At 40.1% G+C, this 239,919-nt stretch overlaps 10 protein-coding genes and 1 long non-coding RNA gene across 23 annotated transcripts; 6 read left to right on the forward strand and 5 right to left on the reverse strand.

Annotated features, from left to right (window-relative positions):
- The first annotated feature begins 5,706 nt into the window (after positions 1-5,706).
- arid5b (AT-rich interaction domain 5B) lies at positions 5,707-78,076 on the forward strand. Its single transcript, XM_038736899.1, has 10 exons — positions 5,707-5,810; positions 6,139-6,393; positions 15,942-16,176; positions 38,394-38,624; positions 57,555-57,718; positions 59,264-59,537; positions 64,270-64,322; positions 65,421-65,518; positions 73,422-73,632; positions 73,827-78,076. Exons 1-10 carry the CDS (start codon positions 5,790-5,792, stop codon positions 75,846-75,848), a joined length of 3,564 nt encoding a protein of 1,187 aa, XP_038592827.1. The 5' UTR covers positions 5,707-5,789; the 3' UTR covers positions 75,849-78,076.
- Positions 24,064-24,775, forward strand: LOC119916922. The gene is made up of 2 exons (XR_005447188.1): positions 24,064-24,317; positions 24,647-24,775. It is a non-coding gene; the product is annotated as an uncharacterized LOC119916922 (long non-coding RNA).
- A 403-nt stretch (positions 78,077-78,479) lies between the features above and the next one.
- LOC119916920 (rhotekin-2-like) lies at positions 78,480-88,493 on the reverse strand. 3 transcript variants are annotated; one of them, XM_038736901.1, is made up of 13 exons: positions 88,127-88,493; positions 87,609-87,710; positions 85,874-86,073; positions 85,526-85,584; positions 85,296-85,349; positions 85,066-85,183; positions 84,580-84,780; positions 83,768-83,862; positions 83,091-83,197; positions 82,868-82,999; positions 82,158-82,326; positions 81,759-81,866; positions 78,480-81,374 (listed from the first exon to the last, which is right to left on the reverse strand). In XM_038736901.1, the coding sequence occupies exons 1-13, from the start codon at positions 88,268-88,270 to the stop codon at positions 80,680-80,682; spliced, it is 2,184 nt and encodes a 727-aa protein (XP_038592829.1). In that variant the 5' UTR covers positions 88,271-88,493; the 3' UTR covers positions 78,480-80,679. The 3 variants fall into 3 exon arrangements, with proteins under 3 accessions (XP_038592829.1, XP_038592828.1, XP_038592830.1); XM_038736900.1 differs by having other exon boundaries at positions 85,874-86,076; XM_038736902.1 differs by lacking the exon at positions 87,609-87,710 and having other exon boundaries at positions 85,874-86,076; positions 88,127-88,491.
- Positions 88,494-91,454: 2,961 nt separating this feature from the next.
- cep170aa (centrosomal protein 170Aa) lies at positions 91,455-134,501 on the forward strand. Of its 7 annotated transcripts, none has more exons than XM_038737027.1 (23): positions 91,455-91,595; positions 102,366-102,422; positions 103,021-103,157; positions 107,842-107,931; positions 109,883-109,961; positions 110,144-110,202; positions 110,325-110,556; positions 112,182-112,322; positions 115,815-115,994; positions 116,438-116,752; positions 121,701-122,054; positions 122,410-122,699; positions 124,677-124,769; positions 125,470-125,587; positions 125,804-127,360; positions 127,652-127,702; positions 128,935-129,208; positions 129,352-129,583; positions 130,002-130,169; positions 130,284-130,372; positions 130,506-130,599; positions 130,704-130,755; positions 131,622-134,501. In XM_038737027.1, the coding sequence occupies exons 3-23, from the start codon at positions 103,053-103,055 to the stop codon at positions 131,945-131,947; spliced, it is 4,899 nt and encodes a 1,632-aa protein (XP_038592955.1). In that variant the 5' UTR covers positions 91,455-91,595; positions 102,366-102,422; positions 103,021-103,052; the 3' UTR covers positions 131,948-134,501. The 7 variants fall into 7 exon arrangements, with proteins under 7 accessions (XP_038592955.1, XP_038592958.1, XP_038592956.1 ...); XM_038737030.1 differs by having other exon boundaries at positions 129,352-129,532; XM_038737028.1 differs by having other exon boundaries at positions 129,373-129,583.
- Positions 134,502-135,251: 750 nt separating this feature from the next.
- Positions 135,252-136,879, reverse strand: hint1 (histidine triad nucleotide binding protein 1). The gene is made up of 3 exons (XM_038737043.1): positions 136,722-136,879; positions 135,819-135,923; positions 135,252-135,566 (listed from the first exon to the last, which is right to left on the reverse strand). The coding sequence occupies exons 1-3, from the start codon at positions 136,830-136,832 to the stop codon at positions 135,402-135,404; spliced, it is 381 nt and encodes a 126-aa protein (XP_038592971.1). The 5' UTR covers positions 136,833-136,879; the 3' UTR covers positions 135,252-135,401.
- Positions 136,880-136,909: 30 nt separating this feature from the next.
- lyrm7 (LYR motif containing 7) lies at positions 136,910-138,606 on the forward strand. Its single transcript, XM_038737044.1, has 5 exons — positions 136,910-137,001; positions 137,194-137,266; positions 137,401-137,471; positions 137,963-138,044; positions 138,218-138,606. Exons 1-5 carry the CDS (start codon positions 136,984-136,986, stop codon positions 138,286-138,288), a joined length of 315 nt encoding a protein of 104 aa, XP_038592972.1. The 5' UTR covers positions 136,910-136,983; the 3' UTR covers positions 138,289-138,606.
- A 1,081-nt stretch (positions 138,607-139,687) lies between these two features.
- dync2li1 (dynein, cytoplasmic 2, light intermediate chain 1) lies at positions 139,688-147,150 on the forward strand. The gene is made up of 13 exons (XM_038737042.1): positions 139,688-139,776; positions 139,855-139,972; positions 140,092-140,126; positions 140,547-140,616; positions 141,031-141,119; positions 141,376-141,574; positions 141,895-141,963; positions 142,061-142,138; positions 142,322-142,401; positions 142,716-142,786; positions 142,961-143,058; positions 143,962-144,054; positions 146,865-147,150. The coding sequence occupies exons 1-13, from the start codon at positions 139,763-139,765 to the stop codon at positions 146,925-146,927; spliced, it is 1,077 nt and encodes a 358-aa protein (XP_038592970.1). The 5' UTR covers positions 139,688-139,762; the 3' UTR covers positions 146,928-147,150.
- On the reverse strand, positions 146,978-159,009 carry abcg5 (ATP-binding cassette, sub-family G (WHITE), member 5). Its single transcript, XM_038737039.1, has 14 exons — positions 158,840-159,009; positions 158,380-158,501; positions 158,141-158,277; positions 156,755-156,853; positions 156,003-156,135; positions 154,830-154,969; positions 153,974-154,103; positions 153,630-153,843; positions 153,138-153,343; positions 149,928-150,066; positions 149,669-149,742; positions 149,384-149,495; positions 149,107-149,219; positions 146,978-148,541 (listed from the first exon to the last, which is right to left on the reverse strand). The coding sequence occupies exons 1-14, from the start codon at positions 159,007-159,009 to the stop codon at positions 148,357-148,359; spliced, it is 1,974 nt and encodes a 657-aa protein (XP_038592967.1). The 3' UTR covers positions 146,978-148,356.
- abcg8 (ATP-binding cassette, sub-family G (WHITE), member 8) lies at positions 158,888-170,050 on the forward strand. Of its 4 annotated transcripts, none has more exons than XM_038737035.1 (13): positions 158,888-159,631; positions 161,358-161,462; positions 161,603-161,750; positions 162,917-163,155; positions 163,417-163,549; positions 164,158-164,553; positions 164,992-165,151; positions 165,749-165,850; positions 166,321-166,520; positions 167,547-167,623; positions 167,841-168,108; positions 168,235-168,362; positions 168,576-170,050. In XM_038737035.1, exons 1-13 carry the CDS (start codon positions 159,587-159,589, stop codon positions 168,711-168,713), a joined length of 2,139 nt encoding a protein of 712 aa, XP_038592963.1. In that variant the 5' UTR covers positions 158,888-159,586; the 3' UTR covers positions 168,714-170,050. The 4 variants fall into 4 exon arrangements, with proteins under 4 accessions (XP_038592963.1, XP_038592965.1, XP_038592964.1 ...); XM_038737037.1 differs by having other exon boundaries at positions 164,284-164,553; positions 168,576-168,713; XM_038737036.1 differs by having other exon boundaries at positions 161,361-161,462; positions 168,576-168,713.
- A 1,036-nt stretch (positions 170,051-171,086) lies between these two features.
- lrpprc (leucine-rich pentatricopeptide repeat containing) lies at positions 171,087-230,591 on the reverse strand. The gene is made up of 38 exons (XM_038737034.1): positions 230,383-230,591; positions 229,328-229,530; positions 228,990-229,112; positions 228,680-228,801; positions 228,423-228,481; positions 228,066-228,152; positions 227,830-227,956; positions 227,396-227,540; positions 226,198-226,355; positions 225,866-225,971; positions 225,543-225,650; positions 216,020-216,138; positions 215,841-215,931; positions 214,877-214,946; positions 212,730-212,757; positions 212,009-212,066; positions 210,987-211,093; positions 209,905-209,982; positions 209,647-209,718; positions 209,256-209,369; positions 209,027-209,157; positions 208,617-208,702; positions 204,335-204,542; positions 198,899-199,023; positions 196,683-196,789; positions 190,148-190,216; positions 189,962-190,052; positions 188,667-188,809; positions 186,858-186,981; positions 185,869-185,995; positions 183,538-183,626; positions 183,245-183,449; positions 181,337-181,464; positions 181,057-181,172; positions 176,120-176,194; positions 175,566-175,650; positions 174,357-174,499; positions 171,087-171,378 (listed from the first exon to the last, which is right to left on the reverse strand). Exons 1-38 carry the CDS (start codon positions 230,589-230,591, stop codon positions 171,307-171,309), a joined length of 4,308 nt encoding a protein of 1,435 aa, XP_038592962.1. The 3' UTR covers positions 171,087-171,306.
- An 878-nt stretch (positions 230,592-231,469) lies between these two features.
- Positions 231,470-233,681, reverse strand: znhit2 (zinc finger, HIT-type containing 2). Of its 2 annotated transcripts, none has more exons than XM_038737040.1 (2): positions 233,576-233,681; positions 231,470-233,344 (listed from the first exon to the last, which is right to left on the reverse strand). In XM_038737040.1, exons 1-2 carry the CDS (start codon positions 233,618-233,620, stop codon positions 231,530-231,532), a joined length of 1,860 nt encoding a protein of 619 aa, XP_038592968.1. In that variant the 5' UTR covers positions 233,621-233,681; the 3' UTR covers positions 231,470-231,529. The 2 variants fall into 2 exon arrangements, with proteins under 2 accessions (XP_038592968.1, XP_038592969.1); XM_038737041.1 differs by having other exon boundaries at positions 231,470-233,280; positions 233,576-233,661.
- Between the last annotated feature and the right edge of the window lie 6,238 nt (positions 233,682-239,919).

Raw genomic sequence — 239,919 nt, forward strand, 5'->3', positions numbered from 1 at the left:
CCACGTTATAATGAGTCTAAGAGGCTAAAATTAGCCCACAGCAATATCCCTCAGATCTCCTGTTACCTTTCCTAAAGTCATGCTGCAGACGGGAGCCATTGTCATGTGATTACAGTGGCACAAAGACACAGGTGTAAAGTTACTATTAAAACGTGGTCCTGTGGACAAATTTACTTGATGGATTTTTAATGTCCCAGGGCTTTCCATTGATGATAAATGGATATCAACTGCGTAATGCAATTGTGCATGTGGAATGAGTAGGAAATAGAGTGTGTGCCCTAATTTCTGAGAAGCTTTCTTGCTTAAGTCATGTGTAGATTTTCATAATGCCTGGCTGGCAGTGTGATTATAAATGTGGATCCAAATATCACATTGAGAGCTTTTACGGTAGTAAGTAAAAGTGATGTTTGGCCATGTACATAATATCCCCTTACTGCTGAATAAGACTATTTCCTCTTTGAGGCTATTTCCAACACAGTGTTGCTGTACTCAGGTACAATTTTTAGATACTTGTGCTTTACTTAAATATTTATTTTGTCTGCTTTCCACTTCAACTCCACTACATTTATGAGGGTAATACTGTACATTTTACTCCACTACATTTGTATAACCACTATAGTCACTAGTTACTTTGCAAGTCTTTAGATATAAAAAATAATAGGGGTTTTTAAAGTCTGAGACTGTGGGCCTCCCTAAAGACAAAGCTTAGGAAAAGCCCCCACACCCATGTTAACTTGCTTAGTTTAGCTCAATTCCTTATGCTATTTGATCCAATAGACACTCAAGAATTGAGTGAATACACAGCCTATGTACTCTTACTTTACTAACATACATTTACTTTACTGTTTTTTTACTGTGTGGTATTTTAACTTTCACTTGTGTAATGAATCTGAGTACTTCTTCCCCCACAGTAGAAAAAATGGTTTAAGTCATCTTGATTGAGACATCTCTAGGACTTGGTTGAAGAGTGTTAAGTCCCCAAAACAACCTCAGTTTCACTGAAAACATGGATGTAAATGAATATCCACAAACCTTTAAAAATTATATTATTATTAGATTTCAGATAGATGTAGACACAGTTTTAAAAGTGTTTTTGTATATTAGAGTCTCAGTTTTCTTTAAGATGCACAGACTAGTGTAATGGTATTGTAACCGAGCATCCGGTTCGCCTAACTATAAACGGGACAATAAGTCCAAACTTCTGAATTTGAACACAGTTATCTATTTAGAACATTAAAACCCTCCATACTGCCATCCCCCCTCCCAAACAAAAAAGCATTGAATCTTACTCCTCCTGGTTCCCTTACAGATGGCAGCATAGATAACAAAAATAGGGATTTATTCATCTCGTATTACGCCTAACATTGATGGCTCAAAACATATCAGGTATGGAATTAATCTGCAAATGCTCCAGTTCAAGATCAGAACAAATACTTCTATGGAAAAGGCATCTGGCTAGGCTAAAAACAAAGCCTAGCTGAATGCCTTTTGCTATGTTGTAACGCTATTGTAAAATGGTGAATACTGCATACCTTACCCCTTTTTTTGTCAGGCTCAAACACTGACTCCATAGAAGTATTTGGTCTAATCTTGAACTGGGGCATCTGATTTATTTCATACCATCATAAAGTCATAAATGTGCACAGAAAATATTAGGCTGACCGGTCAAGTAGTATGCAAGATTAGCTGTGGACAGACATACAGACACCAAACGCATGATCCCCTCTAGGCTTGCCTGGCAGAGATAATTAGGTAAACCCAGGGGGATAATTATTCAACAAAGCCTAATTTAAACCTGTAATAGCTGCTTCTGTGGCCATGGTGGCCAAAAACAAGCAACGATGACATCCACTTTTTCCATTAATATGGTAAAGGAAGTTTTTCCTTGTCTCTGTCGCCTAGTGCTTGCTCTTGGTGGGAACTGTTGGGTTTCTGTAAATGTCATCACAGAGTACGGTCTAGACCTGCTCTTTTATGAAAAGTGCTCAGAGATAACTGTTGTTGTGATTTGGCGCTATATAAATAAAATTGAATTGAATTGAATTAAACTTTTCATGTCAGATTAGGAGAAACATAATGTCAGAATTCATTTGGAGTCATGTTTCTGACCACCAGAGCAATGTAAGTCCATTATTCACTCTCCCTTCAGCTCCGTTCAGCTCTAACCTCTGAGGGAAATTCCTGGCTTTTAGCTGCTAAATGGTCCACTATATGTTCACCGCCTACCTGCTAACTTTGTCTGTCTGCCATTTGGTGCTGGGCAGGTAGTGTACACTGTCAAGAGTTTTTTTTTTTTACTGAAAACAGCTGCCTGCTGAGGACGAAAAAGAAATAAGAGGGGTCAGAGTGAACCAAAATGGTGAAGTTGAGGGCAGAAAACCAAAACAATTAGCTTCAAGAAGCTAAAAAGTGATTATTCTCAGTTCAGTTGTAGTTCATCACTACAAGCAGCCCCTTTCAAATACATGTGGTCATATGATGTAAGTACAATAACAGTTGATACTGACCAATCTGATTACTGGGTGCAGTGCAGCTTCTGCCCAAAGGGAGTCTCCAGATTGAACTACATAGAGAACACTTAGTTTTCTTGTTTCGGAATACAAACCAGTAATCTACAAATATTGCACTATATATTAAATTACTTTTTGGATGACCAAAAGTTAATCCCCCCCCCATCCCAGTTTGATGGGGGAAATATACGAAGATTGTTAAAAGTGTACTTGTACTGTAAATAGAGGAGCCTAGGCTTAATTAAAAAACCTTGTGCTCAGTTGAAAGAAAAAAGAAATGCAAATAAATGTTTCCATTGCTTTCTTCTGTACTGAAGTAGCTGTGCTCAAGGCTTTGGTTTAAATTAGCCTCTGCAGCTGTCTGTTGGTTGATTTCTTACCTGTGGCTCTGTGGTGGTTAAATAGTCACTATTATTCTTATTAATTCATATTCATCATTAAGTCGTCAACATATGGTCAGAATTATACAGGGATATGCTATTTTAATGGCTTGTATTGCTTTGCTGTGGTTGGAAGTGTAACTGTAGTTCTGCATATTGAGGTGACTTTCCAACCACATTCGTGACTCCCTGCTGAGGCTGCCTCATTATGTAGAATGTGAAACACCTGTGCTGAGAAAAATAAAGGTTTTATCACTTATCCACTCATTGTGCATTTCTACTTTAGGCAACAAATAAGCAAGTATCTGCCTGAAACATATTTATCCTGCATTTTTAGTGTCTTCCTTTGTGGAGATTTTTTCAGCCTTCATTTGCACTCATGCAGTCAACACATGGTAGTAGTGGTAAGAACAGTTTTTTGTCAGAGCTTTGAAAACGAAACAAAAAATATTTATATAGGAAGTGATCTTACTTCTGTCAGCCACTCAGCAAAATGCCCCAGTAAACAAACTTGTGAACAGTGATTGTGAAAGTGATAAAAAGACTCACAACCCACATGTAAGGGTGGACTTTCAGATTTACTAAAGGGCAATTAAGCTGCCTCATTTTAGCATGGATACGGTTTAATTAAATTCTGACCAGTGTGCCTGAAATTAATGTTCAACTCTTCAATATGGCTTACAGTATAGTCCTCAAGCTACTTATCATGTTAAACCATATGAATATGTTATTGATTTGCTTTATTTAACCTTCTCTAAACACAAAAACATGCAGATAAAGAAGAGATGAAATTGTGCATTTTGATTTTTACACTCAACATGTGTGTTATGCGGCATGTGCAGCATCACATTTGTCCAATACTGTACCTCTCTCTCTTTCAGCACATACTTTTTTATTTTTCAATAAAGATTTTTCAACATGAAGTTCCATTCCCACCAATAACTGCATCTCAGTGTTGTGGCATCTGCTGGGTTCTCTAGCTGTTGACAAGCAAACACTTGCAATTGCCAGATAAGAGCTCGAGTGGTGCCATTGATTAACCAGAGACTTCATTATAGCGGCTGCCATTAACAATGCAACCCCATTGATTCAGCCAGTGAAACGACTGGGAGAGAAATCAGGAAAGATAACACTAAGAGCTGCGGTTTATATTAGATGCACTGCAGGATCCCAACACTGCTGCAGACACATAGACAATGAGCCTCTGTGTAATCCACCATTTACTCCAAACCAATGTACTAAACTGGTACTTAAAATATCTGAGTGTCACAGAACATTGGCTTAGCTATTTTAATATGAATACATTATGTTCTGCTGCTTCTTTGAATAGAGGGCAGTGAAGAGAAACTCTGATGATACAATTTACAGGATTAAATTAGGATCTTGCTCCCAAATATTCAACATATTCTATATTATATTCTATAATATTATATGCTATAATATTATATAGCTCCATTGAACCCAATTGATATGGAAATCTTATAAAACCGCCTTGATGCCACTGATTCTTCACCATCAGCCACTGTATGTCTTTTAGATAACTACCAGACAGACATTCACAGCAGCAGCAGAACCAGAATAAGAAAGCATGTCTGTTTGGTAGACAGGAAAACACTTTACTGGATGTGAATCAATGGCCTGTATGCTCTGCCAGTCATTTCGGGAAAAAAAGCGCATTGCGTAATAGTGTACTTGAAATAGCTGGTGTCAGAAGTAGGCCTATGTCGCTGTTGCGTGCTCTGTGATCTGAGTGGTGGATAAATGCAAGGCAAAGGGTGGATGATAGTGGAGAAACAGCACAGCGCTGTGGACTAAGCGGGTAGTTACTTTACAATACATGAATAATTCCAGACAGCCGCTAAAATACAGCTGACACATTAAGCACCCGAGACGGAAAGGACAATGAGTCCACAGATGTAAATAGAAATAGCGAAGTTTGTGTAACTTACAATAAATATCATAGGCTATTTTAATAATTCATAAATTATTAATGTTTTCCAAACACCTTCCCCGGTGTTTATAGTAATAAATATCCATCAACAAAATTATATAAGAGTCTTTGATCCTGCAAATGTGTTAACCTGTGTCAAATATATCCCGCTGTCTTCACAAGGTCAGTGCAGCGTTTTAAGATGATTTATGTCCGGATAATGGACCGCCTCGTGAATTCTGTCTCGTGACGCCCCGCTTTCTAAGTCGGCCAATTTTGTCTTTTCATGCTCGCCTCAAAATATATAAAGGCCATTATTTTCAGCATTAGAGCCAACCTGCGCGCCTGAGTCATAACGCATTGTAAGTTCCGTTCAAAGCATAGCCGGCACCTCACGGGTCCCACATTGCCTTTTGAGGAATCATTTGATAGCCCTATTAACTTTCATGTAACATTGTTTCTTGAAGGCATCCACAGCAAGCGCCTCAGTGTCATTACTGTGAGAAATGTGCTTTCATACTGAACGTCTTTTACAGAAGTCCTGGAAGAGACACAGCCAAAGAAAAGCCCATAAACACACAATATTAGCACAATTTAAGCTTCTGTGGGCAGATAGTTTTGCCAAACTGTATTTTTTATTTTTATATACAACTACTACTCAGTCATGGTTGAACATTCTTGATATGTTTATAGTTATATGTTAATACTTTATCTAAACACGTGATTACGTTTGATAGAAATTCGCCAAAATATCACTATAACAGATTTTCTCAAATAAATCAATTCGCATACTTACACATTATTTCCTGGAGTGCATTTACCACAAAACAAATTTTTCCTGACTCTTTATCCACTAATACACGATGTTTTAAACTCTACAGAAATATGTCTCTTGCAGGACCTTCGGCAATCCATTCAAGCCAGCAAGTTTGGAGAGCGTGTTGAGTTTAATCAATTCATAGCGTCGAGATGGAGCCGAACTCACTGAAGGTAACGTTTGTTATCAACCGTTGATTTATTTTATTTTCGCATTGCGCTAATCGCCACCTACTGTAAACTGTGCTCACGTGCCTAATCCACAAAACTTTGTCACATTACATTTAGTATGACCACATCTGTGTCATATGTTGAACATCTAAAAATAGTTACATGATACTAATTGTGTGCAGAAAACGGAGATATCCTAATGTGATTTTTGCCAGCCGTGCATTAATTACGCAGGGATGTGTGCAATGTTTGTGTTCACTTAGCTACGATTTGTTTACCAAATTACTTGATAAGCCATTCATTAATATCTCCATTTGTTTTTCCTCTACAGTGGGTGGGCTCGTCTTGCGGTTTACATGGACCATATATATTCTATAAAGCCTTTAAATTTCACCGGGACGGCAAACCGAGGATTCTGTCTCTCGGAGACTTTTTCTTCGTCAGATGTAAACCAGAGGACCCTATTTGCATAGCGGAGCTTCAGCTGCTCTGGGAAGAAAGAACAAACAAGCAACTTTTATCAAGCTCCAAACTTTATTTTCTACCCGAGGATACTCCCCAGGGACGGACAGTCACCCATGGAGAGGTAGGCATATTAATCGCCTGATGAATAATTATGAATCGCTGGCGTTTACCCCGTGTTTATTATCTTTGTTTAACCTTGTTCGCAAGCCGTTTATTAAACAGCATCTTTACTGCATTTAGAGTTGGCAGTGGATGTGTAGTCTCCGGTGGCAGGCAGGCATTCATAGACGCATGTATTGATACTGAAATTGATGTATCCGAGCAGTAAAAGGATTAGCCTACTACAGCGGTAGTTCTCTAGTTTTACTTTAGCCTATTTGCCTATTGTGGTGTCAACTGCTGAATGTGCACTTGTCCAGCTGCGCTCAATAAGGTTGCCGCTGCGCTCTATGGGGTTAATTGTGTTATAAAGGGGAAAATCCGCAAGAATCCTGCGCCCAGGCTATGTCATATCATTTCTTGGTAAAGCGTGTCAAATACTGACATATGGGCGGAAATTGCGAAACTGTAATGAATGCATGGGGTCAACCGACTCAGATCGTTCGGTAAGATAGTTATTAGATATTTTGTAATGCCGCCTGATGTTGAAAGAGGCAGAGCGAGTCATAAAGCGTGGCAGAGCACAGCCAGCGAGGACACGTTCTAACTACTCTCCAAGCTTTGCATAATTTTCCATGTGGACATTTCCATCTTCAACAATGTGATATTGTCAGCTCACATTTGAGGCTGCGCTTAAAAAAAACACCTCTGTGTTACATTACGCCGTTGTTGGCACAGAAAAGCAATAGTTATGATTGACGGTGGCCATATGTGGCGCTTGTGATCCGGTTACATCGTTGCACTGAATGGCATTACTCTGATGTTGGGAGTTTTTTCTCACCGGCTGCAAAACAAATATTGTGTTGTTTTCTCTCTGATATTCCTCAGCCAGCGACAAGAGCACTTTAATTACTACTCTCTGCTTTTGATCACTTGCGGCTGGATGGAAATTATTCTCTGCTGCTGTTATATTGTTTATAGGGAAGGACAAAGCCGTGTTTGTACTCGGCTCTTCCGCTGATGGTTTACTTACATTCTTTCCTCTTGAGTAATAGAGTGGCTATCACATTTCCCTTTCATGAGAAAGGTGGCTATTTATGGCCTGCCGCTTAGACAAGCTATCATTTCTTGGGCAGAATTCCTCTATGAACGGGTATCATCTCCTGAAGCCCCCTCGCTTTAGCCTTTAACACGCTGCAATTATTTAGTAATTACTTTGAGAGCATGCATCGCCGATTCTGAGGCCACACTTGCGCAACGACACATCAGCTCCGCCCCTTTCCCAAGTATTTGCATTGCAAAGTGCTTACATTCCTCTTCATTGGGGAGATCTGGAAAATATTATATTAATAACTACCAGGAGGGCAGCACTGCCAATGCAAATCACATTTCCAATAATTTGAGACATAAAGTGAAACACAGAATTACAGTTTGTGTTTGATAATAGAGTAAAATCATAAGATGAATGAAAGTAATTTTCCTGCATGAATTATGCAGCAACTTGCATCAAAGCACACAATCCTGCAAGCACCAGAGACTTATACACTTGCTATAAAGTTGCAGTCTGATTATAGGAGAAACAGGGCTATGGAATAATGTAATTTGGGGATGATGTGTTTAAGTGCAATGTAGATGCCTGCAGGCTGACCTCACTTAAAGGGCTTGTCAAACCTCCTGCTCTCAGCAAATCAGAATACTTACTGTATATTACATAGTGGAAATTGCCCTGACAACTTAAAGTCAGTTTATGACCTTCACTGAGCCCATTCAGATCCTCACTGACTTTGCCCCATAACACTAATCTGCACTGCATGAGTCAGCTAGGAGCGCTTACAGATGCAGCCCATAATCTAAAAAACAAACCGGAAGGGTAAACCAGCTTCACAAAAAGCTATGATGTCAAACACATTGGCCTGAGTGATGTAAGAGGGAAAAGATTATTTGTTTTTAAGATGTAAACATTAGAGAAAAGTTCATTTTTAGCTCCAGGGAAGTAGAGTTTATAAACCTCACATTAGTCATTTTTCTTCAGGACTCTAGTAGCATATAAAGACAGATTAATAACTGTGGAGTTGCACTGAACTGGAAATCTATAATTGACTGGCTGAAAATCAAGAGTTCAAATTAGCTTAGTGACTCATACAGATATGTACTTGATAACTTACAGCTCTCAGGAAGTGTGCTATTTTCACACAGGTTTTAGTGCTAAATGAGTACTGGGAGCATGGTGAGGTAAAGCCACAATTTGATGTCATTGAGGCGCTTCATGACATTTATTTTTAAATTATGTTAGATTTACTCTTGAATAGTTTCACAGAGCGTAAAAACAAGACACAGTGTTTGGGGTTGTAAACAGCCAGTGTGTTGCTCCCTTTCTCTGTGAGATCACCCCTCATATCTTGTAGATAACTATTATCTTAAGCCTGAAGCCAATATCCTCCAAATACCAAAAGGCACGACTTTTTGAAGACATCAGAAAAGCCTCATATTGAACTAGCTCACTGGAATTGAATTACTGATTCACTTGTGTTCTCAGTGCAAGGTATGATGTCATTTCCTGGTTATTTCTCAGGTATTTGTTTGCTCTCAGCTTCTCCTGCGCTGTTTTGCTGTGCTGTGCAGTGACAAGAGGAACCAACCCATGACCTACTGTGCTTGTTTTTCTTCTGTCACAGGGTTGGAGGTCAATTCCTTTTTAAACGCAGCCAGCCTTGGCTGGAAATAGAAATGATTCATTGAATAAACTCAACTCTAGGCGCCTGTCTTTGCCGAATAGTTGATAAACATATCCAGATAAAATTTATTAATCTATTTATTGTGAGTTAATTATTAAGTCCATATGTGGAGGGAACTCTATTTTTCATTGTATCTCAGCCTGACAAGCAGTGTTTACCCCCACCAGTTGAGCTCTGCTTGCTCTTTAAACAGGCTTTGTGTCGAGCTGCTCACCCATTATGACAAACCCTCTATTGGGGCCTCTGCTCTATTTGTCTGCCTGCAAACTGCCACCGACTAAACAGTCACATGTGTTTTAAAACTCATTGAGTGACACATTATTTCTTCTCACTCCAAATGGCCTGCCTCTCCTGCTGGTACTGCTCACCGGCTGTAATACTTTCTGTTTTTGGACTCCCCATTTCAGGAGAGAGCTGTTGTACAGCATGTGTAGATAACAGCTCACCCCACACAACACCCACTTATTGTATACTCTGCTTCAGGCCGTTAATTGCTTATGTTTATCTTATACTATATATCCCACTTTAGTGCAAATACAGCACGATGCTCTTAATGGGAATTCACAACTGTGGAGAATATTTCTGGATCATGTTATATTAATGTGCTATTATCATCACCTCTGATTTCATCTGACCTCTCCTCTCCTCTATTCTGTCCCTCTAGCTGACAAGGCTTTGGCACACACACACACACACTGACAGGCTGGGGACTGCAGCAGTAGGCCAGTATTGATTGCTGTGGAAAACACTTTGGCATGCATCCAGAGCCATTTCTTCAGTACATGGCAGTAGTCCATGCATGTGTTTCAGTGCTTGGAAAGCCAGCTTGTAGTGAAATTAGATTGTATTCATTTGCTGCTTCTTTGATTTTTCCTAAGGGAAAAACCCTGAATGGGTAATACAGGCATCTGGGATGCTTGCTGAATTAAGTGTAAGTGGCTTAGATATGCGACCAGCATTTTGATGGATAAGGTCATTCTGCTGAATGACTGGAGTGTAAATGTGATATGTCACATTTTTGCAGTGATCTTTTTAGAACCTCCATACTACTGCCATGTCTTGGCCAGTCTGTGCATTATACCAAATCTCCCCATTCACACAACAATGGCAGGAATTTAGAGGTGGCGGTGGGGTGCTAGTGTGCATGTGTGGTGTGCGTGCATGTGTGCCTACTCTAGCCGCAGAACAAGTCATTAACTCTGAACACTGCCCTCCAGTGAATTCCTCACCATTGCTGAAATAGCATGTAAATTATTACCAGCTTTTTAGGATAGTGTAATTTAAAACCTTTAAAATGGAATACCCTTTACTTCAAAGGCTATAAAAAAAACCCCGCTAACATTTCCCATTGGTTTAGAAGTTGTCATTCTCATCCTTCACAATCTTCTGATTCTTTTTACCAAACTGTTTTGTGTCTTTGCTGCCAAAGTAATGATATGTTACAGCAGTGCCTGGTTTGTCAACACACAAGAGGCTTTTGGTGCTCTTTAGTCAGTTTTTTCCACTTTGTCATTGACTAACCACTTGAACAGGCAAACATTTGCCTTGATGCATGACTCCAGAGCCCCCCAGCTACAGTGGATCGTTATTATAACCTTTGAAGAGAATGCAGCCGCAGATGAGAAGCTCTTGCTTAATACTCAAGCCAATATTTTTCATTCTTAACAGCGGTAGATAGAGCTTGTGGAATCTTCATGCATTTAGTCTTTTTCTTCCCGTCTGTGTGTGCATTTGCAAAAATACCAGAGTATGAAAATGCAGTGATTCAAGGGAGCTGACGCAGCTTTTTTGTGGTGTCACCTTACATGATGGATGCCTCACCCACTTTCAGGAAGGCTTTGAAAACTCCTGTTATCTCGCTATTTTTCTCTGTCATTATAACGGCAAAAGAATGCTAAGTTTGGTTCATATATCACCCACTCACTTCATGCTCACCCCCCTTACTCAAGTAAGAGCAATCTCTTAATGGAATCAGTGAATAAAAGATGAGTTCAGCACCCCGCAGATATTACAGCAACTTTTATGCATATGAATAAACTGCATGCATTAAGTGGCAGAATATTATGTACAATAATTCTCACCTTTTAAATGTTGTACCTTGAACTCTTTCTAGTCTTAAGGCAGTCTCAAAAACATATTCTAATTCAATTGTCCCTGGCTTACTCCCCAGAGCTCCTTTTTAATTCCCAGATAAGTTTGTTTTGGGACACTGAAGCCAAGGTCAGTCATGGGGAGGGGAGATGAACTCATATTGTGTTTCATACCCTCATTCTCTCTCTCTCTCCTTCGTCCTCTCTTTCTTCTATTGCTCTCTCTCCCTCTCTGTCTCCTCATTGTCCATGTCACCATGTCCATTACTCAATTACTAATCTCCTTTGGCCTTAGGAATTCCATTGCTGACCTCTCTGAGGCAGCAGACTGAAACCTTCCCAGCATGACAGGAGCACTGTGTGTGTGTGTGTGTGTCAATGTGTGTACCCACAGTATAGAAAGACACCCACCCACAGGGAGCATGCACCCCTTGACTCCCGAGCTGAAAGTCCTGTCCGAGCGATGAGACGCTCCGCCGCAGAACGCTGACAGTCAGGAATGTCTCCCTCACTGTTTGTGCACAGTGGCGTGCATTTCTGGTAGGGAATTGTTCAGAGTGATATGGAATATTTCAGGGCGCATTGTTTCTAATTGGATCACCGAATATAGAATTGAGAATGTCCCTTATGTGCTGTTTTGCCACCAGTACACTGCAGCATCCATATAAATTGAATGATATGGATTTTAGCGAGTTTAATTTCAATGAGATTGCTGAAGTCATGGGCTGCTGGGACAGAGTTATCTACAGTTTCACAGCAGAAGTCTGTTTCTTTTTCCCACTTTCAGTCCATTATGTGCAGTCATAGCAATAAATTCACTCAGTAATGTTTTTGGAGATATCATGCTGCTGCAGTAATAACATGAATTATTGATAGAGGACTGGAGACAGAATGTAACATTCAGCTGTTAATGTGTTACCTTGCATTTTAACTCAATCATAAAATGAACAGTTAGATAGTATGTGCGTCTACTGACGTACCTGAGGTAACATTATAGTAGTACATTAGTACATTAAGACATTTAGTGATTCAGAGTGTATAAATGCTCTTATTGCATCTGTGTAGGAAGTGTCACTGAAATGACACCTGGCTGTTTGGTATGTTACTGATGTGGAGTGTCACCTCTTGGCTGTGGGCTTGCAGTCCTCTGACCTATATTATCAAGTGGCCTGCTGGCTGTGTCTGCCGCTCTGCTAAACTATCAGCTGCCTAACTCGAAATGACAGGACAGTGTGGATGGGCGACATTTCCAGAAGAGCAAGTTTCTAAAGCACATCTTTGAAACCAAAAACCCATGTTATGAGTATACGACCCCTGAATGCCACTGGAAGCAGATTAATTGATTTGACAGAAAATGAATCAATAACAATTTTATTAATGGATGAATCGTTTAAAACATTAATTAAGCACAAATGTAAGGCTGCAATAAACAATAATTTTGATTGTCAATCAATCTTTAATATAAAATACAAGAAAAGTGGACAGAAAGAAGTATTTTGACTTTTTCTGACTTTCTATAGACAAAAAGATTAGTTGACTCAACAGATTATGCAAGAATGAAAGCAATCTTTGGTTGCAGCACTAATTTTTTTCTCATTACTGGTAGAAATTCTTCTGTTTTTCATTTCATTCTGGCGCAATGCTGTTTTTGTGATCATTTCTCAATAACTGACTGGCTTGGCTGGTTTTCAGAAACCCCTTATATGGAAACACAGCTCATTTCTTAATTCTACCGTATTTGCATAAACATTTCTCAATCAAATATCATGACTTATGCAAACCACAAGCCAGTATTCAGCTTCCCGACTGTATGTGCTGCATCACACAGCAGCCCACAGACATCAGGAGGTGTAAAGTTGGCTGGTAAAATTAAAAATAAATAAATGGATGTAGCCTGTTTGCAGCTACATTCATAGACTGATTATGTTCTTGACTGTGTTGACAGCTGGTGAATTGCTCTCACCTGTTGTGTTTCGCTCTCAAGCCGAACAAGTCCCCAAACAGGATCTGTTGACACTCACACAAGGCACCGTGTCATTCAGCTGATTGATATAAAGGGAATGGATGTGTGTTTTTAGGGTTAGCTGTTGCTGTGTGTATGCTCTGGTGTGCTATTGAATTACTTGAAGTATTGCTGTTCGCTGTTTGATACATCAGCAGCAGAACATTCAGTGCATTATTTTAGTTTGAAATGGACTCAGCTGAAATATTTCACGGTTTTATTTCTCAATGTGCTGTCAGTAGATCGCATCAAAGTACAGTAGCTAATTCTGCGGAGATACAGTACAATGTGGTTTTTGGCTGCAGGCTGAATGCTATTTACTGTTGCTCTACATTATTCAAATGGCCTGCTTTTCTGAAGGCAGAAACAGCAGTCAGTTTTTCATAGCATGGAAAGCCGGTTACAACCACCCGCCACCACTTGACAGCTGAAGACAGCTCATTATAAGAAGACCGAAAACCCATGTTTGATGTTTCTACTTAGTGAGGGAGGCACAGCTATATCAAGCTATCCCTCGCAGGCTTTTCCTTTATAAGGAAATACTGTCTCCAACTGGTTGGGATTTGATATGCCTGTAGTTGCAGTTGATGTGAGAACTGAATATGGGTAATTGTATAGACAGAGCACTCAGAGAGAATCTGAAATGTTGAAAAGTCATGTATTTAGAATATGTGACAGAATAACAGGAACACTTTCAAATAATCTTTTAAAACACGGCCAATGCAGCTTAAAAAACTTTTTTAAAGCTTCACAAAGGAAGGATTTACTGCAAAGTTGTTCTTTTGGATTTTATTAGATCGTATAGGTGTAGCTTTTATAGTGTCCACCCTCTCAACATTCATGCATATTGTGCGTAGACATGTCAATATAGAGTAAATGAATGTTATTTTAATGTCAGTAATATAAAAGCTGTTTGAGGGGAAATGTGTACAGGCAGACAGATGCCTGGGAAATTGGCGATAACCAGGGTAAACATCAGAGACCTACTCAGAGTGTCTGCGTTTCTGCCTGTACACATCTGTCCTCCAGATTTCCCTGTTTCTGTAATAGCCATCTTCCAGCGCACCACTCCACTCTGTTGGTAACAAACATTTCAGCCATTAGGCCTTCAAATCGAAACACATTTAAGCATCTCTGCTTCCATCCCTGTACGTTGGACTTGTAGTTCTTCTGGTATGAGAGTTATTTAATGAGGTTGAATCAACCTTAAGAGGAAAAAAGTGGTTGAAGCACAGACTGGAGAGAGAGAGCAAATCTTATTTAATAAGCCAACTGAACAGTCTAAAGTATGTACACAAAACCACCACAGCTTTATTTAGCTTACCTCAGTGTCAACCATGCACATCATTACATTTATAGTTTCCTGATAGTGCCATGTTAGTTTTATTGTGCGTCTGGCTCACAGCTTTCTCCTGTTCATTCATTACACTCTCACTGTAACAAATTACATTTCTTCTACTCCTCTACACACTCTGAAGGTGTAATCATAACCACTGAGTGTGACTTGTGATTTAAAAAGCAGAAAATCTCAACATTCGTGGTGAATATCAGAAGCCTGAATTCCTAAATGCTAATCAAAAAGTCCAAAACATCTACGTCCTCGTTGACATTGATTTAACTGCTGGCATAAATTCAATTCAGCAATCATCCACATCATCCATATTCATGGTGTCGTAATTTACTTACATGAATGTGCATCCACAGCCGTAATGCTACTTGACGCACATATCAATTTAGTTGATAAATAAGGACATCCTGTTGTTTGTTCTGTTTCCTCAACTAGATCTGATTCTTTGTCCTTATTTATATTCTGTTTTTAACCCATTCTTTGATCTTGATTATGATCACTTTATACTGCCATACATTATATGCCATACAAGTACATTCACCCAAGTACTGTAGTTAACTACAAATTTGAGGTACTTGGACTTTACTCGAGGGTTTCCATTCCAGAGAGAAACAGTGTACTTTTTTTAAATGTTTATTTATTACATTTATTTACATTAGGCTGATTAAGATTTTTCATAAAAAAACACATGATACACATATATGGTATGATGCTGTACTATACTATTAATCCACCCAGTAGTATATACAGTAAAGTATCTATAATTGGCTCCACATTGATGTATACATATACATGTAAAACAATTACAAATCCAAGTTTCTAAAGAAAGCTATAACTATAAGCAAAACTACAAGCAAAACTACAAATTTTTTATCAAATAACCCACAGTTTATTGAATAAAATTAGGAACTGTTGAAAATGTGTTGCACACTTTTAAGTTTATGGACAACAATAAGATTATATGATAAGAATGGCACATTGGCATTGATACAGTGACAAATAATAAATAAAAATAAAAATTATATCTCCACTGTAAAAATTGTCTGATGTTACTTTGACATCAAATTAGTGGGATTTGGTAAAACAGGTAGGTTGTAGCTCATTGGCATCATAGCGAGTAATTGCTATTTTTAGTTGTTTGTTTTTTTCTGTTCTTTTAATCTCAGTTTGTGTAATTATTTACAGAGCAAAGTAGTTTCAATTTGAGTCGCTTCAATACCTGCAGATGTGCTGCTCTTGAAATGTTTATGTGTGTCTGTTCAACAAATGAGTTTCAAACCGAGCAGAGAAATTGTGGCACAAGTAAATGATTCATAACCATGGCAACGTTGCATTTGTGTAACTCCTTTTATGTGCTTCTGATTGTAATTGGGATTCTACCCTGCTTCCTTTCAGCACGAGGTAATTGCAGTGTCTGAGAAGGTGATTGTGCGGCTGGAGGACCTGGTGAAGTGGACTGTACCAGACTTCTCAGGATGGGTCCACTGTCTGAAGGCCGAGCCTCTGAAATCGTCAGTGCTCCAGGAGCTGGGGACCAACGGGAGGCGGGAGGCCCTCCACCGCTACCGAGAGAGCACCCTGACCAGCGGACTCAATTTCAAGGATGTCCAGAGGGAAAGATCACAGTTAGGTGAGCACCAGCAGAAACTTGTTCTCATCTTTTTTGAGCATTTCTTTATTCCGAAAGGTTACTGCAGTGTTTCCAATTTCTCTGGGCTGATATGCTAAATGTTTATGTATTTGTGTCTCCACCATAAATCAGCTTATGTTTATTGTCCTTTGGTTGGTTTAACAAGTGTTGTTTTGACTAGAGTAATTCATCAGTATGTAGTTGGAATTCCTCCCGCTATAATGAGCTGAGAATCACACTAATAGAGGTAATGGCAGTGCGTTTGCCAACACATTATCTTCTTACAATACAACTGCTCTGTTTTCTGAGTGTGACAACAACAAAGGCAGCATTGGGGGGAAAAACACATAATTCAGGTGGTAATATCTTTAAATAACTGAGTCACATCAAACTGCAGTCCACAGCACCTCTGACACCTTCTTAGGGATCATTGCTGTGTGTGCCTGAATGGTTGTCTGGCGTATTCATCATGTGCACGATGCCATTAAGTGTCAGTGATTGTTTGACTCTTGCATGGGGCTCTTGGGGTCTTACTACAGCACTACCCATGAATCAGGCCCAACATAATTTTGGATGTCTCTGCAGATGAGTCATCCGATGCAAATAGGAAACTCTGGCATTTGAGCCTAATAATCAGAAAGAACATAATGTTCCCTTTGAAGCTATTTCCCACTTATTTGCCTCTCACATGGCTGTGTTGTAATGCCTAATGCTGATTATAAGAGTATAATGTAGCTTAGTAAACATGCTAAAAATACCATTACAATTACAGTATATCTTGTCAGGTTATAAGTATGTATCCTGGTGATCTAAGCTAGAATTTTAGCTTTCTGATCCTCTGTTAATTCATTTTTAATAATTATTAAATGCCTAAAGCGTATGTGGAAGTGAAACTGCTATAGGCTTAAAAACATTAGCATTTTTGTCTGTAGAAACAGGGTGTTTATTGATGACTCTTGTTCTGTTTTCTGCTCGGGATCTTCCAGGAATGCTGTAATGCCCTTGATTACTCGACTTTAGTTGAATCTCATACGCAAAAAGGACAAGAGGATCAATAATGGATGCTTTGTTGTTATTCGAGTAATCAATATAGTTTGAGTGTGTGCGTGTGTGTGATCGCCTGCATCCATAATCAAATGTGTTAGCCTGCTTCTTAAATGATATTATGTTCCATATCATGGCTTTCTCTAAATGTGCTGTATCGTCCAGATTTTATAGACGTATCTGTTGTTGACGATGATGCTATTGTTATTGAGGGGTTGTGTATTTGTGTGTGTGTGTGTGTTTGTGAATGTGTTTGTGCGTGTGTGTGTTGCTAATGAGCAGCGCTGCCGTTAATGACTCCATCAGGCTGTTTCTAAATGCACTTGTCACTCCAATGGGACACTCCGCCAGAGAATCTGCCCACTCAGCAGAACGGGCTCAGACTCTGGCAGGGCACCAGAGACACACTCACACACAGACACACACTCACACACACACACACACACACACACATAGATGGACAAATTCTACACACTGACAATCAGTGGTGTGCACTCACTTATCCATTTGTTTGTTTGTTCGCTACATCTTTGGCGCGTGTCAGTTGTTGACAGTCTAACAATATGAGAGGGGCAGAGAGTGGGGGAGAGAGATTACTTATTCATCAAGGCAAACGCATGTTACTCTGAGCAAGGGTTTGCATAGAAAAATGAAATATGCCACTGCAATGCTGCTGACTACCAGAATTAAATATTCATGCCATAGCAGCAGCAGATCAAATATAAAAGTACCCTTAAAGTGTCCTGTAGCTGAATGTCTGTAATTCTGTGTAATTTGTTGGCTCATTGACTAAACTGACTTTTATGATATAGTTATACTTTTTAGGATTGCATGTATATACAAAATAGCCTGAGGTGGCTGTTCGCTGTATTACTTAAATGATGTACTAGCTGATTGTTATTCTCGGGCTGATCTGTAACTATGTTAGAGGAATTGGATTGTTCCCCATAACAGGATACTGCAGCAAAACCACAAGCTGCACAGAAAACCATTGTGAGCTAAAGAGCAATAAAGTGTGCCATTGTTATCGAGGGAAACTGTTCTTTTTTTCTCCAAGTGCATATCCTAACGTTTCCTGGCACGCTGCCAATGTGAATTAAGTGTACTGTTATGGATTTGTGTCTCACAGGCAACATATGAAATATACTATGAGACAAACGAGTCTCAAATAGCAGAATGACAATTGTATTGCTCTTGAGGTATTACATGAAGCTTTTATGGTTTGGTAAGTGAACGAAGCTCTAGTCTGACCTCAAAAATGCATGAAGAGTGAAACCAAAGATGCCTGCACAAAGTAAAGTAATTAATTAGAGAAACAATTGACCTTGAGCATTGACGACTATGAAACCCGTGAGGTGGAGAGATGATTAGTAACTATTTAAATTCAAGCTTTAGCCAGGCTTTGAAAGTTTATGATCTGGCATAAGAGGGTGATGCAACTTTCCTTTAAAACCTAAAAGAAAAAAAATTTTAGTTTACAGTTTAAGACTAACTGGCATCAGTCTGCTCCTGGCCTGAGTTAGACTCGAACATTGATCCGATCTCATGTCTGTGTAGCAAATATGATGCTACCTCCAGCAGCCACTTAAGTTAGCTTAGCATGAAGACTGGAAACAAGGGGAAACAGAAGCTTGACCCTGTCAAATAGTTACAAAATCTGCTTAATATAAAAACTAAAGCAACATGTTGTTTAATCTAACAAAAAGTGTAAAAACAACACCTTGTGATTTTACAGGGGTGTGGTGGACTACTTTTAGGCTAGGCACAGTAACTGCTTCCTTTTGTTGTCAGTGTAACATTGCCACAGAGCCAGGCTAGCTGTTTCCCCTTGTTTCCAGTCTTTGTACTAAGCTAAGCTAACCGGCTGCAGGCAGAAGCTTCATATTTACTGAACAGACATGAGAGGAGCATTTCTTCCCAACTAACTGAGAAAGAAGTAAGTATTAAACATTCTAAAGCAATCAGTCTTACATTTAATTACGTTAAACATACTGTATAAAACATACTGTATAAAGTTTGTTGAATTACACGTTTCCCACATTCAGTATTCCAAGCCAAGAGGACAGTAATAACATACAGTGGGTACGGAAAGTATTCAGACCCCTTTAAATTTTTCACTCTTTGTTTCATTGCAGCCATTTTCCAAAAATCAAAAAAGTTCATTTTATTTCTCAGTAATGTACACTCAGCACCCCATCTTGACAGAAAAAAACAGAAATGTAGAAATTTTTGCAAATTTATTAAAAAAGAAAAACTGAAATATCACATGGTCATAAGTATTCAGACCCTTTGCTCAGTATTTAGTAGAAGCACCCTTTGATCTAATACAGCCATGAGTCGTTTTGGGAAAGATGCAACAAGTTTTTCACATCTGGATTTGGGTATCCTCTGCCATTCCTCCTTGCAGATCCTCTCCAGTTCTGTCAGGTTGGATGGTAAACGTTGGTGGACAGCCATTTTCTGGTCTCTCCAGAGATGCTCAATTGGGTTTAAGTCAGGGCTCTGGCTGGGCCATTCAAGAACAGCCACGGAGTTGTTGTGAAGCCACTCCTTCGTTATTTTAGCGGTGTGCTTAGTTTCATTGTCTTGTTGGAAGGTAAACCTTCGGCCCAGTCTGAGGTCCAGAGCACTCTGGAAAAGGTTTTCGTCCAGGATATCCCTGTACTTGGCCGCATTCATCTTTCCCTCGATTGCAACCAGTCGTCCTGTCCCTGCAGCTGAAAAACACCCCCACAGCATGATGCTGCCACCACCATGCTTCACTGTTGAGACTGTATTGGACAGGTGATGAGCAGTGCCTGGTTTTCTCCACACATACCGCTTAGAATTAAGGCCAAAAAGTTCTATCTTGGTCTCATCAGACCAGAGGATCTTATTTATCACCATCTTGGAGTCCTTCAGGTGTTTTTTAGCAAACTCCATGCGGGCTTTCATGTGTCTTGCACTGAGGAGAGGCTTCCGTCGGGCCGCTCTGCCATAAAGCCCCGACTGGTGGATTGCTGCAGTGATGGTTGACTTACTACAACTTTCTCCCATCTCCCGACTGCATCTCTGGAGCTCAGCCACAGTGACCTTTGGGTTCTTCTTTACCTCTTTCACCAAGGCTCTTCTCCCCCGATAGCTCAGTTTGGCCGGACGGCCAGCTCTAGGAAGGGTTCTGGTCGTCCCAAACGTCTTCCATTTGAGGATTATGGAGGCCGCTGTGCTCTTAGGAACCTTAAGTGCAGCAGAAATTTTTTTGTAACCTTGGCCAGATCTGTGCCTTGCCACAATTCTGTCTCTGAGCTCTTCAGGCAGTTCCTTTGACCTCATGATTCTCATTTGCTCTGACATGCACTGTGAGCTGTATGGTCTTATATAGACAGGTGTGTGGCTTTCCTAATCAAGTCCAATCAGTATAATCAAACACAGCTGGACTCAAATGAAGGTGTAGAACCATCTCAAGGATGATCAGAAGAAATAGACAGCACCTGAGTTAAATATGAGTTTCACGGCAAAGGGTCTGAATACTTATGACCATGTGATATTTCAGTTTTTCTTTTTTAATAAATTTGCAAAGATTTCTACATTTCTGTTTTTTTCTGTCAAGATGGGGTGCTGAGTGTACATTACTGAGAAATAAAATGAACTTTTTTGATTTTTGGAAAATGGCTGCAATGAAACAAAGAGTGAAAAATTTAAAGGGGTCTGAATACTTTCCGTACCCACTGTATTTCTACGAGTGCAGGAAGAGTCCTTACATAATCTGTAATGCAGCTCACTTAATCAGGTAATGCAAACTGTCCGCTCAGTTTATCTTGTATTGAAGTGAGCATTAGAGCTTCTTTTTACAGTTCAATCCACTAGGGATGGCTTGCCAGGGAAGTTTACATTCTGCCCCTCTATCTCTCCCCGGAGAACTGGCCTGATTCTTTTTTCATTTTTTTTTTCATTGCTGCCTGCCGAAATTGGTTTCTGGTCATATACTAGGAGGCCGAGTGTTGGAGAGCTGTATCTGCTGATACAGTTTGTTGGCTTGTGCTGGGATAAACAGAGAGCCGTAGAAGGAAAAAAAACAAAAACAAAAACAAAACAAAACAAAAAGAGAACACAAAGGATGGCTCTTTTTCGCAAAATAGCTTAATAGGTTTACTGTCTTGTCCTTCAGATCGAGCCTTCAGTGCGGAAACCAGAGCACAGATTGTGAGTTGAGGTTTTGTGGAAGATTATAGTTTCAAAAGGTCAGAGTTTGACTCCTGCATTCAAAGAACATATATGGTGTTCCTGACTCCTGCCCTCACCTATAATATTATCTGTAGCTGGTTCACCCCTTAGCACTGAAGGATCATGAGAAAACATCCTGACAGGAAAATGTAACCATGGAAGCGGAAAAAAATATACAGTGTATTAACCAGTCACCTCTCCCCTGGACTTTTTGTATTATTTTTGTGCTGCAGCACCTTAAAGCGCCACAAAATTACAAGAATGATGTTATTGGGTTTAGGACCTCTGACAAATATTTGTTTAAGAGTGCTGCATATTAAAAATTCATCAAATAAAAATTTCTCCATCAATGTCCAGAGTAAAATGTGACATGATAGAGTTTCATCAAAGTGCAAAAAAAGAATGACATTATGGATTTTTAATTCTAATTTTTTTTTCTATAATCCATAATAAATGACCTTTATCCCTGTGCATGTTACATATTTTAGGTTTAGTACATTGCATTCATTTAGCAGGTGCTTTTGTCCAGAGCTACTTATATTTATTTCCACATCACGAGCAGGTTGTATGTACTGTGTCTTGCAACCAACCCTGCGATAAATGGCCGACCTTCTCTACCAACTGAGCTGCAAAATTGCCTAATAATTAAAAATGTTTTCAGCTGTGAGCAGCTCCTCAATTTCCTTTGTGCGTTGTGTGTACATTAACAACACACACAGAAATCCAGCTTTTAAATACTAAATTCTGGCCTTTGAGTATATTTAATTTGGTCACTTTTCCAGTGTGAACACACTTTATACTCAAATCCTGCTTTGAATTAGTGTGTAGTCTGTTGTAACACACTAATACATCATGCTATGTGATCAGAGCTAAACATACATTGATTAAGCTGGAAGGTGCAGTAGGCCAGTGAGACGCGGAGCAATATCACTGCATTTCAAGATTCTTTACTGCCTTGCCCGCTCGGGGATGGAATCACTGTATTTCCCTCTGATGCAACGTCTGATCTTTATGCCAAGCTTGGCACATATACCCGAGTTGATATCCCGACGATATTTCAGTCGGAACATTTCAATTTGATGTAGAGAGTAGATTCTGTCCCCCTTTCAGAGACTGTTCAGAGCGTCACTGAATGTTTATGCGGGTAGGAACTGGTGATAAGGAAACAGACAGATGCTGTCTTCTCATGGTTGATTTGTCTTGGTGACAATACAGAACAATGTTTGGGACTTTGAGTCACTATCACACATGAAAATGTTTTATGTTTCGACTACAACGTGGGAAGGAGTAAGCGGTTTCTTGGAAAAGATAAGGAGAATGTGTTGTGGTGTTACAAGAGTAATGGTATGTTGTGACTCTGACAGAAAAAAGAATGCAATGCTTCTGTAAGACACACCACACTGTACTCCTCCATTCAGAATATGTGGCAGATTGTATCGTTTGCACTTGTTTGCTTTCCGCCTCTCAAACATATTTGCTTCCCCTTCTGCTTTTTTCGGCAGAACTAATTCTACAAACTGTCCAAAATCCCTTTTGAAGTAATTTAATGGAGTGTTTGTATTGATTATGTGCCTTTCTCGCCCCCCTCGTCTCTTTCTCTGCTTCTCTGGTATGGTTTCTTTTTTTTTGGTGGTGGTGGGAAGTGGGGAGGTGGGGGTGGGGGTGGGGGGGTTATGGCAGTATCTTCTTCATTATGCTCAGACCTGTAGGAGAGAGAAGCACAAGCTGTTTTTCCTCACTGATGTGCTCATATCATTAATTCACTTCTGACTGGCCGGAAGCCAGAGAATTCTAAATCTGTAAGCAGTAAATTGTGTGCCGGGGTGGAAAAATCTATTAGATGTTTGAGCATGCCTCGAATTTGAATGGGAGAAAGAGAGAGAAAGACACACTGTGAGACAGAGAGAGAGAGAGAGAGAGAGAGAGAGAGAGAGAGAGAGAGAGAGACCACCCAACACCCAAGACATATCCTGTTATGGCTTGCACCGTAATCAAATTCAGCCTCTTTGGATAGCTATATTCATTAATAATTTGTGTTATTTTATTTCTGGAATGTCACATAATGTGTTTTCCTTCTTGTGCGAGGGAGGGGGCTGAAGGCTGGTGGATGGTTAAACAATGAGAATGGCCTCAGAGGAAATGAAGAACTCCGTCTCTCCCATTACAACAGTTGTGTCTCTCTTTTCTCCATTAGTCAGGTCTGGAACAACAGAGATGCTATTGATGTGACCTCTGCCAGGCATCTTAAATAGACACAAAGGGAGTGAGGGTTCTTTCATAGCACACTAGCTCTTCCTGATAGATTTATTTGTATTTAATTATTGTTATGACTCTTTTGTTATGAATAGCCTTAAAATCACACGGATCAGGAGGTTTTATCTGAGATTGCGTGTTGATTGAGGAACATTTGCTTTCTTTTCTTAAACAAAACTCACTGCCAGTTCCAGTTATACTCTGAGTCACACTTCAGTGTTACCAAACCAGCAGTCTTTCTGGATACATTTCTATATTCGTCTTTGTCACAATGATGCTCATTTTGAGTATTACAGCAACATTAATATTTCAGTGCATAACTGCCTTTTGTACATGTCTCCTTGTTATGTTTATTTCTTCCCTGGCAGTTTCATGTTCTGCCCTTCAGATAGATAGATGTGCATGATTCTGTGCTGCTCGGTAGGCATTCTAGACATCACAGATTGTACAATTAATAACTCTGCATATTTTATGAGCATGCCAGTCCATCTGCTTTATGAATGCATGTAAAACTGTCCTCTTCAGGACGCCCTGTTGTGCATATCAAAAGGACTTCAAGTTCAAATCAACAGCAAGAAGAACGCACAGGGACATAGCATCGTGAAGAGAATATGAACAGTGGCGGAATGTGCAGATTAGAGGTACTTGTACTTTAGTATTTTATGCTACTTCATATTTCTACTTCCCTGCAATTCTGTAGGAAAAAATGCACTTTCACCATTATCTGACAGTTTTACTTGCTTCACAGATTATGATTTTACATACAAAACACACTTTATCAAATATGATACATTTTTACATATTACTCTACCCAACAGAATTTGTATAAATTATCTCCAATTCAATGCTACTTATACATTAATACATCAGTATTATTAATCCAGTAATATATGATTATACTAGGAGCATGTTTTTCTGCTGAGTAGGCCCGAGTATTTAATCAGTCAATCAATTCTCTTCATCCCATCAGCACCACCACCACCACAACGGCTTCATCACCACCTTAAAATATGATGATGTCAGTGGGGTCTAATTGCCAAAGACTCTGACAATTCTCCACTTTAATGTGCACATGGCAATAAAAATATTTGTTCACTCAGAATGAAGTCTCTCCTGATTGAACTGAAATTAAGGAACTGAATGCTTCTTCCACCACTGAATATGAACGGCATGGGCTGAAGTATTTCTGAAAAAGGCACATGAACATGATTCCGATTATTGCATTATCTTGGACAAGTTAATCTAGAAAGTGCAGAACCAGTTCATTTGACACTGACGTCAAAAAATAAACAAAAGATGCACTGATACTGGTGACTAGTCACAGGGAGATTTTCTGTTGTTGTTACTGTCTGTACAGTTCATTCAGACGATCCAGTTTAATGTGAGTGTGAAAGATCCAGTTCTGTCTCATCAAACTTAAGTCATGGCTCACTTTTTTCAGGCTTTGGGGTTTCAGGATTTAATAACACATTAATAATAACTTGAATTCTGCAGTACATGAGGATGTGTGAACAAATGAACCCTCACATTAAATACCCATTTAATACTACCTTAGTATTATAGCGTTGGAAAAACACTGTCAGTCAGACCTGTGCCAGGGTAAAAAAAAACTCTCACTGCTGATTTCGGATCAACTCTCAACATCCACTTAATATCTGTCATAATCTGTAAAGCAGAACCGATGCAAGAGGGTCACAGAGCCAGGCTGCAGGTTATATACTGTAGTACACTGTATGGAAGATAGACTTCTAGTCTTGTAGGAATAACATAGTGTTCATTTCGCAGCACAGAGGTAATGCATTTTACCCGCATTGAAAGGTAATTGCAATGGGGGCTTTGATAGATTCCAGACCTTTGGTGTGTGTGTGTGTGTGTGTGTGTGTGTGTGTGTGTGTGTGTGTATGCAGACTGCATGATCACACATACTTGCTTTGGTACATAACCGCTCTTAATGCTTTTATTAAGCCAAAGAAATACAAATGACGTCATTTGTATTTGTAAAATATCTCTGTGCAGATGGTGTAATATATTTTGGTTTCTTTGATATATTGACTGCCAGAGGAGTTGGAAGGAGTGCCTTGGCTTCAAACAATAGATCATTGATGCCTCTCTGTCCTCTTTCTCAACCTGTCAGTCCATTTCCTTGTTATGTACTGGCCTGAGGAGCACTTGGCAAAATGAGAGGCATTCAGCCAGTCTTGTTTTTTCCCATGATTTTCCCCTCAGCCATAACTTATGGAAAGCTGTTGTTTCATTTGGATTGTCAGAGGATAATATCCAAAGTTTACAATAGCTGAGTCACAGAATCACTATGTTCCAGTGTAGTAAGTGTAACTTTAATTTATCTGGCTAAAGATTTAAGATTATTGAATGTGAGAAAGAACAGCTGTGTAGATACAATGCGATACATATTCAGGAAACTAATCTAATATTTCAGTTTTTGGCTTTCATGAGGAGCAAATTGATTCCAGTAGCGTTTTTGATCATTTATAGCCTTGGTCTTCTGACACACATATTGCCAGCCATCACAATGCCTTCGTAGACAACAGAAACCTTAGCCAGATAATTTCCATGATTCATGTTTTCATTTCATGTCTCTTCTCACTGTGTTATTCTTCTGTATACAAAATACACAACAGTCCATGGATGGGTTTCATAAAATAAACAAAAAGAAGCGCATAAACAAAAATATCTCCCACTGTCACGTTCAACTCATGTTGGACTTGTTTCATTGCGAGTGGTTCTGAAATAACAATACACCAATAATAGAGCAAGAAATAAAAAGCATTTTTTGGCATGACTGACCAGTGAACATAAACTTATTATCGGAGCTAGTAGATTTCCTCCATTGAAGTTCTTATCTCTCCTGTGCAATGTGAGACAAGCAGCTACACACACTGTATGTGCTGCATTACAGTGATTACAGCTCTGTTGGTAAAGCGGAGGTTTGCCACATCAGAGGTCGTGTTCTGTAATCTGGAATGAATGAGTTTGAAGCCAAGCTGGTAGCAGTTTATCAGAAATTACCTGCTTGTTTAGCCAGATACTGTGTATGTCACATGAATAACACAGCAGTCTTGTGAAAACAGTTTTTGCAGGACCGGGCTAGGGAACTTCAAACGGAGATCATTACGGCTTGTGGAGGGAAAACAATTGTTAGTGGTGTTAGTGTTTTATTTTTTGTGGTGCTGTTAGAATGTGCAATCACAACTAATTGCGCCAAAATATGCAAGAGAAAATCTTATAGTTTGCATCTTTGGGATTTGCTTTTGTATCTTCAATACGCTTTATACCAAAGACATAAACAAGAAATCTGAACAGATGGCACTGGTTTTTAATGACATATTGCTATCTGTAAAGTCTCCCTCTATGCCACAGACTAAAACGTCTCCCCTTGGGGAGAGCACCGCTCTAGTTGTTATCATCCGCTTCTAATGTCACTCTTTTCTTTGCCTCATTGTCAAGTCCTCCAGCTAAATAAATGCAATGTAAATTGAGTATTGTGCTGGATGTAATTATTGAAAAGGGTTCCAGTTGGCTTAGCTCAACGGGCTGTTTATTTAAAACCTTCCTCCTCCGTACAGATCTGATGATAGAGGGAGAGAGAGGGAGAAAGAGAGGTTCTTATATAATGACAGGAATTCACAATGGAGCCAGGCTGAATGACAACCCCCCGAAACATCTTCAATAAACACCCCCACCTTTCTCTTTCTCATTACAGTTTTACCATTGGGAAACATGCTTGTCCCAAATAGCCTCTAGTCTTATTCCTTTTTCCCCCTCCTGCTCTGTCTTTTTTTTGCTTCATTCTTGTACTGAAAACATATTAAATCATGTTTCCTTTTACACAGTATACGCCCTGAGAAAGAAGTCTGAGTTGATAATGAGGGGCCCTTCTTTGAGGAAATACACACGGCAACTTTGATCTAGAATGGCATGTAATTCCTTGCCTGACCCAATTCCCAATCTCCTGATAAGATGTTTTACCCCCCTCTCCCTCTCCCTCCTTTGCTCTAACCTTCTCACAGAAATCACTAAAATGGGAACTTGCTGTCCCATTAAAGATACATTTAAAGCCAAACATGTCATCCATTTCATTCTGCAGGAGAGAAGATATGTGAAATACTGTCTACTACAGGCTGAGCCGAGGAAACTCTCTATGTATCCCTCTTTCTCTCTGTCAGTGACAATCTCTGAGATCTCTGATCACAGCTGTTCAATTGAGTTTGTGTCGGACAGAGCTATGTGACAAATGAAAGTGGTCGTCATAGCAGATAGAGTATCATCACCTGGGTGTAAAAGCTTTTAGGCTTGTTTGAGGAGAGAGAGAGAGAGACATGGAGAGAGGGTTTCACTTGTTTATGTAGTCAAAAGGCAGCTGTATTTCTGCAACCAAAGATAGTTGATTAAATTTGCTCCCCGTGGTATTTGCACATTTTGGGTTCTTGCAGAGCAGCTTGTTTTTACTCTCAGAATTGACTGCGCCGTAAGTGGATTGACCCCCAAAACCCAGCAGTAGTCTTTCATTAGTCAGGATGCAGCCGGGGACCAGACAGCGAACAGTGTTTAGGGCCAATCTATCATTACACAAAAGGGGATCAACATGGCACAAAGTTGTCTTCCTCATCTTAAGTGGCAATGTGGCCTCTAACCTCATAGTAATCGTGGTTTCACCTTCACTTCATCATAACTCTGATCATTCAGAGGGGCCAAAACTACCATAATTTCATCTCCGGCACAAAAAAAAGGGGCCCTTTGGAGCTTTCTGATAGCTCATTTGTAACGAGGCCCCTGTTGTTTTTTGATAGTCAAAAGAACCAATTTGGGGTTTTGACAAGGAGCCCCTCTGAATAATTCCTTCATGTATTACAGGACCTATTAAATGCAAACTTTTCAATCTGGCAATCAATAAGGCAGGCAGCTTTCCCTGGCCCTGTGCCAGACACATTAGGGCTGCGAGCGATGGTTGCTAGGGAGCTGAGCCTGCTCAGGGGAAAGAATGTTTAATGTAATAGAATCACATAAATCAACTGGAGGAAAGTGCTTGTGTTGTTTCTTCTCTTCTCTTCTCTTCTCTCTCTTTCTGTTTAACTGAAAACATTTAATATGGGTGTGTGTTTTTGAAAATGTGGTATAGCCATTTTTCCCTCCCCCCTCTGTCAACCACAAGAACATCTGGGATGGAATTAAGCTGAGGGAAGTTAAATTTTCTCTGTGTTTATGTGTGTGTGTGTGTGTACAGTTCTTATTAGTGTGACTACCAGTGTGTGTGTGTGTGTGTGTATGTGTGCACACTTGTTTTTGTATGCATAGCTGTGTGTCCTCATCCCTTGTGCCGCACACTTGAATAAATTGAGGTGAAAATTATATAAATGTTTCTTCTTTTTTTTGTCACAGGCCACTGCCCCACCCTGCTGAAATGAATGAGCACTTTAGTACTTTACTATAATTAAGAACAGGAGCCAGCATGCATGGAGGGCTCTCTTTCTCTGTCTCTCTATGTATTACCCTCTCTGTGTGTTACTCTCCCTCTCTGTACGGTTTCAATAGAACACTTCCTCTGGGTGTTAGTGCCCTTTTGTGGGAATATGATTATCTTAGAAGAATTAACGCACAGACATGGCCTACAAATGTAAAAGCCAGATATCTCTTAAAGTCATACTCCACCCATTGTATCTGATAATCCAGAATCTTTTTAATATCGGTTACAAAAGTTTGTCCATGACGAAGCATGGCAGATCAGCTTGAACTCATGATGGGTACAACTGATTTACCTTAATAAAAACGTCTCAAACCAGTCCTGCAGCTTAAAGCACTTCTGTCCATTTGTAAGCTCAGTATGTTCCAAAGATTCATATTTTCACCCAAATACAACTAAAAACAGTGTCCGATTCCCCTGACAAGCCTGCCTCCGGCTTGTTTGTAGGTTGGAAATTCTTATACTCCTCTTGGGCTTGTCACTTAAACAGTCTCTATAAACAAAACACCACTCTCAAGACAGCCTTGACAAGAGTTGTGTGTTCAAATTTAAATATGTTGTTGAAAGTATGAATGTCTGGAAGATACTGAGTTTACAAATGGACAGCAGGAAAGTGAATTATGCGGCTGAGAGGTTTCTATAGACATTTAGCAACATTAGCATTCATTTAGAATCATGAATGGACCAAAACAATAAGTTGAAAGATGCAGTCAGTTGATAATTTGCTCATCAGTAAGAGCGACCCATCTCACATTACACATAGTCGTTTAATCAATATAATATACATTTACATAATATACTATTAGTCATTAGTCATTGTCAGGTTGATTATTTTATATAGGACATTTGCAGATATTTGGCGAAGGAAAAAACAGCTTCCTAAGAAGACATGGCTGTATTGTTCTCGAGGGGAAATTCACAAAAATACTACTAATAATGTCATGATATTGATATTACCCATATCGCTTAGCCCTATTTGATCCTCAAAAGGGCTATTTTAGGTGGAGTATCTGTTTAAATGGCTGACTGTGTGTTCGTGTGCGAGAGCACAGCTTGGAGCTGATATGATGAGCAAAGGCAAGTCAATGTCTGTGACTTGTGATGTTGATGATGCACGGCCACTGAGTCACTTACTAACGCAGTATGTTAATGCAGATCCATTAAATACATTTGAAATATTCCAATTCTACTTCCCTTTTCACAAAGCCATCACCCAGTGTGTTCGTGACACACTGGGTGATGGCTTTGCTTTGTTTTACTCCAATAGAGTGATTTATTGATGCCTCATCCTCAGAGTAATTAATGTGATTTTGTTTACAGTACAGGCTAGCTTGTAATTACAGAAATGTTCTAGCACATTTTGTTTTACCCACGACGATAGTGTAGTCATTCACAGATTGGACGAACGATGAATCATGCAAAAGAATTTATTCCATTGTTTCATGTAATGCTCTCTTCATAGGGAAACACAAGGTTGCAGCTAGTGACCCCCCCCGGCCTCCCAATCATTTCAATTAGGTGTCATCTTTATTTGGTCAGGTTTCAATAACATGAAACCAATAGCCAGATCGGGTGCCAGCTCCTGCTTAAATGGCCTCCTCTCAGTGTCATGTCCCCTCATTGAGAAGAGAGAGAAAGAGAGAGAGAGAGAGAGAGAGAGAGAGAGAAGGCAGATGAATCAGAGAGATGTGTTATATATTATAAGAAGAAGCTAAATGGAAACAGGGCAACCTCGGAGATCAATACACAGCACGGAGAGAGCCTGCAGGATGGAGTGAGAATACCAAACAAGAACCTTCTCCTCTCTGCTTTTCCCTCTTTCTCTTCTCTCTCTCTCTCTGATCTTCACCAATATATTACTTTCTGCCTATTTTTAAATCTTTTAGACTTGTTTTGGTGCTTTAAAAGCCACACACACACACACACACACACACACACACACACATCAAATATGAACGTGACATTATTGGCTCTGGGTTACATACCTTGCCATTTCTCACCAACCCCACAAAAGCAGCAGGGGGATCCAGTAAATTCCTTGGCCGAGCAGATAATGTGGAAATGTTGACAACAGCAAATTTGAGCCGAGTGAGTGATTTAAGGACTACAGCGGGTGACGGGGAGCATGCGAGTAATGGTTTTGAGCTTTTCCGTGCTCGTCTGTGACAAGAGAAATGGGCACACTTGCCTGAAAGATCTTGTCAGAGCTTGTGGGCACTTTGAATATTTTTAAGCTTGGTTGAATGTAAATGACATAGTTTACATGAGTCACATTTGGGTTTTAATTAGTCAGCGCAGATCTGCTTTTAACTGTCAGCAGCCCTCATATTAAAGACTAGTTTTATTCCCAACTTGCAAAGCCGCTACAGAAATTCTTCAATAAAAGCAGAGGATCTCAGAGATGCAGCAGTAAATTCAAATTCAATGATATCAATGATGTTTCATCTAACATTGCAATAGCTATTCATCCAGCAGAGCAGCTGCTTCATTCCAAAATAATGAGTTTCATGTCGTATGCAGCATTTCTGAGATTTTGATTACGATGACTAATTTATCATGCTTGTTATGGAAGAGAAGCAGGATTTTTTCCTTTCATGTAATTACACAAAATATTCTTTAATTCTTTCTGGTACAATGCACTGTCAGAGCTTGTTCCCATCATATTTATTTCTACTCCTGTTTCTCTCATATACAGCGTGGCTGCATTACAGTACCATCTCCTCTCTTCCCCTTTTTACTAAGCGGTTTTCCTCAAAGGAGGAGCCGGCTCACTGGAATATTTCCCCCACAAATATCAAATCTATCCTGTGTTGTTAAATATCATTTTGTCATATTTATGAACCAAATATTGTGCGCATATATTACAGCATGTTGCTTTTACTACATTGGAGTAGATTGAGTTCCGTATTTCACCATGCAGAGTGTCTCATGACAGCTACTGTAGCTAATGACTTTACCAGTCTGCTGTGGACTGCAGTAGTGTCGCTTACAGTGTAATGTGATACAGTCTTCCAATAATTGTATCTTTTAAAGGACTATATTGTTACTTTTGCATGTTTTAACACATAAACTTTGAATCCCCTGTACTTGGAATCACAAATGTTTTCCTATAGATGCTACATCAACAAGATTTTAGATGTAGTCTCCTCTTTTTGTGCTTTCAGGGTCGCTAATTACAATAATTTATATTAGGAATTGTTCTGTTGATTATTTTTATGATTAATCGAACAATTGTTTCATTAACAGTCAATTTGCCTGCTTTGTCTGAACAAAAGGCAAATATATTCAACTGATATTTGAGATATTCACTCATATTCAAAAGGAGCTAATTCTCACATTTAATCATTTAATTTCTGTCAGTCAACCAATACATTAATCAAGTAATGTTTTACCCCTAGTGTCATTTCATGTCAGCGCAGCAAGAAGATCATCTTGCAAATACTTAAAACCTGCTTTTATTGATATGCATTAGCAAGTGATTTGTCTGATTTGAAATGCGATGATTTGTTCAAGGAAATTCAGTTTCCAAGATGAAAAAAAGAGTCAGCTGCTAAAAGCATCTCATTCATGAGTAATTTTGAGAGGAAGACAGACAGGAAGCAGACACAGATGTTACAGTAAGCACGTGTGAATTTTCTGCATTAAAAAGTTGCAGTTTGGCAGATGACTCTCAGATGTCCTTGTTTACTAAAACCGAACATCAGAGAAGGATTTTTTTTAACTTATTCTCTGTGATAGATTACCAAATGCATTATTAGCTACATGAAAGTCTGCAAGTTGATTTTTGTACTGTTGTGAATAGTAAACAGTGGCTGCCTGGAAGCCAGGAAATCAATACAATCAAATGTAGTGGTAAGAAGAAAATACTGCAGCTCAGAAATGAAGCCTTTGACTTTTATTCTACCGGACAGTTTTTTTTATTTATTTCATATCTTCAAATGCTTTGCAATGTAACTACTCTTTTTACTGTTAACACTACAGGCATTGGAAGAATAATACTAATGCACACCTGAGTGACAGATGTTTGGATGCGTTTGTCTTCAGAAAATCAACACATACAGCTTGCTTTGACTTCAGTTGTTATTCATTTGTGCAGCATCTGTCCTATCCTTTGGCTCATGATTCGTAACAAAGTACAATCCTACAAAGCCACACCAGTAACATACTGTATTGATTCACTGTACAGTTTATTTGGTCTAAACAATACCTGAAAATCCATTATGTTTCTATGTGTAAAGAAAGAAACCATTGCAGTGTGAAACTTCTATGTGACTGATGTCATTTGTCAGGTATTCCAGGCCACAAATGAGTTTAGCAGACCGTCCATTTTACATAATTGTCTTCCCGACATCAGTGGGTGGAAGGCTCGGATCTTAAATTGAAACACACATTTTAATCATTGGTCCTGACCCCGTTTGCACAAGCAGTTCAATAATTTCTGGACTCCTGCTGTAGTCATGTAATGCCTGTGTCTGAAAGTGTAAAAATTTGATTCCTGCTTGCATTTCAATTTACATATTACAAAACTGGTTCAGTCATGCTTCTTTTAATCTCAGGAATGTTAGTAAGATCAGTCCCATTTTGTCATCTCAAATACAGTGAAACCTATCCATGCCTTTGTCACATCCTCGTTACATTATTGTAATGCACTTTTTACTTCAGTAAGTCAGTCATCCTTGAAGTGTCTACAGCTTGAACAAAGTTCTTCTGCCAGACTCCTAAATAAGACTAGACGCATGCTAATATCACTCCACACACCACTCACTGCTTTTAAGATCACTTTTTAGGGCTGGCAGAGCTCCAGTCTACAGTATTTCACTGTAGGCGTCTTTAACTAGCTCATACTACTACTACTACTACTACTGCTGCTGCTGCTATTAACATACCATAACAAACATATAAAAGGGTCCTTTAGCTGTCTGTCTGAGTATTTCTATTTATGGCTCCTATACTATGCACCAGTTTACTACACAGTATAATGCCAGAAATGCTTTCAAGTCACAGTTAAAAACTCTCCTGTTTTGTATTGTAGCTCTTTGTTTATTTTACACTATTTGTATTTTAAGTGAAACACAAATTAATGCAGCACTCAAGCAAGTTAAAATTGCATTAGACCTATACAAAGTTGGGGGACTGAAGTCCAAGCTCCAAAAACGCTGGATCCTACAATTCCCACGTTGCAACTTGATCGCTCTCTCAGCTTGTAAACCCCCACATCTTTTGCCCCCAGTTTGTAACACAGGCTTTCTGTTATACATTTGTTCAGTGCCCAACCCCGATGACATCACTATGACATAATCAGGGTTATTTTTCAGACTTTGGAAAGCCTGCAGAGCTGCAGAATCCATTATAAAACTGTTTTCACAGGCTGAGTAGCACTCCGCAAGGTGATGTGTAAAATTAGTGGAATGTCTATTTAAGTGTATTACATTTGCTCAGAGCATCAAATGTATAATACTAAATATTGTACTGAACTATTGGTATACTTTATTAGTTAACTGTATATTGTATTAAGTGCTGCACTGACTGAGTGTTTATAACGTCAGCTGTACTGTAAAGCAGTAATGACCCAGACACTATTGTAGTTTATGAGGCCAGGAGCTTTACAGCGTGTTCTGAAAATAATCTGCCACACCACAGCTGTATGATCATCATGCTATACTACCACCAGGAGAGGACTGACAGGCAGACAGAGAAAATAGAAAAGAGATCCAGAGAGAGAGAAACAAATTGCATAATGTTCTCATATAATGTCTTCCAGCTCTCCAGTGATACAGCCATGGCCCCGACCAATTAGAAAGCTTACGTAAAGATAGAGACGTCCTTTTTTTTTTGAAAGGTCGGGCTGTAAGAACAAAAGGAATTTTTAAAGTGTACACACACTCAATGTGCATTACATGCACCAACACACACATCGACATGCATACTTTACAATGCCTTTGTACAGTTATTAATGCCCTGCAGCTCTCTCTTCAAATTGAATCTAATCAAGTGAAATGCTGTGAGAGTCCTCAGGAGAAAGAGCAGGTTTGACGGTGACCGCTTACAATAAAATCCCTGACATTTGGAAACAAAGCCTGCTCTACCTCTGAGCTGTAACTGCGTATGACAACTGCTGCAATCTTTGATGAATGTGTGTGTCTGCAGCGTGATACGCATGTGCATGTATGCAGGAATATGTGTGTTTGTAAATCTGTAGGCTTTTTGGCAACTGCCTCCACATAGGCTGTCTTGTGTCTATGTGTATGTGTGCTGGTTGAATGGTTTTAATAATTTCTTTTGAAGTGGTCATCATATTGGAGTACATTGGAACTAATTACGCTGATTGTTGGGAATGCAGCTGTTGTAAATATGTCATGAATGGTGCCCTTCCTGTCCTGTTTCTGCTGCACATTTCAGTGATGCTATCAGCCTCCAATTTGTTAGAATAACACCAAAAAGGGAAAGATGCATTTTTAAAACCTGCCTGTTTTGTCTTTAGGAACACAAAGTGAAAAGCTTGCTAGTTAGCCACCCTTGAAATATTAACTTACCAGCAGAAATTCCCATGAATGTCATGTCCAAGGGCTTTGTAAAAGCAGACAGGACGGTGAATAATTCATGTATAAATCGTGTTTCAAACTGCCTGACTCTGCTTCATCAACTGTTGAACCATTGACTTTGTAAGCTACAAAAATATTAGCACTCTACTTTCAAAAAAACACTCTATAAGAGCAAGTGAGTCTACAAAATGTGACATTGACTGAAGCTTCACTGAGCAATGCACATATATAATTTTATCTATATGTTATGATCTGGCCAATTTCAATTCATTGTGCAGTACTGTACTGTACTGCATTACTTTATTTTATACATATATAATAGAAGATTAGAAACATGTTATGATCGCATTCTCAGATAAACCCATTGGAGCTCTGGACCAGACACATCATAATTTATTATACTGTATGTTGTCATATAAAGTCACCTCATATTCATTTATCATATTATATTAGTGCTGAAACAATTAGTCAATTAATCAATTAGTTGATCAACAGAAAATTCATCAGCAACTATACTTAGTAATTACTTAACCTTGTGAGTAATGTTTTAAGCAAATATTTTAGTGGTTTCAGTATTATCAAATGTCTTTGCAGTAGTCTTTGATGATTGATTAAGCTGAATGTTTTTGGGTTTTGGACTGTTGGTCAGACAAAACAATACGTTTAAATATGTCTGCTTGAGCTCTGAGAAATGGACTTTTTTTTTAATACTATTTTCTAATATTTTAAACAATCGATCAAGATCAAAAATAACTGACAGACAAACTGATGATAAAAATAACCATGAGTTTCTGGCCTACATTAAATTCTGTCATGTCAACTCATATTGCACACTGTCATTACTTCTGATTATTTCATTTCAGTGTTTATGGTAGGTAAGACTTAAACCTATTTTATGGCGAACATATTCAACATTGAGGGCAGACAAAACTAATCAGATTTAGCAGAACATAGAGCTCCTGCAAAATAATCCAAGGGGAAACACTGGGCCCAATACCATCTTTAAAAATTGTGCAGTGTCTCTTCTACATCTTCAAATTAGCTCATTAAATGATTTCTCTTCTAAAGTGCCTTATTTATCCAGTTCCATCTCCCGCTGCATAAAAATAATAATTGAGCATGTAATTTGTTATAGATTAATGTATTTCGGTAATGCGGGTGGCAGGAGATGTTCTGTTGTAATTAAGCAGGACTGCATAAAAACATCATTTTAATCAGTAACCTGTAGCTTTAATGTTCTGGTATTTGCATAACATCCACATATAGAAGATGATATATACTGTAAGAAGAGGTTTTTATAGAAGCAAAAAGAGGCTATGCTACATTTAATCAAATGTATATTTGATGGGTGGTAGTGACTTTACAGCCACCTTAACATATTTGAATTCTGTTCTCTAATTTCTGACATCACTAGTTTAAAAATGTTCCTGTATTGACTCGTGGTATTTTTCATCATTGTGTCTTCCGAGTAGATTCTTTTCAACAGTTTGATTTGTCTGTGAGCATATTTCCTGGCTACTATGGCAGTTTATTGTGTCACCTCAGTCTACTTCCTGTACAGAGGTTCTCCAAAAAAACGGAAGAAATTTCTTTGACAGTTAGTTGTCACAGGTGATAATGAATTAGTCACGTACACACTGTCAGTGGAATATTAATTAGAAACATCACAACTAAGGTGATGGAAAAGGCTGGCTCTAATGGGAGGTTTCACTACTACCTGAGTAAAACAGTGAGCTTTGTTATCAGCCAACTGTACTACTGTCAAACAAGATGTTCACTCACAGTGTTTTTATTTTTCTCATAAATTATTATATATTTGATTTTTCCAGCAGGTATAACTAAATTCATGTATTTAGATGGTTGTAGGGTAACAAGGTCAGGAGTCAGGAAGACATTACCCACTTACCCAGGCTGCGAATGGACACACACACACACCTCAAACCACCTCAAACTTGCTTGTTAAAAAACTTTGTCAGTTAAAGTAGCAAGGATCTAGAGTGCTTCCTCTTGTCATCCCAATGGCGATGCATGTCTTGCATTTCAAACATGCAGCCCAACAACATAACGTGTTGTAGCCATGAAAGGGTGTAGTGTCTAGGAATGCTTTCATGAAAACTATTTCAAGTCACAATGAAACAGCAATATTAGAGCAGGTTTCTTCCTTAATGTGATGCATTTCTTGAAACACACAGAGACATCAGGTAACAAGAGAGATGAATATATTTGTATGTGATACACAGAACTTTGCTGGGGATTGTTTGGCACTTGATAAATTAGCGTATAGCAAAGATGTAGCTAGCTTCTTGAGATTTATCTGACACTCACTAAACATTACAGCAGGACAACCCTAAAGTCTTAGATCTCAAACATTACGAGCAACCTTGCTATTTAAGGCCAATAGTAAAAGGATCATATTCACAGCAGATTTGCAGTAGATGTGCCAGAATAAAAGAGTAGCTAAAGAATGATGTATGAGAGAGAATAAAATAGTAAAACCTGAAGAGAAATGGAAGAGTGAATGTGTCCTGTAAAATGAAGTGCTGCCATTCTCTACAAATCTAACAGCAGCACTTGGAAAAACAAAACATTCTCTATTTCCTTGCAAATGTCCTTATTGAATGTCAAGGTTATTAACTACGTATGTATTAAATCTCTGGACCTTCTAACTGTGTGTCTGTATTTTGTGTGTTTTTCAGGCCAGGAGGAGGATGGGCGGAAGGTTTTGGTCCTCAGTTACCCCCAGTATTGCCGCTACCGCTCAGTTTTGGCGCGGGTCAGAGAGCAACCGTCCTCTCTGCTTATAGACCACACGGTGCTGGCGCTGGGCGGCATTGCTGCTTTGGGCGGGAGCACGAGGATCCTGTACTGCCGGGACACCTTCGAACACCCCGCCCTGCTGCAGAACGAGAGCATCTGTGATGAATTTGGTGAGTGTGGCAGCTGGAGATTTGACTGTCGCCTTCAGATAAGTTAACATATTAGCTCATCTGAAATGCACACAGCCATTACAGAGGCAGTTTATGGCAGTTTGGAGTGATGCACATTGCCCCATGAAACAGCAGACTCCTCATGTCCTGAGCCCTGAAAGTAACCATGCACTTAAAACTCATTCTCATAGTACGGTTCATCTCATACTTTCAATTATGTCATTATGGTTACCCTGACCATTTGTTCAAGTCGGCTTTTAGTGGGAAATGGAGAGTGTTTGCACTTTTCAGGCCAAGCAATTTAGCTCTATTGTGTGAAATCCCAGAAAATGTACTTGAGTCCATTTAAACATTTAATTTGTGCAAGAGCCGCCTATCAAAGTGAAGACCATCAAAGGGCAAAGAAAAGGGAGCTACTGTATCATTTAGGTTCCAAAGCCAAATACAGAAGCCAATGCTGGATTTTTAAAGGGGAAGTGCACTGATTTTACACAAACTATGTGTACAGGTGTTGGCGAGTACTACTACATATGTGAAAAAAGTTGTATAAAGCCTTTTGCGGCGCGAGACGAAGCTATTTGAGCTCTGATAAGTGAAGTCACTTGAGTCAGCATCGGATGGTGTGAAATGAAAATATCTGGAGGTATGGCATTAGACACAAGTGAGCTTACCAGACCTCCATAGAAATATGCTTTCAATATGTCTTTCATTTAGTCTCAGTTTCTTTCCTATATGATGCTTTCTGTTTACGAACACAAGTGACCGCCATTCAAACACCCTCCCCAGTCACACCTATGAAAAGCATTCTGTGGTTCCAGTGAGGAATTTTGAAGTGCTGGAACATGTCTATTTGCCATTCACTGTGCTTTCCCTGCCGCTCATGAATCCACACATTTTATTAACCCCGAGCCAGGCTAAAACAAAGGAATAATGTGATTCATCTCTCTTTATATTTCCTCTGCTCTGTAACACGGCAGAGCTCAGCGGGCTCTTGTGCAGCATCAATTTGACATTCACAGTAACGGCTCCTCTGGTCAAAAGTCATTGTTTTTCTTTTCCTGTAAATTTGCCAGTAGGTAATTGCATTTTAAGAGAGCAGCAGAGGTGAGACCAGAAGGGAAACGGTTTTAGGCATAGGAAAATAAGTTATGAATAGTAACGCTAACATCCTGTGGCTGCTGTTGCTCATTCACTTGGCTCAATAATGCCATTCCTCTGTGAGCCACATTTAAGCTAAAGGTTTATTTTCAGAGCCTTGGGGAGTTCTACTTTTTTTGACTAAGGCAACCAGATTGTGTTATTCACATGAACGTTTACTAGGTTTGAAGCAGGCTTTTATTTCAGCTTGAATTGCTGCTAGGAGACTTGTTTGTGATTTGTTTCAAAACAGCAGAGCCAAGTAATTTCCATCACCCTGCCAAGTGAACTAAGGCGTCAAGGGCGCCTTACTTATAGGCACAAACACACACACACACACACACACACACACACACGAATGTTTGTACATAAGCACTTCAACACATACACAACTGCTGAGTAAAGTTCTCCTGCCATTTACAGGCTCCGTATCAAAAAGCAGCTATAAATGCCATATTAAATCCACCTTTATTAGGACAAATACCAGCACTGTGGACACGTAAGAAACATTACTGTGCAGCTGTGAAATATTAAAAAGTTAAACATTGATCTGGGGAACAATTTTAGGACTTTATTCTGTGTTTCTCTCAATGCTAATTCTGACCTTTTAGATTCAGCCAAATCTGCTGTGGCAGCTCTAATAGCCGTCCGTCTTGTTTAGGCTAATTCATGAAAGTGTGTCAGGCTACCTCAGGGGGTAAAGGAGACGAGAGGCCTCAGGAAAAAAAAGTGCTATTGCAGATTTTCAGCATGCCTGTTGGTACTGTATTGTGTGAAATGTAGCCATCAGATGAAAGCCTGGTGATTAAATCCAATCTATTCTTGGTAGCCTGGTTATGGTTTCAACACAGCACTACAGCAGGTGTATGTACAGCATAATCATGTACATATTTATTATATTATCAACAGCAGATGTTTTTTTTATTTGATCATGTCCAGTGTACTAGATATGAAACATCAGCATGCTCTGGCTGCTCTTGTGTACATAATGACTGTGATAAATTTAATATTTGCTCTGACTTTACTCAATGATGTAAGATGGTTCCTGGTATGACAATGACCGTTTTCGGAGACTGAGCTTCTTTAAAAACTCAATCTACATTCAGCCTGAGCAAAACTGTGGTTGCGTTAGTTACCAAATCTTCAGTCTTGTGATCCATATTTATGTTATATTCAGCATCGCCTGTCACCACTGCAGCTGCTTTCCTCATGGGGAATGACACAGTTTTTGTTTATAATTATCATGCATTTTCTTCCAGCGTGGATTGATTATACCCATGCTACTCCATGTCCCTGGTTTCATATCTTGCCAGAAGGACTGTACTAGTTGCACAATCGAAGAAAAGGAAATATATGTTGTGTGGAAGACCTCTCTGGCACATATATTCTTCACAGCACTTACTGTGTGCATGCTGACATACTTAATGAAACACAAGCACTTGTACAGTATAAACCTAATAGAGCATATATAATGTGCTGTACTATAGTAATATTATCATTACTGAGGCCACTCGGTAAGAAAAAGCCAAAAATAGTTTGATTGGGACAATCCAGCGCTGAATGACAGATGACAAGGTTCAAGGTTTTGTTATTAGCTTTCATGGTTCTGTTGAGTATTACTCACATTCATTTGGCATGGATACAGTATGTGATACAAAGCAATAACATAAATATTTATAAGCTCGACCTAGAGGTGCTGTACAAGATATATTTAAACAAGATGTACATCCCAGAGCTTCAGAGCATCTTGACAGCTACTCATTTGGGCGTCTGTTCAAGAAAATATTATGACCAACATTTTCCTCATTTTCTTTGATTCTGAAGTTATGCTCCCAAACTGCTGACCTCCCCCCCCCCAAACCCCTTCAGAAACCTAACACTCCGTGTGTGCACATTGCTTAAATCAACAGTATTTTGAAAGTTAGTGAGGCAATCATGTTTGAGGCAAAGCAGTTGAGAGGAGCTGCCCCTCCTCCTCCTCTTTCTCTTTCTCATTTGTCCTATATTCCCCAGGTCTCTTTCCTTGGCACAGAAACTATATATTTCATGCTCAGCTCAGTGTGTGTTTGTTTGAAATATCTCTCACTCAGTGCTGGTTTGATTTTTATTAAAAAGAAACATTTTGAGTACAATCCTTTGGAATCCTTTTTTGTAATCCTCCAGGGTGGGAGGAGTATAAAAACACTATTTATTGCTTCAATATATTAACATTGTCCAGATGCACTCTTCATAAACAGAATTTTACAGTCTATTTTTGTAATGCGGTGCATGTGTGCTAGTTTTGTACATCTGTGGCTGAATTTGGTTGTGCTTCGTGTGTATTTATGAGGCTGTTTCTGCTTGTCTGAGTAAGTTGCATCTGTGTTTGACAGAAAAAAAAGATTTCCTGTGATTTCCTATCACACATCTTTTCACTGAAACTGATATGAATATACTAAACTAAAGAAGAGAAAAGGAAGCAAAGGAAGAAACATGTTAAAATCTTAAACCAGTATTCTGAGATAATATCTTTAAAAACATTCAGTCCTGCTAGCTTGATTGGGTTGGGCCACCAGATGAACATACAGTATGATGTCATTGTTTCCACAACTTGAACCACTTTCTCGCTCCCTCTTTAAACATGAAATCAGATTAGATGAAATATGCATACACCAATATCGTCCCATGACAGCCCCGTCTGTTAATGTAATAGGCAAACTGCTTGCTAAGCTCATGTTTTCCCATCTCCTCTGCAGATTTGTGTTAACCACCAGCCCATGAATTTTTCATTGTCCATATGTCATGGTATACAAAGGCCATAGAGGAGAAATTTAGAGGAGAAAAGAGTGCATGTTGTTGCTGTATTTTCAGATTTCATAATCAGGACTTTATATAACAAGGAACGGGACATCTGGTGGAAGGCCACTTATAGTACACTGTCATGTCCTTACATATCTGTAAAATTGTTTTTTTGAACAAATGAAAGACATATATTTTTACCGTATAGGCACTTATACACAGCATATAACATGCCATGCTGTATGACAAGCCCTAACACACTTAGAGCAGGATGTGTCCTATTGATTGCTTTAATATACCATGGTATGCACAGGCAGAATTGATTCCACAGTGTTATTTTAACGAAAAGCACTTTCTCAACAATCTGTCTGATTATCTCTATTATGTCACCAGCAACACACCAGCTCCTCACTTATTGCTTTGCATTGCTGCTTATCTATTTTTAGCAAACAGCAGAGAGATAAATAAGCAAGTGGTTATAGGCGAGGAGCTTTTCAGGTCTAGACCTGTTTACAGTGCAAAGATTTGTCAGAGAAGCAGTGCTGATCAAAGATAATTGACTAGTAGAGGAAGAAAGAGCACCCAGGTATACTCTTACTTCAGTTAAAGGGTCATTGCATGACACCTTGCTCAAAATACCATTTTTATCTCCCCCACTTTCACACTTTTTTCCCCTCATTAAAATGTCCCCTAAACATTGTCCCCTGACTGTCCAGCTGTAAAAATCCAGATGAGAGAAGAGAGGAGTTAATAAAAATGTTGATCCTCAGAGTCGCCTTCAATTATTACCCTGTGCTCACAGCAATAAGCTTAAGAGCAGCAGTTGAGTAATTTGCTAACTTTTTTTGCCCTGGGTTTTGCCTCTCAGGCTACACACTTGACTCTCAAAAAACTGTTTAATCTGATGCCATAATTGAACATCAATCAAATATTAGATAAAGAAATAAAGGACAGTGCTCTTTTTAGTGAAGATCCCCAATAGTAATATTTCAGCATTTGTTTCCTTTTATTAGACTACTGTTAATTTGGTGGAAAGCAGGACATTGCTAATGTCATAGATATGTGTTCTTTTCTAGATTGATATAATCCTGTGCAGGAAATAGCATTCATGTGATTTTAGTTTCTTCTGAAAACCAAACCTACGTCCTTGAATCTTCACATACTTAGGTTACAAAGATAACCACATGTTGACTTAGACATTTCCTTCCTTTCAGGCAGCCATTTTCATTTTTCATTTCACTACAGTATTAAAAATCAGTTTTCAGTAACATAAAACCTACTTTATATAGTTGATCCCACATAGTGAAACATTTAGTCACCTTTTTATTGTCACACTATTATCACTTTATTGCAGCTGTGAGTAATGACTGTTTTGAAATCTCTCCCCGGTGCTGCATTTATGGACACTCAAACGTCTAAGATTTAATAGATATCAGCCAAACAGCAACCATTTTAAACAAAAGTAACGACCAAATTCACATGATCCTTTTTGATGTGTGGGTTAATCAGGTTACAATTTCCTATCAGCACATTGTAGATCATGAATGCAGATGCAGTGGGGTTTTTTTGGTGGCAGACTTTCAAACGTTGGATGTTGGAGTGTCCTTGAACGCATCCCCAAAGGTAATTTTCAGACTTGCACCTGCTTGCAACAGCGATACCACAAGATGTTAACATTGACAAAGAATAATAATGGCGTTAACATGTTGACTGTGAAGGATCACTCATCAAGTACATTTCATGTCTCTGCATGTTGATTTTCATAGCAAATTGAAATGCCTCAAATGTAGGAAAAATTCATCCAAAAAAAAGTAAGTTATTGGGTAACTCCCTGAAAAGGCACACACATGTCCTCCTAAGGTAAGTGATTAACCACTTTGGCAAGATGGTTACAAATACTTTGACAAGTCATTATCAGGCCTGGAGATTAAAAAAAAGATTTTAAAGCAGTTGTGTAATTTAAAACTCTGATAAACTGCTGAGCATGTTATTAATTACTTTACACTTCAGCTGGCCAGGCCGGCTTGACCTCATTCATAATGGCTTGCATGATTATTCCATTAATACCCTTGTCAAATGTGGAAGAACCACTGCTGGTGAGCATATTACATTATATTTATATTATTTATATGATTAAAAAGAGATGTGGTAGGTTTGTAGCTGTAAAGGACTACACACTGAGAGTCATATTTTCATAAAGTCCCTGATGTGAGTTATGATACAACTTGTGAATGTCCCTAATAAAAATTACAGAACAGCATGTTGCAACCTGGAGTGAACACGTCTGACTCATCAGTGTAACTGCAGATGCTGTTTACAAAATCTGTCTCTGCCAGTGAGGCTGGTGTAGAAACAGCTCATGAATGCAGCCTTCTAGTCAGGTTGCTGGGTTAAGTGTCAAGCATCTTTCACAGTGTCTGCAGGTAGAGGCTTGTTACCGGTTGTTGTTTCTGAAAAGTGCTTGTGTAACTTAAGTGACGTCAAAAATAATTGTTACACTGCCGATACATGACAGTAACAAAGGGGGGATCATACTGTACATGATTGTGATTGATGTTTCCTTTTTTTTTTCAAAGTCATCTGCGGGTTATTTTATTAAAACCCTAAAATACAATACATTAGCATAAAAAAAAATAACAGAAAGATAAAAGTATCCATTGACCTATTTTGTATTGGGAATGATGATCATTTATAATCACTGTAGCTTAATGCTGTGTAGCTTTTCAAAATGATAAAGTCCCTATGATTGGGCTCATTGGCCAACTCAATCCCATCAAGTGTAACTAGAGCGTGATCTATTAGAATACATATGTTTTATTGATGTATGGGGTCCGTGTTTATCCTGGCATTCATTTATTTATAGGTCGATGCTGTGATTTTTGTTTCCTCCAGTAATGAATAGGATAAGCCTTGAAGCTTATCCACTGCTCCCTTTCATCTCTTCCTCTCTCTCTCCTCCCCTGTTCCCTACCTCTCTCTCTCTCTCTCTCTCTCTCTCTCTCTCTCTCCCTCTCTCTCTCTTTCTCTCCAAAAGCCAAATTGAAATACTGTATTTTTAAAGCCTCGGTCCTACTGAGTTGTTGCTGCAGTCTGTCAGTATCAATGATGTGGAAGCGTTTGAAGGTTATCCCGTTTTTAGCAAATCCTCCACATTACGTAACTTTGACTCTGTTTTACATTCGGCACTCTTGGAACAACAGGCGTGTGTATTTGGGACAGTCCCTCTGCGTGCTCTTAACATTTCTTTGCTTTGGATTTATTTTTCAATTTCCTCCCCTGGAACAATAGCCATTAAGAGCTACTTGCCAACACTTGGGTACAAGCAAAAGCTGAAGTGACTTGTTCACTTGTCAGATATTTACTGCCTGTACTGTGTTGTAGTGTATTTGTTTATTTTGGTCTTGACAACTAAGCAGTGCTGTTAGTTATTAGAGATTAAATACACACAGAAAGATAATGTGCCTGGTTGGACATGAGCCAAAAAGTTTTTTTTTCTTGTGCAATTACATTGAGCGTGTGTGTGTGTGTGTGTGTGTGTGTGTGTGTGTCTAAATACTTTGGTGATATTAAGTTCTCTAGGTCAGAGGTTGTTGCATACCTCAGTGTGTTTGTCAGTCATTGGATCTGGGTTAAGATTAAACCCAGCCATGTCTCAAATGTGTTAATAAGTACTTAACTCTTGACACTACTATCATGAGGAAATCACATGAGGTGGACAGCATGAAAGAAAGAACGAGAAAGAAGGAAGAAATTAATGTTCTCTCCATAATTACAGCTTTAAATGACTATAAATTACGTTTGTGAAATTTCTCTTGTAAAACATGTAACACTGTGACAGCGTACCATTCTATTTACTTTGCAAATGGAAAGCCTGAGTCGACAGCCTTTATGAGTTTGCGCAGTGGTAAAGTACACACATTCACACCGTTGTCGAAACACACACACCCCAATGAATCCGATGAGAATGATTTCATAATCCGTCGCAATAATAAACTTCTTTGAACAGTTTAATTGGCTCTTCCTGGAACGGCACGGCTTCGCTTCATTTGATCTGATGAAAGAGTAATGTTGCTTCTCCCCGGGGGGAGCATGCACAACGGCGCACAAATAATGAATTAAGAGCACTAGCATTTTTTTTTCCAAATGCCTTCCATAATAAAGCAGGAAAATTCATACTGCACTTACACCAATTTCCCCCTAAATTGCTTTCATGTTTACTTGCTTATGTATTTAATTTTCAGAGCATGTTTTAAGTGAAAATAATCCTGATTCCTGGAAGGGTAATGGAATGAGGTCACATGGAAATTGATTGTAATCTGAAAGCGTCATTGTTGTTATTTGGAAAGGTTCCAGATACTGTACTTTCCTCGTGTGATTCTGTTAAAAGTCACATTTACTGTACACTGTTCTAGAAATGCTAGTACTTTGAATAGCCTGTATGACAAGGAGTGAAATTTGATTTGAAAGCTTTTGGTGTATGTAAAATGGAAAGTGGAGTAGGCTATGCAAAGAAGGAAAATGGAATATGTAAAATTGAAACTGACAAAGTCATGATGGTTTGGGAGAATGTCCTCTTTCCTATGCTGAGCAATATAACAACAACAGTCTGAATGGAGAGTCTGTGTGCAGCAACTGTATGGTCACAGAAATGAGCTCATTACTGGCAAACACATTATGTATGTGCACGTACACACACATTTAACTTAATATTACTATGGTGAGAATATTCCACTTACATATCCATCTGCTAATTGTCACCCCAAACATGCCTGGTCCTGAACGCAAGAAAATCTGTGTGTAAAACCATAACCTCAACCGAAATAATCCTCAATTGTATCCCTGAATCTCTTTCCCTAGTTTGGCTTGGCAGGAAATCCTTAACACACGTACACACACATACACACACACACACACACACACACACACACACACACACACTAAAGAACGATTTACACGATATTATAAGTGTGAGATAAAAATATGGGAGTGTAATTTTAATGTCCTGGTAAACACACACTTGCTGGCATGTGGGCTTGTCTCCATGGCAACACTAGTCAGAGCGTGCCGGCCTAGCGTTTTGACAGGTTCCCCTGATGATGATTGATAATTACTACCTGACTTGTTGTCCCCATCTCCACAAACATATGGCGTGAGCTGCCCTCCGCCATATATCTGCCAAAATGTTCCCTTTTCTGATAATAGCTTTTTAATGTTGCATTTTGTTGTGCATGCATAGAAATCACACACCCCACCCACCCACACACACACACACACACACACACACACGCGCACAATCCCCCCCCAGCTCCACCCCATTGTAATTACATTTGCTACAGCTCATATAATTATTACAAAAAGGAAAGAGAAATAGATAGGAGAAGCAGGAGAGTGGGAGAAAGTCAAAAAGAGGCGGAGGAGGGAGGGGGGATAGAAGTGATTTCACTTTGAATTGATGTGTTCCTCCCAGTGCTGCTGAATTTAAATTTGACAAATTGTCAGGATCAACACAAAGAAGCAGCATTTTTTTACAGTATAGTCACATATTAGAATATAAACACCAGATAATAGCCGGGATGGTGTGCTGTAGTTTAAAATGGCAAGCAAGACTCTTTATTCCATATCCATGTGCGCAGTATTTTATTATGCAGTGTGTTTGCATGCATAAAGCTCATATTTAGATTCAATTGGAAGCAATCTTGTTATATTCACAGAGACCATAGACGAGGACATCAGTCTATAAACATGATTTATCTACTGCACACTATCTAGCAAGGCATTAGCATAGACCCTCTATTGTGTGTCTTATTACCTGACTCTGTACTAAAACCTCAGACCTGACCAGTATTTAAAACCACAACCAAACTGAAATTAAAAATTGAACTTACTTGTGATAACAACATCATTGGGACAGTTTAGATGATTTTATTTTTTTCTAATTTTGAACTTAAGATTGAGCTGCTTCTTAGTATGACAACATTTACATTAATTACTTTTGTTTATTTGTCTTTCATTTATCCAATCAGTTTATTCACCTCAATAACCTCTGCTTCCAGGAACACAAACATTTTCAGTAACTCTCTCACTTATTATGTCTTGGCTTTCGCAAGCTAAATCAAATTAACTTATTAGTACCTGATTTCTGTACATGTCTGTAGCAGATGGGCAGGACAACTACTGTAGTTCACCTATATCCCATTGGTTCACGTAATGTGTGGCGCACCTGCAGTAGGCTCCATGGAGTCATTTCTAATACTGTGTGATTGAGGTCTGCCACAGGCTAAGGCAACAGACAGGCTCTGTGAAGGAGATAATGATGCATGCACACACAGCTGTCAGTCAGCCAGCTAAGGGGAATCGTCTTTGAGGAAAATAAAAACAGACTGTAGCCGATATAATGCAGTATTTGTATACGAAATGATGGGTTTGGGAAATAGAGTGGAACGAGATGTCAGAGCTGTTGCAACAAGGAGAGGAGATCTGGTGAGGAATCTCCACAGACCAGAACATCTCACATGAATTCCTGTCTTTGCAGAGTCAGTATATTTATGAATTATACTAATGTCCATTAGAGAGAGTAAGTTTGATTAGTATAGTATGTAAGTATATGTTGAACCAAATTACTAAAAATATGTGTTTTTTATCACTTACCTCCAGTGGTATCTAACTATGCAGATAGTTTTGGTTTAATTTGTTCAGGGGGTTCTGTCTCCATACCATAATAATGGAAGTAAATTTAATTTGAAATCAATCAGCCAATGTTACACTGAATAATCAAATTGGGGATATAATTTCTGTTGTAGAAAAAAATTCCAGTGAATTTTGGAAACATTTTTGTTTGTTCAAAATTGCGCTGATAAATATTTTCAGAATAACAAGGGATCAAATGACTATGTGTAATATGAAAGGGAATTTTGTCCTTTGACTCCACAGTTCCCCTCAGCATTACAGCGTCTTTCAGTGCATTGTTTTGGTTTGCATTTAGCAGCTACAGAGCCAGATATTTCCCTCGGAAGTTGGTGGAGACCAAAACAGGGTGAGGAGAGCGAATACTTGACTTACACTACAACAAATACGACTCCAAATGATTGCTAGTGTTGCTCCGGGTGTGAAAATAGACCACTGTTGTTTATAGACAACTTCCCTGCAACAATTCTATAAGGTGATGGTCAGTGTTGTGTTTTCCGTTTGTTCTGCTGCCTCTCAAAAAAATCAAACTAAAGTAAAGCAAATTTTTCTATGCTGTGAGCATCATGAGCAAAATTAATTTCACTTTCACTGTATTGAAGTAGAGAAATCTCAGAGACAGATATCTCAAAACCTATACAAATTAGGTTTTAAGAATGAAACACTGAATTGCCCTTTAAAAAGAGAGGTTGAAGCAGAGTAAATCAAGGTGCTGTGTGGTTAGAAAGAAAGACCTGTTTACAAGATGCTATTGGGGACCTGCCGATGAGCTAGCTGGTCCTCAGGGGGACTCTTGTTGGAGCTCTTTTAGTAAGAAGCCAGACTAATCCCTACGTTTTACTCAGGCGCATGCGTTAATAGCCTTGTATTACAGTGAATTTCTGTGTGCCAGTTGTCAGGACAAGATACAGGTGCTCTCTCCAAACACCACTGTTCACTGACTCTGAACACCGGTGAAAAATTTAAATTGCCGCTCTTGCTGCTCAGTGATGTTTAGTGCTTTTTCGCTCCATCTGTCTCTTTTTCTCTCTCTCTCCCTCTTCCTCTCCCTCTGTTATATTGGAAGGTGAGGTTGTTTTTGTTGAAGGCTGGGTAAAACTTGGATGCCTTTGTGTAATAACAGTAACGAGTATCCATTGTCATGCCTAAGAAGGAGCCAAATGCATTCCTCATTAAATTCAGATAGCTCTCAGCCACAGCAGTGTAAAAATATCTTCTTATGTTGCACACTATACAAGTACGGAGCATTCACTTGAATTCACGGGTGAAACCAGGCAAGAAAATAACACCAGTGATGAAAATATTTCAACATTATTGATGTTACATCAACTGAGGTTGACCTAATATGAAACACTGTACTCTTACGTTCGGCTGTGAAATGTTTTACACTTTATCAATGATGATCTCCCTCTGTATTATTATGAGGAATTAATTAACACTTGTATCATCTATCAACCTACGGAGGTTTTGATGATTAATAACAGTGTACTCTGTCCACCCACACTCTCTGTCTCACTCTGTGGGTGAATTGTGTAATTTTTGATGATTGCAGTGATAAAGATGCTTGAAGTATTACTGTTCATTACATTTTTTTGTGCTGGCAGTGTGTCTCAAATGACTACGTGCAGAAACGTGCCTCGAGGGTAGAACAGAGGAATAACTGCTGTCAGATGTGACAAAGTGAGAATTATGAGCACATCAGAAATGTCTGATATTCGTACGTGAAATGCAACGGTGGCTACAGTCAGCAACAAAATGATAGAGAGGAGGGAGAGCTGAATGCTCTCCACTTTACATATGGAAAAGCAAGAGTCTAGTTTTGGTTTCAGACACAATGGGTCTGTGGTTGTTTAAGCAGACAAAAAATGAATGGAACAGAATAGGAAGTTATTCATTTCCACACATTTATTTTAAAGGTGTCCTGTGGAGTTTTCTAGTAAACAGACAAAAGCCCTGTATTGTTTGAATCCATGTTTATTAGCTAGAAGTGTTCTTCTTCCCTGCCTTTGCTGGCACATTGCTGTATTTCTTGGCCCATTACCGCCACCTGTAGATCACAGGAATAGTCTAAAACCATTGGCAGGACTACATATCTCATCACCAGCATGCATGTACGTGTATACTTGTGTATATGCATGAGAGAAACAAAATGGAGACTACAACGGTGTGCAAAGTGACCCATAGTCAGAATGGCCACAACTATGAGGAAAAATACAAGACTTACCAGATAGTAGGACTGTGCGATAATAATTAAAGCCAATATAGATGAATGTTATCAACATTTTTATGAACTCCTCTCTTCTCTCAACTGGATTTTAGTAGCTGGACAATAGGATGACACTGTTTACAAAGATGTAAGTGAGTGATTCCAACTGAAAACTTAAAAAGCATGATTTTGATTGGTTGATTTGGACTTTCTTGTGTATATTAATATATAATATACCCTGATTTAGTTCTAGTATGACCAGGAATTCTCCCTCATTAGAAATTAAGTAAAAGTAATGATGAGACGTGAGATATGTATTTGGTGGCTGAGTAGCTTGTAATGTGTTTTATAAACCTAGAAAACACCAGACAAGATATTTTCTTAGAATAAGCTTGAGAAAGAAGCATTAGCTCAAACATGTTTGTTAGTAGAACAAACACAGAACCTTCATTTCCAGTCACATCCTGAAACTGTGGTCAGGAACATGCAGTCCTTGAGTAGAAAATATTTGAAATCTCTCCAACTGTTGATCTGTGATGTATATTGAAGACACGCCGTCGCCTGTCACTACTAGCTGAGGAATCAGTCATTGCTGCCTTTTTTATATTCTCTCTGGTACTATTGCCTTGCTGCTTTGGAGCCTCACTTGTCACATCTCTGTGCCTCCAGTGCAGTTAAAATGTTCCACCAAAGTGTAATATCACTTCATTGATCACACATTTAATGCTTCGCTGCTCTACAGATTAAAGTCTGTGTCTCAAGAGTTGTATCAGAGGCTGTTTTTGTATCATGATTTGTCAGGTTTTGTTCACTATTTGTTAGGTTTATTTACTTTGGTTCATCTTTTTGCTTTCTGACAGGTGCTATTATTGTCCCTCATGAATCATATTCTGTTTTATTCAGTTTATTTCTAATTTGAGTTACTAGACTTTGCTTCTGCTTTCCATCTAAAAGGTTCCCTTTTTTGCTACGTTATTGGTTCATTATCGGGTTTTTATTTTAAAGATGAAAATACATCTATTCAGTGCCTACAGAGTTGATTTTTCCAACGCACCACTGTAACCCTGTATGCCAGACCTGAGTGACATTCTTTGTCTGTATGTGGGTGTTTTCATAGGTATAGTTTCATTTACAAATCCATCCCAGGGGAGGATTCCTGTTCAATGGTGTGGATACATATGTGTCCTAAAGCTGTGGTAATTGTGGTCTGCACTCGTAGGATGTTTTACAGATGACCTTACTCTGTGTTTGGTTGAAAAAAAGTCCTCTGCCCCTTCACCATGTAACTCATTAAGGAGTGACTTCAAATTGGCCGAGTGGATCTCTCGTGGAGAATTCGCATTGATTAGGCTTTAGTGGAGCTGGAATGTAACTCTGCTTGTAAATGTCTCTGTTCTGTTTAACTGACTTGAATGGTTATCATATACTCTGGTTTGGTTTCAACTGGATGTTTTGTCCTTTGTATTTGTCTGTGTTACATCTTTGTATGCAGCCCTTTTGGCCATGTGACTCTTGCGTTAAAGAGTTTTAATCTCAGTGAGATATTACTTGTTTATATAGAAGTTGAATCAACACTATTGTTCTGTAAAGTATTGTAGTCTGTTCTGCCCTGAGGGACATCATGTACTGTACAGACAAAGCCATGCATTGCAACATGACTGTTACCTTTGGCTGCAAGCTATGCTGATAATTGCTGAGTGGGCGTCAGGCCTATAGTGCATTTTCAACCAAGTGAGACGAAAAACTATGTCAAAACATGTATTTCCCCTACCACTGCTTGTTTAAATCATGCCTCCTCCTTCACCTCTTTGTCTGAACTTGGACCTCATCACGGTGAGAGGAAGTTGAAGTTAAACTGTAGAATTAAGAGTTTAAGTGAAATTACTGGCTGTTTTGTTTAATGGAAATGCAAATATGGTAATTCTTCCTCAGTCAGTTGCGTGAAGGATAAAAACTCTTAGATGTAACTATTTCACATCTGACAAGTCAGAGCAGTCGGATCTGTAAAGGCTTCCATATTTAGTTTGCACATAATTAACTAAATGTTAATTATTGATCTCAGCAGGTTTTGTAACCTGGACCAGAGTCATTTTGTCTGTCATTAGTAAATTTTACACCGTTGTATTTCTCAACAACTATAAGTGATTTATTTCAGCTTGACCTTTTATGAATGTCCATAAAGTGAATGATCAACATTCATAACTGCCTCATTGCTCATTTCCATAATATGATTACTTTGAAGACTGCAAAGAAGATTGTAAAATAACAGTCTCTGCATATCTGGCTTCTGCAGTTTAACAGGACAACAAGAGTTTATAGCTCTGTGCAGCTGCACTAACATCAGCATGCTAACATGCTCACAATGACAATGCTGACATGGGGATGTTAAGCAGGTATAATGTTTATGACTATGACCATGACCATGTTCATCATGTTAGTTAAGCATGTAAGCATGCTAACATTTGCTATTTAGCATTGAACCAAATTATAACAAAGGCTGACAGGATAGTATACCTGCAAAAAAAATTTGAAGGCATGAACCAAATGTTTGGCAAAATTTAATTTGACTATACCATTTATAGTTGTATTTCAGTCACAAGTGTTATTTCAAACCATCAAATGAATAGATGAGTGTGCTTTTAATTTACTAAAGTACATCAAAGTATTTTTTTAGATCCCTGAGCTTTTAGTTTCATTTTGCCAGTCAATCCTCCCAAAAAATATTCACCATCAGGGCAATCATTTGTCCATCTATTTTAATGAGGGTTTTCAAAACCACTGTCCTTTAAAGAAACAATCATTAAGTGGACACATGTAGATATTGAGTTTTTTTCCAGTAAATTCAGTCTGAGCGTTATCAACTGAGGCATCCATCAGTTAAATTCCCCAGTCGCCTTGATATGTCTCTCCATTCCCAGCAGCCGCTCAATCAATCAGTCCATTTTGTTGTGGTTCCCTGTGGCGATACTCTGTTGATACATAGAACCGTCAGAACTCTTCCTGAGCTGTCTGTAATGAGTTTTTCATTATCACTGACATCAACTGAATGGCAATGAAACAGAGGTATTAGGGCTATATTTAATTGAATCAGAGGGGGGAGAAATTATTAGACAAAGCTGTGGTGGAAAACTGTTGAGAGCTGAAAGCGTTGGGCTGCAACCCGGAGATCAAGTTGTCAGGCTGTGCATCTCGCTGCTGAAGTTGTCATGACTTCCATGGCTCAGGGGTTGTGCTCTGTGACAAGACATGATGGATTCACACCTCGGGGAATACCCCTTACCTATTTATATATATATATATGTGTGTGTGTGTGCATGGCCTCACCTCCCTCCAACAAGCTGAGATCCTGAATGTTTACTACTGTTCAGCTTCATAAGCAGTGTGTGCGTCTATGATTGGTGTGCATTTGTTGCTGGTGTTTGTGTGTGTGTGTGTGTGTGTGTGCGTGCGTGTTTGTGTGTGTGTGTGTGTGTGGTGTGCACAGTATTCCTTGTGGGGTTTGTGAAGGACCAGCCAAGAGTACTCTAGTCACTTCAAGGCATGTCTCCAAGTCATGTCAACCACCCAGATAAGCAGAAAGCCACAGACTGAGAAATAAGTAACTCGATGGGAAGCTAAAAGGAACTTGGTAGTCTGGTCAGCAGCCATTTTTTTCTATGACTATTGTGCCCATTTTTGGCTTGTTGAGGGAAGTATTATGTATACTTGAATGATTTATAGTATGTTAACAAAAGCACTTAATGCCCACAGAATGGTGAAAATATCCCATCTCCCAGGGTGTTGTAAAATCATTATCTTGTGATGTTGACTTTGTTTTTTATATACTATTAATGTCTATGTTTCTATTCTAGAAAATCGATCTGCACAGTCAGTCCGTGTTTGATTTCCTTTGTTATTCTAAAGCCGATGACTCCTCCCTTATGCAACTCGAGTGCCACGAGGAGAGCAGATCAGCAGTTCTGCTCAACTTCTACAGCACAGAAAGATTGCCTGCGCTTGACCTTGTGTGCCTGTTTGTGTACGTGTACCAAAATACATGAATGCACCATTTGACCCCAGTTTACAGTAACATCTACTTGGTTCCTGTGCTCAGGTTGTCCTTTATCAATAAGTCAACGAACTTAAACTCACTCACTGTCGTGTCACTGTGTGTTATGCAGCAGCGTTTTGCTGTAAATGCAGTATTTTCTTACGCAGCAGTATTTGACCTGATGAAAAATGTAAACAGACAGGCAGGTTATGTAACTCAGTGTAGGGTGTCAGGGGGGTTTGTGATTGGACTAAAAACAGAACCGCACTGGGAGTGTGACCTCACTCAAACCTATGCAATGTTTGTTTAAACTGATGTCACATGTTAAATCTCTAGCCAGTCAAACCTGCAGGCCTTGGTCATCTGTCACATTATGTTTGTTTGCTATGCACAGTATATGTCTATAATGTCTTTATCAGTCACTTAAGAATAAAAAGCTAATTTTTCTGTTTATTTTTTGTGTTTTGTTTAATTACGTATGTATTTTTATTACAGAAGCCCAAACATTGCAAATTAGCTAAGTCTATAAAAGCAATGAAATGTGGCATTAGTCTATTCAATGAATAATTTGTGTTTGTCTTTCCCTTCAAAAGGGTTTCTGTAATTTCTCAGCATTAATCAGTAACTGGCAGAATAAAAGAGGCAGAGTGAGCAGCAGAATGAGAAAACATTGGAGGAAGAAACACACCCAGTGCTTTCTAAGTAAAGATTACAGTGTTGAAAACTTGTTTTTTTTTTGTGCCAAAGGGATGACAAATGCACAACAAATGTCCTTGGAATTTTCCCTGCACTGTTTCTCCGCAGCGTAGCGTTTGTGAAAATAACAACATGAAGTGAGAGGTTGCTGAGTTGCGATCATTTTACCCTTTTTAATGACTGCCTCTTAGTTTTATTCAGCTCCAGTGTTATTGTAGCATTTTCTTGATGGGAATTTGATCCTACAAAAATAATCACAAAGTCTTCTGGCAGAGAACAACCTTGGATGTGATTTAATTGTCATTGCAGATGGAAAGAAAGAATGTTGACGCTGTGAAATACGTGACGGAACTTGGATTATTTGAAGTTTCTCTCCTTTTCTTTCTTTTTCTGCGTCTCTGCTTTGAGCTTATCTCTGTTTGTGTTGCTGCGTGGAGGCAAGGCTCTCTGCCAAGAAGTTACATTACAGTCACAGGTTGACATAAACGTGGGTGTATAAAGGACTTGGAGTGCCTAAATACTTTATTGTGTGTGTAATGTGAACTGAGCAATTATATCTGCCAGCCTTTCAAACAAAGGGCTCCTGTCAGAAAGGTTCATGTGTTTTTAATTAACAGCGTTCAGCTTTAAGACATGAGCAGGCTAAATAGAAAAATAGAGCAATGATGATCATTACATCTGAAGTGCTTTATTAAAATGTAATTCTTTACAATGCTGATGATGAGATGACATCTGTGGTAGTCCTGCTGAGGAAAACAAGACAAAACATTATTATATTTATATTATATATTATATATGTTGTTGTGGTGAAAAACACATATCAGTTTTTGTAGCATCTGTTTCAAATATTTGTTTGTTTAAAATGCCGTAGCTTATGTGGGTTTGTGGGTTACCAGCATCTGTCATTTACAGTAATATACTAATTGCTTGACTGTTATGACGCCCTCGTCTGAAATCTTAAAAATACATCTGTCTGAATTTAAATGTAGTTTCTCTTCTAGGCCGAGAGGGAACTTGAGGATCGTGTTTACTAGCACATTGGAGCAATTTGGCAGCCTACTTTCCCATTCTGCACAATGTAGCACTAATCCAGTTTAAAAATAATTAGCTACAGGCTAGCAGGCATGTGAAATTCCTTTCCCTGATTGTAAATGTTCCTGTCATAGCCTCCGTCCTCGTCAATGTTCCCAGAGAGAGAGAGGCATTTCTGGCTATAAATGTTTCCATCCCTCTTTTATTCTTTCTCTCAAATATAGTACATTAAGATCGTTTGAAGATAAAAACATTAGACCTTACCAGCCAATCAACAAAAAGGTGATTTAATCGTGCATCTGCTGCATCAGCTCACGTGTTTCCACCTAAATGGATATTCTCATTGTCACTGTTTCCTTTCCCCCAGCTCCCAATCTGAAGGGGCGACCTCGGAAGAAGAAGCTATCGATCTCTCAGAGGAGGGACTCCCAGAGTCAGGCTCAGGGTCAAGGGTCACTGGGGTCGACCCAGGGGTCAACAGCTGTGGCAGCACAGGATCCTTGCAGTCCAGAGAGTAAAACTACGACCAAGGTGAGATGAGAAAAGACAAGATAAGACTTGAGATAACAAAAGCAAGAGGTAAGGAAACGGATAAAGAAATTAGAGTAGTGACATTAAAAAAAGCATTGTTTTACAATAAATACATTAAAATACCTTGTAGTATACAAATTAATTACTATATTTGTGCAAAAGAAGTCCAGTATGAAATGTAGCACTCATGTACACGTTTATTAGAGAATTCAAGTTTTTTACAGCAAACAGTAGCGTAAAGTCCCCTTTCATGCACCAGCTCTGCCTGAATGTGACACCTGAACCTGTGTTGTCAACCAACTGCTCTCCAGGTTTTACTTGTATCTTCAGTTACAGAACAAGGCGTTACATACAGCATTTTAGTTCCCCAAACAATTCACACTGTGAGAGACACAGCAGCAGTGTAGCGCAGTGTTAGATTCTGTACACTACATGCAGTAAAAGATGTGACTGTGAAGGTGACATTACATTAAAGGGTTGGCTTGGTATAGTGGTTGTCTACGGGGGAGGAATTTGTTAAAAGGAACTAACATAAAACATTTGCAATGAATGCTTATTTTTGTGAAGCCATTTTTATTTTATTAGATCACTTATAGGTTTTTTAGATAATGGAAACTTTTTTAAATAAATGCATATCAGTGGTACACCAGGTCAGACAATATAGGGCTGCAGCTAATGATTATTTAATTATTAATTATTTTCTCAAATAATTGACATTGACATTGACTGTCATTTGGTCAATGAAATACCAGAATACAGTGAAAAGTTTCCTAAAGTCGACAGCGGTGTCATCAAATTGCCTTTTTTGTTTGACCAGTACAAAATATTAAAATATTTATATTTTAACTATAACTTAATAACTTAACTTATTAAGAAAAGCAGCAAATTCTCACAAATGACTTTCATCTGACTAATTTATTCATTGCTGGATCAGTTATGACAGCACAGTTTCTTTTCCTCCAACCACATATAATTTAACTTTTCACTTTTTCCCCACTACATTTCTCCAAAGCAAGAGGCAGCATTGTGAATCACCGAAATCATATTACTTGATGGCTTGAAGGTTAATCTCTATTAGAAAAAGAATCACACCTACCATTTTATTAAAGGAATCAATCATTTTCAGTGACATTTTCACTGATGATGACTTTGTGTCATTGATTCTGCATTTTTGCATTTAACAGTGCTTCTTTTTTTATCAAACCCCTATCAGACATTGGTTGTAATATTCAAGTGAAGGAAATGTCTACCCTAAAAGCCCTTCTACAGCTGTTATTCCTATGACCTTGGACAGTTGAATCAATATCAGCAATTCTCTCTAGAAGCTAGAGTCAAACTAATCTGTGCCTAATCTGTGATGACAAGAAGTGCTGCTCCATTGATAATCAATGAGAGGCTGCTTCTGTGGCCTGCAAGAATATTTGTTTGTGCTTGAACCCAAACACATTTCATCCAAACTGTCTGACATGATTTGAAACACTCTTTTAAGGGTTCAATTTTCATCTAAAGTTACATCCACTGTCTCTCTCCGCTCTGTCCTTGCAGGTCAAACCCAACTGTAAAACGGTACCGAATGGAAAAATAAACCCGGCAGCCAAACCAAAGGCCAACGGCCTCAGCAAGAAATCCTCAGCTGAGGAGAAGGAGAGAGGGAAGGAAAAGGAAAAGGAGGAGAGGAACGAGAAGGAGGAGATGAAAGAAGAGGACACATCAGAAGAGAGCCGAGCGGAGGAGCAGGCTTTCTTAGTAGCACTCTACAAGTACATGAAAGAAAGAGACACGCCCATAGAGAGGATCCCCTTCCTTGGCTTCAAACAGAGTGAGTAGGACAACTTATTCTCTTATTCCCCCAATGGCAATGTTTAAACAATAGAGTATAACAGTCTAATAGTAAAGTTTGTGTGGATACATTTTTTCTAGGTTATTTTGGAGATTTAGGTCATAACATTACCAGTGGGGAAGGTCAGCAGGCTGATGTGGGATTAAAAATTATCATAGTAAAAGATGAAGGAACAGGCGTAAAAGTACCAAAACCTATTCAAATGTTCTCTTTTGTGAAGACACTAAAATGTCTTGTGGTTGGAGAAATGAAAGACGAGTATATGTTTCAAATTACAGTTTAAATATCAGAGTGAAACTGCAGTCTGTAAGTCATTAAAATCCACACAGGGTTTTTCCCTTTGTGGATTTCAATCAGCATCTCTAACCACATGTTATCTATAGTGCCCCCCTGTTGTGATCAGGCGAGAAACCAGTAGCTGCTTTTCAGTCAAGTCAAGGGCAGAGTTTGTCCTAACTATCCTGAATGAGAGCATTACGGGAAGAGATAGCGGCCAACTACTGCAGGCATTATGCCCAAAATCTCTAAATTACACTGCTGTTAAACTGTAAAAAACACATTCAATCTGTGGTAGTAATAAACTAAAGGAATAATTGTCTGTGTTGAGAAAAATCACATCTAGCGGTTAGTAAAAGACTCTAGAGGCTCCCTGTCAGAGCACATTTTAGCTGTCTTTTATATAAGGAGAGAACATCTTCTCACACTTGTCAAAGGGGTTTCCTGTGAAGGCCAAGAACGTCCTTTACCAGTGTGAAAAGAAAATCACATGTATGGGTAACACGTCTGCCCGAGATGAAAGATTTCTAATATAGGTCGGGTGCTTAGCTTGCACTTGGTGTGCATGGTACAGAGAGGAGAAACCTGCACATAAACATCATAAAGGGCACACTCTGGTCTCTTGAAACTGAAGAAGTGCATTTTTTTGTGTGTTTGATCTCTAGGCAAGACACATGAGAACGTGGGCTCTCATCTCAAACTGTGGTTGTCAAATGTACTTCTTTCTCAGTCTTTATTCAAGGAAGGAAATCACAATTGCATTTATGTCAAATGAGCCAAGAAACGTAGCGCGACAACATCAGCAAATTAACGAGAGGCAGGAGAGGGAGAGAGATGTCTATTGAATTTAACAGTGACAGTTTACAGCATAGTAAAACTCATTACTCTAAACTATTACATGAAGGTAAGCTGTGGCTGCCTCGACTATGGTAACCTCACGCGGTATTTTGACAACCCTGTCATCTTGACTGCTGACATGTTGTTGCTTAAATAGGTCATTGTGGTTGAGGGAGATAGAGAGAGGGAGCAAGGAAGACGTAGAGGGAGAATTACACACCCAAAAATGCTTTACTTTTAGTTGGCATTTCTCGGCTTGAGCTCAGAATAAAGTCGAGGTCCACGCGCCAACTGTTTTACATACAGTACATGCTTTGAATCTCAAAACCAGACACATCATAAGGAAGGCCCTCATTAAATGGTGAAATCATGCTGTTTAAACTTCGTCCTTGGCAGCGAGCACACATCAGCACATGTAAAGAGGAGGGAAAAAAGGAGAACACATCATAATTAATACAACAAACCCTTAGATGTAATCAGGCGCCGTTTTCATATTCTCCCCTTTAAACTTGCTACAAATGCATTAAAAGATCAAAGAACTCACTTTCCTGTAATGGAAATTAAAATTGTGTTATTTTAGTTGCATTTGAGTAAAAATCTTTTTATGAAGTTCTCTGGAGTTTAACAAAGCAACAGATGGTTGAATGATTTACCAGACGTACCCATGTTTTGTTGGCTGGGCCACTAAAATATCCATTTGATTCATCTCCAAAAAAATCTGAATCCAAACATGGACTAATTATGTATATTCCACCTCATCTCCAAGCTGAGGACTCTTACCTGATTTTTTAAGACTGCAATTCAGTCAATCTGCCTTTACCTCGAATGGCTCATAACATATTTTAAACCCACTTGTATGCCTGCCTTACTATGCTGAATTTATATTTTACTCCAAGGTCTGTATGCATTTACCATCTTAGAGCAAAGCTGATCATCTGAGACTTCTTAACTTCACGTCTGTATCACACAATATATTCAGTTCACAATCATGCAAAACAAAAGTAGTAGCAAATATTTATATTATTATTATTTATATCTGAGAGGCTGGAACTAGAGATTTTTAAAAAAATTAAAGGTGATTGTCTTTAGTAATTAATCAGCTATTTTTTCTTTCTTTCAATTTATCCGTTATTTGTTTAGTCTATGTAAATGTCAAAAATACTGAAAAAATGCCCATCACAGTTTCCCAGAGTACAAGGTGACAGCTTTAAATGTCTTTGACTGACCAACTGCTCCAAACCCAAAGATATTGCTTAAGATTATATAAAACGACAGGAGCTGCAACTGGAGAATGTTTGTCATTTTTCAATTTCTGCTTAAACAATTACTGAAACAATGACGGGATTATAACAACAGCTGCAGATTATTTTCGATATAACCAATCGATTGACTAATCCTTCCAGCTATAACACATTTTTCTTCTTTTTTTTGTATCTGCTATTTGAAATGCTTCAAGATGGCTCCGTTCAACAGTCCTTGACTAACTATTTTTTTTAAAAGGAAAATGTGGCTCTAAATGACTTCAGTAAACCCATTCATAGAGGCTGAATGCACACTAGCACCTGAATCACATGAAATGACAAAAAATAGTTGGCTCTTACATTTGAGCAGTACAGTTGGAGAGGGAAACTGTTTTGTGCTGAATTTTATTCATGCGAGTTGCTGTCCTTCTATTTTTTATGACTTAATATTGACTTTGCTCTACAGCTGCTGCCATTGAAGTTGTATGGGTGCAGTAGAGACACTGTAAGAAATGAGAGATAGAGTGGATTCAGGAGAAATAAAACAGGAGTAGTTGTGGTTACATTGTATGCCCTTGATCTGCACAATTAACTGGTTACTGTGTGTGCGTGTATGTGACTATTCCAGACGCAAGTGTGCTTCAGTGCTTGGGCATCAGCATGTGATTGTGAACATCAGTTCCAATTTGTCTCCCTCTTTCAGCCTTGTTGTCTAATTGCCATGCCATCGGTGTGTCATTGAGGCTGCATTGTGTTCCTGTTTTGTCATCCTTATCTCAGTGATAATTGCCCCTGCCAAATAGAGGGGAATTAAGAAAAGAAATTGCTAATGACAAGACATCTAAGAAAAGGCATGTTCCCTCATTTCCTTTATCTGTTCAGTTCCCTCCCAGTCCCGTGTGCTATTGTGGTAATTACAGTTGATGCATAACAAGCTAGTTAAATAGACCATCTTTCTGTTTCTACAGTCAGAAAGCACAATACGACGGAGTGCTCAGTTCAAACAGAAAAACCTACCCAGTTCCCTTTGTTATTCCACCCGTGCATTGACAACGGTTGCAGAGAGGAGGGAAGGAAAAAATCAATGCTGTCAAATGCGGAGATAGGAAAATGTCATTTTGACAAATGCAAGGCTTTGTGTACGCACAGATTGAATTTTGATGGATTTCTCCCCAGGCGAGGCCTCCTTTTCTTATTTATAGGCCTTCATATAAAAATGTTAAACAATGATGTTACAGAAAGCAAATACAAATGTCATTGGCACAAAAAGTCCCCCCAATGAACTTGCATTTCTTTGTTTGTGGGAAATATTTTCTTTCAAAGATAGACAGCCATTTGAAGCCTTTCTGAAAGCTTATACTATTTTTAGGAAAATGTTACACAAGACTTGTATTTTGATATGGCCTGTCATGGGGTATTTGCATGGGAAAATCAATGTAAATGAATTTGCATTAGTTCAAACAGAAGTTCGAGCATATTGCCAAGCTTTTGATGCTTGTAATGGTTTTCATTCATACCTGCAGGCTGCAGCTGAGGGTTAACAAATCTCCTTGTCAGGATGAAGCATATGCTGTATTATATCACATAGCGGCAATTGTACAAGTATTCAAAATTCATTTGGATGCTTTCTGCTGAAGTGCAGCATTGTTTTGTGTGAAAATTATAAAAAGCTGTTTTCATTTTTCTGGTCCTATCTATCTATCTATCTATCTATCTATCTATCTATCTATCTATCTATCTATCTATAGATATAGTATTTGGGTATGATATAAAGTATGTATGATACTTCTACTTCCAAAAGGGAATATTTTACTTTTTGCATTATTTTGTTGTCGTTAAACTGCATTTGATTGTACTGGTACTTAATGTGTGCACTGATAATAAAGTGATATCTAATCAAATTTCAAAGCTATAGTTACTTCCTATTTTTCAGACTTATACGGTTAAAAATATCATCGACATATAAAACACAGCTATACATATACAAACCATTTTTTTTTCAAAGAAACCCCACTGTGATCAGCTACAACATTTAAATACTGATTACATGTCGATGCATCAGTACTTACATTGATGCAATACATAATAATATAACACTCTGAAAGGGGCCATTCTGCATAATGAGTATTTTTACTTTGATATTAGTATAATAAGTATAATTTGTGAGTAATACTTAAATGAAGGACTTTAACTAGTCCACCTTACATTTTGGTTTGCTGCTTTTACTTAACTAAATGATCTACATACTTCCTCCAGCACTGTATTTATCACACTCTGGTGTATATGACTTCATGTGTTTCAGCTCAGGTCCTTTCCCAGTGTTCCTGACTGCCTTGTTTGTCTTCTGTCTCCCACAGTCAACCTTTGGACTATGTTTCAAGCTGCTCAGAAACTCGGAGGATATGAGTTGGTAAGTATTCACACATGTGGCAATATATTCCTTCCCTTTTGTCAAGATCCCTCCCTTCTTTTTTCTATCTCCCCCTCTTTCTGTTCCCCTCCTCCTGATGTCTCCCTTCTCCTGCTCTCTTTTTCTCTATTATCTCTTCCTCTCTCGCTGTCTTCCAACCTACCTCCCTTCTTTCTTCCCTGACGATTCTTTTTTACTGCCCTCCTTTTGCCCCTTGAGGTCAGTCACTATTTTCCCAAGAAGAAAGTCTTACCCAGAGCCACATTTAGCAAAAATAATGCCGTTGTTTCAAACACTGCCACCTCCCCCGGAGTGGAAAACACATGTTCCTCTGCTCTGCACTGGTCAGAAGGAAATTGGTCAAATCGCTCATTTTTTCCCATGCTGGAGAGTGAAGTGAAATGCACATATATACCCACAAAGGCACACATATGCTGTGTGCACGCGCATACACAACCAAAGTGAGTCAGAAATAAGTATGTATGAGGTAGAGGCATTTAAGCATTTTACTTGGCAGCGTTACCTGCCGTTTATTCATTCACTATTCACGTACGACGTGTTTCCAAAGTGAAGTCAATGTGAAGTCGTCAAGTGTATTGCTCATGTTTCTTCATTAGCTAGCTGGCATAATGTCAATCAATAGACAGCCAGACCAGACTATAAACAGGATACAGCTCATATAATTGGGGCTCATATCCTTTTAAAACCCTCATATCTGCAGCTGATTATCTCACGTTTCATATCGAGGCTTTGTTAGCTCTATGGCTGCCTGGAGTTTTGTGTTTGTGTTGTCATCTGTTATGGCATACGGGGTTATAGCAGGAACAACTGACTGCATGATGTTAACAGAGCTTATTATGTTAGAGAATTGAGTGTTGAGGATTCAATAACTGGAACATCATGACTCAGTAACTCCCCTAGACCTCAAAATGATGTCAACCACTTATGTTTTTCTCTTTGTTTTTTGTTTTTTAATGTTCTTTCTTCCCCTCACATTTTTTCAATTTTCCTCACTTTATATTCATCTCATTGTCATCCTTTGTTTCTCTTTCTTTTTTCTCTTTTGCCTTATCCTTGTGCTCTCATCTGTCCCTTCAGATCACAGTCCGCAGACAGTGGAAGCATGTTTATGATGAATTGGGCGGGAACCCCAGCAGCACAAGTGCCGCCACATGTACACGGAGACACTATGAGAGGTGAGTTATTGTGTTCAGCAGTTATATTTGACAGGTTACTGCTATGCATGCTCACATGGAATAGTTTGTATCATCTGAAGTGAGTAAACTCCCCCACAGCTGCATCAAATATGATTCCACAATGCTTTATTTATAACACCAGGATACTACAAGACAAATATTGATAATATCCAAGAGAAGTCAATGCACATTACAGCCATGCGAGAAGAATAGTGCTTTTGCAGTAGTTTGCAAATCACTCCTCACTGTCTCTCGCTGTTATGGCATGCAGTTCTAATAGTATTAACAAATGCGTTCCTCATGGATCTAAATCAATTCATGACGAGATGAGAGTCAGGTATTTTCTTAGGATTAATTGATTAGTTGCGTGGCGCTATGGAACCAATTACAGAGTAAACTCCACCCATGCTGCTCTACAAGCAGGCTAAAGAGGATTTTAAAGCTCAAAATGACAGCAAAGTTTTGAATTATTAACTGACCTACATGGATACACACACACACACACACACACACACACACACACACACACACACACATACACCATATATGCATTGCAAGCACACACAGCTGCATACAAAATAAAATGAAACACTAGTTTAATGTGTTCAACTAATCATTCAGGCAGATACTGCAGCATTTTGAACCTCCACATCATAATCACTCAGTTGGTATTACCAAACCAAAGCAAGCATATGGATATGATCATGAGGGAGCTGTGAGGGTATTATGCAGGACTACTTTCACACAAACATGCACACTTGCCCACTTTCTCAAGGTTAAACAAATGTCAAATACGATCGTCCCAACAAGAGATAACCAGTTGCTCACGAGGCAGGTCATTCCTCTGGGCCAGCGACCCTCTCCACATCCCTCCGGCTGCTGCTGGTCCATGCATCAGCGCGTCGCAGGCATACACACACACACTCACACCTGTCAGTAATACAGCAATATGCCAGCAGTACCATATGAGGGAGCCGGGCAGCTTCATATTGTGTCAAGATTGTATGCTGTAAGTGAATTTGCAAGCACAGAAAGTGGCGGCCGGAGAATCTTTTCCTGGAAATTTGTGAAGACATAGGTGTGAGGAGTGTATTGTTCAGTGTGTTGAATTTGTACATAAGTTGACAATAAGCCTCTCAGTGCTCAGCTGAGGGTGCTTTCAGTGTTCACGCTGTGTTCCCAGTTGTAGGGATATGTTTTAAAAAAGGAGCTGCTGCACAGTGGAGTTCCTTATTTATAGTAATAATAGACATGACTTTCAACACCTAGCTTCAGAGATGATGCTGGCCAAATATCATTTTATTGGAAAAGACAGAATATGTCTTTGATCCTTGTTTTGGTACTTTTTATCTAGCTTGGAAATCAGTATGACCTGTCTCTGCCTAGAAATTACTTTAAAGCTAGATGTGAAAAACCATATTGTTCATCGGTTTATAAGGTGTAAATAGGGTCGTAGGAAGGCAGGCAGGGTAGGACGAAACCGTGTGGGAAGCGCTGAGGTGTGACTGCTGCTGTGCTGGCCTTTCCTTCTCCAGCCACCGAGAAGCAGCTGAGAGAAAATAATGCTGAATCAATACAAAGCAATAATATCCACACACTGCAGTGAATATCAGCCTGACAGAGAAAGAAGGTGAGGAAGGGGTGGAGGTGATGGGGCATGTGTGTAAAAGAGAGAGAGAGGGGGAAAGATAAAGAGAGAGAGAGATCAGCTGAAGCTGAGCAAGTTTCCATTCAGGGGAATAATTTTAGCTGAGCCTTGGTGTTTGGGCTGCTTGGAGGGCAATTAGCTTCATTGTATTAACTCAGCAAACATGGCCATTCTCTCCGCATGATGAATGAGGCTGTTTGTGGGCTCGCTGAAGTGTGTGTTTGTTCCCCAGAGGCGTCTTTGTTTCCACCTTTAATCATTAGTCAATGTGCTACAGAAATATAATTCACAGGGAAGAATGTACAGGGTACAAACTGGAACAACACTTGTGTTTTTCTCTTCTCTCAGAAGGATCACTTCTGATTTGTCTCAGCGGGCTCAAGTACAGTAGAGCAAGAAATAAAAAGCTAGTAGGAAGAGAGGAAACAATATTTCAGTACATAATTGCTTTAAATTAAGTCTCGGTGTTGTTTGGGTTACAGATTGTCAATATCTATAAGCATTCAACTCTCATTTAAAATTATACACATTATTCCTTTACAGCCCTAATGGTAAAATCATATGAAATGGTTTCCTAGGAGATGTTATTGTGAAAGATGGAGCCAGCGGCATAATCACTATACTTATGCTGTCCAGGAGCAGGCGGTAATCACTGGTAGTAATGCAGTTACATAGCTGAAATTGAACAGGAGATAACCTCAGCTAATTGTCATTTTCAAAGTTACTGTTTTTAAGTCGCAGAGCGGCGTTCATTAGTGTGCGCAGGGAAAAATCAATGTAGAAATGTCCAAGCCAAGGTCTGCCGCTGCAGCTACGGGGAAGCTTTAATGATATTTATTTAAACCGTTTCCCAAGATTAGCTGTCAGGGCCCAGCGCTCTGAATTAAAAATGAGGTCATGAAAAAGATGGCATCAATAACCTTGAAATAGACTGCCTTTTGCTTCTGTGCTGTGCCATTTTCTCTGTGTGCCCCCCCCCACCCACCGCCCCTCCCTCTCTCCCACTCCCTGCCTTGCACTTCATGCTGTTTCTTTCATTATACAGGTCAGCGCCTTTTAACAGCTCCTACATATTTAATCTTCCTGGTTTCCTACGTGATCTCTTGTTACAGAAACATCACATTTCACTATCTCTGTTCATTTCTGCCTGTTACAGATTTTTAATACCTCACCATGCCTTGGCACTCTAATGTAATTGCACAACAGGGTTGGTATTGGGGCGGGAGGGGGTTTTGGAGGTGGTGGTGGTGGTGGGGTGTGGGGGTGGGGGGTATCCATGGCAACAGAGAAGCTATTTAGAATAATTTGCTGTTTAAAAACTCTGAGGTTTTTGGGCAACAGCGGAGAGCGCTGGTGAGGGGTTTTGGATTAGATCATTTCATCTTAAAAGTATTAGATGTTTGCCAGATGTACTGTACATAGAGTCTGAGGCCTGTGAAATATTCTCCGACTCAGATCATGCAGATATGTTTCTCTTAAGACAGATGCACGCCTGTTCCAATTTTAGTCGACTAGATGTTTTATTGATTCAGCCTTTATTCATTCCTACTGGTACTGATGTTCCTCTGCATTCACTAAAGCTGCTCTCCAGATATAAAAATACATTTGTTCCTCATAATTATTAGGAAACCTTGAGTCAGTCCTCACATGGAGAATTATAATAGACTAGAGTTCAGATTTGGGGAAGAGGCAGGGGACAGGACATTGTTTTTTAATTTTATCCTGCTAGATGCTCAGTATCTTGCACTCGTCAGCATTTCTCTTCATTGTCCTTGATGTATTACAGATACATCAAATGTGGCGTATTACACTTTAGCTTGCTTTATCTAATACTGTAGCTCAAAAAGATTTAAATTACTCTGTTCTCTTGTTCTAAAGCAAAGGGTATCGCTGGATTACAATAAGAGGTGGTGGGGAGGTGGTATCACCTTCATATCCTCCTGGCTTTTTATTCCCAAACCTGCAGCAGGGAGAGAGAGAGAAAGACAAAAACAATGATAGATTTTAATAAACAACAAATTGTGATTCAATATTAAGAAATAAAGTAGGAGGAAAAACAGCTGCAATATGAGAACATGGTTGCATATTGTCTGTCAGCATTCCTTAACACTATAAACAATGTCTCAACATGTTGTCCTCATCAAAAGCATGGCCAAATTCTTTGTATATCCATGACTCTTCCACTGAATCTGGACTTCAGCTTCAGTGGGAATGCAGCCAAAGAGCTGCATGTTCTTTACACTAAAATAGCATGCAGCTATTTTAACCTCTGAGAGCTTCAAGACAAAATGCTTCATTGAGCATTCAGCGATAAAACCTCTTTTTTTGCAGCGATCTAACAAATCACAATATTGAGAGATTTCTTTATGCGTGGAATTTAATGAAAAGGTCCAAGGTTTCTTTCCCCAGTGGCGATGAGAAATCACAAATTATGGCACTGACGTGTGACAGGCAATCGACTGTATGAGAATCTATTCAAGTCTACTGAGATTAATAACTAGTTCAGTGTAGCAAATTAAATTAATGACATTCTTGCAGAGATTTCAGTGACTGTAGGGCAGCAAGAGGGAATATATGCTGTATATTTTGGGGTATTAATACTGAGTGTTTCTTATTTGAGTCGTTCTTTATGTGTAATAGTACACGTTTATTTTAAACAGTTAGCACTCTTGCTCACACCTGCTATGGCGAACATTTACTGTGAGCTGCAGCAGCAGCTAATGAGAGCAAACCCTGGGGGAACAGTAGAGGTCATTTTAAATCTGGTATTTTCAGACTTGACAAAGGACTTAAGTTTTTCATACATTCCTTCGCTGCCCTCCTGTTTTAACTGCATGAATGAGGGTCACCTCAAGTGGTTTGGCTTCAAGACAAAAGAGGGGGTTTGAGGCATGAATCCAAAGCAGGGGGACCAGCTACAATGTCTGTTTATCCCTCTGCTGGCATCTTGTCTCTCTCTTTCTCTACAGTACTTATTGTTTTCTCTCATTGCTGTGATGATGCTTAATCATTGCATTTAAATGTGATAAAGATTTGATTTTATCTTTTTTTTTTTATTCCTCGCAGGCTTGTAAAAGTAAGTCATTTTCTTTCCTCCAGATCTTTCTACAGCCCCAGGGGCTTGTCCACCAGCTCTTTAAATAGTTTCTTTTCCTTTTTTTTTACGCATGAAGCAGCTCTTGTGATCTTAACACAACACCAGTTAAAATTAATTTCAGCACGGATGGGAGGGGAATTGTTGAAATGGAACAACCCGCAGGCTTTTTCCACTTATTTGGTGACTTAGGCATTTCTTGGATTTTAGCACACTGCTTGTTCCTGTAACACAAAACTCAGATGAGAGCAGCTCATTGCTGGTAAAGTCACCTTGTTTTTGCCAAGTTGTGTTTTTTGGGGGGAGGTGCTTTGTGTGCAATCCATTATTTCAAAGGCACAGACATGCTTAGTTGACGTTTGTGGTTTGATGTTGTGGTTTGCACTGTTATTGATCTTACTGATTTAAAAAAAAAATCAGTCAGATATAATGCATAACATATATATGAAGCAATATGTTTTTAGCTTAATTACAAGAGACATCTTCTGTCTCTGCCTTTTTAATTTTTAATCTCATCACTGCATATTTTAGTTGCTTGTTATCAACATGGAAAAACGGCTGCTTAAACAAAAGCTGGGTGATAAATTGGCATGAGAGGAAGTTAAGTATTTATTGACCTCATAAAAATGTTGCCTCTCCTGCCTTAATGAAATTCTTTCCTGGAATCTCACAGTGCAGCACACGCCCCCTAGTGGTGTAAATGATTAACCACACCTGGCTTTCTCTCAACTACTGGCAGTGGCTGCCAAACTCAACCCTTCCCCTTCCTTGGAGGAAATTGCTACTTATATAAGTGGTATTGTATTATGAGTGTTATATTACATGAACATGACTAAGTAATATATACACGGCTTGAAATTACCCCAGTCTTTCACACTGAGGGCTGTATTATGATTTTACACTTACACTTCTTTTTTTTCATTTATAAAAATGGAAAAAGGAGTGAGTGCCCTGTAGCCTGAACCCTTTTTGCTTATTCAGCTATTTCTGAAAAGATTTACATAAAACTGTAAATGGTGTATGTTTTGGAATTGAAAGTCCTACTTATTGAAAGATTTGTAGGCTTTTGGTAAATCATCTTATCTTTATTAAGTGTAACAAAGCAAATAATTCTGACAATGTAGGGAACTTCCTGAGACTGATTTCTTGCCCAACATAGCATCTTTCCATTTGGAACTATTTAAGGCTCCAGTAATTTCCCGGGCTCAGCTATTACATTATCCGGGCCTGCGACACCCCAACCCCCCACCCCATATTGACATTCCATAAAGCTGACCCAGGCCAAGGCAGCCGTCTCTTTCCCACAGATCATTGTGATAGTCAACAGTGCACCCTGGTACACTGTATATACCAGCCTATTATAGTCCTTCGCTAATAGCGCAGCTAGACATTTGCACGTACATATTTATCAGCTTGAAGAAATCAAATTGTTTTTTGAAGGTGAAACATTTGATCTACCTGCATTTTCTGTGCAATAATGTGTAATTATAGAAAGCCTGAGAACCACTTTCCTCTTTGTAATAATTACTACTGCTGCTATATTTAGGTTTACTAGACTGCATTGTTTATCTGTTTTTGAGTATTCTTCATTCCTTCATTGAGAATCATTTTTGCTCTTCATTAACATGTCATTATCATTTCTTTCAGTCCCTCTCCCTCTCTATTTCCTTTTCCTTTTGTTCTCTTTCCCTCCTCTCTTCTCTTTCACAACCCCTTTGCTCTCTTTCTTTCCAATAAGTCACATTTAATAGTACATTTCCTTTCTTGGCCTGGGGCCTGGTGCCAGACCAGCTGTATGAAATGTAGTTTCACCGCTTTCCCTGCCAGCACTTTTGTTCAGAGGAAAAATAACAAAAAATCCCACAGTGCCTCTTGAACTCTCTGAGGCTTTTTTCTTCCTTTTGAAGAGGAGGCGAAACAGCTCTTGATTCATTGTTTGTTTTACCGCCATGTCCCTTAAAAGGAATCCTGCAACCGTCTCTTGTCGTTACACGAGAAGACCTTATTTTTTCTCATGACTGAGAAAGTCATGTTTCTGTCTGGCTTTTATGGATTGTTATTGTGAAAAAACTGACAGAGTAGCTGAGATTTTCAGAGCAGCTTATTGAAGTTTGGAGTGTTGTAGTTTTTCAGTTGTCTTGGTTTCCTCTTCCACTATGTTTCTTATTTCTGGTCTATTGCCAATTTCCATTTTCTTTTCTGAGCAATAAAAGTCTAAAAGTTTCCCTCACTGGGTTCTTCATGTCATTATTTTACACATGGGTATTGTTATGTTACCCAGATCTTAATGTTCCCATTAGTTATGACATCAGATACGGAAAATTAACTTGGGAAGTATTCAGAAGAGAAATAACAGAAGTCAAGAACAGTTTCGTGTTTTTTTCTACAGAATGTTCCTTGTCACTTATATGGACTTAATTATCTTGGAGCATATGCAGCTATCCTACATTTTAACAGGTCAAATATGTGCTAAAAACTAAAGCGTACTGTTACCAGCTAAAATATTTTATTGCTGTTACCACTTTAAGGGCTTCTGTCATTAATTATATTCGTATATTAAATGTGATTTAATGCTATGAGGTCCCTTTAAGAAATTTGATTTCAATTCTTCCAGACATTTTCCTCCTTTTCATTACCAGCCACATTAGCTTTATACTCCCACAAACACATATTCTTCTCTCTCAAGGTTAAACTAATACCAAATGTGATCTGTCACAGCAGGAGATAACTGCTTGTTCACATTCTCTCTCACACACACATGCATGCATACACGCATACACACGCATACTCTGGCACCAGTCTGAATCTGGATTTCCCCTAACCTAGATTAATTACAATAGGATTGTTAATGCTTGCCAGGTATTAAAACAAGGAGGTTTTAAAGTGAGGTATTTGATACTGATGCCTGTGGCAAAGCTGCAGCTTATTCTGTTTTTGGTAATAACAAATAAAACACTTCTGTGGTTTATTGCACTTTGCTTTTTACTCTTTGGGATGGACACCAAATGTCCAATTTTTTTTCAATCAAAAATGGTTAAAAAGTATTTTTTGTTTGTATGTGATGAACAAAAACATAGATTAGTAATTGAATATAATCAAGACAGGACATAACATGATCAAACCACATGATCACACCATTCTTTGCCTGTATTCTTCCTTAGGCTCCTCCTTCCATACGAGAGGCACATTAAAGGTGAGCAGGATAAACCCCTCCCCTTGGCCAAATCCAAGAAGCAGGAGGGCAGCCAGGAGAAGCCTTCGGGAGCCAAAGCCAAAGGGATGGGGGCCAAGAAATTGAAAGGCCCCAACAATCCCAAGCTGGGGAGTAAAAAGGACGAAGGGGAGACAGTGAAAGGCCAAGAACAATCACAGGTCAGTCACAGATCTCTCCCAACTGCTGCCTCATCAGGATTCCTTCTCACTCTAAATTTAATTCTCCCTGTGCTTTCTCATCAGTGCGTCACCCTTCGTCTTGAATTCTAGAAAAATAATAAGAAAATATAGGAGTGTCTAATTGCATTTACTTTGAGAAAGAACTGTAACAAGTATCATTTTTCTGCATGCAGGACTCCAAGGTGAAAGAGGAGAATGATGAGCTGTCCACAGCCGTAAAACAGGAAGTATCTCTGAGAGATGAACCAATTGTAATAGAGGAGGAAGAGTTGCATCTTACCCTGAAGAAAGAGGAGTCCTTGGAAGTGGAGCAGCTATCTTCACTGTGCCAAAAAGAGCCAGACTGCAGAGCCCCACATGCTGGTCTACCGCTCCACACAGGGCCTGGTCCCCAGCCTGAATGGAGGCAAATCAGCGAGGCCCTCCAACCAAAACTCTCCTGTGAAAAGCAAATTGAAGGGCATTTCATTCCTAAAAACCTCTACCTGCCTCACCGTTGGGATCAGAACAAACCTGCTGGACATGTTGCTCTGCCTGAGACCTCCTCCAGGGTCAAAAACTCCATAGAAAGTCATGGCGGGAGAGTGGGGAAGGTGTTACCAATGTGTAAGCAGGCAGACAGAGAGTGTATAGACTTGAGCACAGATTCCTTCGCGGAGAAAGAAGACTATGGGTTAATTAAGAGGGAGTCTACCCAGAGCCCCGCACAGACGGCTGCCTACTGCAAAGCCAGCCAGGGGGTCATGTCTCCTTTAGCCAAAAAGAAACTCCTCTCCCAAGTGTGTGAGTCCAACCCTTTCTCCTTTACTTCTCCTTCTCTTCAGCCTCCACCTCCCACAGCTGCTTCCTCTCTCCCTGTCATATTAATGTCTGAGAGGGAGAAGGAGAAAACAAAGGGTGAGGAGGAGGTGGTAGGAAAGAGGCACGGGTGTATGTCAGACAGCATCCCGGAGGTAGCGCCCATATTCAGACCATCAGTCATCCAGCATGCCCAGAGCAGCAAGCCTCACCAACAAGCCACCAGTGGCCCATCAGAGAAGAGCGCCGCTGGGGAGCTTTCAGAGACTTACAGCTGTCGGACAAGCCATCACCTCCAGCCTCCAGTCAATCCGCCCTGGCAGCCCTATCTCCCCCGAACCCATACCCAGGATGGTGGAGACAGTGCTGGGGAGACGCTACTCCAAGGTCCAACTCCTCAACCCCGGAGCTACGCAAGTGACTGCTACTCCTCTCCTCACCTCCACAGTCTGTACAGGCAAACTGAGAACTGCCTGAGCCAGGAGAGGATTGCCGGCTTCCCCAACGGAGAGCGGAGAGAGCACTACACCAGGGACCGTGACGGCAGCCAGGCTTTTGTCTGTGGTGGCCTGGAGCAAGAGGGCTTGGCCTACAGATCTCACTACAGTGACAGGACTCAATCACATGGAGAAAGGAGAGAGGTAGAAGATGAGCCCAGAGATTTTACAATCTCTAAACCTCTCTCTCAGAGGGTGTCCTCCTTCTCCAAGCCCTCCTTCTGCAGTCTCCCATATCCCATCATGCACCAGGGTTTGGACTCCCACCCTAAGGCATGCCGAGTTCCTCCTATGAATATCTCTCCCCCCAAACAGAGCCCAGTAGAATCTTCGCAGCCATTTCCCAGCCCAAAAGCTTCAAGTGATTCGTCCCTCACCAGCCCCATTCGACCCAGTAAGCGGAGCCTAGTAGAACCTGAGAGTGAGGAAGTCCCAGAAAGGAAAGTCCGTGTGGTGACTCCAATCCACCCTGCCGGTGCAATTCGACGCAGCGACCCAGAAGAGCTAAAACCAGCTGAGCCGGCCCACGCTGTTCACCTCAACAACCATCTCCCTGAGGGCCACCCAACAACAACCTACCCCCCACATCACGCCGCACCCTTCTACCCTGGCATGTACGCGCCCGGCAGTCTGGTCTCACCAGGAGCCCAGGACGGGCTCCAGCAGCACCCGGGTCTGCAGTACCTGAAGAGCCAGTCAGCAGTATCTCCCCTTATGCCCCCATTAGCCTTCCACTCCATGATGCTCCACAGGCAGCTGCTGGCCTCCAGCCCTAGCCCGCACCACTTCTACAGGCACCCGGGTGGGGCAGCACTGTATGGGGACCTGCTGCACCATCTGTACCCTCTCTCAACCCTCCCACCACAGCTGTCCTCAGTACACCCCAGCACCAGACTGTGAGGGAGTATGGATGATTTATTTCTCCCTCTCCTTCTTCATCCTTAGAAACTTTTCAACTGATCTTTGTCTTTCTGTCTCTCTTGCTCGGGGATTGTGGCTCAGTCGAATAATAAACACTGATTATAAAACTTTGGCTGAATACAGACTGATAAACTCATCAGTCAGACAGAGTGAAAATTCCATTTTCTTTTTTTTAAATTTGTGTATGCATTTGTTTATATACTTTGCACTGTTCTTTATTTTTATCACCACTTACTGTATCTTTTATTGTCGTTGTTGTATCCTTATTTGCACAATGCTCATGTGTATGTGCTCACAAATCAGTTTGCCGCTCTCAGTCACCATGAGTCAGGTTGTTGCTCTGGATGTGTGAAATGTGAAGGGCAACAGAGAAAAGCCATTTGTTTACTGCGTCTGAGGGCTAAACTTTTTTGCTTAAAAACACTACAAGTAACATGACAACGAAAACGAAATTCTTTATAAACCTAGAGGTGTGTTCTCCATCGCAAACAATATTCAACAGCTGTTTAGTGCATTATTAGACTTCAGGCAGCCAGTGGTGTTGCATCTGTTTACATGTCTCCACGCTGAAAGCTGTTGCCTGTTTGTGCCACAGCAAATCCACCTGGACTTGGAATAGACATTAACTCTCACCGTGGTGCTGCATAACATGAAATAGTTTCCTCATAACATTCAGAGGTGCTGTGTATACCAGATGTACTGTAGGCTCACTTTTTACTCAGTTCAGGTTTTTATTCATTAAGTTGTATATCAGTTGAGATCATACAACACAAGCCGTTGTCATGTTCAATCTGTTGACAAATCATGAATGTTTTTTTGTTAGAGGAAATGAAAATCCGTTTTAATTTTTACTTTCAAAATTGAAAGTAATTTGACCCCCAAATCCCTTTGTGACGAGTAGACTGTAGCAGCTTGTTTTTGTCTGTAGGACTGGCATAATGAAGCAGCCGTCTGCTGTGGAATGCTCACCACAAGAAATCAGCATTTCATCTTTTCGTTCCTGACTTGAAAAGCTCTTTTTCTGGCGATCAGACTCTTTCATTCACCACGCTGAAAAGACTCACTGTATGATTTGATAGGAATGTTGTCACTTAGGATATTATTGCTTTGCAAATATCTGTGCCTTTCGCAGTCTTGGATTAGAGTTAGCACTACAGTTGTTAAGGTTTATCTTCTGTAGCAGGGTAGGAATATCCATATTACTGTTACTCTTGTCTGAAACGCAGCACACAGACACCCACACAAAAACGATATAGCACACTTGGCTATCAGACACCAGACTTGATAGGTAAGGCACAACATTTAAAGTTTTTTAAATTGAAACAGTTATGCTTTAACGCGATGGTTAGTATTTATGCTTAAATAAGTCTATTTACTTAGCTTAACCTGTGTCAGGCAGTCAATTATAGAAAAACCTGAAAAGATTTACTGATAGTTGATATTGACACAGGTCTGGTGTCTGTCATCCGCAGGGCATGTGTGCTCTATGTGTTTTCTAGCAGTGATGAAAAGGTACCAGACTCCATAAAGTATGCCTGCCAAGCTCCACAGCCTGAGGTGGAAGGACAACACCTGCTCTGGCTTTTACAACCACTATAATTGCAATCCAGGATAGTCGAAATACACAGTTAACATGTCTGGTGTTTCAAAAGAAGAAAAAAAACATGCTGTAAACGTATATGTGTAAAGTTTAACTGAATACTTAGATAAAGACATTCATATCTGATTAAGTACTGTACATTGCTGTGTGTAGGTTAAACTGGCATTAGTGCTGGCTCCTGTACAGAACATTCATATGGGATCAATTCATGACAACCCCTCTCTTGTCTTATTTTCTGTGTAAATAGCACTGTAGATAGTACCGCGTGGTTGTTATCATATAAACGGTTGTAATCTGTAAATAGTATAAAAACAGTATAAAAGCCGGTTACACAATCTAGCTGTGTCCTTGTGTGCTCTGTTTCAAGGTCACAGTGATCATGTTAGATTTAAACAAACACTACAATTTAAGAATTAGGATCATTTTTATTTGTTTGTTGGTTCACTTTTTTTTCTCTCCACATTGTAGCCATTAATGTGCATCCTGAAAGTGTTTTTGATACAGTAGCCATCTGTTTACCAATCACCCAGCTGGCGAGCAAGACAAAAAATAGACATTTTGTATGATATGACCTCCTGTATATTTAATTAAAATATTTTACTATCTATACACGTTTCCTCAGTTGTGTTATTTAACTGAACTGCAGATAAATATCAACGACTGAATAAACTGATATTTAATGCAAGTGTACTAATGTCAATGTAATGTTATTTTTTTCCTGAGTAAATGTAGTGTGAATGGGGTTTTATTATTGTAATACCATTATCTGGCTATGAGATTCCATCCGCCTTAATCTTCACAACAGGCTACTTCTGGGCTCAACGCCAGAAAAGCCCAGTATTTGCTGCAGTAGAGAAATGTTCCCGTGTATGTATCTCTATGGGATGTGTGTTGGGCTGCAATAAAAGCTATGCTTTGACTTTTATTGCCACCCCCTGGTAAAACTTTTACCATGAAAAATATTCAGTAATACTTCCAAGCTCAGCAAAAATAAAGCAGCCTCACAAGGGTAGAATGTAGGCCATTTTATTGCAGATCAGCAATAATAAAAAAAAAAAAAATACAGTTGGCTTCTAAGACAACTGTGAACAAAGAGTGAGGAGAAAATTGCACTTTGAGAAACAAAAATATCTAGTATTTTTTTACATTGCACTATACACAAATTATTCTGCACTAGGACTAAGATTAATGTATTCCTACTTAGTAGTACATAAACACAGCGCCACTTAAAGTCTAAATAATTCATATGCTAAAACTAACATTTAGAAGACATGGCAGTATTACACTATAAAAAGAAACAAAGAACTTTTAATCAGAAGCACAAAAAATTCAAATTATTGGTTTAGTTATTGCGGTGATATGTAATTAAATGAAAAAACAAATATAAAAAACATTAAATGAAAATACATTTGGCTCATTAGTTTGGCTCTGATCACAGTGAATGTTCAGTCCTTGTTTACTCATAAAGCAGTTATACATTAATCGGAAGATCAGACGCTCTCCCTCAAGCTTAATATCCACAGGAGCAAAATTTTCTGTACTGATTGCATTAAACTGCTTTCACCAGGGCTAAACAGTTAATCAGTCAGACACACTGCCATATATTTTAATGTGCTTTGTCTCCAGCATGCTTAGTCTAACTTAAACTGGCAAAGATGTTGATGGATACAGCATGTGTGATGATTTTAGCCACAATCACATAGCCTAAAGGTGTAACCATAGCAGCATTAGTAAAACTAACACAATTCCCTTGTTTGTCCAGGTATATACAGTTACAACATCAAAGTGACTAATGTATTGGCAATACACACAGAGCATAGAAAACATTGTGCACACTGCTAATATTGAGCAGCATCCCTTTTTATACAATCTATTCTCAGTTCTTTCAAGGCTTAAATTAAATCCTCCTGTAATCCGCCTTCCCTCAAATCTACATCTCCCCCTCTTGATTAAACAGAATTTAGTGGGTGAAATAAAAAAAAATGGAGGATTGTAGCTTTCACGATGTGGTTTCATCTGGCCAGGCAATTTCAGACAAAGTAGCTAAACCTAATGTTTTGTACACTATGTGTAATTATAAAGACCATTCTTTAACACGTGATCGGTAAGTGGTTGAAATATTTAGTGGCTGGCATTGGAAATGTTCAAAACACAAACACAAGGGCATTCATTATTTTAGTCACTCACAAGGCTCATTCTTTCAATTATGTTCATAGCATTTATGGGCTGCAGTGTTGAATTACATTGGACATACTGTGTAGCCACTGAAAACCAAGGTCACTCCATTATTAAGACCTCTGAGAAATGGATAAGTCACATTAGTGCCTGCAATTGCTCCTAAAACCCTGTTCCCCTAAAATCAGCTATAGTGGTCATAAAGTTGTCACAGTAAGTGGAATAAGTCAATAGTTCCAAAAGGAATGACTCGTCCACAGTCGGCCAATGGATCAATTCCAATTTGAGTGCTTTTGCAAAAGGCTCTTTCTTCGGCCCATGTTCCAGTGGCAGAGCTGAGAAATAAGCCTTTCCATTTTAGTGGGATTGATTATGGCAGTGCTCAAGCCAACATACAGCTTTCAATTCCATCTATGGGTTAGGTGTACAAAAAAAGTTTATAAATGGAGAGTGGAGCTGCAAATGTATCAATACAGTATTGATAGTGATATGGAGGTGTCAACTAGGATTTGGGTTGCCATGATGGACATTGTGAGGATCTTTTCTTAAGAGACCATGTCACCCATCCTTTGGGTTAAAAAACAGTTAGACATTTTGGGAAATGCGATGAAAAGATCAATAGATACCACTCTCTTATCTATCAGCTCAATATGAAGATGGAGCTGGGAGATGGTTAGTTTGGCTTAGCATCAAGACTAAAAGCAGGGGGAAACAGTTAGCCACTGGAAGAATCTAACCCTCAAACCCACTCTAGTAAGTCGCTGCTCCCAATCAAGAAATATTCTTGCACAAAACCCCTCTTTTACCGCAATCATTTTTACACTTTTTGGATGGGAAAAAAAGAGCTTTAGAGATGCTCGTAGGCAGATTTTGCTACCTTTGGACTAAATCTCACATTATCGCTTTTTAGATACAGTCAAATATTGTGATATCTGATTTTATCAACGTTAGCTTAGTTGGGATATTTATTTGTATTAGTAAGGTAGAGTTAGTTGGTTAAATATAGATATGGTCGAAAGTCAAGTTCACAAGGCTTTAAAGGTTCATCCTCTCTCTGAAAGACTTCCTTAGTTTGCTCCTCGGTGCAGGAACAGGACCAGAATCGTGACCTGATCTGAGGAAGCCATGATCACCTGCGGCATTATTGTTCTGGGTGTGGTGGCCCTGGTGCTCATGCTGCTGGAGAGGGGGCTGAGGCTGACTTTGTGGTTGTACATCGAGGACGCCCAGTGGAGCGTTTTTTCGGCTGTGGGCTCCTCCAGCATTGTTCCGCTGGAGCTGCTGGATGATGGCAGAGAATTTGGCATCCAGAGATGGTCTGCCAGTTTTGGGCCTTGTGGCCGGGCGTGAAGTGCCGGAATTCTCCTTCTCCTGGTATCGGGGAGGAGGAGGGTGATGAAGAGAAGCAGGGAGGGGAGGTCTGGCAGGACGGGAGGAAGGAGCATAAGGCTCTCTGTCAGAGGGAGGGGGTGGGGCTCGGCGCTTCTTGTTGCCAGTGGATGTAGAACTGGTGTTGAGGTTGGGGACTGGGCTTGAACAAGGGGTGGAGGTTTTGCTTTGGGAGAGAATACTTTTCTGCACAATGATTGAATGGGACCCATCAAATAGAGTGGACCAATTAGCCGCTTCCTTCCCCTCTTCATGACCAATAAGAAAGCGGCCATCTGTTTCCTCTATTTTGTCGTGGATAATGTCTGTGATGCTCTCAAACTTGCCAGGTGAATTTATACCTGCACATCAAATAAAATGAACACACATTAAAATAAAGTGAAAGCAATTAGGTAAATGTTAAGTTTTTCCTATGTTTGATGTATTATTGAAATGCAGATAACTATAATAACATTTCACAAAGAACAAATAAGCACAGATTCCAATATTATTTACATGAGTCACCACTGAAAATAAAACTATTATACATGGTGAATAGAATACATTTATTTCACTGTGGTGTCCCATTTGTTTTGAGCACTTGCACCGTATCTTCTATAAATAGATACATACCTTCTATAAATAGATCCATACACATCCTGTAAAATAGTGCACATCAAATAGCCAGAAAATTATCTAGCTCCATCTAACTCACTTCAGCCACTCGTTCCAATTACTCTACTCACTGAGGTCATTGTAAACAGAGTCAGCCTGCTTGGTGAGGAAGAGTGATGGTTTTCGTGGTGACGCAACCTCGATCTTCATTAGCTGGTTGCAGCAGTGCAGCCACTGGCCTGGTTGTAAACAAGGAGGCATGAGAGACACAGATAAAAGGTTATGCTATCTGTTCTTTCAAAGTTGAGTGTGTGTAGCCATTTTTCTTGCCCAAACAAACAGATGTACACTCCCCACCTTCTGTATATACTGTCAAATACATACAAATAGATTCAGAAACATACAAACATGTTGCTGCTCTGTACGCACATGTACTGTATGTAACCATAGTTTATATATATACACACACACACACACACACACATATATACACACACTTCTTCTGTATATTTACACAGAAACACACTCACTCTGATCATAGAGGTGCTGGTGGAGGGCGTCGAGCCAGTCCTCCAGCTCCTCCCTGGTTTCTGTGGTGAAGACAATGGTCTGAGATCCCTCTGGCGAAGGACTGATGATGGACAGACTCCTGGACTTCTGGCCTAGTGACTCCTTCTCCATCACACGGATCCGTGTGTCCTGCAGAAACAGCATAAATAGCTTAAATAGGCTGAAATTCAGTTCCAGGGTAAACAAATGTGAGATATTGCACTAAAAAGTACATAGCTGATATTGTAGAAAAAATTAATTCAGCAGCAAAATGCCAACGATGCCAACAGGATCTCAGTGAATAATGCGGCATTTTGTATTTTGGTTATTCTACAAATGTTAGAGAAAACTGAACTGAGATTTAAATCAATAATAATGAATGTAATGTTTATATTTAATTCAAATTTTCTCTAACCAGACAGCACAACTAAAACAGAGATAATAACAGTGATAGTAAAACAGTAACAACAATTGGTAATTCTGGTGTAATTCTGGTTTATTTTTCTGCTTTTACATTTAATATATATATATATGGCAACAGAAACATAAATAGTAAATATTTCCAGTACTGCACATTTTATTATGCTGCCGCTGTAGTTCCCGGAAATTTATAATCGCCAAGCTCAACAGAACAACTGAACATGAAATACTAATGAGAGTGAGGAATATGAAGGTTTGGATACTGTTTTACCTTGTTGATGGGTATGTTGAGAGTGGGCTGCACTTTAGCATCGATTTCTTCCGGGGTGAAGTAACAGGACAAAAAGCCAGCACTAAGCACACAGTAAAGACTGCAGCAACGGTACATTCCCTCCACACTTTGCTGAAAATTAGCACAATGACAATAACAGATAACGAAAGGAATGAACAAATGGAACTGAAGCATTTAACCCTGCAAATAGCAGTCAACGCACCTTCTGGCTCAGGTGGCCGGTCATCATGCTCTGTATCATGCAGACAGGCTGGGCCACCAACCGGCAGCAGAGGTTGCCATAAAGTGGAAGCCAAGATGACAACTCAGCTGTTGGGATGAAAAGCAGCAGTAGCAATTAAACACAAACTACAGAAAACTACTTATGTTCATCTTAATGAAACTACTAGATGCCTTGTGTAAAGATAAAAAGGTATTCATTAATCTTGAGTTAATCCTATCTTGAGTGAAAAGGTAAAACCACATAATTAAACAACTTTGTCAATTAGGTGTACTGTTACACGTCATCATACACACATGCAAGAGCAGATGTATGTTCCTGTCACATAGCTTCTTGTCATAGGAGCGTTTCACAATAACTTAAAATAATTGTAACTTAATATGCACTGAGGGCCAGAACACTAACGTACCATGGTGCAATTTCATACCAAAGCTGCATAAGAAAAACCTGCCTGAGCACCCACTTCCTTATCCATTTAATCAATCACGCAAAGGAAGAAAAGTAATCCAAGCAGAACTTCAATCATAGGTTATTTTGTTTAATTCTGTCGTTTTTGTCAAAATATTTTACCATTACCACAGTATTGAATCATATCAGGAGCTATAAGAATAATCCCACTATATCCCCAGATATGACATTTCTGTGCCTTTACTTCTTACCGCCTTGGAGGACAATGAGGGAGTGAGACTGAAAGCTGCCTTCAGCCTCAGGTAGACACAGTGTAGTGTAGGCCAACAGGCTGTACTTGGCTCCACTGGAACAGGTAGATGCACACACAAACACATGCACAGAGTTTAGCATTCTTTCAAGTATAATGCGTAGGCTTATTTTAACATAGTGGCTTCTCCATGAAAGATTCATGCTCAACATGAAGTGTAGTGTACACAGTAAAGGACACAGTGTAGTGTAGGCCAGCAGGCTGTACTTGGTTCCACTGGTACAGGTAGATGCATACACAGAGTTTAGCATTCTCTAACACAAATAATAAATAATGGAGATATATTAATATGCAAGTACTCTAACCCCAAAATGTGCACATAACCTACAGTATTTTGTTTTTTGTAAATTATGTCCTTGTTCAAAGGTCTAATGATCCCAATGTTTCTCCTTCCCACTGAACAGGTGGCATCTATCACTTGAGATGTTCAGTTGATAGTTTCATTTGATGCTCTGTGCCAATAAACACGCTTTTGATCTCAGACACAACTAAAATACAGGCAGGAACATTAAAAGTGTGCTTATTGGCACAAAACAAATCTATGAATGCCCAAAGGCTAAACATTTCAGTAATCATAACCCCAAATATTGGTTACATTTTTATTTCAATACTCACTCAGCGGGATTTGTTTACAAACCCATTGTGTGAGCCTGCAGCTACACCCTTCGTTGCAGTAACAAACCATAATCAAGTTAGTTTCTAATAGAGAGCCAAGAGTCTGCAAAGTGTTTTATAGGATAACAAAATACATACAGCGGTATGGGATTATACTGCAGGAAGGTGTCAGGGTCTGGATTGTCCAGCAGAGGGCAGAGCTTCTTCCCAGCTGTCTTTCCAAAAGAGTTGCGGAGCTTCTTGGCGAGCTTCTTTGGTGTGTTTACCAATGTGAGCTCTTCTTCCAGGGCACAGCTCCACAACTCCACCTTCAGCTCAAACTGAGGATCTGCTTCTTTACTATAAGGGGGAAAAATTCAATTAAATGCATATAAATCATGTTAGATCAAAATTAAAAACTAAACAAAACAATAACGATACATAAATGAAACGTTTTATTGAAATACAATTGTGACAATAACGGTACAATAATAATAGATATGTCAGTGTAGAAGAAAATTCAAATACATAATCTGCTTATCATATTACGAAAAAGAAGAGTACATTTTCAGCAATATATCTTTTAACATAGCTCCATAATCATTCATTTTATTTCACCACTATACAGCCGCAATAAATACTTACAAGATAGTGACTGCCTCAAAGCAGATGTCAGTGACTGATCTGTCCACCACCACCATCTGTGTGTCAAACACCTCTGAGCCCATCTGCATCAGACAGAACACCGCCACTCGACGAGAGCCTTATAAACACAAGGGATGAACAGTGTGTGTTAGTGCAGTGAGTATCCACAAAATAACAGGAGGAAAGCTAAACAGAAGGCATATATGTTGGCAAAACAAGGACTAACTTACTCCCTCTGTTGTTGAAGTGGTCTGAATCCCTCCATATCAAAGGAATACGCAGATCTACATCAGCAGAGGAAAAGTGTTAATTAGCAACAATTCTTAAGAGTTCATTTCTAAAATGCTCCATATGCATTTTGTGAAAAATAACCTTAAAAACTACTTAATTGTACATGGTACGAATTGCACTGACACTTTCCAACACTGATCGATTCTGGATAAAGGGGGAGCAATCTTACCAGACATTGCAATTGTCCCATTACAGGGAACACGGTCATCTGACACCGGATCTGAAAGTCTGAAATACAATTTATAACTGAACATTACAATTTATCACAATCTGTGTATCAGCTTCACTGCAATAAAACAGCAATTCAACACCCTCAAAACCCATACAGTCCTGTCTCAAGTCATCACTTTTTTTCACTTTTCCCCTACACTTAATTTCTTCATTGAAGTAGAGCTTTATAATATATATTTCAATTTGATATATTTATTGATAATGTGCGCTGAAACTGAAGGCCAAGGAATGTAACTTAAAAACCATTCCAAGATATCTGCCACACAGAAAGCTCCCAATTCCTTACCTCCTGACTGCTCCCATCATGTCCTGTTCCCATTTCATCTTCTGCAGCTGTGTGAGATAAGCCTTGATCCTGGCGTTGCAGGTCAGCAGGTTCTTGGAGGCGTTAAGGACCTGTTCTCTCTTACTGCAGGCGAGTAGCAGCTTGTAGGCACCCTCCCGCATTCGCATCTCAAAATCAAGCTTTTCTTGTATGTTAGTGTTCTTCTTGGACAGAATACACAGAAAGGAGAAAGTTCAAATGACCAAACTTATCCATAAAAACACAGAGTTGCAATAAGATGCGTTACACTGTTTTGTGTTAGTCCGTCAAACAATATGCTATAATGAGACCAGAGACATGATGAGTGCAAACATGTTGCCCTTGAATGTTGTTGAGTGTTGTTTAGCTAGATTAAAGGGGCTAATATCTGGCGTTTTGACATAATGGGCATCAGCTGATACCTGTGCTGACAAGGCCGATAAACAAAAAATGTCTGTGGACACATCTGCAGGCAGCCTTGTCAGAATGATGTCAGCGCTCACCCTTGAGAGTTTTGGGAAGGTGGTTCTCCAATCTTAAATTAAAGCAATTCTAATCTAACACCATTACTGGCTAGCTTTGAATACATATTGTTATACTGAAGAGAATAATGCAGTTGAATGACGTCACTTCTGATAAACTGTACCCCACTCTCCCTTAAACACCAGTCATGTTCTGAAATCTACAGCACAACCCAATGCATTTTTATATTTCATTAATTAATAAAAGTTCCATCTTAAACAACACATTACTGGCTATGATAACCATGGATATTAGATTGTACTCTGCATGGAATAATAGAATTATACATGATTTCTTTGTTTTGATATCATTACATTTCAGCATCAGCCATTGGAAAACTCGGTCTACCACAAGTTGTTTTTGGGAAGAACAAAAATCCCTTCCAGTGTCAAGGGTGTCTCAGCACTTTGGGGATGTCAAGTAAACAAGTAATGCACATAAATGTCATATTCACAAACAAGAACACTTTTAAGACAACTTACAACCTCTTCCAGCTGTTACACTTAACCTTGAGTGCCTCCGAATTGGAGTTGGTTTTTGGGACAGACTAAATATTTGATTTGCAGCACTAAACAAAAAAGGCACAATTTTTCTGTCACAAACACAGCTCAAGCTTTCAGAGTTCCTTGAGAATGACAGACAAAACACAAATGAATATTACAAGGCTGTAAGGAAATGTGATCTTCTAGTGTAGCTACCACCACGATTAAATTTACAATAATACACTGATGTCTAAACCTGTCAGACTTGTGGCAGTGAAACCAACTTCTTTTCATCACTCAAGAGCAAGTTATGTTGGTGTTCAAGGTGAAATGATGTGAAATAATGACCAACACACTGTATTATGCTAGATGGACAAAATCAGTGAGTGCATAACTTTATGTAGATTATATGCAATGTAGATGTTGAAGACACAGTATGGATGGCATACTGCAAAGACAGTGAACAGAGGCAGGAAAAATATGGCAGTTCTAACTCCTCTAATAGAGGATGATGATGTCTGATATAATCTGGTCTGAAACATATTGTACTAAATTCAAAACACTAACGTTACCTTTTCGATTTGGTATGGGAATTTGGTTTTGGTGGGTTCGAACTAGAACTTGGCATGTTAAGTTTAGGAAGTGCATGCACAATATTTTTAGGGATACAAACATCATCATACTCCATGTTAGTAAAAAACTAAAATATGCACCTGTAGCTTCTTAGAAATCTGTCGTATGTACAACAAATTCATGTCTTCTACTATCTGCAGAGTGTCATTCAGAAGATTTGGGCATCGTTTCATGCTTTTGGTCTGAAATGAAATTAGTTTGAGCGTTGTTAAAGCAAGAGTAAACATTTTTGCACAGGCTGCTTAGCACGATTCAGCATGCAGACTGCATGGCTCTGGTTTCAGGGAACTATAATAAAGGGGGAAACTCCCGTATCAAATAACATTAACTGGCCCAACTCGCTAGCTTCGTCCCAGGGAACTAAAAGCCAGTGTGTGAATGAAACAGACGTTAGAAAATTCAAGTTATTTAAGCAGAGCCTAACCGAATAAGTAAGTTATTGAAGCTGTGAACGTTAAACTAAGAAGAACTGAATATTAGCAGTTAACGTTAGTTTCGTTGCACTTTGGACCCATTCCAGCGTCAACTGAACTGTCATTATGGTTCGGGGTTAACGACAAAACACTGTCAAATACCTCTCTGTAAATCTTAACGTTACCTCCGTTTGCAGAAATAAGGCACTCTGTCGTATTTTCTTCCGTTTAATCTCCATTGCCACCGAGGAGCCGGCCGATAATAACGACCTGGAGCTCCCGTTTCGCTTAGAAGTTTGAACATCCCGCGGGTCGTCCATGTTGTTCATCCATTCGCTAGCCACAGCAGGAAAGTCCTGTAAAATCGTTCAACGGACAGGGCGGTTCGATTTGTGTCACGTCGTCTGCCGCAATGGCGACATTGTCGAGAAAATACAAAAGAAATCCAATTCAAAAGATCGGTACAGCTTTCATACAAATTACTAAACACTTTAGGAAAATTAAAACATCTAATACAAATCAGCTTACATGGTTGCCGTGATATTTAAAATACTTAATCTTAAAAAGGACTCAACCAACAGGCTTTCAAAAAGTGAATGCCGAATTATAAGCCAACCGTGGTGAAGTAGTATACAATAGCTAAAATCACAAAATGTTAAATGTAAAATTTCACGAGGTCAAGTATACAGTTTGAAAATAAGCATCAAACAAAAGCTCCGCCTTGACAGCGGTACATCCAACGATTTAAACCGAGCACTTCACGCCGACAGGGCAGGAGCGTCATTGCGTCATTGTGCCAGACAAATGACAGGAGTGCATTGTTTTGGATTTGAATTTTAGGCTTTTATTTTGGTGGACATTTAAAATACTTACACACTTAACAATAAATCGTTGGCAGCATATAAGACGTTTCACTTTTGTGGCATGGTACGGATTTCTCTGAGTAGGCTCATTTAGCTCAATCATCCCTAGATGCAAACAAAACTTTTTATTCACCTTGTTTTATAGCAATGGTTCTCAAAGTGAGGCCCTTAAGGGTATTGCAGGGGGTCCCCAGCAAAAAGGGAATCATTTATTTTCATCCATAAATACTATGGCAGAATGTATGAGTATTTTGGTCATGGGTTTCATACACTTTCTGTAATAAAATATCTAAAATCAAAATCTAATTAGATGTGGGACCCTGGGACAAAATCTTGGGGGTCCGTGGTCTAATTTGTGTCAGTTTAGCGGTTCTTGGCGTGAAAACCACTGTTTTAGACTGTTTATGTTCCAAATGCTCTAATGTTAATTATCTTTTCAGATGTGAGTAGCTTTAATACACTTTTATTTACTACGACAGTATGTTTTTATTAAGCAACAGCTCCAAAATGGAATTTAATTTTAATAAGTAATGCTCGTATGATCCAGCAAAACGAGCATAATGATAGTGCTTTATGCTCTTGTATTTGAACATCCTCATTTAATTTGGTCGTTTCTTTAATTGTTTGGTTCCCGGGAGCCCTAGTCCATTTGAGATGCGCATCATGCAGCATTGCCCTCAATTTCAGCATCAAATATATTATTGCCCGCTGCGCAGCCCAGCTGATGTTACGGTAACAAGAGAACCTGCAACGTGACCAGTGAGTCCAGGAAACCCGCCCACCCTGTTCTGGCTGACATGGGCTTTTGGTCGAGTTGGAAGCATCCATGGCTGGAAATGTAGACGCAGGCGCTGCTGAGGATGAACTGTGTCAAGCTAGACAGAGAAATAAAACACCGGAAATTACGACATCTGCCTTCAAAATTAAAACAGAGTTTTGAAAATGAGACGAGACTATGGACCGTTAAAAAGGAGACGCATGTCTAATCCTCCGATCCAGTCTGTGCAAAGTGATGTCAGCTTTGCCATCTGTAATCTACGTTTTCTTTGCACCTCCCCTGCCTTAAGATGTATATTTCTGTAGGTTATTAATCCTGTGCAATTCATCATGAATTAAGAAGTTCCATTGCAACTCCAGCTTCTTTATTGTAGTCCAATCAGCATGATCATGTTAGCTGACAACCACATTAATACATACATTTTCTGTATACTCATTCATATTTTATTGTGACAAAACATTTTGGGTAAAAAGCCAGACAGTCTTACAGGGTAACAATAGTTTTTTGCATTATGTGTTTTTAGGTTAAAAAATAAATGTATTTATTTCAAATCATGTTCCTTAGTTTGACAGATTTTCATGGAAACATAAATGTTTGTTTGACAATTACTCATGGCACACAAACATTCATGGTCCACATAACAAAGCTTCTAATGTGTCTATAAGAATTAAGATCTACATCTTTATTATGATGAAATTTTGAAGTAAAGTGTGTTAATAATGTAATATCTTGTGATTTTCATCTTCATTATCACTGACTATTGCTCTCAGCTAAGCCCTGCATATTTATGTGTTATATACTTAAGTTGATTATTATCAACTGTCTCCTATGAGCCTATACAAGAAAGAAACTAAAATACATCATAAATAAGTAATAATTAAGTTTAATAAATAAAAACATAAAAGCCCCACCTGATACATGAAAGTTCATGTTGTTTTATTCTGACTTTTGTATCACTATTTTTTCCAGGTGCTTTTCTCTCCCCACATATTTAAGAAAGTTGAACTACATTCTCTTTAAATCTGTCATCACATGATTAATTGATGACAGATCTATGTGTTGTGTTCATTCCAGTTCATGAACACAACACATAGAAATAAAATAATACAATAAAAAAGAAAAGGAAAAAGAAAAATTAATTAATAAATAATTGGCAAACTTCCTTATAATAGGGGGTGATAGATGGTATTACTTAGGTAAATAGAGTATATTACTTATTGAAATGCTTTTCTTATTTGTTACAAGTTTAAGAGACTTAAAGTACATATCAGTTTCGATTAAGATTCCCTTAAAACATGGGGTTGACTTAGATAATTTAGCTTTGTGAATATGAAACTTCCATAATAAAATAAAGAGATTAACAATAAAACATAAGTTCTTATCTTTATATTCGAAGTAGGTAATGACATTTTCCCCTTCAACAGTGATTGCACGTGTTTTAGATCGTATGTAACTCTCAGAATGTGATACAGAATGAACAAACAGAAAATATGAGTTAAAATTTCTTGTTCTGTTTTACAAAAGGTGCAATTGTTATCAACAAGCATGAATTTCGAGATAAACATGATTGTTGGATATATTTTTTTGCAAAGATTTCAAGTGTAATTCTCCAACTTTGTTTGTAATACAAAATCTAATAGGAACAAGCCAATCTCATTAATCAGAATGTAGAGAATTCTAATGCTACAGGGTGTTATTTTCTTTAAATTTAGAAAGCATTTTCTAATGTGTTTGTTGGTGCATTTGCTGCTAATATCAATATTGACATCTCTCGCCATCATGTTCGCGCTGCTTTTATTCTGAAAGTTGTGACAGGAAGTCGTGAACTATATCCGTTCACCGCGTTGACGCTTCTCTGAGTGCGTCTGTCCGCCCGCCGCTAGTTTGCTGGGAGCGACGTTATTGCTGAGCAACGGAGGGAGAGAAGGCCGACGCGCACAGCCAGACTGAACTGCAGCAACGGCAGGGCTGGGCTCTACACACACACACACACACACACCAGAAAGGAAAAGGGTAAGTGAGCAGTAGATTTCACTTTTATTTAGCTAACAGATTAAACGGCGCACCCTAACACTTTTAGCTAGGCGGTTGACCGGACTCACGTGAAGTTTGCGGCAGAAAAAAATGTAAAGAGTCGCCTTTCTGCTTCTCTGCTGTCATCTACTGATGTGAAATGTGTTTTTTTCAATGTTGGTACAACGGCGGATTTAGGAGCTTCTCGCTTTTCAAGCAATAAAACCTGGATTGAAATTCATGTATAAAATTTAGCAAACAGGCTCAGTAAATACGCTGTTATGCGTGTAACGGCTAAGCAAACTGGTCTGACTCCCTGTTGGCTAACTGGATGGCTACTGTTGTCGGCAGCAGCAGCATGACCAGCCTGCTCTGAGCTGAGCCGCCTTTGTAAAGCGACACACACTCGTCACTTTGCTGCCTCTGTGAAAACACCGGCCACATTTGCCCTGTGTGCTACTATTATATGTTTTTGGTCCGTTTTTTCTATTAGTTGCATCCTTCTGTGACCGCACGGAGGCTATCGAGACAGGATGCACATCAATGAAGGTCGGTCACAATGGGCGCTTTGTGTTCATCTCATTGGAAACGTGTTACCCTCGGGGTCCTATTTGAGTCTATCTTTATTGTCTGAAGGGTAGATGATATAGAGTAGGTATTTCACTATGTAATGTCGCTGCAGAGTGTTTCCCGATGTCGGACCCCCTCCTCTTCTTCTGTGTGGAGGCTTTGTTTTCGTGGGGCAGATGTAGCTGGCCTACATGCATCCGCTCTCTTTGTGTTGAGTTTGATATTTGCTGTCATCATCACATAAGATGTAAAACTCTGGGGAATGGCTAAGGATGTGCTATGTCTTTAATGCTGATATTTCTCACCATGCACTAACACAGATCTATAAGATGCCTTATTTGCATGCCTCTGACAAACAAATCATATTGTGTAGTTATTGTCTAATTATCAGGTAACAGACTGATTTGAATGCATTATGAATTTAGTCCAGTTGCTAGATGCAGATGTGTGGCAAATAGTTACACAACTGTTCAAAATATTTGAAAGAGAGACTTCTATTCAGCAGCAGCAGCCTAATTGTTTTTATTAATGTTAATCATTTCCCTTAATTGCATCTAATGGCTTAATGGTACCAGTGAAGATTGCTTGCATTCCAGGTTGGAATTTATAACAAAGTTGGTTGTTCACATGCTGGACTGGTGTGTTCTTAGAAAGCTGGAGAGCTATAGGCTGCACATCAGCGAGTGTTGTTAGTCTCCTCCTCCTCCTTCATCTGTAATAATTCAAATGTTTTGGGCTTGAGCCATAGAATGTGTGTGCAGATAATACCATCCAGTCCTTTCCTTTCTCTCATACACTCTGCCTTTTTTTCCACCTCCTTCCTGTCCTCTCCGCAAACGTGGCTGCCGGCACTGCAGGCCGGTTGGCTCTACAGGCGGTTGCATTTTTAAAAACTGTGTCAGTGTCACAGGACGGTTGCTGCACTTTTCGGAGAGGGAGCAGCAGCAGCAATGTCCTCGCTAGACTGCCGTCCCTTTACACATTTACAGTGTAGATGATAACACAGGCAACCTTGTGAATAAATAGAAACAGTGCCGTCTTTTTTATTTGTAGAAGTTTTCTTGTGTAGTCCTGTTTTCTTCTAAAGAAAAAGTGGAAACCTCAGCAACATTTTTCAGTGCTAAGTGGTCAATTTGACTATTAACATTGAACAGACAAAATAAAGTGAAGTCATGCCTTTTCATCCTCTGCAATCTCATCCATCCTGATTTACTTTGAATTTGTCTCTGGTTCAGTATCACAACTCTTGTGATGACCTGGTGGCCAATGAGCAACGTTTACACCATGTATACCAATGGTTTCCTTCAATAATATGAGTCTATTTTCTGTTCTAGTAGGACTTTGTTGTCCGGCCTGCCCACGGCCATTGTGTATAGTAGGAAGTTTAGGAAGTGAGTTCATTTTACTTCAGTGGTCAGGGAGCATTATTTGTGATTGAAAACAACCTAGCCTGAAACCCTTATATTCTTATCTTTTCCATTCTGTCTAAGATGTTTTTAAAAGTGTTTTTGTACCAGGGTGTCTGTGGCTAAAAATACCTGTGAATCGCACTTGTGTAATCTGCCGGCATAGAACCATTGAAGGGGTTCTGAGAGTCAGATAGCTTTGCCTGGTGAATCTCCAGCTTGTGTGCGGAGTCAGACAGAAACAGTGAATAGAAAAGTTTTTGGTAAGAAATTGGGAGAGACAGCAGAACAGAGCAGAAAACAAGAAAGAAAGCTTGAAGCAATTTATATACATAATCACCAGCCTCTCCCTTGTTATGGAACATCAAGGGCGTGTCTGGTTTTATTTGGCTTTCACCTTCTCAAAATGAAAAATTAAACAGTGACCTTCACATCTGTTTTGGGGTGTAACGTACTCCCCTCTGAGTTTCCGGTATTCAGTGTTTCTCTCCACTGTAGATATTGATCTTGTATTTGGGTCGTTTCCATTCCCATCTCGCCCTCTGCCAGGCTCTCTCTGATTGTCCTGTTATGCTAACACTGATCGTTTTTTCCCCCTCCTAAGTGCCAGTGTGGATTTCAGTGTGAGAGAGTTCACTATTTTTGTCCACTACTGAGGCAATTGCTGTGGGCAGCATAAATGTTGGTGCCCATAATCAACGTGGCAGAGTTGGCCAAATACTAATGTTCCTGTTAAAGAGCCACAGGTCAGTCATTATCTGCTCAGCAGGGGTAACGCAGGGCCATACGAGCACTCCCCAGAGCAAACCTATACTTGACACAGTGTGTGCTTTGGCTTCTGTAGGTACATAGTAGAGTGATTTATTCATGACATATCTTATTCAAGAATATTGCAGATGGTAAATGTATTAAACTAGTTCAAATACCTTTTTATTTGCAGGAATAGAGTTTCCCCTCCATTAGACTGACAAAAATGTATGATATGCTGAGTCTTGTGATAACATATTACGATTTATTCCCCCTTTTTTGACTGCAAATTATGTCCCCAAAGGACAACTTTGTTAACATCTGTTTTATCTAATAAGATACAATATTCTCTCTGTTCATGCCCAACTTCCCACCAATCCCTCTGACTGTGACCTGTGCTGACCTCACCAGAGAAATACCCATCTAGTAGACTGAAAAAGCAACAGATTTTATTATTCTAGTACCAAAAAGTAATTTTGTCCCTGATTGCAATATTAATGATTTATATAATAAAAGATAGATGCTTGGCGTTTGTGTGTCAATATAATATTGCCACACAAGATATTACAATACTGTGCTGTATCGACGCCCCACCCACATAAATTCAGATAATATCATATCAAGTATAAGTGAAGAGAAGAGTTTTATAAGAGAACTTATAACTTAATGTTTCTAAAAGTGAACTGTGTTTGTATAAAGTGTTTTCTTAATTATAACTCACTGGATAGATATAACCTTATTGTTCAACACAAGCTAGAAACAGAGCATGTTTTGTGTTTTTGCTTAAAAATGACTTAAACGATGAATTGATTATGAAAATAGTTGTCGACTAATGCATTAATACACTAATTGTTTCAGCTCTGGTCTAATACAATATTTATTGCTCTAATAGTTAACTAAAGTTTGCACATACGTTTATTATAGATATTCTTCTGCTTCCATTCCCCATTGAGAAAGTGGCCTCCAGAAATAAGTGCATTTTCTGAGGAACGTACTGCACACATGCTTCAGAGAATGATTCACATGCACTGAAAAAGACTATGCTGCAGGGCATGTGCTTCATTAATTCTCTTTTTAATCTATTTAATCTATTTTTTATCATATCTTTATCAGCATGAGCGCTTGTTCAGAGTGCTGGTTTCCTTCTTTCTCTCTTTCTCAGATAGTGCTTAAAGGCAATCTATGTTTTTTACTAAAACGCTGTTCAGTTCTCAATACCCGTGAAGAGTAAATTTCCATATGTAGGGCTGTAGGTCATGTGGAGCTCAGGGGTCGCGGAGCATGTGGTGGGTTTATGTCTTAAGGCCTGGGGTGTGCTGGGGTGTGCTGGGTTGTGTAGAGTTAATAACAATGAAGCCGGCTGGACGGATGCTGGCTAAATAGAGGTGTTTGCTTGTTTGTTCCTATCACCAACTGCTCATGTGATGTGCGTGGCCGCTTTTCTGCACCATATGGTCTTTTCTGCTGCATGGGACAATTTTTTTCATCCACATGCTGCATGTACATGCCACATTAACACACATTTAAACCCATACATACACATGCCCACTCTGCATCTTTCTGCAGATCTGAAGGGCTATGCTGACACCATAATGATTTATTATCTCCCTACATGCGTTGATCCGATGATGTCGTAAGAAATTAATGTTGGTGTATATTCAAAATGCATCGTTCGATAGCATAGATTACTTTTTCTTTGATACATTTTTTATTCAGAATTTGGTACATTTGATATTTATTCAATTGCACGATCCAGATTTACAAAAAGCACAGTGGGGAAAGCATGACCCGCTTTTGCCAAATGTTGAGCTGTCTCTCTTTCTCATCGTCATTGAACAGGAGAAAAAATGGCAAATGATGCAGTTGATCACTTTGTATGCATGTATGTTAGTTTGTGTTTTATGTGTATCAAAATGTTCTTCCATCCTCATTTGGCTCCACCTAATTCAAGCAGTGTTTGGAAGCTGGAGGAGCATCTTTGGCTGTGATATACACTGTAAAAACTACATTCAGCCTCAGGTCGCCTAATGAGCCCTTACGATAACTTATCAGGGATTTCAGCCTCCATTTGGAGTTTTTATGTTGAAAAAAAGGCAACTTGACAAGGAAAATGTTGAGACAAGTTTCTTTCTAAGACTAAGTCAGAAGAGGTCCCCCATACAGAAAATGGCTAGTGAATGTTTTGCCTTTTGCCGGCTATAAGGAGAGGTAGAATAGGGCAACTTGATTTAATTGTCAAATGGAATCAAACATGTAGAAACTGATTTCCCTGGAGCAGCCATAGCATGCTTCTCTGTGCACTATTAATTTTAGAGAACATTTCAATTGCTGTATTATTTAACTGCTATCAAACACAACTTTTGTACTTGCTACTGTATATTTACTTGTCATGCAAAGTGCTGGAGTTCAGTGTTTTAGCTTTGACACAGAAATACTCATTCCTCACACATATTACTCATACAGTAAGTTACATGCAAGTGTGACAAATGGCATTATAGTAGTGTGTCGGACTCTGAGTATGTTAGTGAAACACGATATAATCTGTGAAATGCTCACAGGTGATGAATTATGATTTTTAAATGCAATAAAAATACAATTTCACCACCCAAGGAGCAACAAATTGTAGCTTGTGTAATTTACAAAATTTTGATTCAGCTTGTTGTAAGTGTATATCATTATCTGCATTGTAACAAAAACAGTCTCTCTTTTTGTCTGAAGTTTAATGAGGAACAATAGAGTGTATACCTCCTTGGCCTCCTCAGCCATTGGGGACTACAAAAGCCTTTTGTCTGTCCGTTTGTCTGTCTGTCTGTCCAGAGGTTGCTTTGCTCTCTCGTCTCAAATCTGCTGCCCCGTTTGTTCTTTACACCCCTCAGGGTCTGGAGGCTTCCCTGCTCCCGAAACATCTCTAGGGTTGCAAGACCAATTCAGTCTATTGCCTATTACGTATTGACTTACTGACCTTACATCAGCATTTTCAAGGGAACAGGCTGCTGCTTTTCTGTTTGTCTTGTCCTTCAATGTACTTTTCTTTTATCCGTTACATACACCTCCAAAGTGCTGTCTAGCACCACATTCCCTCCTTGCTGTTATTTTGCCTATGTTGCAAAGCTACAATATTGATATTTTATTGTACCAGAACTAGGGGTGCACAATAGAATGACTCAATATCCTTATTGCAGTATAATATCAATGGCTGTATATTGACTAGCAGCTATGTACAGCATGCTAACCTCGACAACCCAGCTGTACTCTAATGTTAACATAGCCATCCTTATTAGCTAGGCTCCTTACATGCTTACTAATAACTTATTTGAAGGTCGTTCTCCGAGATTGACAGTATTGTACTAAGAACATATTATAATAAGAACATCATTAATAATAAGAACAACATTATCAGAGTTAAATTGAATGCAATAGTTTTAGACAAATTTGTGCAGCGTTGTTCATGATCCTAACCATTCAAATACTGGTTGATTCAGGAATCTTCTCTGTGGGGAAAAGCCGGCAACAATCCTTCCTCCAGCGCATGATCATGTTTTGATTCACAGGCAGGTCCGTTGTCAATGTGTTTGTGAGAGAGACAGAGCGAGTGAGGGGAGGGGCTGAGCGAATCTATGCGCTGCAGTGAAATACGATTTTACACATTTTTTAAAATAGTAAATGAAATTGAAATTGGAAATCAGTATGTGGTGGTCAGCGTTGACATTGGGGCGGGCCGCCACAAATAAATCAATGTATAGGAAACACTGCCTTTAAGTGAATATAATTACTGCTCCTTTCTTTGTCAGATCAGCCAAAGGGTATCTCACTGCTCAAGCTTCTGTAACTACAGAGTTCTATTTATAAATCAGCTTTTGCTGCTGTCATAAAATTAAATGCATCTCCTCCTGTCTGCCACAGGATTTCTCCTGGGAAAGACCAACCAGACAAGGAAGTTCAGAGCAACAAAAGCCTAAAAGCTTTTCAATTGAATCACTATTTATCAGTGAGCAGCAAAATATGACATAGGAAAATATCTTGCCATTAGTACTTCCCTTAGAAGCAATGCAGATAGCGTGTCACCGAGCCAAACATGGTTTTTACTTGATGAGTTTTGTAGAGCTAGCATCCTCTGTAGCTGCTGGGATGTTTTAATGTAGCTGCACTGACATTAAGCTACATTTTTACATTGTAGGCAGACAACCACACCCTTACTTTACTTGGGCTAAGTTTGGCTCTCATCATAAGACCATGTGGAAATCTGTGTGACGAGTGTATGAGTCTCTCTGAGCCCGTCTGTCTCTTTTTTTCCCTGGTTGTTTCTCTCCTATTATCTTCTCAACTTTGGTTTGCTTTAGCACATGTGTGTTTGTGTAAATCTCCGTGTGGAGGCTGCGCACAGCTGCTGTCAGGGTGTGTGATGTGATCTGAGTCAGCTATCAGGGTCGTGGTGGTGATGTGACGCTCTGAGGGACATTAGAAAGAAAAAGCAGATGAGTAGTGCTGATGGTTACCCAGCTATTGCATCATCCTGGGATACACGATGGAGCCAGATGCTACGTGGAGAGCAGCAGCCGTGTGTTGGCTGCATCAAAGAACATATTAGGTGATGACATAAAATAAACTGGCGCTCATTGACATTACTTCCTGTCCCTTTTCAGCCAGTGTCTGTGATTGGCTAATTTGGAGTGGAGGGAAGAGATTTGAATTGTTAAAAAAACCCAGAAGATTGTTATTAAAACTTTTTACTGGTGAACGGAAACATAGCTGTAAGAGCGATTAGTCACAGCCAATAAATCTGATTATCCAGCACTGCTTTACAATCACCCCGCTTATTTTAAAGGTCTGAACATCTTATTATATAATGAATAATAATAGCAATTTGCATCAATAGATGACACATGGTTTTTCATTCACAGTCATCAAAATCAACATCAGATGCACATTTACTGTGGACTCAAAGATGAGTGAGCTCTGTCCACCACAGGAAGAGCTGTGCATGCTTCCTGTCCCTTCTCCTCCATACAAAGAATTCACAGTCATCTTGGAATAATCCTGCCCTTTCACTCCTTAATTCTGTGTGTGCATATGTGTATGTGAGAGAGAGAGTAAGAGTGAGAGAGTATGTGGGAAATAGTATACGCCTGCCAAAACCATGAGGTCACTATTCCTCTTTATTAGCCCCAACAAGAATTTGAGTTGTTGAAATAGTGGAATAGAGATAGATGACAGAACCCCGCGTAAGGCTGCAACTAAAAATGAATTAATTTCATTATCGATTAATCTGTTGATTATTTTCATTAATCGATTAGTTGTTTGGTCCATAAATTGTAAGGAAATGGTGAAAAATGACAATCAGTGTTTCCGAAAGCCCAAGATGATGTCACTCAACTTTCTTGCTTTGTCCAAAACCCAAATATATTCAGTTTACTGTCGTACAGGAGCAAAGAAACCAGACAATTTAAAAATAAAAATATTCACAATTTAGAAGCTGAAATCAGAGAATTTCTACTTATTTTCTTAAAAATGATTGAGTGATTATGAAAATAATTGATGATTTAATAGTTGATTTAATAGTTTTTTTCAGTCTATAAAAATTTTAATTGTGTATTACCAATATTTAGAATCAAATTTTTGCATCTCTTCCTGCTTTGTGTTCCAGATTAAACATTTTGCGTTTGTTTGTCTGTGATTGTAAGTTGTAAGAGGTAGCATTTAGTTTATTTCTGACCAACTGTACAAAACCCAAATAAATTCATTGTTCTATTATATGCAGCAAAGAAAAGCAGCAAACACTTACATTTTAGAGGCTAGTACCAGAGAATATTTAGCATTTCTGTATTGAAAAATGACAAAATAACACAAAATTACCCAAGTTTTCTATTGATTAATCAATTAATTGTTTTAGTTCTTGTTATTTGAGCTCAGTGTTTCTTATGGATTATTCAGAGTAACAAGGCCTCTTTATTTTTGATACTTTTTGAAATTTACCTGCATTGTATTGAGGTGGAGGCAGAAATCCAAGAGATACTGTATCTGAAAATCTGTCTGCATGGCCGGACACCACTAGAGTTAAGTGAGAAAATATGTTTTTTGTAATTGAGGTGAACTAACCATTTAACATTAGAACTGTAAGGAGCGCACGTTACTCAGACAGCTGTGCCTCCTTCGTCAGACCCACCACTGCATTCCTCCAGCTGTGCCATGTATTTCATGTGTGATAGCAAGAAGGTTTTATAATGGCACCACACAGGCTAGTATGCATCGTATTCAGGCTCCTCAACCACATTCTCGTTAATCTTGCATTCTGCAGTGGTTAGACGGCAAGCCTTCAGATGCTTTGGTTAAAGTGGGGAGGGGAAACCACGCATAATTATAGTGTAATTGCAATGCCGTTGTTGTTCTTTGTAGGCTTTCTCTAATAATGTATGCATAGTGTGTTGTTCCAGCGTGGCATCCAAACACAATATCTGTTCCATATCTAACACATAAAGTGGTCAAATGACTGCAGTGTAGCACATTAACTAAGCAGAGGATGCATGTCATAAAAGCATGAGATACTGGGTTGTTTGATTGGATTTAAGGAAATCAAATCTTGCATTGTTCTCCTATCTGTAGTCCTTGTTTCCCCAAACTAATTCTTATTATAATATAATATATAAGGGTTAGGGTTTTATTATTACAAGAATTAGTTTGATGAATGATGCAGAAGATTTTATTAAGTAAAGGTTAGGGTGAATTTAATGTTATGGTTATTGTTAACGGGGTTTCAACATAATAAAGTCTTATGTTTGTACTCGCTCTATGGATGATTTTGTTCTGAGGATGCACAGTATTTGCAAGTTTACAAGTTTACTCAATTTTGGACATAACCATTCTTGTCAATGACGCAGATCCCCACTTCTCTCTTAGTCTATGTTTTTCCTGTCGCTCTTCACTAACAACACCATAAAAGCAAAACTGACATAGAAATATGTTACAAAACACTTGTTGCATGTTGCAGTACATTACTTATATCACAGTACTTTACAACTCTCTAAAATTCCCATACTAAATGTTTTGCATATATAAAATTGTTGGATATCCTGAGCTGTTACTGTGATGAAAAAGCTGATCCCTTTGCATCAGACACAGCTGTTGCGTTGGTACAGTTACGTTCCCAACAGCATCGAGCAAAGGAACTGTCAGAGGTGTGCAGTTGATTAAAATTTTACCCAGGGGATTATTGAGTTGGTATACCAAGTACTTATGAGGTCAAGTGAGCAAGAGCTTAGCTCAATAATCTTTAATTCCTTCTCTGATGGGCTTTTCTTGGCACTTTCTACACACGACAGAGCTCCTGTTATTTCATCAAATTACCATGAATAGCTTCCCTTTGAAACCTGTTTAATTTTGAAAAAATAAATTGTGAAAGTATTAAAATTGACTAAACCTCAGTATAAACTTGCTGCTAAAAAATAAACTGAGCAGCTGGCAGTACAATTTAGCAGTCAGCCAGCATCAGTCACCAAACTTCTAACATGCTATGTAGCCAGTCAGTTAGAAAACGGCCATACAGATATCATGCTAGCCAGTAAGTCCTGCTTAAAGTTGTTCTTCAGGCCTTGGCAGAGTGGCTGGCTTTGACCTCCTTTCCAGCTCATCTGAAGGAGAGCGAGGGGAGGAGGTAGGCAGGGAAAATAAATGTCCTGCTGGGGAGGCCAGCCAACATTCCTACATCACTTCCTCCTCTAACATCTGGCAATGATCAGGGCAGGATCAGGGCAGGGCAGAGAGAAAAAGAGGATGTATGTTACTGGCTGGATTAGTGTTCATTTGCAGGCGTAGACAGTGAGGCATCGCATTGCAAGACCGCCCACTCAGTCTTGTTCCCCCTACCAGCAAAACAATATGAATACAAGATTCAGTAGATCTCTATCAATGTTTACACTTTGTCTAGTTTAATTAATTCATATGTTCTTTCATACATCTCAGCTTTTGACATCATGTTGAAAAGGAACAAATTATATGTGTTTGCCTGCTTCTGTGAGTATAAATAAAAAAAAGAAGCTTTCTCCTTTCTCAGGATGGCCTAGCTGTGTTGTGTCGGCAGTCTATCAGCAGTGAGCTACCTGGACCAGAGGTGTGTAATATAACTCACCACTTTATTTTCCAATATTTAAAACAGCTTACTTAATATGACTATCTGTTCGAATAAAAATAAAATCTCTCTTTCAAAAATACCATTGTTTAATCGACTTATACATATTGCAAGTTGCACTCTGATAAGGTAACAAGGATGTAATGTCTTAGTCTCCTTTAACATCCAAATATATAATTATTTGGCTAGTTATTTTTATTGTTTCATAAGAATTGCCTTTATATTATTTTAATCCCTCCTGGTCATAGTCTGTTTTTAAAGAGCACTGTGTGTGAAAATCGGACGTTATTGGTTCAACAAAAGTATTCCTGCTGTGTTTTATATACTATTTTAATAATATCCTGTAGATGTGAGTTTGTTTAGATGATATACTAAGAAGATCATTCTCAGAACAGTTCCAGCAGGTGTTATATTTGAAGAAAGGCTCTTATACTGATGTTTATATCAACAAATGTGTCATTGTAGCAGTACCTTTGAAATATTTTATCCTTTGTGAGCAGTTTTACCGCTGTGGCACTGTAGCAGTAGTTCAGAGATACAGATTATCTGAACTGCTGCTTATTTGTTTTTATCCCAATAGGTGTGTACCAGAGGCAGCAGCAGGTTGCAGCAATGAGTGTGACCTCCTGGTTCCTGGTGAGCAGCGGGGGGACTCGCCACCGACTACCCCGGGAAATGATCTTTGTTGGCCGGGATGACTGCGAGCTCATGCTACAGGTGAGAGCACTTTACACACCAAGTTCTTCACTGACAGCAGCTTCAATAAACCAGAACAGATCTTTGTAGATTACTATGTTGTAAGATAATATTATAACCAATAAACACAAACAGCCTGAGGCATATAAATAACCTGCTGACCTCACAGTAGTCTGTTTCATAAGCTAATTGATTACTGAGTCTGACTACAAATGAGTTCTCAATGCTCATGCTGCTGCAGTAGCAGAACATGTTTATATGTAGGGCTGCAGCTAACGATGATTTTAGTATTCGATGCTTCGATAGATTATTTCAACGATTCATCAATGCGTCGTTTAAGAAGTACTTTTGCTAACAGTTATAAAGACAAAGAATATGGGTGAAAGCATAGATTAGCACACGCAGGTAGCAGGGATTGTCTGAGCTACAGAGAGAGGGAGGGGAGTTAAAAGGTGCAGCTCCCGACACGCAGTTAACTCCTGACTGTGAGGTTACGACTCACGGCCCAAAAAGGAGAACAACAAACACACTTGTTCACATTTTCAGCTGAGGACTGCGGCTTACTTTGGCTAGCCTTCAACTCAAGATTTCAGCTAAATGCTAAAGTTGCTGTTAATGTTACCTTGTCTGTTGTCCGCTGGCAGAACACCTTTTTGTTCAGCTGCTGTTGTGCTGTTGCCAAGGCGACATAAGTTTCGTTTTACGGTGGACGGACGGTAACATTACAGAGTTGTTGTTTTCTTTAGCATGAAATAATAACATACTTTGGACACTTTCTTCTTTGTCCCTCGCCATTTTCTCTCTCTTCCTCCACTTTGCAAACAGCTACATTATAATCCTGACGTGTTCACAGCGTAAGCGCGATGTGCGACAGTAATAAATGTCCGTGCGAAACACTGTGCTGTATAGTTACATGGATTAAACGAAGCATCGATGCAAAGAATTTGTGTCGAAGCATTTTATTAATCGATTTTATCGATTTAATCGATTAATCGTTTCAGCCCTATTATATGTCTTCATGTTGGTGCGTGTGTGTGTGTGTGTGTGTGTGTACTGTGGTGGTGTTTGTGCAGCTGTGCATACACCAAGGGAGACCATGTGCATGCTCATGTGTACCTTTGGTCACTGCACTATTTATAGAAAGTGGGGCAGATACCTCTAGAGTTAGATCTTATCTGACTGGGTTGTAGTGGGAAGAGGGTGCAATGCATCCATGGCAGCAGTCTCTGTTAAGACATTACATGTTGATACAAGTTAATGGTACCAATGTCTGTCAGAGAGGCTGACTGTACACACATCCAGGACTCTAACCGATATTTATTCATTTTTACTGTGGAAAATAGCTTCACTTTTAAGATTGTCCTCTTTGCTGCTGTTTACATATTATCTAGATTTCTGCTTTCTGTGCAGCACTTTGTAAAAGTGTTAGTTATTAATGGCTAAAATAAATCATGCTCCATGCCTTTTAGATACCATTTAATCCTATTGGGTGTATGGATCCTTATAGTATCAAATCCAAACTTCAGAGATGTGCAGAAATGTAATCTATTCATGAGTTTTCTGAGTGGAGGAGGCTGAAGCGTATGACTGACTGAAGTATTTTTTTTATCCAAGTGCACAGTACGGTTACTTTCTTTACTGAAAACTGAATTTTTTACTTGAGAAGCTTGCTTTATTTGTCATCACAAGCCATGGCTTTTCTCACCAATGTTAAACACCCTCAAGGTAAACTGTGAGTTTTTCAGCTGTGAGTTTATTGGCCTACAAATAGTCAGTGTGGTACAACCTATTATATTTTATTTTATTCAAAACATCATTCCTATCCTTTCCTATAGTATTATTTGGTATTTTAAAGTTGATAGGATTTTATATCTTGATGTTCCTATGTTAAATCTAAGCATGCTGTTGCTCACATAGTCTGAATGAGGATGATACAAATTTGACACCCTACTAGTATCACAAAGACGTGTGCTTGCATACATAAAACTTAAAAAATACTTCTGGAGCTTTTGTGTCACACGGTCTTCCACAACAGATGGCATTTGCCCAGTTGTCATATACTTTTTTTGAACACTTTTGTTCTTTTTGTGGTCTCTTCTTCTTGAGCTTGTGAGTTTGTTTTATTAGCTAATGACTCAAGAATGAATCTCATTTGGAAAAATACTACTTTATTTCTGAATATAGACAGCAACACTGTGTCTAAAGTTGACCATGTTGCCCTTTCAGTCTGCTGATTGCTGAGTCTCCCAGTTGGCCTAACTCCTCTCACAGTCCTGTTCTTTGATAAAGAAACTTGGAGACAGGAGAGAAGTAATAAGGGTAATTTACTGAAGCTTGTAAAACTGAGTTGTAAAAGATCTGTTTGTTTTTTTCAAACACATTCTTTAATATGTCTCCAATGACCTGAGGGTCTAGTGCTCCTTCATATGTGTGTGTGTTGTTGTATTCATACACTTGTGATGTCTTTGGAATGACAGAAAGATAAGGGAATTGACCCAAATTGAGGACATTTTTTGGCTTTGTGTGTGTGTCTTTACATAGCTGCTTACAGTTGTCCTCCATGTGACTGCTTTAACAAAGCCAAGGCTTGATCACATGGCTAAACTTTAAGTGCTGCCTGTGTCATGCAGCAAATACAACACAAACACATGCTCACAGATAGAATATCAAACTTCTAATAATTGTATGACAGAGAATTATCACACTGTCACTCGATTGGTCTGAGTGAGTGTTTTGTAAATGTTTTGGTGTCATCTTGCAGAATGAATCCATCACACATGTCAGGGGTTTTGACAGTGCTATTTACAAGCTCTGGCCTCATGATTAGAAGAGATTCTTACTGTATTTATTTACTGAAAAGGGGAAGAAGTGTATTAAATACAGGAACACGGTCACCAAGATGTCAGTCTGAATCATCACAATATATTTTTCCTCTGGGTAATAAATTGGATTAAAAAAAGTCAGTGAGGCTGTTGGAGATCTTTCTGTCTCTTGTAATTATATTTTCTGTCTCATGGCTGAACTCATCTACCAGTGTGTTTGTTTGTAGTTTTCTTGTTTCCTTGATGAATCAAATTTGCCTTGTGTCTTTATCTCTTCCTCTTTTGGTTATATGCAGTATTTTGTCCCTTTCTCTTTCACTCTTAGACTCTCTTAGACTTATATGCACAAGATTAATGTACGTTAACTCATGTAAGCATATTTTGGTAAAACGGGTCTGTATCTGTTCATTTTGAACCCTTTGCTTTCACTTAAGATGTATTTACTTCGCTGACACTCACTTTTTAGTTATGTTGTGCTACTACACATCGGTATTCTAAGTTGCCTCTGCACATATTCAGTTGGTCAGCAGTATATCTGTGTGTAACAGCATGACTCTGCTCTGTCCTGTGGTGTGAGTTGGTTTCTATCCTGTTTGAGCTAGCCTAATCTCACTAAGGTAATCTGTTCAACGGCTGGCTCTCTGGAGTCGATTTCCATGCCTTTAATTCAGCAACACTTCAGCCATTTTATTGAAATATTTGTTTCAGCATGAGTGTGCCGTCCAGTTGTCTTTTTGTTTAAACATGAATTTGAGATTCAGCTCCTAGAATCAGCATTCATCGACTTCAGCACAATAAACTCATGGAACTCATTGTGCAAATTACTTTCATTTTTGTTGTTATGGTATTAGTTAATTTTCACTCCCATGTTGTTATAAATGCATGATTCGTGAGTCTAACAAAGTGATTCACTTGCACAACACCTCAGCACAATTATTGGATTTGTTAGATCAAACTGTGCTAATACATATTCATATTTATCTGACTTTATCACAGCGTTAAGTCAGCACAGGAGAAGGCTGAAACCGGAATCACTGAGAAATGTCTTACCTTACACCTGCCATTTTAATATCAGACAAGCAGCTGCAAACTCAGACTCAGGAGACTTTTGAATAACTAAAACTAAAATAGGAATTGTTAAAGCTGATGTAAAAGCAAACTATTTGATGTTACTATTGATGTCCCTTATCTGAAGGGCGTTATTACAGACATTTGGAGATTCAGTCAGTGTCAATGCATACTTAAAATTCTGTAACATTGATACATGAGAGGGATATTTGCCAAATTCCATAGTATTTTGATATGTGAGGCTCACATCATCTTTTTTTTCACCACACAGAGGAAGGTTGCAGTGTTTGCGCTAGAAACGATATACCCTCAAAACAGCTAGGCTTGAATCTAGACACCACAGAAAATCCATACTTTCACCTCCAGTCCTTCATTGTTCCAGTGCTCTCCTTGTGTGTATGTGTGAGTTTGATTGTGTGTGTGTGTGTGTGTGTGTGTGTACAGCTGTACGTGAATGTGAAGGTGTCGGTATGTTGTGTGCAGTGTCAAAGACATTGGAATACCTGCTGAAAAGCTTCAAGTTGATATTATAATAGATATCATGCATAGTAACATTGAGGCTTACTATCAGAAATACATTCTTGACATTGGATGCTCATACCTCCACAGAGATTTGTAACATAGCAGTCTGCTCTGGTCACACACAGCCCTCTAATGGTTTGTGTAAGTAACAGTTGTTAATCTGCAGAAGAGCAGCACAGATGAGTAAAACTAATATTTCCATCTGCCTGATCTTAATAACTAGATCTAAGTAATCATATTAATTTCTCAAGTGTAACAACTGGGTTCGTATTTGTGTATGTTTTTGTTTGAAGTCGCGCAGCGTGGATAAGCAGCATGCAGTGATCAACTACGAGGCTGGGACTGACGAACACAAGGTCAAGGACCTGGGAAGCCTGAATGGGGTGAGTACAAAGAGAAATATGCTAAACAGAGAAATGTTAGGACAAAGATAAAAGGACAAGAGAGATCAAATACAGGACAGAAATGAAAAGAGGAGAGAAGGAGGTCACAGGATGGATGAGGGATAAGAAAATTAGTTTAACCAGCTGAAGGAGGAGTAACAGGGTTTAGAAAGAGATGGATAGAGACTATACAGGAAAAACAATTATATTCAAGGTAAAGGTAGAGGGAGATAAGGTTCTTAGGGTTAGAGGTTAACCTATTTTTTGGCAGTCAATATGACCTTCAATTTTTCTGCTGCTAATCAACCTCTCAATGAAGATCTGTATCAGTGCTGAGGTCAATTGAAATCCAAGCCTAATTATGCAAATCACAACTTAAGGGCACAATCTGTGATCCAAATATAAACAGGGCCACTAAAAATCGTAACACAACCTTGGGACTTCCATCACCAGATTATGCAGGTTGAGGGATAGATAATATATCAAAACTTACACTATACACTTCATCACTGTACACATAATTGATGATAAGTCCAAACATTTATCTGTAACTTTAGTTGTAATTCTGTGTTAGTTGTTATTATCTATAACTTTAAGGAACACAAACTGTGTTTTTCCCATTTCTCTGTTTGACATTGTAGCTCAGTAAAATCCTGTTACAGCTGCCACATGCCATTAGTCATGTGTAGTGATTAGCACTCCCTACACGCCCACCAGATTGGACACATATGCAGCATGTCCCTCACATCCTCTCCAGCCCTTAGACAGGAAGTCAGAGTCAGAGCCACTTCCTGCTGTGTCATTAACCATCTAGCTTCTTTGGCTGGATTCAGAGGAAGTTTTCTCCTGCTGAGTCAGTGGATATACAGAGATTTGCCACAGTGGTGTGAGTAAAAAAGTTGTGTTTGGGCAGTGTCACAATGTACTGTCTTTCTGGGGTTGCTACACGTTGCTGTTTTGTTAAGCTGTAATGAATTCATCTCACTAGAGAGTAGACAGGAATGTTTTATTACAACAGCAGTGCAAGTATGATAGAATTTCATTTGCACTGCAGCGAAACCTTATCTGTCTCAGAGCCGCATAATAGAAGGAGGGGTGAAAGGGGGGAATGGGAGTGGGAGAAGGAAAAAGATGGAAAAGAAAACAGTCAAAGGGAAAGACATGTATTCTCATACTTAGGCCTTTAGTCCTGGCTGTGCAAACTAATTTCTTATAAAGGAAGCACCGGGATCAGCTGATTCCGCTGTTCAGCATGGCTTCATCATGCATACTAGGACCTTACTGACTACATCCCAAAACTAATTTATTCATCAATTCATCATCAAGAAAGTATCCTCAATGTTACGGCTTCCAAAATCCTGAAACCAGAAAAAAATATCTGACAAACATCTAAGCGAGAGTTGGAAAAATGGTCAGAATATTAATCAGCAAGTGTTTTAAATAACTAATTGTTAGAGATATTTTACAAGAAAAACATCATTCTCTTGTTACAGCTTCTCAAATTGGAATTGCTACTTTTCTTTGTTTTATGTGTGAGTAAACTGAATATATTTGGGATTTGGACTGTTTTTTTGAAGTTGAAAATGTTGATGTGGACTTGTTGAAATTATTATTGGCATTTTCACTGTTTTCTGATAGATCTTATAGACAAAACAATTATCAATTAATTGAGAAAATAATTGAAAGAGTAGTCAATAATAAATATAATTGTTAGTTTCAATGCTAATTAAAACTTGGCAGCACGGACCCTGCTATGTGTGACACAACTGTGCCTAATCAGATGCATATTGTGGTGTCATCTTTCTTTACTTTACTTTTTCTTAGATGGAAGATTTTAATATTAACATTCACACACAACCTATAGTTGAGTTTGTGTTAATGTTATTTTTTATTGTTACACTTGATTTTAATTACCATCTCTTTTTGTATTGCTTTTTCCTCCCATTTGCAGACCTTTGTAAATGATGTCCGCATCCAGGAGCAGATGTACATCACTCTGAAGTTGGAGGACAAGCTGAGGTTTGGATATGATATCCTTTCCCTTTTCTGATCTTTTAACCTCCTCAGACCTCACATCCACTAGTGGGTTGATCATTACCAAGATGCCTTTTTTTTTTACTGTGTGCTATATGATGATATTACAATTTACAGCTTGCAGTAGTAAATTGTTTCATGCATCTGTACCAGTATTTCCCTAACCTGTTTGCCTCACATACCAACCTTTTCACGGTGGTGAGAGGAGAGCTCACTGTGCCTGAGGAGGCTCTAAAGGTAAGAGCACACACAACCAACCTGTGCCCTAACACACCACTCTCAAGTATCAATGTTTGTCATGATACACAGTTGTTTATACTACTTAAATCAATTGTTTAATTTTCTCATTCTCCTTCTAGCATGAAAAGTTCACCAGCGGCCTCCAGCTGAGCAAGAAGCCATCCAGCGGTGAAAGCACTACAACCACAACCACAAGCAAGTCTCCCACTAAGACCCCAACAAAGACACTGAAGTTAGCCAGCGGCAGCACACAGAGGCCGGTGGAGAGTAGAGCAACAGACGGGGTCACTTCTTCCAAAGAGCCAACAGCTAAACCACTGGACGCTCACAAAGCAGAGGAGAGGTTAGGAGGTGAGAGACAGGTCATAGAGGAATTTGTGACAGTATAATAAATGTGAGGAACTTTTTTTTGGTGACTGTTTAACATTGTTATTACCTAATATTTAATGTTAATGCAATGTGCTATGTTGATTTGGTCTATTGTTTACACTCTTTCCTTAAAAGTTTGATTTGTTGACTGGCAACATTTTACTTTAAAACATACAAACAATATCTTCAATTCAAATCTTGCAACTATGTTCAAACAATATACTAAAACCCTGTAAATGCTAAAATGTCATTGTTTCAACGCCAATTCACAGAATTTGTATTGTGACTGTCTACAACCCCAAGAGAACAGGCTTCTGTGTTCTGCATTCATATACTGTAGGTGGAGACATTTACATGGTCCACATTTGTCACATATCACCTCTGTATTTTTAAACCCATTTTCAGACAGAATATGATGAAATTAAGTGTGGTATGGTTTTATCTCAGACCAGTAGGGGGTGGACATGGTCACAAGGAAAGGGCTTTAACCACCACACCAACATGCAGTCACTATGTTTAAACGTAAAGGAGGGTGTCCCTAATAAATGACCGGGCTGGAGTGCCAGCAGGGGTCCTGGGTAAGCTCCAGATGTTGAAACAAGGCCCCATGGGTGGCGATTAAACAGTAACATCGTCATAGTGCCTGCATAATGCAAACCCATATGCCTGCACTACTTCTCTGAAAATGCAGTAACCTTCACAGGCACGCAAATACATTCGCACATTCGGACCAAAAACAAGCATACGATGTTGCATGTCTCCCCATCTGCTGCTCACATTTTTAATGACACTCTCTCTGTGGTTTTGTGGATGTTATCCTGCAGTGGTACAACTATAATACCAGGCATCACCCAGATATTATACCTCTAAGTGAGCATACATTCAGTAGCTTTTATATAGAAGGCTCCTTCTTACTGCACATAATTTGGCACAGAGCATCTATAATTATCCTGATATACGGTGATTAAACTTACATAGCTCAGGGTTAGTGGTACTTAAAGGAAGAGAAGGTAAAGGAAGAGGATAGAGCAGGAAGAGGTCAACGCAGGAGGTGGCGTCCTTTGGCACAGTGGTCTCAGATGCAACATCGGTGGTTGAAATCCTGGTCTGGAGACCTTTGTTTCATGTCATTCCCCTTTTCTCTCAACTATTCCTGTCATTTTTCTACTGTGCTGTCCAATTTAAAAAAAGAAGTTACCACAGGATGCTTGCCCCATGTGAGCTTTCATTCTAATGGTGACAGAGAGGCAAACGGAAAGTCCCTCTTTCATTTGAAACTGTGTGTCTGAGAGAGAGAGTAAGAGAGAGCGTGATAGAGAGTGTGCACATGTGTATGTCCGTCCTGCTCAAGTTCTGAAAATAGGTCAGTGGTGCAAGACCCGACCAGAGGGGTATTAATGCACAAACACACAAACAAGAGCAGCTGGTTTCACTTTGTGTCATCATGATACAATGAACAGTTTAGGACAACAGTATGACAAGTATGTAAACTACATAACGGAATAAACATGTTATACTTGACAGGCTGCAGTTAGAGGTACTTTAAAATGTGCTCTTTCTGCGGGGCTTTAGTTAAATGTGTCTGATGATTTGTCCATCTGTCTCAGGGGACGTTACAGCGCTGCCTCGTGGGACCCCCCTGTATGGCCAGCCGTCTTGGTGGGGGGATGGGGATGCAGACGATGAGAACTCATTTAAACAGGAAACAGGAAAGTCATCCAACAAGAAACATGACAGCTCCATTTCAGGTACGAGGTACTCCGATTTCAAACTTGTCATCATCACACAGATTTCAGATCATGCAGTGCAGAAAAGGATGCATACAGTTTAACACTGTAATAATATTGACAAAACATCAGTGCTGTAAATGGAATAAAGTTGGTTTATTGTCAAATGATGCCTCTGGATTTGTATTAGACTGAAATGCTGTAAAAATGACAATTATACAGTTTTATGTGAATGTACAATTTTGTGTATTTTGTATTACATGACAATGGCCACAGGACGCATATTTCATGCAGAATTCGATTATCAAAGTCTTTAATATTATGGTAGCCATGTACTATGTGACGAATCAGTAAATTTAACATACCGACCATCCTTCCTATAGTTTGTGTGTGAATGTGAAAAATGTGGGCAAAAAGGATATAAATAGTAAATATTTTTGTACAGCAGGAATATATTACTGTATGCTACAAAACAGTTTAACTACTGATGAAATGCAATGCTATGTTAAATCATACAGTGCAGATGATTTATTTATTAGTAGTGAAACAGTAGCTCTCTCAGTTTATTTGCTCTCTGTGTTGAAAGGGTAATTGCCAGTCAGACTGTGTGTTTGTTTGTGTAACAATGTATATCCAAGTACACACAAAGGCTTTTTTCAGAGCCTTTTATGTGCGTATGTCTGCTTACCTACAATATGTGTGTGTAGAGTGACCGTTGGACTGGGGGATCCCGTTAACTGGTGGTGGATAGTCAGTGTAACAGGATTAGACGCTACACCAATAGTCAAACAGCTCAGTGATGCAAAATCAGTCTGTGCCAGGCTGGTTTAGTGTGGACCAGTGTTGTCAGAAGGAGTGGGGGGAGGTTAATCATACACAAACATTGTAGCAGACTGAAGCGTCCTTAAATCTCTCGCCACATCTGGATGGATAGTCTGGCAGCGTCTTCACCAGCCTAAAAAGGAATGCTTTCTTCATCAACTCTTTTAAACAATCAGTTAAAAATTATTTCTGTGTTATACTATGCAGATTTAGCAATATTTTTTTTCTGTTAGCGTGAGATTAGAAAATATTTTTATTTTGGAATAAATCTGTGCAAGCGTGGCAGGGTGATTTGAAACCCTAAAAGCTTTCCAAAAAATCAGACAAATGGGATTGGCTACTTCAGTCATGGAAGTGGGTGAGTGGAAGGTGTTTTGCCCTCTTGAATTGACTTTTTGAGTACTGAATGGATGTTGTTATGTTGAATTTGTTTTGTGAAGCAGCATGCTCTTGGGGGTGTTGCACTGTGTATTGTTGTAGTTTACATGGACCTCAGCATCAAAAGAAGATCTTATTGGTGTACATATTCTTTAAAACAGTGTAAGTACGCCCTCTAATACCCAGTTAACATCAGATATATCAGTGAAGGAGAAGCGAAAGTGAGAAAGAGAGTTTAAGGACAGGAAGCAGTTCTGTTTGCTGGTGTGTTTTTTGTTGCATGCATGTGTATGTCAGTTAAGTGTGTGAGTTAGTGTGTGTCCTTTTCTTCTTCCCAGTGAATAGGCTGTGTTGTCAGAGCCCCCTACCCCCTTCCTTGTGTATTGTCACTCAAGCCGATTGGGTTACGCCATTGAACCAACCCCCCCATTCCTCCTAACACACACACACACAAACACACACACACACTTTACACACAGCATTCAAACAGACCACTCTCTTACTGCAGCGATCATTAGCTAACCACTTTCTAATTCGCCGGTAAGTTTTGCCCTCAATTCCATATACTTTGGCTAATGGGGCTGGTAAAGTGCTTTCAATGTGAATCAACTTTTATTCACGTGACATCCACTTACCTTGCACTTTCTTTATTACCCGTGGCTCTTTTAAGAAGTATTTGGTCAGTTAACTGTTTTTAGCTCTTAGAATTTGAAATGAGAAGGCAGAAGCACTGCAGGTTATTACTGGGTTGTTGGTTTAACTTTTGCCACTGTTATTTAAGCAGAGGCCTTTTGTAAGTGTCTTGAATGCCCATATATTCCAGTGCTGTGTCTGTTGTCGGTTTAAATCTTTGTATGTAGTAGACTCTAATGGAAAATATTAAAGCTGATTTTATGAAGCCTAGGTTTTACATGTTTATTAAAACCACAAAAACATTCTGCAGCACAGTCAGTATTAGTTTGAACTGTATGGTCTTTACATGAATAGCATTAAACTCATTCATGAAACTTTTAACTTCACAGAAATTACTAGGTGCTTCCCAGACAAGCCTTGTGACTTGTGGTGACATCAGTGGAAGCTCTGACAGTATTCACACGTATTACATCTGTGAGATAAAGGAAGTTTAGTCAGTTCATCATAATTTCAAGAAAGGAACAAATAGAGATACGGTACCGTGGTTTTGTCTGTTTTACCTGTTTAATTTTAGTGTTGATAGAGAGCATGGATATAAATGTGAGCACTGTAGTGACTCTAAAATCTTCCCAAACCTCCGGAGCAGCTTATGCTGGCAACTACAGAACCAAAGAGATTTTTTAGCACTTCAGTTTAGTTGATAACACTGAAGTGGAAAATAAGCCTTTAATTCAGATCTGTTTCTGGGAAGATCCTGCTTTGTCTTATGAGCCCTCAAGTGGCACAATCTTATTTATAGACTATTTTATTCATAAGAAATTCACTCACTATTTGTTGCCTGTAATTATATTCTGCAAAGTCAGTTTCTGTATCTTGATTCGTATTGCTGATTGCCATATGTTCCTACAATTCCTCCCCAAAATGAAGCAGATGGCCCCACTAATTTGTGAAAGTATCATTTATCATATTCAGATCCCACAGAGGCTCTGTTTGTTAATATGAACAGATGAGAAAATAAGTGTTCCATATTGTGAGTATCCCAACGCAGGCTTTAAAGAGCTATACCAGCACTTCTTGTGCTGAGCAACTTAACATGACTTTTGTGTGTTTGCACATATATTTAAATGAGAGACAAAGAGTAAAATAAAGAGACAGTGACAGAATGTATATGTGCAAGTCTTTATAGTATTTTTGTGGTGCTTGTAGTTTATAGGGCTGCATTCTCCCCCAGAAGGAGACAGTAATTTTGATAAATGGTGAGACACTTGCTGGAGAGAGGACCATGATTGAATTGATCCATTTTGGGCCTAGCTTGACCTTTCACTTTTGACTTTTGATAATGAATCCTTGTATTCATCTCCCACTGTGACGTAATAAACTAATAAATGCTAAGATAAAAAGATTAAGATAGTCCAGATTAACAGTGCACTCCTGTACTATATCAGTTGTACAGGAGTGGATGTTCTTATGACAACTCATAAGTCTAGTAACACTGCTATACCACTTTTTGTTATGGAAATGATACTGTTTTGTCATACTAGTCATACAGATCTGTTATGTATAACCGTTTTCAACTCCAAAAGCTTGAACCAGGTTTCTCTGAGCATAGATTTTTATTTTTTAGCAAAATTTAAATCATGTAACCTTAGTAACATCTTGGTACATACTTTTCACTCTCAGACAGCAAAGAGGCACGTCGAGGGGAGAAAGCTAAAGAGGACGGCCTTCATGCGTCCGCCGCCCATGATTCCAGTTACTTTGAGATCCCTACCAAGGAGGGTCACATGGCGAATAACGGCATCCATGAGATTCCCACCAAGGACACAGAGGGCACCACCACTCACACTAGCACCACTACAGGTGCGTACAAGTACACAATTAATTTGTTTGATTTCTTTTAAATGGGAATGTAAGATTATGGATTATGCTGTCTGTGTTAACAAAGTTTACCTCTGTAGTTCATAATGATATCAGAGATAATAAATCACTTGCACATTAATTTGTGACAGGAGCACGATTGGTATATTTACATTATACTTCCTGTACACATTTGAGTCCCATTAAGTCGGTCTTTCTGAGAAATGTGTTAGAATCATTTATGCCACAAAGACACATTCATTTACAACAAAAAAAGGAAGTGGCCACTGTTTGTCTAGAACAAACAGAGTAGCAATCATTCTGCAATGTAGGTATGGACTGTATTTGGAGAACTATCCATGTACTGTATATATTTCCATAATTTAACCAAGAAGTCCTTCATTTTTTGTACTTACTGACTGATACAGTAATTGTCTGCTCCACAGCTCAAGGTCACGCCTCCTTCACCATAGAGTTTGACAACACTTCTCCTGGGAAAGTCACCATTAAAGACCACGTGTCAAAGTTCACACCCGACCACCACAGATCTCGCTCTAAGAAGAGTGGAGCAGGAAGTGGAGGAGCAGGAGGAAGGGACTTGAGCACTCTGCAAGCCGCTATGATGGCATCGGAGAGCAAGGTGGCAGATTGGCTGGCCCAGAACGACCCCACGCTGGTGCGTAGCGAGTCAACGGAGGACGACAGCAAGAGCAACAAGAGCATCAAGAGTGACGTGCCAGTCCATCTCAAAAGGCTAAAAGGTGGAGGTGGTTTTCTGTTAACATTTCTGTGTCTGGGTTATGTAAATGTTTTTGTTATACCTTTGCTATACTTTGCTATGCTATTCCTTGATGATTTCTCCTTAAGTCCTTTCTCTCACAAAAAACTCTAAGTTGCTCTCTGCGATAATAATCCCTCATAAGTTATCAGTAATTTCCCCTGAATCATACCACTAGGAAGTAAGTAGACTTTTCCACATAATCAGCGGACCGTACGGGTGCGGGCAGAGCATTCTATAGTTTACTTGCAACGGCCTAAAAAGCTCAATCACCACGGGTCTTAAGGCAAGTGTGTGGGACAAACACCGAATTTTCCTTATTAGATCTACGAGAGCAAGCTGATGAATTAAAGGCGTGGTAGTTTAGCCAGAAATGCAGTATCATACATTAATGTTAGAAGATTTTACATACTGTGTGTAGACTGTGTGTATTCCTTGTTAGGAGCAGGGGTTGTTGGCAGTGGTAACCAAGCCAGGGGATTAGCAGCTAGCAGACAGAAATTTACTCCTCTGACGTCCAGTTGCAAGGCTTAGCATGAGTAGAATAGTACAGCCCCCTAGTGAATTTCACTTTGTTCCCATTTACAGACATAAAATCAAGTGAGGAGCATACGCATTCTACTTCAAGGCAGTTAATGCCTGACTACAAGAGCTTGATTTTGATTTTTTTTTCTGCATTGTCAGCGTGGACATGAACATTTTTTCTTACCTCTGAGGGCTTACCGCTGAAGGTTTGAGATTGCTACGTCTGTAAATTGCATGCCACTCTGCTTTTCATTGTTCCCCGCAAGCAGCCAACTGCTGAGTAGGCTCCTGCTGCCAGGGGCTTTTGTGAGAATTGGCCAGACGAGGCAAGGCCATGTGCCTCCAGTAAAGGGAATTTAAGTTTGATGCTAAGCTAGGCTATTGTAGAATACATGCTGTTCATGAGTTAATTAAATGGAGGCCAATTTATGATGTTGATGTGTGGGGGAGGCACCAGCAGACAGGAGCTGATGAAAATGGAAATCTGTGAGGCATGAGTGGAAACGGGGAAGCTAATTCATTAGATGTGGTTAGTACTCCCTGCATGTCAACTGGCTGACAGAATGGCTCACCTGATGGATGATTATGTTGCTAACTGACTGTCTGACTGACTAGTCAGGGGCTGCTAGACACTGCAGTTTTTCCATTTGAAGTTGTGGCTGATTGATACTTGATGTGCTGGCCCTTAGGATTTCAGCACCTGATAAGCAAAAGAGGGAAATCAGACAAGAACAGCCAGGCTTGAACTGTGGTTGTGACTTGAGTTAAGGGAGAAAAATCAACAATAAAGAAGGGAAGAGAAAAGGGTGGAGTGAGGGGCAGAAGAGGGAGGGAGAGGACAAAGAGGGACAGATAAGGGCATGTGGACAGCTGGATGGAAAGCTCTCTGTTGATGCTGGCTGTGCATATGTAAGGCATGAAAAAACAGGTACAGTGGGGAGATGGGTGCGCGTGTGCGAAAGGCGGGAGAACCTCACTGTAATGCCAAGAGCAGCATTCGCAGCAATAACAGCAAAGGTGATTGGACAGTGACAGGCAGGAAGGAGAGAACGAGAGAGGCTTGTTGCCTGGACTGCAGTGAAAGCGCAAAGGGAGTCGGCGAATGAAGAGAGAGCAGGGTTTTTTTGTAGTTAGTTGTTATAGTAACAGTAATGGAAATGTTGGCTGGGAAAGAGAGAGAATACAGACATACATTTCCAAACAGCAAAAACTAGCAGTGAGCATCTCTTTGTGTGAGAAGGCTGCGGCAGCATGTGTGAGAAGCGCGTCTCAGTGCTGTTTGAGGGCGTATGTGAAGCATGTACTGCTCAGGTGTGGATTTGTGCGGCTGAAATCCATCGTATCGGTGTTTGCTGCATGTTTGTATTTGAGACATGCTCTACACTGATGTGCAGACAAGCATTGCAGCATGTGTGAGAAGAGGCGTGTGCGATGTGCTCAGGGTGTGTCGTAGAGGTACTAGGCAGAGAGACGGGCAGCGGTTTAGTGAGGAAATTGAGAAGAGGCAACAGAGCAAAAGCTTTTGATTTGTAAGCATCAAGGTGAGTCTTTCTCTTCTTGCTGTAGGGAGCAATGTAGATTATGCATCTTTATACTGTAAATTTTGTCGTGTCGTGTGTATTTTAATAAGATAATAATTTCCAATAAGATGTGATTTTGATCAGTGTGAAGGTGTAAATGTCTGAAATCTTTGTGTGATTGAGAGGAATATGTTTTGTGATTTTGATTCATGATTAGTACTTCATGCACAATTCATACTTACTTGCAGAAGTAGAACAAAATAATTGTACTGTATTGTGTGCTCACAAACAGCACAACGTTATGTATGTCTGGGGTTGCATGTCTGCTTGTCAGTTTTGTGCGGCTCTGCATGCATGTAAAGTAAGTGCCTCCTTGTGTCGGGCGCTCAGTGTGTGTGTGTGTGTGTGTGTGTGTGTGTGTGTGTGTGTGTGTGTGTGTGTGTGTGTGTGTATGTATGTTTGTGTGTGTGTGCGCGCGTGGAGGCAGAGGCCAGCTCCACTGTGAGTCATGGCGGGGCGAGCGGGGCAGGGCGCTGGACTCTCACAGTTACCTCTGTTCTTCTCTGGAACTGCCAACGGCTTCTTTGTCTGGGGCACACAGCATGAAAGATCTGCTTCTCTCTGTCTGCTGATCTGCTGAAGCTACTGTACACTCTGCTGCTTTCCTTTCTCTCTCCATGTGTGCTGTCTTTTTCTTCTTTTTAATGAAATTTATGCTTTATAAAATTACAATAATAACTTTATTAAAATACATCCATAAAGATGAAGGAGGAGGTGGATAGTAGAATGTGACAAATGAGCTGCAGACTCAGAAATATGCCCAAGGCTACAGAGCATGTGTGATACCCCAATGTAGAAACATTACTTAAAGGAGTACTCCAGCAATTTAAAACTGTTCTTCAATAAAGTTGGGGGCTTGTATGAGATGGATTTAAAAAAGACCCTGAGATGCCTTGACATTTACTCCTTATGGGTCAATGGGTCCCATAACATTGTCTTTAGACTCTCTCTGTCTTTCAAACTTCACACCCACCCATTTGTAACTCAGGCTTTCTGTTATAAATGTGAACTCTCTGGTTCATGGTTAGCTCACCTGGTAAAGTACGCGCCACATGTACAAGGCTGAGATCTTATTTTAGCAGCCCGAGTCCACCCTGCGGTTGTGTGTCGTCCCCTCCCTCGCCCCATTTCCAAAAGCTATCCACTGTCCTGTTTCTCTCAATAAATTCATAAACATCTTTAAAAAACAAATAAATTGAAGTTTCCAAGACCGAACCGAGACACCGTGATATCACTATGAAATCATCAGGGTTATTTTCTCAGAAATGACAAAAAAGCTCCTCCAGTGCTACAGAAGACATTATACAGCTGCTTCGCAGGCTGAGTAGAACTAAACATGACGAGTAAACTGATGTATAAAATCAGTGGAGAGCCCTCTTTAAGTGCACAGACTGAATGGCTATATTGATACTGATAATGTCATATACTAATACACACACCTTTGTCTAAATTTGAGTTATACTGTGCTAATTTCTGCTGTCGTTCTCTAATGTGCAATATCTAAATAATTATCCATCATTTCCATACAATACTGTCCACAATTTGACTTTCAGTGCAGATAAATCAAGAAAGAAAGAAAGAATAAGGGAAAAAAGGGATATCAGAGCATCAGACTGATTCAAAGTCACATTGTGGGGACAGTTCCCCAGGCAAACCATTCAGCCATGGAAGCACTTTGTCCTCTTTTCTCATGGAGGGCAGTCCACCTCTAGTACTTTTTTATCTCTTGCACACTGTAGCTGTAGTGAAAAGTAATTTAAGCTTCACCATTTGGTTATAAATTCACTCCAATGAAAGTGTTACAATGTGTAAGCATTGTAAATATTAAAAGTCACACTACATAAGATGTGAAGAGATTAGTTTGATTTAAGTGATCTGCTGGTGAACTTGGACAGATGTAGAATTTAAATACCGTTGTGTCTTTTTGAGCATTTATTTGTTTTGATTTGAGAAATCATGAGAAGAAATGATTGTATGTGCAAATTCCAGGATCCGAACCTGTGCGATGTGTGTTAAGTGGAAGTGTTTTCCATTTCCATTTTTTCCTTCCCTCCTCTTTCTGACAGCCTGACTGCTCGTTAACTGAGTGGCTGATTGTGTGAGTGGCTATCAACTCTAGTGGCAGCACATTATATCCTGAGCCTCCTTCAGTTAAGAATTCCCACTCTCTCTCTCTGTTTGGCTTTTTCTTTTCTCCCACTTAAACCAGTTTCTCTCCTTTGCCATCCACCCTTATCTTTTCGTCTTCACCCTATCCTTCTTCCCAGTTCAGCCTCCCTTTTTCCTTCCCAGCCTTCTTTCACTTCCCCTCCTCCTACATCCCTGAAGCCCCCCCCGCCCACATACACTCTCTCTCTCATCCAGCCTCATACTCCACTTCCCCCTTCATGTTCTCCTCCTCCCCTCCCCCCCGCCGCTCTCTCTCACTGTGCCCAGTGGGCTGGGCTAGTGACCGTGTGGGTGGCATGGCTGGATTAGCGTGGCACACTGTCTGCTATCGTACGACACTGAGAGGACATGGATGGTTTGAGCCAGACTGATAAAAATGTACAAATAGCAGTGATGTGGTAGGTAAACCAGGAATTGTGAATTTAGGGTCTGCTTTGATAGTTCATAGGTCATAAAGGTCAGTGATTCTACATAATATATGTACATAATAGTTTGCCTTTCACAGGTAAGCAAAAAGGTCTATTTGATTGTGAATTGTAAATAATAGACATATTTATACTGTGTCATGTGGAATACTGTCAGAAAACTAGTATGTATATAGGAATAATAAGCATGGTAGTAAATCAACTGTGTTCTCTCTTTTTTGTGTCCTGATAGGCAGCAAGCATGAAGATGGCACCCAGAGTGACTCAGAGAATGGAGTGGGCCTGCGTTTCGCCAACCGCCGCCACGCCCTCGAGGAACGCCTAAAGGCAGCACACGGCCACGTGGGAGGAGGAACAGGAGGGGGGAGCATAACAGTGAGCGGGACCAGGGCAACCAGCTCCCGTACTGCCTTTATGATCGAGTTCTACGACGAGGAAAACCCCCGCAAGCGTCGGTCGTATTCGTTTTCCCAGACTGCACCCCTGCAGGTTGGAGGAGCTGGCGGGGAGGGACTGTTTCCCCAGCCTCCCTCTCATCCCAAGGTGTTCAGCATTTCCACCTCTGCCACTACAGCCTCAGACGCAGGTGACAAAAACGTTGTTTCATTATCTCTATATAGTCTATTATGGGTTTCATAAAGAAAATGTTCGTTAAAATCATTTGAAAAAGAGATAAAATCATGAGATTAAGTGAAAGACACCTTAAAGGCCCAGTCATGTTTGGTTTGACAGTATTTCCCTTGCGGACACTGCGGTAAATCTGTTGATCAGGGGCTTTGCATTCATTCTGTTGTTGGCACATACAGTTGTGAACCTGGACTTTAAATACACAAAAATCAGTTACTATAGCATCTCAGTAATGAAATCCTCTGTGAAAACATGTTATTTGTGTATGTGCTTGTTTTTTTTATTAGTTCTGCTCTATACTTTGCTGCCTCTAGGTAAGGTCCCAGCTCCAATATCGGCTACAGTGGCTGCAGGTGCCCCTACGGCTGCCCGCGTCCTTCTCAAGCAGAGGTCAGAGGACCCGAGTATTGGTCGCAGCTCAGCCAGTACCGGGCTGGCGACCGGTAGCCCCACCAGCCCCAGCGAGGACGCCTCGGTCGTGGGCAGAGGAGCGGGAACTGCTGGTGGGCAAGCAGAGGACGACCACAGCGATAAGGGGACCTACACTATCGAACTGGAGAACAGGAACGCAGAGGAAGAGGAGGCCAGGCGTATGATAGACAAGGTAGGAGTGTTCAGAGATGTTAGCAACTACCTTCGACATGTAGGATCATTTCTTTCTACATCAGCCATCACAATAATTTGTCTTGGCTGCATCTGGAGTCCCAGATTAGACAGAGATTTTCTCTTTTTTAATGTTTTGCTACTAAGAGCAAGATTTTTATTATAAATTTATGCCATTACCACCTCGAATTTGTGATAAAAAAGCTAGTCTTCCCTGCATAACACTGCAACAAAATCCAATTCCCTTTGAAGCTCATTCCCAGAGATGTGAACAGCTACATAAGGATAATGTAATCGCACATTGTCAGTTTTGATAATTGACTACAGTTGAGTAGATTTATATAGACTGTAATCTGCATGAAGCTGGGTATTTTTTGTCTTATTTGTAATTTAAGACATTGCCATCACTTGTGGTTGATCATAGTTAAAAGAAAAGCCAGTAAAGTTTTCCACAAACCAAGGGAGATTTTCTTTTTCTATTTGTATTGTTCTACAACATAATGCAACTCTGTTTGAATCTCATGTCCAGAATAGGGCTTTACTGATAAAAAATAAACTGGGTCTATTACAATAGTTTGCAAGTTCAAATGGAAGTCACCTGGAGTGCTGTTTTACGGTTGGGTCTTCAAGTTCAGATCACTCTAAACACCTCCAGAAAACATGCAAATACAAAAACTAGTACCTTCTTTGCTTATTTGTAACCGTAAAAGTAGCAAGCAGAACGACAAGAGCAAAATTTAAACATACTCTGCGGTAAATCTAAAGAGAAGAATTTGACCAAGCACAAACAGACCAGTACAAGGTTAATTGTCTCTTTATTACCTGCTTTGTTGGCCCTTTTAGGGTTAGTAAGGTAAGGTAACTCCCTTGAGACTGTTTTGTGTTGTTGCCACTAAAACAAAGCTATAATCTCTCAGTTTCCTTGCTTGACCACCCCTCCAGCCTCTCTGTCCCATTGGTAAACCTAATGCTTCTGTAATAGCCCGTGGAGACTTGCTCCATCAAGCACTGCCCTGTTTTATGAAAGGATGCTCCAGGGAGGCTGAAAAAAACACCATCCATTTCTTACTGCTGCCCCTGTCCTGTGGCACAGCAGTCTTTCATGGTCACAGAAAAGATGTCTAAAAGAGGCAAAGCAATACACTTAGAGAGAGAAGGTTTTATGTTAGTTTCAGGGTGAGATATACTGGCTGAGGCTAAAAATAGTGGAAAAGCTAACATTTCTTTTGACCATCATTATAAGTAGAAATTAAAAAGACTTCCTTTAAAAAGGTACAACAAAAGCAAAGAGTGCTAAACTAGTCAAGACAGAAGTTTACCAGACTTTTTAATTGCCACCTAACAGATTCAGAAGTTGGGACAGGCAGCATATACTTATTCTTAGGAAGTTAAGTGAAGTTAAGTCGCCAAAAAAGATTAATACATAGACATAATTTTTACTTTACTAAATGACATCTCAAAGAGGCACATGTTACTTTAAGTGTTCTATACAGGTGTTATCCTATGAGGAACAGTGATATCATTAGTAGGGTGTATATCAGTGTTAGTCTGAGTGCATTACATCCAAAACTGGAAGTGTTGTTATGCTAATTCCTGTAATTAGCTGACACACTAATTGGCATACTGCTCACAGTCTGTCCGCTCTCGTTCCCTCTGTCTTTTGTAAATAGAGTGTGCGTGTGTGTGTGTGTGTGTGTGTGATTTATATTTGTTGCCATGGCACTCAACTATCAAGTGCAGATCGGTGCTTTAACTCAACAGCATCTTCTTCTGTGTGTTCAGTTCATCAAGAGAACTGCAGAATGATATTGCAGTAGTGTTTGCATATTGTGAGGATATTTAATTTTCATTTCAGAATAAAGACAAAGAAAATTGGGGAGTATGACAAAATATGCACACATAATGCAATAACATTTGCATGATTATAAAGAAAAATGTCCATGTTATTGTCAGCTTCTGCTTTTTAAAATATCTGTAGGTGTTTGGTGTGCAGCAGAACCAGGACTCCTCTAGTCTCTCAGACCTGAAAGGAGAAGGAAAAGGAAAGGATACAGGAGAGACAGGGAAAGAGGTAGATCATTTTAACAGTTTGTCTTTGAATAGTTGTTGTTTCATGTTTTGTTCTCCCTTGTTTTGTCTCTCTTTCTTTGACTGACCTTGCTCTACCTGTACTGCATTACTAGAAAATAGATGTTGCCCATGGTGAAACATAGGCTAATTGTAAAAACATGACCTCTGCCTCCCAATGTTTCATTTTGCCTCTTAGTGCAGTGTAGTATAACAGAGGTGTGTAAGAGGTAGACGAAGAATCATGGCTGAGTATAATGTGAGTCACCGTCACTCCTGTGGCTTGACCGCTCTACACCCTTGTTTATGGGAGTAGGCTGGTCCTCCCAGAGGCTGACCTAGATCATACTAAGATGAGGAGAGACACGTTCAGCCCTCCAGGCAATTTTATAAGAGGGAGTGGACAGTGTGTATAAGCACTGACAGACTTTCATCAATGCTCATACACACTGTGTCCAAGCCGCCAAGTCTTTTGTGCGAGATTGATGTCTTTTTCAGGAATATACCATCCTTCATTCCCACAAACTATATAATTTCCATGATTATGTATTACATTTCGGATGAACGCATACATGTGAATGTCACTCATGATCAGCTCTGTGTATCTTGTGCCACCACTGATTGATTAGTGATCTTTGTTCCAGTTTTCTCACTACTGTGTTCTTCTTGCTTGTCACCCCACCCCCCCTCTCGTGTCATGTCAGGCTATTCCTGGTGACCCGAGCTGGGTCTCTCAGTGGGCCAGTCTAGCTGCCAATCACACCAGGACCGACCCAGAGGGCTCAGGAGCAGAAACAGCCGCCTTCCTGCACAAAGAGAGAAGTACATAATAACTTGACACTCACTTGAATGAACAGACCTATAATTAAATGTTTTTAAATACAATATGAACAAAATTTTCCCTTTTAAAAAATCCCCAAAATTAAAAGCATGAACAGTATGAAGCAGCATGTGAAATCACACTTGAATGTGCTTTTAACTCATGTTAAAAAAATCTGGAATTTCAGTTAACTGAATGTGTCTTTTGTTCTCTTGCAGCTGATGCCTTTGAGTCTGGTGCATCCCTCAGCCGAGGTGAATCCTCCTCCAGTCTGACTGACCGTAAGCGCAGGACCCTTCCCCAGCTCCCTGTGGATGACCCCCGGGCTAAATCCTGCACCAAAGGTCTGGGACTGAGGTCTGAGATTGGGGAAAAACAGGACACTGAACCCCAGGAAAAAGAGAACAAGGGAGACGGGGAGTCCCCAACTCCCATGGGCGACAGTGAGATGACCAGTAAACGGAAACAAAGCTCCACCTCTTCTCCTTCTAAGGCTCTTCTCCGGACCTCTGGCAGCAGTGAGCGGAGGAAGAAGTCAGAGGAGAGGAAAGAAGGAGGAGGAGGAGGAGGAGGAGAAGAAGGAGGAGAGAAGTCTGGGAAGCCTCTTGTGCGCCAGGGCAGCTTCACGATTGAGAAGCCCAGCGCAAATGTCCCTGCAGAGCTCATCCCACGCATCAACAGAGGCGGCAGTGGGCGTGAACGCAGTGATTCCGTGGGCAGCATGGATACCGCTACCCTCCTGAAGGACACTGAAGCTGTGATGGCATTCCTGGAGGCCAAGCTAAGAGATGAAAACAAACTAGAGCAGAAAAGTAGTAAAACTGGCATCATCACTCACGGTTCAGGTTCTGGCTTCCCCACTCGGACTGACTCCATCTCTCCTGAGTCAGATGTGGACACGGCCAGCACAGCTAGTCATGTGGCTGGAGAGGCAGAGAGGAAGGCATCAGCGGGTGGCGAACAAAAACGACGTTCCTTCAGCAGCATGCACCGGGAAAAGAGCAACATGAGCACAGCTTCCAAGACCAGTGTCACTAATGCAAGTGCCCGTGAACGCTTGGAGAGGAAGTCTAAAACAAGAACAGTGGAGACGACGAGCCGGACTGATGCACGCCGCTCTGTTCAGCCATCCTCTGCCACCTCCAGAGCACGCCAGCCTTCTCTGGATCTCACGGATGATGACCAGACTTCTTCCTTCCCCATCTCTGACATCCTCTCCTCAGACCAAGAGACCTACTCTGGACCACTGGGGCATTCCAAACTCGACAGCAGGTCTGCTAAATCCTCCACCTGTGGATCCTCCAAAACCAGCCGCACTCTCCAGGCAGCCACGACCTCCTCCCTGAACAAGCAGGCCTCACTGCCTCAGCCGCGCCCCACAAGAGCCTCCCTTCTCCGCCGAGCTCGGCTGGGGGATACATCTGACACGGATCTAGCTGATGCAGACAGGGTGTCTGTAGCTTCTGAGGTGTCCACCACCAGCTCCACCTCTAAGCCGCCATCCGGTCGGAAGGGACTGTCACGGCTGGACATGCTGGCTCAGCCGCGCAGGAACCGTCTGGGCTCCATCTCAGCCCGCAGTGACTCAGAGTGTACAGTGACCCGGAGCTCTACCTCTTCACCCCGCCTGTCAGCTGAGACTGCTCTGCGTCTCGGCTTGCGCTCATCAACACCAACAGAGAACAGGCTGACGCCCAGGATGAGGGCCAACAGCGTGTCCAAACTGAATGAGACCAAGACTAAAACCACTACATCTGGATACTGCTCGCCCACAGGTGAGCACACCAACTGCATTCTTAATTTGTGTTTTATTAAAATTTTCTCACATATTGTAAGAACAAGGAGAAGAGGGAAATTGTCCAGCAAGGTGTTTTTTCTTTATTTTGCTGATCTTAGTTATCTTCCTATCAGATCTTATTTCTGATTGCATGGTTCTTTGTAAAAATGTAAAATTAATGTGATGGCCAAAAAAGACTACACCATTGCATACCTCATTATGTGTCAGTGTGCAAACATTTGTCTGTAAACATTTTCACCAAACTTGTGCGTTGGTTGTCATTGTCCAGAGAGCTCTCAGCCCGAACCTGAGGGCGGTGATGCGGAGGAAGAGCTGATGGGTACTGTACCAGAGCTGTAGAGCCTTGATTAGACAGTGTGTGTGTGTGTGTGTGTGTGTGTGTGTGTGTGTGTGCATGTCAGACCTGGGTCACAGCAATAGAAGTCACTACCACCAAGCTCACCAGGAGAGAAGCAGATCGGTTATTCACATTTAGTGCGTTTTCATTTCAAATTGAGATATCCACCACTTGAAACGGTGACGCATAGGAATCAACAGAAAACAAACTGAAGTATGTTTGTGAGTTTGTGTGTTAAAAAAAACATATACATATCGGATCTTTTACATTTTACAAATTTAAATTTTGCAATGAGATTTTTGAATACTTTGCCAAACATACATTTAAAAGTGTAGTTTGTAGTGTTAGTACATAACATAAAGAAAATTCAGATAGTAAAGTTGACCCAGCTCTAGCATATGTTGCCATGTTAACCATGTGTCTCCTCTCTGACATCCATCAAGAAATGATGTGATGAAGACCCAAATGCTCTAGTTGTACACTCCTACTGCGTGAAAAGATTTTACATTGGAGCTCAAACTTCAAAACTCATGAGCAAATGGTTATGGAACCGTGCCCCACCTTGTGGAGATTCATGGCACTTTCACTTTGTCCTATTTTAGTCTTGAGAGACTGATAGAGCATGGTGTTGTCTCATCACGTGCAGCTACATTAATGCAGCTTTTGTGTGACCATTTTGATGCAGCTTAACATATCCCTGGCTCTGTTAAGGTTATATGTACATTGTTGGATGCTTTTGTATGCTGCTTGGGGCGTGGAGCTTTTCGATAAACTAAAGTCTCATTTTGCTGCCGTTTCTGTTGTTTTCAGTGTGGTTTTATTATCGCTAAAACATTTATGTAGCTGTCCAATAACTTAAGTAAGATACAAAAAAATCAAATGCTTTGCTTCACCAGTCATACTTTTTTAATTTTAGCTCAAGAAGGATGTATAGGACATTGCAGAAAATAACATGTTATTGGAAATTAATTTTTATTATCTTTGTAAAATGAAGATAATAATGATCTGCTGCCTAGGAATACAGATTTACTACATTTACATGCACAATTTTTTTTATTTTTTGTCAGAAAGCAAGATTGGCTGGAGACTGCCTCAGTAACAAAGCTTTTCATGTTCACAAGCTCATTTATTAACTTAACGAATAACAAATGTAACAGAATAAAGTACAGTAATATTGACTCAATGATCATATCGCTTTTCCATTACCTTCACAGTGTCCAGTAGCAGCAGGTGGAGACGTCTGCCGCCGGAGTACGGTTCCACCTCAGAGGAAGAGTTTGGCTCCAACCGGAATTCTCCAAAGCAAGGAGGACGCTCCCACATACGGCCTCATCACCTCGTCCCACATCGCGGCTCGAGACTCAGCACCACCGCCAGCCCAGTTTCTGCCGTGGTGACGGGTCCGGGTGGAGTAGGGGTCAAACACCGCATGAAAGAGCAAGAGGAGTACATCAGGGACTGGACAGCACACAGCGAGGAGATAGCCAGGTATTGATCTGTGCTGATCTGTATGAGATTTATCTATCTATTTACATTGATATGTATGTGATTAAAAGTTATTGTGTATGCAGGTTGCATGTGTTCTTGTCTAAAGTCCTAAAGAACTCCTCCATCTGTCTGATGGTTAACAGGTTGTTCCCATGTGTGCGCAGGATCAGCCAGGACCTGGCTAAGGACTTGGCCATCCTGGCCCGTGAGATCCACGATGTGGCCGGTGAGATCGACTCGGTCAGCTCATCTGGCACCGCACCCAGCACCACCGTCAGCACCGCCGCCACCACCCCGGGATCGGCCATTGACACCCGGGAAGAGGTAGGCCCTGCACGTCCCACGCAGCCGGATATACAGGAGAGCATGAGAAAGGTGCCCGTTTTTCTTCTTCTATCATTGCCTTACTGCGTGTGCTTCCATTGCGCCTTTGCCATCCCTCCTGTGTTGCTTGGATAAAAGTGGCGGCCTCTTTGTTGCTTTGTAGCTTTCATCGGCTGTGAGAGGTTTTCATCCTCATCTGCCCCACTTTCATTCCTTACTTTTACCATGAGAGCATTTACTTATTTTAGTACTTAAGATTAAAATCTGACTGTTTTTGGCTGGACAATTAAAGCTTTAGAGCTGCTTAGCTCTCTGACAGAACTAATTCCTAATTCATTTCTCACAAATCTTTACTTAACTCTGTTGAACAAAGCTGAAATCACACTTGTAACAGTTAACAGTTTTAAATAACAGTTTTTTCATATTTCTCTCTTCTATCTCTTTTACATCATTCCCTATTTTTGCCCAGTTGGTGGATCGGGTGTTTGATGAAAGCCTCAACTTCAGGAAGATCCCTCCTGTCATTTCAACCAATAAGGCACCAGAGATCAACGGTAAGCCGGTGGAGCTCCGTCCCCGTGCTCCAGACAGCCTGGAGCCCCGAGCTCTGAGGAGACGCACCTGGAACCGAGAGGAGGTGAGAAGCAGCAAAGAGAGCATGACATCAAAAATATACCAACATGGAGGATCAAATCACCTTCAGGTCGTCACATGTCAAACTTCACACTTTTTTCCCCCTCTGTGTATTCAGGCGGTATTGGACAGCCTGCTGCTCAATTCAGTTTCTCAGCTGTCCTCCAAGATCAGACACTCTGTCGACAAAACAGCAGGAAAAATAAGGTAATTATACTTTGTGATATTATAAACTTCAGTGAGTATTTATCGTGTATCTATCCCTCTGTGTGCCATTGTGCTGCTTCGTAAAGAGCCACTGTGATGAACATGTGTCCTGCTGTATGTTATTTTTCTCCAGGATATTGTTTAAGGATAAGGAAAGGAACTGGGATGAAATTGAGAATAAACTGCGATCAGAGAGTGATATACCACTCCTGAAAACCTCCAACAAGGTACAGAAACCCGTCTGTCTGAATCGTATTTGAGGATGAGGAAAGGGAAGTATGATTGGGAGCTAATAGTTTGGTTGGTTGGTTGTTTTTCCTCTTCTCTGCAGGAGATCTCCTCAATTCTGCTCGAACTAAAGAGAGTTGAGAAGCAGCTTCAAGGTAAAGACACACACCCCTCGAATAATCACATGGTACCTAAACTAGAAACACTTGAACAAGCTGCTGTACACAGTCATGGGTGTTTGATGCGCCATCATTTTATTTGTTTATTTGTGTTCCATGATAGAGGAGAGCATGAATTTTAAAGAGGGAAAGCAGCAAAAGTATGAACTCAGATTTGGGCTGAGTTTTTGTTTTTTTTTAAATCAGCACTACTAAATCTTTAATCCAGAGGTGTGAGAAAGTGTTTTATAGTAGCTGGTGAGTTGTGACTGCCCTCCACTGTTAGGACTGGATTGTGTAAAACCTTTGGTTAAAGCTCTGAATACTTGTCTTCAAATCTGAAGTATTTCACTCTCAAACATTCATGACTAAATAAGCAACTTTTTAAAGTAAAAAAAACAAACATCTTATGGTATTCCTTATTAACAGTTTAACACTAAAAAACAGGACTTCCTCAGGACTGTGTGGGTGTACTTTGATCAGATTTGCGTAACAGAAACCAAACAATCCACCAACTGTCATCAGATTCTGATATAAATCTTGCTAAATCCTGATTGGTGCACGGAAGCCTGTTACATTACTTTTTCCTGACTGAGCCATGCCCACTTTGAGCCAGTGAGAACTAGAGAAAAAAAGAAACACAGCACTCTGTCATTTGAAACAACCAAATCTATTCAAACTTCAGTAGCAAATAGTTCATGTAGGATGCCACCACTCAACCAACTAAACCAACAGATAAAATAAGTTTTAAGGGCCTTTAATACAAAGCCAGATTTTAATCCAAAGTTTATTTTATCTGTAAAGATACATTTACTTTTATTCAACGCCTTCCACAATTTCTTCTCTCCTCATTTCTGTCTCAGTGATCAATGTGATGGTAGATCCAGATGGGACTCTGGACGCCCTGGCCAGCCTCGGCCTGACCAGTCCCACCACCCCTACCAAGCCCCAAACCGCCAAAACAACCTCCCCCTCTGCCACGAGCCCTGGGTCTGTGCTCCCAGCCAAAGAATCACTGCCGGGGATCCTTCCTGGGCCCGGAGGATCAACAGCTAGGGTTCAGGCTGCCTGTGCCAGCACAGAGGAGACTGCACGACAACCCAGCGTGGGTCTGGAGTTAACAGGAGTCGGAGGACTGCCCTTCAGCCGCGTGCGGCCAAGCGGGGAGGAGGCCATCGCACAGAAGTGAGCAGAAAGTTTCCCTGAAATCAACATGATGTGAATAAACATGAGTCTGGATTGGAGTGCAGGTAGCTGGTGATCCATGTTCCCAACAATGAAGCAGGTGTATAAGTGTTACCAGACCTGTCAGGAAATGAAGTGCTTCAACTGACCTTTAGACTCCACAGGCTAAACCCCAACTGATGCATCATGGAATACCTTCGAACGGAAACTGACCCATGAATGATTTGGATAGTCATATTATGCGCTTTTCAACAGTACACTGTTCATGCTTACTGGCCAACCTGACTTCCTAATTGACTAAAAGCTGCCCGGCTGCCCTCTCAGAGGACAGATCTCTGTGGTTGTACAGTCTCCACTCTCCGCCAGTCTTCTCCTCTTGCCTTCTCCATGTGTCTGGACCCTACCTACACTAAGGACATGCCTTAAAACACATCCTTGATAGTAGCAGCCCCTGTCCCCTCAAATAATATACAACTTTTAAGACTTTAATACAGTTCTTTCAGACAAACAGAATGCATTGTAAAATAACACTTGCAAAATGTTCTATTTACACTATGATGAACTATAACACTCTGCAATGATTTATTAGCTCTTGTTAGTATAAAGAATATTACAGTAGCCTTAAGTAACCACCCTGACACACCACACCGTCATTCAGACATGCTTTATGTCTGAAACTGTTCACACATCAAGCAGAATTGCAGATGTTTAAGATATTTCATAAATCTAACCGTCCATTGGTGCATCTCTCTACTGACTGAAAGGATTTGTGGTGCCTCCTCATCTTTGTGCTCCCTCACCCATTATGTTTTACTCTTCCCTTCCCTTCCTTTCTCTCCCAGTAGAAAAAGTATTACAAAAGGTTTGTCCTCCAGTAGCATGTACAGGACAGAGCTGAGAGCTTTCTTCCTGCAAGTTGGTGTCTGTGTTGATCTTACTAATAGTAAATGGTAGTTTTACACAATTGTAACAGCCTTTGGTAAAACCAATGACCATTTTCACTTAATAGAATCACTTACCAAAATGAACAAGTGTTGTCATATTGCCATCTAAAACAGTTGAGCCATCTTGAAATTCACCTGTTGTGTAAAAGCCTGAGAATCTGTATATCAAATATGGTAGTTCATCTCATATGTTTCACCTTCCTCTGAGGTTCACCTTTTTCTCTGAATGTCAAAACAAGTTTTTGCAACAAATCAAAGATTCTTATTTAAAATAATGAAACACAGTTTAATCATTGCTGCCATATCTTTTTTGGCCCATGTGACATGGCCTGTGAGAATCAGTGCCCTTAGCTTTTTACAGTACATCCACTCAAGTGTCCTATAATTTCCAATTGGCTTTTTTCTACTTTTTCCAGTCACAGGGATGTGACTTATTTTTGAACTAGCAATGATGAGCAAAGAAAATAACTGTTTAAACTAAATATTTTATAATATTTAGATACTGGTATAGTAGATATTGTAAGCCTTTTACTTTTTTATGTTTTGAGTCACCTCACAAATTTTTTTATTTTTTCTTTGTCTGGAACTAGCCAGCTTGAGCTCATGTACACAAAACCTGAACATGAATAAGCTGCTGGAATTGATTTTAATTAATGTCTTGTCAAAGCAAACATGGGCAACTTAGGAGGCCTTTTGTGGTTCAAAATGTCTCTTTCAGGAACGTCAGTGAGTAGAAATGAACAGATCTTTGAAAATAGGCTCATCTATTTTATGAATTTCGCTTGTAATACAGCTTCATATCAGTGTATATAGGTGCATTGTTCTATTTACACCAAGGGGAGAAGTTCCAGCTTATTAATACTGTAGAATTGCAAAGACAGTATAGTAAACCTCTTGAATTTGCTGCTTTTCTAGTTACTTTATAGGGACTTACCATTTTCTGAGTCTCTCTTCAGCTTATAGTCTGTGTTCTAGCGTAAAATGACTTTAAAGCAGTATATTAGTACTTAGATACTCTTGCAATAGTGAATTTAGGTACCAGAATACATGTTCATTTCCTTCTCTCTATACTGTACTGTACAATGTTTTTCAATGCCTCAAAGTGCCCATTTTGACTATAGAAGGGCATTGATTAAAAGAAAAAAAGACATAGATGTCTAAAAGAAATTCTCTTATTTTGCACATCAGATTGTGGTGTTTCTTCATACAGAAATAGTGAAGAAGCAGTGAAAGGCTGCATCAAATGTGGTCACATGGTTTGACAAAGAATATCACTTTGCCTGATATCAGAAGCGACTGCCTTGTCTCTCTGGAACTATTCTGTCTGTACAAACGAAGCCTCTAATCGTGTTACTTGTTTTGTTCTTTTTCTCCCCCCCATCCCTTTTAAAAAAAAAAAAAATGAAATTAGGGGACTGTGAATGCTAGGTACATGTTTATTTTTTAAATTCTACATGTGTCATCTGATCTGTGTTTTTTGTCATTTTTGTAAAGAAAAACAAAACACCATTTTATTTATTTTTTTTGTTTAATATTCTGTGGGATGTTTCATGAATTTTATATTTGTTCAACTACCTGCATTGTTTCTTACTGTTAATAAAAGAGAGCCATTCACTTGTTTCTCTCTTTTCATTTACCTGGGCACTAACATAAATCGAACTGCTTTCAGATTATCATGTCTATCTTTTGAAAATTGTCCCCTGTACACTGGCAGGTGATGTTACTACTGACAGACAAGGAACCTATTTATTTATTCCAAAACTGGACTACGTAACAACTCTCAGCATGGGCTTGAAAGGCAAAGGGTTACTTACTAAAAGTAGACCTATCTACTCTCTGGGCCATTAATCACATTTGAACTGAAAATGTAGATAACCCAGCTACGTCTTTCTGTTGCCTGAACTGTAAAATATTTGCATGATTAAGTGTTTGAATATTTTTACACAGAGAAATGCCAACCATAGTGTTTGTTATAATGGAAGTAATAATGAGCATTTTCAAACTACAGCGTCAGCTAAAAGCTTAGCACAAAGGATCGAATGGCAAGTTCCTACATGATGTGTTAGTGAATCTCACTAATTAAAAACTTAATGTGAGACCTACAGCAGTAGTTCTGACATCTCTGACTGCGGAAGCATTGCTCTTCAACTGCAGTGATTAGATTTCTCTTCACAGCAGTAACAACAGGCCGATTCTGTCTTTCACCTAAATGCTTGCAAAGGCACCAAGGAAAGAGTGGTTAGAGTGGTTCGTGAAATCCCAACAGTACTAAAAAATAAACAACACATTGTTTTTATTTTTTTATAAAAATGCATTAAGTAGCAGCCTGGTTTCAGGAATTTTTGATAAAGATGAACAAGATTCTTTGTTGTTGTGAAGTGCATTTTATTATCATTGATGAATTTCCAGGTTTTGTTTGACTCTTGTTTCACAAACTGTTAACATTTAACAGTACTGGTTGTCAGACAACATGTGAACAGCGATGGCAGGATGGTCTGTGTTGGGAGTGGGAAGTTAGCCGGGGGGCCACTCCATCCTGCGTCCACCCAGGACGTGGATGTGGATGTGGTAGACCGACTGGCCTCCTTCTGGCCCATCATTGATGACAATCCTGTAGCCTTTAGACAGGCCTGCCTCTTGAGCACACTTCTTTGCAACTATCATCAAGTGGCCCAACAACTAAGAGACAGAGAGAGAATAAATAAATGACAAGGAGCTGAAAATACATATATGAAAACATAATCAGACAATCCCTGGATTACAACACAGTGTAAAGAGACAATAACTAGCCAGACATGCATTAAGACGGCTGTAAAGGGTTCCATCTAGTGGCCACTGACTGAGACAGTTGTTGGACAAATCAGGAAAAGTGGGAATAGGTCACAGTTTACAGTCAATATAAAAGCTAGCCGGTCATACAATCATACTTACTGCAGCATCACTATCCTCCGCTTGTGACAGTTGAACAATTGGCTTTTTTGGGACAACGAGGATGTGAGTGGGTGCTTGAGGAGAAATATCAGGGAAGGCTACACACTGAAATACAAAAGAATGAATCAATAAGAATTTGGAGAGACAGCTGTGGCTTTAGTTTACACTGAGTGACCAGAAAATTAGAAACATCTACATGATATAATGTAAAAAATGGTATCTAAATTATATAATATGATTATACATTATTAATAATATAATTAGCAGCCGGTATAATCAAGCAAATCTCCTACTGTGTTTGTTGTCAGCCTATATTAGAGGATTTCGCATTTGACTTCCATTTCTGGAACTTATATCAAATATAAAAACAATCATTTGGTTTGTTTGACCTTATCTAAATGTTCTAAACTGTCACTGCTCAAACACAGTGGAGCCTGTGAATCCCTCGGTTGTTATCGTCTGAATATGACTTGCTGGTAACACATGCAGTTTCACATTTTGACGCTTTTATTTGTCTTTACTTCACAAATGTTGATTTCATCATCCGAAACCACAGCAAATACTAATAACTTGCATTAAAAACATTTGCTGGGAGCACTGAGGAGCACACCGACTTCACCAAGAGGACTTGGTCATACCTTGGTGGGAAGCCAACTGTCTGCAGATGCCAAGCGGTAGCAAATGTAGACATAGACATAGAGATGACTAAACATGCAGAACAAAAAAGAAACCGCGGACAGGAACTTGTGCTTTTCACTGATTGTAATGTTTTAAAGCACATTTTCTGTACTCTGTCATGTTAGCCGTTTCTGCAAAGCTAGCGCGGAGCTAACATTAGAAAACGTCACCTGCAAGGCGCAGTATTCCCAAATATGTTTATGAGTGAAACTGTTTAATGCATACCTGGTCATCTTCATAGATTATGTTGGCAGGAATCTCTTTGCGTACGATTTTTCCAAATATCGTATCCCCGCCCGGCTGGGCAGCCTGCGCTTTAGCCATTTCATCAGCCATGTTGGCGCAGATGAAGCTCCTGCCAGCGCCGCTTTTGGCTCTGTGAAGCCACAGCGAACGCTCATTGGCTAAAAGAACGCGTCATTTTAAAGTCTGCACTGATTGGTCGTGAGCACTTCCTGCATTGCCGGAAGTAAGCAGAGAAGTCAACATGGGGACGCGTTTGAAGGTGAGGATGCGACATGGCTGTGTTTATTAAAACAATAACATTATTAACGCAATGTTTCGTTACAAAAATACATGTTTGCATGTTCTAATAAGAAGATAGCTAAAATGGCTGGAAATTGTTTGTGTCCACTGCCGCGTTAACAGCTGTACAGGTGCTGAAGTTGCTGAAAGTTTAATGTTTGTATAAATGCAGGTCCTAAGCGCGTTTAAAGCGCTGCACAGAACAAGGATGGCTGTATTTAAAGATGATGGTGCAGCACTGACAGGTAAGTTATGTAGTTGGTTGTGTTGATTCCCAGTAGAAGAAAATATTTGGCTATATCTTTGATGGATGCTGTTTACCAACCCTTACCAAACGGTACATAGCTTAATGCATGTAACTATTTTTCCCCTCGCAAAGCTGCAAGGTTAAAGATCAACGAGGAGTTCCGGAAAAACAGAAATGAAACATCAGAAGAAAACATTAAAAAGGTACATTAAAAGTGCAACAGAAAGTGACGAGATTTGTTATGTTATATATAACTGTAAATTTTATTTTGTAATAGGCCTACTTTGTCAGTTATGCATTTAAACAAGTATGTGGATAACCTATTCTATCATCATTGCTATAGACTCATGGATTGATTACAGAATAGGTCTCCCATGCACAGGCTCAGGGGCTCAATGAGTCAGGAGGCACCTATACCAGGGCCTAGCAGTGTTTCTTCTAGGATTTTTTTTCAGCAGCAGGGGCAGGACAAACAGCCCCCCCGCCTCCCCTTTCACAAAACAAATAAACTAGTATGAAGTGACATTTCTTGTAGGAAAGTCTATTCCAAAGAATTTAGATTTATGTTTAACCTGCAAAAGATGCACACCAGAGTGGGTGCTGCAATGTACGAAGAGGGGCATTTTACATGATTGTGCCAAGGGGCCCATTGTCTCATAATCTGTCTATGCTCTTTACCCTTCTGATTTTACAGATGATCAAAATGGGCTCAGATGTGGAAGCTGTTCTTCGAGAGTCAGTGTTACAAATGGAACATGTAGGAGACAATAAACTATGTATGTTATTATTTTTCCCTTCTGCTCCTCTCTTTTTCTAAAAAAAATGGAACAATGCTAGGATGTAACATGTTTATGTAACGAAAATACAACAGGAATCTTAACTTCTCTCTGACTTATAACATCTTAATGAGATGTACTTGCTAAGTTTTTTTTCTCTCTCTCACTCACAGTGCTTCGACCCAGAGAGAGCCTTCTGCTAGAAAATGTTCCCTATTGTGACCAACCCAAGAAAAAGTCATGACACACCATCTGATTACATCTTTTTCATAAAAAAGAGACTATTATCCATTACCACCTAGTACCCAAACAACATTTCAAGTTGATTTCCTGAACAAAGATCATCGCTACACGGACAAATCCCTGTTTCACTGAAGATCTCATCTGTTCCGCTTTATGAAATCTGTGCTTTAAACTGGATGCTGTATAGTATTTTGTTAAATGTTGTGTTTTCATTTCATTTGGAAATTTTCTGCCTACTTATGACAACTGAAGGAGGAAAATTTGTTGCTACTGAAGAATCTTTTTCATTGTGTTATGATTAAAGAAGTGTATTCCCAAACTGTCTCCGGTTGTATTTATTGTTCAAACCACTGTGGTGGTTGAAGCTCAGGGCAAAGACATTACATTTACATTTATTCATTTAGCTGATGCTTTTATCCAAAGCGACTTACAATTGCTATACATGTCAGAGGTCGCACGCTTCTGGAGCAACAAGGGGTTAAGTGTCTTGCTCAGGGACACAATGGTAGATGGGTCACAGTGGGGGATTAAGCCCGGGTCTCTCACACCAAAGGTATGCATCTTATCCATTGCGCCATTGCCACAACAAAGACCACAACAAATCCCCATTAAAGGTCTCAAAAAAAATGTATGGTTGCAGGTATCAGGGTCTTCTAGAATCAATGATCACATTTTATTGGATTCATTCTTTGTATTTTACAATATATTATATCAGTGATACCGTTATGACAGTTTACAGCAGAATAAAGAGTGATATTTTATTTAAATAAAACAAAGACATGTATTTTAACATGTTTGGCATATAACAGATAGTTGAACAAACCCAGGGATACAAGGTAGTTTCATATATGGAATTTTTTTTTTTCTTCATTACATTACATTTACTCTGATGTTTTTTTTTTATCCAAAGCAACTTACAATTGCTATATGGAGCAACTAGGGGTGTCTTGTTCAGGAGCACATTGGTGGATTTGTCGCAGTGAGAATCAGACCAAGGTTTCCCAAACCTAAGGTGCGTTTTTTATCCACTGCTCCATCGCAACTCTATTCATGGGACACACGGACTAACAACTACATTCTGTCCATAAATGTAAGTGACTGTGTCCTCAGAATTTTGTAGATATACCGTAGTCAGTACCATGGGGAATAACTAGGGCTTAGAGCTGGTGTTCAAAAGTTACTGAATTGCTTTATAACAAACACCCAATTTGCGAACATAAAAGACAAGAGACAAATTTAATATACTTAATATTTTAAGAGACAAATTTAATATACCCATTAGGAACTGTAAATTAAATCTCTAAAAGTGAAGTGTAAGAGTTCCATGGAGCTAAAAAAAAAACAAACACTACATTTCCCACAATGCCCATTATAAGGAAATTATAACGTCATTAAAATGCGCCGTTACTCTGGCAACGTTTGCAATTCCTTCGGCTTTAGCTAGCTTGTCAACTTTGTTTCAAAAATATCAAATCATGCCAAAAATAAGGTGAGCATAATTTTGTGTCACATACACAATAACTTACGCTGTTTATAGTTACTAGCGCTTTTGTCTCGTATTTGTCAGCTCAGACACGCTGTGGGAGCTGGCTGCGGCGGAGGTCCGGGAGACTGAAGGCGGGGAGGAGGACGGAGGAGAGACGGTCAGTGAGAGGACCGTGTTCCTGCTGGGGAGCAAGGCTGGGGTATGTTTACCGCCGTGCCAGACCGCAGACATTTATTACTTTATAATGGAAGCTCTCTTGTCTTCTACAGGTTATAACTAGTACGTTATAACTAGTAAACTCACTTTTGCTTTTTTCAGGGTAAAACGTCCATTCTCCTCAGATGCATCGACAGGTAGTAATCAACTCTCATCTCAAAATGAGCAAATCTGGCTTTACGATTAAACCAAACCTGCTCTTAACTCTCTTGATATTCTGTATGCAGACTAATGTTAAAGAGACAGTTCACCCAAACTCAATTAAACATGACAGTTATTAACAATAACGCCTTGAGCGTGGAAATTCAATCTTGACCTTTAGCAACATGATGCTTAATCTATAATAAAGCTCAAAGCTGCACTTGATAGTTCTCAAAGCTTTCAGCTGCAAGGTCTTCTTCATAGCATAGAGCTGATTACATGACAGAAAATGACACCTGAGGCAAATTTATTCACTAAAAAAGACAACAAGATTAGGTTGGCAGCACTAACAAATTGTTCTTTTTGCCTAGATTATGTTGTTAACACAACAATGATTCTGTTTTTTTATCCACCAGGGATGAGCCATCCAAGCCAACTTTAGCACTGGAGTACACTTTTGGCAGACGGGCCCGAGGACACAACACAGTAAGGAAGTCCTGGACTCCTGGACATGTCTCTTAAATAAAAATGGGACACATAACTGATAATCCTGATGAATTGTGCCTGCCTCAAACATCATATTTTTTATTCAAATTGATAAGAAGGAGCTATGTGAACAATTAACCCTTATAAAGAGCTGCAAAAGACAGTAAATTAAATTACCTCCAACTTCAGGTACTCCAACTCCAACCATTGAACACAGTGCACCAGACTTACTGTGAGAGTTGGTGTATTTAGTGTTTATGTGACATGATGTCTATTTACTCAGGCCTACTGGTTTTCTATTGTTTCAATAAATGCCTTGCTTCTTTGTAGTAAATGCTGCAGAAAATGTAGAATGTGTGTACCATTGCACATAATGTTTAATTATAATGAGATGGTGATGGTTTTCTCTTTCAGCCCAAAGATATAGCCCACCTATGGGAGCTGGGAGGAGGCACCTTTTTGTCAGACCTGGTCCAGATCCCTATCACTCCTGTGAGCATCACGTATGTCACTTACACACAGTTCTCAGGTCTTGTTGTCTCTTTCACAGTTCTTTGTTTTTCCGCTGTTGTGATTTATCTTAGAGTAAGGAACAGTGTCTGACATGTTCTGAATGTGGATATTATTATCATTTATGTTTTCTCTTCAGACTTTTATCTTTCTTCATGCCACTAAAGGAAGGGTATTTTCTTATCCTCGGTGCTGTACGTTCTTCTATGTATCCGCCCAGAGCACATAGTCCTTACTGTCTTTTCCCAGGTCTCTCTCTGTCATCCTCGTTCTGGACCTGTCTAAACCTAATGCCCTGTGGAGAACTATGGAGAAGCTGCTGCAAGCAGCAACAGCTCAGTTAGAGAAAGTTTCATCCCAGGCACAACAAGCACAGAAGGCCAAACCTGGAGCCAAACACCAGATGCCTGTCCACTCAGCAACACGCGTGTTACCCAAAGACTATCCAGTAATACCTCTGCTCATTACACTAGTCATTATATTAACATAGAAAAGGCTGCCAGTCCAGGGCAACATGTAGTCGCATATGAGAGTTGTGAAATGCATCAACTTAAAACAACTTAAAACAACTACAAATTAAAATTTGAAAATACCAATGCTAACCAACTAAACCAACATGGCAAGAACCAGCTATTTTAGTGTCAAAAGAAAAGTTCAACAAATCTCACCTCACTGTGTGAGTAACAGTAACAAGGTGATTGCTTGTTTTGCCCAGTGCAGACGTGAGATTATACATGTATTTCGAGTTAACTGTGACTCTGTCAACAGGATAGAGAGCTGATCAGTCCATTTCCTGTTCCTCTGCTCATCATTGGGAGCAAATATGACATATTTCAGGTAAAAGTTACATTGATGTAACTTATCAATTTGCTCACTTCATCTCCTTCTTGGACCCTGGTATAATATGTGTAATACTTTTTCATCTGTGTTGCAGGAATTTGACTCTGACAAGAAGAAAGTGATTTGTAAAACACTGCGTTTTCTTGCCCACTACTACGCAGCCTCTCTTATTGTAAGCGTCCAACATATTTACATTTAACATAACATTTTATTAAAACAAAATGCAAGTAGCACTTTTTAAAATTCATTTTTGCTTTTTATTTTTATTGAATCGATCGGTTCTATCAACTGTTGCTGTTACACTTTCCTGTTATTTCATATTTCTTTCTGTTCCTGTGCCTAATCTTTCCATCAGTTCACTAGCATCAAGTCAGAGAGCCTAATGTCAAAAACCAAAAGCTTCTTCTCTCATCTGGCTTTCGGTCTGGACAGAGGGTGAGGAGAAAAACACAGCATTGTACACTAGTTCACACTGATACAAATAGTTGTAGTGAACAAGGACTTGGACTGGCGTTCTGTAGTTTCTTAAAAACACAATTACCTTAGTGTTATCACTAATACTTTCCCAATTGCATTTCACTCATGCTTTACTAGGACTATAAGAAATAATACACACTTAAATTTTTCTCAAACATTTTGTGCATGTGATCTATAGTCTATTTATAAGAGCTTTTCAATGTTACTGTAGTGTTGATTTAATGCTTTGGTTTAAATTGTGTTTTGTCTTGTTTTTATCAATGTTTTATCAGGAAAACTTTGTCCTGTGACTCCACCAAGCCTCTTGTCATTCCAGCAGGCTTGGACTCTTTCAGTCAAATAGGTGAGCACAGCACCACTTGGTGACCAAAAGCAGTAAAGCATTTAAATGGTATTTAAATGCTATTGCTGTGTTGCAAGACATGCAGCTGATTTAGAGACAATTTCTCCCTTGATATTTGTTGATGTGAACAAGATTGTGTGATATTGTGTTTAAAATCATACCCCATTGCTTTAGGTTCCCCTCCTACAACTGATGTGGACATTACTTCTCTGCATGCCAAAAACCCAAAGGACCTCTGGAAGAAAGTCTACGAGCATGTCTTTCCCCAAGAGGTAGTTGAATCACTAGTGGCATCTTTGTCTTTATTCGTATTGCAAAATTTAATTGGACATCATATATCACATTGATTCACATTCACATCACACATTGATTGTGTGCGTACGTAAAATGCAGCATTTTACTGTCCTGTTTTCTTTTTCTTTGTTTTTAGATATTAACACTAATAACTTAGAGTGCTCTTTTGATTGTACCATCTCACACGGCTGATCCTCATTTAACAGAGCCGAGTAGAATTACAAGGATTAGCGTCCCTGTTTTGTCCGCTGTTAACTTGTTGACAGGGCCCGCTGTCAACCACTTTTACCAGAGTTTGTAGCGTGGACAATCTGGATTTACAGTGACGACTGTATCTAAGGAAGGGTTAGAGTCCTTAAGTGTTTATAAAGTGCAATTTATACTTCTGCGTCAAGAGTCCCTAAATGTTAAAGGGTTAGAGTCCCCTTAGGGTTAGAGTCCCTAAGTGCTAAAGGATTAGAGTCCCCTTAGGGTTAGAGTCCCTAAGTAACTTGTTGACAGGGTCCCGCTGTCAACCGCTTTTACCAGAGTTTGTAGCTTGGACAATCTGGATTTACAGTGATGACTGGATCTAAAGAAGGGTTAGAGTCCCCTTAGGGTTAGAATCCCTAAGTAACTAAAGGGAGGATAGACTGGGAGATGGGGAATCAAAGGAGGAAAATAAGCAAAGGTGGGAGATCTGCCTGTTTTTTTTCTATTTAACTTTTAAACTTTTTTATATTTCCCTGTTGCTTTTATGTTTTATGTAAAGCACTTTGAATTACCTTGTTGAAATGTGCTATACAAATAAACTTGCCTTGCCTTGCCATTTCCTTTTAGTAAGGACATCTGTAGTCAGTCCAGTTTAATGTATTTCTGTCCATCTAACTTTGTCTTTGCAGAATACCAGTGAGCAGAGGGAACTAAAGGATCCAGCCAAAGATCCACAGTACAGTGAGCCTCAAATTGATGCCATGAGGGCCCAGAAAGACCAGGTAACACATCTTGACCAATCACATGCATGCATTATATTACTTGCACATGTGTGAATACAATTGCAGATAACATGATTCTGGACAGACTGTGCCACTGCAATCAGTGTCGTGATGTATGTACTGTTGTAGTACTCGAGACCGATCTTGGTCTTGAGACCAGTCTTAAGACCACAGTTTGATGGTCTTGGTCTTGTCTTGGACTCGACTGCATTTGTACTCGGTCTTGTCTTGGTCTCGGACCTAAATGTTCTTGCACCATGCACTTAGACCATCCGCTATAGATCATTTAAATAGGGCCTTTAGAGTTAAAGGGAAAGAAAGTGACGGCATTCAAATTCACTTTTTGTTTAAATCAGCGAGTATTTTCTCACGTTACACTAGCTCTCCGTTTTGGGTGTGTTCTTGGAAAAATAATTTTTTTTCTACACAGTTCTGGGTCTGTAAATGGTAAACAGAAAAAGTGGCCTGGACCTTCACCACAACATTGTTCCGATCAATCGGCAACAGGTGGCGTGGAGTGATAGGAGAGAGAGTTCTATACACCGGCATATTTGAAAGTGCTGGACTCCATGCACTGTGAAGTAGGAGAGTATAAACAAGTTATATGACCAGGAAAGGGCGAAGGTGTTCCAAAGCTGGAGAAACCTCTGAGATTTGAAATTTAGCATATGCTCCAGAGTGCACAAGATTTTAAATAATGGTTATTTAGAAAACTTTATTTTCTATACAATATGAGTACCTTACTTCGGTTTAGTGAGGTCACAAAGTAAACACATATGGAAGCGGTTGTTGCGCTTCCGCTGCTTAAGCTATGCTAAATTAAATAAGAATAAGTAAAAATAAATACACTTCATTACAGAGACTTCTTCACTCTGCACTCTGCTCCACACCTGTCTTAAACAAGGGTAATGTTCCAGAGTAACCATTTGCTCTTCAATAACTTGTATGTAGTAGTATTTATGTCATGATCTAAGAGGCTGTAATATATAATGTGGTTATAACTTCAGAGATAAGTACTCTCTCTGCCGGCCTTGAACTTTAGTAACCTGGTGGAGTCATACTGTTATCACTGACTGAGTCTCACCTGATGCTGGTCATCTTGCTCTGCCATTGGGCATCAAATCATGTAATTGTTCTGGGTAACCAATAAAAGGAAAGGGGTAAAGGTTTATTCCAACAAGTATAGAGAAAGGTTTTGAATGCCTTTTTGCATGTAAGGGCAGATTGTAAATTGATATCCGTCATGCAAACTAGATTCCTGTCTTGCTAAGAGATAATATTATTCTAATCCACATGTCAGAGCTTGTGTACCTTCGGTCCCAGTTAGTGCCTCTTATCATTATCATCTGTTTCTCTGGAAGATAAATCCCTGTCATGTTGCAAAAATCCAGAAGGTCATTTAACAGCAGTTAAGCAACTAGTATCGCAGTTTTCAATCTATATTTTTTTTTTCTGGCTGCTGTAAGGTTTACTATTTTCCAATCCAATAAAGATCATTTCCAGAGTCGACCAATCTCCTTACTTGAAAGGCCCAAACTGAGACTAGTGTGCACCAAAAGGTGCCTTGTGGAGTTTTATTGTAAACAAACAAAAGTTATGTTTATATTCGGTGTTACTCACCAAAACACATTGTATGTGTATACTGCACTGTTTACATACATGTTTACAAGCAGCCTTCTTCTTTCCTGCCTTTGCTGTTGCATTACTGCTACCTGTAGATTTGTGAAATAGTGTGACACCATTGGCAGAAATGTCTATTGCCTCACCTAGGGCTTAACAATTCATCGAAATTCTATCATAATCGAAACTGCAATATGGATACTGGAATTTTCAAATCACAGGAGGTGAAATATTTGTTAAAGGTGATATGTGTGTCAAAATACCATTTTAAATTAAATATTGTTGTGCCGCAGAGATGTCCTGGCTTGCACAGCATATGCTAGACTTAAAAAAACATCTTTGTTTGGTACAGATCCCCGCAAATATCACACCATATATATATTATAAAATGTTTTTCAATGAAAATGAGAATAAATATTTAAAAATGATCCACTAGTATTGCAAATCATATCGCAATTGCTAAATCAGTCAAAATAATCACAATTATATATATATTTTTAAATCGTGCAGCCCTAGGGTCACCTGTGTGCACGTGTGCGTTCTTGTTACAAAACGGGATCCACTCATAAAAATTGCTCCATAGTGCTACTAGTGGTCAGTAACTCCCCAGCTTACATTTAAGTGAACATTTTTATATTAATAATATAGTATTATACACCCTTTAAAAGATGTTAACCATAAGGTCACAGCTTACCTTACTAAATGACTACTATAGTGGTACTATACATATTATAAACAGTAGAATGACTATATCAAAAATAACTCAGAAGAGTAGAGAAAATTGCAGATTTCTGGGTTACAATTATCTGACAAAATCATTACTGCATAAAATGCAGAAACTGAAAGAGGTTTTCAACATTTCTGTGGAATCAGAGTTCTTCATTACATAGTGTTAGTCTGCAAACCTACTTTTCCAAATCTAAAATGAAGCCTGAATTAATGTTTGATGTTTGGAGTCCTTGAACTGTTTGGATATACTGCAGTGTTCATCGAAATGTGTCACATGCTGCTGATAACATAATTTTATCTGTGCCCCCTATCTACATGTGTTTGACTGTGTTGGAGAACGGCACCTTGTTTACTATTACGAGTTAGCATTTTAGTGTTTATTCATTGCAACTTTTTCATTGTACTTCATTAACATGGAAAAAGTGTAATCTTCTCTCTTTCTGTGCGCATGTGTCTTTCAGGAGTTGGAGCAGTATAAGAGGAATGCAGCGAAGTCATGGAAAGGACTGGAGCTGGAGACATGAGAGATAATCAGCTTTATGGTCACACGCATCACATTAATATTAATACAGTATATATTTTGCATTATTTATTTCCTTTTGTGTCATTTCCTTTTTTACTACTTTGTAATTCGTACAACTTGTATAACTACAGATGTTTTCTCAAAAAATTTCAAACATAACAAAACTATTTGTATAACGATGATAAAGTGTATTATAAAAAATAAACAATTTTACATTATTACAATAGGCATCACTTTCTATTCATGACACATTACACTCACAATGTTCAAACAAAGGACATGGACAGTCTTCTGCTGTTCAATGATATACAGCAGTCCATTACTCAGTTTTGAATCAAACTGGCTTTTTCTAATTAAAGCTTCAAGTTACATGTAGTTTACATGTATCACTTTCTGTATATTTTTATGTAAAAATCATTAATTTGACATTAGTTCAAATATATGTTCTACTCTAAAACTGACTTTTTAAAGTATACAGGACCTTAGGTTGAATCTTTGCGGTCTGTCTCTCTCGTCGAGCCCAATCAATGTTAAAGCAGCAGGTTGATTTATGGTGCTTTTTAGTTGTAGGACCACTCAGTGGTTTAGCTTAATTACAATGGGTGTATCCCAGCCAGCATAGATTAGTCCTGTTGTATTGTACACCTTGCACCCTGAACTAAAAACAGAAGCTCTCATCATTGCTGTGAAAACGTTATTCTGTAAAGCTTTATCGTAAGTGCATACACAGAAATATTCCTTGAATGTCAGAGAAAAGGGTTTAGTGCAAACAGAGATGATACGTGTTAGCAGGAGCCACAGTGCTTTAGTACCTCACCTTCTCTGAATAACAAGTGGTGGAGTATATATACTCCAGCACTGTACTTAAGTACATTTTTGAGGTACTTTACTTGAGTATTTCAATTTTCTGCTACTTTATACTTCCACTCTACTACAATTCAGGGGGAAATGTACTATTGTTACCCCCTGCATGTATTTCATATCTTTAGTCACTAGTTACCTTGCATACAAATATAAAACAAAATATAATCAACAAATACATTATGATATATTATTATAGGTAAAGATAAGGCCTACTTACAAGCTACTCAGCAGTATATATATGGAAAAAAGGAATAAGTCCCACCTTTACCAGCTACAACATTAAAGTAATGCACACATTAATACGTATGGGCCATTCAGCATTTTTGTATTTAGTTCTTCTGTTCTTTTCCTTGCATGCAGGAATTGTCCTTGTAAAAAAGTATTTCTACACTGTGGTATTGCCTCAATTTATCTACTAAATATTTAAGTACTTGTTCCACCACTGATAACATCAGAATCTGAAGTCTAAATTTGTTTTAGATCTTCAGAACCAAATTCAGTTTAGCTTTCTGCTTAGGGAGAACTGGGAGAACTGAAGATTCTCCCACAAATATGTGTCTGTGGTTTCAGTGACATACAAGCCTGTCTCTGATCTTAAAGCTAATCATGCCCAGTAGCAGGAGGGCAGGCAGGAAGGAGTAGAGGAGAACAAAGTCTAGTGTGTATCGGGACAGAGCGCCAGGATAGCCCTCATCAATGATCTGATTGCCTTGAGTGACCAGACAGGCTCCCGGCAAAGGTTTGGAATTATCTGCAACAACACACCAGAGAGAGAGAGGGTTAACAACTGTCTGGTTTTAAAGACAGAACAGTCCTTTAATCAAACTAATACTTATAAGTGAATCTTAATAAGAGCAACAGAAGAATGATAAAATGTAAAACTGATAGGTAGAAAACAGAATCAGTGATTGCTGATAATCTTTAATCATTAATCACATACAGTATAAGTTAAAGCAAGCAGTGAATCAGCTGTGAATTAAATTTTTTGAATTGTAAATTTGATCATGGACTAGATTTTCCTACAGATGCAAAACATATTCCCAGTGTCCGCCAAAGGTAGTGATGCCAAGGCAAAGTACTTTAACAACATCAAACACTTTTCAGTCATAAAATAGTTTCCACAAATACCAGGTAGGTGAATTCAGCTAGAGTGGCAAAAATAGCATTTACACATGTTTTTGAAGAACTATTCATACTGGGACACATATAGTATGTGAGCTGCAAGTACAACTTGTAAATAGTCAAATTATTATGTGTCCCTTTCATTCTCAGGGTAGGTGGACACTGAGGATGACCCCATGATAGAAACAACTTACTGCATGTGAAGTCAAGTCCTTGGAACTCAGTGACTATGAGCAGCTCACAGCTGTACTTCTGGAAGGTCAGGTAGCTGAGCCACTGGAAGACCACCGGCATCTGCTGGGTACTTCTGTTGAGAGGAAGAGGAGAGGAAGGTGTGTTACCAGTAGTAGAACCACTATAATACTTTCATTTACAATGAAGACCTGAAAAAGTTGCCTTATTAAAAGGTCCATAAGGGAAAAAAGTTACTTAAACTTACTAATTACATTAAAAACATATTTGGTGTGTCACCTTAGGAAGCCAGATCCCACCACAATCCCTGCAATATTGAGCAGAGCAACTCCAGTGTTGACCATGTTAGGGTCTTGAACAACTCCTAATAACACCACAGTCAGGAGCTCACCTGAGGGAAAGCACAAAAAATTGTCAAAGAGTTGGCAGCACACTAGTTATAAAGGTAAAAGTTTTAAGAGTTATAGGATTTGACTCATGGAGATAAGTAGACTAGCCATGTCCGTTATGTACTTTGTATAATTTGGATAATTCTTTGCTTGCCCCTTAATCTTATCAGCTCACCTATAATATGTGGCACCAGGACTACAGCAGTGAAACACAGGAAGCGCAGGCTGTCAGGATGCATCCCCACCGTCCTAAGAGGAAAGCAGGCCGGGACATAAAATGGACAAAAGAAGAGTTATTGCTAAGAGAGGATGAGTTTATGTTGACAGTGCACAAATGGAATTTGTAATAATATGAGATCAATGAAATCCTTGAGGGAGGTAGAATACGTGGCTTGCATCCCCCAAACAGAAACGCATACGCACTTACTACCCACCAGTAAAGGAAGGAAGTGAAAATGAAAACACTCAGGATGCTGAAGGGCAGGATGTGGAAGATGTAGGCCAAGAACATTTGCCATTTACTGTACAGACCATCTTTACTCTCCTGGTCACTGATGGCTCGCAATGCCGGGACTAAGAGAGAGAAAGTGAGACAGAAGGAGAGAGCAGGTAATGTGATTTATATGAAATGGGAAAGAGGGGAAAATGTAAACACTGGCCACTTTATTAGGTACACCTTGCTAGCAACTGTCTTAATTCTTCGTGGCATACTTTCAACAAGGTGTTGGAAACCTTCCTTAGAGACTTTGATCCATTTTGACATGATAGCATCACGCAATTGCTGCAAATTTGTCGGCTGCACATCCACAATGCAAATCTCCTGTTCCACCCCATCCCATAGGTGCTCTGTTGGATTGAGATCTGGTGATTGTGGAGGCCATTGGAGTACACTGTCATAAAGGATGGACATGGTCAGCAACAATACTCAGGTAGGCTGTCGCGTTTAAACAATGCTCAATTGGTACTAAGGGGCCAAGAAAATATCCTCCACACCATTACACCACCACCAGCAACCTGAACCGTTGATACAAGGCAGGATGGAGTCATGCTTTTATGTTTACACCAATGTTTTTCCAATCTTCTATTGTCCAATTTATTGAGCCTGTGTGAATTAGCTGAAAGGAGTGGCACCCGGTGTGGTCTTCTGCTGCTGTTGCCCATCTGCTTCAAGATATGACATGTTGTGCGTTCAGAGATGGTATTCTGCATAGCTTGGTCCTAACGAGTTGAGAGATTTGAGTTTCTGTTGCCTCATCTCAACCAGTCTGCCCATTCTTCTCTGACCTCTGACATCAACAAAGCATTTTCGTCTACACAACTGCCGCTCATTGGATATTTTCTGTTTTTTTGGACCATTCTCTGTAAACCCTAGAGATGGTTGTGTGTGAAAATCCTAGTAGATCAGCAGTTTCTGAAATACTCAGACCAGCCCATCTGGTACAAACAATCATGTCATGTTCAAAGTCACTTAAATACCCTTTCTTCCCCATTCTGATGCTTGGTTTGAACTTCAGCAAGTTGTCTAACACTGTGTTGACTACGTCTACATGCCTAAATGCATTGAGTTGCTACCATGTGATTGGCTGATTAGCAATTTGTGTTAACAAGCAATTGAACAGGTGTACCTAAGTGGCAGGTAAGTGTGTATATAAATTATTAGGGTAAATTAGGGTTATAAAGACCAGAGCCAAGTACCTGTTATTTCCTATTCAGGGTTAGTACTTAAAGCACTTACACTTTGACGGAGCAATCATCTTGATTATGACAAGAGATGCAGCATTAAAACGAATAATGCGTATTGTTCTACACTATCATTAAAGCCACGCCCATGAAGACCAAAGGCCTCCAGGAGCCTGTTCCAAGAAGCCAGTGTACAGTTTTTTGTGGATATCTTGGCTGAGTATACCTCAAATCTGGCCTTTAGTCCATGTTCCAGATTTGCAGGTGTTCTTGATTAAATTCAGCAAAGTCAGTATAACTCTGGAAAAACTGCTGGTCGGCATTGTATATACACTGGTGCTGATAATTACCCTTTCCCTTTCTTTTCTTCCCTAACTTTAATTATAATTACCTTTTAACTCTAGTGTGACTTCTGCTCATCACATCTCTTATCCTCAGTATTTGTAACAACCAGAGCCCTAAAGCCAAGATTTTAGACTGAGCTGATAACCGAAGAAGACAGTGAAGAGATAATCACCCCATACAGCCTATTACCTTAAATATCCCATTGTCTCTGTCATCTTTTAACATACACCTCATGTATGAAATTAGGCCTAAACTTTTGAACATGTGTTTGACCCTGCTTAAATGTTTTTTTCCTGCTGTCTGCCACAAAAATTGTTGTCAAGTTGCAACCAACACAAAATACATATCACAAGATCATAAAACAAAACAAAAAAATCACCAATAGTAATCACATAAAGCTCATACTCTAAAACAACCTAAGAGGAGTTTAGAATCATCATACAGTAAAACTCATACAGCAGTGATTTATATTATCTTAAACGGACCAAAACTAAGCTGTTTTTAGCTGTTTCTCTTTCTCTGTATCCAAACTGTATATGCGTGAAAGTTTGTCTGTATTTGAGGTTACCTGATATGAGGTCACAGCAGCTGCTATAAATACTACCCATAAACTTGTTTAACACACAGAGACACAAATACATCCACACACAGATTATATAGATAGAGAAGGTACTGTAGGTCTGTAGGTCAAAAGGCACTTGGAGTGAAGGTCATCCCCCCGTTGTAGGTAGACTAAAACTGCAAATGCAAACAACAGAACCTCTCTAATAACCATGTAAAGCCACAGCAAGTAACACAAGTAAAATAACAAAAGGTTACACAAATCTTTATGCAAATACTCCTAAAATGAAAACAATTCTGACAGAATTGTTTTGTTTATTCTGACATTTAGCCACTTTTGTAATGATGACCAACCACAGTTATTAATCTGACCCTATGAGCCACTTTCACCAAGCAAAATCCAAGCTAGACTTTACACATTTTTGCTGAAGGGAACAAAAATACTGCAGACAGCAGACCCCTTTCACCTACTGAACAAGAGATAAGCAAGCTTACACAGCTGCGATAAAGGCATTTGAAACATGCTGTTTAACAAAGATAATAGATCACTTTTACTCAGGTGATAGACATGCACTTCATGCTCTTTAGAATGTCCCTCAAGTCATCGTATCCACCTCGTGTAGACGTTTATTGGGAGATGTTATCAAATGCAGTTAGAATGAATATAATGTAACCCAGACATTGTATAACTGCTGAAATTTGAGTTACTACACAGTTGCAATGGATATTCCAGTTATTATTTCCATGCATGTTAGCCATTTAATTTCAAAACTGAGACTGAAGACTCAGTGGTGTCATACCAGTACAGCACAAAGATGCTTCATAATAATGTTTTAGTTTTGTGTTTGAATAAGGACCCCTCTTTCAAAAACAACAACATTGGGTTTTCAGGTTATTGTCTGTTATTGTAATTTTTGTCCAGTTTAACTTTCCACTTGCCTAACATGTAGCAGCACTACAATAAATGTGTCACTTTTAAGTCAAGTTTTTGGAAAAAACAAAAACCTGGAGTAGATGTACATCTCTATGTACAGATGTATAGTGTTGGTGGAACTCACAGAGAGCTACAGCATTCAGCATGCCAGTGTAGGGCGAAGCACCAACGCTCTGATAGATGATGCCAATACGGTCTTGCACAGCACCCTTGTTGACGTCGTTGTCTAGATGCATCACAAAGAACGCCACAAAAAGACCGTAGATCAGGTTCTGGGACAGACGCATCAGAACACCCATCCTGTCTCTGGACAGGTTTCTTGCTGTCCTCCTATACACAAAACACACATGGAAATACATGGAAACACATACAAAGGCATTTGTCAGCAGCTGTTTTGCTGATCCTGGTAGAACAAGAACCTCTTGAACTGCCTAATTGGAGGTTTATATTACTAGGAATTCCACATTCTGTTTATAGTTTTAAATGCAAATAGATGCAGCAAGGTACTCAAGAAGAAAGAAAGAAGAAATCATCCAATAATTTCTGTGGTAGGCAGTAATTAGTTACAAATGATGTGTACACACACAAGGGGACTGAAGACTCGCTCAGCACTGACCTTAGCAGAACTTCAAGTTTGGCTGCACCGCTGGGTGACTCTTTGCTCTTAAAGGGGATGTCTGGCTTGTCTGATCGCTGCAGGCTTTGCTCCATTTTGCCCAACATGCCCTGGTAGATGGTAGACCTCTGATAGGATGAAGTGATCTCATGCATGCGACTGAAGGTGGCCGTCTCCCTCTCACTGCTGCGTGTGTCCACTGAGGTGAAGTCAACTGTTTAACATCACAGCAATTGGAGTGTTTTAATGTCAATGCCACACAGATGTCAGTCAACGTTTCAACATAGCTGTGTGGCTATAATATAAATATACAGTACATTATCCGGGATCATAGCATACAGTACCGTAGATGTCAAAGGGGTTGCAGTACTCTGGACACTCATATCCACATTGGCTGAAAAAGTCCACCATCTCTTCTGGCTTCCCACAGAACACCAGCTCTCCACGACTCATTATAGCTATCCTGCTGAACACCTGGGACACACACACACACACACACACACACACAGAAACAGAAAGCAGAAACTACTCAGCTTTTTGCTGTTAAAGGAAATGGTTAAACATTTCAAGTCTGAAAACAACACTCACGTGCCATTGAAATAGGTTTTGTTTAAAGTAATTGTTTCTTCTGATTATAATGGCAGAGAAGGACTGTCTTCCTTATGTAATTCCAAAGTAAGAGATGGAGAACAAAAACCAAAGTCCTCGTTGTAAGTAAAAATTACTTCTAAAGTTCAGCTATAAAGTTAATGAATTTAATAAATCAAAAGTTAATAAATCACTCTGATTTAGACAAATAAAGTGGAACAGTCTTCCAAAGTTACAGTGTAAAAAAGGCTCTCTGTGTTTTATTTCTCCAATGCAGCTCATTAAGGAAATGTTGTCTGTGGAAACAAAGAGAAGAAATTAAATACTTAAGAGGTTGTAACTTTGGGAAATACCCTCTTGATTTAACTAACTTGAACTTCTGAAGCCTCATATTAGCTTCAGCTTCATCGAAGGACTGTGAACTTTGTCCACATCACTTAAAATAAAATTGCATTAGAAAGGGATCTCTCCATGGCCAGTATGGACAGGAAGAACAATCACACCAACCAAAACCTGTTTAAAAGTACATATGAGGATTGTTTTAAGATAAGACTTTAAGTTTCAATCTATTAGTCACTCTTTCTCCTTTCTTCAGTTTATATCAAAACCCACCCTGAAGAGCTCGGAGCGAGGTTGGTGGATGGTTACTATCACGATACGGTTCCTCCTGGCCAGCTCTGCCAGCAGCACCACAATCTGATTGGCGGTCATGCTGTCCAGGCCAGTGGTCGGCTCATCCAATAGGATCACCCCTGCAATGACATAATCACCCGCATGCAGGCTTGTCACACATTGAAACACTGAGAACAGGGCAATAACTTTTTTCCTCTTTTAAGTTGGAAACTTTTAAATGTACTTTTTATTAAGTGGCACATGCAGGACTCTCAGTGGGGCCAACTTAACTTGTGAAGATAAGTCAGTTCTTTTTTCTTTTTTTAGTTAATTACTCTAATTAGGACAATTAAAAGATTGCCTCTTTGCATTATGAAAGCAGAGTGGAATTAGCAGATGCTTTAATTGTGAGATTAATTCATTTCCTGGTTGACTGGAGAGGCAGCAAATGGGAACTCCTCATTACTCTGTGTGTGTGTGTGTGTCCATGGCCATTCTAATCCTGAATGAGGACTGAGACCCATCATCCTCCCTGGAGGACTCCAGACCTGATAAACTACACCTGGGATGAGCACAGGCGAGCGCGCGCGCGCGCACACACACACACACACACACAGGTGGGTCTGCTCATTCCCTTCGTGGTGTGATAACCCAGTCTTTCATTACTCTCATAACTTTCATAATCTCTCCCTCTGTCTCTTTCTCTGTCCTGTCCTTATTCCTCTCTTACTTAGATCCCTTTGTTTTTCTGTGTGGACTTCTAAAACTATTATACGAGAGACAGATCCTGTGGTGAACTTTCTTCTATTCTCAGTCCTGCCTCCAGTCATGTTGCTTCCAAAATTATATGAAATATAATGTGTTATATGTGTGCAAAACATTGTGGACATCTTTCTGATATTGTGTTACAGCTCCTTTTGTATAATCTGTGTCCCATGTGTCTAAAAGCTTAAAAAAAATCACCTCTAATGCCTCCGTTTATTATCTACTCAGTCTCTCCTAATTTGAGTTCTATAAAGCCTTAAGAAGTTAAGGGATAATGGCTTTTACCTTGATTCACCTCATCATCATGATTTAAATTTGTAGCAATAGCACCCTTTAGAAGTCTGATGTTCGTGATACACAGATAAAACTGTATGTCTCCTCACACAAATCCCAGCTGCAGTTACTCACTTGGGTCCTGAAGCAGCTGGCCGGCAATGGAGACCCTTCTTCTCTCGCCCCCAGAGATCCCCGGGAAAACACGACCTCCAATAACGCTGTGGGCCACGTGACTCAGACTCAGCTCGGCCATCACCGACGACACCTGCACAGGTGCCAGAGGTCAAGGGTCAGGTGACAGGAGAATTACTAATACTAACAATTCAGCTGACAAGGGCCTACTGAAGTTCTAGTTAGTGCAATTAATGAGTAGTTGGAATATTTTCTGAGCAAAGGACAGGGCCAAGAGGATTACATTTGCTTTACATCAAGACATAATAAGGAAATATTGAAATAAAGGAAATCGGAAAAAGTATACATTTTTATTTTTAAAATGAAAAAATCGTGAACATAGGCTACAAGTGGCTGTTGACTTTCTTGAAATCTGCCTAGATAGCCTTCTTCGAAAAGAGAGGAGATTTTGCCAAAATGGTTAACACACCATCTGGTTGAGTTTAGGTGCTGTAAGCTTTCTTTGAACTTACTGTGACTTATAGCCAAATACACAACATATTAATATCTTAGATAAGCGCCAATGCTGCTGAAAACCTTGTAATGTGTTGACATCCTAAATGATACAAATTCTGCTTTAAGAATCATCCTCTCTGGGTCTACATTTGTCTCATTTTTGTAGTTTCTCCAGCAGGGTGAATGCCAGGTTTAGACTAAAGAAAATTGAGAGAGAAAATAGAGTGGACAGAGCAGAAGAGGCTCTCAAAAGTGACCTTCTTCTTGATAGCTGCGGCTGAGTGTTTCCTCAGAGCCAGCTGGGCTGTATAGGTCAGAGTCTCCTCCACTGTCAGATAACTCAACAAGTTATCACTCTGGAAAAGAAAGACACAAAGAAAGAGTAAAAAAAAAAGACAGTCTCTCTTACAAGAGAGAAGAGTAACAAGATTGTGGAGAAAAGGTTAAGACAATGCAAAATACACTGCTACTAGTGAAATTACTTATTATTTCCGCCAAGAAGCATTTATGATCACGTCCATCTTCCTTGTGTGCTTTTGGTAGTAATCAAGCTACAGAATATCTTCATCTTAACTTGGTGTTTCGATGGTGTGACTGGCGTGAAATTAGCAGAAAGCATCTTAGCACCAGAAAAGTGAAGGTTTCAGAGCATTTATCTACAGCAACTTTGCTGTACATTGCTGCATCCACATAAGACACATACAGCAGTATACTGTGTATCTGTATGTTCATATATGCGTGTGCAAACCATCTGTAACATACCTATACCCCAAATACATACAAGCACGCACGCACGCGCGCGCACACACACACACACACACACACACACACACACTTACACGCAAACACACAAACGCACGTACACACACAAACGCACGTACACACTTTCATTGCTTGAACCTGCTAAACCTCCTGCCTGCCTCAATTAACACGTGGCGCCTCCCAATCCCACTTCTCCTTAGTCTCTCATCTGAATGACTTTAATATCAGGAGCTCATATCACCTCCTCATCTACAGCTTAGCAGGGGAAGTTAATGACGAGGCTTAGAGAGCAGAGAGGGGGTGCTATCAGCAAGAGGAGAGAGATGATTTGAAAGGAAGCAAGGCCAGTTTTAAGCCAGTGTTTTTAATTCAGGCCTTGGATACACTTGAGCACCTCTCATTGAGAGATTAAGTGTATGAGGAGGCTAGCAAGGGTCTTTAGTTAATTTCAACCAGAGGCCAGGGCAACCTTTTCAGGAGTTTTTGCAAAATGGTGTGTGTTCATTGAGTTTGTGGTTTGGTATTCATGCCAGTTAACCACATGCAACTTGAATACATGCAAACTCTCAGCATGCAGCCACTCACATGTGATACTGTGGAGCAAAGTTGAACTTGATGTCGGTGTGTGATAAGAACTGGGGCAATGCATGTGCATGCATGTGATTAGGTGCATACTAAATTTAAACTTCTGTTCAGTCTCTTTATTCATGTGATGGCAATCTTTCATTTAACACTGCAGCTTTAAACATTGTTATTGATCATGAGCTATTTGACTCATTAGGGTGTGCTTAAGGTGCAGCTTGAAACACCTAGAAAATTTTATTTATTCCTACAAATTGTCTTTGTTTTCTACTGTGTGTTTGGGTTTTTGTGTGTGTTACCTGCAGTACATAGGAGAAGCAGTCCTGGTACTCATCTCTCTTCATTTTCCTGCCATTAACGAAGATCTCACCCAACAGCATACCATGGTTTCCAATCCTCCCTGAGATGGCATCCAACAACGTGGTCTTTCCTGAGCCTGTCCAATGCAAAGTGCACACACACACACACACACACAGTAAATACAGAAAAAAATTTGATAGATAGATAGATAGATAGATAGATTAGACTAGGTGTGAACCTGAATTGCCCAGTATGCCCATTATCTGCCCACTGTCTACGTGGAAGGAGACATCATTGAGGATTTTACGAGTCCATCGCTTCTTGTAGGAGGGTAAGTCCCACCAGGGACCCACACGCTCACTAGAACACAGATACAGGGGCATTTTAAACATTCGCAGAATCAATCTCCTCTGTAAAAATTATCATCATTTGATTTGAAAGTATGCATCAGCGATATGCAGTGTGTTTCATTTTACACTACATAGACAAAAAGTTGCAAGTTTCATGTGCTATCTGTGTTACACTCATATTTCTGCTATTTCATTAGAAATTAGATTTAGACTCCATAAAGTGACAGATAATTCAACACAAACTTGCCTGCATGTATGCAGAATAATATAACATCTGTATATTGTCATCTAGTTTGCATGTCTGTCTCTCAGTCATCCTCTTTTACACTCTGTGTTTTCAGTATTTACCTGACTGTGTAGGAGATATTGCTGACACTGAGACAGCAGGAGGGCTCTGATGGCTCCTCTCCACCGTCCCTCCCTACATCCGTCTTCACCTCCGACGCAAACTTGAAGGACTCTCTAACTTTAGTCCCGTTCTCTGGCTCCACCGCCTCCATGGAATAAAATCTGTTCATGTCTCCCGCCTGTCTGCTACTCCAAACAACAACCGCAATAAGTCCGTCTCAGATTAGTTTGTCCATATCCATACATATGTGAAGCTCTGAAGTTGAGCTGTCTTACAGTCCCAGACTTTGTTTCTCTGCACCCATACCCTGTAAAGAGCAGCAATGCGAGAGCAGTGGTGTCTCTCAGGTACCATAAACACACAGTTGTGTTATCTCAGAGAACTTTGATCTGGAGTTAGAATACAAAAAACACACATGCTAAGTAGATTGACTGTCTGTCAGTCTTTCCTCAGTCCTCAAATTGTGCACTATGGAAAAGCTATGACTGACAGGACAGAGCAGATGAAGAACGTGACATGAACATCAACGTTTTGAGAGAGAAGGCTTGTGAGCTGAGACAAGAGATCTTCAGCCAGACTGGAGTCAAACTATCTAACAGAGCGAAGAAACGGAGAACAGGGGAGCAACAGGAGAGCAAATAAGGCAGATACCCTTAGAGATAAAAAGAGAGGAACCGAACAAGAGAAGAAAAAGAGGGGCGTTGACCTCTTGACCCTACAAACGTCAACCACCAACTTGCATCATCATGGACACAGATACTGGCCTCAATCATACAAACGGCTCTTCACAGGTTAGTCTCTTACACTGAATCACACAAATTTAATTTTTGTTTCCAATTTTTAGCTCACTTGAAGGGATTAGTTTAAAGTCCCTCTGATAATATACTTTAAAACCGTGTCAACTTTCTGATGATTCCTTTCATCCCCCACCTACTCACCCACTGAGCTACTTTCTGCCTGCTGCATAACCACTAATTTTATTAATTGAACTTTTTGTGCCTAATTCATATTACAATGTGGATATGTTGCTGTAAAGAGTCTGGTTTGATTGAGGGCATTTTCAGATTTTATTTTATTTTTTTTACTGTTGCTGGAAGTTTTTTTTTAGTGTGGTAAAACAAGCAATCACTTACAGTTTCCCTTAACTTATGACCTCAATTTGAAGGAGAAAAAGTCTAGTTTATTTTTTTTAACATCAACTTCAAGAAAAAGGGCACACAGAGAGCACAGACCTCTGGCGACCTATCTCACAATCCGCCCAGTGATCTGGATCTGCTCCAAAATGAAATTGGGTCCACCAAGTTTCATGAAAATCGGGCCAATAGTTTTAATAAAATAATTGCTTTAATATTTAGATTAATATTTCTAGTCAAATATCACATTTATTTATATTTTATCTAAATGTTATTTCAATATACACTATTTTAATAGTTATTTTATGAATACTTATGTAAATGTATTTCCATTTCTTTGGCTTTACAGAAGAAATAAATACTTCATTCGTCTTTGACAATTGATGTATATTAGGATTAACTTCTTTTTTGTAATTTTTTTTTTAATCTATACTCAAAAATACACACTACAAAACTTTGCCGATTGAATGTGACTCATTATGTTCTAGTTTTTATATATGTTTTCCAGTTTCCAGTGAATTTAGAAAAAGCATGCTCTACTAGACCTGGACAGTTTCTCTAAAAAAATCATTACTCTAATTATTTAAGTTTCATTTGAAGTCTGGTTTAATGGCATTGAAGACACATGGTTTCCACCTCTTCTACTTTCCTATTTCATTTACCACATCTGACTAGAACTAGTTCGAACAGCAAGAAGGGCTTGAAACTGGATGTTCATGTCACTAGAATACATATCAGCCATTTTACGTGACATCTACGGTATATACAATATAACATACAGTGTAGTGCACAGTGTGGACAGACGTTTTGGCATGTGCTGTATTTTTAATCGTACATTAGTGCTTTTATTGGAGAGATTTAACGATTACATAATGGCAATATTAGGGTTGTTTTCAAATGGACCCTGGACCCACAAAAGGCTTCCAGCAACTATTTGCACGTACAAACCCACAAAGAGATGCATGCCAATACACACTCACGCACACACATTCGCACACAAGCTTAAACATGCTCACATGCTCATGCATGCACATATTTATCATTAAATAAATAAGTCATTAAAACTGTCCAATAAACTAGTTGATAAAGTTCATCTTCTGTCATTTCTATTGGCTTGATGGCTTATTGCCATCTAATCTACAATCTGTGGTTTTCTATGTAGTGTCTGGTACAGGAGCACTAACGTGTTCCTCCATAGGTTCCCTCATACATCTTGTAAATCTGTAATTTTGAACAGAAATTTTACAAAACTGATTAATAAAAAAGTTACTATTTTATACTCTATTATTTTATTGAAGCTTGTTCTTTCAAACTGATATGGATACAAATAAAGACTTCAAATAAGTCCTTGCCTCTGTGAAACTCATTGACCTGTCCTCTTTAGCAGCATCAAGACACAGAGTTGTTCTCGTCTGAAGAAGACAGCAGTCTCTACTTCACCTACAGTGGAGGGTGCAATGAGCTGGAGGTCAACGACCTGCACTATGAGGTAACTGATGGACAGCAGCTCTGCTCTGAAACGGAATCATCTTTAGCTTTTAACGGTCCTCTCCATGTGTGTGCATGTCTGTACTGTGTATGTGCAGGTTGTATGTGCTCACTGTGTAAATGGTTTGTGTGTGTTCCCAGGTGGACACAGCTGCTCAGATCCCCTGGTATGAGAGGTTGTCAGAGTTCAAGTTGCCGTGGGAGATAAAAGGAAACAAGCAGACAGCCATCAACAAGCTCAGCCTCCGAGTCCGCAGCGGGCAGATGCTGGCCGTCATTGGCAGCTCAGGTGACACACACACACAAACACACAAATACGCTTTTAAGTATTACTGTTTCTAGGTAATAAATGTATTGGCCTCCTTGGGTAATGTCATTCATTCCACCTGCCTGTCAAAGGACCTCTTGTCAATCAAATCTTTATCTCTCTCTCACTCAGCACTCAGTGTGCATGAACTAGAAAGAAAAGGAAGCAGACACTATATGTGACTGAACATATAATTAAAAAATAAACTCCAGGCCTTAATGCAGAAAAAGCTAATCGGTGTCTTTCCTCATACTATAGTTTTTTAAACCAGGACACACTGGGCAACGTTCAGACATTGAAAAGACTGTAGAGGTTAAATAATAATTCAGGTAGGCCATCACAAAAGGCATTTGAAAACAACCTAAAAGTTTGTGCCTAAGTTTGGGATTAAGTGCTTAAAGTAATTTCAACACTATATCGGGGACTTAAGAAGGTTAAAATAGTCAGTGCCAAATACATAATGTAAAAGTGGGAAAGAGAAACAATTGCTTTCCAGAGGAAGTGTGGACAAATAATGGTGAATTTCAATGGAGGATATTAAGCTCAACCTCATGGAGACTATTTAGATGGAAGAGTCTCCAGCTACTGGAGGGAATTTTGGCTCCCTGGAAGCAAATAGCTTTTTATGGGCCTGTCCAAAAGTAAATACTTTTTGGCTTAAGACTTACACAGGATTTATTAGTGACTATTTTCAGGACAAAAATGACTTTAAGTGGGATGAACTCATTTTTTGGGATTCCACACTCAACATCTATAAATATTAAAATAAGATACTTATTTGGAATACTGAGTGTAGCTGCTAGAAAAGCAATTACAAAGAAATTTCTTAAGCCAGACACCACATCTATAGAGTTTTTGTATGATATAATTTATAACATATTTGTGATGGAAAGATGCTTTAGAAAACTTAATTTAAGGAGATTTTGAAGGAGTGGAAAGCAATTCTTCTGTTTACTTTCTGCTTTCTTTCTTATCTAACTAAAGATGACTGGGTAATTATGTGATTCCAAATAAAGGTTAACAAAAAAGCAAGAAAAGATCCGCTATGTTTGGAGTCAAATCAGTAAAAACCATGGACATATTTCCACTTGTATAGTGAGTTTTGTTGGTGGTTTTTCTGCCTTTAATACGTAATCATCTTCTCCCAGGTTGTGGTAAAACATCTTTGCTGGACATAATAACATGTCGCGATGAGGGCGGTACAATGACGTCCGGCCAGGTTCTGATCAACGGGAAGCCCAACACGCCCCAGCTAGTGAAAAAGTGCATCGCTCATGTCCGCCAAGACGACCGCCTTCTTCCTCACCTCACCGTCCGTGAAACTCTTGTCTTTGTTGCCAAATTGAGGCTCCCCACCCACTTCACACAGGCCCAAAAGGACCAGAGGGTAACATTAAGCTTAAGAGACAACCGTGACCATATACAAACAGGCACAGACTGTACGCACAATGAAAACATTATAGTCTATTCTGAGACTAATAAAACCAAAAGGTCTGTGTTAAACAAACACTCACCACAAACTTTAGATATCTTTATTGGGACCAGATATGATGTCAGTGAAGTAAGATGAAATACTAAAGATAAATGATGAACTGTTCTGACAGATGCTACCTTTGACAAACTCTGTCTCTTCTGTTTTCTGTCACAGGTGGATGATGTCATCGCTGAGCTGCGGCTGCGACAGTGCGCTCACACCAGGGTGGGAAATGATTATGTGAGGGGTGTTTCTGGAGGAGAGAGGAGGAGAGTCAGTATAGCTGTTCAGCTCCTCTGGAACCCCGGTGAGAGAAAAACCTCATAAACTCTTGAAATTTTCCTCTAAATTTTGACCTTTCACTTTCTTTACATCCTGACAGCAATTTATAAATCAAATGCTCTGACACGCCTAAGTCTACCTGCCTGTCTACCTACCTGCCCACACTGGCTGTGCACTCATTGTGCTTGTTGTGTGTGTGTGTGTGTGTTTGAGGTTTTGCTTTTTCACATTCAACACGTGTATCCCCTGTTAGATAAAATAAAATTACTAAATTACCATTCAGCCTGTGCCTGGAAAACACCAAATTTTAGCTTTGGAGGATTTTTTTTACAGGCAGGTAGTACTTAATTGCTAACTGTGAAAATAATCACGTGAGAAAACAATTCTATCAATAAACAACAGATATGTAATTGGTTTCAATAACACCCAGGTTTATAGTTAGCCTATACATTCCAGCCGTATGTTTCAGTACTACATCATTTTCTGTGACACAATATTTAGATGTAATATAGAATACAATTAAAAATAAGAGGTTTCCCTCCCCATTTTCAAGTATTAACCACCCGTCTGTCTGGCATTTTGTAAACAGTTGTTTATTTAAATAAACTGTCCTGATTAAATGAATCCCAACAGATTTTCTGGAGCCACAACCCCCTAACCACCAGTGGATCACCAAAAATAAGACGGAAGAAGACATTGCAGGCAAGCAGTTGCTTGTGTCTTTTTATGGATTATTGAATTGTTGTTTTTATATTTCAGGTATTTTGATCCTGGACGAGCCCACTTCAGGTTTGGACAGCTTCACTGCTCATAACCTGGTGATCACACTGTCCCGCCTGGCCCGGGGAAACCGTCTGGTGCTGCTGTCGGTCCACCAGCCTCGGTCAGATATCTTTCAGCTCTTTGACCTTGTTGTCCTGCTGTCGTCGGGTTCAGCCGTTTACTGTGGCGCTGCTCGTGACATGGTGCCTTACTTCACAGCCCTGGGATACCCCTGCCCACGATACTGCAATCCCTCTGACTTCTATGGTTAGTGTGTGTGTGTGTGTAAAGCAGTCAAAACAGCATTTAGTGGTGCTTCTTTTCAGCACCCAACAATGTCTGAGAGTTGTTATCACCCTCACACTCACTGGTAACTTAGAAGAAATTTAGGACCAAGAAATGTAATACCATAGTGGTTTGGGCATTGCAACCTTTATCTGCCTTTAACTCTTGAAACATAATGATAATAATAATAATAATAATAATAATAATAGCTTTATTTGTGTAGGACTTTAATACAGGTAACAATGTGCTTTACAGCAATTAATGTAAAACATAGACCAGAATAAAGCATAAAACAAGTCAATGTTAATTTAAAGGAAAATAAACAAAACATAATATACACAAATAATGGAGAAATAAAATAGTCATCACAATATTGAATGTTTTTTTGTATAAATGATGTTGTCGTCTGTGTGTGTCCAGTTGATCTGATCAGTATAGACCGGCGCAGTCCGGAGCGAGAGGCCGAGTGTTTGGAGCGGGCCACAATTTTGTCTGAGCAGTTCATGGACAAGGTCCGAGACACAGAAGATCACATGTGGAAACCAACTGGGATTGATGCGGCACTGACCCAATCTGAAAAGTAGCCATGTGTTTGTGTGTGTAATTGGCCTCACTTTTCCTCGTCTATACTGATATTTTTCATCAACTTTTCTCTTGTTTTCACATATCTTGTTCACAGTCTCTTTCTTTTATCTACTGTATTTCTCCTCTCATTACCTCCCTTCTCCCTAATTTAACAATAACATAACTTTTTATAAAGGCGGGGTTGGAGTCTCATCTAACAGCGTCTTAAACTTAAATCTATGAAGTACGCATGTTTTTAAAAGAAGAAATATTTCCATAATATCACTTTCCAGTGACCTGTCTGAGCAGCTGCAGGGGCATTTGTTGGGTTGCTTTTCCAGTGAGAAAGAGCCAGTGCTCTGCCTGGATGACAGGATTGTTTTAGAGGGCTACCTTCTCGACTTTACACATGATAATTCAACTTTCTGACCTCAACTGTGTTTTGTGTAATTAGAGGCAAAATTCTTGGTGGTAACACAAATAATTGGCAACAAAATTCAGGACATTTAAAGTTTATTTCTAGAGATTTGTCCTTTAATGTCTATAATTTATGGGAAAACTGGTTCCAGTGTGCTAACCCAGGCAATCTGATCCACTGTTTTCCTGCCTGCAGCCCTCAGCGGCTGAGCGGGGTAAAAGGAGAGGAAGTCATCACTATTTCCAAGCAAAGAAACAGTCTGCCTGGCAGGCTACACCAATTTACCATCCTCATCAGGTAAGACCAACACACAGATGTATTACAGCAGTGATTCCTGACCTTTTTTGTTTCTTCTCTGTACCTTTGTAACTGGATGTTATTTAATACTGTCTATATAACACACAATGGTCCTGGAACTTTTTGTACTTTTACTACTTTTCAATCATTTGTCCATTACTTTTCTATTTATTTTGACTTCTCTGCTCAGTGCAAACTAGTTTTCACGAACTCTCAATTGCAGCAGGTGGCATTCAGGTGTTAGAATTGATTCAGGTTGGCTCATTGTATCTGGTGATTTACTGGTTATTGTGATAATAAATATACTAAAGATCAACCTCACACCAACTTGTAAGTTAGATTTTCTTCAATGTAACTGAGCTACTTCACAGTCTTTGCAACTACCCCCTGGTAACTGCAGAAGTACTATTTTACAGCAGTTAAGAGGGAAAAATATGAACACTGTCCTCTGTTCCTTTCTTCTCCCTCAGGCGTCACATGTATAATGACTTTAGAGACCTGGTCACCCTATTGGTCCATGGCTTCGAGGCCCTCCTCATGTCATTGCTGGTCGGTTGTCTCTACTATGGGGCAGGAGAAGAGCGTCTGTCCATTCAGGACACAGTGGCCCTCCTCTACATGATCGGAGCTCTTACCCCATTTGCTGTGGTGCTGGACGTCATAGCTAAATGTGAGTAATTGCAGCTGTGTGGGACGATAAGAGTCAAAGTCAGTTTGCAAATTAGTTAGGTAGTTAATAAAGTGCACATTAAAATTATTTCAACTGCAGTTAAAACCAATTTTCAGTCTCAGCATTTAAGCATATAAAACTGAGACAGGGTAACATTTTGAAATGTTTTTGTTTCTTTGTTTAAAATGATTTATTGATTTTAGTGATGTTAGAAACATGGTGTACAGCACAATCATTATAAATTAATTAGAATGGGTGACACAAACAGCAAAACTGTTTCCATTTGCAAAATAGAAAAGGCATGCTCCAAAAGGTGTTGTGTTCTCAAAACTCTTCATACAACTGCGTTTTTTAAAGTACTGCAACAAAGAACTCTCACTCAAGACAGCAAAACAACAACAGACCTTATTCTCAAAATTATAAGTCATTTAGTGTTGATAACCAAACAACATCTAATTTGCAAAGCTTTATTAAAAGCATTGCAACTTACTGTACAAACTGAAACAAAAGAATAACAGTGAAAATACACACATTTTATAATATTTGTGTTTAAATGAAAGAAAACTGCAGGAAAAGAACCAGAAATCATTAAAAGTTAAGTGAATGCATTTGAAGTTTTGATCACTGCAAGGTAATATGGTTCTGAACAGCTTGACAAAGTTATTAAAGCAAAAGTAATCAACAAGTTATCAGCCAGATCTGTGGGAGATAGGCCAACAGCCATTAAGAGTCAAGTTCAACTCAGGTCAAGTTACAACAAAAGTAATAATAATATAAAATTGATTCCAAGTACACTTATGAGTCAGAGATAAATACTCTGATATAGAAGATCTCTGAAAAACTTCAAGTTACACAATACTGCAATTCAAGCTGGAGCTGGAGCATCTCTGTGACTTGTGATATTTGTCGCTGTGTTGTTTATCAGCTGACACCCAACAGAATAACAGTTACAATCTCTAAGGCAGTCTGGTACCAGAGGTTATAATGCTGTATCTTGTGAGTCTACTAACTTAATGTTCTCCGCAGGTCACACAGAGAGAGCCATGCTGTACCATGAGCTGGAGGACGGCATGTACTCTGTCACCTCCTACTTCTTCGCCAAGGTAAGCCACAGTGATAAAACTGCATCTCCAGCAGGGGTCAGTCTCACTCCATGGTGGAGTCACACTTCAGTGACGTACAGTACTGTAATGTGGTGTTGCACAGGAAGATATGATGTACTGTATGTGTCTGCTTGCAAATATATCAGCCAGGATTAACACTAAATATGTGTGTGTTGTCTGTTCTGTTAATTTGAATGTATGCTTTCTCCACATTCAGGTCCTGGGGGAGTTACCAGAGCACTGTGTGTTCACCTTGGTGTACGGCCTGCCCATATATTGGCTGGCCGGGCTTAACGAGGCTCCGGAGCGTTTCCTGCTCAACTTCCTGCTTGTGTGGCTGATGGTTTACTGCAGCCGAGCCATGGCTCTGTTTGTAGCTGCTTCGCTGCCCACCCTGCAGACCTCAGCCTTCATGGGCAACGCCTTGTTCACTGTCTTCTATTTGACTGGAGGTTTTGTCATCAGCCTGGAGAATATGTGGCTTGGTGAGGAGAAGGATTTATTGTTTTTAGTTAAAAGATGTGTTGAAAGACTAAAGAACAGCTTGGGGGGAAAAAAAGATGCTGGTCAGTATGTGATGTTTGTACCTGTGCATTTGTTTGACTCCCCAGTGGCCTCATGGCTTTCTCATGCCTCCTTTATGCGTTGGGGTTTTGAAGGCATGCTGCAGGTGCAGTTCAGAGGCAACAAGTACCGCGTCACTATCAGTAACATCACCATCAATGTTGACGGCATACACGTGAGTTAGAAACAAACACACAAATGCAAAATCATCCATGGGTGTAAATCAGCACCCTGGCATTTCCTTTTTATTAGAATTAGTTACAGGGCAATCATTTATAAATAATAGGATGGAATGGTTTGTAAATGAACACAACTATTGGGACGAAAGTAGTGCACATGGACAATTAACATCTTTCTTATCTTGTAACCGTCTCCATTTGTGTCTCAGGTGGTGGAGGCGATGAACATGAACCAGTACCCTCTGTACTCATGCTATTTGGTGCTGCTGGCAGTCTGTCTGGTCTTCATGGTCCTCTATTACTTGTCCCTAAAATTCATCAAACAGAAGTCCAGTCAGGACTGGTGAACAGATCTGGACCAACTGTCAGACCAAACACTGTCTAAAATCACACACGTCAGGAGGAAAGGTTTTACTTGATGTTTTTTGCAGCAGCAGTGGAAGGAAATTGGATTCTAGCTCGACTAGTTCGACACCATTGTTATTTTACTGTTTTACAGTGCAAAGGTGCTTAATCAAGGGGGAGGAAATGTAAAATATGTGTTTTGAATTTACATTTCCCCGATAATTTCAACATCTGAAGCTCCCTGTACCTTTTTTAATGGTACAAACCCATGAAATAACCACCCTGGCACCTCAGTAGAGTGTAAAACATCACCCTTCTTGATATAGGAAATAATGTCTAAAAGTGCAGCAGTTCCCCTCAATCTTTGACTAGTTGAATATGGGAATAAGAATTTGGATAAGCAGAAAAGCACTTGTTGCAGTACCGCTGTCTGCTGCTGGATGGCAGCAGAGCACTGCAGTATCAGCAAAGTTAAAATTATGGCATTTCTTTTTCTCCCTCTCTTCTTCATCTTGGCAAATGATTAGAGCGCCACTTTGGCAGATATCCATCTGCAGCTTTTGCTTGTTCCATTTTCAATCTTCTTTTTTTTCTACAGCTTTATCTTTTTTGTATATGTAAGGTTATTAAGCTTAACAATGTGTATGCCAGTATAGGGAGCACTGGGGGGAAAAGCCTAGTAGTGATTTAGTAAGTCACACTCAGAAAAAAAGAGCTTGTACTCATAGATTGAAGATTATGTAAGCTGTGTGTTTTTGCACTGGTGCAAAAGCCTGATAAATATTTTACAGACATGGTTTGAGTCCAAATTAGTAAAGTATTAAATGAAATTGCTCCACTTGAGCATGTTTATTTCTGTCATACTCTGCTGTCCTTCGGCCTAGTCATTCTGTCACACTGTGTTGTCACTAGTAGCTGTGCTGTTCTTTACCATCACTGTTATTGATAATGTGATTTTCAGTGATTATCCTTCACATTCTGGTTGTCATTTCAAAACCCTTAAAATAGTTCTTAATGTGAAATCATGCATGTTAACACCATAATGATAAGCTAAAAAGTTGTCAAAAAACTCCACATCTCTGATTATGCAAAACAATTACATTTTTTTCAAAGAGCATGAACACTGACTGTGCTCTTTTGAGGGCAGTCCATAATTATCAACGCAATTTTCAAAGTAACTTTTATTATCATAGAAACCAAAGAAAAAAAGTGGGTTTTATACAAACCTGGGTTAGGGTTAGACTACATGAGACAGTCTTTGATGAAAATCAAATTAATGCCAATAATCTTTTGCATCTGTTCTGTGTGAAAGCATTTTATTATAAAGTATATGAGTGAATGAGTACATCATTTCTTTAAAAAGGGGGAGGCATTTCTACCTGATATGGACCTTTTTTAACAGAAGACATTCGCTGGATCCCGAATCACAAACTAATCCTTAGCAGGTTTTGAGTATATAGTGTGTTCACACTGGAGAAGTGATAGTATACAGTACACAAGAAAAACACTGTATCTGAAAAAGTATTCAGATCCATTAAGTAAAATCACCAAAACCACAATGTAAACATACCCCATTATAAGTAAAAATCTTGTAATTAAGTAGTACTTCAATAAAAGAACAGAAGTGTTGTTAATACAATTTACTTAATTTAAAATAACTATTTCTAGTGCTGTAAACAGAAATTTAACATTGGAGCTCATCAAGAAGGTGCGAATTTCAACTTTCTATATTTTGGTTTTGATCTGTAACAATGCATCATATTCTATAGTGTTCATAGGTTTTGTGTGTACACTTTAGATCTGTAAACTATGGCAGTCACACATATGTAGTGGAGTAAAAAGTCCAAGATTACCCTCTGATATGTAGAGAAGTAGTAAAGTACAATAAAATGGAAATATTCAAGTAATTTATATGTACCTTAAAGTACAGTACTTGCCACCACTGAGCTGCACACAACTGGAAAAAGATTTAACTAATTGTGGATGTAATGTATAATCAAACAACAAATAACTTAATTCCTTGGGGGAAAAACATTTTGCTGTCTGAAGTTTTATTTGAAGTGACATTTTAAAGTCATAGTTTAATGTATGTTTTTTATTTGGATACCTGCATGAACAGTACACTCTAAAAATTAGTATATCGTACAGTACTATACTATAGTGTAGTGTAGGCACAGGTGTCATTGATAACCTTTGTAGTTAGGTGTTTCATGGCCCTGGTATTGTGCATACAGACTCACTGGGACACCTCATTGGAACAGAGCCATTGTTAATGTAATTAGCCCCATTTGTGCTTTACCTGCTGCACTGAAAAAAAGGTTAATTGTAGCACTAAATACACACTTTTTTAACCACACAAAGACCCAGGCACAGAATGTGGATTCCTAACATCATTTATTAGCATAAATACTTCTGTACATTCTCAACATCATCCTCATCAACATTATCAATAGCGCAGTGGACAGGGTGTGACATCCAACAGCTATAACACAATACCCATCATTTCAGCTCAAACAACTTATATAAAAAAGAAAGAGACAAAAGGAAGAACACAATGGGATTTGGATGGAGGTAAGACGAGAGGAGGATGAATCTTTATTCCTCAGCTGCTGTCTGAGATTTAGCAGCTCTCTCTTTCAGCTTGTCTGCATAAAACTTAAAGGACTCCTGTAAAGAGAAAAAAAGACGATTCAGCATCAAACATTTAAAACAAACTACCATACAGTGAGGCTTTGTGTGTGTTTCTATCTCGCCCCTCTTTCCAAAAGTAAACAGCAGTGGAGCCCCTCCTGGGTCTGTCTAAACAGTCTCCACTCACCAACTAGGTTGTCTCGTTTCATCTTTAAATCCCCATTAATACACAAATAAGGGATTTGTAGCACACTCCCCAAACACACACACTTGGGCTCTCTGCCTCTGTTCCTGCCTAATTAATCAGTGCTTTGATCCAGACAAAGTGTTGTGTTGGGTGCTTTTTGGAGGGGAGAAGGTGAGAGCTTTCCTGCAGATTACGCTGGTTTGTTGCATTGTACGGTTGCTTATTAATGTATTAATTAATGCTGATAAATAGCTGTGTTCACTATAGTAGGAGAGAGAGAGAGCGATCCCAGCAGGGGTTTGAAACAAGTTCAAAGGGTCAGTTCACTCTAATCACAAAAACATATTTTCTCACTAGATTTGGTTATATTTGTCCAGGTTTTAAGATGTCGGCCTGAGATTTTTGCCTCACCAAACATAATGTGGAGCTGAACGGAATTTCATGTGTGGTGCTCAAAGCAATTAAAAAAAAAAATAATAATACAATCTATAAATACTATACAATCTGCCCACATCACTGAACAATGGAACTACTTTCTTCTTACTACTTCTGTGGATGATCCTGAGTAATGGGGACATTGGGTCTCATGCAAGAGCATTTTAATTTTCTTAATAATAAATCTCTGTTACTTGTTTCTATGATGTTTGCTAGCACAAGTTTTCCAAGTAAAATGCAGCAAACTCTCGTAACTACTGCACAAACCTAAAATACTTAAATTGCCCGTTTCAACTTGATGAACGCTTTCGTAATATATGATCATTAGCATAATCAACAACCTCAAATTGCTGTATAAAGCTACCTGTCCGGCTCCATTTGTGGGCAAGTTTCAATCACAAAAATGTTACTTAAGTGTAAAAAGGAGAAATTCATGCTGTGGAGCTGCAGGCCCTGCTGTTGGAAGTCAGCGGATGATTAAAGATTACATTTAGCAGCGTGAGTAGTCACATAAGGGGATTTAAGAGAAAGACAATTATTATGGTTGTCAAAGCTATCGCAGAGCTGAGCTGTGACAGAAACAAAGAAAGAATGGCTTGTGACGTCGCTGTGATAAATGAGAGAAGAACATTTACCATTAAGTTACAGGTGATGTTCACTGTCAGGTGTAACAAATAAGTCACGTGGTGATTGTTGAACCTTGGCAGCCACGATGTACCATACATCACACATCACAGTTAAGAGCAAATCTGTTTGTACATTTCTGGGGAGACACACTGCATTGAGAAAACGTTTTTGTCAATGGAGCAGCAACGTCTATACACATGGAGAGGAGGGAGACCAGCGAGGACAGGACGAAGATGTGTTTGGAGAAACTTCTGAACACCATGACTACTCACCTTACCCTCTCCTTGCAACTCCACTGGCTCTCCTTTGCTAATAAAACCCAGTCATCACCTAACTATCCTGACATTCAGTGAATAATGCAGCATCCTTCTTTCTCCTTCTATCTTTGCACTGCAGGTGAGTGATGGGAAGGTAAGAGGTGGGCTTCGTTCTACACCTGCCTCAAGGGGACAGCACATTAAAGTGCTGGGGCTGAGAGGGCTGTGTGTGTGTCTCTCTCTTTATGGCCCTGTGTGAGTCCTCTGCCAAAAATAGAGCTACATCAACTTACAAAATGTGCAGTGTGCTGAAATGCTCAAAAACACTAGGACCTAGAAAAAGAGAGCAGCTATTGCAGTGACACCATCTCGCTTACACAATCCATGTACTCGACGGGCTTAGTGTCTGACATGCGCGCACACACACATACACGCAGGAGCTGCAAGCCTGTGTATATTGAACTATCCTGAGCAGGCAGACTGCTCTGTCACATTACCAATGGAGCACACAGACCACAGCACACACACAATGGCACGCATTAGGACGCCAGCCGGACAACTGTCAGCACTAGTTAGGAGCTGCAATGTGCGTGTGTATGTGTATCTGTTCATAATATGTTGTTCATGTCTGCATGGTTGTATCAATATGGGCAGGTGTGTGTGTGTGTATGTGTATGTGAGGTATCCACTGTGTGCTAATATAACGTAGGTTTGAGAAATAATTGAATAGTATCATATATGGACTTCCAGTAAAAATCAAATAATAACAACGTGATCATGACATGTTACCATTCTCTGAATTATTCATTCCAAGCACACTGTAATACCGTGTTATAGTAAATTCAACCTGTTGGTTGGAAAAAACAAGACATTTCATGCCATTGCCATGGACTTCAGGAAATATCTTTTGCTGTTTTCAAGCATTTTATAGACCAAACAACAGATTAATTGAGTAAATAATAGTAATTAATCATTTTTCGATCTCTATGCAATCTATCTTTTTAAACCCATCTCCCTGCACCACTATACCATTGTGCTGTAAGCAATGGTCCAAAATAATGGTTTGTAGGAAAAACTGTAGGCTGGCTAAGCACTTTTCCCTGAGCAGCTCTTAAAGTTACACAATAGAACACCCAAATTGCTCAGTATTTCATGCAACATCTGAGTTTTTAAATACGTTGTTGTACTTTTTGTGCTGGTGACTGTAGAGTCACAATTTCCTTGTGTAACTTTTTTTTACTGTTGTTACTGACTACATGGGTGGAGTCTGTGTGGGTTTGATTTAAAGGTTGTTGGAAGACGTTCAAACATTACCCCCGAAACAGGACATTCAAGTATATTCTGTCCAACATCCTTAAATGCTGAGTGATTATGTAGAGCATCTCCTGTGTGTGTGTGTGTGTGTGTGTGTGTGTGTGTGTGTGTGTGTGTGTGTGTGTGTGTGTGTGTGTGTGTGTGTGTGTGTGTGTGAGTGAGTGTGTGTGTGTGTGTGTGTGTGTGAGACTTACAGGGGGTTCAGGGAAGGGCACCGTCTCTCCTGCATCACGGTAAAGCACAGCCATCCGTTTGAGAGACAGCTCGTCTACAACGATCCCCTCCTTCTGCATCTGCTCATACAGAGCCTTGGCTGATGATAAGTCCTTATCCAGAACTGTCAGACAAGACGGGGAGAGACACAAAAAGTCAGTGAATGAGAGTAAAATCTCAACATGGTAAATTCTTACTTGAATTTAGACAAAAAATTAAAGTGTGTGTAAGGGGCAAAAAAATATGTGTCATATTTCTTGGTGGTATGTTCCACCTTGATTTATCGTCAACTGATTGGCACCAAGAACTTATATCTTAAATGCACATGCATACTGTCCAAATGTTGTATATACTTGTGTCTGCCATAAAGACACACACACAACCCATGCTTTTGCGAGGATAATGAATTGCTTCTAAAATGCTGCTGACTGCATATGTTAAACAAGCAGCAGATGGAAAAGCAGAACTGCAGTGAAGACCTCCACTGTGGGGAGAGGAAAAATCACCTCTGCAGGTAGACGTACCTGAAATGATGACTGAAATTATGTTTTGTTCGTGCAAGAGTAATCATCTGCAAATCTGAAACAGCATGAATGCGTGTGGGTGTGTGTATCAAAGAGACAAAAGTAAGGGAAGTAAGGTCGCCGCTGTCAAAGAAAAAGGCAAGTTAAAGAGATGAGAGAAAAGAAAAGCCCTCAAAGAGGAAAAGTACATAGACGGGGCAGAGAACAGAGGCGAGCAGAGCATAGCTAATTGTGTCCCCTATGGCTGCCTTGACCGACCAGCTAGCTAATGCTAATTAAATAGTCATGTCTGCTCATCTCTGGTGTGACAAGATACGAAAGAGGGGAGACAGTAGGGTGAGAAGGTGAAGTGAAGGGGAGGACGTGCAGAGAGGATGTAGGTAAAAAAAATAGGGGAGGGAAAAAAAATCACATGGACAAGAAGCGATGGAGAGGGGAGAACAAAAACAGGAAGAAAAAAAGTTGAGTGGTGGACCATGTTGCGATTAGCACGCTAGGCTAGCCAAGACAGCTAACTCATTAGAGGACATGTGTTCTTCTAACCCCTGAAAGTCTGCCTACACACATGCATTGTTAATGCGTCCGCTAATGTTGACTTAGCCACAGGCCAGCGAGCCACCCGCTGCACCCATCCAATCTGTGTGAAACTGTGTGTGTGTGTCTTACCATGACATTTCATCAGGTATGGGTAAAGCACCTCCTTCTCAGTGAAGTCTGGAATCAGGCTCAGTAGGGCCTTGATCTTGCCCACCTGTGTACACAAGCAGGGCATTTATATACGAGAACAATATCTGTGTGGCCTTGTGATAATTTTTTAATGTGGAAATAATTGCAAATATGACATGAATAGAAAGTTTTGTTTTCTGACGTGGCCTTTACAGTCATGGCAGGTGTGCTCGACAGCGTATGACAGCTTTAATTTATCTTGGAAAGTAGTGATATGGGGTACTGAACTGAATACATTTACTGTTTATCAGACCACTAATGAGACAAGGATAAGGTTGCAAAAACCTATTACAGCACAAAAACACAATTTTTATAACTTTATTCACTGATTTTGGTGAAACTGGATTAGATTTTATGGAGAAAATATATTTATTTCTAGTTTTTTGTTCTTATTCCTTCACAACCAAAAAAAGCAGTTTCTGCGAGACATACTGAACAACCTGAGCAGAGTGGGAATAACTTAAGACAGAATGAGCGGGTGGATGGCTTTTTACCTGTCCGGGAATCTGAGCATTTCGAGACAAGTACGACAACAGCACCTCCTTCTGTTCAGCAACGGCGTTACAGCGCTACAGCAAGACAAGAGGGACAAGGAAGAAACGTGTAAGAGATAACATGAAGGGGGCAGTGCATTGATTTCATCTTTTTTTAAAACTCTCCAACCTGAGCTCTTCACATACTTACAATATATAAACACACCCTAGCATTAATATAAACAGCCGCACACCCACATTCAGGTTAAAGGTTAATTATGGATTTAATAACTAATCTCTGTTTATGAATTTAAATGTACAGAAATGTTCACATCAGAAAACATAATTATGATCACATAATTATGGTCACACTGAAGGCCAAATCACTCAGCACTCAGTGGAAATTTAAGTACAGCATAAGCGGCATGACTATCGCCTGCACAGCTTTAAGACAATTACTGGGAGACAGGAAGTAAAACAAGAGAAAGAAGAAATGAGCTGCAAAATTTAGTTTAATTCTACATTTTCCTATGATCATTATTCCCCCTGAAAAGTGATGGAAAATCTTTGTGGCCTTTCTATTTCACTTCCCAGAACTCATCTGCAGATTACCACAAACAAATAAGCAAAGCTGGTGGAAATATCCTTCACAAATAACTATATCCTGACCAATACTGTATTTTAACACATACATATTGAACAGGATCCCTTAAAGCTGTGCTTTAAAGAACTGCCACAAGAATGTGAACAGTGCGGAACATTTACAGTTACTAAACTTGTAATAAACTTGTCACTGCACTCTGGTGAACAAATTATGTTAAAATGTCACTGTTTCTATATCTCAAAGAAATTGTTGGCGTTTTTCTGCATCAATTTCTTGATATGAATAGATCTGTGATAAGCTAACATCGGCCCGTATACATCAGCATGAGGAAACACTAGATGGTCTAAAGTAATGTGGAGTTTGATATTCCCTTTGAGATAATCCCAGCAGCAGTGAGCCTTGTCTGATAGGATTGCAACTATAGGATTGCTTTTTTGGTAAAATTGCAGCAGTTTTTTGGTAAAACTGACTCCGTATTGGCAGTGATGCAAATACAGAAAACAACCAAATGAATCATTTCAGTGCACTAGATTTCAATAATACGATATCAATTTAAGGATGACACATTTAGAAATATATGTACTTCATGAAGAAAATCTGACAACAGACAGACTTCTGTTGCTTTAAGGTTTTACCTGTGCATGACTGCTTATGCTGAATACACGCAAGCCTGCATACAATATACTGTGTGTGGGTTTAACTGTGTCTTTAAAGTGTGAGTGTGTGCGGGAGATGCATTAACGTTGCTGTGCTCTGAGGGAGTGTGTTCTCCTGGCTGAGCAGCAATAAGGTCCAATTACTAGCCAGTCGTAAACTAACGTGTTTCACTCCTTCTCCACCTTGTACAGAATTAAAAGCGAATAGTCTGTAAGGCTTTTAACAGGACGACACACACACACACACACACACACGGAGCAAGCGGCCTTCTTTCAGAGTCACCAAGCGGCAGAATGGCTTTAGTAAAATCACGCAATTAGACCAACACTGAGCCACTTCACTCAACTTTGCTCTATGCTCTCACTCACTCTCTTCTCAGTGTTTTTCTTCCCCTTGCTACACCAACCACTCCCAAAGGTGACGCCACAACCGACCGGTCCTCCCGTCTCCGCTGCTCCTCATACATGCTGCCTAAAAGCTCTGGATACCCAGGGAATGCTTACTCAGTCACCCCTCCCAACACACACATGCACGTAAGCAGTTGTGGACAAGTCCGTAAAGCACCTGCCTCACTGCCCCCTTCTGTCACTAGAAGACTCCTTAATGACGGACTTCATGCCTCTCCTCTCTTCTCGCTCCCCACCGGCCTCACCTCCTTCTCTCCTGATAGCCTTGTCATCATTATGGTCTGCTCGCCTACTTAAAAGCTTTTCAGAGTTTTGGTCCTGCTTCACTTATGATGGGATGGAGGAGTCGGGCTGTTACCCTCCAGTGACCCTGGAAGAGAGTCTAAACTCATTAACTTAACACTTTAACTACAAATGGGAGAACATGTTTTTAGAATAGTCTTTGCAGTGAAATGTCCTTGTAGTTTTATTTTCTAACACCATGAGCATTTGTTCCTGGGTTTTCTTTTTACCCATGTTCTGCATGAGTATTTAAATTGTTTACAATTTAAGAGGCATGGCGACTATGTATAAGTGGGATTCTCATATTTCAAGTGTTGCTTGGAACAACATGTTCTTTTCCAGAGCAACACCGCTCAATATTCATGATAACATCATCTTCAGTGTAAGCAAGATTTGACTGAAATCAAATAATCCCAGTGATCAGCTGATTAATTCTGACTGTCTTTAAAAGCAGGCTTATAATCCTGCTCCTATTGTGTTTAGCCCTTTTATTTAGATTGTTCTTATATTATTGATTCCAAGTGTTTTTAAATTAAATCTTTTTAAAGTTTAATTTTCAAGTTTTTTCTGAACGGTGCCACATGAATACATTTGCCTTGCCCACAACTTTTATATAAACCGATCAGCCATTACATTATGACCACATGTCATTATGACCACATGTCTAATATTTTGTAGTTCCTCTTTTGCTGCCAAAACAGCCCTAACCCACCGAGTCATGGGCTCCACTAGACCTCTGAAGGTGTGCTGTGGTATCTGGCACCAAGACGTTAGCAGCAGATCATTTAAGTCATGTAAGTTGCGAAGCGGAGCCTCAGACTTGTTTGTCCTGCACATTTGCACAGATGCTCGATTGAATTGAGATCACTCAAATCCTTACGCTTGCCCATTTTTCCTGTTTCTAACACGTCAACTTCATTCACGTGATGCCTAATATATCTTACCCACTGACAAGTGCCACGTTAACGAGATAATCAGTGTTATTCACTTTACCTGTCAGTGGTCATAATGTTATGGCTGATCATATAATGTATAATTACATTGACGTATAATATAACTCTGTATAACCTTTATGTTATGTTGAACTGTCAACTTTATAGAGAGAAATGGGGAAAAAACGAGCGAAGATGCATATCAAGCAAGAAGCATATTATAGCTTTAGAATCATGTAATCCATAGTTTGTGTTTAAATAGTTATGAAGATGAGAGCAGATCAAAATCTATCTGTTCATTAACATGCAGGCTAGTTAGACATCCCTGCTTAAAAATTGAGAGGGATATTCACTCGAGATGTCATGGAGGAATGAAGAGCAGCACATGTGGCCTCTATCTCCAAGTGTCACTACATTATCTTGTATTTTTCTGGGTCTCCCAGTTTCCCTCATTGTTACTCTAGTCCATGGACTGGTCCAGAAGGGATGCTGTATGTGACCTACTACTAAATAAAAGAAAAACAGACCAGACCGGGCCCTAGCACAAAGCCCCTTTCAGATCTTTCTCACGAAGTACTGTATGTAGCCATTTTCTACTTTTCTCTACCATGGTCTCATACTGTATTCATTAATTATCAGAATTAGGAAATGCAATAATGTTTCAAAATTCAATGCTGTACATTTAACTGTGCTTTTGGTTGCATATTCAGTGTATTAATTACTCATTTTGATTGTTTAAGTAGCCCTTGTTCAAAAGGTGTTCAGATTAGATCTACTATTTCTGCGGCAAATGTATGATTTATTAGATTATAATAACACACACAAACAAAACAAAGAATAAATGTATGTCATGGTGAAAATAAGCGGCTAACATTGTGTGACATAACATGACCGGAAAAACACCCTTTCCTTTAGTTCATCTTTAAAAAGTGCCATAAGTGAGAGTAGTAAGTAATACATCTGTGTTCATTAGTGTGCGCTCTAGTCACACACGCAACTGAGTGACCCAAGAGGTGTACTCACTCAGCAAGAGAGTATGAAATGAAATGATCACTGTTACAGAGGAAGAGAGCGGTGTCTTCATTTTAATTTGTGTCTCATTCTGAGAATCTCTTTCGCTACCTCGCCCTCTTCGTCCTTCCTCTCGTCTCTCACCCATCTAGCTTCTGCAGATTCATGTCCCCAGGCTCAATGCAAAGTCATCGAGCTGTAATGTATGAACTGTGATGTGATGAATAAGTGAAGTAGTAAGGAGCCAGTCTCAGACCACCAGACTCAGTGGTGGAATGAGGCCAAGCATTTCCTGACATAAATGTGAGGCGGGATAAATAAGTCAACAATTGTGACGGAATAACGTCTCCACCATCACCAGGGTCTGACAACTGGACGAATGCATCAGGAAGCTGTGATGCACTAAATTCATCACCAGTTCCCTTGTTGATTTTTTTTTTGCAGATTTTAATTACTTTGATATAATAATTTAATATGTAGCCAAGTGCAAGACACTCAACTGGAGAAGTACGCACCGGGACAAAATGCTCCAGATGATTTAAAATGTATTTAAAGTGGTTACAAAAAGTTCAGTGCTGATTTTGATTCCCTTCCAGCCTAAATAATCGCAAACCAGCAGTACACGAGTCATACTTGCACTTGGCCATCTGAAACTGAGAATTACACTCAACGACATTTGTCACTATAGCAGATTGTTGCATTTGGGTAACAATCGCAAAATTCTGATTCATTCAAAGGCCAACCATAGTTTTCCACAAGTAAGATATTCATAGCACCTTTATCTCTACTCTTCTTTACATAAGGACAAAACGGAGAGTAACAGATGCATGTGTGATGACCTGAGAACCATGGATTTCTTCACTTCATGTTTAAATAGTGATGAAGAGAAGCGAGCAAGAGCAGCAAGTAATGCATCTTTATGCATTTGCATGACTGCTTGTCAATTAACCTCCAATATTAATAAGTGTATCTCTGCTCAGCCTCTGTGGACCACGACCAAATATATCTGAAAACCTCACACACACACACACACACACACACACACACACACACACAAAGACTCACAGCCAGCATGAATTTGGCATCTTCGACTTTATCCATTTCCAGCAGCTGGAGGAAGAGGTCTGAAGCTGGTCTGTAGCAGGCAAAGTGGTTGGCTAGCCGCTCTGCCATAGCACTCACTGAAAAACAACATGCACATTCTTTAAGTACTGGACTGCATCATTCTTATTCTCATCTATTTTAAATCAGTAATTTTGCTTTTGGTGTCATAGTTTGTATTTCTATTTCTTTCTATATACAAGTATTCATTGTGTGTGTGTGTGTGTGTGTGTGCGCGTCTTACACTTGTCTAAGGCCTTGTCATTTCCATCTTCCAAGATCTTTCTGAAGACGAAGGACATACTGGGACTTGTGCTGTCTGGACTAGTGAAGACTGCCTCCATCACCTCCACAGCTGACTCCAGATCACCACTGAAGAGGGTGGTTGGGAGGGAAAGAGAAGGTTAGTTCAGAAAACTACACCCTATCCTGAGGCAAGAAGGTCAATAGTGGACGATTCTTCAAAACCCTGAACTGCATCCAATGACAACACTTTACATCCAATGCATGGCAGCTATGGCGTGGTTTAGGTTAGTGAATGATTGAAAGTGTTACACACCCATCCACCACCCAGCTTCAGCACCTCTGCTGTCATCCTTGTTAAAAAGGGCACACTGCTTCCTGCACTGGCGCTGAACACTCAGTGAATGTAAATTGTGAGACACAAAAAACGTCCAATATGGCCGTAATTTCAAGGGATATTGGGTTGGGAGAAAAACAATACTTAAGCCTTTACCATGATTTATGTATCAACTATCAAAGTGTGATTTGACCCCTGGGGGAGGAACATGCGCATAAGATGTATCATGTGAAACTGACCAGATTAAAGAACAATAAAAAATGCACCCACATGCTTCTTTTAGACTTTGAATATTTTGTAATCGAACATGAAAATATAGTGGTTTTCTCTTTTTGTGCTTTACAACCTCCCTCTGAGTGCAGGGCAACTCATTCTTCCACTGAGCTCACTCATCCACGCTCGTACTGTGAAATGTTTTTCTGCTGAGGTTGCTGCAACCAAACAAAGCCTGCAAACTAAAGCGCTACAAATCTAAAACAACTCAATCTGGCAACCCGACCTCGCTACTAACATTTTACGCTCCCTGCACCCTCCCCACCGTCACTAGTTGTAATGAATATTTAACATACAGGGTGTGTGTGCATCTTTGTGTATGTATATGCGAAAGCGTCCAGAGGTGGGGAAACATATCTACGCTGATTGTTGCGACTGGGACCGTCTGAATAATTCAGCAGGGGGCCCCTCTAAATGTGGCGCTCTGCTTTCTGGGCCTGCTTGCTTTTCCGCCCGGGCTCTTAACCAGTCAGCTTGACTCAGATACAGCGGGGACGCTCGTGTCAGAGCCGCTCAGAGCGCAGCCCGCAGGGGTCAGGGTTCAAGCTGACAGGCCCGCGCTGCGAGGGCCAATCGCGCGTGAGACTGTCTTCCTATTCTTCGCTTCCTGCTGTCCCTCCAAGTTGGCATGGTGACGCACCCGCTTGAGCTGGGGCACGATCGCTAATGCGGCAAGTGCCGCAATGAAAGTTTGATGCACAATGTGCTTTATATTTTGTTCTCTGTTGTCTGAGAAGCGACAAAGCAACAGTGGAGGATGGGTGTTTTCTTGACATTAAAAGGAATCCATGAATAATCCTATTACGCCTGTGTCTCCTATTTGTACTTGACGCCCCGCTCGCCCTGTAAGCTTTTACTTTGAGTGTGTGTCAACCCGTGTCTTGTCACACTCTGCTGCTGGTACTGCACTTAACTGTTTACAAAATAGTATAAAAGATGGTACATTTAGTCATAAATTTAAATTATATTTTGCTCATGTAACATGCAGCTTTGCTCATCTATCTGTACTCCATTTGACAATATGTAGTTGGTATTCGTCTGCAAGGAATGTGACATGACGACAACTTCCTCAAAACATCAGATTTACGGAAACATCTGAAAGGCCGCGTATGTTTAAATGTGACTTATACTTTGTGTAGACTTTTATGTGATTTTAGGATATTTCAAATTACTCTGATGTTACGTTAAGTTTTGAGACAATGCAAAAGCCAGAAAGTTTCATTTAAGTGCCTCCTAAACTCATACGTAGCTTTCACAAGTCCATTAATAAATCACCACATTTAGCCTTAGCAGTCTTACTTCTTGATGTGTGCCAGGGCCGTGTTGTTGACAAACACCATGCTGGACAGGTTGGGGGTTGTGCCGAGGCTCTTCATCAGGGACTCAACTTCCTGGATCCCCACCACATCGCCATGGCTTCCCAGGGCCTGAACCAGTCTGGTGACTGCAAGCTGCGAGGGCACTTGGTCCGCCTGCAGCATGGACTTCAGTTTCTCAAGAGCATCTAATGAAGAGCACAAGAAGTCAGTTGTATGTATGTGTGAATGAAATGAGTACATTGGCGTGTTACCCCATACATGTCTGTTTCTTACCTTTGACCTGGCCTTTCTTGCTGTTTGTGATGATGAGCAAACTGGTGGCGATGTCACTCAGCTGGAAGCCCGGCACGCGAGACACAGCACTGAGAGAGACAAAGAATTTTCCTGGTTTGGAATACTTTATTTTGTAATCTTTTGTTTTGGAAGATGTACTGTTTAACACACTATGCAACATGTCAGCTGCTGAAAGTCTGTGGTATCATCGTGCGTAATGTAATCCCATGTTGGATGGGCAGTTGCATTGCTATGATGCAAAAATAAAAGATCATCATTTACATTTCAATAGATGTGAGATTATGTCTACCATGGTTTCATGTGTTGGCTGCAACATGTAACTTCTTACCAGGGTGGATTGTACACAGCTATTAGAAAGTCCATTATTTCTAACTTCAGAGCTGATACTGTACCATTAAAAGCAAATCTTTAATCTGTGATGACTCAGTTAATATTTCTGTGGCATTTTAGTCACAGCTGAAAGACAGAAGACAGACAAGACAATGGGAACAAAAAGAGCCTGTTGTGACCGTGAAAATAACACCAACATCAAACAGTTGATTACTTCCTGCTGAGCTGCTGCATGTGTGTGTATGTATATCTGTGTGTGGTATTATGTGGGAGGGCGGGGATGGGTCACGCTGAATGCTGAGGTATTGAGGCGGCCGGTGGCTGCCCCGCTCCTCACCACTTCTTCCTCTCAACTTTCCCTCCCTCGCTCCATCTGCTAGTCTATTTGCCGTTCTTTTCAGCCCTCCTCCTTTTCATTTCTTTGCCACTAAAACCTCAATCAAGCTTGCCTCCCGTCTTTTTATTTTTTATTTCTTATTATAGCCCTGCAACTAGATTAATCCGTCCGCTCAATTGAGCATCAGGCCGGCAATCCTTATCATCACGGCGACACCAGGCCAAGCAGCATCCGGCAGCTGTGACCCTGTCACAGCGGAGATTGGAGCGGGAAACAGGGTCGCCGACGGATTGCCGTGGAGACCGAGCAGTGGGAGTGTGCGGTCAGAATTATTCTTATCGGGTGGAAGAAAATCTCTAGAGGCTGTTTCCCACACACCTTTCCCCAACACACACACTCTCCCTCGCCTTCTCCTTCTAGGGGTATTGTGCTTTAGCCAATGAATCCATCATCTACCTCTTCCTCTCTCTCATCATCATCACGCTCTCCCAATCCCTTAATCTCACCATAAGCACCCCGCTGCTCAATTCTGTACAGATTACCCAAAAACAAACACACACACCAAGACAGAATTAATTCTTATAGCGTCTTCATTAACCTCGTACATGATTAAATCTAGCCCTCCTCCCCCTCGTGCACTCCTCCTTTCCTATTTAGCTCCTTTTATCTCCTTCCTTTCCTCCCCATTTCCATCTTTCCCCGACTCTCTTTTCAGCTCATTTCACTTCTCATTTAGAGTGCAGATAAACGAAGCTTTTATCCAGGCAGGGATGCCATAAACCAATTCAAACAGACTGGAGATGGGTTATCACTTGTATTGCCTCGCGCTTGTTGAAACACGGGTCTAAAATTGATACGATTATTTCTCCTAACATAAGAGAGTGAACCATGTTGAGCGAAGAAAACAGGAATGAGACTGATAGTGTAATAGATGTTTTCTTTGCCTACAAATTAGTAGCTGCATCTCTTCTTTCTTGTATCATGCCATTATATTATTATGCCGTTTTTTTTTTAACACTTTGCTTCTGTGTTTTTCCTCTGCAGGGAGAAAGTGATATAAAAAAAGGACAAAATGAGATAAAGAAGAGGGAAAGGGAGGAGATAACCTAAAAAGACAAACAGAGCAGAGAAGATCAGTGCTGCGCAATGCACAGATCTCTAATACCTCTGTCTGCCAATCCATCTGTCTCCAGGCTCAAGCCCTGATATGTTCCCCATAACACAACAACACATGATACATTACTAATTGGGAGAAGATTGATGTTTTTGTGCAAAGTCAACCACTTCCCAGAAAAAAATAAAATCTGTACATCTAAGCGTGTGTGTTTGGGGCTGTTCATATCCAGCAGCGCTGAGTGTGTTAGCACACAATCAGTTTATAATCCTCATGTCTATTGAGAAGATGTAGTTTTAGCCTGAGGTGACCCAGTGCCACAGACGGAGGAGCAAGGGAAAGTAGCAGAGCATTAGCCACACTGCATGTTGAATTTGTTCTGTTTCTAACCAAGATCTGTCTACCCTGGTGGTTCGATACTGTTCAAATAAACTGTTTATGCCTAGTATCATAACGTGGAATAGACAGTAATACTTTTCCTCTTTTGTAAGTTTCTTTTCATTGCAGAATAAGGGGTTAAGGCACTTACATGTCCTTGACTACCATGGCATCCTCAATGGATCCCTTGGCCAACAGGGCACGGATCAGGTGGTCATAAAGGGCAGGGCCTAACGCCATACCCTTTTTATCTGCATCCTTCAGCATCCCATAGGCTTCTGTGGAAAGTACACAATACAATGCCAATTTAATTTCACTAAAATTCAGATTTTTCTTTTTGGTGACTCCAAACTGTCAGTGAGTACTTGTGAAGTCTGTTTTATGCTCCACCAGGCTCTGTGTGTCTGTGAGATGTGAAAGTATTGTTAGAACCGTTGCAGTTCTACACAGCTTTATAAGGAGTCAGTATTTTTCAGCTGAGGAGCTTGTCTGATAGTGAGACAGCTTCTGAAACCCTCACACCTTTACAACATGGGGTGGGTTATAAAGGTGTCTGTGGAGAAAGTATGCAGGGTTACACTATTAATGCCTTTGAGGTAAGATTGTCCAAGTGTGTGTCATTATCTCCTTATTTAAACAATTATCACATCTCAGCCCTCTCTGTGACTGCAGTGTGTGGCTGTTGAATTGCTATAAACACTTGATGGACAGCCGTGGTCGGTTAACACATTGTACTGGTCTGTTTCGAGAATAACTTGATCTTGAGTCCAATTTCATATCCATAGTTAAAAACTATACGGTTGACTCCCAGCAGCTCTAACCTGGCACGAATCAGCAGAGTAAATGAGAAAATAAAAATGTTGCAGCTGTTTTCTTCAGGATTTGAAACCAGAACTGAAAGACTAGTGTATAAAACTTGACGTGACTTGGCAAGACTGAGGACACCAACTGGAAGCCCTTGTTGCTGATTGTGCTGTATGTTCTAAAAGGCAGTTGTTTGCTTAAATAAAAGTGATAAGCTAAAAGTATATCAGGGCTGTAGGAAACTTTACACACCTCAGATTTCTTCTGCTTCTTATTGTGTTTAAGTTTGCCTCTATATCATGTGGGACAACAACACTGCGACCTCCTGCTGCTTACCTTTGGCTTTGCCCCGTTTACAAAGGGCCATCAGACGGACCTGGTATTCACTACTGCTTTCAGCTGTGGCAGGGGTTGTTGCTGACTTGACCTGCATCTTGGTGGCAGCTTGTTCATACCAGGTCTGTAAATGACACACACACACACACACACACACACACAGAGAAAGCGAGAGAACAGTGATAAAAGTGTGATGTTTCCATTAAAACACAGCTACAACTCAGCATTCAAGCCTGTATTCATGTTCAACTGTGTGCTGGATGTGAGCTGGTGTGTGCAATAATACAGGGCAGGGCCCCCTAATGCTCGCTCACCCGTGTAGCAGTGAGGGGAGGGGGTTAAGCTGTATTGGCTGGGGGCAAATTAGGTTTGGCACCCCAGGGGCAAAAGAAAAAAGTGTGTGTGTTGGAGAGTGTGTGTGTTGGAGCCGGGGTGTCAACTCAAGAGCCCCAGGGGTCACCAAGTTCATCGCTCCAGGCAACAGCAATCACTTCCTGTCTCATCATGCTTCGGGCTACTGGAGCACACTCACGTGCAAAGCTGAGGAAAAATGCAGCAAGGAGGAATGGAGCACTAGAATATTATATTATTTAAAGCAAAACTCCTCCGTGTTTTTAGTGTATTCAATTTGTAGTACATATTCAGATTCCGTCAACTTCATTTAGTCTTTTGGTCAGAATACAGTCGAGGCCACATGAACATATATCACTAAGAATCCAGCAACAGCCATATGGTGGCATTTAGCTGCTGGCTAAATTAGTCTGGCATTACAGATTTACAGACAGATCAAGCTGTAATTCCTCTCACCAGCCAGCCGGTCTGATTGACCACACTTCAGATCAGAGCTACAATCCTGTTTCCTCTGCATGTAATGAACAGAGGCTTAAAGTGGGATGGGGAGGTGGGGGCTGTATGGAGAGAGCAGTTGATAAGAGTCTTCAGAGGTTTTTTGGGGTTAGTTCTTATGATTATAGGTTGGGGTCAGCTTGCTCTTTGGTTAATCTATGCAGTACGAAAATAATTGGGAATGGGACCATTGTATTTTAAATGATGAGTGCAGCTCCAGTTTAGATTTGCCTCAAACACACTCAATACTCATGTATGCAGTTCCAATGAAGCTCCTTGCTCAATACTTTATTTATTTATTAAAGTACTCTTATCTATTTAGCTTTTTGGAATATGAGCTGTGCTATATTTTATGCTTTTATCAAGGAGACCTCTAATATCAAGGTAGAGCTGCAATTTACGATTATATTCTTTTGTGATTAATCAATTAATCTATATAATGTAAGAAGTCTGTGAAGGTTCTCTGTCATCCAGGTCACAGTCAAGGTTGAGGTCAAAGGCAACCTCAACCTTCGTTGGATAACGTAAGAACATACTGCGAAATGACTGACTATGACAAGGTCCCAGAGACATCTACAAAGTGCTTTTTGTACAAACAAAAAAATATTCGATTTACAATAAGAAAAACTGCAAATTACATTTGATAAGCTGGAAAATATTTGCCAGTTATGCTTGATAAATTGCTTAATAATATTATCAAAATTGTTTTTGATATATATCTATCCATCAACTAATCATTTCAGTACTATAACCACGGGTACCTCCATCCCATTTCATCCAAGATTTAAGGACAGAAATGTATGTACCATTGTGATTTGTGTTTAACCATCAGTGCTGCCTGGTTGTGTGTTATGTATGACCTCGGGCACTTTCAGAGGAACCTCCCAGCAATTATTCTTCTGAATAGCAGATCAGTCTAATGAGCGTTACTGGGATGTACATATTATAAAGCTGGGGTTTTACCTCAGGCACCTCAAAGGGCACCTCCTGGCCATTATTCTTCAGGATGTCTGCCAGCATACGCAGGGTCCTCTCCCGGGGAATGACGTTCTCCTCCTGCATCTTCGTCCACACTGCTTCTGCTTTCTGCCAGCTGTTTGTCTCTTCTGAAAACAACAAGAAACAAGGCAGTGGGAATGAGAAAAGGTGTAAATTTATGACATCCAAACACATGTGGTGTACAGACAGTCCTTATTGGTTACATATTTGTTGCAGCTCACCACTCAGCCTGCACCACAGAGTCATTTCTGACAAAGCGCTCCATGCTGAGAGAGGACAATCAAAGCACTAATCTGATCAACTGACTGACTCCTAACTATGGTGTAATTTAGGAAACACACCAACTAGTGGTGTGTGTGTGTGTGTGTGTGTGTGTGTGTGTGTGTGTGTGTAGAGAAATGGTGGTAATGGATTGACAATCAGGTTTAACACTCCAATCACAACTGTGATCTGTACTGCTCTCCATTGCAGCAATCACACCATGTCTTCTGCTCTTACTTCTGACTGATCCCATTCTCTGTCACGCACATACATGCCCACACACAGAGCCAGACTGGTGCGTGAAATCTGGAATCCTGAATTCATTCTTAAGTTATGTCTAAAACATATTTTGAAGTCACAATGACCTTTGAGTCAAAAGCGTCACCTATCGAGTGTGACCAACTGTGAAATATGGTTACAATCTCCCTTTCTATTCCAGAGTTATGATGTTGAATAATGGCAAGAAAAGTGTTTTTCCAGGACATGATGCCACAGTGAAGGTTGTAGTTGACCAAAGTGCTTTCCAGATTCAGAATACACAACAGATATACACAACAAAAACAGTAGGAAAGGTCAATAATGTCAACACTCTACTCTGTTTGAAAGCCAATGAATAGAGGTGGGTCTTTAGCAAGGATTTGAAAGCGTCAGCAGTCCGAGCAATTCTTATTTCAAAAGGTAAAGTATTCACATGATTAGGAGCAGCTACTGAAAAGACTCGGCCACCTTTAGTTTTTAACCTGGATCTGGGGCCATCAAGGAGCATCTGAGCAATAAAATCTAAAAATCAATCCTGAAGCGCACAGGAAGACAATGAGTGAGGCTAAAATGGGTTGCTCACACTTTTTAGTTCCAGTTAGAACTCAAGTTACTGCTTTCTGGACTAATCGTAACCAATGGAGAGATGACTGAACCACTCCAACATACAAAGAATTACAGCAGTCTAGTCGAGATGTTATAAATGCATGGATTTACTCTATAGAGAGACAGAAACTTACTGCAGAGACGGAGGATGTAACTGTACATCTCATCTCTGTCGCACTCAAACAGCTTGGCTGTCATGTCCACCATCTGCTCCAAGGACTCCATCTATATGAAGAAACATAACAAAATATCACTCAGGTTGGGATTTTTGCTTGTGTGGCCGTGGTTTCTGTAGTAACCAGCCTATTTGTCTTATTTACCTGGTTGGCAGAAATGCATTTCTCTGCATACCACTGCAGGCGTCCAGGCCTTGCTCTCAGCCCGGGGGTCTACAAAAAGAAAAAAAAACAGAGGAGAATATATAAGGAATAAAACTAGAGTAGATAAATAACAGTAAATATTGCACATACCCACAATCCTTTATATTTATACTCTTATATTTATATACTCTTTATCTATCTACCTTTGACAAGTGTGCAATTGCGACAAAAGAATTTCCCCTCTGGGATAAATAAAGTATTTCTGATTCTGATTAACAGACTGTAGCTGCATTAAACATCTACTGGGTGTCATTGTATGCATCTCATGTGTGCATCATGTGGATGCTTTTCTCAACCTGTCTGTTTTCTTTTTAGCGATTTTACTGTGTTCCCAGATGTCAGCAATAAACTTACTACATTAAATGACAAGACAATGTTATTAGGGATAAAAATGCCAAATCCAAGTAGTCATCAACAAGAATTATCATTCAAATCTTGCCTAGGGTATTTCAAAGCATCAGACCTAAATCACAATGCAAGGAGGATAGAAAGATACACGTATTTTACAATTATAAATTTATAACATCAAACCATTAATGCATTATCCATTGGGTAAATGTCTATTGATCTACACAAACCCATCCAGACTAAAAAGGATGGCATGATGAATGTGAAGTTAATGTTTGTGTGACCTTGAGTGGGCTTAAGCATATAGGTACATAACATAGGTACAAGGCAGTGCATCACTACACAAATAACACACCTGTCCATTAAAAAGTGTTTAGGGGAGTCTGATGCAAGCATTTGGCATCAGAGCTGCACAGCAGGGCTGCAACTGAAGATTATTTTCATTATCTATTAGTCTGTGCGTTATTTTTTCTGTTAACCAATTAATCATTCATTTATAAAATGTCAGAAAGCAGTGAAAATGTCCATCCCATGTATCCAGAGCCCAAAGCTGACACCTCAAAAATGCTTGTGTTCGACCAACAATCCAAAATCAAAATATATTAAATTTACAATCATATAAAACTGACGACATTAGAGCTCCATGGTGGAAAATTAAATACTTTTCATTATAAATGTCAAAAAAAGATCTGTGTAAACTTTTCATTAGCTTTGCTAAAGTCTCTTTTTAATACAGATGCACTGATGCAATACCTGTGTCTGTAGTGTACTGTGAAATTAAACTGTTGTGTGAGTCTGTGCGTTGTAACAAAAAGTTGCATTCTGCATTTTAGCATGTCATTGATTGAAAAAACACATGCATTTTTAGATCCAAAATACAGATTAAAAATACAAAAAAAGGACAATAAGAATTTAGGTTTAAATGTACTGGCTATAAAGTCCCAACAGCCCTAAATAGTCTTGTATTTTTGGGAGATTTGTAGTACTTTAGGACAGGATGATATGCAGATAGAGTTCGTGGGCTGTCAAATAAGGGCTGACATAGATTGATCTGCAGGCTCGTGTAGCTAAGATTTAGCCTGATATGTAGAGTGACTAGATGATTATTATCATGGAATAACAGTGATCAGGATTTCATCTGTCTCTTGGGGCTTTGATACAATCTGAATACGACTAGGATTAAGAAATCTCCCTCTCCCTCTCGTCCTGGTAATCTGGCTGAGAAAAAAAAGAGAAAAAAGAGAAAGAGAGACAGAGTGATCTGCCAGGAAGTTAATCTGAACAGGGATCAACAGCGCTCAATCCCCGCTGGCCTCTTTGATGGGAGCCCATCATACTGTGAGAGGCACTGCAAAGTCAAGAAAAGACTGGCTTCATCCCTTTCTGTGACCATCCCTCACTGGCGTCATCCTTTCCTCTTTCAATCCCCACTTCTCTCAATCCCTCCCCACTTTCTCCAAATCTCCCCTGCTCCTGCTCGGCCTTTTTCCCTGCCTCTCCATCCATCCATCCGGCCCAGGCAAAGGCATTATGTTCTTACCCAAGCAGCCAAAGGGACAAATTAAAATGTGTTGCTCTCTCTCTCTCTCTCTCTCTCTCTCTCTCTCTCTCTCTCTCAGTCTGTCTAATCTTCTTAGAGACTAAGGCCCAGTGCAAGTGCTCCATCTTTTTGCCTCCGATTCCGTTTACTTGGTAAAGTCTTGCGGGCTCAAAGCAGCCTTTGCGCATCTACTTGCAAACACACGCACACACTCACACAAATGTGCTTGGGATTTGGAATCTGTCAGGACAAATCTCCCTAATCTGGGCAGAAAACAAAATCCTCAGAAATAAGAAGGCACATGATTTGCACACGCACAGGTGGATCAAAAGAATACAAAGTAGAAACACCACAGACACTCTCACTTTCACAAAGAGATAATGGAAAAATGTCATCAGGTCAGATTATGTCAGGACAATCCTCTCAGGACACACACACACACACCAGAGTGTATTAAAGTCCATCACTCTGCCTCTTTCAGTCTTGTGTGGCCTTACAGGTTTCTCTCTCATCCTTATATACAAAGAAAAATACCTTGTCTCACATCCACTTAACAAACCCTCTCCATCTCAATTCCTAATGTTCTAATTCCACTAATCACCTGGCCACTTAGTCCACACACACACACACAAACCCCTCTCCCTAACACAAAAACACATAATGGCTCACCACTCTTTAGCAATACTACCTAACCTTGACCACCACACACATGCGCGTGCCACAATAATAGGCCCGGCCACCTGACAATCCTCTACCTAACCTTGACCATTTAGCACAAAATTGGCCACCTTTCTCTATCATTACATTTAATTAGCTGTGATTAATCAGCAGCCAATTATACCAAACACAGCCCAAAGAGAGACACCACTCTGGACTGCCACTTGACGCTCTCGGTGGGGGGGGGGGGTATTTGTAAGTGTGTGTATGCATATTTGAGTGATAGATATGATCCTATTGTATTATATATCCACAGAGCTATATCTATCATCAAGTACAATAAGTTCAGAAGTAAACTTTCTGTTCAGAGAATTTGTTCTACAAATCTACACAGGTTAAGTGGGCAGCAGCTTGTGAAATATTTCATGTTAGTCAGAACTTACAGAAGGTCACCACCACACAGTTGATTATACTTTAAAGCTACATTAATCAATATTATTATATTAACAATGGATGAAATACCTAGTAACCCAGGGTGAATTTGTCATCCACCTCTGCAGTTCCCCTCAGCTCTATGAAGTCTTTTAGCTGATTGTTTTGGTTTTCCAGCCCACAACATTACTGTTTTGGAAAGAAAGCTCTGATTAAACCAACTGTACGCTACCTGCTCAGCACTCAGTCAGCAATGAGCTGGGTAACATAGCGGAGTATTTAGGTTTAAGAACCAGATATTTCCTAGAGGGAATCTTCGAAACCAATATGGAGTGAACATCAGTTTGCCAGAAGCACAACTTTGAATAAATGCTAATGTTGCTCCACATCCGCTGGATGTGGTAACTGATTGCTGACACATTCTCTCCAACAACTTTATGGAAGCGATAATATGTCAATGTTGCCCAAGTGGTGAAACATTTTTGGCAACAGACCTGAATGTTTTCTGTTGTATTATATAATTGTAAATTGAATACCTTTGGGTTAGACAAAGCAAGCGAAATGAGGATGTCAGCTTGGGATCTGAAAAATTGTGACGGGATTTATTTATTTTTTTTAACTATCATGTACTACTAATAGAAGCGATGGTGAGAGAGGGGAATGAAGTTAACTGACTGAACTCTTGGTCATTCCAGCCAAGCAATCTATCCACCATAACATCACACTACAAATTGACGCCTCAACCATCACTCCAACCAGGGTGGTGAGAAACTTGGGTGTCATGATTGATGACCAGCTGTCCTTTTCAGACCATGTTGCTGCTGTCTCTCAGTCGTGCCGCTTTGCTCTATACAACGTAAGGAAAATCAGGCCCTACCTAACTCAGTACCCCACCCAGCTTCTGGTACAGGCCATGGTTATCTCTCGCCTCGACTACTGCAATGCCCTCCTAGTAGGTCTTCCAGCTTGTGCGGTGAAACCCTTAAAAATGGTTCAGAAGGCAGCAGCGCGTCTGGTTTTTGATCAGCCCAAAAGGACGCATGTCATTCCATTACTCAGTGACCTCCACTGGCCCCCCGTGGCCTCCAGAATCAAATTCAAGTCACTAAAGCTTGCATACAGAGTGACTACTGGGTCTACACCCATCTCCCTAAACTCCATAATACAAACTTACGTTCCTTCTCGGCCGCTACGCTCCTCCAACAAACGCCGCCTGGCTCTGCCATCCCTTCACACAAAGCAATCCCAGTCCCGGCTGTTCTCATCTGTGACACCACGATGGTGGAACGAGCTACCACACACCATCAGAGCAGGGACGTCCCTCTCTAACTTCAAGAAGCTCTTGAAAACTCATCTCTTCCGAGAACACTTCCTCTTATAACACCTCTAACTCCTAACCTCTAACATGCACGTCCTGTGCTCTTCTTCTTCTATCCCCTACAATTATCTTGTATTGATTTCACTTTTTGTTAACTCTTACTTCCTTCCCTAGGTATTTACCCCATTGATGTGATATGTACTATGAGCTCTTACTAGTATTTATTGCTGCTCTTACTAGTATGTATTGTCAGTTGTAGATCTGTATTTGATGCTCTGTTGATGCTTGTATGTTGTTCCTCAAATGTAAGTCGCTTTGGATAAAAGGGTCTGCCAAATGAGTAAATGTAAATGTAACTGGGGAATGCAGGCTTGAAAAGGTGGGTTTGATATTCTATAATAAGTATATTCATAGACATAGATTCAAGACTAAACACTTAACTTAAAAGAATTGACAGATTGTCATTTATCAAGCAAAATGTAATTGTGACAATTAATTGAGAAAATGAAGAAAACAATGAATCTACACTGAAAATATTTATTAACTTCCTAATTCTAAGATGTGTATAGGAAGCCATCACATTTAGCAAGAGGAATTTGCTTTATTTTCTGTTCTCAAGGGAGAAAAGGGAGGTTTTTTTTTGTTTTGTTACACCTGAAGATGCTACATCCATACTGTGCCATTTGAAGATGTGCCGGTTTATGTGTCCATGACAAACCAGACAAACGCTTATATATTAAACACAACAGATGGGAGTCGGGTTGCTGAGCTTTTATCACTCTAACCTACATCTTCCATTCACATCAAGGACACCATGTACATCTGTAGTCCATTTACAAGACATCACCAATCTCACACATCACTGGTATGTAGCTGGCTTTCTGTTATAAGTAGGATAACAGTCATACAATTTAGCAGAAGGGGAATGAGAGCCATAATAACAACATGTCAATAATATTTAAGAGGGTTTGGAAATCCTCAAGAGGGACAAATCCCTCTTTTAGTGCACACAAGGACACGAGAGAGGGAGTTAAGGTATTTTTCCCCCCCTCAGTTTTGTTCTCATCCTGATCAGACCACATAATGGCCTTGTTTCCCCTCCTCTGATGTCAGGCTCATCCCTCTATTTGTTTATTCATCAATCTCTCTCCCTGTTATCCAGTCCCGGCCTGGCTGTTCGTTTTATCCATGTGAAAATCGCTTCTTATCTGCCCGCTTTGCCTCTCTCTTATTCTCACTCTAATAAACAGGGCTTACAGTTAGATTTAAGATGACAAAGATATACATATTCATAAAATATCCAGGTCAGATGAGCTGCAAGAACAAAAAGAGTTTGGCAATTACATTATTGTATGTTCTCTGTAGCACATGACAGTCGTGCAGATGTTATCCGGATTTTTATTCAACCATTTTTCATCCTCTAAGACTGAGAATCAGGTTTTCTATTGAGATCTGATGCAGCAGGCTGCAGTTAAACAACAAACCACAGACGCTTCAAATAAAGAGTAAAAAGAAAAAGAGTAAGAGAGTAAAACATAAAGAGTATCAAGTCACTTCAGCTGTTTGTGGAAACAGAATACATCAGGACTCCTATGTCATATTCTGCTTTAACCTCTGGGGCAGAATAAAAAAATAGGGAATTGGTGGGAATGAAGCAGATCTGAGTACAGTACAGTACGTGGTGCAGGAATAGTTGTGGCCAAACATTTTATTGTTTATCATTTACGATGGAAATTATTTTTAAGTTAATTAAAATAACAGCATCGCTTTTTTGTGAAATTTTCTCTCTGTTCAAATCATTAACTTGTTTTGATATCATAATGAAACAATATAAATTACTGTTTGTTATTATTGGAAACATCTCAATATGGTTACAATACTAAAGGAAAGACAAAATCTGACCAAGCTTTTGGCACTTGACGGTCTCTTCCATACTTTGCGCTGCAGACAGCATTAAAATTTGATTTCTCGACCGATCCATGAAATAACTGCGATCAAATACATGGTCTTAAATGAGAGGTCCTCCTTTTACTTTTTTAAAACGAAGACACAGACATTTCTGGAAGAAGCAGCATCAGAAAACCCAACCTGGCTTTCACAGTTCCTGTGTGTGTGTGTGTGTGTGTGTGTGTGTGTGTGTGTGTGTGTGTGTGTGTGTGTGTGTGTGTGTGTTTGTTTACCTCAATGATCTTACGAGCCTCACGGTAGCGGCCTGTCTGGAGGAATGCAAAGAACAGATCATACAGCATTGTCATCTCTCCCCTCTCCTGACTCACAAAGTCCATGGCTGGAGAGAAAGACAGACACAGACAGACATACGGAAACAAAGCAGAGAAAGGTCATGAATAAAGATGCTTGCAGGGTGAACAAACACACCCCACACTTCATCTTTTCACTCCGATTCCATTATTTGGCACAATGTCCCAGGCACAAAGCAGCCATATCAAGTCTGCTCTCAAACAAACACACCGGTCCCGAATGAAAGTCTAAGCTCTCCCGGTAAACTTAATAAAGCGCTCTGCTCAGCATTACGTACTATCTCTGTCCAGCAGCTTCAGGACAGGTACCACACACACACACACACACACACACACACACTTTCAGTTATCCAAATGGACCTGCATATTCAGCAAAGCAGAGGAAGAAAGAATAATTCCTCTCCCTTTACTTGCTGTTAACTGAAGTCAACAGAAAGAACAATGAGGTGCGTTTGGTTTTTGAACTTTAATCAGTAAGTAGTGAATTCGTGGTCTACATCTAATGTATACAAGTTTATAGACAAGTTTCACACCAGTTCGACTTAATATAACAAATACTTTCTGGGTACAAATCCTAATTTGAGGCTTTAGTGGAAGATGGAACCAAACTGGCTCATTAATAGCACTACTAATGTATATGCTTTTACACATCCCAGGTTCATGTAGACTTTTCCATGACAGAAACCTCCAGTTAAAACCATGATGTATGATGACCTTTTGTTTCAAAATAGGTCAGTGGTTGCTATGGTTGCCAGAACACCCACATTTCAATTTTTCTGTTGATGCTTGAACTCAAACCAAAGTCTGGCATCTTTTGCTTTTAGTGTGTTTTGGGCCAATGAAAGCCAGTCTGCCCATTTGATAGTTCCAGTTCACTTCTGCTTTTATTTCAGATGGTGCATTTTAAGGTGAATTTTTTGACTATCTATGCACTGCAACAGCATGGGTCCATGGGATCAAGCCATGGTGCTGCAGGCTGCAGCACTCAACATGTTCTAACAAAGCAGTCAGGTCAAGTGTGGCTCAAGGTTTATGTCATAAGTAATCCCTCTCTACTGCTTTATCTGAGTGAGTGGGAGACAGAATAATTTGTTATTTAAAGATCCGGTGCTTGGTTGGCACTGGTTTATATATTGACCTCTGTCAGACAATCGTTGTTAAAGTCATTTATTTTTTTTAGCGACTGGCTCTGAGGGTCTGCCACCTTTTGGGGGGGTCAGAGACAAGGGTGGGAGGGAATGGTGGGAGAGAGAGTGGGTGAAAGGGGAGGGAAGGAGGTGGAGAGGTGCTCCACCGCACGGATTCAACCTTTACGCACTCCAGAGCCACTTGCCCTTGCAGCAGACTGAACTTGACCTTTTCACCACACTGCTGTCGACATACAGGGAAACTGTTCAAAATGTGATCGGCCGACGTGCTTCACCACGACCGCGGTCTAAACCTCTCTCACTCTCTGATCCTCCCACACACTCCTGGAATTGTTGGCGCTTGTTACGTGCACGTTAATGCAAACACTGCACGGACACGTTGAATTAGCCCCATACACACAAATGAATAATAGAACAGAGTCAACCAGGAGAAACAGAAAGTTTGATCAAGCTGAGCTGGAGTGAAAAATGTTTTTAATATGGCTGCAAGATGCAGTGACAGTGTGTACTGCTGTTCTGAACTTTAATGAAGCCACAGAAATGAGGCCCTTTGGACATAAGAAGCCTTTAACTGAGTGTGATGTTTGTGCACTTAAAAACTATGGCTTCATGCAGACCATGAACTGCAACATTCCCAGTTCAAACACAACTGGGGACCTTTGTTGCATGTCTTTACCTCTCGGTCCTGTAGGTTTAGTCTATAAAATGTTGTAAAATAGAAACAAATACTGAAAACATGTTTTGTTTTCATTGTTGCTTATTTTGCACAAAGTGTTTAAAATCATAGATAGCAAATTTAGAATGGCGCAAATCTTCACATTTGAGAAGCCGGAACCTGCAAACGCTTGACTTTTTAAATTGTTTTCGTGTGGTAAACTACTAAGGTTATTAATAAAAATACTCAATAAATGTTGTGTTGATATACTAATTTAGCTTTAGCACTAGACTGATGAATGGGGTGAGACAAAGCATGCAGGATAAATGCGTAACCTTTTTGCAGCAGTTCGGTGTCTCCTTTCTCCACCAGACCAACGATGATGTCGTGGATGCGAGGCAGGTGGTTGTAGCGCTTCTGACACTCCAGTGCTGCTTCAAGAGCTCCAGACAGATCCTTACTGCAGGCATGCCACCACACACACACACAGAGAGAGAGAGAGAGGAGAGAACAAGTTAGAAGTCAGGTCTGTCCAATCACTCATGTACAGGATTTTGTCAGTAGAGAATAGAGAGTATATCATGGGGTGTTAACCTTGTAACCTCCTATTCGAGCACTATGACCCGCCGCAACAATACAGGCCTTTGAATTTATGACAGCACAACTGTGGGTGATGAAGCCTTTTGGCCCCAATACATCATTCTCACACAATCAGGCACACTCACACACACCTGTCTGCGAGGGCCTAATGTCTCTCTGGACAGGCTTTTAGAGGGGAAGCAATGCAACAGACAAAAGGACACAACTGATCTTTACCCTCTCTGCTCAGCTCCTCTCGCGCCTTCTAACTTCTCTCCCTCTTTCTCCTCTTTTGTCCTTACCAACCCCCTTTAACCTCCCAACACTACTTCTTCCTCTCATTTCCCTTTTCTCCTGATCGTCTCCTCCTTTCCCTCTTCTTTCCTTCCATCCTTCTATTTTCCTCCTCACCATCTTCCTTTTGATTTCATGCTGTCAGCTCTCACTCCCCTCCAATGACCTCAGCCCCCTGCTGAGCAATTTAGCAGAAATACGGCAACAACATTAGACCCCCCCCCCCCCCCCACTACAACAACCACCAGCTCGCTCCCTTCATCTCATGCCATTCTTGCTCGAACTATCCTCCTATCCCTCCCGAGCCGACGAACAAACAAAAGGCAGCGCAGAAGGAGGATGTGTGTGCCTGATGGAGTGATAACGAGAGAAGTAGAGAGACAGATAGGGAAAGGAAGCAAGTAAAATGCGAAGAGAAGGGGGAGGGAGAGAGACCACTTCAATCCCTGCTATTGTGACAGTGCTGCCATCAATCTGTTGATTGGGTAATTACCATGTCAATCACACAGAGGTCAAAACAGATAGGGCACCCATGGGGGAGGTAGGGGGCAGAGGAAGTGAGTGAGAAAGAGATAGATGGACAGAGTGCAAGAGAGACAGAGATTGAGAGAGAACAGCTATAATTTCTGAAGTGTTTTCTCATCTAATCAATTAGACAAGTGGATAAGCGACATATGCCCAAATAGATCAACAACTCTGTGGTAAAAAACAAAAAAAACAAAACAGGAAATAGTATGACCTTGAGTTCGGCTTCTGTGAGGCAGGAGCAGAAGAGAGCGATGGAGGGAGGAGGAATGGAGTGATTAGGGTTAGAAGGTAAAGAGGTCTACTAATTGAAATGAAGAGGGACAACATTATTCAGCAGTGCCAGTCAAGAGGCTGTTCAACTACACAACAGTCTGACTGAACAACACAGGAGAGAGACTAAGGGACTTTTGAAAATGAGAGAAAGAGTTTGGAGATAGAATGAGACCGGGGGGGGTGGGGGTATGCAATTTACTACAGAAATACAACATGGACAAGAAAAAAGTGCAGAAATCTATATGTAATTAACGTAATGTGGTTTATATGCACAATCACAACTGTTGTGGCACGGTGCATGTGGCTTTTTTTTTTATACTGGAGCCATTTCTAAACACTGTAGCCAAGTCATTTTGGTGGATGTTTCAAAACTCCTTCTCCAGATTTGTTTCATCCCTTCTATCTGTCCACCTCATTCATTCCTCCATCAGGCTCCTCCACAGCTACTACTTATAATCCCTCTTTCCTAATGAGACATCTTAAAAAAATCCCATCACTTTTGGCAAAAAAAAAAAAGGGCTTGGCATTGCAATTACACCCCCTCTGCCTTCCTCCCCTCTCCCCCCCTCTCTGCCCACCGATCCACCCCAAAAAAAGAGCTAAGGATGTCGAAAGACGGATAATTTCCCCTAGGTACAATTTAACTGTCACTTTGCGTTGCCATTTACTGCGGCGCACAGCCCTGTTAATGTCCTCAACTTTGCATGTCAGCCACTTTCCAGCCAATTAAGCCCTGGAAAAAAAGAGCGCTTTGCTCAGTGGAAACCTGAAGGATTAGACAAGAAAGCTCATTTGCCCCCCCCCCCCCCCCCCGCACCGCACCACCCAACCTCTGTCCCCCTCTTTTATTCGGAGGACATCGGCAAGCCTGTTATCAAGCCACTGTCCTTGCGTGGGGGAAGACGAGGTGTCTGTGTCTCGAAAAGCAAATGAGAATGCGATCATGAAACCACTGGCCCACTGTTACATGAAGAAGAAAGGCACCTACTAATGTTTGTCAGTCGGTCAATGCTCACATGACGTAACCATATAGGGGAAACCCATGACTGCGTGTGTCTAAAAGTCTTAAAGCTATATTTATTGATTCATTTGGCGTCTCAGAGGCAGTTGAACAAGCTGAAAACAGAATCTGACAGATTATCACATTATAATGTGGGCATACATGTTAGCTAACACTTGCCTACAGTATTTACACATCTAGTTGTCACACAGCAACGATAGCATTCATTTGGAGTTGTGTTTCTGGCCACCTGACAAAAAACGTCCAATGTTCACTCTCCTTTTAGCTCTGCTTCTGGGCTCCATCAACTCCTGAGATAAATTTTGTCTCTTTAGCTGCTAAATGCTTCACTATGTTCACCAGCTACTTTTCAACTTTGTCGGCCGTTTTGATGCTAGGCATATTACATATAGTGGGTTTATCAGAGCTTTTTAGCTGAAACCGTATGCCTCCTGCAGCAGGAATCAAGGCTGATGAGAGCAAAGTCTGTGGGCTGGAAAAAAAACAAAACAATGAGCTTTAAGAGGCTAAAAAAGCCCTGCAGAGCAGTAGAGACAGCTTTTCAGAATACACACAGTCATGGTCAAGTTGAACAGCTAATGGAGCTGTGTTGAGCTGGAGCAATCTTGTGACTTTCAACATCTTTCTTGTCCTTGCTCAGCTGTCTTTTCTTCTGTATTCTCTATTTACTTCTATATTTCACCTCTGGCTGCTTGCCTTTTATTTATTTATTTATTTTTTTAAACCTTTTGCCTGACTGTTTTTGAAACTGTTCTTATGAGCAATGGGATGCTCTTCTCTCACTTCAGGCCTCACCTAAACTCCACAGCCTACACACAATACAAGACAGTAGAAAAGAGTGGAAGCGAATTAAGTATTTTTCCTCCAAGCCGCCATCAGCTCCCAACACCACCCCCTCTTGTCTATCACCACAGTTTATCTGTCTTCTCATACATGTCCTGCTAGCTCTTCATTTTGTTGGACTCATTAGCATATCATGTCACTAATCACTTCCCTACGGATGTGGCACTCTGAGCAACCTGCCAGCTAGCGTTGTAGCAGGTTAGCACACACAACACTGAGCGGACGGGCACGAACGGGGCTAACGGGGCGGCACATATGATGGGCTGTCAAGGGCTAATCTGCCGGAGAAGTGTTCATTAAGTCATTAGCGCTGACGCAGCGATGAGACGGGTGCAGGCGGGAGTGATGCCTGCTTTGTCCTCTTTTATCGCTTCCCTCCGTCCCTCCTCCTCCCGGCTGTCTGTCTGTCCGCTGACTGACGGAATGAAGAGGTGGATGCAAACAGATGAAGATAAAGGATAAAGAGAGGAAAAGAGGAGAAGAGAGCAAGGAAATAGATTCAACTGGAGGGCAAAAGTCAAGTATTGTGGTACTCAAACCTGCCCTGAGGCTTGGCTGAACCACTGCTGGAAGTACATGTTAAAACCGCTTTACATTTTCACAGTTTTTATGTATCTTCACAAGAGATAAATTCATGAAATTATTTATTTAAGCAAATGAAATCATTATTAGTTACATTTAGTGGGATGGGGGGCAAAGCTAAACTTTGACAGAAAGATTCATTTTTTAACCTGTTGTTACACATCAAACTATTTAAGGCTATTCAGGGCCTGAGAGTAGAGATGAGCCATTCAGTCATTTTCTCACTCCTGCATGAAGGGATCTGCTCAAATTTAAATTAATTAATTTAAAAGTTGGTAAAGAAAGGGTGAATGAAAGGAACTTAAGTTAACATGTTGCAGCTAGACACTAAAGTGGACCACTCTGTCAAACAAATTTTATCTGCACATCAGGTTCTACCTTTAATTCGTTGACTGTTTCCAAGCCTTGACAACCTTGCCAGCTAAAAACACACAAATGTACCAATAACACGAGAACAATGATGATAGAATACCAGCAGCTAGGTTGTTCACTTGTGTTCATTAGTGTGTGTTCACTGCAGTATCATTTGGAGGAAGTACAACTGGCACTTGATTTGTGAACAGGGCTGCGGTAAGCTGGTGTGTGTATGTGTGTGTGTTTTGGCTGCTGTTGATGACCCAGGAGTAAATTAGCCTGCTAATCTCACAGAGGCAGTGATTAACGAGTGAACCTGGAAACTCTGTTTGTGCCAGAGACCAGACTTACAGCAAAACAAACAGCGGCAGGGGAGCACTAGTGTGTGTGAGAATCTGAGCGTGTGTGTGTGTGTGTGTGTGTGTGTGTGTGTGTGTGTGTGTGTGTGTGTGAACGAGTTTCATATGCAAAGGTCTGCCTCTACCACAGCATGTTCACTAGAGGTAAACAGTGTGTATGAAAGCATGTGCAGGGCGTGTGTCTGTGCGTAGTGCGTAGTAGTGGGCCCCTAACGGCGCACTGCGTAGCTGTGGTAAATCCAGCAATTAGTGCTCTGTACATAATTAACATGCTAATGAGTTGATCTACTTAAAAGCTGCTCTGACAAATAGAACACACAAATATACACTGAATGACACACACATACTGAATAGAGTTGAGGGGTGGGGCAATACCAGTGACCCCACAGCCAGTGTTTAGTAACAATCATTTCCAGAAGAAGCATCGATGGCTATCTCTCTCTCACACACACACACACACACACACACACACACACACACACACACACACTTGCACCTTGGAGTATAGCAGTGGGTGTTTTAGGAGATCAGGGGTGGGGGCTCATGGGAGAGGTTGCAGCTGGCGAATTCTCAAACAAACAAAACCTGGCTCCAACACTGCGCACACACACACACACACACACACACACACACATTTAAATGAGCAATTTCCACATCCTCTCTCTATCTGAATCGCTGACCCAGAATGTAACCTCAGCTATGATCATAGGGAGGGATGAGTGACTCATAGAGACACACATACATACACACACCTGGCAACTGGATTTGGCACATAAAGACACAAAACTGACAACAAAAGTGAGCTGGTTGGCTCGTTAGTGGAGAGCTTCAGCCATCGAAATAAAAACCTACCGTAACACAACCGGCTGTTTCCAAAGTGTGTTTGTATGATTGTATGAATCAGTGTGACTTGTTAAACAGTCAAGAGTTTGTTTTACCTGTCCAGGTAGGCAGTAATTAGGGGCGAGCAGAGATTGGCAGTGGGCTTAGCCAGCCCGAGGGTGAAGATGGTGTCTTGCAGCCTTCGGATGGCGGGGGCGCCACCCTTGGCCACTACGGTGTTGAGCGTGTGAAAGAGCATGGTGACGTGTGTGTCATTCATTACCACCTCCTTCTCTTTCATCTCCTTCAGGATGTCCACCGCCTCTGTGATGGAGGGAGAGAGAGTTCAAGAAAGCAAACGCCAATGTGAAGAAACATTTCAGTAGCACTACTTCCAACAACTCTCAACATGTGTGATGCTTTGGTGTCCTGAGGGTGTAAGCCTCTCAATCAAAAGATGAAGTGATGGCGAGAGTGATTTAGAGGTAAAGACGAAAAGGACGAATGAAAACAACAAAAGACAAGGAGAAAAAGAGATAATGCAGAGACATGAAGGAGAGAGAAAGTGAGAGGTGGGCAGAGCTTGGCTAGGAGAAGAGTAGGGTGTGTGAATATGATAAAAGGCCCCTTTAGCTAATTCCATGTGGGGAAAACAAACCCATATTAAAACAGCATTTTGCACCCAGCGGGGATGCAAATCCAACCCCGTATAATGCCAACTCTGCGCTAATTGCTACTTGCGGTTTTCTAAACGAGACTACAATTACCGGACCCCTACAATGGAGGCCGGCTTTTTGCCGTGGCCATGTAGAAAGCACTTGGGGGGCTAAATTATAGGTATGTGGCGACAAGGGGCCGCCATGGCCCCAGTGAGACCCCAGTAAGCGGGCTGAGGGGTGGATCAGTTTGGTCAAGTCCAGCCGGTAATGGAGGGCTTTTACTGGGCCACGCGCCCATCTGGCCAACACTAGGGGCTAAATGGCGAAAAGGGAGTGTGGGTGTATATGTGGTGTATCAGGGTAAGGTAATTAAGATGCGTTTACTGTCTATTTAGTCAGCTGCTAATGGGCTGACAGCGATACAGCCGCTCTCCACCACAGACACTAATCTATACAGCATGACCAAGAGGAAAGGAGGAGATGGAGAGATGCAGAGAGACAGAATATATTTGAATAATGTGTATTAAGCCTGTCTTCCAACTGCAGGGCAATACTGGCATCTTGTTTAAAATTCACTCAACTAAAATGCTTGCTCCTTACGTTGGTGAAAAATTGTAGTAAACACAAGAGACGAACGCAGAAAAGCAAATAAAGCTAAAGTGAACAAATATGGGTCTAATGATAATAACAACTTCATACCTGGTAATATAACAGCCCCCCAAACAGGAGTGTCACTCTCTATCGGGAACACACACACACACACACACTTGTGGGCTGAGGTACAGGGCCACTGGTGAGTGCTTTGGCATCCTAATTTCAGTCTGTCTCTCCATCTCTCCACCTCTCTGTGCCAGTTGTTATGGCGAAGGGAACCAAACGCTGTCATAGATTTAATGGGACAGGGGAAAATAGAGGAAGGAAGGGTGGAGTGGGGGTGGCTGGCATCGGAGGAGACACAGCTAAACGGTGGGGATGGGGGGATGAAATTAAAAGGAGGACAATGAGAGGGGGATGAAGCTTGTCAGAGGGATAAGTTTGGTTAGCTGGATGAGGGCTTAACAAGAGTGATGAAGAATGGAAAAGGGCAAACCTTGAACCTGGGTTCTCTATCACTTGTGTAATGACGTATTGCACTTTTTTTTTTACCAATGCAATATAAATTACTGGATCCTAAAAGGGCTGCAATGTTAGAATAGTAGACATTCAGAAAGCCAGTAACCCCTGCTTCCCTTTTCCTGTACTATGACGTAATTTAGTTATTAATTAAACAGAAACAGACTGAAAATTATACAATTAAGAGAACAACTTTAATTGAGCACTGTATTGGTATTCCAGGCTAAGAGGTGGCATTATAAATGTATCTCTGGTAACTTTTAAATAAAAACAGGAACATCTACTAACATAAAAAAACACTAAAAAGGCCTGAATAATCCGATCACAGATGGCGGTATCAGCATTAAACTAAAGCCCTATAATGACTTGACCTGTTGTCAAGTCTGTACTGTTCATCAGTTCAGGTGTAACTTATTCTCACTCTCTGACTCTGTGTCTTTCTCCATGTCTCCCTCCCTCCTCCTATCCATACCTCTCTCCATCACTCTCTGACAGACCCGCTAATCACTGAGACCAATGGCTTGGAGTTGATCTGCCCAAATGGAGCTAGCTAACATCGCTTCGTCCACCATCCAAAACCCCAGCCCCCCCCCTCCATCTCTCCCTTTATCCGTCCGTTTAGCCAGTATGCATATCCATCAGCTCAGCCGAGCATCGTGGCCAGCAAAGCGAGCCAGAACACACACATCAAAAGATGGGGAGGCAGACAGGCCAGGTAAACAAACATCACACAGCCCAATGGTTCATCTAATGTTGCATGACTTGACTGCTAGTGATGTCTCTTTCCAAAAACACACACACACACACACACACACACACACACACACACACACAGCATGAAAGATGAGTCCAGGCCCACCTAAAGCCAGAACAAGTTGTGTTTACCAGAGTGGGAGGATGGACAGATTGAGGCAGAGGGGCAAGGGTAGGTCAAAGAGACACTTGGTGAAAAAAGAGAGGTGTATTTAAAAAATGAAGGGAGAGAAGCAAAGGAAGGAAGAGGGGGTGTTAAGGGTATGTATGGCAGGTTCACAGGACTAATAATTAAAGTACGGTACGAACACATTCTCATATGAGATTTACAAAAAGGGGATCTAATAATATGGTATGTGTATCAGCAAGTTTTTAAAGCCTACATTTTTTGTTTACATTTTTTTAGGAGCAGCTTTTATTTTGTTTTCTTTCACATTGTTTCACAGAAGAAAACTGGATTTTACATTTGTATTTGTTTTTCACTGCCCCTAAACTGTGTGAGATCAAACTGACCATGATGCAGATGAGGAAGTCATTCTAAAGAATTGCAAAAGAGCAATGATGGAATGAAAGGTGACATAAGGGTAAAGTCATAACGGCAAAGTACTGTAAAAACAAAGTTGCCTGGCGAGGTGGGATGTGGGGCTTTGAACCAAGGGCAAAAACAACGAAGCCATTAGAGAGGCTGAGAAATAAAGCAAGATGCCAGGAGACATGATCTTCAGCTGGGCCTGGTGTGTGCTGGGAGCCAGGCAGACCAGCGTCTGGGTGGGGACAGGCTAACATCAAGGTTAGCCATGTGTGCTAATGTGGCTGACAAGCGTCCCCTCCATATGCACACTCTGGCTAATGGCAAATGCGTTAGCGCTGCCTATACACACCCCAAAAAACACACACACACACACACACACACACACACACACACACACACACACACACACACACACACACAGACGGACACACCAACTGTCCTGCCCACCAAATGCCTTTTGCTTGAATTCACATGCAAATTTGCGTGTCTCTGCTTGTGTGTGTGTGTGTGTGTGTGTGTGTGTGTGTGAAATGCTCAAGCACGTCGGCGGACATGATCTGCAATTAACATCAAGGCGGATTTCAATAATTCTGGAAAAATACACACAGTCCTGTAATTTTCCCCCTCTCTCATTTCTCACTGATGCGGATGTGTGTGAGGAGGGTAGAATGAGAGAACGACACGCTTCCAGACAGAGCGGGGAAGAGGGGGTCAGATAGAGAGACAGAGACGAAGACAGAAAGACAGAGCGAAGGGGAGGTGAGGGGAGGCGAGGACAGACAAGGGAGACATTTTGCCTGTCATTGTGTGCAAAAAGCAGAGCGGTAAAACTGATGGTAATTGGGTCTTCGATGGGCTAAAGGAAACCCACCGTGGCATTCTGAAAATGGCCAGCTAATGTGGTTTGAGGGAGGTGGTAGAAAGACACATTGTGACAGAGTTGGTGACACACACACACACACACACACACACACACACACCTGTAGGCCCTTTTAAGTTCAAGCCTGATCTACTCTGATCCGGCTTACTGTCAAGAGAAAAAGTAGCAAGGGACTAAGAGCTGGTGGGATTAGCCAATTAACTAATAAGTCAATTGACACAAAATAAATAACAATTTTGAAAACTGATCAACGAGTTTTAATTCCTTCAAGCAAAAATGCTATTGGATCTCTTTTAGTTTTGGACAGTTGTCCGGACAAAACAAGTAGATGCTACCTTGTCTCTGAGAAGGTTTGTGTGCATTTTTTACTCTTTACATGTCACTTTAGTGGCTGAATGATTAATCAGGCACACTAAACAATAATGAAAATAATCATCAGTTGCAGTCTTAGAAGAACTTACCCTCCACTCTCCCATTTGTGGAGAGGGTCTTGACCAGTGCGATGTATTTACTGGCATCCAGCGCTACTGATGAGTCCTTGCGACTCCTAAAGACAGACAGGGTGAGAGACAGACAAGATTAATGTATTCTGCTTACAGTAATGCAACTCATATATTTTAAATTCTCCTGTTGGAGTTCAGTCTGATGCTGGAACCAGGTGGTGAGTGAAGAGAAGGAAACAAGAGAGGATGAGGGGAAAATTTTCTCTGTTTTAGCCAGCCAACAGAGAGGCTGGACCCTGCATTAATGTCTCCCATAATACCACTCAAGTTAAACTTTAATGGCCTACTACTTCGTTGTTCACAGCGCTGCCTTATGCGTGTGTTTGTGTATATAGAGTATTTGTGTGTGTGTATCCTGCTACACTCACATTTCCCTCTTCAGGTTGATCGCCTCCTCCACATTGTCGTGGCGACAGCACTGGTTGATGAGGGTGGCGTAGCCGCCAACTGTCATATCCTCCTCGTGCTGCTGCTTCAGCTCAAGGGCACGCTGCAGGTTCTGATCAGAAAAGAAAACTCTTTGAAAAAAATGACAGCCAAAGCAACTCATTTCGAGAAATAGATGAGGTTTTATGAGTAATCCAAACAAAGTCCTACCTCTTCAGCACAGAGCGTCTGGATAGCTTGTTTGAGAACAGAGCCTAATGGTTTGTTCTCTGCTTTCAGTTCAGCCAATTTCTTCTCAAGGGCCAACACCTTACCCTCAATTCCCTGATAGAGACAAAGAGGTTTTAAAAACATGTACATGATCAGATACATACATACATACAAACAAACACAACCCTCATGTGTACATGAGCTCGAACTTATAGACACAAAATACATCTCATGCATGCACACACATCTAACCGGAAGAGTTCTGTTTTAAGTAAATTACCCACAGTAATACATTCTTACAAAATGACACAAATAATTAAATATTAAAGTAAGTTGCATCTCATAGTATTTTAAAATATTTTGTATGCATTTTTCACACTATCCTACTTACAGTGACACGGGAAACAGCTGACCCAAAGCCATTGGACACTCTGTCGTTGGGGTCCACCAAAGCAATCACATCCTGACACACACACAGTTAAAATTTGACTTCTATATCATTAGGTAAACTATAACAACAGAACAGAAAATCTAAGTAGTTCAAATACATCCTCAGTCTAGTCATATTGTGCCTTTGGCTGTTGAGTCTGTCTACTCGAGCATCACGAGTGATATACATGAGTAACAGACGGGAGGTCAGGCTCTATACCTTGATGAGCTCTGGGACGTGGTATGACTCCAGAAGGTTCTTGATGCCTCTGTAGATGTTTCCTGAAATGGTTACGTTCTGCAGAGAAACAAGAGGAGGAACATCAACATAAATTGTCAAACCATTGTGTGTTAAAAAGGTCAAAAAGGTTGAGAGTTTGAGCAGAAGCTTAAATTAACTCAGTCATGGTTTCATTTAAAAGCTGTCATGGAGATTGAGTTTGAATTTGTAGAGAAACAAAAACAAAAGCTGCATTTAGGTGTTGTTGGAAATACTGACATATCAACTGGAGAACACACAAATGACCAACCTTCACCAGGAAGTAAATATCATTCAAAAAGTCAAATGTTTAGGGTATCTATTCTGCTAAGTTGTGACTCGTAGTGACCAGCATGTAAAATGATACGAGTATGTTGTTTGTCCTGCTTTCTGGAGAATACACACTGATCTTCAATAGCCAATATAAATTACTGTTAATGAAGGAATCACTAAAATATTTTCATTCCTGCATTAAAGTTTATTGAGTGCTCATCTATAACGAGGGCTTCTGAGTGTCTGTAAACACTCATATTTACTACACAGCATCCTGAGTGAGATGATGAAATAAATTGTTTTATGCGAGGAGGATTTGGTTATTAACATCTCATTTTGGAAGTTGTCAGTGACCCAAAAAAGGTTCCACGTCGGACCAGGAAACCCTTTTTACTGAACTCCAAACAACCAGCTAAGAAGTAACCTTTAACTGAAAGTGTAAGGCCTGAAGAGATCTTCCACAACATGTCTGGATGCCCCAACTCAAACCTTCACTCTTCAGAAATGGAGCACAGAGAGGAGGTCATGTGAGTGTATTCTCCGTGTGTGTGTGTGTGTGTGTGTGTGTGTGTGTGTGTGTGTGTGTGGTGTGTGTGTGTGTGTGTGTGTGTGTGTGTGTGTGTGTGTGTGTGTGTGTGTGTGTGTGTAAGCTCTTTTAAAGCAGGATTGGTTATGAATGAACTGGATCTGTACAATATATATTAGGGTATGAATGTGTAGCACGTGTGGATGTTTGTTTTCAGTAACCTCATCAGTGTGCGTGTGTGTACCTGAGTCTGTAGTTGATTGAAGTATCTCCTCAGTTTGTCTTCCTGTGCTTTCACCTCTCTCTCTGACATGCTGTCGATCAGATTGTACAAGAAGAAGGAGGTCGCTTCTGGAAACACACACACACACACACACACACACACAGTGAGCAGTTGTCTTGGGAATACATTTCATTTGCCACCGTGTCAGTCACTGCATCCATTTGTGCATTTATACAATTTTTCTGTAACCTCTGCAGAGTGTGTGTTTGTGTTTTCTTTTCTGCTGACAGAGGCTGCTTTTGGGCTGGAGTATGAGTGAATGTGCGATAGCTGGCAGTGACAGCTTCCCCTTACTTCAACTTTCTCTCTCTCTCTCTCTCTCTCACACTCACACACACACACACACACACACACACACGCAGATGTCCCTCTAATGGGATGCGACGACGATAACAGTCTCCATCGCTCCCACCAGCACATACACCAGTTCCTGCGCTCGAGACTCTCCATGACACACACACTGACACGGAGCGACATTAACGCTCCACACACACACACACACACACACACACACACAGACAGACTGGAGACGCTGTTTAGCGGTGACACACACACACACTTTTAACTACTCAGCGCTTTGTCAGCAGCCAGGCTGTATTTCCTACGACGGAGAGAGCAGGTCTTTCACTCACTCACACACCGACACACACACACACCTGGACATAAACACACACAGGCTTCATGACGAGAAGTGGGCTGGTCAGCAGTATTCTGCTACTGAGACTGAATGAGAACACACACACACACTTAGACACTGGGCACTTTTCTGTCATCCGAATTATAGTTGGAAAGTGACTGAGACAAAAACTGCAGTCTGCAAGTTTGAATACTGATACGTGATGGATGATACACCCACACCCACACACACACACACAGGCGTCCTCGCTTCTCTCTCTTTCTCACCTACACAAACATCTTGCATACAAGGACACCGTCAGACATGAATGTGCCAGTAACAGCGTTGTGTATAAATGTTTCCTTACCAGCAGGGTTGGAGCTTCCTTTGGAGAAGCGCTCATCTTTGTACAAGAGCTCAGTAATCTGGAAAAAACAAAAGCTAATTAAATACAAACATACTCCCAGCCGCATAAGGATTTTACTTACTCCACAGTATGTATGAGAAAGGATTAGGGGTTAAATTGCCCTTTAGGTTATCCAATCCTAAACATTTATTTTTTGTCTTTATTTCTTTTCATCTTTTAACATAAGCATTTTGTAGTAGTTTAAATGTTACAGATTTTAATGTGTGTGAATGAATTGTGTGTTTTTATGCAAACCATCTGGCCTAAAATTGCCTGAAGCTGATCATCCATCCTAAACATTTCTTTATTTATACGCTCAGTGTGCCATAAGAAGATTTAGATAAAAGGCACCAGATGGCATTTGTCATATTGTATATTTTTTGTAAATGTAACTCCATCTGCAGCAGATGGAGAATAAACTGGTTATCATAGCTATTTTGTTAAAAAAAAGAACAAGCTATCATAGAGACACCTAAATTCACATAATGACTTAAATACTAAACAAAAGAAGTTTAAGAGTTTAATGTGAACTTTAAGGATTTGAATTTTTTACAAAGTGTTTTTTTTTATAGATTTAAGCTCTTTTTCTATATCCTTTTTCATATTTAAAAATCCTTTTAGTCTGTACTGGTATGTCATTCTCCAAAAACACTCAAAAGATGTGGCCACATTCACGTCTTACCTTCACCATGCTCTCCACATCAGCAGACCTGCAGGGGGCAGTAGAGGACAAGACATGAGCAACCAGTGGACATGCACCACCAGTGGGTCAACAAGACTCCCAAAATGCATCTCTAAAATAAACACTTCCACCACACACATTCTTTTAACATGGATTTATTCTCCACAGCTTATTCTAAATAACAATTGTTAAGAAAACACAAGGTCTCATTTTAACTCTCCCCCCCCCCCCCCCCCCCCACACACACGATCATTCTAAAGTTGAAAGTTGTCAGATCACAATTTTCGCTATATATCTCTATGAACTAAGGATTTAAATTGAATTTGTTGTTGCGCTTATTTCTATTTCCACAACATAAAAGCATCAGGGAGACAAAGGATGCAAATATTGTTTTAAAACTTTGACTGTATCAGGAGAAAAATCTATTTCTATAAGATTTTGGAATATTCAATTCCCTGCAGTACTACTTACTGTATCAGGAACAAATGTGGAAAAATATTTGCGATTGATCAGTTTAGAAGATTAAATACATTTTCTGACAGCAAATGGGATTTGATTCAAGCAACCATAATACTGACAGTGTAATGTTGCCATAGCAACTGAGCTGACAGTGTAGTTCAATACAATGCGGCAAGACAGAGCAACAGACATTTCAGTTCGACACTCTTAGTCACACAGTACAAGAGAGGAGAGACGGCAGTACAAAAGCCTGGGAAACCACAAAAGAAACACACACACACACACACAGGCTAAATGATGACAACGTGTGACATTTCTGGCGTTGTCAGCTAGTTCGTGGAGAGGAGGGGAGATGAGAGATGAGGAGAAGAGAGAAGAAGAGGTCTTTAATGATTAAATTATCCCCTGACCTTGTCTTTGACAGGGGCAGGTCCCGCATTGCAATGACACGGTGCTCACACACACACACACACACACACTCCCTAAGTGACAAGCCCAATTATGACCCTGTCAGGCAACCTAATTGTCAGAACAGTGTGTATGTATGTGGGTCTGTGTGTGTGTGTGTTAATGCAATGAAGGCAAAGCTAATGGAGGAGAGGAAGTAGTGGATTCCAACACAAAAAAAGACAGAAAAACAATTAGTGACTATACCAATTTAAAATATCTAAAAAGGCACAAACACAAAAAAGACAAATCTGGTATGTTATTTATATTTTTTGTGGTTTGAAATAAGCTAAAACTACATTGCTGCAAATGTGCATTTGCTGTTACTACCCCTGTTTTCCTTGAACATATGTATAAGCTACAGTACAATTTCTCTATGGACATTTTATCTCTTCTTAGATTATTTTTCCCGTCCCTTAACTGAAAACCATGCTGCCAAGTGTCGACTGCTACTATTGATTTTCTGACCTTCAAAAAAAATTAAATAAAAAAGGTGAGACAAAATTTGTTTAAGGATGCATTCCTGTGAATAAGGCACATTATCTTTATTTTATCCACTATGTCAATTAAATTATCAACATCCACTGAGTTAATTAACACATCAGCTACAACAAAGAATGAACTGGCTGTTCAAAGTTCAAAAGCTAAAGCCCAACTAAGCATATTCTGGATTTTTAGTAGAAGAAATAACTTTGGTCCCTGTAGACAACTCAGCGCTTTCCTCTTTGACTCACCCCCAGCCTCACTCAGAGGCCAGAGTGTTTTTGTGAGGGTGTGTAGTGTTAAACTGTAAATATTCATAAACACCCCTTCAACAAAAGCCCGCGGGTCAGACCCTGGTCCTAAGGCTAATTCTGCATGTGTGTGTGTGAGAGAGAAAGAGTGAGATCAGTCCGGGGGTCTGGATATGAGAGGCAGTGGTGGGCATCTGGTAATTTACATATCTCCCACGGTGCTTTGGGGCGAGAGCTGAGGGATGACCGCCTCCATATGCATGAGGCACCCGTGTATGTGTGTGTGATGGGAGTGTTTTTCCCTGCAGCTGCCCACACACACACCAAAGATGGTGTGATAGGCTGCACATGTCATAGTCATAGCATATGCTGCAGTGACCTCCATACTGCTACAGGCCTCCCCAAAACGCAAGTCAGGAGTTTTGAGACAAAATATGGAGAAATATGGAATAGGAAATGATGGAGAACACATATAGACATAAATAGACGACAAGCTGATTGACTCACTTTCTGAAGCCCAGGATGAGGCTGCTGCGGAAAATACTGAGGTCCAACGAGGGCAAAGAAAGATCCGACACTAGAAAGTAGAGAGAGAGACAAGTGATGAGAGAGAAAGAAAGAGAAAGACAACTTGTCTTTACATGGATTGATCGATGTGGTTTACAATAAAAATAAAAGTGAATAAAGATTTCCAGGGATGCAATAACTGCCCATTTTCATCATGGATTACTCTACTAATCATTTTCTAGATTTTGTATGATTGGCAATGGTTGGAATCTAATTAATGAATCAATCTATAGAATGTTGAAAAATCATGAGAAATGGCAATCATCTTTAAATAGTTTGATTTGCTCCAGAAGTCCAGAGGCTACACATGTTCAACTTACAATGATACAAAGCACCAAAATCTTTAAATGTGAAGCTGAAAACAGCAACAGTTTAGAATTTTTGCTTGGTACACTTTTGAAGGAACCACTGTGTTCATGGCAATATTGCATAGCGAGGAGAAATATATGAAATGTTGAAAAACAGTGAAAACTGAAGGGGGGAAAAAATCCATTTGAGACTCTGAAATACTTAGAGGAAACAGAACGATGTATGTGAAAACGATGAATGTTTGAGACTAAAACAAGATGAAAGACAGAAAAAGGGAAGAGTCATCCATTATGTAATAGCCTTCTCTATCTCGTCCCTCTGCCAGTTGAGGCGCCTCTCGTTCTCGCTCTTTACATATTCACACAGACTAATCTCTTAAAAGGCCTGATGAGCACAGAAGAGTAAGTGGGCAAATGTATGAGTGTCTGTGTGTGTGTGTGTGTGTGTGTGTGTGTGTGTGTGTGTGTGTTCACGCTGGTACAATTAGCCCGCAGGCGAAGCAGCGATTTTTAAGATGATGGGTGCTCAAGGTGCAGTAGAGCTTCTTTGGAATGTGTTGGTGTGTTTGAGTGTGTCTGTATGTGTGTGCGCTTACACAGAGTGAAGAGTTCGGCCAAGTTGTTAGCAGCTGCCGAGCGAACCTCTGAAGACAAGAAGCCCTCCGACTCCAGAGAGACACCTGTATCCTGAACACACAAAATCTCCTTCATGTCAGCAAATACTTTTTAATGCTCACTGGACACATGTAAGCACACACGCTGATTTACGGATTACCTTGAGGGCCTGTCGAGATGCTTCCATGCTGGGGAAGACAGGGAGGACGTAGTTGGATAAAGTCTCCACATCAGGTGACACACCGAGCTCCTGCATGCCCTTCAACACCTCAACCACACCTTCAACACACACACACAATAAGTAACATCAACTTTTTGCCCTAAAAAAGCACAAACTGGAAAGCCTTGTTCTTGTGTAGTGACAGAGGTACTTATATTCAAGAAATGTGTCAGCCAAAATAAAAACAAAACAAGAAATCAGTGCGGCAATTAAGTTACTTTTGTCATAGATTATTATGTCAGGTGTTTTTCTGACTAATCAATTAAAAACTTTTTTCCAGAAATTGTGAAAAATGTCCATCATGAGTTCCCAGAATCCAAGTCGGCATCTTCAAACTTCTAGTCCCCAACCAATGAACATTCGATTTACTATGATATAAAACAGAACACATTTTAGAGGCTATAACAAGTGCTTGTTTGGCATTTGTATTTGTATAAATGACAATTAATCAATTATCTAAATTGGTGTTTTCTTTCAACTGACATCTCAATCATCACACTCATAGTTTCCACATTTTATTTCATGTCATCTTTATGTCCTCGAGAATGCAAGTTGAAAAGTTGGTGTTTGTGTAGCGACAGATGTAATTAAGAACATTTGTGACATCTGGATCAAAAAACAAAACAAAAACATGTAAGTGTGAGATTACTTTTTGGTATGTCCATCCCACAAATTCAGGAAAAACAACAGTTTCAACAACAGTTTTTTGTTAGACTTTTTTAATTCAATCACATGCTGCACTTTTTACAGACCCCCCCTCCCCCAAAACACACACACACACACACACACTCTCTCGTGTACAGGCCTGGAGCTGTGTAAGCACAGTTTAAATATGGGTCTAAGATTTGAGCTGGCAAATACTTTCTCTCACCCCTCAAGTTAAAATGCTAATGGCCACTTCCATCTCCAACTTGGACTTGAGGATATGTGTACATAAACACGCATTCGGCCTGAAGTGGACTCTTGCACCATCACCCTGCTCTCCAGCAGAGCCCTGAGGTCCTGCCCCAGGGAAGGAGGCCAAAACAGCCGCATGCATATGGAACAGCCACTCACGCACTCTCAATGTGCCCGCAAGAGTCTGTGTGTTTGTGAGTGTGCGCTCATATGGAGGCGGCACTGCAGCACTTTGCATATGTCTGGGAGCGTACCCACAAAGGACATGGGTCTAAATGAGGGCATACACGGGTGTCCATGTGTGTTCATTCACAGCGTGTGTTGCTATGCGGTTTTAGGTGCATCTATATGCTATATATGACTGCATCCAGTGTACTAATACACCTCGTTCCCATGCGGACTTCAGCAAACTATCCTAAAGTGCTTCCTTGAGTTGACACACCTCACGATGCTGTGTGTATTTACTCGCCACTCAGGCTCTGAAACACATACAAACAAATATACGGCTCTGTGTTTCTGCATTCTCTTGGGATGTATATGTTCACCTGGCAGTCTCTCTCTTTAGCTGAATAAAAGATGAGCCCTGGGCTTTTATACGCCATTAAAACCAGAGGCTAGGGGTGCATTATCCCAGGTAAGGCTACCTGAACCACTCCATCCATCCATCCATCGTTCCATCCATATCACTCATTCATCTGCCCCTCTCACTATCCATCTACCCTATCCATCTAACAGGCGATCTTCTTCTCAATGGAGGATCCATCCATTCAGACATCCCCACATCCATTCTTACCCCCTAATCGCCTTTATCCGGACTTTTTTTTTTATGAAAGAAGAGAGGGAGCACCTGCTTTCCTACTGAATAATCCATTATCAATTTCACGGTGAGCCAAACAGACAGAAAACAAGTGAATGGAGAGTTGGAGGTATAAATGCATAAGCCAGCCTTCTCTCTCTCGCTTTCCGGCTTCTGCACGTGAGCTTTCATCATCAGCAGCACTTTTCGGCTGTCCAACAAGTGCAGGTTTCTTTTTTTTGCAAGTCAAGTCAATGACCAAGAGCTTTTAACCTTTTAAACCCTTAGTTGTTTTTGTTTAGTTTACACTCCCTTTCCAGGCTTATAGCAATGTCACTGCATGTCTTAGCTAAGCAGTAATAAGTCAGGCTGCAAAGAAATTGCATCAGTTTGCCTGTGAGTGGTACTATTCTACTATAGCTTTTATGAACAAAAAAAACACTACCTGGCTACTGCCTGCAGCTGGTTTATGTTAGCTTAGTACAAAGACTGGAAACGGGGAAATGGCTAACCTGGTTCTGTCCAAAAGTGACAAAATCCATCTACCAGCACCTCTGAAGCTCATTAATTAAGATTGTTTAATCTGTGCAAAAACTAAAGGCAAAAATGACATATTGTAGTGTTGCAGAGGGTTATGTCCTGGACTTCCCTCCTTCTACTGGTTCTCTGGCAAACTCAGGGTGATGACAAGAGTCCAGAAAGAGACATATGAAGTACTGTAGTTACAATTGCGATTGCAATGACATCTCTGTGAATTGACTTAGTAATGACAGTGAGGAGAAATGCCAATTACTTATGTCTTCACCTGACCTTCTGACAGGTCAGGTGAAGACATTAGAATGAACGTGAAAAACAGTTATAACATACACCACAAATAATAAGTGGCATTATGTGGTGTCATGTGGTGTTTTACTTTTCACTCCATAATAATCCTAACCCTTTTTGTGTTCTCCCCTGTCTGAACAGTTTAAAAAAAGATTGGGCACAGAGGGGAACTGAGAAGAGTACAGGCCTCTCCAGGTTGGTCAGCATAAAGCCTGACACACCATCCAGGCAAGAAGTATCAAAGTAGTGAGTTAAGCATGGCAGTGGTCACAAGATATCATCATCAGATTCATGTCTTCAGGTTAACTGTCACAGACGAGAAGTGAGGACGGAGAAAAGAGAGGAAAAGAGGAGTGGAGTGAACCGGTCGCTGTCATCTCCTCCCGTCCTTGGACATGAGTACCTGTCACTTCTCCTTTCCTTTCTCCTCAAACACCATCTGTCTCTTTATCTCTCCGTGTCTATGACTCTCTAAAGGTAGACTTTGTTTGCTGCGAGGCAATGACAGGTTGTCGTTTGAAAACAGGAGGGTCTACAAGAAAATTTCCATTTCATGAGGCAAGAAAAGCTGCAGTTTCACCCTCGCTCTCTTGATTCTTTCTCTTCTTTGTATCAAGGTGATGCTTGGCTCACGTCCCACCAATTAACTCGGCGGAGGCTAGAATAGAGTTCATGCCGGACTGCATTACAGATCGCTGCGGCAGTGCTTTTTTAATGCAGCCTACTCTATTTGACAGATAGAGCTGCATTAAAGAAAAAGTGAAAGGGTTGAAGATGAGGTCAGGTCAGGTGTGGGAGGAGGGCACAGCCAGGAAAGCAGACTACAAAAGGGAGCCTTAACATCTCTTATCACCCAAAACACACAAGGCCAGAAACACTCCCTTTCTCTACAGTTTTCCCTCCCTCTTCTTCTTGCTCCGCTGTGTCAGAAGTGATAAAAGTGCACTGTGTCGCAAGGACTGACAAGCGGTGACTAGCTGGCGGCAGGTGGGAAGTATGGGCCAGCATATGCTTCCGCTAAACCCGCCAAATCCACACCTCATCAAGAGGCAAAAGGACCCCCCTCCGCCTCCTCCACATTCCTCCCCATCTCTCCCCCGTTGCCCTCCTCCAATTCTACGGCTCCGACCTCTCTGCCCGCTAGTGACACCTGTGGACAAAAAGTGACACAGCGCTTAATTTTTCATGGGCCGTGCACAGTGGGGCGCGTAATCCAAAGTGAATTCCCTCAGAGCGCTTGCATTTACATGAAATCAAGTCACTCCGCATCAGTCACATCACCTGCACTGCCCCCCAAAACCCCACCACCAATGTGGACACACACACACACACACACACACACACCTCCTGGAGCCAATGAGTGTGAGTGAGAGAGATAGAGACCAGGAGGGAAAGGGGGGGAGGCTGCATCATTCATGAGGGTTAAGGCTAACACCATCGGAAACGAGCGAGTGTGTGAGCAGGAGAGAAGTCTCTCCACTTTACTTCCTTCCATCTTTCCTTCTTTCCACACAGCGATAACTAAATGGATGCCGTCTGACACATTTGTGTGGCTTTGAGACTGTGCGGTCAGAGGATTCAAGTAAGAGTATGTGTCTATGTGCGTGTGGCTGTGCACGTTTAAACTCATGTCTACTCCTCTTCTTCATGTTGCCAAGCCAGGCGCTGAAGCATCTCACTATTCTAACTGAGAATCTGTCTGGACCACACAGGGAAGTCAATCTGCACCACCACCACAAAAGGTTCTAACCAGTTTCTCCTCCCTGCCAGCTCAAATGATGTCAATTAGCTGACAGGGGAAAAACATCATTTATTAATTGCTCTAAAAAACCCCAAAGAGAGAGCCAGAGCTCAGCATAAATAAAGCACTTAAAAGCCAAGCCGCTGTTGAATGCATTTGACAGGGTAGATTCACAATGAGTTGTGAATTCTGACAAGCCTCTGTCACCGAGACGATTTCCCCCACAAGCTCATCGCTGCCAAAAACAAGGGAAAGAAAATAACCATGTCCTTCAGCAGAGACAGAAATTTGGAACAGAAATATTCCACTAAACCGCACTGTCTTAAGTGGCAGATGGAGAAGATACACTCTAAGACATGAATACCAGTTTTTCAGTGTGTGGACAAGTGTCCGACAGGGGTGAAGGCTCGGTAGAGGAGGTGGAGTTGCCATTTTGTTTAATGACTCCCTCCAATGCAAAAAGAAGTCTTATGGGAATTTTGCTTCTTTTGAATATGTGGCTCTTCAGCTGAATTCCTCTTCGAGCTATTTTTCTAAATATCTACAGGCCCCCTAAATACTGTGCAAACTTTTTTGATGACTTTGGTGAACTGCTATCTATAATCTGTATTGACTTTGACTGTGTAGTTATTGTTGGTGATTTTAACATCCATGTTGACAACCCCCAGGACAAAGGGATTAAAGAACTGCGTTGTGTTCTTGATAATTATGGACTGACTCAACATGTGACGGAGCTCACACACAATAAGGGGCACGCTTTGGACTTAGTCATCTCCAAGGGTCTGGACATTTCCAAGGTTGTGGTGACTGATGTTGCTCTCTCTGATCATTCCTGTGTTTTCTTTGAGAGTGCTATCTGCGTGCACACAAATGTACAAACAGAGGTAATCACAAAACGGCATATCACTGAAAACACTAGTGAAAAATTTATTGAGGCTATCTCCTCGACACCCGCCCTCTCACGGGTCTCAGTGAATGAGCTTGTAGATAATTTCAGTTCTAAAATTACAAATGTTATTGATGCCATTGCACCAGCCAAGGTGAAGGTGGTCTCCATGTGCCACGCTGGTTAGAACTCAAAAAAAGAGTGTCGCAAAACTGAACGCAGGTGGCGGAAAACAAATCTCTAGGTTCATTATGACATCTATGAAGAGAGACTTCGCATTTATAATTTAGAACTGAGAAATGCAAGGCGGTCCTTCTCTGACATCATCACCAAAAACACTAATAATGCACGAGCCCTGTTTGCTACTGTCGACAGGCTAATCAACCCTCCTGTGTCTGTAGCCTCTGAACTTCTATCCACCAGGGCCTGCAATGAATTTGCTTCTTTCTTCACAGACAAAATTCAAACAATTAGACTAGCAATCAGTGCCTCCATGCCAGTAACCAGGATATGTCTTGTCCCTATGTCCACTCAAAAACAATTTATATAGCATGAAACAATTTGATTCTATTAACCATAAAAACCTGGAGGACATAATACAACATCTGAAATCCTCCTCAAAAATGTTTCTAAATGCATGGCCTCAGATCTACTACAAATTGTCAACATGTCTCTCCTCTCAGGTTTTTTTCCCCACAGGCCCTGAAACCTGCAATCATTAAGCCACCAAAAAACAGCAATCTAGACAGTTCACTAATGAGCAATTATAGGCCCATATCAAACCTCCCATTTTTAAGTAAAATCATTGAAAAGGCTGTTTTTCAACAGCTTAGTGCTTTCTTGACACTAAATAACTGTTTTAATGTCTTCCAGTCAGGTTTTCAACCACACCACAGCACTGAGACGGCTCTTGTTAAGGTCTTCAATGACATCCATTTAAACACTGACAGTGGTAGAATTTCAGTCCTAGTATTATTGGATCTCAGTGCTGCATTCGACACGGTCGACCACAACATATTACTAGACAGACTTGAAAACTGGGTTGGACTTTCTGGCACAGTACTAAAATGGTTTGAATCCTACTTAAAGAACAGGGACTACTTTGTGTCTATAGGTAATTACACATCTGAGCTGACAGAAAATGACATGTGGAGTTCCCCAAGGCTCCATTCTGGGGCCTCTTTTGTTTAACATTTACATGCTTCCACTGGCTCAGATTCTGAAAAACAACAAAATATGTTACCATAATTATGCAGATGACACACAGATTTACATAACCATTTCACCAGGGGACTATGATCCCATACGGGTGCTGAGTAACTGTATTGAGCAGGTCAACGGCTGGATGTGCCGGAATTTTCTTCAATTGAACAAAGATAAAACTGAAGTTATTGTTTTTGGAGCCAGGGAGGAACGATTGAAAGTCAGTGCTGGACTTCAATCTGTAATGTTAAGAACCACAAATCAAGCCAGAAATCTTGGTGTAGTCATGGACTCACCAATCAGCTGCAGCTGATTCAGATCGCTGCTGCTCGAGTCCTCACTAAGACCAAAAAGGTGGATCACATCACTCCAGTTCTGAGGTCTTTACATTGGCTTCTTGTATGTCAAAGAATTGATTTCAAAATCCTGCTGTTAGTTTATAAAGCACTAAATGGTTTAGGACCAAAATACATTTCTGATCTTCTGCTTCGTTACGAACCATCCAGACCTCTCAGGTCGTCTGGGGCAGGTTTGCTTTCTGTCCCCAGAGTCAACTCTAAACAAGGAGAAGCAGCGTTCAGTTATTATGCTCCGTATATCTGGAACAAACTCCCAGATAACTGCAGGTCTGCTGAAACTGTCAGTTCTTTTAAATTAAGACTGAAGACTTTCCTTTTTACCATTGCTTTTAATTAAATATTTAAGATTTTTCTTTTCACCGCTGCCTTTAACTAGTAGATTGATAACTTACACTGCACTGTAACATTTACTGTATTGTTTTCTTTTTACCATTGCTTTTAATTAAATATTTTACACTGTACTGTAACTTATTATTTTTAATGTGTATTTTTTCAATTTCTCTATTTTGCTTTTACACTTTTTTCCCCTGTTGCTTTTATGTTTTATGTAAAGCACTTTGAATTACCTTGTAGTTGAAATGTGCTATACAAATAAACTTACCTTGCCTTGATGTAAATGAACTGTGCTTTTTTGATCATTATCAAGAGCAGGGGGAAAAAGATCTTTCAATTTGTTTCAGAACATATCCTAAATTTTCAAAAGTTGTTGTTCTTTGGTTACAACAAACATATTCCCCATTATCTCATCTTGTAAAAAATATGCTCTCATTATATTGCTTCAGTTTGTGTGTGGTTTAATACTAAAATGGGGCAGAGAGACTGAGATTAAAGAGTAACTTAACACTACCTGCAAATCTTGTTTTCATTTACCTCCAGGGGTTTGACTTCTCGCCTTCCTGGACCCCAAGACATCACTGCTGGGTGTGGTTACAGGAGCAATAAAGCACACTTGTCAGCCTGCCATTGCAGTGTGACACTGCTTTTCAACTTAGTTTTGAGTTACTCTTTAAAATTATGTCTCAAATACCTCCTATTTGCGTGCTATAGTCAAACTTGTGTCCAATGCCTTAGTCTTGTTGTGAATGACACGGGTCATCAAGTATAGTTTATAAAGACCTGTGGGCTGAATGCAGTTCTTTGAAGAAAACATGGGTAATGGAAAAAGAGACAGAGGAAGAATTTGGGTGAAGAATTGAGCTGAGAAACAAGTATTCGATGACAGCCACCGGAGCAAAATGACCCCTGACCCTTCAGCCCCAGGCCTGTATGTGCATCCATGTGTGTGTTTGCATGTGCAAGGGAGATGCTTCAGGATACTGAGCCCCCACCCCCAGTGTCTCCAACAAGGAAACTTAGGTGCCCCCTGCCATGGGGCAAATGTCACGGTATCAAACATCTTTACTTAAGGCCATAATATTTATGTTGACTAGACGTTGGCAACTATTATCTTAAAGCTGGTGTAGACAATTTATTATAGAAACATTTTTTTCTTTTGCTTGTTTAAATTCTCTTTACATACTGACAGCAACTAATATTAATAATATACCAAATGCACTGACTGACAAAAATGAAAGACATCCTGTATCTGTGGTTTTCGCAGGACTGTAATAAGACTGATTGAGCTCCAAATGAAATGACTGGCTAGTCTATTTGCCTGCGCGCACTCTGTCTGTGCATTCATTAAGCATGAAAATGTGTTTTAGGGGAGTGGCTTTAGAGGGAGGCCTGAAGGGGGCAGTGTGGGATTTTTTCAGTTGGATACCTTTAAAATCTAGCAGTCTCTTGCTAGTTTCTCCAACGTTGCCTACCCCAGCTTTAACTCTAATCTATTCTTAGACATTTTTTTGCCTGTAGCCTTCAGTCAGTAAAATAAAAATAAACCACTATTGATTAGTCAAACATGTCCTGTAGACGTGCACCCAGGAGGCTACAAGAGACCAGAATTTGGAGATCAGGAAGAGGAACAAACACTATGACATTCATATCTGAGCGCACTTTCTGAAAGTCAGTCTTTTTGGTCCAGAGCTCATCTGTCCAAAGTGGCTGACATGGGGAATTAGGACATATTCTAAACTTTGTGATCTATTCCTAGAGCTCTCCAGAGAGACGTGTGTGTGTGTGTGTGTGTGTGTGTGTGTGTGTGTGTGTGTGTGTGTGTGTGTGTGTGTGTGTGTGTGTGGTGTGTGTGTGTGTGTGTGTGTGTGTGTGTGTGTGTGTGTGTGTGTGTGTGTGTGTGTGTGTGGTGTGTGTGTGTGTGTGTGTGTGTGTGTGTGTGTGTGTGTGTGTGTGTGTTGTTTCATCTCTTCCTGCTCTGACTCTCTCAAGCAGGGATCAGACCTCTTTGCCCTTGACTGGCCCAGCCCAGTGAAATCTGTCCTAGTTGGACCACTCTGTGGGGCATTAATATTTGAGGGAAACACTCCTTTAAAAGCTCTTTCTGGTACAGAGGAATGAGGAAGTCATAATCCCCAAATGCTGCTAATATCATGCTCACCAAAAGAAAACTCTCTCCATTTTAGATTGGATGCACAAACAGCTGGTAGGTACATTTTCTTTCTTGGGGTCTCCATAGTACCCATTAGGTTCTCACATTCACATGAGGTTGGAGTGGCTTTAGGATCCAACTACAAGCTTTTACAACAACTCACCATGTTCAATTTCAACATTTACTTTACATCTAATGACAGTAAAAGTATTTATGAAGTCACTCATTCAAAATCTGAATAATAAATGTGTGTGTATTTAGGTGTGTGTACCGGCTGTGTTGCTGTCTTTCAAATGCTGAGTGAGGATGGGCCAAAAGTAGTGAGGTCTTATGGGTAAGTCCTGCTCCTTCATCATCTTCATCAGCTGTACAGACAAACCTATAAAAAATAAAAATCAATAATTTAGTGAAATAACTTTTCCAGTTTCCAATCACTGCATTGACTAAAATATCTGTCATGAGGTTAATGCAATGTTGTATTTACAATTCAACAAATGCACATAGATGAGTGTGTGTGTATGGAAACAGTGAATGTAGACATGTCTGTGTGAAAGTGGATGTAAAGGTCTCTCTAAATGAAAGTATGTGCTGTACCAGTCTTCTTGGTCTCCAGAGCGCAGGACAGAGTGAAGCTGAGTGGTGCAGTGTGCAGATTTGCCTCCTGGAGCTCTTTGCAATAGCGGCCCAACTTATCCAGTGACTGTAGTGCATACACAAAGGAAATCAAAAATCACATTTAAACATAGAGATGAATACTCAACATATACTGCAACTATGTCTTAAAATGAATTTCGGCTAACAGCCAAATGCTGACAAATATCTACTCTTTGAAATACTGTAGAAATTCAGTTTGTGAACATGTGACTGTGTTTGCATAATAAGAGTAGGCTGGGGAAGAAATGGGTGAAGTGTGTTTGTCCATGTACCGTGTCCATGTTGACACAGTGTCTGAGGAAGAAGTTGCCCAGGTTGGGGGAATCGGCACTGAAGCTATCAGACTGCAGAGTGGGGAAAGTCTTCAGGATGTGAAACGCTGTGTTCTCCTGGCCCTGGGTGATGAGGCTCAGACACAAGTTCATGGCATCTACAAGAAGAACAATAATTACTGATTCTGCTCAGCCTCATATCACAGACTCAACACACAGAAGATTTGTTGGGAGTTTATAAATAAGCCATCTGGTCCTTTAGCCTTTTCTCCCTTTTATGGACAATGAATAAATATAGCAAAGGTGTCCTGGCCATTAGCAAACACACTGAAGCTTACAATACATTACATTCACAGAAAAATAAAATAGTTTCTGGGGTATGCTGTATTATGTAATGCTTATTAAATAATAAATATAACTTTTATTCTTATTATTCTATTTTCAATATATCTTGTATGTTTCTTTTCTATTCTACTTTTATTTAATGTGTATTTTCTTACCTGTTGTGTTGTATCTGGAGCTGCTTTAACAAGTGAATTTACCCAGTGTGGGATCAATAAAGTCTATCTTATCCTATTTAATCTCATAACACAAGCACACAACAAAGGGGATATTCATCATTGTATAACAGCAAAAACAGTTTCAAGTAGTAATAGAGCTTGGCCATTAAAAAATGATGATTATTATCGCGATATAACTTTCCTCAATAACAATATAACAAATGTTTGATTTAATTCATTTGAATCACAAATTAATTAGCACTTAATTTTTCTATTACGATATTTATTCTGTTGAGGAAAAGGCACCTAAAAGATTTCATAATAATTGTTTTGAATGTTCTACCTCAGATTTGAAATGATCCACTGTTTGGCATCAACTGTTTGTCATGTTCTGATCATAAAGAATAGTTTAAAACCACAATTAACTATCTGGTTTCTTCAACTTTCATTTAGGAGCAAAAATAAGGATTTGACATTATCGATATCGAATGATATCAAATATTTTATCGTAGCATTTTTGGATTATCACCCAGCCTTAAGCAGTAGTGTGCATTCTCCCCATGTGACAAATAAAATAAAATAAAGTATATATATCAGAGATATAAAATTAAGATTTGTATCCAAACACAACTCTTACTTTAACTTTTAGCTAAGACTATAGTGATGTGGAAAAACATGAGACACGTGTGCATGTGTACCTGGAACATAACCCCTCTCATGCCTCAAGCGCTCAACCATCTCTGGGACGTGCTGCTGGTGTCCGGCCTTGCCCAGAGTGAAGATGACCTGCATGATGTCCCTGTCCATCAGACTGCAGTCTGCACTCTCTGCTGCCTCCAGAGTCTGACACAGAGAGAGTGAGAGGAGAAAGGAGACAGCGAGGATGAAGACAAAAAGGGAAGAGGTTGTTTGGGAGGAAGGGAAAAGAAAAATCAAGAAGTGGAAGAAGAGGGAATGGGGGGGATGATAGGGAGGAAAAGAAGGAATGAAGTAGAGAAGAAGGAGAGATGGAGAAGGGATGAGGAGCAGGAAATGGGAGAAAAGGATAGAGGAGTATTTCAAAAGCCAATTTTTCATTAGATACAATGTGCATCAGCATCGTCTTGACAACCAACTGAATAAACACTCACACCTTTTTCAGACTGTCTAGGTCTCCTTTCTCAGCGTAGGCGTTAAGCAGTGACACATAAGTATCAGGTCCCGGTTCAATTCCTGCTCCCCGCATCACAGTCAGGATGTTCTTTGCACTCTCGATGTCCCTGCACAGTGACACAAGACAGCAGGTTTAGAATCAAATTATTTCAACACAAACGCTTTTTGTGTGCTATTAAATACAGCAACAAAAGAAAAAAAAGCAGGGGCACTCACCCTGCACGAGCATGGCCCGTCACCAAGGAGTTGAAAACAGCCTCAGTGATGGGTAAATCTTTGCTCTTCATGAAACCCAATATCGTGCTGAGGAAGTAAAAAATGGAAAAATCAACTGTTAAATCTAAAAGACTAAATTTCTGTTTATAAAAGACTAATAATAGGTACTGGTTGGGAAAAAAATAAATCAAGCAATATATCTCATAATGTAGAAGAATATCAAACACCTAATAAGCTTGAAAGTCAGTTTTTGATCACAGTACAACAATCATCGTTAGCAGCAGATGTCAGAGCCTTTCATCAGATCATGAACTGTGCTGTTGGTTGGTTCACGAGCAGAACAGAAAGTTTGCTCACCTGGCTCCCTCGATATCTCCATTTTGGCAGTAGGCTGCTATGAGTCTCTGGTAGGTAACCTGTGCACAGAAATAATAGGAAATCCAACAGAGTGTGGATCAGCCAGGTGAGGTGCTATTTTTTTTAAAGGGATGTGAATAATAATTTAATCTACCAAAATCTTCATGTTATTGTTCAGTTGGCACGGTTGTGGTTGAAACACAAATTTAACCACATATTTTCCCTGCCATTATTGTACCCTGTACTGCAGTATTTACCCTGTTGGGCTGGACGTTAGCTGCTTCCATCTTGGCCAGGAAGTCAGTTGGGGTGAACTTGAACTCATTCTGCAGGTAAACCTTCAACAAGGCGTTGTAGTGGCTAACATCATACTGTGCACCTGGGGAGGACAATGTGCAAATCTATAACATTAACCTAAATATGACTCCTGATGATCAAATACATGAGGATGAAACCATGGTTAAATACTTTTACAGTTTAGCAGCAGGGACAGCAACATGGCACTTTAGATAATAAGATAAGATAGATAGATATTAAGATAGATGTTGCATTGGTGCAGCTTCTTACCCAACTCCTGCAGCTTCTCCCACACGCGGTGTGCCAGCTCAGTGCGCTCCTCCTGGGGCACCTCTGGCAGCAGGGACCCACAGCTGCGCAGCAGTAACAAGGCCTGGTTTCCACTGGGATAACCTGCAAACAGACAAGAACAGAAGGTGAGGATAGATGTAGAGAAAGAAAGACAACAAATGGGGAGAGTCAGCTGGTCTAATACAAAGAAATATAAAGCACACAGTTCAATACACTGTATAATATAGCTTTGTTCATGTTCATAAGACAAGTCAACTGTGTCCATCTCTATCTGACATTCAACCTTAAGACCCCTGATCACTGTTCTGCCGGCCTACCTGTCCTGCAGATATCATGGAAGATGCGGAGCAGCAGGGTTTTGGTGATGCGACCAGTTCTCCTCACAGAGCTGTCCAGCTTGGCCAGAGCCCAGTCAAAATGCTGCGCCTGCTTGGACCGCACAGCACTGCTGGCCTCATCCTTCTGCTCTGAGGCCACAGCGTAGTTACGGACACACCCCACTGCATATGGCCACACACTACTGTGGAGGATTAGATTGTGACAGTAGAGGGCGGACAGAGGAGGATACAGTGAATGATACAAGAGCATAAAAAAAGAGTGTGATAACTCAGAAAGGGAGAGAAAGGAGAGAGGAGATAGGACAGAGAGAACAATCACAGATTGATACAGTGGTTGCGGACAGCAGCTATCCTGAATTGTTTGAATGGCACCGTATGTGTTGAGTGCACAACAATAAACGTCAAAAAAACAATAACAACACAGATATATCTCTGGATGTTCTGCCTGCTTAAAAGGCAGTAGTGTTATCAAGAGCAATGACCTTGAGAGAAAAGGCCCCAGTATATGGCTGCTATGCATCATCTTTGACATCAGCAGAGGTCAGTGTTTCTCTAGTTCTTCATGATCAAACGCAACAACTTATGTGAATCTTTAGCTTCAGCATGTCAACGTAAATTGCTCATCTCCAATGATGAGCCTCTTGCTAAAACCTAGCATGTTAAGCTAATTAAAACTATAGTAGCCTAACAAAGAAGATGACAGCACAGTTTGCTAACAGTTTATCACTGGACTAAGTCGTTGTAATTGGCTTCATTATGAGTCGTGAAATAGACTGTGAGCATACTACTACACAGCATCTGAGCATCACCTTGTGTAAAACCATGGGGGCCATGTTTACTCAACCAGACAGGTGATTACTCAAGTTGTTGACAACTTACTCTAACATAATGCCACATACGTCAACACATTACATTTAATACTGCAGGTCATATTGGTGAGAATACGTGTGTGTGTCTGGCTGTCATTGACCCTCAATGACATCTCTGCTTCACGCGTGGATCACAGCTACACGGGCTAACGGGCTGCGTGATACCTGGGCGCATGTTCCGCAGCAGGGCTGATCTGTCTCGGACTAACTCTGGTTAATCTTCCGCCGAGGGCTCCGCTGTACAGCCGACCGAGCTGCGGCCCGTTTCTTTTGGTCCCTGTGAGCTGAAGCAAGCCCGAAGGCGAAAACTTGAGTATCCGTGCTGATCTCAAGAGCGCAGCCATGTTTTCTAGTTGCACCGTGTGGAAGGGCATCCGCACCACGTGACCGGTTCAAGAAAGTACCGCGAGAGCACAGACGGAGGGCGTGAGTTTATGCTCTGACATACTGGTGCTGTAACTGTAACTATCATGGTGTAAAATAGTTTATACGTTTTGGTGAGTCTATTGTAATTCTGTTATAACCTACAAATAGAGCTGACTTTGTATACATGCATAAAGATGAAAAGATAATATCATATATTCTGCATGTAAATATTTATTTTGAGCATTAAAGGTTATTTTTGTAAGTGGTGCAAGCTTTGTCCAAGGCGAACTCCTTGTATGTAAAAATTTACTTGGCATTAAACCTGTTGCTGAATTTAACTGAGAAAACAACACACACTGGGGAAGTAGTTTTTGTCAAACTATATTCTTATTTTATTTAATGTCAACTCAAATATTACATTTTACCTGCAGCTATTTGCTAGTTTTACAGTGTTATGTATTTTATCTGTTTATTTTTATCATACTTACTGTAATGGGTTTTTTGTTAAGTGTCTTTTTAGTGTCCTGAAAAGCACTATAGAAATAAAATGTAAGCCTATTATTATGATTATAATTATTATGCAAAATCCCACATACAAAAAAAAATTATATTAATATTCAACTTACACCTAGTCTAACATCTTAAATTTTATAACCAGGTCCAAGAAAAATGTAAGTATCTACATCAGCAAATACACCACTGCTTTTTGTAAATTTATGAATTTATATCCAATTCTCTAGTCTTGTTTGTCATAATCTTAAACTCTAGTTCTGCTTGTTAAACTTTGAAACTACAATTTTAATGTGACGCAAGAAAGCATTACAATATTAAGAACACACTAGTAATGACAGTCATTTCAGTGGTTGAATTTCATATTGAGAGAATATAAATTAGGTTAATATATTTTTATTACAACATGAACTTTTACAAACATTGATACACTTAATTAGTTCAGTTCTTCAATTAACTTACTATTCCCTTTGGTCTTTCCTTTCTTCAAGTTCTCCTCAACCACAGTCTTTGCTTTCTCCATGCTACTCCTTACACTCTCTCTTTTAGTGTGTTCATTCCACAAGTCAATAGCTAGTCTACGAATCTGCTGTGCATTGTCCAACACCCAGGCTTGAAAGAATTCACACTTCTTGCTTGCAAGGAAGTACTTCTGTCTCCTTGTCCCATCCTCGCCCTCTTTTGACAGTGCTGTTCTGGCTCGGGAGAGCAATGAACGAAGCTGACTCAAGGCGGCCAGGCAGTATCCTGTGGCATTCTTTCTGTCTCTGCCGGTCATGATGTGAGCCACGGCTTCAACCGCCCTGGCTGGGGCAAGATGGTCCTCCTTGTCGAGGTAACCTCCACCCAAAATGAGACTTTCTCCACAGTCTAAGGCCTCTTGGACAGAGTTGAACACCCTGCTTGAGTTTAGTGCCTCAGACAGAGCAAGAATCATGTCACAGAACTCAAACATCAGTGAATCAGTGTCACCATTATACAGGCACAGGGTGAAGGTGTAGCCAAAAAGTGCATTGACCAAACCATAGCACACCAGGGGAGATGGATTTGCACACAAGGAACTCAACTTTTGAATTTTGGCAGATATTGGAGGGACACTGGGAACGGATGAATTCTCCTTGCCTTTGCTTGTTTCCTTTCTGTTTCCTTTAATCTTTCTCAGCTTCATAGCTGATTTGCCCCGACTCTGAACCACTTCTTGTGCTGTCTCGGCTATGTTATCAACATCCCGTCCATCCACAGTTGTTGAATTTTCTCTCTCCAGTTTGCTCACTTCCTCCTCAAGCACCTCCACCAGCGCTCTACCTCCCTCCTCATGCTCCTCCCACCACGGCTTCCACAAGGGAACCAGCCCGCCAAGAGCTCCACCCTTCATCAGACCCATAAACATCTCTTTCTCTTTACTGTTAAGAAGTTCCCACAGCTCCTCTTCAGAAAGTTTGTCAATATCCAGCCCTGAGAGCCGATCAGCCAAGTCCAGCTCTCCTTTTGCACATCCCGCATCCTGATCCACATCTCCAGGCAGCACCTCCCCTCCTCCAACTTCTTCGAGTTTCCTCAAAATAGCCTCAATCTCTGTTTCACTCCCTTCTCCAGACTGTTGAAGCTCTGCTAACCTGGACAGGAGCTCCACAATCCGCACTTTCTCTGCTGCCTCTCCTTCCCCTTCGTCTGTGTCATAGGTCACAATACCCGCTTCTTTTAACAAGCTTTCCATGCCCCCATCTGTCCTTTCCGCCTTTTGTCTGAGTCCCAAAAGAACCTCCTGCATTTTCTTTCTCCCCTCACTTTCTGTTTTCCCCATATCCTTCAGCTCCTGTAGAACGGACTCCTTGTAAAACTCCTCAGAGCACACAGAGTGATCGGGGCTCTGGTAGCAAGCCAAGCCACAGTAATGCAGGTTACATCGAGGGCAGGTGTAACAAGAGGGCTTACATTTACACAGCATGCAGACTGCACTTCTGGTGTTACTACCATCCACTGCAGCCTCTTCCCCTTGTGTTTCGGCTGGCGTGAGAAACTCCTCTTGTGCAGAAGCAGCTCCTCTGGACGGGAGCAAAATCCCATCTCTGTTCACTGTGTCGGCCTCTGTGTCAGTCCACTCCGTCTTCGGGCCGATATCCGTCAGAAGGCTCCTCACAGACTGAGGAAGTCTCGGTCTAATTAATGGATTCATTAGCGGGCAAACTGGACAGATGTTGAATGAAAAAGGAAGAGAAAGTTGTGAGGTCTCAAGTTCAAAAGAGGAAACCTAAGAATCAAACAAATGACATTGATGTTAGTAGGATGTGTGTAATCATTAGTTACGTTACTACCACAAAGTGGATTTGACCGTTTAGGGGGCTAACGTTAGCTAACGTAACGTAGCTTTACCACCGTTATCCGATTGAAAATTACTTTTAAGGTCACCAAGAAGACTTTGCTGGCAACGTTCAGTGTTAATATAACGGCGATAATATCTTAAAGAACAAATTGTACTTACTTTCCAGTTTTTACACCAACGTTTCACGTTTGTTCTGAGAATCATGCAGCCACGTCGCCTTTTGATGACGCAATAGTGACTTAAAGCCACCTGGTGCTACCTCTACAACAACAGCTCCTACTCGTAATAATAATAATAATTTCTCTTTAAATCAGAATCAAATCCACTTTATTGGCTAAGTATAGGTACAAAATGAATAATTAGTACCCACAATACAGGGAACAACAATGGTGAAAAAATAAATGTAAAAATATAGATCATATCAATAATATGTACACAAGTATGTGAAAGAATACGGCTGTGTATATATAAAAAGCACCAATGACCAATTGAAATGTCTATATAGGCTACAAGTGTTTTTGTAAGTTGTTAACAATACAAATAGCACAAAGAAATAAACGTTTGAAAGATTTGCATGGAGTGGATGATCGTGTACAGTATACGCATGTATACGACTAAATTATTTTAATGCATATTTTGTAGTAAAAATTTCAGAAGTCAGGGAAATAACAAAAGTATTTTGTTGACAAAATCACCTTACCTCAAGGTAAATTAAGAAGCTGTTCTGGAGCTTTCAATCATATCACATGATCTTCAGATCAGGAAATATAGATGTTCAAAATGACGTTGTCTTTCACCTTGACTTAACATTGAAGAACCAAACTTAGCTGACATTGTTATTCCGACTTCAGTTTCGAAGTCAAGAATAAATGCTGCAAAGAATTTTATTTGTGAAATGTGAAGTAAGTTACCCAATATGACAAAGTTGTCATAATATGACCACCATACTTAAAAATATTTAATATAACATCAAAAATGATCATGTAGTCCTTGTAATTTGAAAGCAAAAACAGGAACCTTTTTTGTTCACACTTCAATATTTTGTTGAAAATAAAGTTTTAGGAATGGCTAAAATATTTACAAGATGTTTTCCAGAAAATTTTTCTACAATGTTAACGTGTCTGTTGAACTTAACATATCTCACAAACTAATTTACAGACTCCATCAAGGACAATCCAGGTTAAAAGAACTTCTTACAAATACAGTGTAAAAACAATTGCAATTTGCCGCTTCTTTTACTTTGCCATATAGACTACTTGGTCTTCTCCAGTCCCAAAAATTGAAACGTGTTGTATGTTCATGTTACACCTTGACCATTGCCATTGCTACTTTGTTATTGCATCCATTCAGATTTCTGGAACCGGAAACTGGTTAAATGCTCACTGACTAATACACAGAAAATGTTCTCTTTGTGAACTGCTGACTAACTGACTGAACAAATTTCACATTTGTTCCACGAGGTCCTACTAGTGGCACTGCCCACATAAGTGAATGGCTTGATCCCAAAACTGAGCAAATCCTTAGACTACCCTGGCAACTAAATGACTGAACAAGCTGAGGGCTGTTTCACAAAAGCAGAATTTAGAAATCCAGGATAAGAGATAAAGCTAGGCTTGACCCAGTGTGATCAGTGGATCCTGGCTTTATCAGTTTCACAAAGGCCAAACCAGGCTCAAAAGGTGCGACTATGTCAAGCCAGGTGTAAGTAATTCAGATAAATGGGTGTCAATAGCTTTCTTCAAGAGACCACACGGTCGATCACAGAGTCAATGATGCTGAAATGGAAAAGACGTGTGCAGCATACTTAATTCGCTGTTACTCACTGTAGTAACTAAGTATTGTATTTCTTTGATGAAAAAATGCACATAATATAAAAAAAATAAGTAAAGAAACATTTCTGCAGTATTAAAACAGCGAGAAAAAACGTGGCAGACAATAGAGGTCCGACTTAATAAGTAATTAGCTAAAAGTATCACTGCTCCTAACTGAAATTGTCATAATTATAACGTTACCATGAATGGTAATGTTATGTCATACCTTAAAAGTGAGCAGTGGACATTAATAAGTCACTCAGCAAAGTAGCAAGTATTAATTACAACCACTAATCAACATCTATTCAATTCAATTTTATTTATATAGCGGCAGTTCACAACAAAAGTACTTCTTTTCTTCATAGTATTACCCATTTTACCCTATTTTGAAATAATATTCAATGCTGAGATATATGAGCGGGGAGCCTGACGGTCCTCCCCCAGATGTTTTTGAGCATTAAACACTTAATTTTCTGACGTCTGACAAAAGACTGTATCATATCTGTAACTTCACCCTGAGGCTATAATCCTACAGTCTGACAGCCAGTCTGCCAATGTAGTAAGTATAAGGTGAACAATTCCTGCTGTGCTAATTGATATGTATGCACACTTTGTAACCGTGTTACTTTTTCTTTTATTTATCATTTATTCTTTACAAGTGCTTTTATTTCACATAAACCTACTCGCTGATGCTCATTGTGTGCAAAGTATAATACTGAAAAATATGCAAAACACATAGGCCTACATAAGAACATGGAATGACTGAAAAAAACACTTTGGTTTCTGATCGGTGTGACCGCTGACTGAACAGATAAGGCACCAGGATTAACTAAACCTGGTGAATCGCCATGGTAATTTATGTGCTACTGCTTTCGTGAAACTGAGTCAAGGCTTAATTCAGCCAGGATATCTGGAAAATCCCGGCCTAATCCGCTATCCTGGTTTTGTGAAACAGCCCTCTGTTGTTATGAAGAAAAGTTGTGATGTTATTTTAGTGAAGCCCTTCTGTTATTGGAAAGCAGCCAGACAGGTCTGATTGACTCATCACAAGCATGTTAGGATGTCACATGTAACTGTCCCTGCATCTAACTTTCTGTCAATCTGTGTGTGCATCATGTATGTCTGTCTATTTGTGTGTCTTCCTGCCTGTGCTGTGTGTCTACATCTCCCGTGGGGCTGTTTGCTATGAGGTGATTGTCTCCTGCAGGGGGTCAAGCATGGTAAAGGTCATGCAGGTGGGGAGTTGTCAAATGGCTGTCCACCCCTCACTGGGCCAAGGGGTTCCCGTGCCGCCTGTCAGAGCCCGTGGGGAAAGGGGGAGGATGAGGGGGGTCTGAGGTCGACGTGTGCCATGCTGTCTTGGCCCCGCCCCTGGCTGCCGTGCCAGCAGTCCTGGGTAGGTTGCTGCCTCCTCGAGTCTCCTTTATTCTTCACTGGCATGTCCTGTGACATGTTAGTACCACCAACACTAAATCCACAAGCTTACTGACTGTTACATTGGTGATACGTAGTAATACAGAATGTCATCCAGGTTAGCTTTTTGTCCTTTTTGCATGAGTCTTGGCACAGGTATGGTATTTTTGCTTTTAGTTGGCAGTATAACCACAGACAGGCAACCCTACGAATACACATTGATTAGGACCCCTGTGATGTAAATTAATATGCAGACAAGGTAGAAGATTTTATATAATGATATTAGTCAGACACAAGAAAACATCTATAATGCGTATGAAATCATCTCATATACAGTATAGTGTATGTGGAGATCCGTCCGTGCCTTTATGCCAAACTACACTAATTGCGTGTGTCATGAAAGATTTCAGACTTAAAAATGGGATTATAGTGCAAGAAAATGTAAAACAAACAAACATAAAAGCACAGTATAAACACACAGGCTCACACACATCCATCTGTCTCCCACAGTGTCACACCACTGTCTCCCACCAGCTGTCAGGGAACAGCCTCTGCCTCTTGGGCATGTACAGCCCTGGTATGTCTGGAGCTGTGTATTGTATAGCAGCAGGGCATATATATATATATATATATATATATATGTGTGTGTGTGTGTGTGTTTTTGCATTATAATAAGCCTATGTTGATGTAGACTGTTCTGTCACCTGTCAGCTCAAAAGGATCTGGTATTATAGGGCACCCAAAAGGGAGACCGTGTGTGTGTGTGTGTGTGTGTGTGTCTTTATGTGTGTGGGGGAGTCTGTGTCTTATGTCCAGTGTCTACGTGAGCAGCCAGAAGCAGTTTCAGTTTGACTCATTGCATTCAAACTTGAGCTTTTTCTTTCTCGTTACATGTCTTTAAAGTTCAACATATACAGTACTACAGTGAGGAAACAATTGTTGACTTTGTGAAAATATCATATTATTAAATTGCAAAATTCTCACCTGTAGTACAGAATAAGAGATGAAAGCTCAGATGTGTGTGTGTATATAACCATATTTAGCCAGGAATGTGCACCGCAATAATTTAAAATCTCTTTTTCAGGAGTGTCCTGACATGGATTGAAGCAGCACATACAACATACTGTAGTGGTTGCATTACAAATAACACACTTACAATGAAATAGATAAAATATAAAGACAAGAATCACAGGTTAACAAAACAGATATGAGTAGAAGGATAGTAAAAAAGTTGGCAATAGGTGGCAATAGACAACGCCCGCTTATTATATGTTGTGTACCAATACATGAAGTGTGGACCATGCTGAGAAAATACCACGAAAATCAAATGATTTTTTGTCACAAAGGGCTTAGCTCCTGTTGCCAATAGGTGGCCAGTGAAACTGAGTGAAAATTTCTTCATGTAGATGTGTTCAGGGCGGAACTCAGCTTTGTTTCATGGCGAATCATCAATATTTGACATCATGCCATGGACACGCACATTGACGAAAAGTGACAGATAGCATAACTTTTTATCTTCATTGCCTTTAGATTGCACAGCCAAAAACTGAAGTCCATCCATTTAATTCTGCATGAGGACCCTGTAATAGGCCATAAATGGGCTGACATTGCACACACACCTGCTTTTTTGTGCATCTTGGGATGATACATGGGCAACAAAAGTTTTGTGCATCTAGGTCAAACAGGTTGAAGGGTCACTTCCTGCTGCCAGTAGGTGGCACTATAAGTACATTTTGGCATGTAGATTTGTTCAGGGCTTGACCCTTTTCACATGTGAAATTTGGTACAGACATGTGTACAGTGAAGTTACAACATTTTTCCGTTTCATGGCGAAGCATCGAAATTTGACGCGACACCACGGACAAGCCGTTACGCAAAAACTCACAAGGTTTTCAACATAGCATTATCAATTACTTAAGGCTGTTTTGAGGTGGGTGGGGCCGAGTACACTTCCTGTTTCCAGTGGGTGGCGACTTTGAGTGAATGTTGGCATAATGGATGTGTTCAGGGTGGGACTGAACATACATGGTAATTTTGGTACAGATGTGAGCATGCACACTGAAGTTATAACAACTTCCTGTTTCATGGCGAATCATCGTGTTAACTTACAGTTAGCACAACTTTACAGTTAGCACAACTTTACAGTTAGCACAACTTTTCATCGTCAATGAAGATTGCACAGCGAAAATTTGAAGTTGATTGGATTCATTTTCTAGGAGTTTGTTAAAGAACATAATCGGTAAATCGCCAAAAATGGCCAACTTCCTGTTGGGTTTGGGCCTCACTCCCAGAAGCATTTTTGTAGGTCTGGACATGATACATCTGCCACAAAAAGTTTGTATAATTCGGTGAAACGTGGCCCGGTGCTGCTCTGTCGTGACGCTAGCAAGCCATTTTGCCACGTCCATGCCCGAAAACCATATGACATATAAATTTTAGCCACCCTTGAATTTTGTGCAAAGTTTGGGAAGTTTTTGAGCATGTTAAGGCCGCCAAAAATGCAATTCATTTTGGAGAAAGAAAAGAATTCCTTCTATCAATAGGGTCCTCGCATGTTTCATGCTTGGATCCTGATAAAAGTGATGTCAAAGTGTACCAATGTCTGTGAGTGAGTCAGTGAGTGTTTGGGGGTAGAAAGTGTATTGCAGCAAACTCTCAACTGAAACCTGACTTAGCAACACCGTCTTCCTCCTTCACCCACTCATCCTCCTTTCATCGTTCCTCCATGAACTTTGTTTTCATGAATGAACCTAAAAATGTAAGCTCAGCTCCCCAGCATGAAAGCATCAATGTACTCCCTCAATAATTCATCCCCAGGATCTATTATTTACCTATTTATTTCACTTCTTCACAAGAAGGCTTCACTGTTCATAGATCTCTCCTCCCTCTCCACCTCCTCTCTCCTTTCCCCTGTCTTCCTTCCTTTAATTGACAACCATTGCCAGGTCACTCAATCCATATAAACAAACCCCAGTTTCCTGTGCAGCTCCTTGATATGGACTCTCCTTTTGTGTGTGTGTGCTGGGTGCAGTGCGGCATGTGATGTGCTAAAACACAGGTAGATGGAGCGGTAGCCTCTCAGTGACCTGAAGCGTCTGTAGACAGCAGTGACAGTTGAAACAAGCAGGAAGAAGGAAAAAGAAACCCCACAGCACTCTAGAAGTCAACTTTCTCTCTGTCTCTGCCTCTCTTGACCCAGGTAGGAAATAGAGGGTCCAATGTATCACAGGAGCCTACACCAGTTATTTTATGTACTATTATTTTTTCGACACCAGCGAT

Source organism: Micropterus salmoides, unplaced genomic scaffold, assembly GCF_014851395.1.
Source record: "Micropterus salmoides isolate LMB-PRFRI ecotype aquatic unplaced genomic scaffold, ASM1485139v1 Ms_hic_scaffold_22, whole genome shotgun sequence".
Classification (NCBI taxonomy): domain Eukaryota; kingdom Metazoa; phylum Chordata; class Actinopteri; order Centrarchiformes; family Centrarchidae; genus Micropterus; species Micropterus salmoides.

Excerpts from the sequence above, each read along its gene's own strand:
- arid5b (XM_038736899.1), top strand. The coding sequence starts at position 5,790 with ATGGAGCCGAACTCACTGAAG. Across the intron at positions 5,811-6,138 it reads TGGAGCCGAACTCACTGAAG|TGGGTGGGCTCGTCTTGCGG; the intron begins GTAACGTTTGTT and ends TTTCCTCTACAG. Across the intron at positions 38,625-57,554 it reads GAGCATCTGTGATGAATTTG|CTCCCAATCTGAAGGGGCGA; the intron begins GTGAGTGTGGCA and ends CCTTTCCCCCAG.
- LOC119916920 (XM_038736900.1), bottom strand. The coding sequence starts at position 88,270 with ATGAACAACATGGACGACCCGCGGGATGTTCAAACTTCTAAGCGAAAC. Across the intron at positions 84,781-85,065 it reads TTTGAGGCAGTCACTATCTT|TAAAGAAGCAGATCCTCAGT; the intron begins GTAAGTATTTAT and ends TCCCCCTTATAG. Across the intron at positions 83,198-83,767 it reads CCTCATTGTCCTCCAAGGCG|CTGAGTTGTCATCTTGGCTT; the intron begins GTAAGAAGTAAA and ends TCATCCCAACAG.
- cep170aa (XM_038737027.1), top strand. The coding sequence starts at position 103,053 with ATGAGTGTGACCTCCTGGTTCCTGGTGAGCAGCGGGGGGACTCGCCAC. Across the intron at positions 103,158-107,841 it reads ACTGCGAGCTCATGCTACAG|TCGCGCAGCGTGGATAAGCA; the intron begins GTGAGAGCACTT and ends TTTTGTTTGAAG. Across the intron at positions 130,600-130,703 it reads TCCTGAAAACCTCCAACAAG|GAGATCTCCTCAATTCTGCT; the intron begins GTACAGAAACCC and ends TCTTCTCTGCAG.
- hint1 (XM_038737043.1), bottom strand. The coding sequence starts at position 136,832 with ATGGCTGATGAAATGGCTAAAGCGCAGGCTGCCCAGCCGGGCGGGGAT. Across the intron at positions 135,924-136,721 it reads TAATCTATGAAGATGACCAG|TGTGTAGCCTTCCCTGATAT; the intron begins GTATGCATTAAA and ends TTTGTATTTCAG. Across the intron at positions 135,567-135,818 it reads CGGAGGATAGTGATGCTGCA|TTGTTGGGCCACTTGATGAT; the intron begins GTAAGTATGATT and ends TCTGTCTCTTAG.
- lyrm7 (XM_038737044.1), top strand. Across the intron at positions 137,267-137,400 it reads TGATGGTGCAGCACTGACAG|CTGCAAGGTTAAAGATCAAC; the intron begins GTAAGTTATGTA and ends CCCCTCGCAAAG. Across the intron at positions 138,045-138,217 it reads TGTAGGAGACAATAAACTAT|TGCTTCGACCCAGAGAGAGC; the intron begins GTATGTTATTAT and ends TCTCACTCACAG.
- dync2li1 (XM_038737042.1), top strand. Across the intron at positions 139,973-140,091 it reads TGCTGGGGAGCAAGGCTGGG|GGTAAAACGTCCATTCTCCT; the intron begins GTATGTTTACCG and ends TGCTTTTTTCAG. Across the intron at positions 141,575-141,894 it reads TGTTACCCAAAGACTATCCA|GATAGAGAGCTGATCAGTCC; the intron begins GTAATACCTCTG and ends CTCTGTCAACAG.
- abcg5 (XM_038737039.1), bottom strand. The coding sequence starts at position 159,009 with ATGAACAGATTTTATTCCATGGAGGCGGTGGAGCCAGAGAACGGGACT. Across the intron at positions 153,344-153,629 it reads AAACTTGAAGTTCTGCTAAG|GAGGACAGCAAGAAACCTGT; the intron begins GTCAGTGCTGAG and ends TTTTGTGTATAG. Across the intron at positions 149,496-149,668 it reads CCTGGTGCCACATATTATAG|GTGAGCTCCTGACTGTGGTG; the intron begins GTGAGCTGATAA and ends GCTTTCCCTCAG.
- abcg8 (XM_038737035.1), top strand. The coding sequence starts at position 159,587 with ATGGACACAGATACTGGCCTCAATCATACAAACGGCTCTTCACAG. Across the intron at positions 161,751-162,916 it reads GGCCGTCATTGGCAGCTCAG|GTTGTGGTAAAACATCTTTG; the intron begins GTGACACACACA and ends ATCTTCTCCCAG. Across the intron at positions 164,554-164,991 it reads CAATCCCTCTGACTTCTATG|TTGATCTGATCAGTATAGAC; the intron begins GTTAGTGTGTGT and ends GTGTGTGTCCAG.
- lrpprc (XM_038737034.1), bottom strand. The coding sequence starts at position 230,591 with ATGCCCTTCCACACGGTGCAACTAGAAAACATGGCTGCGCTCTTGAGA. Across the intron at positions 212,067-212,729 it reads ATGTGGAGAGCATGGTGAAG|ATTACTGAGCTCTTGTACAA; the intron begins GTAAGACGTGAA and ends TGTTTTTTCCAG. Across the intron at positions 183,450-183,537 it reads CAAGAAAGGCCAGGTCAAAG|ATGCTCTTGAGAAACTGAAG; the intron begins GTAAGAAACAGA and ends GCTCTTCATTAG.
- znhit2 (XM_038737040.1), bottom strand. The coding sequence starts at position 233,620 with ATGATTCTCAGAACAAACGTGAAACGTTGGTGTAAAAACTGGAAA. Across the intron at positions 233,345-233,575 it reads GTTGGTGTAAAAACTGGAAA|GTTTCCTCTTTTGAACTTGA; the intron begins GTAAGTACAATT and ends TTTGATTCTTAG.